General features: G+C 43.3%; 7 protein-coding genes across 11 annotated transcripts; 2 read left to right on the plus strand and 5 right to left on the minus strand.

The window, feature by feature from the left end:
• Positions 1 to 23,922: 23,922 nt before the first annotated feature.
• On the plus strand, positions 23,923 to 82,641 carry hs6st1a (heparan sulfate 6-O-sulfotransferase 1a). The gene is made up of 4 exons (XM_084381860.1): positions 23,923 to 24,812; positions 74,368 to 74,590; positions 76,339 to 76,587; positions 79,028 to 82,641. The coding sequence occupies exons 1-4, from the start codon at positions 24,313 to 24,315 to the stop codon at positions 79,352 to 79,354; spliced, it is 1,299 nt and encodes a 432-aa protein (XP_084237986.1). The 5' UTR covers positions 23,923 to 24,312; the 3' UTR covers positions 79,355 to 82,641.
• Positions 82,642 to 87,108: 4,467 nt separating this feature from the next.
• On the plus strand, positions 87,109 to 124,739 carry uggt1 (UDP-glucose glycoprotein glucosyltransferase 1). Of its 2 annotated transcripts, XM_084382234.1 has the most exons (41): positions 87,109 to 87,190; positions 89,554 to 89,692; positions 90,068 to 90,147; positions 90,478 to 90,608; positions 90,697 to 90,809; positions 90,906 to 91,080; positions 92,359 to 92,455; positions 92,549 to 92,627; positions 92,864 to 92,964; positions 104,137 to 104,236; positions 104,348 to 104,408; positions 106,269 to 106,360; positions 107,355 to 107,505; positions 107,905 to 108,024; positions 108,123 to 108,208; positions 109,648 to 109,783; positions 109,973 to 110,104; positions 110,650 to 110,814; positions 112,340 to 112,460; positions 113,625 to 113,723; positions 113,903 to 113,926; positions 114,649 to 114,743; positions 115,108 to 115,314; positions 115,450 to 115,581; positions 116,037 to 116,167; positions 116,268 to 116,363; positions 116,636 to 116,738; positions 116,840 to 116,919; positions 117,468 to 117,657; positions 118,033 to 118,191; positions 118,382 to 118,467; positions 118,621 to 118,705; positions 118,980 to 119,068; positions 119,305 to 119,409; positions 119,579 to 119,663; positions 121,144 to 121,326; positions 121,431 to 121,591; positions 121,765 to 121,879; positions 122,064 to 122,180; positions 123,157 to 123,304; positions 123,394 to 124,739. In XM_084382234.1, exons 1-41 carry the CDS (start codon positions 87,160 to 87,162, stop codon positions 123,411 to 123,413), a joined length of 4,620 nt encoding a protein of 1,539 aa, XP_084238360.1. In that variant the 5' UTR covers positions 87,109 to 87,159; the 3' UTR covers positions 123,414 to 124,739. The 2 variants fall into 2 exon arrangements, with proteins under 2 accessions (XP_084238360.1, XP_084238361.1); XM_084382235.1 differs by lacking the exon at positions 113,903 to 113,926.
• Positions 124,740 to 125,519: 780 nt separating this feature from the next.
• Positions 125,520 to 134,028, minus strand: LOC311273482 (transcription factor Sp3-like). The gene is made up of 9 exons (XM_084380585.1): positions 133,877 to 134,028; positions 133,453 to 133,550; positions 132,595 to 132,825; positions 131,913 to 132,506; positions 130,808 to 131,017; positions 130,518 to 130,722; positions 130,234 to 130,423; positions 129,545 to 129,741; positions 125,520 to 127,394 (listed from the first exon to the last, which is right to left on the minus strand). The coding sequence occupies exons 1-9, from the start codon at positions 133,881 to 133,883 to the stop codon at positions 127,150 to 127,152; spliced, it is 1,977 nt and encodes a 658-aa protein (XP_084236711.1). The 5' UTR covers positions 133,884 to 134,028; the 3' UTR covers positions 125,520 to 127,149.
• Positions 134,029 to 135,235: 1,207 nt separating this feature from the next.
• Positions 135,236 to 140,348, minus strand: LOC311274252 (obg-like ATPase 1). Its single transcript, XM_084381780.1, has 11 exons — positions 140,241 to 140,348; positions 139,805 to 139,902; positions 139,536 to 139,679; positions 139,315 to 139,442; positions 138,705 to 138,880; positions 138,517 to 138,597; positions 137,975 to 138,072; positions 137,737 to 137,877; positions 137,555 to 137,651; positions 136,786 to 136,908; positions 135,236 to 136,668 (listed from the first exon to the last, which is right to left on the minus strand). Exons 2-11 carry the CDS (start codon positions 139,900 to 139,902, stop codon positions 136,564 to 136,566), a joined length of 1,191 nt encoding a protein of 396 aa, XP_084237906.1. The 5' UTR covers positions 140,241 to 140,348; the 3' UTR covers positions 135,236 to 136,563.
• A 1,118-nt stretch (positions 140,349 to 141,466) lies between these two features.
• LOC311273984 (transformer-2 protein homolog beta-like) lies at positions 141,467 to 145,409 on the minus strand. The gene is made up of 8 exons (XM_084381353.1): positions 145,239 to 145,409; positions 143,830 to 143,963; positions 143,558 to 143,723; positions 143,198 to 143,386; positions 142,820 to 142,935; positions 142,536 to 142,703; positions 142,199 to 142,269; positions 141,467 to 142,009 (listed from the first exon to the last, which is right to left on the minus strand). The coding sequence occupies exons 1-8, from the start codon at positions 145,269 to 145,271 to the stop codon at positions 141,999 to 142,001; spliced, it is 888 nt and encodes a 295-aa protein (XP_084237479.1). The 5' UTR covers positions 145,272 to 145,409; the 3' UTR covers positions 141,467 to 141,998.
• Positions 145,410 to 145,784: 375 nt separating this feature from the next.
• Positions 145,785 to 152,482, minus strand: senp2 (SUMO specific peptidase 2). 2 transcript variants are annotated; one of them, XM_084382088.1, is made up of 17 exons: positions 152,149 to 152,482; positions 151,410 to 151,471; positions 151,206 to 151,318; positions 150,935 to 151,001; positions 150,749 to 150,830; positions 150,471 to 150,633; positions 149,865 to 149,971; positions 149,662 to 149,744; positions 149,427 to 149,475; positions 149,263 to 149,335; positions 149,019 to 149,159; positions 148,794 to 148,925; positions 147,440 to 147,664; positions 147,259 to 147,338; positions 147,084 to 147,168; positions 146,896 to 146,991; positions 145,785 to 146,787 (listed from the first exon to the last, which is right to left on the minus strand). In XM_084382088.1, the coding sequence occupies exons 1-17, from the start codon at positions 152,325 to 152,327 to the stop codon at positions 146,725 to 146,727; spliced, it is 1,800 nt and encodes a 599-aa protein (XP_084238214.1). In that variant the 5' UTR covers positions 152,328 to 152,482; the 3' UTR covers positions 145,785 to 146,724. The 2 variants fall into 2 exon arrangements, with proteins under 2 accessions (XP_084238214.1, XP_084238213.1); XM_084382087.1 differs by having other exon boundaries at positions 149,019 to 149,162; positions 152,149 to 152,481.
• A 1,212-nt stretch (positions 152,483 to 153,694) lies between these two features.
• Positions 153,695 to 192,086, minus strand: pcnt (pericentrin). 3 transcript variants are annotated; one of them, XM_084381042.1, is made up of 61 exons: positions 191,877 to 192,086; positions 188,281 to 188,457; positions 187,639 to 187,782; positions 186,315 to 186,464; positions 185,281 to 186,191; positions 184,828 to 185,187; positions 184,094 to 184,481; positions 182,667 to 183,062; positions 182,364 to 182,582; positions 182,093 to 182,188; positions 181,615 to 181,734; positions 181,086 to 181,341; positions 180,799 to 180,878; positions 180,375 to 180,651; positions 179,971 to 180,071; positions 179,716 to 179,827; positions 179,368 to 179,494; positions 179,010 to 179,129; positions 178,843 to 178,921; positions 177,777 to 177,881; positions 177,301 to 177,412; positions 177,161 to 177,201; positions 176,934 to 177,068; positions 176,575 to 176,812; positions 176,380 to 176,452; positions 175,570 to 176,023; positions 175,246 to 175,443; positions 175,047 to 175,118; positions 173,952 to 174,056; positions 173,447 to 173,599; positions 172,584 to 172,730; positions 170,137 to 170,297; positions 169,390 to 169,562; positions 169,012 to 169,193; positions 168,721 to 168,883; positions 168,267 to 168,509; positions 167,552 to 167,784; positions 166,851 to 166,958; positions 165,824 to 165,844; positions 165,200 to 165,436; positions 164,919 to 165,092; positions 164,669 to 164,821; positions 164,251 to 164,430; positions 163,110 to 164,135; positions 161,380 to 161,550; positions 161,033 to 161,222; positions 160,415 to 160,749; positions 160,197 to 160,299; positions 159,842 to 160,014; positions 159,463 to 159,738; positions 159,214 to 159,365; positions 158,892 to 159,021; positions 157,861 to 158,652; positions 157,553 to 157,741; positions 157,249 to 157,467; positions 156,823 to 157,049; positions 156,659 to 156,738; positions 156,426 to 156,567; positions 156,214 to 156,341; positions 154,812 to 154,961; positions 153,695 to 154,193 (listed from the first exon to the last, which is right to left on the minus strand). In XM_084381042.1, exons 1-61 carry the CDS (start codon positions 191,922 to 191,924, stop codon positions 154,150 to 154,152), a joined length of 12,549 nt encoding a protein of 4,182 aa, XP_084237168.1. In that variant the 5' UTR covers positions 191,925 to 192,086; the 3' UTR covers positions 153,695 to 154,149. The 3 variants fall into 3 exon arrangements, with proteins under 3 accessions (XP_084237168.1, XP_084237169.1, XP_084237170.1); XM_084381043.1 differs by lacking the exon at positions 165,824 to 165,844; XM_084381044.1 differs by lacking the exon at positions 154,812 to 154,961.
• Between the last annotated feature and the right edge of the window lie 95,188 nt (positions 192,087 to 287,274).

Raw genomic sequence — 287,274 nt, forward strand, 5'->3', positions numbered from 1 at the left:
CAGGTTGGGGGCCTGTATGTGATATGTGACGGTTCACAGAGTGACAGACTGGCTGCGAAGAAAAGGTGCAGGATCGGGGGAAGAAGGATGAAGGGGAGAAACGCTCCCTTTGTACCACAAAGAGGCCTCTGTTGTTTTTGATCTGCTCTGACTTCAAAGTGCAAAAGTCTGTTTTTATTCCCGGCAGAACTCCCTCTGTTGCCTTATCACACATCTCATTTGTGGGGCTCCAGACAAACAGACAGCGGCACGGGGGTTGAGGGCCCAGCTAGATTGAGGTTTGACAAATTAGATTTCGCAGTGATTGATGCTGAATCAACAGCTGAAACAAAGTCGAGACAGAAGAGGGGGCTGAGAGAGAGAGAGAGAGAGAGAGAGAGAGAGGGAGGACGGGGGGAGGAAGGAAAGAAGGAAGGACGGAGCTTTTAAAAAACACAAGAGGGAAAAAGAAAAGGCTGAAGGGGGGGAAAAAAGGGGGATCAAAGAAAATGTCTCACAATATTTATTTGCATCTTTCATTCCACAAGAGTTCAGCCGGGCAGAATGGCACCCATATTTATTGACAATGTCAGATTGCTGTTGTAATTTGTGGGCCGGGGCTCAGGGGCGTTATGAGTGGAACTTGCAATTAGATTTATCGAAGCTCGCCTTTGTGTGTGTGTGTGTGTGTGTGTGTGTGTGAGTGAGTGAGTGTGTGTGCGTGTGTGTGCGTGCGTGTAATTAGAAGTTATTGAAATGCGGGGTCCCTGTTGCCCAACTATTACAGCTAAATCAATATTAATCAAAAACACAACTGAAGGAACGACGCATAAAAAATGCAAAGAAATGGAGTGACAGAGAAAGTTGGAGAGAAAAGAGGCGGCGAGAAAGAGAGATAAGAGAGGAAGATGACAGGAGGGGAGAAATAAAGACAGAGCATGTAAAATGGTGGAGATGGAACAAAAACAACAGTGAGTGCAAACTCTCCTCTTTAGTGAAGGCCCAGTCACACCAGTACTTTCCCATCAACAATGTGACTTAACCAGTCCATTCTCACTCCCAACAATTGACGCTGTAGTTACTCCTTACACAACATTTCTAGAAGCTCCCCTCTAGCGTAGTTGTATAAAGAGCAAGAATAGTCCATGACGGTCGGGTGGTCGGGGTGTGACATAGACAGGCCAGGAGGACAGGGTCACGCTCCATACGTGTCAAAATTGTTGTTTTTAAGTATGTAAATAATGCAAAGTACATCATTAGTAATAACATAGACAATCCAAAACTACTGTCATAATATGTGAAATGCTTGTCGGCAACCTTTATTTTGACAGTCTTACTGGACGTGAGTAGAGCCTCATGGTTTGAGGCTTAAGGCCACCGACCAAGCTGCCACCTTTGATGAGCTGGCGCTGGAGCATTCCTCAGAGAATTACCTGCTACTACTTTCGACACAAAACATCAGATCTCTGTGGTTAAAGTTGACTTATCTGAGCCTCTACAGCAGGCAGAGGCTATAGATCGAGGGTGAAAACTATGGCACTATGGCTCCTCCCACTTAACAACTCCATAGAACGAAGCTCAGAGCGCTTTTGTGACTGGTGCTAGCATGTTTCTGGCTTGCTACCTTGTTAGCGGCTAGCTCGCCAACTATCCCTGTGAGTAGTCTCGATAGCAGCGAGCTTTTAAACCAAAAGTTCTGTATAAACTTTGCTGTGCCACTTCCTCCCCTCCCTCCCTCCCTCCCTCCTCTTCCTTTACCTGCTCTTTTGCTTCAGTTGTAATAAACCCCACTCAGTCTAGTTTGTGTGTGTGTTTGTGTGTGTGTGTGTGTTGTGTTGTGTTGCATTTGTGACAGGGCCAGCATTACAGCCTGCTTTATAGGATGGCAAGCTGAGTCTCTTTGCCAAGGTCAGGCTGACGGAGTGCATTATGGGAAAGTAATTCACGAGTTTACAATGGAGTGCATTTACACACTCGGTGCGGTCTGCAGGCCGAGAATGACTCAGTCATATTTAAAGGATGGTTTTTACATCACAGCTATTGAGTTATTTCCACGCAGCACAGGAACACCTGCTCTGTGTGCACACACGCGGGGACATTTGCTGCAACGTGTGATTAATTATTTTATACAGCTTTCGATCAATCAAGTTTATTTGTCACGTGTAATCATATATGGGACGATCAGGGGGAAATGTAAATGTCTCTGCGGGGATCGTGACAGGTGTTAGACGTCTCCCTGGAGAGCAGGAAGGTGGGAGCAACGTGAGACAGGGGATGCAGATCAACATGAACGAGTCTCCAGAATATCATATGACAAAAACCGTGTGTGTGTGTGCGAGAACGAGAGAGAAAGTGTGTGTGAGAGAGAGAGTGTGTGTGTTTGTGTGAGAGAGAGAGAGTGAGAGACTTCTCCCCATCTTGTTTAGAACAATTATCTCTCTATTCCAATCAGTGTTGATGCCTGAGCATAATCGTCTGTAAACACTAAGTGCGCCTAGACCTTGTTTAATGAGACTGCCGCACACACCGTGAGCACACACACAGACACGCACGCACTGCGCACACACACACGCACGCACAAGCCATTAATATTGTCTGATGGCAGCATTACCGCCCTCTCCTTCCTCTGCCCTGCTGCCTCTCTGGGCAAAAAAAAAGAGGAGAGTAGAGGGGAAGTCAGCACAGACTGGAATAAAGTGCTCCTAATAAGTCCTGAAAGTCGCCGCGCTGTGATGTAAACACACCTGGAGCTTCCCCTCGCAAGGACTCAATTTTTTATGATTCAAAAAGTTGGCGTGTGTGAATAAATAATTTGGATCAGCTGTTTTATTTATCAGCAGTATAGATGAACACCATTATAAATTGGTAAATCTATTGGAGTCAGATTGCTTTAATTATTGAGCAATCTGCCAAGTATGTTTAGAATGAATCAATTGTTTGATGAAAAATACATGATCTGGTGGTTAGCTCTGCTCGTATTCACCCAGGCTGGACTACAGTATAGGAAGTTAATGGTATCATTACAGTTGCATGTGTTCTGTGCTGTTTGTCCCTTTCCCCCTCCTGTCCTGTCTGGCTCTGCCCAGGTGTGCTTCATCTTAACTGTTCAATGAGGTGCACCTGGCCTGGTAGAGGAAGTGCTTAAAACCCCTGAAGGGAGCAGCTTCTGGAGAGAGGACTGCTGGTCTTGATGTTGTTCAGCCCGGGAGTTTGTTCTGTTGCTTTGTTTTAGCTTTGTGTGTTTTTATTAGCCCTAATTTAGCATCTTGGTTGATTAGTTATCTTTATTCTAATAAATTGATGGGCTTTAATGATGTTTAAAGAGTGTATGGTCTCAATCTCTAGTTTTGAGCCTTCAACAATACGGCATGACATTCATTTAGTAAACTGTGTTCCCATTGAGAGGAAGATAAATGATAAAGCAGGGTATGCTTTCGCTACGTTGCGATTGACAAGTTGCTACCACGGCGTTGTTGCCACCTGTTCATTAGGAGGTTCACATTTGTGAGAATAAATCATGCTCCTTCATGTTATAAAAAAAAATGTAAACACTGCAAAAGCATTCCTCTTAGGTGCCCATATGTTAGATAAAACATGATAAAGTACCCTCCAGGGTTCCCTTCCTGTGAAGAAAACGTGTTGCAGTACCGTACAGGCTGCCCTCCAGGCTACGTAATTAGTTGGCCTTTACATGCCTCTGAATGGTTAAATAGTTAATAGTTCCATGTGTGTTTTTATGACAGAGACGCAGCAGCTATACTGTAAATCTGAGTCATGTAATAAAACATGCAGCTGTTGGCCTTTTTATTCTTTCGAGTCCACCGCTAATTACAGCGATCTAGTAAAGTTCATTCTACTTCTATATTCTGTTTAATCCATTTCTGCATCATAAATGTAAAGATATGTATGTGTAACATGTGAAATCTGCAATTTTTACTCACGGTTACGGTGTGTTTCATTGATCACCTGTCACTTCAGCTTCAGATATGTCAGAGAGTGAAGGATGTGAATAAAAGTAACGTCTGTGAACATTCCTGCCTGTGTCATGTCAGCTGGTGGTTGGTGGTAAAGCTTTTAAAGACAATAGTGCTGAAGCAATTAGTCGATTAATCAATTAGCTGGTCGAAAGAAAATGTATATATTTACTTTTCCGATATACATTTTTGATGGTACATGAAGAGTCTTTGGGTTTTTTCGGCTGTTGGTTGGACACAATCTGAAGACGTCACCTTGGGCTCTGAGAAATGTGTGATGAGCTTTTTTACAATGTTTTTGATAGGTAAATGATCGGCAGCTTAATAGATAATTAAAAATAGACATCAGTTGTAGCAGTAGATGCCAACAGCTCCCATGATCCCACGCGAACCAGGCAGGCAGGCAGGCAGACTGTCTGTGCAACAGGTCTGGGCCTAGGAGGAGAAATTTCGTGAGTGCCTCAGACTCTTTTTAATCTCTCATATGTGCCACTTAAGAACGAATCTGTTCACAGGAGTGGTTCTTGTTCGGCATTTTAACTTGATGAACAAATGAAATTACGAATTGTTGTCAGTTCATTTTCTGGCAATCATCTAATAATTTAGTCAGCTAATGTTTTGGCACCGACTGAAACAGTTGATATCACAACGTTAATGACACGTTTAGAGCCACCACTGAAGCAATGTTGTTGTTTGTCGCCTGCTTTCTGCCTGCGGACAAAAAAACACTGAAGGAAAGTTTTTGTAAATGTGGTAAAAATGTGGGTTCAATGTGCTCGTTAAGCCTTCAGAATTAAACATGATGTGTTCTGGTGAGAGCTGTTAAATGTAAACAAACCTGCGACTGCCTAAATTGAGGACTCCACAGGGTAGCTTGAAAATAGAGGTAATTTAGCCTCACTTCATTCAGAGAAAACAAGCTCTTGGAAATTGTCATTGTCACTCAGCAGTGAATCAGGGCAGGAGATGAAAAAGAAACTTCAATCATGAGTATGACTAGGTTAACGCCACAGGTAGAAACCAGACACATGGATGTATTGCAGTGGCATCAAAACAAATCCAAACGTTCTCATTTAGTTGAAACCCAATCAAATGTGAAAAGTGAAACCAAATGGTGGAGCTTTTCTCTCCATTGTCTCGTGTTTTGTCTATTTGCATTTGTTTCGGTGTGTTTTGTTCTCTCGGGGTCGTTGTTCAAGGGTCTTCGGTTGCGAAATGAATACCTGATATGTGCCTTTTTACTGCCGCTCTGACACGGTGTCAAGAGAGCAAACACTAAACAGTGACGGTAATATCAATGTGATAAAATGCTGCTTCACATTCCTGCTAATCCCTTGTGCTCAGGTGGGAAATCTAAATCCAAATCCAGTGTTGGCTGACTCCGCCACTAACAATAAATACAACTATATAAAGGTAATTACTGAATGTAAATTCAGTGAATGGCTATTGCAGAAGAATTGCTGACCATGACTAGTCGCAAAAATAAGGTGTGTTTTCATGAAAATCTCCCTGAAAACTACAGGGGGCAGCATAATTGCTTACTGTTGCTTATTATATTGGACTTGCTACCCTGTTGCTCTAGCACCTAGCTGCTGTTAGGAAGTGGCTAAGTTAGCCTGACACAAGTCTGCCCACATAGTCAGTCGACCGGACTCCCAGTGAACACGGCTGGACACCAGATAGGGACTGAACACAGCCTCTGAAACTGACATAATTATGTAAGTTTGCAGACTGGGGCTAAAATACAGAGGTGATTTACAGCAGCTCTTACCCGGACTATGACTCCGGGGGACGAGAAGACACAGCAGATGGTTACAGGAGAGGTGTGAAGCATATTTTCACATCTCACACGGTGAGTTGACGATTTATTTCTTCCAAATCAGAGGTGACTGTGAAAAGACGAATCAAGACTGTTTTCGTGGGTTTAATTGTGTTCATGTCGAGTTTGAATTAAGTGTTTCATCAAGTTCACAAGGCAATTAACCTCGTCTTGTTTCGGTTAAAGAGAGAAACTGGAATTCAAAAGGTTGTGCTTTTCTGTTTATAAGAAAAATAGGTGTAAAAATATCTCCATTCTTGACATTTTGTCAGTTCATTTTGTTTTCCTATTAAACTAAGTTGCAAACGCAGTTGCTTTGCTGAAACGCCCCCTCTCACTGGTACAAAGTATTCAGGGAACTTCAGTAGATAACACAGTACATAACGTCAACACTGTTGTTCCTCTGATAATGTGAAGATTTGAGCACACAACTCGATGATAAGTTGGGCGTGCTGTATGCTGATGATGAAGATCATTTGCATGTGACTGAAAGCTCCAGAAGAGCTACTAAAAGGGCTTTGAGGTGAGATCGGTTTTGTCAACTTCCACTTCAAGAAACATTATGAACTTCAACTTTTCAAGGATTTTTCTCGTGCAGGTTACGATTCCATGTGTCCAAAAGTTTTGTTGCAGGTGTGAAGGTCTCCTGAAACTCTGAACACAAAGAATACGGAGAATTATTTGAAAGTATCGTGTATATACTGCCCTTCTGCTTTATAGCATCTTATGAGCCCATGCTGCATGAGACAAGAAATAAAAATAACTTCAGACTGACAGACAAATAGAAACACCACAGTATCAACTCATCATTATGAATGTCAGCAGAAGCCACCAGGTGAGGTGTGGAGCCTCACAATGATAACGTCTGCACCAGCGACTGATGATGAGAAGTCATCAGCAGCTTGGACGAGGATCAGATCCGTGACGCATTTTTCACCTGTTTAGAATGCAGCGTTATCGGCTGGTTAACCACCCACTGACAACCTTCTCCTCCCGTCCCTCTCAGCTCTTCTCTCTATCTTTAGACATGCCGAGCAAACTGTTTCACGCTCTGTCTCTTCAGCCCTCTCGCTCTCCCGTAGACAGACATGCCTGGCTCTACCCATTACCTTTCCCCTCTAATAGAAACCTGTTTTTCAACCAAACACTATCCCGCAAAAATCTCCATTTCGGCAAATCTATGCCTTCCTAACCATCATCTCTCGACTCTGACACCCTCTAAAAAGGCCTAACCACTTTATCTTTGTGTGTTCAGCACATTTGCAGGTCGAATTCAGGTGGAATTGTGTTTTGATGAAAACTAATTTAGTGCCGTTTGTGGCACCGCCGGCGTGTATTTGGACCAATTAGGCGGGAGCGAAGGAGACGGATCGAGAGAGGGAAGTGATGTGAAGGGAGGCAAAAGAAAACGGATAAGAATATTTTAAAGTCCAATGGAAGTCATTTCCTCATTTTGGAGTCATTGAAGCTGTGAGTGCATGTGTGTTTGAGTGTGTGTGTGTGTGCCTGCGAGTGTGTGATTGGCTTTGCATTATGATGAGTGTACGGGGGTGGCGGAGTGTTGACATGCAGAGCACAATGCCTCCATAAGCAACAGGATAATGAATGCATTTGGGCTCCCACGTTCAAACACAACTAGCGAGGCTGTTTACTCTTTTAACAGACAATGTCCCTCTCTGATTTTCTAATTTCCCTCAGTAAGTGGCTGACCAGGTGCACGCACGGGTGAGTGCTTTCGCAGATCGCTGTGTGAGCGTGTGCATCCTTGCGTGTGCGAAATGTGTGTGGAGCAACAGCGTGTAACAGTGTTGAGTTCGACTGAGCTGCCAGGCACAGAAACTCATTTAGGCTGCAGCTTCAGTTCAGAGGAGGCCCGAGGCGGCGGTTCCTCCAGGCTGACGCCGAGCATGGCTCACATTTCTACCCCGTTATCAGAGCTCTTCTCTGGGCTGAGCCTGGCGGGAGGCCTGGCTGCCTCGCCGTTCCTCCAGGCAAGACAGATAGCAACCAATCACTGGCACCAAAGAGACTACCCCACAGCTCTGCAGGCTCGCATTAGCATATGCAGGTGTGCGTGCATGTGTGTGTGTGTGTGTTTGTGTGAGCTCATCAAAATGCAGTAGGGCTGCTCGGTGTGCAGTGTGTGTGGGCTTAGCCTGAGCTTAATTCCCGGTCAAACCGTGGTGTTTGATCATATTTTGTTTACTTTTGTCGCCTTTATCATCTGAAAGCTACACAACCACACACACACACACGCCTGCACGCACACACATAAATAGACAAAGCTTAATCACAGCGGCGCATGTTGTGCACTGCATTCCCCTGGTCCTTTTCATCTATCTCATAGCACATGATTTATGTGAAAATTATTTGCCGCTACAAACACACACTCGCCAGGATGCACACACACCGAGGCACACAGTCCGTCATCGTATTTATGACAGCAGCACCGCTGTGCCAAGGGGATATTGGACTTTCTCTTCAGTTATCAATGTTTCGGTTTTGATTGATGACCTTTATTGTAATTATTTATTGAAAGGCAGGAACAGGATAATTAGAAAAGGTCTGGAGGGGAGGAAAGTGCTGATCCAGTGGGAATTCTGAGGAGGAAACCGGAACGCTGAAGGTGATAAAGTTCACGGATCTCCTCAGAATTCCGTGTCAGCGAACATGGAGGAGGGGGGGCGATCTGCAGGAGGAATCAATGATCAGAGCTAATGGCATACTAATGATGTAACTACTCATCCATACGGCACAGACAGAGGAGAGGGAGAGAGCAGGAGGGCGGAAGAAAGGAAGGAAGAGGGAAAACATTTATTCACGGAGACACATCGGAGACAAATAAGGTCATAAATTGACAACTTATCAAAACAAGTCAGAGGCACGTTGAACTGGAGATCACGATGAGAAAAAAAAGAAAAACACTGAACAATTTATAAATTCAATCTAAACGCCAGCTGAGACTGAGAGAAAAAGTTGTTTGAATTTGCTGTCAGGTTGAGCCACTAAATGAGTCGATTTCCACAGCCGAACAGTGGGCTTCATAAAACCCAAACACATGTGCACGGTAATGAAAAAAGTCTCCCACTGCAGAGCCCGTGTCCTCTCATCCTCTCACTGCACCATCAGTCCGGCAAGAGAATCTCTTAAAGCAGCAGCCTCATCACACATAACAGATATTCTTCAGACACTTAGAAAAACGCCAATACCTGTTCAAAAAGTGTCAAATTTACACGTCTGGCTGAACGACTTAGCCGAGCTGCTTGTTCTGTGTCTGGTCGATCGGTTTTCAACTGTCATTTGATTGCCACCATGTGTCTTATTGACAGAGGGACATCCATCAATACTAATTAACCCCTCTGAGTGAACTGAAAGGAAGGATAAACCTTAAACTGCCCTTTTTCAGGTTCTTTGTTTGTTAAGACCTCCATATATCTGATCCAAGACTTTTGAGAGGGAGACAGTCGTCGTTTTAAGCAGCGGACTGATGGACCCAGGATGCCACTGGTGCAGTTATTGCAGCTCAAACTACACATGTGTGAAGAAGATAAAGGATGGTGTTTGATTTGAAAACCACGGACCAAGAAACATCTGCCGGCTGCCAGGTGTGTAGGGAGGACAGGCAGTTCTCAAAACCGAAATGGATGAGCGGCTCGAGTCCAGCGTGTTGTAGCAATCTAAATTATTTCTGTGGAGGAGTGAAGTGGACAAAAATGGTGACTTACTTCACATCATGCTGCTTCAAAATTGCCAAGAAAATCACCCACAGTTAGGCCTGTTTGAACCGTTATTTTAGTTTTAACCCGTCTCGAAAACAAGCAATTCGCCAGAATAAATGTAAAGTACCTTTCTGTAAAACCAGAGATAATTTAAAACTGAACATTACTTTCTGTTGTTTGATTAGGTTTAAGTTTTTCTTTTTCTTTGGTCACCATACTGTGCTTATGCTCCGCCTGGTTAGGGTGAGGAAAGCATCATTGTTTGGCTTAAAATACCTGTTTTTGTCGCCACCATCACAGCTGGAGATGGCCGAACTTCCCGCCACAAATGTCTGGTTTTGGTGCCATAAACATGGCTGGAAATGATCCCGGGGTCTCATTAAAAACATCCAGCGGTGTAACGCTTACAAATGTATTAACCTTTACCTGTCGTTTGTTGCCTGTTTTTGTCACCTGCCATTTTACTGTTCACACTTTTGCATTTTTGACTCATTAAAGCTTGCCTTTGATTCGACCTGCCTGCCTCTGCGTGTCTTGTGTTTGGGTCTTTTTTGTGCAAATTGCAAAAAGTTTTGAGTTAACAAGCTGTACTGACAACAGATAGATTTCGTTCTCGCTCGGGAACACTCACAATTAAGAAAACATGGATGAATCGCGCAAACGATGCGTGCGAAACAAACATCCGTTACATGAACGAGGCTCCTGGCCTTTGACCATTCATTTCATCCTGCAACACAGTAAACAGAAGCCTAATCTAGTCTAAATGAAGTCAACCCCATGGCAATAAAGAGGTTCATTTACTTTATCTACAGGGGAACCACGGTTTTGATGATTTCCTTATTGCGTTCATAATGAAAAAGTGTAGCTGCGTGCTGTTTTATGCACTAGGACATATTATTTTTCAATAAAATGATTGCACGGACAGAAAAAGTGTTGCAAATACACTAAATTAGCACGTGACCTGGACCCCTTCCCTCGCCACCTTCTTCTAAATAAACAAAACAAAATACGCATGAACACGGTAAAAAATCATTAATTTCCTCTGAAACACACTTATCTCCTGTGGAGTGGGGAGCGAGATAAGGGGAAGGCTGCGGCAAAAGGAAACCACAAAGAGGTACACCGGTGACAGATACTGCACACACCAGAATCTCCTCTTTCTTGTGTGTGAATACTTACCTCCTGTATCTATCCTCCTTTTCTCCCAAACAACTTTTTTTTCAACCCCCCCCCCCCTCTGGCTTTTATCTGACTGGCTGTAGAGGAAAGGCGCATGTGGCTGCCTCAGTAATGTGACATTTAGACAAATTCACTCGGCGTACCGGTGGGATGCTGCCTCCACTGTACACGAATGTCTGCAAATACGCCTCTGCGAGAGACTGTGTGTGTGTGTGTGTGTGTGTGTGTGTGTGTGTGTGTGTGTGGTTTTTATTTCATATGCATATGCGTGTTGCTTAAAAATTGGGTTGACAATCTGCCTAACTGTGAGAGGTGCAGGCTCTGCTTTAGGTGCACACACACAGACACACATGCTGTTTCGGCGTCTGGCAGACAAGCTGCAGCCTCCTTTGATGTTTTTGTTCTCGGTGATCTTCCATAGTCATAAGGCGGCGCGGGAGGCCTCAGATGGTGTTGAAACAGAGCATTTCTCTTTGAAAACTTACAGGAAACCGACTGTGTTGCTGGACCGGCAGCCATTATCTCTTTGCAGTAATATAACTCGTCTGTTTCCCTGCTTTTGCTTCCATCTCACTTCGTGTTTCACTCCACGTCTGTCTCCCTCCACATCTCTCCCCTCAACTCCATCATCAGATCTGTCTGGCTGTGAACCTTGAGCAGCCCGAGACAGACGGTCATGGTAAATTGGTAATATGAGTCACAACTGAGTTTTGGAAACATGACAGCCTTTCCGTTTCTTTTTTTTTTTATTTCCACGCGGAGCTTTCAAGAACTCCTGCATGAAAAAAGTGTGAGAATACACACCGAGGTACAGAGCAGAGATACACGTAGATACACATGAATAACAACCACAATGCAGTGTTTGTATTTCCAGGCACAGAGCGTGTAAAGCGCGGAGAAAGCTGAGCAGATGGAAATAAATTCAGATATATCGGCAAGTGAGAAAACAAGGGGAAATTGAGAGGGAGAGGGTGTGCGCGGCAACCAAGTGTGCAAAATCAAAGTGCTCGCACCTCAATCAGTGAGAGTTCAGATGGAGGGTGACAGTGAGCGTGGCAAAGGGGAGGAAGAAGAGAGCAGCTTAGAGAGGAAGAAGGAAATTAGATGAATCAATGGAGGCGTCTCGCAGGTTATTTTTTCTCATCTCTGAGGGTCACTTCTATTCCATTACTGTTTGTCCTCAATCACACAGTTTTAACATCATACCAAAGCAGAGCGTTCCGGGAAAAAAAATAAAAAAATAATAATGGGGGTGAATTTAATTTCTCAATCGCCAAATTGATTTAGCAGAACCTACTGGAGGCTGCAGGCCGACCCCTGAATTTAGCTTATTGTGCCTCTGCCGCGCGCTGTCAAACAGACGGGATTTCAGATCAGCGCAGAGTTATGACCTGACTACACTAAGATGATAAGATGATTAAATATCTAATTCACTTTAGATCATTAACTTTAATCTGCTTATACTTAGGAGGCAGAGGAGGAGGGCGGGGGAGGAGAGGGAGGGGGAGAGACAGGAGGGAGGGGGGGAGGGAGGAGCTCTGGCTTCCATCTTTCTTTATCCATCATGGCGTCAGTTTTATCTCCACTGTCCATCTGACAGGGAGCAGAAAAATAAACAGAAACAAGTCAAATGTTACCAGAGGAGATGTATGCTTTTTTTCTCTCTCTCTGATCCAGCAGCCATCTGCTGCTGCATTTCCTGTGTGATCAAGACGACGTCACCCAATCTAATTTACAGCATATTAAAAAAAAAAGGTTGAGGAGAGCGTTCGTCATTTGCTTAAAGAAACATACCAGTGATCACAAATCATGTATACTTTATTCAGCTACAACCGTTTCCTCAGATCTATAGATTGATGGATACATATTTACTTCCTTCCGTGTTGCATTTGTTAAACATTAATTTCCTGAAAACCAGCAAGCTGAGAGGTAAAACGTTGCAGAGAACATTAAGTTTCTACTCTTATAAGTTCAAATAATTTAGTTTTGAAAGACAGGAACTTTTTAAATCGTGTTTGGTGTGCTCCTGTGAAGCTCAGACATCCCAGACTTAATCGACTTTGACATTTTGATCAATACAAGTCTTATGGCTGTTGAATATGAAGCTACAATGAGCTTATCTTACCAAATGTAAAGACCTAAACATGGAGTTTTTACACTTTGGTTTCAGTACGGATTAAACAAAGAGATAAACTTTAAATGTACTGGTAAGTGGATTTTGTTACCTTTTTTTTTAGCTGTTTCTCCCTGTTTTTCTCCGTAATTGGCAGAATAAATGTCAGCACTGTACGTCGTGCAGACCACAGATATGTTGAAAATTGACATGTTTTTATGTTGCATCTTCACATTCTTTAGGTTCAATCCCTGTGCTTATGCTCCGGTTAGGTTTAGGCACAAAAACCACTTGGTTAGGGTTAGGAAAAGATCACCTTTTGGCTTAAAGTACCTGATTTGGTCGCAACAAACAGGGCTGAAAATGTCCGGAGGTCCCATTCAAAATCACTCAGCTTCATCTCCACCAACACAGCTGAAGATTTCCTTACTTCCCACCAACAATAGCCTGTTTTTGTTGCCACAAACACGGCTGGAAATTGTCCCGAGGTCTTAAAGGTTTTATTGTAGAGACTGGGTTGTGTTTCTCCTTGTTTCCAGTCTTTCTCTCAACATCAAGGTGCCATCTAACTCTCTGCAGGACACCAATAAGTTACTCTTTCAAAACGTTGAATGCCAAATATAAAAAAATATGGAAAAGCTGCAAAATTCTTAGTTTCCTCGTTTCATTTTCACAACGTCTGTGTCAGTGTACAGTAACTCAAGATTCCTAAGTTCAGTGGGCGACTCTCAAATGTCAGGTGAAACAGCCACCGATAGATTACCATTCTTTAAAGTCTGTGGATTTTACTGAGCCCACAGACATGAGAGTAATATCTTACTAAATGTCAACGTATTCCTTTAACAGTTATGATAAACTTTATCTACATGGATTAAGGGGAATAGACCATATTCACATGGTGAACATTTTTCCTCTGCTGTTATGCTCAGGGTGGGAAGCTCAGATGTTGTACTGCCGTGTTCCAGGTGGAGAATCTGACAGATCATCATTTCACTGCTTCCTGATTGATCACCAACTAAAAAGACAGTGAATCGTGCAAATCAGGAGGAACATGGGGTCATATTTTGGAAAAGCAACGTATTTCATATCCAATTAGCTTCTGTTACACAACAGCTAACGTTAGCACTCAACATTTCCCGCCTTTTTAGTGGTGACAAAACTGGGTGCTGCAGACACAATGGCTTCTTAACCCTAATCAAGTTGTTTTTGAGCTGAAAACGTAAACAGAGATAAGCACAGCGCTGTGACAAGCAAACAGAAAGTTGCAACACATAGAAACATCCAGTTTTAACTGTGGTTTGGCAGAAATGTACATGGCTAACATGTATTCTGGAGATTGGGTCGAAGACTGCAGCATAACATCGTCCCAACATCTGAGCTTCCCACCCTGAGTGTGACTTCAGAGGAAAATGGCTGCCAGGTGAATATGGTCTATGCATGTTCCTCCATTTCCTCTGAGTTTAACATGGCAGGAACTCTTTTGGAAACACCCTAAAACAATGTTCTGCATCTTGGCAGTGATCACAGCTGACCCTAATGAACCAGAACCGCACTGACGCGGCAGACATTTGTTTTCATGCCCGTTGAAGACACCTTGGCGGGTACATTGTGCGATTGAAAGCAGAGCTTTGGTTACAATCTGCTCGTTGCTGAGAGACTATACTAAAGCCAGACACTGCAGCTATGTTCAGAACAATACCATATTTGCCAATAAGTCATGCCAAGAACATGCAATTGACATGAAGTGGAAGTTGAGCTGGAGGGCAGAGGGCGACTGAAGCTTAGATGAAACAACCGAAACAGATGAGAGGAGGAGAAATGCGACTCTGAGGTGAAAACCACCAACAGCCCAGTAATTATTGTCCATTTATTTCAGAGCAGATAAGCGGTGTGACAGAGGGGGAGTGTGGGTTTCTCCCTGTGAGAAACTCATGCCATGTGGCTAACAATGAAAGGGAGGAAGGAAAGAAGGAAGGAAGGACGAGATGAAGAGAGAGAGAGAGGGAAAAGAGGGCGGTGGAAATGAAGAGAGAAATAAAAGGGGGAAGGAGAGGGGAGAGAGAGCGAGACAGTGTGAGGTTACGCCGCTTCCATTAGCCGTCCGTTGTCTTCCAAGAACTGGAGCAGCAGCTAGATCAGATTGCACTCCACTCAAACAAAGAGCTTTGGTTATCCGAGTCCTCTGCCATTGTAGCAGCTAAATTTCCCAAGGCAAATGTTGACAGAGAAAATTGATATTGAGTGCAATATTATTCTCCACCGATCACAAGGCATTTCCTTCACCAAAAGTTAGGATACGATGTCTGTGCTGCATCCATCTGCATCGGATAAGCCATTAAACTGAGGCTCTGTACAATGAGGGTGACTTTTTTTAATATCAGACACCAATATGCACAAAATTAAACCTGCTTATACAATAAAACTTTGATATAAAAGGATATTTTTCATACATTTTAATGAAAAAATGTGCAGCTTTGATTGTGTTGCATACATTTTTTGAATGCCGTCTTCCTCACAAGCCATCCGCCATTGAGCCCGGGTAATCTCCACAAATCAATACACATTCAGCGGCCAGTAAACAGCAGACAGTGGTTATGCGCAGCATTTTAAATAAAGCCCTAATCATTAACAACTGCCTTGAAACATGAGATAATCCAATTCCCCCGAGACGCACGCCTATGGACTTTAATCCCTCATGTCTGAGAGAGAGAATTAAGTGTTGAACCTGACACACCCATTGAAAACATATGTCCTCTGGCAGAAAGGTCCCAGGGTCAGCTTGTCACTCGAAAATAACAACCCTGCAGAGAAAAGTACAGTACACACATGCACGAGTGTGGAAAAATGTGCACACACGCACTGACTGAGGAATGTTTAAGCAGTTAGACAGTAGACATGACTTGAGGGGAGCTTAGCTAATGTATTTCTGTTGCCTGAACCATTTGTACTGTAGTTCACCTAACCTGAGAAACAGAGACAGAAAACTGGAAAATGATGAGTGAACAATATAGTAAAATGTCTTAAATGGGACATGAACCCCAGCGAGGGTCCTATCCTTGCTCCAGATGTGGTGTTCGTCGCTGATTCATAAGTTGAAATGATCGCAACAGCTCTATTGACCTGTGTTACTAATAATCTTATGAAGGCTTAAAAGGCAGGGGGTTGACGTGGTTCAGGGAAACAGATCAGGAAGCTTCATGGGCGCCTCCCCTTCCAGGCACATCCAACTGGTAGGAGACGGGGTTAGATCCAGATCACAGTGGGGGGTCTATATATCTTTTTTTGGTCTGGGAACACCTTGGGATCCCTTAGGAGGAGCTGGAAAAGGTTGCTGGTTAGAGGGACATTTGGACAGTGCCATGCTATTGATCCGACGGTCTGCCTCTGATTGACATTTTATTCTAACCTTAATCATCTAACCCTGGCCCCAACCAAGTCATGAACACTAGCCAATCAGAGGGACACTGGGTATTGGAAAAATGGGCTGTCAGAACAATGGCCAGCCACTCTGTGATCCACCTTGCTTATCCGGCTACCACTATGACTTGGCCCCAGAGAAAATGGATAGATGGATAATAGGCAACCTTTAAAATGATTTTATCTACCAGTGTTCATTATCATTGTCCCAGGTTGGTATTTATCATGAATTGGTTACCAAAGTTTGAATCTAATTTATAACTTTTGATCTGATATAAGCCAATCAGGAGAAAGAAAATACTGGTACTTCTGCTCTGTCTTAGTCTTTTTTTCTTGTTGTGGCAACTGAAGGCGTTCAGCGTATGTTTTAGTCCGTTATTTGCTGGTACAGCGATACAGGGTAATGATAATTTTAACATTTAACCAGTACTACCTGTCATGTGTTTTATTCATTCTCCTACAATATCAGCTCTTGCAAGAAAATATGATCATGATTAACATTTTTTATCTTCATGTTCAGGCTCTCACCGTATTTACTAAAAGTCAGAGAAAGATCACGTTGAGTTAAATATTGAAATAACTGACTTTCCTAACAATCTTTTCCTAACATTAACCAAAGTGCTTTTGTTGCCCGACGTGATCCTGGCAGCAAAAATGTTTCCAACTGAATGTGATTAGCAAAACAAACCAGTAATATAAAAACTTAATTTCAAGGAGTCATGGCTGACTGAGGGTGAGGTTACAACACACGGACATGTAAAGCACAAGCATGCAAATACGCACCTGCATGCACACGTTTACATCTCTGTGACGCACACACACACACGTGGTCGTACACAAATCTAACGTCACGCATAAACACACACACACACACTCTCAAACTTCCTCAGTGTACTCTCTCAAACACAAACACACTCTGAAACACTAACAGACTCTGGAATGTCGGAAATAGATGGCGCCCAGTTTTTGTTTTCTTTCTACAGTGTGCACTTCCCCCTTAGGCACATCCAAAGAAAATATTTGTGTCTGAAACACTCCGAAGGTTTCGGGGGGGAATAATTCATTTCTGGGCTCCACGGTGAAAACAGATTAGCGATTCTTTTGGCTTAATTTTTGCCTGTTTATTTAGAGAGAACAAACAAACGTGCCGCTGCATTTGCAAAAAAAAAAAAAAAAAAAGAAAGTTCACCAGCGAGTTGGGGAAATTTGCTTTTCGTGTGTGTTCAGTTTTTAATACCCTATCGCCTTTTGTTTTTGTGTTTTTTTTCCCTCGGTGGAATTCACTCCTGGCCGCTGGCTGAATGAAAAATAAAACACAAACAGACGGAGCATGTCTGAGCATGATGTGTGTGTGTTAGTGTGTGTGTGTGAAGGGCGGACATTAGGGGCCCTGACGGCAGATTCCTAAAAATCAGGACAAAGACGTGAGCACTGCGAATGAACTCGAGACGAGAACCGGCTATAATCCACTCACCACCTGTTTATTATTAATAAACAAAGGAATTTAATTGAGGGCACTTCACGGGCAAGACGCATTATGTAAATATTTGCGTGTGTGTGTTTGTTCATGCACTTGTTTAGTGTTTGTTTCTCCCTCTAAAACACGCGTGACTCTTATTTTATTACCTCGAGACGGACCTCATTTGATAAAATGGTCCTAAAATGCATTACAGGACGCAAAGAGACACAATGTGTGCGTGTGGGACACTGAGGCAGGACATAATACACAGCTCAAAGCCTCTGGAAACAGTATGAAAATATCCATCTGAACAGGATCATTATGCAAAAGCAACAATAAACTGGTTCAGATGATAAACAGACTGTCATATCTCTATACCCGAGCCAGAGGGCAACACACTCTGTGACATCCATCTTCTTTAAGTAACACCGCTCATAACGACACTGCGCATGGTGGGAGCAAAACACACACACACACACACACACCAATGCCGTAAACACACACAAGTTAACACGCGCAAACACACAGTATTAATATTCTCAGTCGCTTTCTCTCTGTCTTACAAGCACAGCGAGACGCGTCCTCACACACACACACGCGCGCTCTCGCAAAAAAATCTCCCAGTATTTAATACAACTGGGTAATGCCAGGGGCGAGGCAGAAGTCATAATCATGAGTGTGTTTAACAGCAGTGTGACAGGCGGATGCTGCTTCAGTGTAAGTAAAGTACATGTAAATAAGCAGGCTGAATTATTCAAGACTGAGAAACCGTGCTCACACACGCTGGTCTCCCTCACCCGCTCGGCTCCAGTCATGCTGCGATAATCTCAGCGAGGGGAAGGGACGGAAGGGAAGGAAATGATGTCTTCAGTCAAGGTGCAAATAGTCCAAACCCAGGCTGAGCTGGGCGGGGGGTTTCCATTATTCCACAAATGAGAACATATTCAGGATTTGGTTGTGATGCACAGGCGGCGGCCACGAGGCTTTACAGAAAGCCCCGAGGACACGTGGTGGATGGAGGACGGGAGGAAGAACAGAAGAGAATAGTGTTGGGGATGTGACCAGGTGTGGAGGTGAACCAGGAAGGCCTTTCCCCACCACTTAGCCTTACCTCTCTGTTTTGCTGTGAGCACGGGTTGCTAATGTTAGCCTTTAATGTACCGCTAGTGGCCGGCTAATAAAGCAATGTTCCTTTTCATTTAACGACTTGAGTGAGGTTGTAAACTAATCGTTAGCGTCCTTGCTCGTTATCTCCATTAGATAAATGGAAAATCACATTGTGATAATACCAATACTGCCACAGTTACACAAGAGAAATCACCACAGGTTAAGTCACCATACTTGGAAATGTCTGTTTATATTAACACCATTGACCACAGCTGATGATGTATGAGGGTCTGAAGGGCTGTATCTCTGCTCTGAGGGGCAAAGTGACACACAAAAACGAGGGGCAGGGGTAAAAATTAGAAATGAGATTGATCCTTAATCTTTTCACTGACAAGTTTTTCATTCTTGAGTAATTATGCGTCGTCACAAGCAAAAAAAAAATCTTATTTTCCAGCTTCTCACAATGTAAAATGTGCTCCTTCCCTGTGTCTTATATGAGAGATATATATACATCTTTGAGTTTGAAAACTCGGTCGTGCAAAACTAATAATCTGAAGACGTCACTCTGGGCTCTGGGAAATTGTGTAAGTGGCATTAGTCACTACTTCCAGACATTTTTATAGACACTCTCTTGCTCCATATTTCCCGTCTATATCTACGCTGTAAGCACAGCTGGATTAACTTCCTCACGAGGCCCCGCTGGGCCCCTAATAAACCCTATATTACCTGGTCCGAGATGTGCCGTGCATTCATGTGATTGTGCTAATTAGTTTAGGAATATGCAACATGTAATTATCAACTGAAATAGTGAAAACACCTTCAACAGAAGGATCCTTTCGAGGTCTTTGTCATATCAGTTTATGTTGAGTTTAAATGGTGCAGACAAACCAGTTGATCCACACTGTAAGCCCCCATCTTATTAAGGTGGCAATCCAGCCTGAGCTGTTAAACGTCCAATGAAGGCAAAATGCCAAGAACATTATCTTTAAAAAATATGTTTTCGCCCAGTGAGGAAAGGGAAAATTTCATCTTTAATTAACTGATAAGACGTGACTGATAAATGCCAGAAAACAGCAGCGAAAAGCAGCAAATCTTCACATTTTAGAGGCTGACACAGATCGAGCATAAGGAGCATGCACGCACCACATGACGGTGAAAGGTCCAAGCCACACATATTAAAAAAGAGAACCTGCGTCATGTGACTGAAATTAAAATATGTTTCTGAAGAAATGTGTGGTTTCGAGTCAGTTCCTCATTTTTTAAGAAAGCTAGCATCAGCAACAAAAGACTCCACATTCGTATAAGTCACTCTTCAAGGGTTTCTACGACGAAACAACAACAAAACCCAGTTTTTTTTTAATCTAAAACAGGTATTTTGAGCCAGTACATCATATTTTCCTGCCTAAATCTAACCTGAGCATAAGCACAGCATAAAAAAAATTGAAAGTCTCAAGTTGCAACCTGAAGAAATGTAAAGTTTTAACATATTCATGATTCACAGAAATGTACAGAACCAACATTTATTCTGGCGATTGGGTTGCTGACACAGAGAAACTGTAATGGCTTCATGAATAACTATAAATAGTTATTCATGAAGCCATTACAACTTATAAATCCTTTATAACGGGTGACTTATCAGAACGCTGTATGCAAAAGTTGTCAATTAATTTTCTGTAAGACTCATCGTCTAATAATGGAGCCATTTAAAAACATAAAATAAAACACTGAACCAGTTTTAAAGCGTGTATCTATAACTCTTGAACACCTTCCCTTCCTAAAACCTACCTGAGATATATTATAAGTTATGGCAGGTTTTCAGGATGAGGGGCAGGCGCCGGCCCTCAGAGATCCACATCCAGCTGGGAAATCATGGCAGCTGAAACTGTGGATAAGCACACAGGCAATTACGGGCTGACTAAGCACACATCACATCATCAACCCAAACCACTCAAAGTGAAAATATACCCTCATCTCTTCCCAACCTCATTTGCCATCAGCCACAACCAACTGCTTGGTTTCACACCCCCGGGCCCTGCTGATTGGGCTGATCTTACTGATTGAGCTTCACTTAAGAAACATGTGGGAATCAGGCCCTGGTAGCTTACCAAGATTACACGCGGCAGCCAGTCGTTTCTGCTCTACCCTATTACCACAATAAAAACATCTGCAATAACAAATGCCTGAGAAATTGGAGCTCAACCTCAGGGGTACTGGTGGAAAAAAAAAACGAGAGAAAGCACACAGTCAGCTCTGGTGGAGCCAGTCTTATCTGAACAACACGCAGCAGTTCAAACACGCCTTTCTTTCTCTCTCTCTCACTGTGGATGTGATTAGTCAAAACATGCTCGACAGTAATCGCCCCTGGGAATCACATAAATACACCTGACAGGTCGGTGTGTGCTGTATTAAAGAGCAGGGCTCAGTGCTGACCACCAGCGGTAGCAACGCGAGAGGCAACGTGAACCCGACGGGAATTGTTGATCTGATGGATGTCGGACATTTGAGCTGTGTTGAAAGTGAGAAACTTTGTATCAACGCAACTGTTTTTTATTGCTTCCTCTTTTTGTTGTTGTTGTTGCTATTTTTGGTTTATTATAAAAAGATTAAAGAGGTTGAATAAGATTGTGTTATTTCCACATTTAATTCAGAAAGAGAACATTAAAGGCATCAACAGGCATTCTCCATTAAGTTTAACCTGTTGCACTTTAGACTAGACTACTTATCATTTTTGACCTTTATATGAATATTTCTGCCTTGTATATGCATATAATTATAAGATATTCATACAGTTTTCCATGTTTGTTTTATATGTACGATAGAGAACATACCCAGATCATTGAGGGATAAATGGACGGGGAATACAAAAATGTATTTCCAACCAAGAGTCAGGATTTCACAACATTTCTGAAAAGATTATTTTAATGTAAAAGCTTTCAGATGGTAACTTTCCTCCCTGGTTGCATGTTTTTTTAGGGGGGAGAGAAATCGTCATTTTCATAAAGTTAAAATCAAACGTACACAAGCAGGATTTAAATTATGTCCCAAAATCTATTGATAACACTCACTGATCATTGAGTTTTTATAGCTTATATAAAAGAAAATGCATGTTTGCAGCCTTAACTAGGAGCTAAAGGATTTTTTTCATTTCGTAAGTTTTTTGTAAGGCGAAATTTTTGAATAAGCTTAAAAGAGGCCAAGCAAAAGTCAATATTTTCAGAAAAGCATTAATTCGTCCTTTTGCTAGATATTTATCTCTTTTGACTCGTGGCTCCTGTACAAGATAAAGCAGGACTTTGATATTTGAATAACAATGCATGAGACACCTGGGAGCCCGGTTTTTGTTGTGATTTAGCAAATTTTTACCAAAACACATTTAAAAATATTAAAATCACCACAAAGTAAATGCCAGAAAAACATCCCGCAGCCTGCAGGGACACAAAGGGCCTTGGGCAACAGCATAATCCAGCCTTGCCTCTGGCAATGCATTATCGAGGCAAAATAACTAGTAACTACAGCTATTACATGATTGTAATTCAAAAATACAATATTTCCATGTGAGATGTAGTCGAGTACAGACATATACATTTGCTCTTAAAGGGCAACTCCACCAATTTTACACATTTAAGTGTGTTTACAGGTTTTGGGGATTCCTGCTGCATATGTGAGAAAAGTAGTATAGAGGTTTTTGTGGCTCCAGAGGAAGCTGCATGTAGTCTAATAAACTGCCTCCAATGATGTCACTCAGTGGCTAAATTGCATCGTGGGTAATGTAGGCAGAAGGTCTTGAAAAGCAGTCCACTGGTCTTACATTTAATTCCTATGACACTGTTGGACAGACAAAACAAATGATCAAAATGGATACAGCCGAACCAGCGATATAACCGTCACCAACGCCAACATGGCCGCCAACCTGGAACAGAAAAGGTACTAAATAAGATAAAAATCAGAATATATCTGTCATATTGACGGCAGCAGTTATGTGAAAGGTGAGTTTCTTTAGTTTTCTGAGCAAGCTAATATACAGGAGCAGCTCTACAAGGTTTAAGTTACAGGTTTTGGTGAGCTTTCAACCAGGCAATGCCACTAACGCGACTGTTGGCTGCGTAGTCTTTAATTACATATTTTACATTACGTGGTTTTATGACAAACATCGTATGTGTACAAGAAATGATTTCTCTCTCTCCGTTCACTGCTATACTTATTTTTTCTGAGACAAGGTCCCATGACGTCCACTTCATCTATCTAAAGATTACATGCAGATGATATTTTTCTTTTTTCACATATGCTGTAGGCAATATGTATTTGTTATGCACAATTCAGACGACTCAAAGTGCTTTACGGGGCCATAAAAATTACATTAAAGGACATTAAAAATTGCATTTAAAATACATTAAAAACAAAGTAGGAGGAAATCAAGAAACAAAACATTAAAACAAGTTAAGAAATAGGAAAGTAGGCTCAAACAGTAAAGATTTAAAAGAGACAAGACTGGAAAATAAAAGTCACAGTGCAGTTCAAAGCCTTGAAATTGCTTCAGCGAGAGGCAGTAGCAAACAGAAAAGGTCTTCAGCCTCGATTTAAAAAGAGGTGAGAGTCGGAGCGGACCTGCAGTTTTCTGGGAGTTTGTTCCAGATGTGTGGCGCATAATAACTGAACGCTGCTCCTCCATGTTTTTTAGCTTTGACTCTCGGGGCTGAAAGCCAGACCTGTACCTGACGACCCTAAGCCATTCAGTGCTTTATAAACCAACAGCAGGATTTAGAAATCTATCCTTTGACAGACAGGAAGTGAAGATCTAAGACCTGGAGTGATGTGATCTACTTTTTCGGTTCTTGTTTGGACTCGAGCAGCAAACACACTTTAATGTGCAAAACTGGTGAAGTTACCCTTTAAAAGCGAAAGTAGGCTAACTGAAGAATACTTTTTTATTCATGACACGTGAGAAGGTGAGTGCATTCAGAAAAATATCTGTTATAAGCTTCAATCTGTGGGGGGGTCATCATTTATCTGGCCTGTGGCTATTGGTCACTTGCGTATGACGTGGTCGTTACGCGTCAACCAATAAATTAAAAGCGACTCTCCCTTTCACTCTGTTTTCGGAGAGAGAGAGAGGGAGAGAGAGAGAGGTTGAAAAGGTAGGAGTCGCGCTGCATCTTGGGTACATAACTACACGGTGATGCAGTGAGCCTGTTGTGCGGACGGGAACACCAAAGTAAAGTACACCGGGGGAGGGTCGTGTCTAACCGGGGGTCGCTTCTCGGCGAGTTACAATGCGTCTTTCACGGTGTTGAACAGTCCTCGAGGGGTTGAACGATGCACCAACTTCGCCGGTCGTCTCGCAGCGGAATGAGCCACTCTTGAGCCCCCTCGGAGGAAAAACGAGTCCCCTTTTTTTTTTTTTTTCTCCTTCTTCTTCTTCTTCTTCTTCTTGGAGGAGAGAGGGGGAGGGCGAGAGAGCGAGAATGCCGGAGCCGAGCGCCCTGCTCCCTGTTGTCGGCTTGACTGGGAAATGGTAGCGTACTGCGGGACCCGCACTTGGAAGGAACATGGTCGAGAGGAGCAGCAAATTCTTGTTGATCGTCGTCGGATCCGTGTGTTTCATGCTGATCCTCTATCAGTACGTGGCTCCCGGGGTGATCAATTTCGGCTCCCCGCACGGGTATTTCACGGAGGAGGACGAGGGGGACATCTTCCCGACTCCGGACCCCCACTACGTTAAGAAATACTACTTCCCCGTGAGGGACCTGGAGAGGACGATCGATTTCCAAATCAAAGGGGAGGACGTGATCGTGTTTTTGCACATCCAGAAGACCGGCGGGACTACCTTCGGGAGGCACCTGGTCCAGAATGTCCGCCTGGAGGTCCCCTGCGACTGCAGACCGGGCCAGAAGAAGTGTACCTGCTACCGGCCGAACCGCAAGGAGACCTGGCTCTTCTCCCGGTTCTCCACCGGCTGGAGCTGCGGCTTGCACGCCGACTGGACCGAGCTCACCAACTGTGTGCCGGGGGTCCTCAACAAGAAGGAGAACAAGCAGAAGAATCAAAGGTGAGGAAAAAACAAAGATATTTGATTTAAGGCTCAGGCAGGAGTGTGAGGTTGTGACCTGCAGGTGACACCTGGGAGCCTGTCATGACTTTCTGACACATTTTAAATTAAATGATCTGAAACTTTTAATTAGATTACTGTTTTTATTACATGTCATGTTGCTGCCACAGGAGAGGAGTCTACAATAAGGTCACTTTGAGCGTTATCTCTGCAGCAGTCTACATCAGACTGCTTACAAAACCCCCAAATTATTCACACTTTTCTTTTACGCTCTTGACAGTCCTGCTTCTTGGTTTACAAAACAGCCTCTAATGCAGGCGGTTTAATGCAGCAGCCCTCTGGAGAGGCAATTATAATGGGCCTAATCTAAGGGTGAAAATGTTTTAAAGCATCTCTTCACACAAAATATCAAAACTTTACATGAGTGCGCAGCTGTATTTGGTTTTGAATCCATGCCACACACACACACACACACACACAAAAAAGTAATAGTGACACCGCCACATGACAGAGGAGGTGATTTAAGGGTGTTGTGGCTGAATGACAGGAGCACATTCGTGGATGCTGATGGATGTAATCGGTCGGTACGTTATCCCAAATCGAAAGGCGTTGCTCCTCGTTTGCCGGGGCTGTGTTGTGGTTTCGACTAGAAGAAGAAGAAGAAGTGCAAGGATCGTGTGCATCCTCCTGAAACGCCGGGTTGATGCTAGATGCTGAGAGACAAATGTTGATTGACATTTCAACACTGCGCTGTCACAGATGCCACAGGGGTTCAACGGCGCCTTGTGACAATTGTTGATAGGTGCCGGTATCAGGGTGCCCTCCCACACAATCGCACGCTGAGATCCGGCTGAATTTATTTCTGGCGGGGGAGTGTAATACATCCAGGCAACATTTCCACTCAGTAATAATCCCTCACATTGACTGGGAGGTATCCAGACACGATGCGCATTCTTATTAAGTTATAACCCATTTTTTTTCTGCGCGCCTCCCCATTGTTGTTGCCAACATATTGCATCCCTCACCCAGACATATTGATGGCTATATCAACTTCCATTTCACTGCACCCTTGTGGTTAAAGGGTATGCTCGTTGAATGGGTTATGTGTCTTTGTATTGCCTGAGCTTATCCCTTATTTTATTTTGTCCGTGGATGATCAATAGGACAAAGGACAGAGGGGGGGGGGGGTTAGAAAAACGTGGGTATTTAAAAAGAAAGAGATATTTTTCGCCTCTCTGCCTATCTGTCTGGCAGCCAGACGCGGTGGAGATGTCAGGCCGGCTGCTCTGCTTCCCATGGCTGCTCAAACTGGGGGATCAGAGCTGCAGGCAGGGCCGGGCAGGGCTGGGCTGGGCCGGCAGGAGGGGAGGGGAGGCGGGAGGGGGGGGGACCCTGCGGGGGTTTGGCTCCGCTCTAATCCGGGTGATTATTACCGCTGGGGCACACACAAATACACACACACTAGCGCTGGTATTTGCTGCTGGCGTCAGTCCTGACTCCCGTGGTTTCCCCTGGTCAGAGGTGATAACGTGTCCGGCCATTTTGCATGGCGCGCTGAGATATCACAGTGGATGCAGGATAAACAGCCTTTCATCACTTTTGTGAGCACTGTTTCTCGTATGGGTGTGTATTTTTTTGTGTGTGTGTGTGTGTGCACCTGAAGAGGCCGCGGGAGCAGCAGAGAGAGACAGGAAGGCAGAGTGGATGAGAGAGGTGTAGGTATGCATGCATGGGTGTGAGCGCAGCACAGAGAGGATCTGTTGCCTCTGGTATAATCGACTATCCTATCACTCCTGACAGGAGGAACAAGGGACCATAAGCTTAATAGCACCCTGAAGAAAAACAATGCTGCTCCATATTACACACAGCTCAGCTTCTACAGGGAAGAGAAGTGAATCGCTACAATGAGGAACTCTGAGGGGAAACTGAAAGCACAATCTCACCCCTTCATTTTCAGTTTTGTTCCTTCCTCTGTCTGCTTTGCTTTCCCCTTTTTCGTGCTTCTGTCCGTCCTCGTCTTCCTCATGGTTTGGCTCCCTTGTATCACTGTGGTAATGCTTGTTTAGGGACATTTGTCTTGAGGGCAATAGCTGTGTGGTGCAGAGGCCAGAGAAAGTGTGAAGAAGATCATCTGTGTTTACAGAGCGGCGGTGAGGGATTTCTTGGCGCAGCGTCGTACGCATAGCTGTCAAATCAGCTGTGCGTATTGTCAGTGTGGCGGAGAATAAACAGTGCTGTAGCTCCGGCCAGTAGTGTGACAGGTTTACAGTTTTTTACCCCGTCTGACACGCAGCATACCTGCTCACTTTGTGGAGAAAAAGGGTTTGGGAGGCAGAAAGAGGTAGAAAAAAGAGGAAACAGCCCATCTACAAAATCGTTGACCTCGCAGCAGCAGCAGCAGTTCCAGCGTTGAGATTCAGTGTCTCTCTGCAGCTGTGTTCTCATCCAGCTGTCAAGTGAATTTTACACAAACGTTTCAAGCGCTGCAAAAATAAAATGTGAATTAGGACCATTTCCATCAGCTGGATTCAGGCACATAAATACGCCTCCTGAATTTTAAAAAACACACGCGAGGAAAAGAAGTCAAGAACGGACGAATAGATTCAGGAATTGAAAGTTGTAATTGACGTTTGCCGTCTTGTTGCTTAATGCTACTGTTTGATGATAAAAACAAATGTATGTGCTTCTGCTTCAGGCAGCCAAGAACAATTATTTTCATAGAAGAAGATAGCAAAAAAAAAGTGCCAATCACAAGTTTGCATGCTGACAGATTTAATTTGCTCGTTTCACCTGACTAACAGTCCAAAAGATGCACATTGTCATTATTTTTCCAAAATACATGACATAAGCAATTAATTATCTGAACTATTGAAAATTAATATTTGTAGATGATCTTATCAATTAATTAACTTATTGGCTAATGACTATGTAAGCTCGCCAGTTGGCATTTAAATGAGAGACAGTGATTTACTTGGAAAACATTTGTGAAAGTCCAGAGCTGCTATTGAACTGTTTTGTATTGATGCTGTAGCATTTTTCCAAGCCCCTATTGTCTCAGCTGTATTATTTATTGATTGCACAGACCGGTCTGCATCACTGAGTTTTGCACAGTATCTTCAGAAATGTTTCTACCTCAACAGAGCATCCAAACTTGTTATTTTTTTCCCAGACATTGAGGAAATTGGATTGAATGTGGTGGGTTTTTTTTCAACTTCAGTATATCATAAATTGTGGGATGCAAAAAAAAAAAAAAAAAGAAAAAATGCTACGATGGATTAGGCTTAGTTTGGTTTGGTGACAAATGTGTCAGCTTTAGAGGAAGGCGCATTAAGCGTGAGCGAGCGCCAAGCGGGATGAATGGTGGGTAGCGGGAGAGACAGGTCGGCCTTTGATCGGTGATGAGATGAGATCGAGATGAACAGTGGCATTCTGGGAGAAAAGAACTCGCCGAGTCAGCAGAGAGCCACTCACAGTGGATTTGTCATTTCCTACCTCTTATATCAGTTTTAATGTTCTTCACGGATCCCGTGGGACGCACCAATACACACACACACACACGCATACACACTTTTAATGAGTGCGTGAAACAAACAGACGCCGGCCCCTAATGCAGGGCCTTAGATATGGGCCTTCTAATTGGTTAAGGAGGTTCCTATCACTTTACTCAAATTAGAGCCACACTTTCAGATGGAGGATACCATCTGTCCTGTGCATGTGTGTGTGTGCCTGCTCTCATGACTGTGTGTGTGTGTGTGTCTGTTTTTAATCCTAGTGTGTCATAGAGCGTCTTAGTAAGTAAAGTGATGGGGCTAATTTTACTGCCTCTATCGCGGCCCTTCTCCAATCGCTCCCTGTTTTTTCTCTCCATCTCTTTCTCTCCCGCCTCCCCCTCATCCCCTCCGCTCGCCTCCGAAACACTTTCCCTCCCTCGCCTCCCGTCCTCTCCTCCCTCCCTCCCTCCATGATGGTGTCACTCTCTAATCAAACAGCAGGCTTGCTTTCCGCTTGCTGGCTTTATGGCCGGGGGGCTCGCTCTCTATCTCTCTCCTTCACTTTTCTTCTCCCCCCCACCACCCTCTCTTCTCTTTTCTCCTCTCTCCATCTCTGCCCCCTCGTCTTTCTCTCTCTCTCTCCTTTGCCATCTTTCCCTCCCTCTCCCTCCGAGCGTGACCACCGCATTAGAGGAAATGTCTTTTCATGGAAGATTTGCTGCAATTTCCAAAATGGCTGCTTTGCCTAATGGACAACTGCCTTGGTTCTAATGAATGATTACATGTATGAGTATGAGGGAGAGGGGACGGGGGGGGGTGGTGGCTGGAGGGGGGAGATGGAGGCGATGAAGAGTGATATGAGGAAGAGGATGAGATGAGTGTGGGACAAGAGGAGAGCTGTCAGGGAGTGATTGAAAAGATAAAGGATTGGGGGGTGAAAACGTTTAGTTTCATTGCTGGGGAGGGGGCTAGTCAATTAGCACGGTTGTCAAGCACTGGGCTTTACTGTTCTTTCAATAGGTCTGTTTCAGATTCACAGCACAAATCACTGCACTCTAAGATGGCTCTGTGTGTAAGTATGTGTGTGTGCATGGCGTGAGAGCGGATGCGCGTGCACGCGGTAGCCCAGCGTGGTGCCATCAGCGAGCCAGCCAGCCAGCACAACCCAGAATCCAGATGAACTCCAGGAAGCTGCAGTGGCAGCCCCGGCTGATTGGCATATAGTGCAACTGTGTGTTCGTCCACGTCTGTGCGGGTGTGTGCGTGCGTGCGCTCATGCGTTGCCAGGCAGGTTGGTGTTAATCCAATCAGATTAGCTAGGTTTAAGCGCTGGCGGCCAGGCGCTCCAAAGCCGGTTACGTCCGCTCATCCTGCGAATGCACCGTGTTCCAGCATTCCCAACAAACATTCCCACATCCCTCCAGCCAGTTATTCCCTGCCTGTTTGTTGGCTCAAATCGCCTTCACTTACGGGACCTAAGCCTGCTTGTCTTAGTGGAAACCAGACTCTAATTGGGTTTTACCAGTGGTGACTTAATACCAGTGCCTGTCATGTAGGACTGGGAGATATATCGGTATTTTATTGTTATCGTGATATAAGACTATGTATCATCTTAGATTCTGGATATGGTAATATCGTGATATGGGGTAGGTGTTGTCTTTTCCTGGTTTTGATGTAATTTTCTGAACTTACGAGACAGTTCTACTTTCTCTATTACTTGACTTTACCCACTTAGTCATATATCCACATTACTGATGATTAATTCTCAAATATCTCATTGTGTTGAGGTTAAAGCTCTGACATTTGATTTTTTTATATTTGATTTTAAAAGAGTTTATCTCTTCTCCCCTGTTGTTGTACATAAAGATGCTTTCTATGTTGTTTAAAAAAAACAACTTTTTGTTTATAACTCACTCAGACAATATGATGGCCGACAATTCAACACTACCTCACCCCACAAACAGCAGATAATGCAGTCAAGCGAGTGGCTCCTCAAGTGTTATTCACCGCCCTTCACAGTATAGTGAAAGGATGTCGGACAGTCACGCAATCTCTCACATAAAAGGGTGAGATATGGCCCCTATGTGTTTTCTTCTTCAGTTGCTTGAGGCGAGTGTTGACAGGCCCCTCTCAGCTACATCGCTGCCTCCACTCAACTACAAGAGTTCAACTCAGGTTCAGCCTCAGGTCACCGTAACGTGTAACCCAGCCTCACAATTCAGAGTTGAGAGACTTTAGCTCAATAGGGTATGTGGATGCCTCTGTCAGGCCTCTCGCTGCAAACTCACATAGACGGGGCTTAAGTTCAACTCCCTTTGACACCGAGCGTCTGCAGCCATTTTGCAATAGACAGTGCAAAAATGATCATTCCCACTGATCTGTAATCGAATTGCAATCGCATTAAATGTCCAAATAATCTTGTGGTTTTTAGGAGGATCCCAGCATCAACATTTTCAATTCAAACCGTCAAGGATGCAAAACTGTCCGGTCAAGTTGACTTAAGGCTGTTGCAGCCATTGATTTGACCCAGCTGTCTCACCTCAGTGAATTGTAAAGACAGGAGTGGGATCCGCATGACCGCTGCCAACTGTCTCTATTGGTGGTCTGTGAAGCCTGCAAGCCCTCATTATTGATTAGCCGTTATAGATCGGAGAGGGTTTATTTTTCATTGATTGATAAAACTTGAATGACGCCGATGTTGAGAAGAGCCTCTCCGTTCGCTCGACGGCGAGGGCAGACGAGGAGAGAAAAGCGAGAGTGATGTGTTTCTTAATCATTACACAGCCTCTGCGACTCTTTGTGTCACTCTGTCTCTTCCACCCTCTGTCGCGACTGTCAAATGTCAACACCCCCCACACACACACACACACACGCACACGCACACACACACACACACGCACACACACACACATATACACACGCACACACACACCACCACCAACATCACCATCAAAGTGATTCTGCGGCCCTGTGGACAAATAACCGTGCGACGAATGATTAGCAGACATTTCTATGGCTGGTAATGAGGGGCGCCACGCTGCAGCAGCTCCGCCAACAGGATTACCGCCTATTGATTAGCCTAGCCTAGCATTAGCCTTGATAGCTAAAAAGGGACGGGCTGATTAGTGGGCATTTCTATAGTGGTTAATGAGTGGTGCTGCAGAGTGCTATGGTATGCCGTCCATGAGAATGGGATTACAGGCTATTAATCAGACAAGAGGCTAGCTGAAGTCATTAGCCGGCCCCGCGGCAAAGTCAGTGCGTCTGTGGCTGATCCCAGTTCCTGGTTTCTAAATCCGGTTTGGCCTTGTCTGAATCGTCTGGTCTCTTGCTACATTAACGACCCCGAGTGTCTGTCTCTTCTTTTAACACCCCCTATTCTTTGATGCCACTCACTGTCTTATCCCCTCCTTCCCTTCTTCTGAGACAGAGAAGGACAGAGAGAAAGAGAGAGAGAGAGAGAGAGAGTGAGACTGCACCCTGCATCCATTAACAGCTCTGTCTTTTCATGCGCCTGAATGTGACAAGTCCAGACAGGATGTGGCCCGGGAGCTCCTCCTCGTCTCTCGGTCGGAGTGCCTCGAATTTATTCGTAAAAACAAATAAATGCATCAATTTTCTGCATTTGTGTGTCTTTGAATAAATGCATCTCCTTCATGAAGCCGATATGTGTGTGTGTGTGAGTGTGTGTGTTTGCATGAGTGTGTGAGGGAGAGATGGCCAAAGGAGGCATGTGAACGGAGAGGAGAGGCTGACAGGCGTGTTAATTGAATTGTGGGAAAAATGCAAATCCCATACTGCCTCTTTGAATTAAGGGGAGGAGTTTTTACTGATTGGGACTGTCTCCTGTTTGGGCACACACACACACACAAACACAAACACACACACACACACAGTATGCTAACTTTTACCAAATCCACAAAAAAGAGAATGAATGATGGCGTTGTGTCTGCATCCTTCCACGCCTTAACCCGTCTTGTTTCCCATCATTCCTCTCTATTTTTCTGCCCATCATGCCGGTGTCTTTTGTCTCAGTATGTGTGTGTGTGTGTGTGTGTGTGTGCGTGAGAGTCCCACCAGAAGAACTTAAGTGCTGATGCCACTCATGGAAAGACAGAGAAAGCAGAGATTCTTCGTTCTGCTACACTTGGTTTGTCTGCTTCGCTCTAGGGCAGAGCTGTAGATCACCAGAGTTGCTCCTTTTTTGAAGCTGCACACGTTCTCTGAGAGAGAGAGTGAGTGTGTGTGTTTGTCCTCTTCCTTCGTTTGTGCATTCAAGCAGAGGTTGCATGTGTCCGGGTGTTTGCCGTGTGAATCCGTGGCATGTGTGATTTTGTGTTCACAAGTCTGTGGTTGTGATTCGATGTGTGTGACTGCATCTCTGGTAAACCACAGATGAAATGCGTCTCTGTTGCTTCCACTGCCATTTCTGATCTGTTATTGCTCATGCCGATTTGTCTGACCAATGCTGGTATCATAATTTAAATCATGACCATTTTCTGTGATTCAATTTTAGGCCTTAACGGACGGTCGGGAAGTTTGTACAAAATAAGCTTCACTTATCAGCTTTCTCTGGAGCTTTTAGCTGCATCTCGCTCAAGTCAAGTTAACAAATCCTCCCAGGGTCATTTTGTGTTGCTATTACACAATTGCACACTTGGAAAAGATATTTCATTAATATGACTGACGTTATGAATTAATTTGTTAATTTTAGTAATAATAAAAGTGATTATGACTTTCAGAGGTGTCACTCTATGTCTCTCGGTGCACCTGAAATTTAGCAGTTTATTTTTAAAAAAAAATCAAATTAATCATCCTTTCTTATGCGTGAACATCTTCAGTTGAGCATAGATAGATAAGACATGAGCATGCAAAGAGAATATTATCCAGGAAGCTGACATTCGTCTACATGTTGTGGTTTGGCCAATGCATTGATACACTTTGCTACAGACTGTTGTCTTTACGTTATGCTTTCACTCATATTTTATTGCATCCCGTTAAGACATTGTTAATAATGTAATCAAAATGGCTGCTGATGTGGTCTGGTCAGGCAGGGGTTAAATAAATATGCACCTCATCCTTCGCTGAGTCAAATTTTAACAGTTAAGAAGTAGGGCAGGCCTCTCCTGTAACGGCAGTTGAGAGCAATTGAGAGAGCGAGGGAGTGTTACCCTGCTGAATAAAGGTCAGTGTTAAAGCTAATCCAGTTATACTATTCTTAGTGTCTCTTCACCTCTTTGTCTCTCCTCCTCCTCCTCTTTGGATCTGGGCCATGAGAATGTAGGTTTCACCTTTATCTCTCTCTATACTTTCTTTTTTTCCCCCCTTCACTCCCGTTCTCTCTCCCCCCGCCTCTCTCTTGTCAAAAAAAAGTTTCACTTCTTCATCGTCCTCGCCACCATCCTGTCGTTTTGGGTTCCCAGCGCGTGTCTGCTTCCTCCAGAGAGAGGAAGTGATGTGTCAGGAAGTGCTTTTATCCGCCAGTGATCTGATCTGATGTGAGATTGAGATAAGCACAGGATGAGTGTACTGTTCTCTATCTCTCTCTCTCTCTCACCCGAGGGAGCTGCAGGATGGAGAAGCCCTCTTTTTTTTATGCCTCTGAATGCTTTGTCCTCTTGTGCTCAGACAGAAATATCTGGTGGTCTTGGGTCGATTCCCAAATTACAAAGGGAATACGCGAGTGTATCTTTCAAACCTGTTCATCCCCTGAACTTCTTTGAAAAGAAAAAAAACCTGCTGTGAAACCTGATGAGAGAAGTTTAGGAAGTACTCTTGTAACCAGTTGTTCCCTCGCAATATGAAATACGACTGCCTACAGCCATGTGTTGTCTGTCAGAGTGTCTCATGAGAAAGAAACTAAACCTCCACCTGCTTCCATTTTTTAAAAATTCTTTATGTTATACTGCAGAAAATATCTATTAGATCATTTTCAGGAGCCTCCCTAAACATGCACAATACACTGCTGTGACACTTAGGAGGCTGATGCATGAAAAAGGAAAATATATCAATATTTCAGATTTTGCCCTGGGTTGTCCTAATGAGCACATAGATTGACCGTTTAGAGTTTAATAGAAAGGGAAAAGCCAGTCCCACTGAGACCAGACTTTATTTTCCGGACTCAGTGTTGTGTCTTCATTTAAAAAACCTCTGTGTGTTAAACTAGATACACATGGAGAGGCTAATGCACATTCATCAACCACTCATGAAGGTCAAACCAAGCCAAGAGGGTTTTAGATTGTCTGTCAGATTGAACAGCTAGTTTGTGGTTTCTTTCTGTATATGGTAATGTTGACATGGCAACGTTATCAACAAGGGCGCTGTCCTTCAACTAATGGATGTGCTGAAGTTCACACATACACACTTAAACACTGGAGACGCGACAGGATGCTGTTCATCATGAGTCGAAGCTCGAAACCATGTCTGCGTCGCCCACGACTGCTGCGAGACTCGAAAGTTACTGATGACCTTTTTCAAGCAAATGAAATGAGCTCTTGCTCTTGATTCTTGGAACCTTGATGTTGTCTAGAAAACCAGCCCACTTTGATTCACATTTAAGCTCAAGGTAAACCTGTTTTGTGGTTACACACGGGAACCAGCTTCTTTTTTTTTTGGTTCCAAATGTTGAAAGGATCAGAACGGTTGAAAGTTTGGTGTGCAAACCAGAATTAAACCGGTTCCATGTTGGTGGAAAAAGGTCCTACATGGGGATCTTGAGATAGATGTGCATTGGGAAACTGAAGTGCTCTTGTTCTACACTTCACTCAACCACGAAGAACATGATCTGAATGATCTATGATATGAATGAGTGTGTCAGTTTGTTTATTTGATGGTTGGTTGGTTGGTTGGTTGGTTGGTTGGTTGGTTGGTTAGTTGGTTGGTCAGCAGGACTATCCAAAAAGTGCTGAACGGATTTCCACGAAACTTGGATGGAGGATGGAGAAAAGACCACATTAACTCGAGATGCGAAGCCGAATAAATGCGTGGATCCAGGAAATATTTTCAGGTAAAAAAGTGGATCTTGTTTGGAATAAAACTAGGCGTATTTAGGTAGCTGGATCTATGAGTGAGCACAAGACCTTGGGCCTTGCACGAGGTATGCACTCTACTGATTGCCATTCTAGTTCACTTCAGAAAAATGTACGACTTTGCCATGCTCTTGTATTGTAGCAATGAAGGAAAGTAACTGCAAACTACGTCCTCGGCACTAAAGATGGCCAAACCTTTCAGGGTCGTGAGAAATCTGTCTCTTTGTAGGGGTTAGCAGACATTCTTACTGAAAACATCTTCCCCTGTGTGTTGTTTCAAGTGCCTCTTGAGACATGAAATAGATCCAGTAAGTCCATTATGAGGAACAGATCTATGAGTTTGAGGGCTTATCAGAGTCCAGAGCACTGCATAGGAGTTTATAGTACTCGGAGACTCTCAGTACTCACAGCAGTCATTTTATCTTTTGTTGCTACGATTGTGAGGTAAACATTAGAAACACGGCGCTCACATTACAAAGACAATCACCAGGAATGTACGCTTGCGTGTATTTGATTGACAGATGCAGCATCTTGCCAGATCCAGCGCATTTTGGTCCAGCAAAAGTTGAGCAAGGTTCAATTTACTTTAGATCTATGTCCTTGTTTTTCCCTATGATGGAAGGCACTGTTTGCAGAATTCCCCCTACCAAAGTACCCAAGTGCAATTAATTGAGCCTTTGGTGGATAAAGAGTGAGCATCTAGGCTGTATAAACAGTTTTGCAATGTTTGAATAATTTAGTCTTTGGGTTTTGCTCATCAAAATTGAATTTGGCTGATTATTTCCCTTTCCAATTACTAGACAAATCGAACCAAAACAATGACTATCAAACAGCCTTCTGCGTGGCTGCCTGTCAAACTGCTGCCATCTAAATTTCATATTCTCTGCAGAAAACCAGGCTCAGAGGCTGGTGTCGCTCTTAGACAGCCAAGAAATTGTTGATGATGGCTCAAAAGTCTCAAGAAATGCTCCCCCGTCACCAAAGGAGCCTTTTTTTATGCACTGTGAAGATATCCGAGATCACGGTGTGCCGAGACCAGGGTTCATACTGGTCCTGTAAATCCTTGAATTTTAGGATAAATAATAATAAGTGGTTTGTTTGAGCGTTGTGTATTGGCTCAGCCAGGTTATGTAGGATGCCAAGTCTACAAACTGGTAACACCATGATTTTTTTCTATGTTTTCCTTTAATTTGTCACCCCTTTGTAGAATTTTGGTTGTTTGTTGCACGATACAATCTGATTGAATGTGATGCAGTGAAATAATCATTTTGATTGTATGTAATTTACCACAGCTGTAAGGTTGAAAATGCTTGAGAAATGCATTGGAATATGTGTAGAAACCCTGCCAAACAATGTTTCCTAAGTAAATTGTTGATTCTTCTGTTTAATTGAAGCTTTCTTTAACTTTGACTTTTAAGTCACTGACAAACAAACCCTCACGTACACCGATCTCCTATTTGCAGACATATCCGTATTGCTTACAAAGGGGCAGTGAGAGAACAAGACTGAAGTAAAGAAAACATTTAAATTAGATGGCAAACGCATATAAACAGAGAAAAACACCAGGCTCGCAAGAATAAAAGGCTAATCATTTGCAGAAAGCAGCAGCAGACCAAAACAATGCCTGTAATGCAACAAAGGCAACAAGAAAACCACCAAAAGTGATTAAATGGTGGTGCACTGTGAGAGTAGCGTTTCAAAAAAATCCATCCCGTAAGCAATCTGTTGGCTTCTGTGTCCCGCGGGCAAAAACAAAAAGGTGAGTCGAGTGCATTTTTAAGCCCCCCTGAAAACCCGAAGACCTCCAGGACGTCCCTGTAGTCCAGAAGGCCTGTTTCAGTAAAAGATGTCGCTCTGTCCTGACTCGGGTTATTTCCCGCTTGCGTGATGCTGGCCTTTTGCATGTTGGGCGCCTCAATGCAAATACCCACGGGGCACTCATGCAAAAATGCAGACCACGCTCTCTCTCACACTCTCTTTTCTGCCACACGCATTCAGTCTCCGTCCCTCGCTGACTTTATGGATGTTCGCTGTTTGACGTTTTCCCCTCATTGAATACACCCCCCACCACCTCTTTCCCCTGTTCTCCTCTTCCTCCTCCCTTCCTTCCTTTCTCCCTTCTCCTCTCTCTCTCCCTCTCTGCCGTCTTTTGTCCGGCATCTCTTCACGCTTGACCAGCCTTGCTGTGACTCTTGACTTCAAAGAGCTACTTCATTCATCAGTCACTCATCAGAGAGAGAGGGCCATTCAGCGCCGCGCTAAAAGAGAGGGAGGGGACGAGGAGTGAGTGTATAAAAAAAAAAAGAGGGGGAACGAGTGTATGAAAGGAGGGCACGAGAGAGAAAGAGGATCCGCTCTTGACCGCGGGGAACCACGGGAGTCACAACAAAACAAAACAAAAAAAAAAGGAACACACTCCCACACAGCTACACACCCATACAAAGTCACACTCGACACTTGCACACACTCTTTTTTTGTGTTGTTTTTGTCCGTGTTGGGTGTGTTCAGATGCCGCACACATGATCCCTTCCTCTCTTTTTTTTTTTTCTCCTGTCGATCCGTCTTCTTTCTATCTCCTTCATTCCTTTCACTTGAGCCGGCAGTACAAAAGGGGATGTCGAGGCCTGTTCCTTCCCGTAATCCCTCACTGCACCTGTGACTGTGTCTGTGTGTGTGTGTGTGTGTTTCTTTTTTTCAAATCTTTTCCACACTCCAGCCACTCTCCCGTATTTCTAAAATCTCGCCTTCTGTATTTTCATCGCCTTCGTGCTCACTGACATTCTCCCTCTTTTTTTTTCCCCATTCCTCTGTATTTTGAGGTGGCTGGCAAGCTAGTTTTCAGGTCAGTGGGAATTGCTATTGCTTCCCCTCTCAGCTGGAGTCTGGCTCACACTCAACTGCACACAAACACACACATACACGCACACACAGATATGCACACTTTTTTTTCTCGTTCTCCGCCCTCTCCCGCTCTCTTTGTGCGAGTGGTTTATACGGACGTGTGGTTGTGTGGTCTTGTATACACGGTTGCCTGGCTTGTAAAGATGCACCGCTCGTAGGTGTGCCAGGTAGCTTTTCATCCGGCTTTTGTCTCTTCATTATTCCGTTGTTTATTCGTTTTTCTCCCTCAAGTAATAAGTCATAACTGAAAGTCTGTCACGCTCTGTGTGGCGCTCGCCTCGGCCTGTTTTTTTTGTTGTTGTGGTTGTTCACTTTCTATGTGAAGGAGAGAGGAGATTTCTTTTATGACTCACCTTGTTTGTGTGTGGGCATATATGTATGTAAATCTCTTCTACCCAGGATAACCTTTCCTGCTTGACAAGCCTGTTTTGATGTTTATTGCTAAAAATAATCTGGTTTTATGTAAGAGCATTTATCATGGGGTATAGATTTCAAAAGTTTATCAGATCATTTTCCTTCCACAGTAGTCTATCCACATAGCCAGAGGATGTGCTTTTGTTTTGGCAACAAAAGACTTTAGTTGGCTTTTCATCTTTGTAGAAAGTGAAAGTATACATTAACGTGCTCTCAGCTACCGCTAATAGTTTCCTCGTTAATGGGTTTTGTTGATGATTTTTCACAAAGTCGTGAAACATTTCCTACAGTCTTCAAACCTTAACTTTGTCCAACCAAACCTGAAGAAGTTTAGTTTATTGTAGGAGACCAATTATGCGTTTTTGTTTTGTTTGTTTTTTTCACTTTTTTTTTTTTAAAGTTTAACAGCCCAAAGTCCACACCAATGGGAGCTCCTCTTTCCCACAGAAAACACTGCTCCTGAAGTGCCTGAAACACCTCGTCAGCAGCCCCACACATAATCCCGTAACTTCACTATGATGTCACGTATTTGTATAATCTATGCCTATATTCACGGAAGAAGTGAAGCTAACTGGAAGCTGAAAACAGAACAGAGCCGACTGGAGACATGGTGAGCAGTACTGGCTCAGACATGCGTGAACTGACCAATCAGAGGAGACTGGGTATTCAGGAGGAAGGGCCTTAAAGAGACAGAAGCTAAAAGAGAGCATCTCAGAAATGGAGGGAATACAGAGCTGCAGCAAAGGACAGTATGAGAAAAACTGATGTGTTGGAATATTAAAACATGTAAACCTAATCTAGTAGTATCCCAAAATAAGATTATGAACCTGAAAATGCGCATAATGTTTCCTTTAACACAAAAAATGAAGAAAAGTCCTCCCAAATGAGAATAAAGCATTTAGTTTTTCAAAGTTTAATTAAATATAAATTAAGCATTCATTTCTGATGGTTATTAAAGTGTTACCTACCAGTGGAAGTGTTTAATTAGAATGCATTACACTTGAACTGGTTTCTTGTATTCTCTGAATACCGAACTCAGTTAAACTCAACCTCACTAATTAATTAAAAACCCAAATGAATCCAAAAAGGCCACTAAAAACATGTTTGGGTTGCTGCATTTTTAAACCGGAGGAGTAAAAGTAACAGAAGAGGAACTTCAGCCAGTGGGAATCCATCAAAACTTTTGGCACCGAGAATAACCGTGTCCGCAAACCACAGTGTTTGGATGTCGAGAGTCAAATACCATGTCCACACACTCACAATCTTTATAGGGCTACGCTTCACCATCCCGGACACACACACGCTGCCACGTGCCAGCGCACACCAATGGCCACGAAAAGCTTTAAGAGAGCAGGTGTGGAGACGTGCATGAGTCACGGGTCTTAATAAAGCAGAGGAGGTGAGGAAAAGTTAATGAAACACCATTATTTTTGTCATTTTGATCGCCAGAAGGAGAAAAAAGCGTGTATCTGCTTGTGTTTTAGGTGTGCAAGTGGCCGCACATACGTGGAAAAACATTTGTTTTCTTTAAGCAATCATTCGAAGAAATGAGCGTGTGAATTACGTGAGCACACTCGGTGGCAATGCGGTGAGTCAGTCGAGTTCTCGAAAGCCTGCGAGCTGAGTAATGGGGGTACCTGCCACGACATGTCTCAACAACACTCAAACACATGCGTGCACGGACACATTAAGTGTACCGCAAGAGAAAATGGAGATTTGAGGTGGAAAGTCGGAGCTTTTTTTTAAAAAAAAAAAGCGCCATGGAGGAGGGAGGTGGAAGGGAGGGATGCATGTGTTTGAGGAACTTAAAGAAAGAGGAGCTTTGACCAAACAGGTGGAGGTAAAGAGAGTAAAGAAAGAAAGATGGTGGACATAATGGAGGAAAGCTTGAGGGCAAGAAGGTGAGGGAAAGTATCTCTTCGTCTCCCCCTCCTCCCCCGCTGGAATGTTAATCAGCGTAAAGAGGTCAGCCCTTTTGGCGTTTGTGTGTGTGTGTGTGTGTGTGTTGGTGTGTGTGTGTGTTAATGTGTGTGTGTGTGTGTGTTGGGGTGAAAAGGTCGGACATGGTGTTCTGGCCTTTTGGAGCCTTGTCTGAAGTGCTTCAAGTGAACAACTGCACACAGGGGTCCATTACAATGCCCTTTACAACTTTCTTTACATCGCACTCCCCCAGCCACCAAATTCAGATAAACACTTCTTTGATTCATCAGTTTTGACGGCATTATCATGATAATGAAAGGCTGAATGAAGGGCTTCATTCGGAGACGTTAAATATCCAGTGTTGGCGGAGAGAGAAAGAAAAATGATGCATTGATAGTGCTTTTCATCTCTGTGGAACTTTTGTTTTCAAGTTATCTTCCTTTTCCTTCTGTCATTAAGTTGTGAGAGCAGCTGTCAGCTGTTTGAAGCATGGATTTATTATATTTGTAAAGCCAAACTCTAAACATTTTTACCAGGCTTTTTTTTTCTTACCACAATTGCCTGCCAGTCGGTTAACTTTGGCAGGCAAACACAGAGCGTTGTACATCGCAAAACAGCCGTGTCATGCATGGCAATGATCTAAAATATATTGTACGTTGCATGTTTTTTTATTAAAAAGGTCTGTTGGATCATATATTTACAAGGGCAGCAGCAGCCTGAGGGTTAGAAAAAAAGCATGTGCAGCGTTGACAAAAACATCATAGTTTTATCCATTATGAATTGTGCATGTTGGCACGAGTTGCATCGCATTTCGACACAGCTCTGTTCCACACTCAAATTCAAATTTCACTGCTCAAAAATAACACACAATGCATAAATGAAAGTGCACTCGTGAGACGGCGATGCTTCAGGATTTGCCAGGGTTAAATGAACTGAAGGATTTTCTCCAGCGTGTATCTTTGTTTACTGGCCAGGAGATTCTCCACAGCACCAAATTAAGTTGTGTAGGAAGCTGTCTCTGAAACATTTTTTGCTTTTAATGAAAAAAGAAAAAAAAAAAGAAATGACAGCCTCAGGTGATTTGGAAATAGCAGCAGTCGGTATTGAATTGCCTTTTCTTTATATGATTCATTGTGTAGTCCCAGTACAGAGGCAGGTTTGAGTCGGAGAGGCTGCAGTTATGAGAAATCATAAAATATAAACCTTTCAAAGTTGTCTTTCTAAGGATGTCTGACGAGTTCTGTGTTAAACATAGTGGTTGGATGCTGTAGAAAGGCAGTTCCACAAATCTACTTCAACTGAGTTATTAAAGCTGCTTTAATCAATGTTTGTATATTAAAAATGGATCTAATGACGCGTGTGTGTGAAAAAGGTTGCTCTTAGTGTCTTGCAGCTCATTGTTTTGGTTGTCTCACCTACACATTTACTGTCTTGGTTCATTCTCACAGTTCTCTTCAGTGTTGTTTCCAGGTCAAGGCAGCAAACATGGCCCCATGAAGCCGCTGTACAGTACCTTTCAGGATCAAACAGCACATTAGATGAAGTTGGAGACTAGCTTGTGAACTTCATGAAGCATTTAGCAGCTAAAGAGGCAGACATTTCCCCAACCCAGTCGCCCGAATAAATGTTGGTAATGTACGGTTCTGCAAACCACGGATATGTGGAAACTATACCATTTTTTAGGTTCAGTTTTAATTTTATCTCATGACAGCTTTGCTTTAGCTAGGTTTAGGCACAAAAACCACTCGGTTGGGGTTAGGACAAGATTACGTTTTGGCTTTTGTCGCCACAAACACGACTGAAGATGTCCCGACTTCTCGTTTAAGATATACATTTTTGTCACCACACCTGGAAATTGTCACACTTGCAAATGTGAACTTATGAGAGGTTTGCATAAACGGTATCTGTTAACATTTTATCCTGGCGCTGGCACCTCAAGAGTTGGTGGAGACCAATAACCGAGCTAAAAGGAGAGGAGATATGACTTCCATCCATCAGGTGTCAAGTAGCAAGACTTTAAATGAACGCTAGTGTTCCATATCTTCTCCATGTGTATGCTGAAAATGCTTTAATATGTCTGCGTTGTGTTTCCACTGCCCCTAAGTGGCAAAAAATCAGTTTGTCTCAAGGTCTTGTTAAAAACGCCTGGTTTTGTCACCACAAACACAGCTGGAAATTGTCCTGAGGTCTCCCTAAAAATATCCAGTGGTTTCGCTCTCATTGGGTTGCAGAAACATTTGCATGTTTTATTCTGGCGCTGGGCTGTACCAACACACGAGAAGTGGGTATGTTGTCCCGTCTTCACATAGTAATTGTGTTTAACACTCTTACATTACATATTGTGATGGCAAAGCCATTCATTAGAAGTGGTTTTTGCCTTGCGTTTTATTCTGGCGGCCTGATGTGCTTGGTCAGTCTTCTCTCACCATCTTATTTTACACATTTCACACTGATTGCCGCATTTCTCGGGTCACTAGTCCCGTGTTAGGACTGCCAGTTTGTGTCGCTCTCCTTTGCTGAGGTCATTTTTACAGCTAAATCACTTGAAGCAGCTTTTTCGAACTAGAAGTGCTTTTTCCCTTATTTCAGTTTATTGGGCCGTATAAGAAATTGGGCTGTGTAATTTCACTTGGGACCAAAACAATCAAGCCAGGACCTTGTTGAGGGGGTGGACTCGTCTCACTGCACCTCTGAAGTGAGAATTGTTTGGAGTGAGGATGAGAACCAAGCGCAATCCATCTCAGCCACACAAACACCGAACAGTATGAATGAGAAAGAAACGTTTTCACGGTGGTTCAATTAGTGTTTCCAGTTACCGTATTGTAAACCCCGAGAAATTAAATAAAAAGGGATGTTAATTATTCAGAATCTCATTTCATAAATAGTGGGATAATCCTTTGTTGTACATTAGAACGACAAGAGACACAATTTCTAAAGGGAGTGTGGTAATCAGTGCAGTGATCCACATCCGCAGCAGATGCTGACGCTTCATGTTTGTTTAGCTGTTGAGGAAGTCCTCTCCAGCTACAAATATCTGACTAACAAAGAAACAAGGATCAGAGGGGTCAAATCTGTTTCTTTAGTCATCAAAAAAAGTTTTAATTTTAATTTTAAACGGATGAAAGTACTTAAAACAGAAATAGTCTGTTTAGATCTGCCTGAACTTCAGCGTTTGTTTACATTTATACACTTTGGGGAAAAAAAATACCAGAGCTATATTTAGTAACAATGCTTCGGTTCACAGCGAACACAGTGGAGGCTCTGCTCGTTGTATTGAAGCGCTGCTGATGACAATGTATTTATCAGGATTTGCAAGTTAAGACGGCCACTTGAAAGCTTTAAGGGTATTATTTTTCTATTTTGGCCATCATTCCTACCAAATTAAATCAGACAAATGCATTAATTATTAACCGAAGACAGAGGCAATCATTTAAATAAATACCCAAACTGCACTGGAAGAAGTATTCATCATCCTCGATTGAAGCCCGTCCGTTTGCTCTTGTTTCACCTCAGTTTCTATCACTCTCCATCTTCACCTTCTATGCCTCCTCCAGGGGTTTCTTCTCTTTTGCAGTGTAGAGTTTCCACAGTTACCTGGGGATAGCGACTGGGGAAAACCAATGCCTCTTCCTGTTTTGGTTGTGCAGTGGCCGAGGCGCTTCCTCTGTGCTGTGATTCGACCTTCAGCCCTGTGGCAGACCAAACCGAACTGAGGCTCATGATGAACCAATCTATACGTGGATGGTGTCATTTCTCTACAGCCATCACACCGTGCGATCAGTTTTTACTTCAGAATAAGTTAAACCAAAATAGACCTCTATTGCCAGTTGAATGTTTGCAAAGCAGGATTATTACATTTCAGGTGCATCCACTCTCAGTTTTTGCCTCCAAATGAAGCGCTTTAGATAATCTTGGTTAAGCTGCCGGCTTTGTGACAACGTGTTTGATCGTTTCTTGCCCCGTCGGACAATTTTATCATAACCGACGTGGGAAAAAATGGGTAAAATAAGACCCAAGTTGTAATAAAACAGAATTATCCTCCAATAAACGAGGGAAAGCAGCTTAATGAGAAGCTTGCCTCACTTTCACTATTGACTCCCTGCGTTGAGGTTAGGATGTGTGGTTTGTTCTCGACTCTCGTATCCACCCCCTCCCATCTGTGTGCTTGACTTTGTGTGTGTGTGATGGCTTGATAGGAACATTGCATTGTAATGCGTTAATGCATATGTATGACCTCACACGCGTTTAGCTGTCAGCTTTGCCACATCTCCTGTTTGATTAATTTAACTTTAACGTGACTGCGTGTACACACACGGCTCCTGACAGCATCGACTGTCTTGAGTAGGATGTGGCCCCGGCTGAATAAGAGATGCTATCTCTGCCTCCTCTCCCTCCGTCCCTCCCTCAGTGTCTCTCCATTTCTTACCTGTGCTCACGCTGTCATCTCTTCATCTCCCTCTCTCTCTGCTTTCTCTGTATCTCTCTCCGCTGCTCCTCTTCCTCCCTCCATCAGATAGAAGCTGACAGCTGCCATCAGGCTTATTTCAGGCGCTGGCACACGCACACGCTCTCCCTCGCGCTCCCGTTTTGCACTTTCTCTCTCTGTTTGTCAGCTGCTCCCGTAATTTCTCCATCCTCCTGCAATGTTACCTGCACGCTAGCGAGTGTCCAAGTTGGATCTGTTTCTGAAGCCTGGGCCTCCTTACGAGGAGAAGATCTGGAGGAAGACAAAAGCAATCACTCCTCCACTACTTCTTCTTCCCTTTTCTTTACCTGTCCATCTGGTCGCCCACTCCGGGGAGGGGATTTCTCACTGTGTGTTTCTCCCCTGAGCGTCGGCCTCTTTGAGCACACATCTCTCATTCATTTATAATGAGGTGTCAGACATTCCTGTCCCCGCGGTTGCACAGACTCCCTGCTTTTTTGCCCAACGTGTCCATATGTCTTCTTGTCCATATCTCTCTCTATTTTTTTTTTCCCCAATTTACACATCTGTCTTACCTGTCTGTTTGCTGGCCCGCCTGTCACTCCTTTTGCCAAATAAATAGGTCATCCACCTATCAATTTGTCCTCCTGACTGGCCTTTCTTTCCTGTCTGTCTCCGCAGCTGTCGGCCCGTCTCGCTGTTCATTTTTCCTCCGCTTGTCAGTCTGTCAAATTAATTCTTCTGCGTCCCTTAAATGAGCCAAGGAGTGGCATTTTGAGCTATTGATCTCGGACGGTGTGATTGCTTAGGGATTTTATATGGTTGTCTAATGTTTACACAGTGTCACTCTGTTATCAGGACATGTTGTGCCGCCCCCATACCAATGCAGCTCATCACTTAATGTCTTCTCTCTCTTCTGCTTGTCTTTTTCATGGCCGCCCCGTCCTCCTCCTGAACGTGGCCTCTTCTGCAACAGGTAATACTTTTTTTTCTTTTATCTGTTATGTCTGTGTAAATCAGTTCTGTTGACACAAGGGTCGAAGTCATGTCATGCAGGTTTGTTAATCAAGCTGTCCTTGAGGCTTTCCACACACACACACACACACACACACACACACACACACACACACACACACTTTATTTGTCTCACATGCACTCACAATCTCAGGTCACACACACACACCCATGCTCCATGTGTGTTGATTCACTATGCCGGTGTTGATTTACGAAACTAGTTAAATGTTAACTCGACTTTGAAGGTCTGAAGGTCTTTGTGTCTGTGTTTGCTCTCCTTTGCAATGTGTTTGTATGTGTAGCGCATGTGTGTGTGTGTGTGTGTGTGTGTGTGTTATCCCCCCGTTGGGACACTTGTGCCATCCCAGATGGGATTGGCCCTCTTCCTTCCTTCCATTCACACAGCCTGTGGGACTAGTTTGTGTTTGTGTGATTTCTTTATAAGTGAGAACATTGTGTAGTGCCCGTGTGTGTTTGTGTGTGTGTGTGTGTGTGTGTGTGTGTGTGTGTGTGTGTGGGTGTGTGATCACCTGCAGGATGTTGTTTTCCCTGAGCTGTCTCTTGTGATCCCTCTCGCCTCCGAAGCGCCTCTCCTCTAATTTCCCATCATTCTGTATTCTCTCCCTTCCTCCTTCTTCTGCCATCCTCTCCCTTCAGTCCCTTATCTCCTCTTTGCAGCGGAGCCAGGCCCATAAACAGCACCTGTACGGACCTGTGTGTGTGTGTGTGTGTGTTTATGTATTTGTGTATATGAGTGTGTGTGTTTGTTCTTTGGTGCACTCTGGTGTAGTCAGGAAAGGTGTTTCTCCACGTTCCACCGCCCACCCGTCTGTTTTCTCCAATTCATTTTTTTTATCCTCCATTTACCCTCTTCTTGTCCTACCCCCTCTCTCTCTTTTTCTCCCCTCCTCCCCTCCCCCGTCTCTCCCCTGAGTGGTCTTCAGTTTTACAATCTGTTGAAAATCTGTGTTTCCAGCCCAGCGCCCTGCTTCCTCCTGCACATCCAAGTGTGTGTCTGTTCATCTGTGTGCATACAGTATGCAAGTTGGTGTGTGTGTGCTGTCCCTGTTCTCTGGTGCATCGAGCCACTGATGTCGACATGAAAGCAGCCTCTTCATCATCTTCTTCTTCTTCTTCTCCTTTATCGTCTCCCTTTTTTTTTATTTCTTCCATTTCTTCTTTAACTAACCAGAAGGCCAACACACCAACAACAATAGCCAAAAAAAAAAAAAACTAGCTTCCACCACCGCAATGCCAGCCAAAATCTGCTGCTCTGCTCCTCAGGCTGGCAACCAGTACACAGACACACAGATATATAATTGTCTCGGCTCGTGGAGTTGGTGAGAGAACTGTCGGTGGAGACTCGCGGGGTGCTGGACTCTCTTCCGCTGATATTGTATCAGAAGCTTTCCTCTCGCTGTCTTTTTTTTTTTTTTTTTTTTTTACTTTTTCACACCTCGTTCTGTACCTGCTGTACACCGGCAGGGAAACAGAAGAAAGGATGACCTAGATAGGAGAAAACGAGCGAGCGAACAAGGAGGAACAGAGGGCGCCGAGGCACAAAAACACGAAAAGGTGGGATTGAGTGAGAGGAAGAAGGGAGGAGGGGGGGGGAGGGATGGCGGCTGAGAAATTTACTGGCGACACCTGCTTCATGTCAGCGCTCCGTCGAAACAGACACATTCTTTCCTCTCCCTCGTCTCTCTCCTCAAGCTGTCTCTTCTTCTGCATTTCCCTTTTTTTCCCTCCTTTCCGCCGGTGAAACGAAAGGACGAGGGAATAAGAGGGGACAGACAAGAACATGTCATGCAGGGAGGGAGCATCCCACGTGTGCCTGTTTGTCTCTGTGTGTGTGTGTGTGTGTGTGTGTGTGTGTGTGTGTGTGTGTGTGTGTGTGTGTGTGTGTGTGTGTGTGTGTGTGTGGATGCACTTGTCTGTCTGAGAATGTGTGTGTGTTTGAAGAGGGATTCTCAAACAGCATTATTAACTCATCTGGGTTTTGCATGAGTCGCCTCCCATTCTCAGACATTGCGCACGCACGCACACACACACACACACTCACTCTTAAACACACTTAAAGACACACACACACACACACACACACACACACACACACACACACACACACACACACACACACACACACACAGAAAGCAGTGCAGTGCATCTTGACAGCTCCCCAGGCTCCTATCCTGGAAAGGCGAGACAGGAGAGCAGCGGAGCATGCTGGGATAGTAGAGGACCCGGACGTTCATCTCCGAGCCCCCCAGCTCAGTTAATACTTAATGTCCCTGCACACACACACACACTCAGAAGTACAGCGGTTGCACAGTCATAAACACACATGTGCGCTCCCATACACAAAGACAGGGAGACATGCTTACACACACACACACACACACACACACAGGTCATAAAATATTCAGGAGTCCATGAAATAATGATGAACATTGATGGAATGAAACTTGCTAATTTAACTGGGACCTTCTCTTTCCTTTGTTAGAGAAAGACAACAGACAATGGGGACTTTGATACACACACACTCACACACACTCCCTCATTCAGTCACACACACTGTCACAGAATTAATCGCAGCAGGAGAACAGAAGTGACAGCTCATGGGCACCACTGGGACAGTTTCTGAACCAAAGTGTGTTTTTATTTTATTTATTTTTTTGTTCCACAGCATCTGTCCCGTCTGACTTGAAGCACGCCGACGTATCGTGTGTTTGAGCGCGCGCATGTTCGCTTAGTACATATCACAGTAGGTGCGTTTGGATGTTAAAGCGGTTTGATTGTAAGTATATGCTATACTGTGGTGTGTAAGTAGGGCAGCCGTCCTGTTTCCTTCAGTGCAACAGCCTCAGCAGTGAGTGGGAAGTGCAGCAGTATTGCTGTAAAGATTAATAATGCTGGCTGCTGTTTGTAGCATTGAGATGGAAGTTTGGTAATCAGTTAATTAAATCAGCTAATTAAATCAGTGTTTGGAGGCGAGAGTGTTTTTCACATTTTGCTTTTCTGAATGGTGGCAAACAGGGAGGGAGGACAGAGAGAGGGAGCGCAAGGAAGTGAGAGAGGGAGACGGAGGGAGAATATGAGGGCCTGTTGAAAGCTGGACATCGTAGACGATAAGGGCGTGTGTGTGTGTGGGGGTGGGGGTCATAGTGCATGTGTGTATTCTCATGGAGCGTTATTATTAACTCATCTGGATTTCGTTCCCCTCGCTCTCATTTACTCCTCTGTGTGTGTGTCTCTGTGTGTGTGTGTGTGTTTTTAACTTAAACAGTTTCCAACAGCAACAACCTCCCGTTCCCCAAGCGGCAAATTGTAAGTGTGTGTAGTGCACATTTTCCACTGATGTCAGCATTTGGACACAGAATCACCTTATAGTGAAAGTTGTTACACCGAAATGCTTTCCCCCTATAACAACCGGCATTAATGCTGTGTCATCCGCCGCTGATTGTGCTCTTTGCTGCGCTAAGCTGTCAGACAGCGGCGGAGGCGACATAAAATGTTTCCTCTTATATTCATGAATTCCAATTTAGACAATTACTTGAGCAGCGCGGCTCGAATTACAGTAAACTTCACTTTTTTTTTTTTTCGCAGTCTTCAAAACACATCGGAGGGCTCGCCGAAACAGCGAGGAAGGAAAGCCATTAAGATTAATAGTATAATGAGATGAAACCACTAGACAAGAATTAAAAGCATGACTGCAGGAGAACACCGCTGCAATCAAACTAAAGCTAGATAATGTGAGCGCTTGCCTGGGAAAACTGTGTTTTAACAAGTGAATCTAAAGGTGGCACTAATTTTTCTCCCAGCCTAAGCTCCTCAGGCAGTGTGCTCGAAAGCCTCACAGCCCAGGCGCCACATCCAGGCCCCAAGGCTTATTACTCGCTGCAGTGCCTTCAAACTACAGCGCATTAAAGCTAAGATGGCAAAGTTTGTATCAGCACTACTTTGTGACTCTATTCGTCATGACTCAGGGCTGTTTGGTGAGGTAACCGGCTCGGACGTTACTGAGAGGAAGGGTTCAAATTAAATTACATGTCTATCGTGCAACAGGGAAGCATTTGTTTGAGCATCTGCCTCTTTGTGTATACGTGACTGTTCACGCCAGCTCATGTGTGCGAGTGTGTTTTCATGACATCGATCACTTCTCATCCACCGGCGCTCTAAAAGTGGGGGATCCCCCGCCGCTTGGCAGATTGGCACTCCAGATCTCTGCTTGTGTCACCCTTTAATCTGTCCCCCCATGCCGCGCCATAATCCCTCCCCTGCCAACCTGAGCTGACAGGTGGAGGTTGCACTGGGGTGTCCTTGACCTCGGCTGCACGGTGGGCCGGCGTGGGACTGGATCAGACTGGATCAGACCGGACTCACTCTGTGCGAGCGTGTGTCTGGGAGCCGGAAAGAGCTACGGGTATCAGAGAGGCTTTTTTGGGATTTTTATTTTTCCGACAGCGGGTGCAATGAATCTCACCACACCTTATTTGATGTCCAGGCATTTTCAAGCACGTAGGTTTCAAGGGACTCAAGTATATTTAGCTGTCGGAAACCTGAACACTGGTGAAAAGTAAAAGCCTTGCTGAATTGTATCCGTATTTTCCAGGTGCAAAAGCACAATTCCCAGCGCATATTTGCCCTTCTTCGAACATTTAACAGTCCAAACATTGCCTCATTGTTTAGATGTGGAATGAACGCTGTAAAATCCACTTCAGTCCTGGCTAACATACATCCCAATTAAGAGAACACGGATTTCAAAGTGTGTGAGGTGCTTTCATGTTATTGCAGGTCTCTTTCCTGGCAGAGCTTTCCTGGGAGTGTCAGCCGATTGACAGTAAGCAGAGTGACATAATGCAGCAGTCATCGGGCCTGCCACAGTGAAATAACAATAACACAGCAACACGGGCAAAACCGAATTAAGATCATCTCGCTAAAACAAGTCTGTGGAGGCTCTTTTTCATTATATATGAATACGAATGGCAGCTAATGGTATCCCCTTTAGGTCAGGAAATGAGCCCAGATATTTTAATTAATGCTGACTGTGTTCAGGAGTTGCATAAAGGAGCAAGGGAACATAGATGATGCCCTGCAGGTCAGATAAATCCACTTGGCGAACAGTTTCTAGTGTATAGGCTACTGTTCTGTATGTAGCCATAGGACAGAGTCATATTAAATGGTTCCAAGTGTAAGATATTAATGCTAAATGGCAAAGGGGAAAAAAAGGATATTCTCCAAACTCCAAACTGTTCTGGTACTGTAGCTGAAGTGCATTTATCTACTGTAAACTTGTTGTTAAATCAACACTCCATAGAATAGGCAAGCATCCTTCTGGACCTACTACACACTGTGATAAACTGGAAACTGGTAACTGGTATCGTGAGGAAAAGAAGGGAATTAATACCAGTACTAACTAGTGGAAAACACAGTATTTACATTAGGGAATCGACTTGGAAAGACATCATGGAAAGTTACGTAAGAGTAACATGAATAACAGAGAAAATGCAGTTGCTTTTTTTCCTGGCAGTTAACAGCTGCACTCCAGTCCAGTAGGTGGCCATAATGACCCTATAAGCTGGTTCGCCAACCACAATTAAAGCGCAATGAAGAAGTGAAACTCGAAGAAGTAGTAAACTTGTTGTGTTGTCGCATTAAACTATTGTTCACTGTTTAACTGATGAATCTGCTGATTAAAGTCTCAACAGTCAATTAATAGTCCAAAATGTCATAACACATCTTAATCTCTGACCGCACTGTCGGCGATGATGGCGTTGCATGGTTAGTGATGTAGGCGGCGGGTATTGACAAGGAAGAAGAATGCGTGAAATTAAAACAAAATAAATTGATTAAAATCAATTATCAATATATATATATAATCGGTATTTATATATCTGCTTCTGCTGTATTTAATTTAATCCTTTTTTCTTTTAACCATCCATCATGAGAAGTGCGATGCTAAATCAATGGAGTACTCCCTTATACTTTTGATTGATTGAATAATGAATTAATCAACTTACAGTCTCAGCTGTGGCTTGTAAAGCTGCTTATAAATTCTTGTGTTGGCTATATCTGTATGCGAAGAATGACCATCATCTGTCAGTTATTGTATATACTGAATTTGAATTGATATTAATAAATCCTAATCTATCTCACTACCCATGAGAGCATAATTGCCCACAATTATAATAAACGGTGAGACTGGCCTCCAGCTGGAAGGCCTGTGGTCATATTTCCCCCCTAGCAAACATCAGCCTGGTTAAGGTGTCCTTGTGCAAGTCACCCTCAAACCCTCAGATGGTTATCACACATCACAAAAAAATTCCTACATAATGGCCGTGGGCCATACCTGGCAGACCTGGTGCTGCCCCGGGAGAACTGTGAATACCCTCATAATCACATTATGGACGCCAGCGGCTCAAAAGCTTCAGGCTGCATGACGGTTTAGAGCTTTTTAAATGTGTCTCCTGCAGGGGTGATTAGTAATGTGGTCATCCAGTAGAGACAAGTGAGCCTGAATTCTCAGACTTAATGTCTGCTGCTGAGGCGGAGGTGTCCTCGCAGCTCAGTGGTCAATTCAAATTTGAGTCATGTCGCTCCCCTCCTCACTGACCCTCTCAGCTGTACTCTAATATAGCCAAAAAGTTTCTTGACAAAATTAATCTGAGCACAGCTATTTCTTAATTTCCCCTTTGCCAGACGGTCTGTTTCTACTTTAATACTGTTCATTAACTTTTAAAGACAAGATAAGGATTCAATTTATTTTGTTTTATTCAAATTAAGAGGATTTTTTTGGGCTTATCCTGTCCTCAAATGCAGTGGTGTATGAGCTGAGCAGACTTGAAATGAGGGGGAATGTCTGGACTTCAGTTAGTCTGACACAAACCGGGTCTCTCTTATCTGTTCTGGTCATATATTATGTCTTTGTTGGGTTTCTCAATATTCTCCCTGTTAAACAGTCCCAGACACACATGCTCTTTGGCCTCTTTGCCCCTCGCTGTGCAAACAAAACCTTGAACACTGCCTTGAAGCTGAATTTTGGGATTCGACTTGCTCTGAGCCGCCACAGTCGATGCGGGAAAACCCTGTAAAATCCGTTATGCTCATCATCATCACTGAAGCCCCCTGGCGCCTAGGAGCTGCTATACATCACATTCCCACATCTATTTTTCCAACTGGCCTTATTCCCCTACAGGCCAGTTCCAGTCCACTGGCTATGGATCTGTGGAGGTGTAGTCAATAGCATCCTGTAGTTTCGTATCTGTGGTCGCTGTTTTTTTAACCCTGCGGTCACACTGTCCGCAGTATAGACCTTTCAGCTATCGCATGGGACGACCGGGGGAGGAATCGATTTCATCACTGGTAGATTTTATTTCTCTGTGAAAGTGAAGAAAAGGAGAAGTCACAGGCTGGATGTCAGAGCCACACAATGCGAGCGATAATTGGAGATGGTTTCCAAAGCTTGCCGCAGAGTTTGTTTTGATGGACTGGATGGGAAATCCATGAAGCCTTGAAGAGTCTGAAATATTTTGTTTTGTCAGTGGCCGTGATGGCATCTCTTAAATTTGTTCTAGTGGAATGACTATGTACAAAGTCAGTAGTGACTCTACTATCTACTCTGATCTTACACTTAATAACATCAGCTAAATTAAACTGCAATTTAAGGGCTGCAATTTATTTATCTGACCTTTCAATTTGATCTTATTACACATTTACCCATTACCAAGCATACTGCTTGGTAATTAGAAACTGTATGAGTCTTTGGCAGCAAGTAAAGATGTAGACTGGAGACTACATGACAGAAAAGACAGTGAACTGCACCAATATTAGTATGAATTTGATTTCCCACTGTGATCAGTCAAAATAAAAACACCTGAAGTACTGAGAAAACGGTCTCAGCCTGTACTTTTAGTAGCTCTTCTGCAGCTTTCAAGTGATGGATATGTGAAGTACAGCTTTCTTCTGGTGAGGCTCATTTTCTGGATTCATTTTATTATTTTACTCAATGTATTCTTTACACCACTGACCAAATTAATTTCCTCTTTTGGTTAATAAAGATGCATTTAATCGATTTTAACCTTATGGCATGATATTTCGAGTACTTTAAGTAGTTCTTGTCCATATAGAAAAAAAATAGGCGAATGCTGCACTGGGTCAGGATTAATGCTGATGTTAAGTATCAGGTGCTCTTCAGGAGGACACAGGCTGAATACAAATAAAAAATGAAAACCCAGTGAAGTCTAGCTTAAAGTCCAAGGTACATGTAGGCAGTCTGACTGAAAGTCAGAGGCACTCTGATACAGTTAAAAATACTTTATAAAAGTAATGGATACGCCTACGTGTTTTGACTTGAACAGTCTTCATCAGGGCATCAAGTTCTTGTCCATGTTGGCATGAAAGTGTGGACTAAAGTTGACCTTGGACACAGCAGTGAGGAAAAAATGTGATGTTTTCAAAAGCTCAAGAACAACTAAATGGACCTCGAGCTGACATTCTTTTGTTAGCTTCCTTTTCCTCTATAGATCTCAGCCTAAGATATTAGGCAGAGAAACGAAATGTCTGATATCTGCAGCTGTCATTGCTTCAGAATGATACTGTACACTGTGACCACACACGGGCTGAAATGTCACCCTGAAATAGGGGTGAGTGGTCTGACGATTATAGATCGTGATTAATCTTGAAGGTGTCAACAATCCACTTATGTTGTCAAAAACACGGATTCGTATGAATGCTGAATATTTCCTTAAGTCCTTCTCCTCTCTTCAGCAGTGTTGTGTTTAAAGGCCTAATCTAAAGAGCAAAACAAATATTTCTGAAATAAAGTGTGCTATTTAATTTTTACCCTTACTACAGTCCTGCTGTTCTCCGCTGTGAGCCAAGAAAAGTTGTTTCGAACGTGGTGTTGAATATCGATATTTTTCAAGCTATTGCATCAAAGTTGGAAATTTCAATATCGTGATAACATCAACTACTTTTCTGGCAAATCGTAGATGTCGCTGCATTTAATGTCCTCCTCTTTTGTTTCCAAACTTCATATAACCTCACTGACCAGCAGATCCGCACTATGTGAGCATAGCAATAGAGTGATGTAGCCAAATGGCTCTTCGTTGCGTGCAGCGTAACTCACAGCTAGCGGCAGTTTTCGGACGAGGAGTAACTTGTGATATCACTTTTTTGGCCAGATTTGCCTCCCCTGCAGCACAAACTTTAGACTTTGTTTCCAGTGCACATCCGTGCCTGGCTCTAATGTATCTGTCTAACTGCATTATAGATTCCTTGTATTTTTCTTTATCCTGCTGCCAAGTGCTGATTGAACACGGGAGAAGAACGTAATGGAACAGATTAGAAATCTACAGTAGAATTGTAATTCTCCTCCTCTAATGGCCTACAGTAGAGTCAGAGTAATGTGAAAGGGATTAACACTGGGATGAATGCACGAGAGGAGGGAGAGAGCCCGAGATTACAATGAGAGCTTTTGTTTCTCCAACTATCGAGCCGAGGTTTCTGCAAGGATCCATTATTCTTGCTTTGATGCTGCTGTCTCAATGAAAAGTGGTTGGCGGCGATGCATTGTTTCAACAGCAAAGGGGGGGGGGTATCACTGCAGTGCTATTCAGCATAATTTAGCCTACTCTCCCTCCACCTCCTCCTCCTCCCCTTCCCACACCCCTAACTCACTCCCTGCCTGCTTCGTTGTGACTCTGTGCAATTACCTGCTGTGCTAAATCAGCGTTTGACAGCAGTGTCTAAATATGGAGCTTCATGCCCACCTTCACCTTATCAAACTTGCAGAGGTTTGCCAAGCAGAGACTACTCCAAAAGGGATGGAAGCTCCTGATAAACGCCCCAGTTACCCAGGACGACGGTTGTTGAGGGCACCGTTTGTCAGTTATACGGGCTGGTTGTCAAGGAGCAGATTGTCAGAGACCAGGGAAGTCGGGGACAATTAGAAGATGGGTGATTTATAGCGTGTGATAAAAAACAGAGGCGCCACCGTGTTGGGTGGGTGTCGGCTGTGTCTGTGCACTGCCATCCTCAGCCGTGCGTGCTTGTGTGTGCATGCGGCCGGACGCGTTGACATGTCAGAGTGTGACAGATATTTCTGGCTTGGCGCTCGCAACATCATTTCCCATCGCTCTTCTCAGCACAGATGTTCGCCTGTGCATGCCCGATCACACACCCAGCCACACACGCACACACACATAATGGGCAGCACTCCGCACGCATCCGAGTTCCAGCTGTTCCAGCAGTCAGTGGGACATGGTAGATGCCTCTATTAGAGAGGCGCAAATCCCTGCAGACGTGGAGAAGAGAGAAAAGGGGATGGAGTGAGCGATTGGATGAGGAATGAACACAGGGGGATGAACAATGACCCCGGTGCTGCAGGGAGGGAGGGAGGGATCGCGCTCTGGCTCTGGAAAGTCTCACAGCAGACATCCTGGATCTAGCTTCAGAGATCTTTTGTGGGAGTTGAGGGGGGGAGAGGTGCACGCAGCAGGGACGCGTGGGGGTTTCGAGGAGGGGTCTTGGAGCGGGTGATGAATGCTGGTGGAATGCTCCAGGAATGTTGGACAGGGCTTTTTTAGAGGCGGCCTGCTCAACGAGGGCAGATGTGGCCTCAGGGGAAATCACAGGATCATCATTCCACCACTGCTTACCTTTTTCCTTCCAACACACACACACACACACACACACACACACACACACACACACACACACACACACACACATCGTACTTAGATCCACACACGCATTCCTGTGGAACATTCTCCGCTGTACGACCATCAAGGGGAGAAAGTTTAAGGGGGAATTTAACCCCCAGCTGGGGAGCCGTGGCTACCTCCAACCATCACAGATGGTTTTATTTACTTTTTACAAGGATTTATGTTTGCGAGTTTGAAGCTCCTGCCAGCTGCTGGTAGTACGCTGGAGGTTAAATACTACAAAATAAACCAAAATCCCTCTGTTACCGCTGCATGTCTTTGGTACACATTCTCAGCGCCGAACCATGTCTGACCTCTACAGAAGTCTGTATTTTACTCCTCCGATCCCTCCCATTTCTTCCGTATCGCTCTGTCTTGCCATCCCTCCCCTGGGGGACAGGCTGCGAACTCACGGGTTCGCTGTCCAAAAGCGCCGCGTAGGTAGAGCGGCCCCGCTGTCAGGCAAGACGACACAGCGTAGGCTAGATGAGCAGACTCGTCCTGGAGGCTTTTGGGCGATTAGCTTTCCCCACGTGTCTGGAGGTCGATCTTTTTTCAGCAGTTAATAATGTTTCCTGTTACACTGGGATGAACCAGTGTGGGTGGATTAACAGATAATAGGCGGTGGGAAGACACGGGAAAAAGACACAGTGAGCTTTCAGCACAGTGACCCAGTGTGGGAGGTATGCAGGCAGGCCCTGATAAGGGCCCGACTGCTAACGGTTTCCTCCAATTCCTACTGAATGCTAATCAGTCGGAGACGGAGACAGTATTGGCTGGTTACTCTTATTTCCTCTATTGAGCGTCTGCCTCTTCCCTCGCTATCCATCTCTTGTCCTCTCCTCTCATTCTGTTTTCCTCTCGTCTCTTTCTCTTTTTTTCCCTCCGTCGCAGACTGAGCAGAGATAGCGGTTACAAGGATTTGCAGATTTAGCATGAAAATGAGGGAAAGCACTTGGCTCCTCAACATGTTTCTATGCTTGTGTGTGTGTGTGTGTGTGTGTGTGTGTTGAGCGCTCAGTTGACTTTGACCATATGGGGAAGCTTCATTTGCATAATGTATTGTTCCCCTGGCACATGGTCTCTTGTGAGTTTTAGCCATAATATACTCAGCACATCAACACACACACTCCAACTCTGACCTTTAGACACAATCCTCGCACATAATCTACCCTCTTTATTTCCTCTCCTGCACCCCCTACATCTGATCGGAGGATTTGTTTGGGATTCTCTTGGGCTCACCCGGACTCTCTCCCCTTTATCTGTGTGTGTGTTTGTGTGTGTGTGTGTGTGTGTGTGTGTGTGTGTGTGTGTGTGTGTGTGTGCGCGCGCTCGTCGGTATGTGTTTGTTCTTGCTGGGCACATGAATGTAATTACACATCAGCCTCCACCCAAACAGTGGTTAGATATCTTCCAAGGAGACAACATCTTGTATTGTTAGCCTTGTTGAGGGTAGGATGTGCTGCAACACATTCTCTCTCACACACATACACACACACACTACTTCGCTATTACGACTGAATGCCAAACCAAACTATGTGCAACACAATCTTTCAATGATAAGTTCACCCAAAAATGAAAATTCAGTCATTATGCTCCACGCCGATGGAAAGTCAGGTGAGGTTTTGTAGTCCGCAAAACATTTCTGGAGCTTCACAGCAAAACAGCACTGCAGCATTTTCCTAAACAACTGAAGCAGATTAACTCTTTAAAGTTAAGGTGTAATTTGTCATTTCTATCTGTTATGATAACACAAGTAATTGCTGAGACCTGTGCACAAAGTCAGACATGGCGAGAAACATGCATTCAGACAGGGTGTCATCAAGCTTGATTATCTAATTTGTGGTAAAAACTGAAAGTAAGCGCACCCAAAATGACGATAACAAATCTCCATTGCACAGGAAAACTACGGCATAACCAGCAGGTCAGAGTTGAACCAGTAAGTCAGTCAGGTTCCTTGTTCCACAGCAGCAAAGAGCAGGAAAACTACTTGAAGTGGAGTTCAGGCAGCACATGTGTGACATCGAATCTGATGTTTTGGCTTGTTGTGGCAGGAAGCTCAAAGGTGTAATTGACATTAAGAATGACTACATACCATTTAGGTGAGCTAGTTCCAGGCTCTTAGTCCTGGTCTTGAACCGAGCCCTCATTTACGAAGCTTGTTTCAGCTGTTTCCTGTCTGGAAAAGTCCAAATGTCTGCAGTGAAGTGTTTATTGGTCTCTGTTGTTGACGATGATGTCGGTGCACATGGTATTTTTGTTCGGTGTCGTCAATTCAACACAAGCAACTGACGATGTTTTGTGTGGCAAATTGAAGTGGAGTGGAAAGTACTGTCTTGAATTTCAGACTGCGCTCTGTAACATTTGTTACGAGGGAGAGTTTGGAAAAGTGTTTACTGCTGAAACTCACAATCTCACCTGGTGTATTTGTCTAGTTTCTAATCAAAAACATCTGTTACGCCTAATATGAGACAGTCACCTGGAAAGAAGCATTTCTGTGAGACAATAGAACATGTTTTCAGACAATTTCCATTTGTTCCATTTGCAGATTATTATTTTTTATTTATATGAATTGTATTCATTGTTTTCTTACTTTTTTCCAGTAAAAGGAAAAGTTTACTCTTTGCCTTCATAAATCTGGCCAATCAGATGGTTTGTTTAAAACATTGGCTGCTTGTCTTTCTTGTCCCATCTGCCTCCTTTTTAGCAATATTCCCGTGTTCCCAGATCTTTGTCGTTAATTCGATGGCCGTAAGTCTCAAAATAGGACCCTTTACAATAAACTGGAAATAGCCTTTTGCTTCGTCTTTTGGTCTCTCATTTTTTTCAGCACCTTGGCCCTCATTTTGCACATGTAAAGACTTCCATTACCTCAGACAAACACATGCTACACCCTTTTCCAGTCCCCTTTATTCACCTGATTTTGTTCCTGCCTTTTTAAAACAGCTTTTAATGTCTGTACTGAGGCACACATGACCATTAAAGGGAATATTTGTTGACTTTATTTTAATTTCTCCGCTCTCTCTCTCTTGAGGCAGCGCTCTGGTTATGACCCCTGGCCTCTGTTTACTTTCATTTTAGAGAATAAGATAAACATGTCAGCTGTGATGTATGTTTTTTTTCCATCAACCCCTTTTCGCTTGTTGTTTTTCCATCTTCCATTGCGAGAAAATCCCAAAGCTTGAGCTCTGTTTGTGCCGGGAGAACAGCAGCCTTATGCCAGTGTAGTTCTGTAAAGGCGAACGAGCAGATTTCATGCCAAATCCGACCAGGTGGCACAAAATTGTGAAAAGCACTGTAGTCGGGTTGGAGGCTGCCAGGCTGGAAATTAATTTAGCGGTGATTTATTGACGCTAAAATGCTCCAAATACCGACAATTACATTCACCCTGCTTCTTTTAAATTCTGACTGAATCATGCTGGGTGGGGTCTTCAGCGCAATGCCTAATAGTTTCTGACAACATGAATGGTTATTGAGGCTGACACACATACATACACACACATACGCGCGCGCGCCCTGCATGTGCCCTGTCCTCCGCTGTGTTGAATGTCGGGGTGCTGATGCTCGGTAAGTTTCTATCCCGCTTGGGTTGGCGAGGAGCGTTGCCAGGCCGACAGCTGCTCCGACTTCACATTCCCCCGCATGTGATCCCGGATTGGAAACTCAGGGGAGAGTCTGCATGGGACGGACGCACACACAAACACATGTACTTAGAGGCGCACATGCACCAGCTTACAATCACATACACACACACACACATATATAAATATATATAGAGGGGTGGGGGGCGAAGAGCTGGAGAGGCTAGATGTCACAGGCCTTATAATAGAGGGATGGCCTCTTAAGCTGCTTCACACCAGAGCCCAGAAAATCAAATTGTCATATCAATGAGCAGTTCTCCCCTCTCTCCTCCTCACTTTTCCTTTTCAGCCTCTCTTCTATCTCCCTCCCTCCATTTTTTTCCCCCCGTCCCTTTCTTGAAAAGCAGGTTTGAAGTTTTGGTGGCGGACTGAGCGGGCTTTTCAATTATCTCCGGTGTCAGTCGTAATGGTTTGAGAAGGACAGAAGAGGGGGAAGAGAGAGGAGAAAGTAGGGGAGAGCACGGTAGCGGTTTTGCGGCGGGCTAAATGGAGATCTAATTCAATTGTAGCTACGACCAAAGGCCAGGTTCCTCTCGACTAAAAGCCTGCGCGCATCAAATGCGAACACAACATCTGTTTTTTTCTTTTCAGCTAAATCAAAAAAGGGCAGCGACTCTGCATCCGTCCCCAGCTTCCTTTTTCTCATTTTTGTTAAAACGCCGTTTGATAACAGCATTTCTGGGTCTTCTCTGCCGTGGAATTAACGGCCTTTTGAATCTCTGAATGCACAGTCAGTATGCACCCAACAGATGGTGCGTGCCTCCGCTGCTTTTCTTCTTCCTCTTTTTTTTTTTTTTTATCCTCCAACACTTGTTTTTTTTTTTTTTTCCTCTCCACTAGCTAGTAACAATTTGCTGCTCAATGTCCAACGTCCACCTCGTGTTCCTCCACGTTTGTTTGTTCTGCTCTCTTTCTCTCTCTGCCACAGATGTAGCCTGAAATCACGTCTGTCACACTGGCCTTAATCTCGGGGTTAGCAGCTGCCAGTTGATTGTGTGTGTGTGTGTGTCTGTGTGTGTCTGTGTGTGTGTGTGTGTGGGTGTGGGTGTGTGTGTGTGTCTGTGATGTAGTGTGGAAAAAATCAGATCAGCAATTAGATTCCTCTCACTGGTCACCTGAATGTTTTATTTTAGTTTGTTTGAAGCCTTCAGTCAGCTGCTAATTAAAGGAACAGTGCAACACTTTACAATCTCCATATATCTGTAATTTTGTCACCAGAATGTATATACATGTGTATTTATTGTGGTTCTGGCCAAACAAATGTTACAAAATCCTGTAAAGCCCACCAAGTAACACGTTCCATCTTTGTTTAATCCGTGACTAAATGTATAAACTACAAACTGGATTATTTTCCCAGTAGGTAATGTGGTCGACTAGGGTCGCCAGGCGAGGTGTTTCCCCTTGTTTCCAGTCTTTATGCTAAGCTAAGCTAACCGGCTGCTGGCGGTAGCTTGGTATTCGTTGAACATAAGAGTTGTATCAACTTTTCATTTAAGCTTCTGCAAGAAAACAAAAGAAAATGTCCCAAAGTGTTGAACTATTCCTTTCAGAAGGGATTGAGTCCGGTTGAATGCAGTGCAGGGGAACAGAAGGAAGGTAGGAAGGAAGGATGCCACATCCTCGCTGCTCATTCGAGGCGAAGCCGAGGCTGGGAGCTTGAGTTACACTGCCAGACAATGGGCTTCTTTCACCCAACCTCACCCGCATTACACACATGCAGACACACACAAGACAGAGGCGTTCTGTCTTGAAAACTGTTGTTGCTCCTGTTGCACAATATTTGGCTCTTATTATTTCATTATGCCCCTGCTTCCTGCCTCTCTGCCGGTTCTGGTTTTAATTTTCGTGGCTGCTCGGTTTTTTTTTGTCTCACTGATTGGAGGCTCTGTGTGTGCATGTGTGTGTGTCTGTGTGCATGTGTGTTTGTGCACCGCCCTGTCACATGTTTCTAGCCTGTACCGCATATGATAACAAAGACTAATTTTAGCTGTGAAATCCCTCTGACATTGTGTCTCCGACTTGCGGCTGCATAATGAGAGAGAAAGCAGGGGGACAAAAACTGGGGAATGTCATCTTTATTCCTTAATTCCCTGGAATTTTCTTTCCCGTTTTTCCACTCTTTTTCTCTCACATGCTATTCCCCCTCCAGGCAGTGCTCATTAGCCCCTTTGGCCCTCTCTAAACAGGTGGGGCATGTTTGGCACAGCCCTCCGACATGCAGTCAGGCTTAATTGGGCTTGGAGGACCCCTTACACACACACACACACACACACACACACACACACACACACACACACACACACACACACCATACACACACACACACACACACGCATGCATGCATCCCTCATATGCAACCCCTCCCTTCACACTTTTCCCTCCATTCTTAAAGAGCCAATTGTCCCCTTGCTATTCCCCAGGGTGAGGTTGTGGTTCCCGGACCGGAGAGTGTAAATCCAGCCCCAGGCTTGTCTCCGGGCCTGGCTGACAGACTGACTGACTGACTGGCCTCCTGGCTGTCCCCCCCCCCCATCTCCTCTCTCTCCCTTCTCCGCTAGTAGATAATAACCACCACTACTCGTAGAAAGCCCCATTGATATGCAGACGTATCCCCCAAATGTCTCGGAGCGCTCTCGCTTCTTACTCCTCCCCTGGCTCTCCACCTCGACTTCTTTACCTCTCCACCACCTCTCGATCTTCTATTTTTTTTTCTCCCCAGTCTCTGGCTCTTTCCCAACTGGACTCTCTCGGTTTCTTTGTGTCTCGCTTTGCTTGAGAATTTTTCAGCCCTTACCTTAGGGACTTTTTTCCCTGCATCCCAATTTTTTTATTTTTTTTTTCCTTTTGCCTGTAGTTCTCAAGGACTGGGAGTTATCCTCATGCGACTCCTCTTCCTCCTCTTCTGTTTTGTGTTTGTTTGTGTGTGCGTCTGCAGAGCTCTGTGGGTAAATGTGAAGCATCACCACTCCTATCTACGTCTGTGTAATTACAGCCACATCAGCCAGTTATTTTTTTCCTTTTGACACTACCTTGAAAGAGTGTTTTCTAGTCTCGCTTCTGCCTACTGTCTTTTTCTCTTTCACACACACACACACACACATATATATATACTATTCACCACCGCTACTTGCTCAGCGTTATCTCATTATCCTGTTTATTCATACAAACAACTTTTCCGCACCCACACACACACTTATACAGGTGTAGCGCTGGAATGGAGAGGCAAAGAAACAAATCTTGAAGTGTGTGTTTACAGCTATATGTGTGTGTGTTTGTGTGTAGGGCAGGTGGGGCGGTTTGAATGTTAACTGCCTTATCACTCCAATTTCACACTCTCGCCTCCAGTTACACACACACACACAATGCACACGCACAGAAACACCCTGTTGCCTCCAGTCTCGTATGTGAAGACTGATTAACAGGGAAACAGGGGGGTCACACACACACACACTCGTGCACACACTAATCCCAGCCAGAGGGGAGGTTTGGTGTGTATGAGTGTGTTAATGAGTGTGTGCGGCTGCTTCTGTAATGGGGCCACCTGTCTACTCATTAGCCTCGTTACCCAGCCTTTTAATTGCCCCCCAAAACTCTGCATCATGTCTCCTCCTCCTCCTCCTCTTTCTCCTCTCCTACCTCGTCCTTCCTCGCTCCGTCTCTCTTGGTGATTTCTGCTTAAGCGAACTATTGAGACATATCAATAATCTGACATCATCACACAGCAAGGATTATGTCATACAGTGCAGGTGTGTGTTTCTGTGCGTGTGTGGTGGGATTGGGTGGGGCGATGCGAGTGCAGCATGTCCATATGTCGGCGTGTTAGCAAAGTGATTGCTTTGACCTCAGTATCAGGAGGCATATGAATATGACGCAGGGCGGAGGGGGGATTTGTACATGCACACACACTTCCAGCACATACACACACACGGGGCCATTAGCTTGATTTGTGCTACCCTGAACAACCTAAAGCTCCACCTCGATTCCTCTTGCTGTCTGGCTCACATTCCCCTCTCCTTTATGGCTGCACAAGTTTGAAGAAGGACTCCGATTACGATTTTTCTTACTACTGTGTCCACACACATAATCATGATTATTTGTCTCCGCTTTAGCAAACTACAGCAAATTGTTTTATTGGATTTTTTCCCCCCGTTTTTTATCCACAGCTAAGCATATACTTTTACTTTATCTGTTTCAGTGCAGTATTTCTCAGAGCTGTTAAGAGTTGCAGTCTTGACGCTGTGGTCCGCGTGTACGAAACTCGGTTAATAATCACTTCTTTATTACTTCGGGATGCAGCTGCAACCCAAAGGCAAACTCAGCAAAGAATCAGTTATTGGTTCAGCTTTGGCTTAAAACCAAAGATCGACTGAGATTTTTCCACTGATTCATTTTTCTTCATCTTAGCTCGGAAAATCTACTCAACCTTTAACCTTTGTTTTTGTAACATGATGGGATCAAATACAGGAAGTGAACGTTCAACATTTCAGAGATGGGTAGTGGATATAATGTGGATACAATCTTTTGTAGCGAAATAAAGCACCCTGATAAATATAATGCCTCCGCCAAGGCCCAACAGTCCCCTTTATCTGCATCACATTATACTCACTCAAAAATACCAGCCACTTAATACGACCCGTCCCTTTATCTGGATCTGCACCAAACTTTAATTGGGTCTATTCTGGACCCAGACCCATCCTCCATCCAAGTTTCATGAAAATCTGTTCAGTAGTTTTTGTGTCATCCTGCTGATAAACCAACCAACCAACAAACAGACACGGGCGAAAACATAACCTCACTGGCGGAGTTGACAATTAATCGATCAGTCAAGAAAAAGATGAACACATTGATGTGAAAATACAAATTATAATCCAATAAAAATCCAATACGGTCCTGTTTATTGACTTGCATTGTTGCCAACAATGTCTGAAAACATTCAGAGACGGTAATGGGATCGGGATTCTGCTATGAATCTTATTGCAAAATCTCTGACATTTGAAAAATGTACATTTCCCAACGCTGTATCTCATGTCATCATATCACCCAGGACCATCAGGGATACATAACGAAAAATTGTGAAAACTTGAAAAACGATCTGCGATTAGTTGTGCAACTCCTCCCGCGCTCCACCAGTCTCCCCCTCACCAGATCCATCTTATTTCCTCCACGTCTCTCCCACCCTCTCTGTCTGTGTCAGACAGCTCTCTGGGCTGTTGCCAGTCAAGTTACATGAGCGAACAGGCGGCGGTACATTCCTGCTGAACATAGCTCTGCACTCAGGGGATTCCCTCCCCTGTCTCCCCCTCTGCCCGCTCTTTGTTTTTGTCCATTCCTGCGCAGTAGCGTCCAACTCGAGCCGCGGGCTACACTTTCTATCAGAGGCATTCTTCTCCTTGTTTGTGCCTTTTTCTTTGTCGGGTAATCACGGAAAGGATGCAGTGTGTTTGTGCTGAAATGCAGCGAGCCATCCGTTACTTTGCACCTCGTGGCATAAGCCAAGTTTTCACATGCTCCTTTAGTTACAGTCACACGGCAACTCTTCACTTGCGTTGCCAGCTTGCATTTTTTGTAAAGAACACCTTGCATGCATAGAGGAGCTTGCCCGAATTCTCAGATGGTGACGGCAGGAGCTCTGAAACATGTTCATTGTTCAGCCCAAATTAATTGACTCCCCGGGACTGTGGCTGAAGACATCGTACTGTTCACAGCCGCCATAAGACGTCTCCTTTTTGGGCCATAATCAGAATTAAAGAAACACTAAATCTAGCTTCTTAAATGTGAGAAATAGCTTCTTCTCATAGTCGTGTATTGTGGTGAGCTGAATATCTAAAGGTTTTCCACTGTTGGTGGATTGTGATTGTAAAAAGAAAAGGTTTCTCCATGATTTCATGGTGTTTTATAGACCAGTCAATCAGTTAATTGACGAAGGAAGGTAGCTATTTACAGCCTTTTTAAATCATGATCACACTGCAGTGCTATTTTGAGTCCATTGAGGGGAATTCCTACATTGAAATAAAAAAAGCACAACCTAAAAAGTCTTAGACAGCTAACTCAATCACCAGAATAAATGTTGGCAATGTCATTTCCGCAAACTATGGATGTGATGAAACTTTACATGTCTTTATGTTGAAACTTTGCGTTTCTTTAGGTCCAATTTTCAATTCAGTGTTGTGACAACACTGTGCTGAGGGTCTGGTTAGGTGTAGGCACAAAAAACAATCAGTTAGGGTTATGAAAAGATCATTTTTTGTCTTAAAATACATCTTTTGGTCGCCACATTTAGATTAATCGATAATGAAAATCATCATTAGTTCCAGCCCTAGTTGCATTACTATAGATTTATTTAATTATGATGACTAGACTTGGCCTACTTGTCCCAGTCCCGTTGCTCAGCCACATCAGCACACAGCAAATCAAATCGAGTCCAAAAGTCTGCAAAACTGAGTCAGGATGTTATGATATATAGAAGATGTGGGCAGTTGCGACGGAAAATATTCATAAACCATAACTTCTTGGCACAAGCTGATATCTCTCTTTGCAGAGAGAGAACAAATAATTTCCACAAGTGTCCTCATATTGAACCACAAGCTCCTGGAGTCCAACCTGCCCCCTCTGTGTCCCCTCTTTCCAACACTGTCGCCACTGTCTCCTCTCACTCTCCCCTCCTCCTTTACTCTCTGTTTTTCTTTTCTTTCACTCCTTCTCTTGTACGTCTTCTGTGTTAAAAGTCCAGACTACCAAGGAAGGGTTGTCTGAGTCCCGAGGCTGTTATTGATCGACTAACAAAGAGAGAGAGAGAGGGAAAGAAAGAGAAGAGAGAGCCAGGCCAAGGCGGAGAAGACGCCTTGAGAGCTTGTCTGAACCGGGGGGGTCTATTTCTGTCCGTCTCGATGCATCATTATTGGGTAGAAGACACCCAGATGACGAACAGTTAGCGGAGGAGACGAGGACAGGAGTAGGAGGGGAGGGCGAAGGGTTAGGTTTAGTCTTAAGAGGTCACCGTTGATTTGAGGGATCGAGATATAGACGGGCCGCTTTCAGTTGTCTGTAGCCTGAAGTCCGTCAGCTTCATCCGATTGTTTATTGTCTGATGCGTGAGGCTCATACATCTCCCAAGTGTTTCGGGCTGACTGCGTGTGTGTCCCAATGATGACGTGTATTACCGCAAAAAAGGGAACAGGAAGAACGCACTGGAGGTCTATTGAGATTCAAGTCCTGACATGTCGCTCCTCACTCTCCCTTCTCTAAACACTCTCACACACAGACACACAGAGACATGGTTGATATCATCTCCATTTACAGCTAACACATTCCTTGGGACTGAGTGGAGACACACAGGCCAGAGCTCCCAGGGCTTTCCCTGAAAGTTAAGCTACACACACACACACGCACATACGCAGAAACACACGCAGATGCTATCCTGCCAGGAAAGGGTTGGATTTTACCAAATCTGATTCTTATTCTGGCATGTATTCAAAAAATATTGATTTGAATTCAAAGAAAAAGCGAAGCATATTAAAACTCTGTTGTTTTGAGCAAATCGCAAATGCTGCGTTGTCCCGCCAGGCTGACATTGTGTTCGTATTAGCCGACGTGTTATCAGGATGAAAGGTTTTTTTCTTACTTTATTGGTCTCTGAGAGTCACAGTTGTACAAATAACAACTAAAACACTACAGGATTTAGAAAGCAGCAGCATTGCTGATTTAGAGTTTAGCATTGCTTGGCATATCGCTGCGTCAATCTCCATCCACTGTTCTCATTCACTGACTGGTCGTCTGTTTCTCCTAACAGTGAAAACAACAATCAATAGGCACAACAAACTGGCCCTATTTGAATCTCTGAACAAATGAAAGATGTGGGTGGCAATTGAGATGTCTGGAACCAGACTTGCCAGACTGCAGAGAGTGCTACTACAGATACACTTTCCATTTTTTTCTGTCTGTCTTTTGTGAAGCCCAACGCCGCTTTTATCTTCAATCTTTATAGCGCTCGCTCCTGGAAACCATTGTGTCAAACACCAAACACGTGTTGACAGCAATGTAGACGGAAGCACAAAGGGTCCAAACTCGACTCAAGATGTAATATTAAGAAAAAAATGTGCCTGCACACTGAACAGAAGCTCCCAAAATATAAATTGATGTGTTGCTTCACTTGAGTCGACCTAGGTGGGATCCCAATTGGAGTCCTGTCATCAATTACATCATGAACACATCATATTGTTGACAGACAGTGATTACAACACAAACTCCAAGATCTCAATTAAATCTCTAAATTCAAGTGCCTTTAAATACAATAATGTTGGGTTGCAGCTGGTGGTGATGTTCATACTTGATTAATCCGCCATTTTTTTAATCCATCATTTGCTCAGTGAATTATTTGTCCACAAAGATGATGTCATTAAACTGCTCATTTTGACTGACCTACAGTCCACAATCCAAAGATCTTCAGTTCATTATGATACAAGAGAAATGCAGCAAATCATTTCAAATGTTAATCAACAACCAATCCTGTCGATTGATTGATATTGCGTTATTATAATGAATATAATAAATACATCCACCGAAGACAGTTTGGAAACATGATTCACAACGACAGGCCTGTTCACACAAAGAGAGGCCTCACCATTATTCAGCACATTCACGATGCAATAAATGAACAAACATCGATACACATGAGTCACCCGGTGTAGCAGGATCAATAAGTGGAAATGAAAGACAAGTTTCCAGACTCATCCTCTCGTCTGACTGGAGACCTGGATCTCAGTTTCCAGACCTAAAACCCATCAGAAAAGTGGAAGCCAGTGAATTATGACAGGTGATGAATTGTTGGCAGATCACAGCAGTGATTTAATAAACAGCTCTCTGCTGTCTCTGTGCATCTGTGGGTTTTCAACTTAGGGTGAAAAAAAGTGTCTCTCCACTCCATTTGTAGGAATTTCTTTATTTTTTTTATCTCAAAAGCTGTCGGGTTCAGGTTCATTTTTAGAGGTGGCAAAGAGCTGTGTTGTTGAGCAGATCAGGTTTCAACAAACATCCGTGAACTATTAATAAATCATGGATGCTCGACGCGGAGGGATGCTGCCGGCTTCATGGTGTTTGTGCGTCTGGGTGCTCATACGTGCGTGTGCCTGCAAGCATAAATCCTACCGTGAGCCATAACCTTAGATTTAAGCGAACCTTTAAACTTTTCACACTTGGTTGAGAAAAAAAAAGTCTATGTGTCTCCTGTGTATTGCAGCCACAAACCACCTCCAGTATTTCTTGTGCTGCTGTTGTTGCCTCCATGTCATAAAAAGAAAGCTTCCAGAACAACCTTAATTTGCGTAAAACTTTAACTAAAAACAGCAACCCGAGCTTGTGAAATAGTAGACCTTAAACCTAATAAATCATTCTCCTGTTTTCTAACCTTTAACAACACTAACCAAGACTAAACCGGCGCAACAAAACCATTTAAACCGCACCATTCCTCAATTTGAGGTTCCAGGACATTACTCACGAGGTCTTGGTTTGACATTTTAACAAAAACCAACTCCTGGAAGGGAGGACACGTTGTAATCAGGCCGAGACACACCTACAGGGGGGTGGACGAGAATAAGAGATGGGCTGAAAGAAGACGACCGACAGAGAGGGGGAAAGATTTAAATGGAAAGGGAAGAGAGGTTAAAGAGGGAAGGTGGAGGTTGTACACGTGGTGATTTGTGACCCACGGGAAACAGGCAAAGGGCTCATTTTCCCCGGGCTCTGAGAGAACATAACAGGCCCAGGCGCTGTGTGTTTCCTCCTGATAACGCTCACATGCGCTCATGCTGGCTCACATGTGCACTCGATTTCAACCCGTAGACTTTCTGAGGGCCAGACCGGCTCATTTGTGGGTCGTGGGCCGATAACAAGACGGATAACTAATATTTGGATCGGATATACATTTGCGGGAAAATAAAAATCTTTGGGTCAAAATTCAGAATAACCAGTGTTGGAATGTGAGAAAGATTTACTCAAGTACTTAACTTAAGTGCAGTTTTGAGGTGATTTACTTCAGTATTCCCATTTTCTGCTACTTTATAATTCCACTCCTCTACATATATTTGATAACGTTGGTTACTAGTTGCTTCAGATGCAGATTCAGATTACTCAGTGTTGAAAGGCTGAAGTGTTGTGGGTGGGTCATTTGGGAGTTAAGTCGTGATGGTGCGGGGACCACTACTGATAATCGGTCTATCCCTAGCTGTAGCTGCTCATGTTTGTTCAGTTATCGTTCCCAAGGTCCCAAATGATGCAAATTTTCAGGTCCACACATTTATTATTGGTGTCTACTAGAAAATTTAGATGCTTTATTACTCAAAACCCACATTATTTCTTTCTCATACTGTCCATTGCTGCAGCACCTCTTCTCCCTCTGTCTGAATGCTCTTTTTTTAGTGCCTGTCTCTTTGAGGCCCTCTTCCTGAAAAGGCCAGTCTGTTCTGATGGGTCAGCTCTCACAGGCCTGAGCAGGCACCACCCACTGTGTTTCCACCTTGGCACTGCTGGAGTTTATACAACCACCGCCATGCCAGGGGTGTTGCTGTGGGTGGCAACAGTATAGTGGTGGCATCACAACTTTACGGAAGTCCTGACAATCTGTTAGATATGAATACGGACTGTACTTTCACAGTATTTATATAGCACCCGCTTTATAACCCAAAAAGACGTCAACGTGTCACTGTGGGACCTTCATGTTTGACTATTGTGATACCAAAAATGGTAAAGACTTACAAGTAGTCCAGTGTCTCCTACTCTTGGCGAGTTGAAAAAGCCTCTCAAGTGTCTCATTCTTTCTTATTTACAGCATGTGTAAACACAAAGACATTCACTGGAAATGGGAGGGATGGTGATAAAGGGAGGTTTGAAAGTCAGAAAGCCCTCTCAAGATGTTAGAGAAATAGAGATTGAATGTTCTCTTCTTGCTTTCTTTGCTTTTTATTCAGCCGGACAGCTACTACACTTCATCCTGTCCCTACAGCCTCAGTTTTGAATTGTGATGAGGGTAAAGCAGAAAACAGAGAAACAAAGTGTGAGATAAAAGACAAAAATGTCCTTGTTCAGTCTGGATCCCACAGTGGTCCAGACAAAGGCTTCATCACACCCCACCCTGCCTAACACTTTTTTTTTTTTTATCAGTCCTACTTGACACATGAGATAAATCTCGCCGATTAGTGGACATGTCTGGCACCTGATAAATACAGTTTTGAGTGTTTTTCACGAGGGTGTTGAGGGGTGTTCTTCCATTTGTTGCAGATAACAAAAAAAGGCACACAGTCTGAAAACGCTGCTGCTCCCAGACTGCAGATCCCTGTACTCAGCCGGAGGACGTAGTGCTTAAAATGTGGACGGCAAGAAATTGAGCTCTGCGCGTTAGCTTTGAAGTTAATTTGACAAGCGCACGTACGCTTCAGTATCACCTGTGAAAAAAAATATCTGCCGTAATGTGCTGTCGCCTCGGAGGCAGGGAGTGTGTGAGAGAAAGTGTGTTTCATGGGAGTGGACTCACTGCTGGTGAGTGAGTAAACCTGTGTGGGTGCGTATGTGTGTGTGTGTGTGTGTGTCGGTGGGTTGAAACATCATTACCTTGGGATCTGAGCACACGGCCAGACATCATTAGGCTTTAAGGCGAGAAAGTCTCCACGGCACCAGTTTTGCGGTCCCCCCGACCCAGCAGACACGACACGCAGGCATGCCGTTTAAGATCATTTATTTGGGTCTGCATGTATGCCCGTGTGTGTGCGTGAGCAGAGAGACTGTGTTTACGTGCATGTTATTTATTTATTTTGCCTGGTAATATGCCTGAGCCTTCATTATAGCAGGAGCCATAACTTTGATAAATCACTTGGGCTCGGGGCCCTCACTGCTTTCACAGTATTAGAAAACTAATTGAAATTCTCTTCCGCCCCCTCTTCTCTCTCTCTCTCTCTCTCTCTCTCTCTCTCTCTCTCTCTCTCTCTCTTTCTCTGACTCTCTCTCTATCTCTCCATCTCTCTCTCTCTCACTCTCTCTTTTCACCCTCTCCCTCTCCTCCCGTCTCTGTCGCAAGGGCCAAACAGTACCGTGTTTCTTCAGCTGAATAGAAGCCAAAAGGGGGAAAATGTCATCACTGATTTAATAGGCGTAGTCTTACTCAGAAACGCGCACACACACACATACACAGCCGGCTCTCGTACACCCACACACAAACACACTCTGCACTCTGGGGAGTGTTAGGAATCCTGATAATGTCATCATAGGAATCTCCATAATGTACCCCGGTCTCCTGCAGGCTCCAGTGTGACGCTGCCTCTCCTCTCCTCTGCTTTTGATTAGATCAGGGATGAGATTTTAGGTTTAGGTTGATGGGATTTAGAGTTTAGATACTTGTTTCTATGGCCGTGATCCCCCCGCTGTCCTCTGATTGAGGGTCTAGTTTGACTCGTTGCCTGGGTTCTCCCAGCTGCCGCTGGATTTAGGGTTTAGTCGTTTCATTGTCCGTGATCCCCCTGCTGCTACAAGATTTGTTTCATTTGCAGGGATCTCTCCGTGCTGCAGCTCAAATCAGGGTGTGGTTGTTTTGTTGCGCAGGATCTCCCAGATGAAATTTGTTTTTGTTTTTATTGTCCAGGATCTCCTTGCCGCCGCCGGATTTAGAGTTTGGTTGTTTTATCGTGCGCCGACTCTCAGCTGTTGCTAGATTTAGGGTTTAGTTGTTTTGTAGTGCAGGATCTCCCCGCTGCCACTGGATTTCGTGGGTTTTAATCTTTTTAATATCCAGACACTGCTACTGTTTGTGTGACACTTGGGGCTTTGTGTCCGCCCGGCAACCCCTCCTCTCTCGCCGGGTGAGCTTTGTAGTGTGAAGCCAAAGATTTAGCGATGGAAGCAGAGAGTCTGTGTGTATATGTGAGGTGGCTTGTGTGGACCGGGGAGGGGGTTTCGTGGAGTCCTGTCAGCACACAAAATTCTCTCTGCAAACATTCCTCTGACGTGATGCAACCCCAGGAGAGGAGGGCCAGCATGTGTGCCTGCGAGTATTTTTCGACCGGCGGCATGCGCCTGTTGCCCAGACAGATCCATACCATTCGCTCCCAGACACACTGCAGGCGCATAGCTACACATAAACACTCGCATGCATACGTTGCATGTGTGTGCGGCTAATGAGGATGTGTTGATTGATTAGACTGCAGTAATTAGCTGGAGTGTGAAGGCCTGGAAAGGTCTCCGCTCTGGTGGGAGTGTCCCCCTCTGGAGAGACATTGAACTGTGCTATGCACCATTACGCTACACACCACAGAGACGGTCCCATCCATATCTCAGATGTGGGGTGAGTCATCTCTTGGAGGCAGACTGAGGAGGTGCGGGTGTGAGGAAGGATGTTTGGCGTGTGTGTGTGTGTGTGTGTGTCGGATATATAAGGATGTTTGCGGAGATGTGTGTTGCAGAGTGAGATGTGCTTGTGCCAGCAGTTTCTTTTCCTGCACAGTGTGGCCCGAACCCTGACCTGATCCTCTGCCTGACAAATCAACTCTCGCCCTCACCTCCTCCTCCTCCCGCTCATTTGTAGTTTTACTTCCTGTCTGCTGCACAGATTTCTTTTGTGCATCACAGGCCCGCTTCTAGTAAATGCAAATAATATGGTATTAAGTATGACAACCTCCCGTCTGTAGCCTCCCTACTACTGAGTTTTTGTGGATGTGGATGAACTGCTGCCGGAAAGCGTTGTAAACAGTGCCACCACATGTGCAACTGGGGAATTACACATGATGCAGTGACTTTGAAGGAATTTTTGTTGCACTTTTTGCTTCCAACGCCTCTCATCTCTGCTTTTTCACTTGATCTGAGCAATCAAAAGATGACTCATTCCCAAATGGTGACAAAAAGTAAACTAAAAAATAAGTTGCACTAACACAAACAAATGAGCTTTTTACAGGTTGTGTTGATTGATTGATCGAGCCTATATCGAGACAATTTATTGTGCAAAAAATGAGCTAATGTAAATGTTTCTCTTTCCCAACAGGAAGTTCTACTACATCACTCTGCTGAGGGACCCGGTGTCTCGATACCTCAGCGAGTGGCGGCACGTGCAGCGGGGAGCAACATGGAAAACCTCCCTGCACATGTGCGATGGACGGACCCCGACGCCCGAGGAGCTGCCCTCCTGCTACGAGGGCTCCGACTGGTCGGGGTGCACCCTGCAGCAGTTCATGGACTGTCCCTACAACCTGGCCAATAACAGACAGGTACAGAGAAAAAGCTTTCAATACAACCACGCCAGTAACAATGATGGAAGGCAATAAAAACTGCACTCTGTATGCTTCAAAAGATGGGATATGTTGCCAGGTTGTCTGCAGGAGCCCACAAATCCTCAGCCATTAAACTTTGCTTTTGGGCTTCTGTGGGCCATTTGCGCAAAGACCCTGTTTTACTGCAAACGCTCAAACGAGCAGCTGATTTCATCACCGCTGTACCGAGCTAACCTGCATCTTAACACCTGGCCAGACTTCTAGCATCATAAATCCATGCCTAATGGAAAATACCAATGCAGGGAAGACATCTCTGTGGCAAAAACGATGTAGTTGATGGTAGAATTAAATACTCTGTAGGTAAATAATGAAATCTTTTAAGCAAGTGAAAGTTAAACACCCAGACTAATTGAAATTCCAAAATATCCGAAAGATATATTATGAGTTGTACACATGTGAGCTCACACACATAAACAGTCACCCGCTGGCCACAAACACCTCAAATTCACAGCTTCTTTTCTCATGCTGTCTCGGTCTCCCACCTAAACGTGTTGGCCAGCTTATCTCATCTGAGCCCCAGGCTGTTATTACTCAGGGTCCAATAACTTATGAATGTGGCGAACTCACACACACACACACACACACACACACACACACTCTTGAGGCATCCTGGTGGACGAGCAGGCTGAGGTGCACACTGTGTACTCTTGTGGATCCAAATCAGTATGCAGTCCCTGCTCCTGTACTGTAGCACAACAGCTCCAGATTGCACTCAATGATGAAGTGATCTCTCATTCTGGAGCAAATCCAGCAGAATCAAAATGAATTTAGTTTGTTAAGTTAAATGCCTGATCAAGGAATCTGAAAAGAAAGTGATTAATGACACAGAGATGTCCAAAAGGAGTTACTTAATATTGGATTTGCAGCACAGATCAGGGCTTCAACTACTAGATTTAGTCATTATCAGTTAATTAAGCTGTCGGCCATGTTGTTACTTTTTTTTTTACTTTTTTGATGACGTGTTTTGACCTGTAAATGATCAGAATTGGTCTTACTATTGATGTAGAATGAAATCACGGAACATGACTTTCGTTGTTTGCATCACAAACACATCTGATGTAATGTGGTGAAGTGAAATAATCACTTTGAGTGTGAATTACCACAGCTGCAAATTAAGATGCAACTTGATGCAAAGTGCTTGGAAGATGTAGGAACCCTGCAATTAGTCAACCAACAAAGAAATGTGTCTGCAGCGACATGACTGACAGATCGTTGTCCATCATACTTAAAACAAAAACAGCAAAAAAAAAAAATTGTTTCAAGCTCTCAAATAAGACTATTTTGATATTTTCTGTCATTTGTGAGAGCAGATTTTTCAGCTGTGAGTCGGACAAAATAAGCAAATTGAAGATATCACTGTGGCCTTCGTGAAATTTCATAGACTAAACAATTAACCCAGAAAATAATGAGAGATTAAATCAATTATGAAAATAATCATTAGTTGCAGTCCCAGTTGGATGACTCATCAATTATCTCGCCATCAGTTAATTTTCAGCTTTTCAGCATCAATGCCACAAATAGTACATTTTATTATAAACAAGTGAAATCTCCACATTCATTTTGTTCCTCGCCTGTAAAACTAAAGCAGAAATCCAGAAGATGTTAAAAACTGACCTGATTGAGCCCTAATCTAAACATCCGCTGCCTCCTCTAACGTCCATCACTTCCTGTTCCTGTGTCTGTAGGTGCGTATGTTAGCAGACCTGAGCCTCGTCGGCTGCTACAACATGTCCACGGTCCCAGAGAAGAAGAGGGCCCAGCTTCTCCTGGAGTCGGCCAAGAAGAACCTACGAGACATGGCTTTCTTCGGTCTGACCGAGTACCAGAGGAAAACCCAGTTCCTGTTTGAACGAACCTTCAGGTTGCGCTTCATCAGGCCGTTCATGCAGTACAACAGCACCCGCGCTGCAGGGGTGGACCTGGACAACGCTACGGTGAGTGCTGCTGCTAGTTTAGGTTTCAATTACTTGAGGAAAGCGGCAAATCCTCACATTTAAGAAACCTGAACCAACTACTTGATTGACAATTTTGCTTGAAAAATGATTGAAACAATTAATCGGTTATCAAAATAGTTGGCAACTAATTTTCTTTCAGTTAATGTATCATTGTATCATCTTATCGTCGCAGCTCAGTACTTTTACTTTGACACTTTAAGCACATTTTGCTGATAGGATCTTTGACAGATGAAGGATTTTCAGTATGTATGTATCTTCTTGCTGATGTTTATAGAGGGAAAAAAACCTCTTATTTTCTTAGATTAGTTTTGTTATTAGCGACATCTCTCTTAGAAAATAAACATGGCAGCCGTAGCAGATTCATTTACAGGTTGGAAATAAAACAATTATTTCAAACAGAAGTGAAAAAAATAGCTGGAGAAAAGAAGTAGAGAAAGAGAGAAACAGAGGGTAAACACAGCGGTCTTATATAGCTGTGAAATGAGTTGGGATGACTGTCACTGTTGAAAAACAGCAGCTTCAAACATGTTCTTCACACTTTGATTGGTCCAATGCGGGAGTTCTTAGGCTCAATTTTCCCAGCGAAAAATATCCTCCAGTACACAGTAGACCGGCGATTTATACATCAAAACCAGTTGCGAGGAGAGAAAATAAAATATGCCCTGCTGACAGCCGCTGTGGAAAGCTGGACCTGATTGTTATAACCACAGAAAAGAGGGAAAATCACGTGGAGAAATTCTGGCAGGTATACGAGGCTGCGTGTGGCATTTTGAGTAAAAATTAGTCGTTTTCTTTTAAATTGGCTTTTAAATTAAATACTTCTAAAGGTGCTGTGTAAAGTTATTTATAAAAAGTCAGATAATTACATCAGCGGGTTCTCTACACTCGCAGAGCTGCTGAAAGCCCACTTATGCCATCGTGGCTGCAAGATCCCAGTGAGTCATTATTGATTGAAACCGGTTCCTAAATTATATGATGACTGCTCTCTGATACATGAAGTCTTTGTGTTGACGACTTGAGCTCAGCGCCGTCTTCCTGGCATTGTGCCGGTGTCCCCCGTGCTGCCGATCAAACATCTCTAATTTTCGAACACTGATGTGGCGCGTCGCTTCCTTCTGTTCTCGCACACGTTGCCCACAAATGAAATCCAGCACTCCATCACAGATTTCAAAGGGATTCTCTTAATTAAACACATTTTCCCCCCTCTGTGTTGAATTCGCACGCAGCAGATGACACACGGCAATGCAGCCAGCTGCACTGCATAACCAAACATCAAACACGTTTCTGTTATCTTGCTCCACATATTGCCAACGCACTGTTCTCTCTCCATGTAGACGTCCTGTAAAGCTTTTATACAAATGTCATGTATTAGGGCGATTTCACTGCAGGAGCCTTCCCAGGAGACCAGTAACCTTTTGAGAAATCCAAGCTCTTTACCTGCATTTCAAGAAAGGAACCAGGCTAAATTTTAAAATATGTCTCTGCTCTGGTGGTTAGTACTTTCCAAAACCCCTTTCACTCACCCACACTCAACAGCTGGCTTTTATCTTTAGTGGGAAAGGGTACAATCAACATACGTCCTACGTCCAATGACTCTGCAGTGACACTGAGCCTCTGACGCTGTATCCCGCTCTCATTATGGTCGTTACGTAAGGATTGACAGGAAAAGTTAAACCTGGCTCAACCTTTGTTGCAATAGTTCAAACCTAGTTTGTCAAATGAGCAAAAGATTAACTAGTTTGTGATGACTTCTTAGAGATTTAAAAGACGGCAGTTCTAACCTTAAAATGCATAAATCTGTTCCTTAACCTGGACTCCTTGGATTAAATGTCTTATTTACTACTGTCTCACCATTACCTGGAGCAGGACTTCTTTACGTGGTGTAGTTTCTAATGCAGGGCTGTTTTTGCTGTGAATGCCCAGTAATACTTTAGGAAGTGTAATTTGGGCTAAGTTTACAGTGCTACAACGACGGCGAATGGTCTCAAAACCGCTCCTAAGAAACGTTTTCAAGTCGACCAAGGAAAAAATTCAAAACAAACACAAATCATCACTGTTACAAAACTGCATTCTTCCTGTTACGTAAGGTTTTGAACACTTTGTTTTTCGTACAAGGTCGGTGACGCTCTCCTGAACAAGAGTCATTTCCTTAAGAAGTTAAGAAGGTTGATAGAAGTCTTTTTACGCCTACACTCTTAGTGTTCAGTCTCCTGCTCTGCCTCTGCATGTCTGCCTTTTTAATTTGTTTATGTCATCCACTTAAGCATCAGACTTGAGCAACACTTAATACAATGGAAGGAGTTTAGTTACATAGATCCTGCAACCGGCTCTTACTTTCTTCATGGTCTTTATTCCACCTCATCTTCTCCATGTTGTCTTCTTCTGAGCTAATTTATAAAAACGTTTCTTCCCTCGTTAGGTCCAGCGTATAGAGGAGCTGAACGAGCTAGACATGGAGCTCTACGACTACGCCAGGGACCTGTTCCAGCAGCGCTACCAGTACACCCGGCAGCAGGAGAGGCGGCAGCAGCGCATCAAGAACCACCTGCAGCAGACCCACCAGGGCCTGGGCCTGGGCGTCAACCTGTGGCCCTCCCACAGCCGGCAGAGCTCGGTGTCGACACTGGAGGACGGGGAAGGGGAGCGGGAGGAGCGGGAGGAGGGCGAGGAGGGAGGCAGAACGGAGGAGGCGGGCAGCAGGCTCCCCACCGAGGACTACATGAACCAGATTATCAACCGCTGGTAGCAGCAGAATGAGAACAAACACACAGACATGCATATGTAATGTGAAATACATACAAACACACACACACACACACATATACACAGAGAGTGGCGCCTGCATCAAAGACCCAGATGACTGACAAACAGACTTTAGCAGAGAGTTATGGAGCTATGGAGAGCTGGGCTTGGTCGATTGCATCAGCTCGTGTTATTGCGGCTCGCCCAGTTGTTATTAGCTCCCGCTTGCCCTTTCCCCCCCTCTGAGTTTCTCTGTCTCTCCTGTCATCATTACTGACTGAGCAGAGGAGAGATATTTTTAAGAGTTGCTGACAACCGAGTGTCTCATCCATCTCTCCCTCCTCCTCCTCCTCCTCCTCCTGTGTTCCTTTCGTTCTCTGTGGCCTAATATGGAGCATGAGAAAATAAAAATTTAAGTCTGTGAATTCCCACTAATCTTTGCTAAAAAAGGACCAGTCTACTTCCTGGATGCTCCAGTGTCAAAGGGACTTGGGAAAGCTATAAGAGTATGCTAATGGCTGAGCTGAACACAGAAAAGGGTGGGAGTACATGAGAGACTGAACTCGAATGAAAGAAGAGTGGGACTGAGTTGTGTAATAAAGCTTTCTGCTTAAAAAAAGAAAAAAATCAGCCATTTCACCCATGAACACGCTTTGGTCATGAAATAGTGACAGTCTCATTCTCATTTTAGGATGATTTCATTTGTATTTTTCTTTGTGTTTATGCTTTTTTTAAAGCAGAATTGTAATAACACTGAGACCAATATTGCTGCCTAAAGAAAAGTGATTCCTTTATTTCTTTATTTTTATTGGTTTTATATAAGTCAAAGCTAACGAATCGGATGGACGAACAATGGACCATAGCCATTACTAAAGCCTTGTATCTTGTTGTAGAGGGGAGTGGCCTGTTTCTCTGTTGAAGGTTCCCAAAGCTCCTGTCGCTTAACGACTTCATTATTTCTCCTTTTCTCTGTCTTTTTTTTTTTTTTTATGCGTCTCAGTCCTGCAGAGAATAACAGCCAATTACAGAGCTGAATCTCACATAGGTGTGAAGAAATCAAAGGCAGGGAGAGGAGTGAGTCTGCTGCAGGTTGTTGCCAGGAACCGTGCCGTGTGAGCGGCAAGCGCTTTGGAAGCCTTAACTCAGACGAATGCGCGAGATGGGAGTTGTGGAACTACTGGTCACCATGGCAATGTGAGCCCTTAATGTAGTGGGTGGCATTTTTTTAGTTTCGTCTTTTTTTTTTTTCTTTTTTTTTTCCCTGACCAAGAGCTGAGTTGTAAAAGCGGCGGTCACAAGCAAGCCTCCTTCCCACCTGCTGAAAGGGCACGCACAGCGCCGGTGACCCGTAGTTCATTAGTGCGACCAGTGTTTACCCTGAAGAACGCACGGGGTGAGGTAGCAGTGCCTCTATGTACTGGGATCATAGTCAACATAATTATTGCCAGATATTATGTCTGCATTATACTTCAGTAATTTGACTGACTACTCGTGTGTCTGCGCGGATGAGTGTGTTTCTGTGTGTGTAAATAGTATGTACAGTATGCCTTTGATTGGCGTATGTGTATGCCTTTGTAAATAGTGTGCCTGACTGAGAGAGGATGAGTTTTGTGAATGACTGGTTCCATGACCAATTTTCTTGCCATGTTTTGGTGGTGGAGGGCAACGCAACGAAGTCCCTCCAGCAGCATGTCACAGCAGTGTGACCATCGCAGCGATGCAAGCCAATAATACTCCCCTCTGCCCTTTTCCTTTACAGCTTCATGTCCCCGTGTCCTTGTCTCCCCCCCATGACGTGGTTACATAATATATGAGGACTGTATCACTATGATTATCTAAAATCCTAATATATAGGTTCAGAAATCTGCCTGTGTGACGCGTCTTTGCTCTGTACAGCAAAATTTACAAGAAGGGTTGGGTGACAGTAGTCCGCACCAGTACATCATATATCCACAAGGCGGCCATTTACCTCGGGGGGGAAGCTCAAATGTCGTACTGTTGTTTTCCAGGTTGCAAGTCGAAACCAACAGGATGTAATCAAACGGTAATGTTAGCCAGGAAGTGCTCAAATGCTAGATGTTGAAATGATTGACGACCTGCAACCTGGAACACCGCAGCATAATAACAACATGACGTCAGAGGAAAATGGCCTCCGTGTGAATGTGGTCTATTGCACCAAATTCATAAAAGGTTATTCAACCCCAACCCTATCCACATTTAAATAATCTGAGGAATAAGAGGGGACACCAGTAAGAACTTGGGGCACAGAATGTAAAAGTGTGAAGGGAAAAAGACGCGTCACATTACGTTTTAATCAAACTGAATGTAGTTATGAAAGTTTGGTGTCAGCCCGAGGGGACTGGGAGGATGCAAGCAAGCTTCCTTTGTACTAAGCTAAATAATAAGTTGTATCTGGTTGTTAACAATAGATTTTTTTTTTTTTTTAAAGTCAGAAGAACAAAAGTAAAAATATACTTTTTATCCGCCCACCCTCTCCCTGTTAAGGTCCAACTAATCAGCCTGGATCCTCTCCTTTTTGATCAGCTTCTTTCAGATCAGGGATGATTCATGAAGGAAAGGACAGAAGAACAAGGGGGGCGATGATGAAAGGTATTTGGATACATCCAGAGTCAATGTGCTGCTTTTTGTGTAGCCTTCAAAGTAACACAAATGGACACGGGAAGAGAGATGTCCCTTTTTTTTGTGCGTGTGTTTCGTATTAACTTCCCCTTCATTGTACTCTTGAAACTGGAGACCTGAAAACACTGCAGCTCCAGGCATTTTGCCCACAACCTCTTATTCAAAGTCAGACCTGCTCTTGGACTGCGCTCCAAACCCATATCTGGCTGTTCGTTTGTGGTTTAAATACAGAATACAAAACTGATTCTTTACCCTGAGAGTGTTTTTTATTTTTCAATTTCAAGTGGTCCTCAAAATAAAATACTTGTACCTGAACAGTGTGTGAAAGAAAAAGTCTATCCTTTCACTGAAATGATTCCAGGAATTGATGCTGTAAAGCTGTACTCGAATATTTTATGTCTCATCACTATGTATATCTGATGTCTTAACTTTTCCTTTGTGACAATGAAGCAACCCAGGTGTCGCTAACATCATCCTGTTTTATTTTTTTAAAAGATGTGTTAAAAGAGTGTGATAGAGACTTGTTTTTTTGGATCGGTGTGCAGTCTGTCTCTGGCTCCTTCTGTATGCATCATTCTGGGTTTGTTTCTTATGATTGCAAAAATGACTCATCAAGCCACCAATTAAAATATTTCATTTTTACAGACCTGACTGTGTTGTGGTTGTCAATGCATATAATTTATAAAGTCGCCCGCTCTGTCACTCGTATTATAAAGCGCACTGGCATGAAAAACATCTCCACTTGTACCCTTTTTTTTTTTTTTAGATTTAAACTACATCCAAGTTCATGAGCTTGAAATGCAGCCACATAATCGTCTGAGAAACACTCAGTTAGGGATTTTTTTTTGACGACCTGTTAGGGAGCTTTGTCCTCTAGGTTTCTGCACTTTCATTCACAGGCCACATCTATAACTAGAGGACATTTCTACCACTTGCCCACACTAACCACAGGACCATGACCCCATAAAGCAGCTTGTCCCCCCCCACCAATGACAACCTCGGCCCTGTCAACAGTGATCTACGGCCTAATTCAATCTGCAGACACTCAGGGCTTCGTAACACACATACATGCACACAAATATGCTTCTTCTTCCTCTGCTGTGGCAGGTAGGCGTTTGGCAAGCAAGGGACGGAGACAGGAGGCCGGCATAAATATCATTCCCTGTCCTTGGCTGAATGCAAAGGAGAGGGAGCAGAGCCCAGGCTTTCGCCCTGTCTCATCAACAGTCCAGTGAGCTTCAACTTTGACCCCTCAGGGCAGGGTGGAAAATAATTTCCCTGGACAGCGACAGGCTGAGGCAATTGGCTGGAGGGAGCTCAGAGCGGGCAGCAGCGAGAGTGTAAGAGACGAGGAATCAGAGCGTCTTTATGTAAGACAGGAGGGAAGAGAGGATGTTTTTGTGCCTGACATATGAACAGAGAAAGAGAGGGAAATGAGGGGGAGCAGGAGAGAAAGGGAAGGCTGTGCAGCCTCTCTGGCAGCTGGTACGTGGTGTATTGGACTGAACGCAGTCTTTAATCCTCCCCATAGCTCTGGGTCGCTGTCATTTCAAGTGCAGCTGGACTAAACAAACAATAATGGCTCAGCTACTGCACGGAGCTGGACAGCTTTTGTTTGGGTGAACATGTGCATGTGAGTGTTTGAGAGAAAGTGCTCCTGCAGTGGGAATCCAGGCTCTGAGTGATTGTATGGGCTCTGGCTGCAGTCCATTATTAGGAGGTCAAACTGGCTGCAGCTCCTCATTGCCGGTCCCATGCTTCTTTCATGCAAACAAAGAAGCTCTGGCATTATTATCGCTTATTTTCAGCGTGGAATTCTGCAGATAAGTTCACATTGAGTGCCTCCCTTACATGCATCAGAGCCAGGCTATTGTAGTTTTGGAGGATTGCCCTGTTGGCGCCAGCACCGGTCACCATGGAGTTCGGTCTTCTGTCTCTGGCTGACTCATTTCCAGCAGCTACGTGGCTTAGACCCTATCATCAAATATACAATGTGGATAAATCTCTATACACAAACAATTTGCAGAGTTTCAATACACTGTTAATGCACATGGCAACGAGAGAGCGCAGTCCAGTGCGGGAGTGCACATTTTTCCTTCAGCAATAAAATAAATATGATTCGATTGGACATCTGGGGCCGTTATCTGACCTTCCACAGCGGGTTTGGCTAATCTCCCAGGTCAACAGCAAATCACCTCTCATGATATTAAAGGATTGAACAGAAGAATCCAACCTCCCAGGCAGCACTCAGCTCTGGAGCGCTTACAGATTGGCACCAGTGGGAGTCCAATCTGAGGAATCCCACAATCCCATTATGGTCTAAACTGTGTTTATTATGTTCGTGTGCGTGTGTGTGGAGCTTCGGTCCAGAAGCTCATAAAGAGCTGATCCACTACAAACTTATTAACCTCTACATAAAAGTCCAATAAATGTTGATGTTGGAGAAATGGAGCGGGATACAAACCCTGGGTCAGGGCCAAGCATGAACTTTAAGGCTGTTAGACGGGTAATGTATTCCCTTTATACACATAAAGAGACACATGCACACATGAGAGTGCAAAAAAGAAAATTGTAAGTCTATGTTTAATTAAAAAGTTCTCAGTTTGCTGAATACATTTGTTTATTTATGTGTTCAACTGTTAGAAACACTAAAGTAACCAAGACTGCCCTCGTCTCCATCTGTATTTAAGATTTGGGCCGAGTCCAGCCCAGTGTTGGATGGCTGTAATGTGGTGAATTAGCTTCATGTAGGAGACCCCGGCTGACCCCCATTATGCAGTCAGGGACACATTTAATTAGCAGCAACTCACGTGAAACGACAAAATGTATTAATATTAATGGAGGTTTAATTGAGGTCGTTTTGGTCCCCCGTTGAGGCTTTCAACCTCTAAAATGGCTGACGTGTGATAGTGTGAGGACAGAGAGCCCACAGCCCGGGTTCGCCATTTCGCATGTGACCCCGGAGAAGATGACAACCATCTCCCATAATTCATCTGAAGATGTCACCTTCCTGACAGATGAACAGGCCCTGTGGGCAGCGTGTGAGCGCGTGCGTGAGGCTGGGTTTAACTATACTCGCAAGGACTGTCAGGTGAAGTGGTTTGGGCATGTCCTCTCAGGGCTGCAGTGGATTTGTGTGTGTGTGTGTGTGCACATGCACCTACATGTGTGAGGTGTCATATGCGCGTGCACTTCAAAGTGAAGGTCAAATCCAGCAGGATAATTAATGTCGCTGCTTTTTATATAATGTTAAATCAAACCCTGGAACTGCTCCCTCTGGAGGATCAGCTGTCCAATTTAATTTAGGCTGCAGAGCGAGTAAATGAAAAAGCAAGACTCCATGTCTCTACACCCTGGGACGGTGTCTCCATGCCTTTCATCTCCTTCTTTTTTTCTCAAGACCACACAACAGGTGGACAGGGAGCCCTGCATTTTTTACCAACCTGCCCCAGAGCGACAGTAAAGGTTTACAAAATGGACCCCAGGAATCCCAGGTGCCCTTTGCAAATTGAGAGTGATTTGAGTTTCTCTGCTTTTTCATTACCACATAACAAATACTGTTAACTAAGGGGACAGATTTGGCTTATTCTAAATACAGGATTTATTTCCCATGGCTATCACACCAGGCATACAGCAAACCTCATTTCCATGAGCCGTTTTTCAAATTAAAATGTGACGTTCTCTCAAATCAGGTCCCAAATATGCACGGATTACCTGAGCAGTGTCTGGTCTGAAATTAGTGTGGGTGCCCTGAACTTATTCGCATGCACAGATATCTCCCATCGTTCTCTTTTGAAATGTTAAATCCCTCTTAAAAGTCATATAATGTATCTATGATATACAACTCAACTTTAATATTTGAGTTTTAATGATGTCTATTATTTACACGCACAGATATCTCCTAGCTTCCTCTTTTTAAAAGGCCAATCTTTTCCCTAACATTGAAATGATTATATTCATAATATTATACAACTCAGCTTTGAGTTTTTAATGACTTATATTGCACTGATTTTGTTTTATAATTAAATACAGAAAATATGCAATGAGCAAATTCTTATTTAAAAGAGAAGAGAAGAAAAAGATATGTCTTTACAAGCATTAGGTAGGTAGGCATGCACATTGCCATATACTGTACCTGCATAGATACACCTACCTATCTACACACGAAGATAGAAGACTCCTGTCTTTAAATATGATATTATAATATCTGATTTTTAAGTCTCTTGTCTAGAAAAATAGCAGTAATCCTGCAATCCAGCACCAATAGGAAATAACAAAACAACATGGACACGTTTTCTGTTTCACAGCTGTTAAACCTCATCTGGATTTCATATCTCAGACACTTTCAACACCCATGGAGCCTGCCAGTAATGAAGTGTCATTGGACAAACTCCATAAAAGTGACACCTGCTCTGATTTGTAGCTGGAGACAGTTGTGTAGGTTAGTAATTATTGATTTTACTGGCCAAAATGGCTGGAGTGGATCAATGTAAATTATGTTTCGGGTGGGGTTTTCATTTAATACTGATACAAATAGCCACTGACCCCTGCTAAGCATACATTTTATTTTAGATATATAGCCTATTCAGTAATGAGCTCTGCTTTTTAACACCTGTAAGTGGCATGAATGCAAAAAAGGATCTCACAGAGCAGGAATATCGTTTTTTGATTAGGATGTTTTACTAAGTGTATTGCATTTTACAGTTTTATCTGTATTTTATTTTATTTCACTGTAACCTTGATAAGAAAGGCACTATATAAAAAATATTATTATTATTATTATTTGAAAAAATATTCCTGTCATTGTAAGATCTGCAAAATGCAAGAAAACCTTTGCTTCCAATGCTCTGTGCTGGTATCATAATTGTCTCTAGAAAAAACAAAATCAACAAAAAAATGAATTTATAATTGAGTAAAAAAAAAAAGTTTAATTATGTTTTTTTAAGTTTGGGTGGCAGGGGTTAGTCAGTGAAGTTAATTGCTAGATTAGGTTCAGTTTCACCATTCTTCAGTTTTTAATTATCTTTCGTGAAACGGGCTATTTTGTGTTCATGTCACGTTTCAGTGTTGTTAAATAGTTTAATGCTCGGAGGATTTCAGTCATTCTGAACAGGCAGTATTGTGGCTACCTAAACTGTCTGACAGGACCCTCCCACTCCCCAGCGGAAGATGGATGCAGGAAGCTACGGAGCCGGCTTCGGTGAGAACATATCATTCATTTTTTATGCTGTGAAAGTATAAACGGCTGAATACAAGGGTGGTTATTGTTGGTTTTTAGAGACTACGACATTAGGTGACTGTGAGTTAACCGAAAAAGGTCAAATCGGGTTGTTTTCCTTTGGTGTAGGAAGAGTTAGCTAGCTCCTGCGTCTTTTTGGCTAACGTTAATTTCCAGGTAGCGTTAGCTCGCCGTGAGTTCACCAACACTTGACGGGCTCTGGGTGTCTATTTCATAGACATTAATGACGTTTAGACGACTTAAACCAAAACGTATGAGAAGGTCTCTCAGTTAGCAGTTTAATATCAGTAAGAATCCTATCTTATCGTGAGCTTACAGCCCTGGGGATTGTCATTGAAACAGTCCGGATGTCAAAACTGTGATTTGATTGGTCGGAGGAGCCACGCTGAACTTTGCTATTGGTCAGAGATGGTGGCGCTTCTTGTTTACCAGCTGTAAGCTCAAGCAAGAGAGCACAGAAAGTCTTGATCTGTATGTATAATACATTAAACTATCACTTAGACTCTGATGTCATTAACAGGGGGGGTTTTCTCCTTCCTTTTCATCACCTCTGTCTCTTATATTTTTGGTTTATAGACTAAGAAACTATTTAACTTGTCACCAGGCTGATGGCAGTCGATTATGAAAATTTACATTAGTTGCAGACAGTCATTGCTGGCTATATGTAGCCCCAGGTTTACATTGCATCAGATAGTTTGCAGTGATTTAATTAAGCAAAACCTCTTTGGACAATGTGATCATAATATAAACTAAAACAATTAAGGGTTTTAAACTTGATTCAGACACATGGCTACAGCATCATAATAATGCACAACCCAGATTCATTGATATATTAGTTAAGTGTATGTAAATATGCTAACAAATTCATAATAACTCAAATTAAGAAATACTGAATGTCACAGTGCATTTCCTGCTTTGCAGAGTTGGTGGTTCAGCCTAGTCTTGATGAAGATAAGATAGATTTAACCTTATGTCATTAATTAGGCCTAAAGCATCTCCCATGATCATCTATTGTCTTATGCTGCCTCCCACTCATGGTCCACTTTAACTGTTGGAAACTATGACCACTGCAAAACAATAGTGCATTCAAATGGAGAGCTGGCAAACAGTTTTTAAAACCATGTTCAAGTCTTTTGGAAAAGGCAAATGTGTAGTGTCCTTGTGTGTTTGGCAATATAGCTGAAATCAGTACCAAAATATTGGTAAGGATGTTATCCTATATCAATATCACAATGGTAACAGAAATATTTAGGATGGTAACATGATTACATCTCACACCTTCAACTAGTGTAGCCAGGTGCACAGCCTTAGGTCAACAGGCAGGGCCCTGCTGTCTGTCCCAGCTCAGGACTAAAGTTATTGTGTTTTTGCAGTCAGTGCCCCTTAACTCTGGAACTCTTGTCTAAAGATTTAAAGCTGCAGAACGAGTGACATCTCTTAAATCACACCCCAAAACGTATCTTTTATTAATGTTAGCTAGAGCTACACGGATTGCAATACCGAAATCTCAGTATAGCCAAGTGCAATATCCAAATCGCAGCAACTGCAATTTCTGGATTTCAATAAATGCCCTGACCTGCATTTTGTTCTCCAGATATAAGAAAACATGTTTGTTTGGTACGGACACCAACAACTGTCATGTCATCATGATTTTAATAGTTTTTTTCTGTAAAAATGAAAATCATGATGAAAAAAAAAGAATCATGAATCATTACGCAACTGCTATGTCAACAGAATTGCAAGTGACTTTTACCATATCATGCAGCACTAATAGTTGCATACTGTTTTCTGGCATTTCTTATCTGTTTTATCTGTTGTTATTGTTTTTATCATTATTGTTGACTATTTGTTCCATTTTTATTTTAGCATTGTTTAAGTTGTCTGATGTTATTTGCCTCGGTGCAGTCCTGAAGTATTTCTGATCCTCGCTCAACCATGTAACTCACTTCTTAACTGTTTGACTGTTAAAAATGATTTATAAATTTTTTTACTGATTATAATTATCATGATATGAGTCTACTAAATTTGATAAGCAATAAAATCAAATTATTGCCTAGTCCAGTTATCCACATATATCGAAGTTGATAAGTTGATCTCTCCATGTAGTCCAAAATTTGACTTTCACATGTGGACTGATTGGCTGGATCTCTATGTTCTCTCAGTGTGCTTTGCGTGCTGTCACATTTGCTTCCTAGATGTCCACATATGTGTCACCCAAGATGCGTTTTGGTACCCTATATAAACATGGCTGAGCTTGCTCACATTTTTATCTGTTTCCTATGAATCTTCGAATCAGTCCTGTAAATCTAACACTCTTCTCACAGGTTTAAGCTCGAGGATGTGGCTTCTGTGTTCCCTGCTGCTGTCGCTGTTCTCTGCAGTGTCTGGGGGTGCAGACTCCAAGGCTGTCACCACCACTCTCACAACGAAATGGGCTGATACTCCTCTGCTGCTGGAGGCCAGGTACGACACTGCTCAACTGAAGAAGCCATTTGGCCGCATTACATTTGACATTAAGTTTCGGAAGCAGATAATGTATAAATCAATGTCCTGAGGGCTTGTAGGGTCATTACTGAGTCTGTCCTCTAAGTGAGTTCTAACTTCTGTCTCACTGATGTGTCCTTGAGCAAGATGCTGAATACTTAAAGGCTTGAGATGCTGCACTGCGCTCTGCAGCTGACCCTGTGCTCTGACTTTGGCGAGCAACATTAAAATCTTTCTCAGGTTTATTACTCCTCATCCAAATGTAGCTTTTAAATATTTACAGACAGAATGCACAGACAGCATATATACACACACAGCGTATGAAACTGCCTACTTGATCCTCTTCTTCCTCAGTGAGTTCCTGGCAGAGGAGAGCCAGGAGAAGTTCTGGGACTTTGTGGAGGCCAGTCAGAACATAGAAGGAGAGCATGACGGTAAAGTAAAGGCGTTTCAGCCACTCTAGACCTGCTTTCACTTTTAGTCTCTGTGCTGCAAGCAGCTGAATTTATGATGTGTATGCAAGCCTCTTGGCAGCAATTGCAGTGTCAGTGTTTTGGCCAAACACTTATGCAAGCAATAACATGATAGGATAGCGCTGCAAACTGTAATTTTGTTCTGTTCATTTGTGCCTCTGCTCGTGTTAAAACAGTTAGACCATAATTTCCTAACAGCAATACTAAGCAGTTTGATATAGCAAGAGAAAACATACCAAAGACCACAGTGTTAAAACATTACTTCTGTTTGTGCGTATCATGCTTGTGCAGACACAGATCAGGCCTACTATGACCTGATTGTGAAGAAAGCCAGTGCCTTGCTCAGCTCCGTCCAGGTGAACATGCTGAAGTTCGCCCTCTCTCTCAGAGCCTACTCAGCAACAGTACACTCCTTCCAACAGGTACCAGGAAGTTGGTTTATTGTGCATTCAAATGCTTCTACGTGAACATTGAATGTGTGTGAAAGATCCTTCTGTTTTGCTTATTTAGATAGCGTCCAATGAGCCTCCCCCCTCTGGCTGCTCAGCATTTTTCAGCATCCATGGAGTAAAGACGTGTGATGCAGAAAGTTTAGCAGCACAGCTGAAAGCAGCAGCTGAGAGGTAAATAAAAACAAATACAATTCAGACATGAGAAGATAAATCAGTAAAATAATGACCTTGAGGATCTGATAATTAACTTGACTGTCACTCTTTCAGGCCAAAGCCGTACCTTTTCAAAGGTGATCACAAATACTCAGGATCCAATCCAGATGCTCCTGTTGTCATTCTGTATGCTGAGGTTGGGACACCAGACTTCCAGAGGCTTCACCAAGTCATATCGGCCAAAGTCAGCGAAGGCCTGGCGACTTATGTGCTCCGCCATTACGTGGCTGTAGGTTTTTCGCACACACTTACAATATAATCTTTAAATTGTGAATTATATGTACTGTACATTAATCCTTAAATATATTGGTTATTGTTACAAGGTGAAATGTCACTTTGAGAAATTTGGAAACATTGCTTACTTTCAACCTTATACCTGGTAGTAACATGTGATCTGTATCTGGACAACAGCATCCGACCCATGGGTCTTTGCATTTATATCTGGCATTAATAGGCTTTCTTGTTGTCTTGATTATGCCTGCATTGTGATCTAATGGCAGGTAAAGCCCAGACATCTAGTTTGCATTACAGTGAATTGCATGAAAACCAGACAGTGTGTCATCCATCATGCCGGTTGTTGTGGCTTCTTCTTGTCATGTGGCCCAGACCACCTCCGAACGTGGGCTGGGTGATTAAATTTAAAATGCATCCTCAGTGTGTCGTGGGGGTATCACACCTGTCCACTTGAGCTGTCCACTTGTTATCGGATCCAGCAGGGAACTGCCAGATCTGAACGCGGCACTTTGAGACAAGTGCTGTATTTTGACCAGAGGCTGTCAGGTTAAATCCTTAAGTTTATGTAAGGGCAGAGTCAGGAAACGAGAATGGATGCTCTCCTCTCTATCCACATCTTTTGTCATGGTGTGCAGTAGCACTGCTCATCCACCTTAAGTGAACATACTGTTTGTATCTGTGTGAACATGAAGCAGCATGTTGATTTTAAAAGCACTTTTATCCTTATTTTAAAAAAAGCTCTGCAGTTTAATTGGACTCCTTATTTCACCTGGGATGAAAAGTGCTCCTCCAATTTATCTTGTCAAGTTGAGGTTGGATTGCTTCTCCCCTCGCATGCAAATCCAGTTGATAAGTTTTTCCCCCTGTAATTATGCTAAATTATTCTCACCATCTGTCGGTTTGGCATGAGGTCCTGGGCACCAGAGAGGTTGTAACACTTAACGCTTTTTTTCTTTTTTACTTCTAAAGCTTCGGGGCCAATCAGGGTGCAGTTAGTGTCTTCAGCACTTAGCAAGCAACAGCTGGCTGTCTGTACTTGAAAGCTGTCAAAGTAGTCAGAACCCACATGTGTTTGTAATGCAAGTGAGATTCATTTTTTTTTGCAACAGAGATGAAGATGGATACAGAGACATTAATTGAGCCTTTTATAACAACAGAAGCGACTAGAGCCTTTTTTCCTGCTTACTTAGTTGTATATGGATCAAAAACATTGTTATGAATCAGTGCAGCTGCAATAAAATCTTTTTTACAATGCTTTCTCATTTTCCTCTAGAAACCAAGCGGAAAGAAAGTCTATCTGTCTGGCTATGGAGTGGAGCTAGCCATCAAAAGTCAGGAGTACAAGGCAAAGGACGACACACAAGTCCAAGGTGCACACACACTATCGATGCATACCTGCCCACGCTGGTGTAATCCCAGAGGAGTCCTGATGTGAATAACTAGTAAATTGATTGTGGTTCCAGGTGCGGAGGTGAATGCTACAGTGATCGGTGAGAATGATCCAGTGGACGAGGTCCAGGGATTCCTCTTTGGCAAACTCAAGTGAGTGACTTTGTGTCAGCCCATGATAAAAATTCAAAGCTTGGATAAGGTCCAGCAACTGCACTACGCTCGCAGCAGCCAAGCCTTTTCTTCTTCTTTTCCTCCTCAGTGTCTTTCCTCAAGGAACTGACCACATAACCTTTTATTTTAGATAAACTAATCTGAAAATAAACAAATCCAACAACTCATTCCAGCAAATGTACTTATAATCTCTCTGTCTGTTTTTCTCTCACTAGGACCCTCTACCCAGAGCTAAAGGAACAGCTTAAGGAGTTGAGGAAACACTTGGTTGAAAGCACCAATGAAATGGCACCTCTGAAAGTCTGGGAAATGCAAGGTGGGTTTCTTCTCAGAGGGTCCCTTGCGGCAAATTGTCATTTGTGATATTGGGTTATATAAATAAAACTGGCTTGACCTGACTGCCGTTAAAACATGTAGGTATTATTCCTGTCACTTAAATTGTGAGGGAATTGATTTTATGATCCTGTAAATACACCCTGAGGACAGAGGACTGAGCTCTGTGTCTATTAGTTTCATAGAGTTGAACAAAGATAATTATCTAATGGCAGAAATCCCAGATCCCAGATGAATTGTTTCTTGACCCAAAGAGGTCACTGTGTCTTTACATTTTGATTTTAATTTCCTTGCTTAAATGTCTAAAACCTCACTCATTATAAAAGTTAAAACCACAGAGTATAATTTTAGCATAATCCATAATATGTGGTATATTATATATTTTGTTGCCTAGCTACAGTGGTGTTATCAGCTGCTCAGGTAGCCTCTGTCACTGAAATCCGGTCATAGTAATGGTCAGGACATTTCTGACTACGCTTGAGCAATATCCAAAGTTTTATATCAAGATATTGTCCCACCCAAATATTAGAAATGTTAGACGATATTATCAATTTACGGCAATCGACATGTAGTCTCATTCAAATCCCTTTTTTCATTCAAAAACTTCTTCTTATTATGTTAGAGGCCTGCGTGCATGCTGCTACATCAGGCCATTTAAACTGTAGTAACCTCCACCATCCTGGTCTCATTCCCACCTCGTAAAATATCCGCGTGCATTGCCTCTGCTGTCACGACAGCTCAGCGTACATTTTCTTTTCAGAAATAAAGCCTGAAGATGCCGTAACAGCTGTTCATATGATGGCAAATTTTACATATTCAAGAGGGGGGCCTAAAGAGACAGGGGCTTAAACAAAGTGTTTCAGACACAGGGATCATAGAGGTGGTGCAGCACTGCCAGTATATGAAATCTGATGCATTTACTGAACATTGGAGCTTGCAAATCTATTATAATAGAAACCCAAAATAAAAGTATTAACCTGAAATGGGCAAGCATGTTTAATTGAGCAAATATATGTTTTAAGGTTCTGAGTACTTCAAATTACGTATAAAATAATGCAGAAGACATTTAATATTTCACTAAGTGTAAAAATCACTTGGCTTCAATGAAGCGCTGCATACAAGTTTGGACAGATTGTATAAATGATACTGTCAGACAGTATATTAATAATAATCGGATGTTAACAACTTTAAAGCTTCTCAAGGGGAAAAAGGGTGAAGCTGCATATATGATAAGGTGTTAACTGAGCAGGAAACTAACTAATTAATAGGAGCAGAAACATGAAAATCTCCTTGATGTAGAACGATATACAGAATCTAAAAGCGTTCTGCTAATTTACATGTACGAATGAAACTGCATTGAAGACTCAGCTGTGTGTTTAGCTTTGATTTTCCTTTGTGTTAAAATGCTTTTTTAAAACATTTTCCTGGAACGATCGAAAGTTAACTAATCCCAGTGAAAGGATTTGCAGCCTTGTTGTGGATGTGCTGTCGATGCCATTGTTTCATTAGTTTGATTTATTCTTCTTACGCACTGATCATAAATAAATAAACCGGAATGAATATTGGCTTCGGTTGCTTTAACGGTGAGATCATTTCATCAGTGAATCAAACTCGCAGCAGAAAGTGTATCTATCTTGTTCTGTAATCAATGACCGCGGTCGATCAGGGTCCTCTTGATGCATGTGCGCCATAATGTCTTGAAGATGTGAGAGCATCGTCTGCTGCAACATAAAAGCATTATTGAATTGGGTTACATCATCGGTTGCATTAGGAAGTTAAACACACATTCACAGACACAATTCTGTGTGCTTTCGAGTTGAGTCACTTAGTATTATACCGATTTTGATACTTTGATGATTTATATGTGTTTATGGCTGTTTGGCTTGCTTCTACCATTAGGTGTGGTCAGGATGAAAGCATGAGGCTGCTTTGATTGTGGTGAATAATGATGTGAGGGGAGTCTGTTGAGCTCGACTGTCAGACTGTCATGTGGGCGTCTGTCTTTATCTTCTACCCCGCTGGGGCTCATTAGCTCAGCCTGTTTACAAAGAGAAGGCGACCCCCAGGGGCTAATAATCACACAGGCTACAACACCATTACAGAGATGCGCACTGCACTGAAGTAATCCTTGCTACATTCTCCTTTGCAAGCAAAATCTTCATATACAGTGTCTCCTCTACACTTCTAAAGACCGACTCCACATATACAAACATCTATATATTCATTCTTAATCTTGCCTTAAAGCCTTCTGATGCTTTGAGATAGTTTTAATTAATGCTTCAGATGTGAAGACAAGCATGTTAACAAGGAATTATTCGCTAATTATTACGGTAATTAGCTTAACTGATGACTTTTTTTTTTAGCTATGCTAGCAACAGGGCTGCAGGGATGGTAATGTCAGTCGGTCAGTGAATCCACCACTTTGGTCCAAGATGATGTTCACAACGACAATTAGATGGCTTTCCATTACATTTTGTGCAGACACTCATGGTGTCCAGAGGATCTATTCAGATGACTTTCATTATTCTCTGACTTTTCCTGTAGCGTCACCATGAGTTTGATGGTTATGGTTTTAAGTTATATGTCTCAGACATCATATTGGATGGATTGCCGGGTAATTGGCGCAGGAGGTGTTCCAATCACATACCCTTCAGCTTCAGTTGTACTTTGTTAAGTTAAGTTAAAACGGTGAACATGGCGACAGGTCTGAAGTGCACATTCCAGCCCCACAGGGTATTTGACTTGTCTGTCACACGCTGGAAAAATGCCAACACATAGTGCACTTAACCCACACTTGATCCACACTTGTCCTGACACAGCTGTATTCGGTATGCGGTATTCAGAGCTAAGTGTATCCCACAATTCACCACACCAAGTCCAGCTGTTGGCAGTAATGAGCCAATAAGATCGTCTTGTGACCGACAATAATCAGCAGATATGGACTCAGCCTGAATATAATAATTACTTAAGTGCAGACACTTTGAATGTTGGCCTATCACAGATCAGTATTGGCACATATGTTGTCGATATTGGCCGAAATTAAAACTTTTTGGTTTTAAAGGTTGTAGAAAGTGCAGATAACAATGCTTGGGGAGATCTATAATTATTAAATTTGCTTTTTACAAATGTAAATATCGAAGAATTAAAATATCAGAATTTTACCACTCCCTAATGTCTGTATAGGGGTCAGTGACAAATAAGGGTTTGCATTATGAGCAATTCAAAAATGTTGTAAAAAATTGTTTTAAAAGCTTGCATCAGGTTGCTAAAATGTATATTTTGTATTTATGTTGGTTTCATGTAATTTGAAATAGCATTTGAACTATTTTTTACGAAAGGTAAGACTGATTGCCCCTGAAAATGTCAAGTGGTGTAACCACAACAAAAGGAGAAATATGCAAGTGTATGCAAGTGTACTTATGAAAACAGTTACTTCATTTTAAAATATCACATGAAAATAGATTTTATTAGGATTATTTAAATTAAAATTGTATGCGTTTTTGTAATATAGAGCAGGACAAATGCTGAAAACACTTTGTGTTTTCTAAATAATATTTGACAAATTATGTATAAACTGTTAAAAAATATGTTAATACATTGCAATAGAGGATTACATCTTATTCCACATGAATTTTCCTGTATATTATAATATTTTTATGAAAAATACTGGTTACACCAATTGACACAAACCAGTTACACCACCTGACTATGTTGCTTCTACAGTCAAAGGCCATTGTTTGTTGAAGAAATTGGCACTAAAAATCAAGCATAACAGTGAACAAGGTCAATTGAACTTTTTTAATGAAGAAAAAATTTGACCATTGTTTCCCACAATTTTGTCTGAGGGCAGGTGAATCCCTCCTGGTCTCAGGAAAGAAGTCGTAATTTTTCTGTTCTCAGGGCAACGTAGTTGGACAAAAGGGAGTCAACTGTCTCCTCTGCTCTCAGGGCAGAAGTTGTCTGAGGGCAGGTGAATCCCTCCTGGTCTCAGGGCAGAAATTGTCTGAGGGCAGGTGAATCCCTCCTGGTCCCATGGCAGAGACCATTGTTTCCCACAATTTTGTCTGAGGGCAGGTGAATCTCTCCTGGTCTCAGGGCAGAAGTTGTCTGAGGGCAGGTGAATCTCTCCTGGTCTCAAGGCAGAAGTTGTCTGAGGGCAGGTGAATCTCTCCTGGTCTCAAGGCAGAAGTTGTTTTGTAGGATTTTCCTCATGGCTGTTTAGTCTCATCTGGTCCCAGGGCAGAAGTTGTCTGAGGGCAGGTGAATCCCTCCTGGTCTCAGGGCAGAAGTTGTCTGAGGGCAGGTGAATCCCTCCTGGTCTCAGGGCAGAAGTTGTCTGAGGGCAGGTGAATCCCTCCTGGTCTCAGGGAAGAAGTCGTATTTTTCTGTTCTCAGGGAAACGTAGTTGGACAAAAGGGAGTCAACTGTCTCCTCTGGTCTCAGGGCAGAAGTTGTCTGAGGGCAGGTGAATCCCTCCTGGTCTCAGGGCAGAAGTTGTCTGAGGGCAGGTGAATCCCTCCTGGTCTCAGGGAAGAAGTCGTATTTTTCTGTTCTCAGGGAAACGTAGTTGGACAAAAGGGAGTCAACTGTCTCCTCTGGTCTCAGGGCAGAAGTTGTCTGAGGGCAGGTGAATCCCTCCTGGTCTCAGGGCAGAAGTTGTCTGAGGGCAAGTGAATCTCTCCTGGTCTCAAGGCAGAAGTTGTCTGAGGGCAGGTGAATCTCTCCTGGTCTCAAGGCAGAAGTTGTTTTGTAGGATTTTCCTCATGGCTGTTTAGTCTCATCTGGTCCCAGGGCAGAAGTTGTCTGAGGGCAGGTGAATCCCTCCTGGTCTCAGGGCAGAAGTTGTCTGAGGGCAGGTGAATCTCTCCTGGTCTCAGGGCAGAAGTTGTCTGAGGGCAGGTGAATCCCTCCTGGTCTCAGGGCAGAAGTTGTCTGAGGGCAGGTGAATCCCTCCTGGTCTCAGGGAAGAAGTCGTATTTTTCTGTTCTCAGGGAAACGTAGTTGGACAAAAGGGAGTCAACTGTCTCCTCTGGTCTCAGGGCAGAAGTTGTCTGAGGGCAGGTGAATCCCTCCTGGTCTCAGGGCAGAAGTTGTCTGAGGGCAGGTGAATCCCTCCTGGTCTCAGGGAAGAAGTCGTATTTTTCTGTTCTCAGGGAAACGTAGTTGGACAAAAGGGAGTCAACTGTCTCCTCTGGTCTCAGGGCAGAAGTTGTCTGAGGGCAGGTGAATCCCTCCTGGTCTCAGGGCAGAAGTTGTCTGAGGGCAGGTGAATCCCTCCTGGTCTCAGGGAAGAAGTCGTATTTTTCTGTTCTCAGGGAAACGTAGTTGGACAAAAGGGAGTCAACTGTCTCCTCTGGTCTCAGGGCAGAAGTTGTCTGAGGGCAGGTGAATCCCTCCTGGTCTCAGGGCAGAAGTTGTCTGAGGGCAGGTGAATCCCTCCTGGTCTCAGGGCAGAAGTTGTCTGAGGGCAAGTGAATCTCTCCTGGTCTCAAGGCAGAAGTTGTCTGAGGGCAGGTGAATCTCTCCTGGTCTCAAGGCAGAAGTTGTTTTGTAGGATTTTCCTCATGGCTGTTTAGTCTCATCTGGTCCCAGGGCAGAAGTTGTCTGAGGGCAGGTGAATCCCTCCTGGTCTCAGGGCAGAAGTTGTCTGAGGGCAAGTGAATCTCTCCTGGTCTCAAGGCAGAAGTTGTCTGAGGGCAGGTGAATCTCTCCTGGTCTCAAGGCAGAAGTTGTTTTGTAGGATTTTCCTCATGGCTGTTTAGTCTCATCTGGTCCCAGGGCAGAAGTTGTCTGAGGGCAGGTGAATCCCTCCTGGTCTCAGGGCAGAAGTTGTCTGAGGGCAGGTGAATCCCTCCTGGTCTCAGGGCAGAAGTTGTCTGAGGGCAGGTGAATCCCTCCTGGTCTCAGGGAAGAAGTCGTATTTTTCTGTTCTCAGGGAAACGTAGTTGGACAAAAGGGAGTCAACTGTCTCCTCTGGTCTCAGGGCAGAAGTTGTCTGAGGGCAGGTGAATCCCTCCTGGTCTCAGGGCAGAAGTTGTCTGAGGGCAGGTGAATCCCTCCTGGTCTCAGGGCAGAAGTTGTCTGAGGGCAGGTGAATCCCTCCTGGTCTCAGGGAAGAAGTCGTATTTTTCTGTTCTCAGGGAAACGTAGTTGGACAAAAGGGAGTCAACTGTCTCCTCTGGTCTCAGGGCAGAAGTTGTCTGAGGGCAGGTGAATCCCTCCTGGTCTCAGGGCAGAAGTTGTCTGAGGGCAGGTGAATCTCTCCTGGTCTCAGGGCAGAAGTTGTCTGAGGGCAGGTGAATCTCTCCTGGTCTCAAGGCAGATGTTGTTTTGTAGGATTTTCCTCATGGCTGTTTAGTCTCATCTGGTCCCAGGGCAGAGACCATTGTTTCCCACAATTTTGTCTGAGGGCAGGTGAATTGCTCCTGGTCTTAGGGCAGAAGTCCAATTTTTCTGTTTTAAGGCAACGTAGTTGGACAAAAGGGAGTCAACTGTCTCTTCTGGTCTCAGGGCAGAAGTTGTGTTTTTCTGTTTTAAGGCAACGTAGTTGGACAAAAGGGAGTCAACTGTCTCTCCTGGTCTCAGGGCAGAAGTTGTCTGAGGGCAGGTGAATCCCTCCTGGTCTCAGGGCAGAAGTTGTCTGAGGGCAGGTGAATCCCTCCTGGTCTCAGGGAAGAAGTCGTATTTTTCTGTTCTCAGGGCAAACGTAGTTGGACAAAAGGGAGTCAACTGTCTCCTCTGGTCTCAGGGCAGAAGTTGTCTGAGGGCAGGTGAATCCCTCCTGGTCTCAGGGCAGAAGTTGTCTGAGGGCAGGTGAATCCCTCCTGGTCTCAGGGCAGAAGTTGTCTGAGGGCAGGTGAATCCCTCCTGGTCTCAGGGAAGAAGTCGTATTTTTCTGTTCTCAGGGCAAACGTAGTTGGACAAAAGGGAGTCAACTGTCTCCTCTGGTCTCAGGGCAGAAGTTGTCTGAGGGCAGGTGAATCCCTCCTGGTCTCAGGGCAGAAGTTGTCTGAGGGCAGGTGAATCTCTCCTGGTCTCAGGGCAGAAGTCGTATTTTTCTGTTTTAAGGCAACGTAGTTGGACAAAAGGGAGTCAACTGTCTCCTCTGGTCTCAGGGCAGAAGTTGTCTGAGGGCAGGTGAATCTCTCCTGGTCTCAGGGCAGAAGTCGTATTTTTCTGTTTTAAGGCAACGTAGTTGGTAAAAAGGGAGTCAACTGTCTCCTCTGGTCTCAGGGCAGAAGTTGTCTGAGGGCAGGTGAATCCCTCCTGGTCCCAGGGCAGAGACCATTGTTTCCCACTATTTTGTCTGAGGGCAGGTGAATCTCTCCTGGTCTCAAGGCAGAAGTTGTTTTGTAGGATTTTCCTCATGGCTGTTTAGTCTCATCTGGTCCCAGGGCAGAAGTTGTCTGAGGGCAGGTGAATCCCTCCTGGTCTCAGGGCAGAAGTTGTCTGAGGGCAGGTGAATCCCTCCTGGTCTCAGGGCAGAAGTTGTCTGAGGGCAGGTGAATCCCTCCTGGTCTCAGGGCAGAAGTTGTCTGAGGGCAGGTGAATCTCTCCTGGTCTCAAGGCAGAAGTTGTTTTGTAGGATTTTCCTCATGGCTGTTTAGTCTCATCTGGTCCCAGGGCAGAGACCATTGTTTCCCACAATTTTGTCTGAGGGCAGGTGAATTGCTCCTGGTCTTAGGGCAGAATTCCAATTTTTCTGTTTTAAGGCAACGTAGTTGGACAAAAGGGAGTCAACTGTCTCTTCTGGTCTCAGGGCAGAAGTTGTGTTTTTCTGTTTTAAGGCAACGTAGTTGGACAAAAGGGAGTCAACTGTCTCTCCTGGTCTCAGAGCAGAAGTTGTCTGAGGGCAGGTGAATCCCTCCTGGTCTCAGGGCAGAAGTTGTCTGAGGGCAGGTGAATCCCTCCTGGTCTCAGGGCAGAAGTTGTCTGAGGGCAGGTGAATCCCTCCTGGTCTCAGGGAAGAAGTCGTATTTTTCTGTTCTCAGGGCAAACGTAGTTGGACAAAAGGGAGTCAACTGTCTCCTCTGGTCTCAGGGCAGAAGATGTCTGAGGGCAGGTGAATCCCTCCTGGTCTCAGGGCAGAAGTTGTCTGAGGGCAGGTGAATCCCTCCTGGTCTCAGGGAAGAAGTCGTATTTTTCTGTTCTCAGGGCAAACGTAGTTGGACAAAAGGGAGTCAACTGTCTCCTCTGGTCTCAGGGCAGAAGTTGTCTGAGGGCAGGTGAATCCCTCCTGGTCTCAGGGCAGAAGTTGTCTGAGGGCAGGTGAATCTCTCCTGGTCTCAGGGCAGAAGTCGTATTTTTCTGTTTTAAGGCAACGTAGTTGGACAAAAGGGAGTCAACTGTCTCCTCTGGTCTCAGGGCAGAAGTTGTCTGAGGGCAGGTGAATCTCTCCTGGTCTCAGGGCAGAAGTCGTATTTTTCTGTTTTAAGGCAACGTAGTTGGTAAAAAGGGAGTCAACTGTCTCCTCTGGTCTCAGGGCAGAAGTTGTCTGAGGGCAGGTGAATCCCTCCTGGTCCCAGGGCAGAGACCATTGTTTCCCACTATTTTGTCTGAGGGCAGGTGAATCTCTCCTGGTCTCAAGGCAGAAGTTGTTTTGTAGGATTTTCCTCATGGCTGTTTAGTCTCATCTGGTCCCAGGGCAGAAGTTGTCTGAGGGCAGGTGAATCCCTCCTGGTCTCAGGGCAGAAGTTGTCTGAGGGCAGGTGAATCCCTCCTGGTCTCAGGGCAGAAGTTGTCTGAGGGCAGGTGAATCTCTCCTGGTCTCAAGGCAGAAGTTGTTTTGTAGGATTTTCCTCATGGCTGTTTAGTCTCATCTGGTCCCAGGGCAGAGACCATTGTTTCCCACAATTTTGTCTGAGGGCAGGTGAATTGCTCCTGGTCTTAGGGCAGAAGTCCAATTTTTCTGTTTTAAGGCAACGTAGTTGGACAAAAGGGAGTCAACTGTCTCTTCTGGTCTCAGGGCAGAAGTTGTGTTTTTCTGTTTTAAGGCAACGTAGTTGGACAAAAGGGAGTCAACTGTCTCTCCTGGTCTCAGGGCAGAAGTTGTCTGAGGGCAGGTGAATCCCTCCTGGTCTCAGGGCAGAAGTTGTCTGAGGGCAGGTGAATCCCTCCTGGTCTCAGGGCAGAAGTTGTCTGAGGGCAGGTGAATCCCTCCTGGTCTCAGGGAAGAAGTCGTATTTTTCTGTTCTCAGGGCAAACGTAGTTGGACAAAAGGGAGTCAACTGTCTCCTCTGGTCTCAGGGCAGAAGATGTCTGAGGGCAGGTGAATCCCTCCTGGTCTCAGGGCAGAAGTTGTCTGAGGGCAGGTGAATCCCTCCTGGTCTCAGGGCAGAAGTTGTCTGAGGGCAGGTGAATCCCTCCTGGTCTCAGGGAAGAAGTCGTATTTTTCTGTTCTCAGGGCAAACGTAGTTGGACAAAAGGGGAGTCAACTGTCTCCTCTGGTCTCAGGGCAGAAGTTGTCTGAGGGCAGGTGAATCCCTCCTGGTCTCAGGGCAGAAGTTGTCTGAGGGCAGGTGAATCTCTCCTGGTCTCAGGGCAGAAGTCGTATTTTTCTGTTTTAAGGCAACGTAGTTGGACAAAAGGGAGTCAACTGTCTCCTCTGGTCTCAGGGCAGAAGTTGTCTGAGGGCAGGTGAATCTCTCCTGGTCTCAGGGCAGAAGTCGTATTTTTCTGTTTTAAGGCAACGTAGTTGGTAAAAAGGGAGTCAACTGTCTCCTCTGGTCTCAGGGCAGAAGTTGTCTGAGGGCAGGTGAATCCCTCCTGGTCCCAGGGCAGAGACCATTGTTTCCCACTATTTTGTCTGAGGGCAGGTGAATCTCTCCTGGTCTCAAGGCAGAAGTTGTTTTGTAGGATTTTCCTCATGGCTGTTTAGTCTCATCTGGTCCCAGGGCAGAAGTTGTCTGAGGGCAGGTGAATCCCTCCTGGTCTCAGGGCAGAAGTTGTCTGAGGGCAGGTGAATCCCTCCTGGTCTCAGGGCAGAAGTTGTCTGAGGGCAGGTGAATCCCTCCTGGTCTCAGGGCAGAAGTTGTATTTTTCTGTTTTAAGGCAACGTAGTTGGACAAAAGGGAGTCAACTGTCTCCTCTGGTCTCAGGGCAGAAGTTGTCTGAGGGCAGGTGAATCCCTCCTGGTCTCAGGGCAGAAGTTGTCTGAGGGCAGGTGAATCTCTCCTGGTCTCAGGGCAGAAGTCGTATTTTTCTGTTTTAAGGCAACGTAGTTGGTAAAAAGGGAGTCAACTGTCTCCTCTGGTCTCAGGGCAGAAGTTGTCTGAGGGCAGGTGAATCCCTCCTGAGCTTCCAGAGCTTTGATAATAAAGTTGTGGATAAATCACCACTTCTTCATAAGAAATATAACACTTAACACTTCAGCATCATAAAGTACTGATATTTGACAACATCAGCCTCTAACCAAAAGGAATGTAATAAAAGTCAGATGGTGTAACCGGTTACACCATTTGACATTTCAATTTAAATTAAAATTTAACAGGCATTATGATGGACACCTATGTAAGCACATGGCCTTGGTGTGAATATTTCAGACACATTTTTTAAAATAAATACTTATTTTTACAATTATTATGAATGATCCATGTTTTCCTGGGGTCATACCATTTGACATGTAACCCTAAGCGCACCTGACCATACCCTAAAAATGTCAAATTATCAAGATTTCAAAGAGAGTTACTAACCTCGTCATGCAGCAGTTAGGCTAATCAGGGGTCCTTCTCTGTGATATAATTTCCTGTCACATGGTCTTCTTGCACAAATTAACAAAATGGCTCCTTGAATGTTGGTTACACCACCCTGACACTTTAGGAAGTTGACTTGACAGACACAATTCCCCAAATTAATTATAATATTCAGAACAATGGTGTTCCATTTATTTTATTCATTATTAAACAACACAAATGTAAGATTATGCCGAACTAGTTGATAGGGTGTTTTATTGAAAGAAATTGTCCAAAAAGGCTGAATAGTAACATTCAGCTGCTCAAGCTCCTCTTGAAACTTGAGCCTTCAAGCGTTCTCTCGCTGTGAGTTTATTGACAAAGACAACAAAGTCAGTACAGACAATTGCGCACAGTGCTTTTATTTTGTTGAAACTTTCTCTCTCTGTGCGTCTCTACCCATCCACCCACCTTTTCTTTTATAGATCTGAGTTTCCAGACAGCAGCTCGCATTCTTGCTGCTCCTGCTGTCGAGGCCCTTAATGTCATGAGAGACCTCAGTCAGAACTTCCCCACCAAAGCCAGGTAAAAACAAAACACACACACAAACTGTGAAGACGATAAGACATTTTGGCTTACATAGGTATTGACAAGTCTTTAGTTTTTACAGGTCAAGTCTGCCCTTTTCCCTCACAGGTCCATCACTAAAACTGTGGTCAACTCTGAGATCCGCAGGGAGATCGGCGAGAACCAAAAGGTACAAGTTAGTTCGTCCATTCATCTCTTAGTTTTTCATCCTTCTGTCATTTTTAATACAATGAAAACACTTGACAGATTATTGTTATGGGACGTGCAAATGTCAAAACCCAGCTTGTGTTAGTCTGTCGTCTGTCTCCTAATACTTTCCAACCTCTTTACTCTCTGTGGCTCTCAGCCAAAGCCCACCCTTTCCTGCTGAAGACGTGACAAATATATTGTTTAGTTATATAAAAAAGGATAAATAATTTTCTTAAACAGCTTGGCACTGTAGTTTTTATCAGATGTCACTAAAACGAGATAGTGCCTTCGTTGGGAACTATTTCCAGCTGCGGATTTAGGACAGTGTTTTTTGGATTAAGTCAGAATAAACAACAGTGCACCTGTTCTTCATGGTAATGAAGGAACGTGTCATCCAGTGCAATTGTGTGAGTCATACATGTGATTTTAACAGTGTTTAGACACGTTTGGAGCACTGTGACACAGAGGAATGAGGTATATCTGGCCTCATAGACGGCACTTGTTCATAAAGTTTGGACTTTTTGGGGGGAATTTATTGAAAATGACAAAACATTGCCAGTTTTATCACTTAAAGCCTAAACACTAGAGCCTGACTATTGGAGTGTTGATCTTGGCCCCAACTAGCTTTATTTATTTTTAAGTCGACATTTATCCCACATGATAGGCCACTATCAGCCAACCAGTATATCGGTCGGGCTCTACTAAATTCGGATGGAAACCTGCCTACTGAGTCTTAATCCTCTTTTATTCCTCTGTCTAGTCTTAAACCAGCATGCCAGTTCTTTCCTCTCACTGCTGACTGTGTTGTCCAACGGTCAGGGATAATTTAAGTTTAGCTTTTTACCAATCTAATCCAATAAAGGAGAAAAATAAAGAAAAGCAGATGGCATTATTGCACACAGCCACAGCCCTTCAGCCTCTCAGTCGTCTTTAGGGAAACATCCCAAATTGTGAACAGTCCTTCCTGTTCTTGTTTGTTCCTCTCACCTTTTTTTTTTTTTACGTGATAGATTGTAAACAACATCAGACTTGAAAGGCACTCAGCTCCTGATAATGTGTTTGACTTTGCTCTGCTAATTTAATAGGTAATCATCCCTTTTTCTTGTCAAACATCTTTTCAGTCCTCCCTCCCGCCTCCTCACCCCCTCCTCCTCAAGCTGTGCTCACATTATCTTGGTGTGCAGACAGGAGTTTGGGTGGGTGGTGGGGGTGAGCGGCAAACGTCCTAATTACTGAATCGGTGATTCATTCGGCAGGCGCACTGAGTCCTGCAGCGAGAAATGATTATTGATTGAAGTAGTTTGGACACATGCACTTGCACGCAGACATCTCTCTCTCACACTGACGCACACACACACAGACACACACACACACACACACTGTTTAAGTGGGATGAACAATATTTGTGTTAATCATGTCTTGTTGTAATTGCAGTGTCTGGAGTATGATTAATCTGACGTCTTTGTCTTTCTGTAATGAGATTTGACTGCACCAGAATGACTTTGAGCTTTCCTTTTGCCCATGCAGACACACAAACACTCACAACTTCTCACAGCCGTGCACACACCCTTTCTCTAATAATTAGATTTGTTTAGTGCGGGGTTTGATTGCTCTAAACGGACTGATTTTAAACTGAGCTGTCAGTGCTTGTTTGGATCTGACGACGTGCCTTGTTACGGCTTTGTGTCGACTGTTGCCTCCAGTTTTACAACATAATTGACTACGCGATGGCCGGCTTTGACGTTACCTGCTACACAGTGTGATGATCTGCTCAGCAGGAGATGACTGGGGAGCTTTAGGGTTTGATGTGAACAGGATGTTGACATGTCTCTCTCTGCAGTTTTTCAAAGGGACTCTGGGCCTGCAGCCTGGGGATTCAGCCCTGTTCATCAACGGGCTGCATATAGATCTGGACACGCAAGACATCTTTAGGTACACGCACACAATCATAGTCTTATATTAATATACAGCATATTATCTCTCACTTAATCAACTGTGTAACAACTCTTTTGTTCTATTTCCAGTTTCTTCTCATTTGCATTTCATCAGCCTTTTGCTACTTGTGAAATGAAACATTTATATTCAGTCGCATTTCAAATATGTGACACTCTTGTCGTGATAAACTCAGTCTACAGTGTATCCTGTTTAAATCCTTATATTAAATACACATACCATAATTAAACATTACACATACATATGGGCAATGTTTTGAGTTTTTACTAAGTATTACCTAAAATTACCCAGATATGTTTTTAGCAGTGCAGTTCAGTTTTAGCTAATTAAGTGTTTCCTTGCTGCAGGAAGACGCTGACACACTTTATAGTTAAGTAGACTGTTTTGCAACCTGCCTGGTTCAGAAATGTTGAGGAAAAAATGCAAATGAGCTGCTGATTATGTACCAGAAAATAAGATTATAAGATATACTTGATTGTCCTGGAGGGAAGTTTGTTGCTGCATCACACAACAAACTTTCCAACGACTTTACGGTGAATATACAATAAGTGGTTTGAAACTAACAATAATTCTTATTCGACTGGTTAGATCAAAGTGGCCGTCAATCAATCAGTCAGACTTTATTTGTAAAGCAATTTTCATACAGAAAAAGTAACACAAAATGTTTCACACAATGAAAACAAGTCCCCTCAACACACACATACACAGCAAGCAATAAAAAAAATGAAATTTAGGGTGTCTTAAGTTGTTTATTTTGTCTGGAAGTCAAAGATATTCAAAGAAAAATTATATATTTACTCAAAAGCAGCAACTAACTGGTGAATATTTGGCATTTTTGGTTGTTTAAATAATTTAAAATGTAGGACTAACACATTTTTCACTTTAATGGTTAATGTGCTGATTATTTTCATGTTGCTGCCTACATGTTCATATTCATTTCTACTGTAGATGACCACACTTTTGTTCCCTCCAGTGTGTTCGAGGTGCTGCGCAGTGAGGCGAGGGTGATGGAGGGTCTGCGCTCCTTGCACATCGAGACGCCCTACATCCATGACATCCTGAAGCTCAACGTCCAGCCCTCAGACTCTGACTACGCTGTTGACATCCGCAACCCTGCCATCAGTGTAAGAAATCCTACAGCATTTGCACCCTTAGTTGAGCTCTGAGGCTGGGAACAAAAAGTGCTAACACCTTCATAAATTGGATCGTTGTTCAGTCAGTTGTGTCCTGCTGTGTCAGTTCCTATTTTGCTTTATAGCAATGAAAATAAGACAGTTGCCCAAAATGTCCCTGGAAAAAATAGTTTCCATTTTTGTTTGTCCTGTTTTGTGATATTTACAAAGACTGAACAATTAATTGCTTAACTGAAAAAAAAGACAAAAGAAAAATTAATAGACTATTAAAAGGATTGTTAGTGGCAGCCTCCAGCTGTAAAATGTAATTTCCTTATTGGCACTGACCTGCTGTTGGGCTCAAGCTGCTCCTTTCAAACTTTTCCTCTTCAATTCCCTTTTCATTTTTAGTGGATTAACAACTTGGAGACGGACCACAGGTACAGCTCGTGGCCCTACAACGTGCAGGAGCTGCTCAGGCCGACTTTCCCCGGAGTCATCAGGCAGATACGCAAGAACTTCCACAATCTGGTTCGTCCATTCCTGATCAGTCATCCCCTTTGAATCCAAATGGATCTGAATCCATGTGTGAAAAAATAGCAACATGTGTGTCCTTGTGTGTGTTGCAGGTGATCATCCTGGACCCAACTCAGGAGCACGCTACGGAGCTGCTCAGTGTTGCAGAGATGTTTTATGCTAACAACATCCCACTCAGGTTGGTGTTTGTGTCTTAGTCAGAGCTCATTAAGAGACTGGACAAGGATATTTTAGTTTTATAGACTTTATAGAAATAGATTCCTTATACATTAGGCATTGTATGACATTATCAGCCACCATTGGCCTATCACATCGGTGCGTATATGGTCTGATATGAAGCTTATGAAGCTTATTTTTTTGGAGACTATAATGCTAAAAAAGAAAAGATTTATGATTATTATTAAATTCCCAGTTAGTGTTCTGTTTCAGTGCACTGATGTCATCTTAGACGGTAAAGTTTATTGTTAAACTAAGGGATCATTGCAAAAAAATATGTGTACATCGGCGGATGCATCAAGTCTTTACTCCCTAATTTTGGCATCGCCCTGAAATTCGAGGTAAGCATAAAAATGTGAACACTCAGAGATATGAGGGATCTTTCCAAGGCTTCTTTCCTGTTGCTCCTCGTTGCATACATAGTGTGTATGTATGTTTCCCCAGCCAAAAAGTTATGAGAGCCTAAAGCATCATCGTGACTAAGGAGAAGGCTGCCATGATAATGTAATCTTGCCAACTGACCCCTTAATGCAATACAGCATATCCCTAATCCATCGTGCAAATGTTGGAGGATTAAAATCTGTAAATCTAAATCAAAGACTTATTTTATTGTTATTTAAAATAAGATTTTGTGTCACCACACCAAATAAAGTAAGAGAGGCAGATGGGTCTAAGGATTTATGAGTAGTTTTAGACTGACTGTGTGAGTCATTTGTGTCTGTCCTTCAGCAGTCACACATTGGATATATATTGGATGTGCGCTAATTGGAAATCTTTTTAAACTGCCTTACAGTATGTTTCATTCATATCATAGATTAATATATTCACCCCATCATCTTTGACTTGGATTCTGAAATTTCTATACCCTTATCCCCGCTCTCACTGGCTTCTAGGCTTTAAAACTTAACATATTTTTCTCATTAATCAAGAATATACGTCACCCGTCCTCTTCCTCTCTGGAAAATGTGATGTCATTGATCGAGTCTAGGACTGTTTCCGTGGGCTGTGAAGGGAATTGAGTGATATTTGAATGTATATGAAGCTGGGAATTTGTTAATATCTGAAGAGGTGTAACCTGGAGATATTGCGTTTCATAACACTCTGCTCAACACAGGCAAAAAAGCCATTAGTATATGGATCAAGAAAAATAGTTTCTATTTCTCTGCAAAACCAGAAAAATCTGAAAAGAGGCTGCAGGGCAGCAGCAGTCAGTCTGAGCGTGCAGTTAAAATCCATTTTAATTTAGGAGTTTTGTCAGGCAGGTTTGGGAGACCTTTGATACCTCCTGCGTGCACCATCTTGGGAATGGTCAGTTTGTTTGAATACTGATGAAGTACGCAGCACGCGCTCTGCATTTAAACTGTCAGCTGAAACTTTATTTTGTATCTGTGTGTGTTTTAGGATTGGGTTGGTGTTTGTAGTGTCCGATGAAGACGACGTAGACGGCATGCAGGATGCAGGTGTGGCGCTGGTTCGCGCCTACAACTACATCAGCGACGAGGTGGACAGTCAGAGCGCATTCGATGCCGTCATTGCAGTGAGTCAACTTTCACAAACGCCATTGATGAAGTGATTCAGTCTTAATGAGAACATTAAGTTTGACAGCAGTGACTTTAAAAACAGTAGACAAGCAGAGAACGATAGAGTTTGGTTACTGATGTCTGCCTGATAAGTGTCCTCCCTAAATTTTCTCCACCCTCATCTTTGCCTCCTTACATTGTTCTAGATATTCAACCGGGTAGCTATCGGTGGACAGCTGAGCGTTGGGGACGTGGTGAAAGTGTTGGAGAAGAGGTTCCCCTATGTGGAGGTCAGCAGCGTCCTGGGAGCCGACTCCAGTTACGACAGCAACAGAAAGGTGAGAGGGGCTGAATGTGATGTGACTGTGAAGGACTTTTTCAGGAATTTGCTTTCTTGCCAAAGGTTTGATGAGAATGATTAAAGATTGATGCTGAAGCTAAAGTCGGAGCCAGCAGGTGATTAGCTTAGCTTAACATAAAGAGAAGATAAACTAATTGCTGACTGTCATTAGCTTCATATTCAACAAATATTCAACAAAGAAAAGAAAAAAGGAAGAACAAAACAAGCAGAACAAAACATAGCACAGAGCAAAATAACACAGGGCATGCAGTTTAAACTAACTTGGAGCCAACGAAGAGAGAACAGGTGTAATCTTTTCATATTTGATAGACATGGTTTGAACTCTCAGAAGATTGTGCATGCAGTAATCGAAAAACTTTTTTTGAGTAGACCTGAAAACAGACCGGTTAAGATAAAAGCATGGATCAGACTTTCGAGATTCTGCTTCGACACAAGTCCTCCTACTCTACTCAAGCTGTGTTTCTGCAATGGTAAAAGGCTGATGCAAGTTAAAGTAACATCTCTTTCTGTCTCCTCTTTCAGGAAGGGCGGGCGTACTATGAGCAGACGGGCGTGGGCCCGTTGCCTGTGGTCATGTACAACGGCATACCGTACCAGCGTGAGCAGCTGGACCCGGACGAACTGGAGACGGTCACCATGCAAAAGATCCTGGAGACGACCACCTTCTACCAGAGAGCCGTTTACCTGGTGAGTTAGAGCAATGCACAGTGCACACCTCATTTTACAGTCACAGTTATTGATTATTTATCAAGGTTGAATTAAAAAAAAATCGATCGATGAGTGTATTTGATAGGTGACATGTTCTGTTGGTTTTAAGGCTGCAACTAATGATTCATTTCATCAGTTAATCTGTACATCGTTGTTTGGATAAATCGTTTGTCCACAAATTGGGTTTGGACTGTTGGTTGAGCAGAAGAAACAAAGACACTTTCATAAATGACATAGAAGCCGCAAATCCAAACACCTAAGAACTGGAAATAACAAAAGTTTGACATCTTTTGCTTGAAAAATAACTTAAATAATTAATCGATAATCAAAATAGTTGACAATTTGATTTATTTTGTTGAGTAATCTTACGTAGGCTTTGATTGTTGCGTCACAATTGAACATTATTGTCTTATTATTAAACACTTTGCTCTGTTGCTCTTAGGGGCCACAACTTAAGATTTTCTTTGTTATTGATTAATTTACAGGTTATTTCCAGGATTTATCAAATAATAATGTTGTCAATAAAATGTAAAAAATTGTGGAAAATGCTCATCACAATTTCTCAGAGCTCAAACACAAAGATCATGAATTACAAAGAAAAGAAGCATATTTCTTTTAAGGAACTGGAACCTGCAAATATTTTTGCTTTAACAAAAATGACTGAACAGATAAATAGGTGATTAATTTTCTTTTGATGCTGTGATGCATTAAGTTCTTTCCATGTATTCAAATGAGCTCTTATCTACAGTACATGCAGAACAAACTGGAGACTAATTGTGCACGTTTAGCAACAAAATTAGTTTTAATCTAATAATCAAATAAGACTTAATTTGATTTAAGTTAAATGTTCCCCGATAGTTAGCTGACGCTCTGATGATACCGATGGGTTTATTTATTTGTGCTGTTGTAAGTGTTTGTTTTTTTAATTTGCTGGAGCTGCTACAAAATAGACTTTAATTAAGAGAAAAATGGAAAATAAAATGAGTCGAAGAGCTCGAGATGAATTTATTCGGGAAGAGAGTTGTCATATTTACAAGTACACTGTCTAGGATTGTAGCGCATAATATTTCTTCTTTTAAGCTCAAGCTTTGTGAGCGCGCCATCTGCTATGTTTTCCTGTTTTAATGTCTCTCCAGCACTCAGAAGGAGCCAAATGTGTGAATTGGGTCCTTCAAAGGCCTCTGTTTTGTCAGGTCTTAAAGCACAGTTAGAAATGTTTAATTTAGTTGCTGTGCCACTTCTAGTGGTGAACACGCTGTTAGTCATCACTCTTGTTTTCTCCTTTTTAATGTTTAACCTGAATTTGTTGGAGGAAAAACTTTTCAGTCGATACACAAGCATCAGTAACTGCGCCGGAAAAGCTACTAAATCTTCATGTGTCCGTCTTGGCCGTGACTATAAGGATGAAAAGCACACAGACAAGTGTCTCCTGCATCGTTTCCTGCTCGGCAGTAACAGTGAGGAATGTCCTGAATTATTCTGGTAACATCTCGGTTCTGCGCAGGGTGAGCTGGCTACAGATCACGACGTGGTGGACTTCATCATGAATCAGGCCAACGTGGTTCCTCGCATTAACCCCAGAGTGCTGTCCACCAGCAGAACGTACCTTGACCTGTCTGACACCAGTGAGTACATGTTTGGGAAGTAAACAGATTTGAATATGTTACTGACAGTCAGCAAGGTTAAACTTCTCATATGTAGTTTACCAAATTAGTTGTGAAGTGGAGGATAAAGTTGGCCTGACAGCTTTTCATGTTTTTGTCAATAGAAATCTCATTTTTTACACAGCTCTATAGAATAACTTTATTTCCGTCCTCCACCCACACTTTAATGGCTTGTATTCTGTCAATAGCTTTCTCATTTTTAAATCATAGACAGTTCAGACCAACTTTATATTCATCGAGTCATCCTCTTATTAAATATGCAGCCTTCAGTTTTGAAAGAAAAATCATGTGAAATGGCCTTCAGCGATTCTAACTCGTATTTTTTCCAGTTTTAAAACAACCTGTTTATGAATATCAAGTTAATTTGTAAGGTTGCATTAAGGTTGTGATGTCTTAGATGCACGTGTCCATATAAAGAAGTCACACTCGGGAACATCTTTTAATGGGTTTGGTTAGTCGTCTGTCGGGCAGTACAGAGAAAAGTTTTCAGCCATTTCATCAGTTTGTACAAACGCAGGGATTCAGTCCCTGTTTCATTTTGCCACAGGTGATTGAAATCTCCAATCGACGTGGCTACACCCAGTCAAAGACAGAATATGTAGGAATTCTGCATTAAGTTATTAAAAACAACTAGACCTTTGTATTATATTTTGTTGAGTTGAGTACTTATAAGTTAAAATGTTGCCAGCTTTACAGAAAAGGGATCAAGTTGTTTTCTGTATTCGTGCCAGTAGGACAGATGGTTCTCTGATGAGAAATCTGCACTCTTTACAGAAACACTGTTTTTATTTAGACTCAGTTGGGAGTCTGTGTGTTTTTAAAGTTTGGGTTCAATTTCAAATCATCTATAAATATTTGATTGATTTAGGTACAGGCTTGAAATATTTATACAGTTATTTATTTTTCAGCTAAACATATACATATATTTATGAGGAATATTAATGCCGGTATGACAAAAAATTAAGCCTGGATACAGAAATGTTTGTGACATAAACAGATGGAGATAGCAGCTTTGTGTTACTCCTCTAGTACACATTCACACATATGATTGTTGGCAGTCTTTAATATATTGTCTTTGGCTTTTGCTGCATGATCTGCAGTTTATTCCTTTTGTTCTTTTTGCAGACAACTATTTTATAGATGATTATGCTCGCTTCTCGACTCTGGATAGCAAAGAGAAGAGCACCGCTGTGGCCAACAGCATGAACTACATGACAAAGAAAGGTGAGGAAGTCCCGTGTAATAGGCGGTCTTTTGTTCAAACCCCTGAATGGAAGAGAATGCTTGTGGAGTGTTTTTCTTGTAAAAATACCTTCAATCCTAAACTCTCTCTTCATGACTTCTCCTTCTGTCCTCTCCTCTTCCTCTTATTCATGTGATTGTAAAATCCTTCCCTGCATCAGGGATGACCACCACCAACAGGCATGGTAATCACCCTTTTCCTCCGCATTATTCCCTCTCCTTCTCACTTGCTCTTTTTTTTTTCTGTGAACTACATCGTTGGCAGTGTTTCGATGTGTCTGTGAATCCACCGCCACTCGCTCATCTGTGTTACATCTCTCAGAGGACACAAATGACTAATTACGCATGTGATGATTGCGTAGCAGGTTATGAAATATAAGTACTAAGAAGGACAGTTCACCCCAAAATTAAAAATACATATTTTTCCTCTTACCTGTAGTGCTATTTATCCATCTAGATTGTTTTGTTGTGAGTTGCTGAGTTTTGTAATGAAACTAGGTGGCACTCATCCATTATATTTGAGAGAAGGCAAACATCCCTATGGCAGATGTCTCCAAAGCTCAGGTGGATAAACAGCGCTACAGGAAGGAGGGAAAATATCTATTTTTTGATTTTGGGGTGAACTGTCCCTTTAAGTAACCGCTAACTAAGTTCTAACGTTGTTCCTTCCATCTTTAGGAGAGCATGACACATCCTTTTGTGATGTTTGTTGTAGCTGCATGGAGAATGTTTAAGGTTTGATTACAAGTGGAAATGACAGGAGTTTCTTACAGCCCAGTATGATATCAATCTTTATCATCACTGAAAAACAATACGGCTCGCCTCCTTTGCCTCATCAGTTGGCCTGTGTAGCATCACCACGGTAACTTGCTCTGACAGTCTCTGTTTCTTCCTCTGTGGTTGTCAGATGATGGCTACATCCGTCCTGTGACCTTCTGGGTGGTCGGAGACTTTGACAAGCCCTCGGGACGTCAGCTTCTTTATGATGCCATCAGACACATGGTACGAAATCTTTTTATACCATCTGTTGAGACCGGAACACATGATGTAACTTTTTAACCCTAAAGTAGCAGCTTCAAAATCATTATGATGGTACAGTATAATGTAATAGGGTGAATGGTGTCTGTCTCAGTGACAGGGCAGGATCACAGCATTACAAACATGTTTACTTCAAGATACAAGTGTTTTCAACACATAGCATCGTTATGACTTAATGAGTTTTATTTGTACATTAAATCAGACAAACTGTTACAGACCTGGGATTTGTATTTACGATAGTGGTGTTGCACTCAGAAACTGTGGGAGTGAAATGCACAAAATGCCAATTTCGACATAATGTTGCCTGACACTTCTCGCTCTACGACAGAAAACCAGCAACAACGTCCGACTGGGGATGATCAACAACCCGTCAGCCGCTCCGTCCGCTGAGACAAGTCGCATGGCCAGAGCGATATGGGCCGCCATGCAGACGCAATCCGCCAACAACGCCAAGAACTTCATCACCAAGTTGGCTAAAGAAGAGACCGCCGCGGCCCTGGAGAAGGGAGTCGACATCGGAGAGTTCGCTGTCGGGGTGAGAGGAGATGGATGATTTACTTCTGTTGTTACTTTTAAAACAGTTTGCTTTTGTGACATCTTGTGATATAATTAACAACAATAACCCCTCCTCATGCCTAACTGCCAAATGTTATCTATTTTTTTCCTTAAGGGTATGGATGTGGCTTTGTTCAAGGAGGCATATGAGGTTCCCAAATTTGACTTCCTGCTCTCCCACGCTGCCTACTGCAGAGATGTGCTCAAACTGAAGAGAGGACAGAAAGCAGTTATCAGCAACGGGAGAGTGAGTCATGATCTTGTTCCTTATTATTGTGTTTTGAAGTGAGCACGCAGGCACATGAACAAATCAGTGTTTGCCAAAAATAGACTACTTGGGCAGGCCACCCAGGTATATTATCTGCCACACAAGTATATTAAGAGACCCATTTTGGCATTTTTATGCTGTTCTTTCATACAAGCTTGGAAGTGCACCTAGTTGTTTCGAGGTCATTAAGTACCATGCTGGTTTCGATAGGCTACATAATTAATAACAAGCTTCCTCCACAAATGCTCACCTGCTGTTGTGAAAACAGAATCAGAGGTGGAAAAATGTGTTTTTTGTGCGACTTTATAAAACAAGCTGCTGATGAAGATCGTCAACAGAGCAGACACATGCGGGGAGAGGGAAACACAAAGGCGAGGCAAGCCAGTGTGTGCTCATTAAGGTGATTTACTGATGCTTATGTTTCTTGTTTTTAGATCATCGGTCCACTGGAGGAGGAGGAGGTGTTTAACCAGGATGACTTCCTGCTTTTGGAAAGCATTATCCTAAAAACGTCCGGAGAGCGAATCAAAAGCAAAGTCCAGCAGTTTGGAACTGAAGAGGACAGGTATTTTATTTCCCATCATTGCATCTGTTGATCCATTTTAGTCATGTTTTCAGATTTGTGTTGTGTTTTAGTAAATATCTCATGGATGGATTTTTCTCAGGGCCAGCGACCTTGTGATGAAGGTGGATGCTCTGCTCTCCTCTCAGCCCAAAGGAGAGGCGCGGGTAGAATATGGCTTTGCCGATGACCGCTTCAGGTACATTTATCATAGATGCACATAATTTAGACAAGTCTTCTTAAATCCATGGAGAGACCTTGTGTAGATTTCCTCCGGGGTCACATAGTTGTTGCACTGTGTTTACAGTAGCTGCAATGTTTTCAGCTTTTTGGCAAATATTCCACCAAAAGTTTTTCAGTTCTGCCATTTATACCCTCAGATGTATTGCTATGGTTAAATCAGTACTTCACTAACAGCCTTGAAAAAAGTTTGGATTTACTTCGCTTGATTGATTTGCTGATTTTTGGCAGTGCTGTGAAGATCCGCCCACGGGAAGGAGACGTGTACTTTGATGTGATTGCTGTGGTGGATCCTGTTACCAGGGACGCACAGAAACTAGCTCCTCTCCTATTGGTAGGTACAGTGTGGTCCCTCATTGTACTAGACCTTGCTTTGACCCTGTCCACAGCTTATTTCTAACCTGTAACTCTCTAATGTCTCCTCGCCACCTGCAGGTTCTGAAGCAGCTGGTTAACGTCAACTTACGGGTCTTCATGAACTGCCAATCCAAGCTGTCAGAAATGCCTCTCAAGAGGTGAGGACAGAAACAAACCATAGATCCTGGTTATATCAGTAAAATAAATATACTTATATTATATTCTACTTTAAATGAAGCACTAAATCATTAAAATAACATAATGCTGCACAGCTCTGTTGTCAGAGACCTCAGTTACAGTTTGGTCCAGCCCTGCTACAAGATCTAGAAAATGTCTGGATAAATGAAAAAAATTAAAAATACAATTGTAGTTCCCTGTGGAGTGTTAGACTACTAGTAGCACTACAGAGCTGTATTTTTTTATGAGTGAGTCCCTGTTTTGTTGTCTCGTGTGCGCTACACACTCCTGCCAACGGTTTCACACTGTCCTACTACTTTAAAGGTGGTGGTAACACGTCAAGATATGTTACAATGCACCAGAAAAGGCGGGGAAGAAGACTAGAAGCTAGTTAACAATGCTGCATTTAAAGTACTTCTGTAAAAATCAATGAAATGCAACAATGTTTTTTATGTTTGCTGCCATAGTTACAGTCATCCAGATGATTGCTCCTCCACCTGTCATTAAAGTCTAACTGGTCTTCTTTCAGTTTTTACCGTCACGTTTTGGAGGCGGAGGTGGTGTTTCAGGCTGACGGTTCTTTCTCTCCCGGCCCCCTGGCCAAGTTCCTGGACATGCCTCAGTCTCCTCTCTTCACCCTGAACCTGAACACTCCCGAGAGCTGGATGGTCGAGTCTGTGCGCACCCGCTACGACCTGGACAACATCTACCTGGAGGAGGTACAGCAGTATGTGTGTCTGTGTTCAATCAGGATCATTAGTGGTGAATTATTAAGTGTTTTTGGGTTGTTTTTAATTCATTTCCAGCAGTGAACTCTGAAGTCTTTAAAGTCTTCTACCCTTTTATTATTTGTGAAGCTTTTTTTGTTTTTGTGATAGCCTATGTTATATCTCGGGCTCCCACTTGTCCGGGGAGGTGTGATCTCTCTTTGAATTTTTCCATTTGTACTTCTATTTTGGAGAGTTTTACTCTCTCCTCTTGAAGACTTTGGGTTTGTTTGGGGACCATTAATAATGTGTGTCTGCAAAGCCCCAGGACGATGATATTGAGCTGCACAAAACAAACATTATTTGACTGGACTCGTGTGTTTGCAGGTGGAGAATATTGTCGCAGCAGAGTACGAGTTGGAGCACCTTCTGCTGGAAGGACATTGTTTCGACGTCAGTTCAGGCCAGCCGCCACGGGGCCTCCAGTTCACCCTGGGAACGGCCTCTGAGCCGGTCATTGTGGATACGATCGTGATGGCAAACCTGGTAAGTTACGACTTCGAACTATGAGCCTCTAATCTTGTTTTCTGACTATTCAGAGCAGAAGGTTGCTGAAATTCAAACATTATTGCCAAATGATGTCGTTTTTAATACTTTTCTCTGCTTCCCTGGATGGTAAACATCTCATTTTTCTTTGGATCTCGTCACTAATACTATAAATCTCTTGTGTCTCTAGGGTTACTTTCAACTGAAGGCTAACCCCGGCGCCTGGATCCTGAAGATGAGGAAAGGACGCTCTGATGAAATCTACAAGATTTACAGGTAAGAACATGGAGATTTGGCTGTCATGTGTCACAGTGAGTTGAAATGTCTTAATAGGTTTTAGATTCAGTTTAAGCTCTGACACTTGGATTTATAGACGAGTTGTTAAACCTTCTGTTCTCATCTTTTCCTCCCGTCTTTCTTCTGTTGCAGCCATGATGGCACAGACTCTCCAGCAGACTCTGATGACATTATAGTTGTGTTGAACAACTTCAAGAGCAGGATCATTAAAGTCAAGGTCAGTTTAGATGTGATGAAGTGATAGCTGGCACAGTACCATGGAAACAGTGATAGGAAACATCGAGGGTCGAAGGACAGAGGGTGTCGTCTCTGTACAGATTGTAAAGCCCTCTGAGGCAAACTGTGATTTGTGAATTTGGGCTATACAAATAAAATTTGATTTGATTTGATTTGAATACGACCTTTTAGATATTTCGGTCGCCAAATAAATTAAATCGATCTTTTTAACATAGTTTGTTCAACTAACTGGGTTAAAACTGCTTGTTGATCAGGTCCAGAAGAAACCAGACAAGTTCAACGAGGAGCTGCTGAGTGACGGGACCGAGGAAAGTGATGCTGGCTTCTGGAAATCGCTGACCAGGTACAACATTGATTTGAAATTACAAGCTGCTGCTTTTACAATTACTGGAGCTGCAACAATAAGTCGGCAACAATTTCAGTGATTGTTTACATTATGTACTAAGCAAAGATGTCAAACATTCTCTCGTTCTAGTGAGAATTTGCTGCTTCATTTCTTGAATCTCTTCTGTTTGGTATGTATTTTTCACTTTGAAGTGGGTAAACCTTGAAAAAACCTGTTTGTCTTTTGTTTTTCAGAGGGTTCACGGGTGGAGGAAAGGCAGAGGAGCTGAAGCAGGAGAAGGACGACGTGATCAACATCTTCTCCGTGGCTTCGGGGCATCTGTACGAGAGGTTCCTCAGGTGGGTGTCAGAGATGTGACCAGACAAAGAACAAAGGCTCGTCGCGTCAAACAAAATCCTTGAAAACTAACATCCTCTTATCTGCTCTTATGTGCACAAAGACTTTATTGATTTTAACGCCTTTGCTCTCCTGTTGCCACCGGCCTTTTTATTCTTGCCTCCCTCTCAGGATCATGATGCTGTCGGTTCTGAAGAACACCAAAACTCCCGTCAAGTTCTGGTTCCTCAAGAACTACCTGTCCCCGACTTTTAAGGTAAATCAGCTGGCTTCTCGTCATTGATGTGAAGATTTTCTTTTGACGGCTGCAGATTTTTCTCGGCCCATCAGTGAAGCGAGCTTCAAAGAGGAGTTCTGAAAATCAAAGTGAAACACGCAGCAGGGATGAGATTTTTTTTTTTTTACTTCACCTGTAGAAGACAAATCTCCAGATGAATGAGACGACTTCAGGGCTTTTTCTTGGCTCGTAGCTCCATTCATCATAATCATTCCCTGTTTTCACTCTGGTTTAATGGTTAAGCCTCATTATCCTGTGGATGACAATGTGATTTCTTACTTTTTAAAATTAATTGGTGAAAGCAAACAGATAAGAAATTGCTAAGTAATTGTGGTTTTGTACCTCAGAAGTGCTCTCAGCCTGTTCTATAGTGAACTCCATAATTGCTCCAATCTCGCAGTATAAAGGATTGCTCTTAATTTTGACATTCACATTATATCATATAAGCTTATAAGCTTATATCCACCAAAACAGATTAACAAATGCAAAGTAAAACACGGCTCATGGAGCAAAACCAATCATCACAGCTTTATAAAGCAATATTTAGATTGGTTTAGTACGGTTACGACTGTAGCGTTTTAGCGCACACATGATAGAGAATGATCAGAAACCTTGAAAATGTGTTTACATGCCACTGTACACCATTTTCAGAGTACTCCAGTAAGCCTCTCGACACCAGGATAAAGGCTTATTCAGGTTTTCTGAAACCAGAATATGAAGTTTGTTGTAAACTAATTTATATCACTACTGGCCAATATCCGTTGGTAAAAATTAGATATTGGTGTTGCGGCTGAGTATCGTTTTGATTTCATCTGTAGGTAGACGCCTGAAGCTATGTTGGTAGAGAATGTTGGCCTTTTATTTTGAAGTTGGTCGATTGGACCCCAACTTCTTCTGTCAATGTGTTGGATTGTCCTTGAGCAAGATCCTGAACCCCAGATTGTGAAAAGGTGTTTGTGATCTGCCGTCTACTGGAATCAAAGGAGAGTACAACTAGATTTTATCATCAAAGTCAAAAAAAGCCTGGCGCCGACCAGGGTTTTCAGCCGTCCTGACGGGCAGAAAGTAGTTGGCATTTTGAAGCAATATGTCGGACTCATTAAAGGTTTCTAACAGAACTTTTGTCCTTGCCGTGTCTTTAAGAAAGCCTGAGGAATGTTTTTTTGTGTGTGATCAGTCTTTTTAACTTCAAGTGCACCTTAAGTTTCCCTGGATGTATTCCTGGATAAAACTGATTGAGCACTCAGCTTCTAAGAAACTGCCAAAAACTATTATCTGAGGAAATCTAACATGTGAATATGTCATAAAAATGCCACCAGACGTCAGTTATGTAAAAGTAATATCCAACATCAAGTGAGTGGCGAGACTTTCAGGGTTTTCATCAGACTTCATTACACCAAATCGATGCTCCCCTACCACACACTGACCGGCCTGTTTTGTGTGTGTGACCATCTTGCAGGAGTTCATCCCCCACATGGCGAAGCAGTATGGCTTCCAGTACGAACTGGTACAGTACAAGTGGCCTCGCTGGTTACACCAACAGACGGAGAAGCAGAGGATCATCTGGGGCTACAAGATCCTGTTCCTGGACGTGCTGTTTCCTCTCGCTGTCGACAAGATCCTGTTTGTGGACGCTGACCAGGTTAGATCACGCTCAGCTGTACAGGCACTTTTTATATCAAAATAAAAGTATTACTACTGTAAAGGGATCCGTCTGTGTTTTTTATCCTCCATCCTTTCCTTCAGATTGTGCGTACGGACCTGAAGGAGCTGCGTGACTTCGACCTTGAGGGAGCTCCGTACGGTTACACTCCCTTCTGCGAGAGCCGGAGGGAGATGGACGGCTACCGTTTCTGGAAGTCCGGCTACTGGGCGAGCCACCTCGCCGGACGCAAATACCACATCAGGTACACACGCTTCCGACTGCTGTCGCAGTCAAGTTGCTCTCATGTCAACAGCACTTTGAACATCACTTACCCTCTAACACACTCACATACACAGAAAGGCTCTTACTTTCCTTTTCAATACATTTTTCATGCTTACATGCATTTTTCATGTGTCACCGTCTGGCATCCTGCAGCGCGCTGTATGTCGTCGACCTGAAGAAGTTCAGGAAAATCGCAGCAGGAGATCGACTCAGAGGGCAGTACCAGGGGCTCAGCCAAGACCCCAACAGCCTCTCAAACCTCGACCAGGTCTGTGACTCGACAGCTTATTATTTTCTCCTCTGCTCATGATTTAACATATCATGAATGCAACTTTCCAATGTCTTTGTAACATAACAACTGTTCCGATTAACTTCTGTTTAAATCTCCTGTGAGAGTTCCCGTCCCTGCCTCCGTCATTGGTCTTATTGTCCGTCTTTTCTTTTTTCCCCAGGATCTGCCCAACAACATGATCCACCAGGTGCCCATCAAGTCTCTGCCTCAGGAGTGGCTGTGGTGTGAGACCTGGTGTGACGACACCACCAAGAGGAGCGCCAAGACGATAGATCTGGTAACTACTGCTTGTCTGTGTGTCGACTGCAGGGATTGGATAAGGGCAAAAAAAAAAAAAAAAAAAAAAAAAATTAGTTGCACATACCTGTAGCACCTTGTACAGTTCAGCAGTGTTACAGAGGACTGCTGGGGTTTTCTAAAGACTGTCATGTCTCCTAACAGCCACTAGAGGGCAGACAGGCCAAGTATGAGTATGTGAATGAATTTCTGTTGGGATAAATTTGGTTATTTAAATTGAAAATAACAACAAACCCTTGTATAAAAAAAATATTCTTTAAGCTTGTCAAGTGTTTTGGGTAAACAGTGATGGATAAAATGAAAGAAAAAACTATTATAATTGGAGCATCAGAGTAAAAGTTATTAAAGGTAGCAGTTTTGGCAACTATGAGGCAGAGAAGTAATGATTACCTAGTCTGTGCTTTTTAAGCACAACAATATGTGACTTTCACTGCGAAAATAATGTAGTCTAATCAAAAAAGGAATGAGTTTCCCTCAGGGTATCAATAAACTATGAGTGTCTGAGCCGGAGTGAATATTTGTTCAGACTACAGAGCCTCACATCATTATTGTATTATCTTCATAAGAATAGATGCGACTTATAACCCTCGGCTACAATATTTATGAACACGAAAATTTAGTTTATGGCCTCCTCTGTCACCCGGTCGATCTACAGACCCTGCACAAGAAAAAATATGGTTTCTCTGCACAGTTAGTAACAAATCAACAGCCCTCTGTCCAGAGAAGCTTCACCTCCCTTGTTATTTTGCTCACTCTGAATTTGTAATTTGCAAAACTTGCCACAGTAACAAAAACACAGGATGATCTCATGGCCACTCTAACAAGATGCAGCCTGTTTGTTTTTTTTACCAAACCAAGAAATATCATGGTTTTAAGAAGAAATGGAGTAATAACTGAAGAATATTAGAAAGATTAAAACATTGTGGTTGATGATTTTGTGTCTTTTGTGATCTCAGTGTAACAACCCCATGACCAAGGAGCCCAAGCTGCAGGCTGCGGTGAGGATCGTGGCCGAGTGGACCGATTACGACCAGGAGATTAAACGTCTGCAGACGAGAGTCCAGGAGAGAGTAAACCACGATGTAAAGCAGCAAAACACAGCAGGTACTTAACACTCACAAAAAGACACTTACAAGTAAAATACGACAACAAATGGACGAACGTGACTCATTTTTTCTCCCCTCCTGTGACAGATCCTCACATAGAGTTGTGATGATGCGGCGGTGGACTGGACTCTGTTTAAAGAGTCTGCGACATGAAGAGGCTCCTCTCCTGCCTGGAGGGACTGCTGACAGGCCGACTACAAAGCAGTGCTAAAATGGTTCAAACTGTTTTGTCTTTGTTCTTTTTATAAGGTGTGACGGGGAGCTAAGGTGGTTAGGTTCAGGAGGTTTTGCTGTACACGTGCGTGCAAGTGGTGAGAATGTATTCTGTGAAGCAAATCGTAAATATAGATTCTATTTTTTTCTGTATAGTTTTCTTTCCTCCCCCTGTATTAGATGTAACTTTGCACTGATTGGGATTCTGGTTCAGGCTGTGGTTGAAGGACAAAGGGAGGAAAAAACCCCTCGGAAATCTCACTGCAGGTTTAACGTGGGTTTTTATCTCTTACAAACCAAACACTCGGTGTGGATTACCTCTCACACAATGGGATAAAACTATTTTAAAAGCCTACTTTAAATTGGTAAAAGGTACAGGTAGATAGGTTTCTATTTCTGTTTTACAGAGTTCATATCAAGGTCAGCAAAATCATGGATAATTTGCCCATTTTCGGACTTAAAAAGTAATGCTGGGCTGTATGTTTGAAGTCAATATCATGACTTTAATACATTTTTTTAATTGATATAATCGACGTACAATGCAGTGAACTGTGATCCTCTGTTATTATTCATCACATCTGATTAAAAACTTGACTTAAGTTGTTTGTTCTTTAGTAAAGTTCACAAGGAATTAGGAATTTGGGCAGGAGAGTTTTGAAGTTTTTTTTTCGTATCCCCACATTAGATTTTTGGAAAATGCTAAATAAGTCTGAAAATTATGGTCACATCTACATACTTAACACTTTACTTCTTACAGTGGTCATATTTTTTAAGAATCATCTCAATCTATAGAAGTTTAGTGACTGAAAATAAACTTTAAAATCACTTTAAGGGAATGTGTATGGAATTTAGAAATGGTTGCACAGATGTTTGGAAATTTGACGGCAAAACAAAGAAAAATATCAGCAGGCTTGACTGAATCCCCAGTTCCTTGTGGAATAATAATGTCACTGTGACTCTCAGGGAAAGATGTTTGAAGCTTGTCCGGGTTGCAGCATAAAGTACGACTCAGAGGGAGGGGAGAGTTCGTGGTACTGTAAGGGAAGAGCAGCCATAACATGAGTCGGCTAAAAAAAAACATTTCATTTTCTGTTTCTTGATAAAACATCCATGGATCTGTCATCATCATCATCCTGTTTTGGCTGTCTGATATTTTTGTTAAATAAAAAATCCCCAATAAAGAAGTGGTCCAGTGTGTTGTCACCACCTCCTGAATGTTATCGGGTATTTGCCTGGATGGTATTTGGCTTACTTCTGCTGTAAGGTAAGATTCTGGATGTGCAATTCATTTGAAAAAGAAATAAATGTTCAAAATAAAATGTATAAAAGTATAAATATTCACATTTCAAGTCAGCTGTAACGATCTTCAACTGCTAGAAGTTGAAACGGCCTAATAAAACGAAATGATAAACAATTAATGAATTCAAATAGTTAAAAATAATGGATAATAATGATAGATAATGGTAAACTATGGATAAAAGGTTTATATAGACTAAAGTCATAGATAAAGCTGAAACAGCTAGCTTGAAGTGGAGGAAAAATAGATAGCTATAAGTCATGGACTTGAGAACTGGTGGTGAAAAAAGTTTTGCCAGGATAATCTAAGCTTCAATTTTTTTTTCCATCTGTGAAAACACATGGGAAAAAAAATTGTGAAACCAAGTGGGAACATTTTTTTCCCCTTGAAATCCTGAATTTTTGTTGTTTTTCATTGGTGAAAAACTCCCCAACAAAGTCAAGAAAAAAAGTTTTGGCAGGAGACTAAATGTCTCAGATTTCTTGTCTAACCTCATTTTTCCAAGCAATTGTTTTTGTAATACTCATTTTGAGTAATAAAGATTTTTTTTGGACTACAGACTTTTTCTCCCCCAGTTGTTTAAGTATTAAGTGACATACTGTTGGGCTGATGGTTAAAATGCGTACTGCAACACTGCATTTCCATTCCAGTTAGTTGAATGCAATTCGCTTTGGGTTCGGGGTTAACACAGAAAAACTTACTGGAAGGTTTCAGACTTTTATTGTGATCCATTTGAAAAAAGGTTTTACAAAAGGTAACATTCAATTTTTACACCAATTCTTTAAAAAAATCACTTAAAATAAGGTTTTGATACAACAAATTCAGTTAACTAAGTAATGGCTTCTATAAACAATGTGAAAATAAGATAATATACATGTAAATGAATGCTACAAACATGAGGACAAACTGAGGAAGGGATTACATTAATTAAAATTAAAAATTAAAAAAAAACAATGATTGTTTTCCTTTTAACTCGAGTGACATCTGGCCAAAATTACCAACAGAGCAGTTATTGCAAAACTCATCCCACATCATCTGGTATCCAACTGGAATGTTCGATGACAAAAACACCCTCGAGGGCTCACTGATTTCTTGCATCTCGGTTTTTTTCTTCACATGGCACGATTGGTGCGTGTTTTCCTCCTGCGGCCGTGTGCAGCTGACAACGACAATGAAGAGCCCTGCAGGATTTCAGAGGTAACCACTCCACACTTTGACTTTTTATGATCACCATCATGTGGCTAAGATTTAGTCGACACTCGGATTGGCAGAGAGACACAGAAAACTGAAATAATACAATGTGAATTTACAACGAAAATATGCAAAAAAAAAAAAAAAAAACAAGAACGAAAAATAACGTTTTGATGTGGACAAGCACAGCGGACGGCGTGCTCGTGAGGACAGATGAAACATTCTGTTCAGACTGACCAGATGCTGGAAGAAGTTGCCCCTTTTTTTAAGAGCGGCTTGCATCTATTTTTCCCCGTCGAGGGCGGAAAACACCAACTTCAGATCAGTTAACAGTGGCACTGTCGCCCTACTCTGACCACCAGCTGAACCTCCGGCTCGGCTTGAAGCAGCACAGCATGGCGTTAGCCTCATAGTCCTGTTGGATGTCAATGATTGGGCGACAGCTGCTGCGGATTTAATAAAGGAACGGTTTGACATTTGGGGAAAGATGCTTTTTTTTTTTTTTTTTCCAAATTGATGAACTTTCCCTCCGTCAGTTGGGCGTGGATGCAGTGCTGCTTCAAACAGACCGCTCGGTTTTGTCAGAACTCCCCAGAGACAAAAATTCAATCATACCAGAGAGGTTCGCGACTTCCTTCACTCCTACTACTCATCATCATCATCATCATCATCATCATCTCAATTTCACAAACACATTTATCTCCGTTACATCTGCAAAGCTTAAAAAAACATGCACCTCCAGCATTTTATACAAGAGTATGATACAAAATAAGGCATTTCATTGTGTCGAGTATTCATGTCACATGTTGAGTGTTAATACGTGTTTTCTTGTCTGTGTGTGTGTGTGTGTGTGTGTGTGTGTGTGTGTGTGTGTGTGTGTGTGTGTGTGTGTGTATACGCGTGTATATAGCAACCACATTTTAATGTTATTCTTTTTGCCCGCCTATAAAAAGACTGCAAAAAACAAACATAAAGTCATGTTAACTCTTACTTAAAATATATATATTTGTCATATATATTTACGTATATATTCATATGTAAAAAACAAACAAAAAAAAATAGGTAAGAGGGAAAAGAGAAAAGCCCAAGAGGTCCCTGTGATAGGCCAGTTCTCAAAAAACCACCTCACCCCATTCAACCCCTCATTCCATGACCTCTCCGGGCGCCACAGTGACCAGCTGTAAAGGGATCTCCTGATTGCCTACGAGGTCGTGGGTGGCGGTCTGGAGGATGAGCGTGGTTCCGTCGGTGGTGATGACGGCGTCGGTGGAGGGCGGAGACGTGGAGGGAACGCCTTTTTTATTCTGGTGAGTCTTTATGTGCTTGGCCAGGTGGTCGCTCCGCATGAACCTCTTGGAGCACTCTGTGCACACGAACTTCTTCTCTCCTGTGAGGAGCAAATCAAACACAAACATCAGCCTGAGGGACAAAATAAAACCTTCACTGGTTAAAACACACCGTTTAACAGGTAATGGGATGGACCGGACGACTTAGTCAAATTCTGGTGTTGACACACAGTGTGTGTTTGCCAAGCTTCAGTCCTAAAAAGACGTTTAAAACTGGTTCATCGTGAAAGTTTATTTGATGACATCAATTCACATTTAGTCTCAGTGTCTCCACAATGACGATAGACTAATATTTTTACATTGTACAGGATAAAAAAAGCCTTTTTAGCAAATCCTGCAATAACAAATTTTACTGCAGGATTTTCTGTCTGGACCACAACTGCTTATGTCCTTTTGAGGCGTTACGCCTACATACATGTATTTCTTCAGCATGTGCACTTTGCTCCAGAAGTCCCAGTTTTGACTAGTAAAAGCTTTAACTGTCTGTCTTATTCAACAATAATGTACAAAACTTCTCTTATTATGATGTCCTGCAAGCTTCTTGTTGGCAGCACACAGTCTATACAGTTCTATATTTATACAATTTTATATGAAACATTAAATGTGTTGACGTGATTTCTCCATGTAGACCACAAACAGCCTACCAGTGCAATATGACTTTGGAGAAATACCTTCACACTAATCGGTATCGTCTCTCTTTTAATCTATAAATGAACAGATTGCTGATGATGTAACAGCATTTTAGCTGCACTCAGACCGAATATCACTCAGTTTTCAACCAGAAATCAACGTTGAAATCCCGGTTGGTGCTCGCTGGGATTCATTAAGTGAAATTCACGAAGACAAACGAAGGCACCACCGTCACGTAAACATGGATGGAGGTGGAGTTTTTTGGTAAAACTGTAAAGCGTCACCACAGATCTTAGTCAAAACAATTTTTTTTAAATGAATTGAAGGAACCCTCAAGAAAAACTTTATTATGTTAATGTGAGAAAGAAATGGGATGATTTATTGATGAATTTATTGATCCTGCTTGGGGCCTTTAAAAGGCTTCATCAACCATTTATTAAGCAACTGCTTTTTAGGTTTAAGTTGCAACTGATGTTTAGAATACTTTGAAAATGGCTAATAAATACTGTGTAGTTCACCTATAAACATTATTTACACAGTCATAAAGCTGGAATTGGCGTTTATAAACCTTTACAATTGCTTCATAAATGTTTCCAAAGCATTTCAAATTCACATTTTATTAATGATGGTTGGTGCAGACAGATCTTGAAACAACCGTCTCTCAGATCCACAGCAGAGGCAGACGGAAATTTAATTGTGGGGCTATTGAATAATTAAAGTTTTTAAAAAAATTCAATCTCAATATATTGCTGTAGGCTCAGTCCTGAATCTAGTTACTCTGAAGTCCAGACAATCCACAGATGACAAGGTGAACGCTTTTCATTGGAACTGCTTTACCAAAAAACAGTCTCTATTTATCTGTTCACAATAGTGAAGAAATGCTATGAGAAGGTGAGGAAACACGCACAGAAAATGATGAAAGTCGCTGCAACAACAAGCTGAAAAACAATAAATCATCACACTATGATAACATTAGCACTTTACCCCTCTTTTCTAGATTAATCTCTGCACCGTGGCACAACCAAACCACCAATCGGTGATCGATACGCCCGTTAATACACGACACAGTCATTCATGTTTTCACAGGTCATTCATCCACTGATCCTTTCTACAGTCGTTCAAGACCAAATGCTATGTGGAGCGATAACAAGGGACCAGGATTGTCTGAGGAAGTAAGAACTACAGTGCATTTAAATCAGAACAGTAAGTGCTTTTCTTTTCTCAGCTGCAAGTTGTTTAACACCTCTCATCACTGAGCCTTGTGTCATCAAAAAGAACAGCATGGACAGCTTGAGACACACATCTACTCGGGACATGAAAATATTTTGGTACACTGTAATGTATTAACTGCAAAGTCTAAAAACAGGAACATCTACCAAGAACTACACACTGTTTTATTAAAAATACCACATGTACAATCTCTGTTTTGCTGTCATTCCTTCAACATGAATGTATTCACCACTTTCAACTTGCTACAGACATAAAAACTGTCTTAATTTGCCTTTTTTCATACAAGAAAACAGCTGGTAATAAAAACAGATTTAATTGAGCGTTGTCTCACCTGTGTGTGTCCTCCTGTGTCTCTGCAGCTCGTCGCTCCTGGTGAACCTCTTCCCGCAGAACATCCAGTTGCAGACGAATGGTCTCTCCCCGCTGTGCCAGCGCAGGTGAGCTCGGAGATGAGACGTTTTCCCGTAAACCTTCCCGCAGCCAGCGATGTGGCAGATATGCTGCTTCTTCTTCCCCATGCCAGAACCTCTGTGAAATGCCAGGAAATTGCAATATGAGTGACAACACAAACACTGTGGATGACCCCCCCCTTTTTTTTTCAAACTAAATGAATGCAAAGACTGAAAAAATACCAAAAAAGGCAAAAATAATAAACCAAAAATAATCTCACATCACTAAACACTCTGATACTCACTGGTAAAAGATTAGCAAGAACATTTGCATTTGTGTTTGCATTCATATCTATGCAAATATGGATTTACAGCTCTAGAGAGAACAATAAAAGAGAAGCTGATTGAACATCCTGAAACATCAAATGTACAACTGTTGTAAAATCTGGGTGTTGTGGTTGTCTCACTAAAAGGTGCCACAGGTTGTAATAAATCTGGCTGTAAGTGCAAAAACATGTAATATAATGCCTCATTATTGTAATTATGATGTTTAATAAAGTTTTAGGACATCATTTTGTTCTGCCAAGTTAATTCTTCCACCTCCAGGAAGCTGTGATGTGCGTGTGCCCACCTTCCACCAGACTCTTTGCAGTTGGGGCAGGTGCAGGCTACTCTACGGAGCCTCTTGCCCTCCCCGCTCGGCGTCTCCATGTCCTCATCGCCTATCTGAACACGCAGGTTGTTCAGGTCGCTGGGGTTCAGCGTTGAGTCTCCGCTCAGCTGCCACTCCTCAGAGTCCGGCTCCTCCTTTATCTGGATACCTGAACCACAGAAGAAGCAGCAGATTTAGGACCTTTTCAAGATATTTGACACTACAAAGTGAATTGTGTGTGAGGATGTGCAGGTGTCCCATACCAGCTGGACTGTTTGCATCGTCCCCTTGTGTGTACTGAATTCCAGATTGTGTTACAGAGTTCACTGTGACTGTCTGGAGGTTGGGCAGGCTGACCTGGCCTGTCTGACCCAGAGGGAGGGTCTGAACCGGTGCTAAGGTGAGCTGCTGGGCCTGTCCCTGCCCCTGGGGCAACTGGAGCCCCTGGAGTGACTGGACACCCTGAACCTACAGAGACAGATGGGACATGTGTTAATAATCTGACATCTTTCACAACGTGAAAATACAACATGCCACACTTCTCGTAGGTTACCTGGAAGGTCTGCCATTGGATCTGTCCAGTAGCGGTGACGGTTTGGGCCTGGATGAGGAAGGTCCCCGGGTTGACCAGCTGCACACTCTGTAGAGTCTGACCTCCTGCATTCAGGTCCTGGCCCTGAGCCACCTGGGCTACCTGGGCATGACTGTCCCCAGACAGCTGCAGGATGGGCTGCGAGATAGTGGTGGCGTTGGAGGATGAGACCTGCAGAGGAAGGAAAAGGCACATTAAATTACAATTACACAAAAAGGCTGTGAAAGCAGCATTCCCGTCATGTTTCTATGTAGGCGGCCGTGGTTCAATAGTACAGTGGATAATTAGCCTTATTCATGTTGATAAATTGCAAGTTAGAACATTTCTCACAAGTCAAGAATGTATTTGTGGTTGATGACAGTCAGAGTCGGGAGCTCCGAACACTTGAGAACTGGTTGCACAACAGCGTTGTGTTCACAATCTCACTGTAGATTTTTTCAATCTACAAGCCTATACATGAATGCACCATTCTAGCACTTTCAATCGTAGTTATAAAGTAAATGTGCAAAGTTAAAAAAAAAAAATCTATAGGAGTCAAATCTACCAAGGCAGGTTGGCCAGATAAATTCTGGGAAATTTGGGTAACATGTCACATATATATTAACAGCAGATAACATGAAGAAAGAGTGCTCTATTGTGGCCTCAAGCAGCAGCTCCTGTCCGTTCTGGCTTGTGAAAAAGAACCCATGTCTATTAATACCCTGCATCATATCAAGCTGGTTATCTTTTGAAATTACTAGATACCCGACTTTTCACAGCAATACTAAAATGATACTTTTATGGTACCTGTAATTATGATCAGACATTTGATGAGAAATGAACACTTTCCAATAAGCTGTGCGAAAGACACATTTGGGCCAGTACCAAGAAAGTATCGTGGTCCGATACCTACCTACCTACCTACCTACCTACCCTTTGTGTTACAAAAACATTTATTTCCCCTCTTATAGCTTAAATTTTTGTGATTTATCTGGGGACCAGGTTGACCCCAGGCTGGAAACCGCAGCCTTATAGCATACAAGTTAACACACGTACACATGACATGGTGTTTTAGACAAACTCTAACCTGGATTTGCTGCAGGTGGTTGTGGGAGTTGTAGTTTGCTGAGGATGATGGGTCAGACACGCCTGCAGACACGGCGGTTGCCTGGGTCAGAACCCCAGTGCCGTCAATGGTCTCGGGGAGATGGGAGGCGTTGGAGGAAGAAGTGGTGGTTGGCACGTAGAGTTCCTGGTTGCCGCTGCCGTCGCTCACCGTCACCAGCGACTGTTTGACACCAGCGTCCTGTCCCTGACTCTCCAGCGTCTGACCGCTCATGATGAGCTGACCTTCAGCTGTTACCCCTGTTGCGATGGGGACAGTATGCGCCCCTGTCAGGCCTAGAGACTCCAGATCCAAACTGTTTATGGGGACGAACGTTATGTTGCCAGGTAGCCCTACTGTGCTGGTGTATGACCCCCCAGTCAGCGGGACGCCTTGGATTGACTGTACATGCCCCGCCTGCGTCAGGAGGTCAGTGGTCGCCGTTGTGGCACAGCTGATTCCGATGGTACCCTGGCTGCCATCTTGGAGAAGCTGGATCTGCCCCGTGCCATCATCCAACCCCTGTGTTGAGAACCCTGCAAGTGTCCCATCTGCATTTTGGATTTGGGGGATGACCTGGAAGAAGGAGCGATAGCTTTGAGCATGATCATCACCTGAACACAACACCTACGTGTATCTTGAACCTGCTTCTGTCTCTTTTTACCTGATACTGAATGCCTGACACTCCATTGGCTGCGGCGTCATTACCGGATGCTGTAACGTAAATGGGCTGGCTGGGAAGACTCCCAAGCGGCAGCACGTACTGCCCGTTGGACGTGACAATTCCCGAGTTTGGAATGTGAACGACTCCGTGGTCTTCCTTCCCAGTTGAGACGGGGGTTAAAACCTCCCATCGGTCTGAACCCGTCAGCTGAATGGCAGACATATCTGTCGTCTGGGGGTAAAATTAACAGATTAACAAGGACAGATCACGCTTCAACAAGAAAGATTCATCTCAGCCTTAGGTTTAGATCTCAGGAAAACCAGGCTGCCTATTGTATGGGAACCAGTTGCGAATTCAACGACTGTGCTGAAACATCAAAGAGAGACTAAATCATAGTCTGTGGGGGATCATGTGGGATTTGTGCTGAAGCAAAAGGATGGACGATAAAACAGCCACCAGCTAGATGCAACCACCAACACACAGGGCGAAGATAACAGGCTCACAACCGGTCGAGAGCAGAGAGTGGGGGATGGGTGGCTATTACAACACAATTGAACGCTCCTGTTTTGATTATGGACGCTTTCCAGACAATAATAATCACACCCCGGCATCCTCCCAACCCAAGGCACACCGGCTATCTTCCAGCGAGCCGACCCAAGTGACTGACTTCAGTGTCCTACCCACTATGGGCGGGTTTTACAGGGGTAAAGTGGGTGGCCGTTATTGAGGGGAACACAGGAAGTGTACGGCTTTCACCCCATGCCATCAAAATTTTAAAACGTGTGAACTTCATGCTCTCAAAAACACAACCAGCAATCGAAAGCGAGCGAGAAAGACGGGCTAGAAAATGTCGGATACCTGTGTTTCCGCTGCGCCGCCGGGTTGCAGAAACTCGCTTTGACTGCTGTCCACGTCCGCGGACGCCATTTCTCCTTGTTTCAGAGGCTGCTCTGGCGCTAGCAGGGAGAGAGGGGGAAACTCAGCAAAACTCTGTAATCTTCAACTCCTGTCTGCCAGAAAAGCCCGCAAAGCATCCCCACTCTCCAGTCCAAAAGGAGCTGACTGCGAAATTCAACTTTACAGCGGAGATTCTGAGGCAATCTCGGCCCAGATTGACTGTTTACTTTGTCAACTCCGTGGCTAGGGCAGCTAGCTGCGTTAGCTAACCATATCTAGCTAGTTAGCAGTGGAGCAAAAGATAAAAAGACGCAGCTTGCTTCGCTGTAGGTTACACAAACTCACCGATTAGTTGGACGCTTCGATGCGCTAAATGTTTACGTACCAGTCATAGCGTGAATGGTAGTAACCGGGAGGATTATCTGATCAACTAAACTCCAAACATGATTATTTTATCAAAGGCGGGCTAGTGTTGATCGGTGAATTCGGGTCGATTTTTTTCTATTTTGATTGACGGTGCGGGAAACACAAAAAGGTGGGACTAACAAGCTTGACCGTCGAATTTGCATCACATTACAGGACGTCCCGCCCTTCTTCTCTAAGCCGATTGGCTAGGCGGGGGGTTCGTCACACGTCATTGGCGCACACAGATGTCAATCACTTTTTATAGTACGTGTGTTTCCTGTTTGTTGTTGAAGGAGACGAGAGATGGTATGCAGTTGTTGAGTTCTCCACAGGGATACTCGAAAAAACAGCAGCGTATGTGTCGAAGTTACACAGTTTATTTTACCGTTTCAACGTCAAAGAAAGTTATATACATTCTTAATCTTGGTTTGTACAGAAACACGACCTTAAAATCAGCAGGACTTTTGTGCTCTCTGCCATTGCAGCATTTAACAAACTACCTCACTGAATGTGTTGTGTGCTTAAAGGGCCACTGTGTAGTTTTGGAGAAGAAATTCAAACTCTGAATTTTTATATTTACAATGTTAATCAGGTAATGATACAAACTGGAAATTTTGTTTTTCCCATAAGTGAATAAACAAGCTGTTCTCAGAGGGAAAATAAGGTCTCCAGAACAATGTTTGAAGCTAGAAAGGTGGCAGGGTCCGCCACATATTAACAAAGTAAAACAGTAATAAATGATGTTGTCCTTAAAGTATAAGTATAAAAAACTTGTAATAATGTGCTTTCTTTCTGAGTTGGTTTTTAAAGTTTGGTTACTAATCCTTTGCTGTAGGTGGCCTCCATTACAAAGCCGGGCATTTTTAAAAGCTAAATATCCCTACACTAACTTGTAGCCGGTATAATAGTTTATTCATTGTCCCAATTGTCACATACATAGCTAAAAGATGTTTGTAAGTTCTCATAAGCGAGTAAATTAATTCACCAGAACGATTCCCAGCAGATAAAGTATTTTTTGTTTCACAACATGGCAGGCACAACAAATGTTCTTGCTATCATACTAAACAATTCTCCTTAGCTAATGATGGAGTCATGAAAATCCAGAAGTTCAAATATATCTTTTTGTGAGTACTTTAGGGACTCGATTCAACACTGAGATTGAAACATTATAGACAAAAACAAATTCAAAATATGTAACAGGCAGCACAACTTTGTACGATTTGTAATAGCTTGAATATATGAATGTATTAAGTGATTGTAACAAAACACTGAATAAGCCTATTATTCCAGTGTCACAGTCAAGCTTAGAAGAGTAAAAAGTAGAAACACACAAGGCAACAACAGGTTTGTCTCTTTTATTGATACATGCATATTGATGAAGATGACATTTATTGTATTTTTGCTCCCTTAGGTTCACAGGATTTTTATCGTAGTCCACAATTTGGCAAGGGGTTTAGTGAGGGGATCTGTTTTATACTCTTGAAAATGTACACATCCACACCGTGTAGGCAGCGAGGAGAGGTGAAGCAAACTGTACAGCCCAGATGATCCACAGAGCGTAGTTCATAATGTGAAAAGTCTGTTGTTTTTTTGTGTTTACCAGCCGAAACTAAGTCAATAAAAGCAGTGTGTACAACATTCAGGCACCATCAGGAATGCCTGCTTTGCTCTTAAAATATTATTATCCTCCTCAGAATACAGCACAGTCCTGGCCTGAAGCATAACAGAGTGTGATGGCTTTCATTTTCTCTTACAAGTGAACACGGCACCAATCAAACGTTTTTAGACACCGCATATTTAAGCATTATTGAATAAATCTCAGGTATTATGTGTTTATTCTGAGAAGCATAAAACATAAGGGAGTGCAATTAAAGAAAAGGCATAAAAGAACTGAGAAAATAAGACCTAAACTCATTTAATCACTGCTGATTAACTCATAACACATGCTGTGTATCACCCTCACTTATTTCAGCACTGTTAGCATGTGTTAAAAGATGCTTTACAGATTAAGAACACCTGCCGGTAATGAAGCACTAATTAAGGCGTGTCATTATCATGTGAGAAATAAAAAAAATCAAATAAGCTAACTCAAATCTCTGCAGGACTCACACAGGATGAGTCAGACATTACAGAGAGCAAGCCACTGCAGTTTCATCACATTAAAACCTCAAATAACTTTTATGGACACAGGCAGGAGATTAAAACCCAAAATGAAACATATTTTTGGTGTGTTTGGGGTGTTTTGGTGAAATTCTTATGATGCATCTATATTAAACCGCTACATCAGCATCAAGTGGAAAATAATATGCAGGTTGTGTTCTGGCAATTTCCAGTAAAATCAGAATTTATTATTATTTCTCAGTTCAATTGTACTTTTTTTCCTTCCTTGAAACCATGAAAGCAAGAATACAGGGCTTTCAAAAATGTCTGACTGGTTCAGTGGTGCAAATTACAATTTGCTCAAAATATTACAGGTAGGAATGATTGCTATTCATGTATGGAAACATTATTATATTGAATGATTTTAACAGATTCTGGTCCAGACCTGGGAGGCCATGAATTGATCCTCTGAATTCAAGAGACGAGTATGAAAACCAGCAGACAGTGTAGCTCTTTGAGACCAGGCTAAGCTGTATTATGAATTCTTCCTCTGGTGACTGTGGGGTCTCATGGTTTCTTTTTAGGTGCGTTGGGTGTGTTGAATTTGAAAAAGATAATGTCTCCATCCTCCACGACGTAGTTCCTGCCCTGTTGCCTGTATTTCCCAGCAGACTGTGAAGGAGAGAGTGGACATTTAAGGAAATTTCTCAGAGTGTCAACGTAGTTGCTGGCAGAGATTCAACACTGTGCCAGTTCAAGCTTATAATTAGTCGGTATACAAACACACACCTTGACTGCGTTTTCGCTGCCCTCCTCTTTGAAGTCAGCATACTTCATCACCTCGGCCATGATGAAGCCTTTCTCAAAGTCAGTGTGGATCTTTCCTGCAGCCTGAGGAGCCTTGCTACCTTTCTGTTGGAGCAAAAAGAACAGAACAATTCAACAACATGACTTATAATAAATTAACACACTGCCACCTTGAAGAACTTCAAACACTAACTCGATATTCTGTGCCAAAAACATGACTGAAAAGAAAAGAAAACATACTGCATCTCAGTTTCACTGAATTTGGAAGCAACTATAATGAATGAAGCCTTTTACTGGGGCCCCTTAGGACAAAATGTGAAAGAGTAAAAACATACAAACTAAAAGAATGTACTGCGAATAAGTAAAAAAGGGAGAGAAATGCACTTCAAACTCAAATATCAAAACCCATAAAGCCTTAAATGCACAAAAAAATTCCGGTCTTGTTCCAGACTTCTGTGTTCCCACCCACATCTCAGATGTTTCAGCAAGCTGAGAAAAATTTAAATCCAGAAATGCTGCAAACACGTTGCAAAATACTGAGAGCTAATGTATGAGCAATCACAAAAATGCTCTTCAAATCCAAAAATACAAATTTGGGCTCATTTCTCGGACGTATAACTCTGTGTGATTATGATTCAGTGTGAACAGGTGCGTTATTAGTCCGTGACAGAAAAACCTCTTAGGGATCTATCAACAGTTAATGCTCAAGAACATAAGGTAATAAAGAACTTTTCATCATCATAGCACTTACCCTCATGGTCCAAGCTCGCACCTCATCTGGTCCTGCGGTGAAGAAGTATTCCAGCTGTAGTGCTGCATAGCCGGTCTTTATTATTTTGGTCAGAACACTGGAAACACACAGAGGAGCCATGATGGAGCAGTTCCAAGAACCGATTCACGATATTAATGCTACATGTTGTGTTTATGTCCCACCTCTGTGTCTTTTGCTCCTGGCAGTACTTAGCCCTCTCCTCCTCCTCCATGTCAAACAATTTAGCCTCGACACAGCCACTCACAGGAATCACCATCGCACCGGGATCGTGAGCGTCTACCCACTCCTTGATTTTTGCCAACCTGAGAGAAACAGGCAGCAGGGTTAATTATTCTGAATGTCTGACAGCAACTACATACTTAAATAAAATATGTATGGGACGTGCACAAGCAAGCTTACCACTTGTTCTTTTTTCTGATGTAATCCTTCTCTGAGAGATTAACCAGGTAGATCATGGGCTTGGACGTCAGGAACAGGTATTTATTCAACACCTCAATCTGTGGAGAAAATTAAAAAGTTTACAAAACATGTTTAGTTCTCAGTTCAGTGAATTTCTGCGGTGACACCCTGCTGATAAGATAATAGGCATGCTGTTCCAGAGAGTCCAATTACAGTACTCTGTCAATCAGGAAAACAAATGGAAACCACAGAAAAAGCATAATTAAACCAATCACTGGGGTTTATCTGAATTTTAAATTGGAGCATTAGAAGAGAAATACTGAAAATGGCAGAAATTTGTCAAAAAGGCAAAAAACAAGACAAACACACTTGATTGAGATGACCAAGTTTTTATATAAGACAGAAACTATTAATCCACTACACTGAGACTAAATTGCATCTTCCAACTGATCCATACAGCAGCCCTGTAAAGCATTTGTTTGGAAATATTACAACAAATTCTTACAAACATACTATCCTAACACATGAATATACATCATTACCTCTTTGTCGTTCCAGTCGCTGCAAAATCGAATGTGTTTCTTCTCATCCACGATCCAGTTCTTTACTTTCAACATGATGTCCTGAAGCCAGAAGCAGCAGGTTACATATCATTTAGCCCCCAAAATAATGACACAAAAATAAAATAGGGAACAGCTGCATAGCACATAAACCAAAACACTTCACTTACATATTCGGGCTTGAGTTTTTTGTCACTTCCTCTGACGGCGGTTTTCTCCAGTTTGTCAAGGATTGGAGCAATCATTTCCTCGTCCTTTAGTCGCAGCTCCTCATGGATGATCTCAATGTCCCTCACAGGGTCAACGTTACCCTCCACGTGGATGATATCCTCATCATCAAAAGCACCTAACAGGGATGTAGTCACCATGTTACATATATGTACACATTTCAAAATCTGAGGGCTTTTTATTGATATAACAGGTATTTACCTGCTTTTTTATTTAAAAAACAAACAAACAATCAATTGGCCATTGTTTTTGTAATATATAAGCACAAAACTATCTTTTCACATCCTACAGTACTGCGTTGTACCATTCTTTACTTTTTATTTTATTTTTCTGTATTCTTTACCTTTAACATATTTGTTCACTTGTTATTGTCTGTGTTCCTAGTTGCATTGTATGTCCATTTCTGTGAAGTACATGGAGCAATGTAAACTGGAATCAAATGTCTTGTGTGTGTACACATACTTGGCCAATAAAGCAGACTCCTTCCAAACACCTGTCCACTACTCAGTTGTTACTACAAGGCAGCTGCGACCAGTAGAAATGACAACTCACGAGTCATGTGGAAGATGCCATCACAGGCACTGATGTGGGAGAGAAAGGCATTTCCAAGTCCCTGTCCTGCGTGAGCTCCCTTTACCAGACCAGCAATGTCCACCACGTTTAGAAAAGCTGGAACCTTACTAAAGAGAGGAGACAAGGATTCAGTGAGACAGAACTCCATGGATGTTGGACAAATTGAACAGGTTGTCAGAGGACGCTGTCATAACACACACCTAGCTGGTTTGTGGTATTGGCAGAGGAAATCATAGCGCTCATCTGGGACAGGCACCCTGCTCTCATTTGGGTCGATCGTGCAGAATGGGAAGTTCTCTGCAGCTGCCTGACTTTTAGTCAGCACATTGAAAAAGGTGGATTTCCTGCATTGGACAGAGTCAGGAACATGTCAACAGCAGTGCAATAACTAACCCTTAACCATGACTCAAAACATTTGTCCATTGGCTCAGGGAACATTGCTTTGCTGATACATATAACATGCACATACCCGACATTAGGTAATCCCACAATCCCAATCTTCAGAGAGGTCCCAAATCGTCCAATCAATGGAGGCTGCTTCGGGGCTTCTGTCTTTTTGGGGGGCATCTGCGAGAGTTACAAGTTGGTTACACCATAATGCCATGTCAGATTGTGTCACCAAATCCAGGCTTATTTGTACAACACCGATGCTAAAAGTTGGGTATGGATATTTCTCACTAAATAGCCCCATCCTACTGCGCTAGCTCCACAGAAAACGTGTCGGGCAGCTCTAGTCATATGCTCATTCAAACACAGCATGCTAACGCTAGCTAGTGGTTAACTGAAACCACTCCTAGCTACCTGTTAGCCACGATATCAGAGCGAACAGATACTACAGTCTGCCTTTTCTTGTCATAACAAGTACCCCGAAAGCTGCTTAGCCGATTAACCTCCCCTTTTAGTACCTTTATGTCTTTAAAAGCCCAAAGTCTACGTGGTGTTCACTCCTGTGATATGCGCTCACACCAGCCGCTCCGGTGGAAAGACAAGTTGGAGAGCAAACCGGAAGTGTTTTGACGTGAGGCGCCTGTGATTGGTCGGAGTAAGAGCTAGAAACGGCACGTCTGACAAATGGCAAATAAATTCAGGTTTTATTTAAACATTTTTGTTGTTGTAATAATTTGTTGTATTTTCACGTTTAACTTTTGTTTTTAAGGTTTTTTTTTTTTTTTTTAAAGTTTACTTAACTTCACTGCCTGCCTCTCCGTGGTGAATCCTAGCTAGAGGTCGCCCTTTTGCAGGATGCGTTCAGGGACATTCCTACAACCAAAAGATAAACTTCAAGGTAAAAATAGTGTTCAAATTTACTATTTCAGAACTAAAGTTCATTCTTGACAGTGGAAAAAGCTGATAACAGCCACCTTTTCATTGTATCACAAGTTTTTGTCATTAGATGAATGTAAGTTCTCATGGAAATTTGATATGGATGTTGAAATTTCATTTCTCATTTACATTGTGTTAAAAATTGAGATCTTTAGTGTAATCTTGATTTAAGAAATGTCAGTTGACAAAATAATCTCATTGAGTCCATTGATATTGTAGTAGTGTAAACAAACTTTCATATAATTGCTTCAGACTATACATTTGTATTCAATTACATAGTATTTACCTCTTTTCTTGTCTTGTAACCGAAGTCTGGTCGTCAGTAAAAACAAAACTTAAATCTTTACACAAAAACATGAGGGTTGCATACTGTTGTTCGGAGAAAGTAAGTCGTCCTATTGGACTTCAACACAGCATCAGACAGCACAAAGGCAGCCGTAGCGACATTGTCTAACAATTATATATCCAACTTGCACTGTAGTTCTACTCAAAATATATTTTTTAAATGTACAACCAACCTAACACTACCACTTGTTTTATGTTTCCGGGATGGATTGCAACTGTAAACGAAATTTAAATGAGCTTTGAAAATGCTCAATTTTGTAAAAGATTTTAACAAGGTTTCATTGTGGAAGACCACATCAAAAGAGGGTGTATGCATGAAATTCAAGCAATAACATTTTATTTCTGCAACAACAAAAAAATTGCAAGTTTGATGGGACTTCATGGCACAATATCTGGAGCATCTGTGTCATGAGGCAACAAGACTATTAAAATCTACCACAATGTTAATAAACAACAAAGCAAGTGACCCAAGTATTTTTTTATTGCTTATGTACAACCAGAAAAAAACATTTTCCACCAGAGAAAAAAAACACACAATTAAAAAGAAACATGGCGTCTAAAACATTTCAAAGAGCAAACTAGGATGCTGACAATTTAAGAAACCAACTACGTACAAACAAAATGAGAAATTGTAATGTAACTGCCACGAAGAGTCTGTCGAGGAAAGCCTAATGAAACCAGCCCTTCGTTTAATTACCAACGTCGAAAAGGTTGTTTTTTCATTCCCTGATTGATTGCTTTAACAGGGATGCCCAGAAATTACTTCCAATTTTGATAAAAGCCAGGGGGAAATGTAGCATATGAAAAGGGATGTGTTGTTGGAGCAGATCTGTATGGCCATTCAAATGTGGCTGAACACTTCCTATAAATTCTGGTTTTAAACCTTTTACACACATAACAAATCCAGAGTTCCTGTTAGATACATCATATCCATTCAAAAAGCATAAAAAGACAAGGAATAACACTGAACTTGTCATCGGCTCTTCTCTTGCTGCTCAGTAGTGACCTGGAAAAAAATTATAATAAAAAACAAAGTAAGATGAAGTGTCAGACTTGATTTATATATATATATATATTAAAAAAGAGCATATTTCATTAATGTTAGTTTGTGTGGATGATCTAAACTTTCCAGTGACAAATTCCATCATAAATCTATATATTCTAGTCCCTGGGTTAGATTTAGAAAGAAACGCACGTGGTGAGTAGGACCGTGATCGGGATCGTGAGTGGTACCCTCTGCTGTAGTAAGGAGATGGAGATCTGCGTCTGTAGGGGATAAACAAAACCACAACACATCGTCATGTTAGACATGGTTAGGATCGCTCAATTAACTAGAACAGTGAGTCGAAAAATTCAAAAAGCTGAATGGATTCACAATTTATTTTAAGGACTTTTGGATAACTTGCATTCAGTCATTTTTATTCTTGGCCTTTAAATAGCAGTATAAAAGCAACGCTATTTTCTTCTTGATAGTTATAGTGTATTATAGTATCAACCGTAGCAGTGGTCAAGGGAAAGGGAGAAGAACTCACCTGTAGGATTTGTAGTCTCGGCTCTCATAGCGATCATAATCACGATCATAACCTCTGTCGTAGCCTCTTTCGTACCCTCTGTCATAGTCTCTCGAAGAGCGACGCGATGAACTACCACTGCTAGCACGACCCTCACCGCTGCCGCCACCACTGCCGCCACCACCACCACTAAAAAAAACACAGAGTAGTAATGTTTAGTGACACATTAGAGGATACCACACACAGTAGTTTGTGGAAATGATCCGTGCAGTAAAAACAAAGCCACCTGATTAAGAAACACTCACTATGTGGGACGTCCCATGTAGATTCCAGGAGTGGGAGTGTGGGCTCGTTTAGTGATGGAGAAATCCACACGGATCCTGCGTCCATCAAGCTCCATTCCATTAGCTCGCTCCTTAGCCTTAAACCCACAACAACACCGTATGAATTAGATCCCACGTGATAACGGAATAGTTTACAGGTTTAACCTTTGCCCTGATTCCGACTGCAGACAAATACCCCATCTATACAGAGCCTTGTGTATGACTTGGACTACACTTTCACACCCCTGTGAAACTCCAAACTATTCAAATACTTGTAATAAAAATGTTTTGCTTTGTAACTGGTGGTAATTGTCAACATTATAACGTCTTAAAATGCATTATCATTCTCATCTTCCTAACCTCCTTGGAGTCCTCAGAGTTTTCAAAGTAGACAAAGGCAAAGCCCCTTGAACGGCGCGACTGCTGGTCATACACGATGTTGACGTCGGCCAACGGGCCGTATTTAGAGAAAACCTCCCTGAGATCCCTCTCAGTGGTGTACAGGCTCAGTCCAAACACACCCAGACAGCTGTTTGGGTCTGGGTTGGCCTGTGAGAGTAAACAGAGGACGAGTGTATAAATAATGTGAGCAAATGACCTGTCATTGCAATAAACCTGCCAAGTGAAGTGACAGTTGAAGGACCACAACAACGCTTCGATTTTGTATTGAATTGAATGCCTCACATTGTAATTATCTGAGACACAGCACTCAATACACACCCTGTTGCCAATGTGTCTGCGACGATTTGACATGGGAGAACGGCTGTGGCTCCTTCGTCTGCGGTACTCCCAGCTGCGAGAACGGCTCCTGGAGTGGCGTCGGTGAGAGCGGGAGCGGGAACGAGAGCGGGAGTGGTGCCTGCGGGAGCTTCGATGGGACCGGGACCTGAGAATCGACATTGACATGGCCTCAGAATTGTAGTCTTTGAGTCCACATGAGACTACCTAAAAAAATGTTTTCATATGCTTATGACAACAGCAACCCTTCCTACCTTGATTTTGACCTGGATCGAGAACGAGATCTGGACCTGGAATGACGGGATCCATCTTTGGAGCGTACCGGTGAGCGGCTGGGTGAGTGTGCTGATCCCCGAGGGGACCCACTCCTTGAGCCAGGCCGCGAGTCCTGGACAGACCAGACACTGAGGTCAGAAACACTTTATAGCCAAGTCAGTGCCAAACAACAAGAAAAGAAGGCCAGGGGGTGACTGCGCGTGCCCTCTGTGTGCCTCTTTCAGAGAGAGTTCATGACATTTTGGATTTTAAAAGGTTTGACACTGAATATTTAAAAATTTGATTAGAGAAGTTAACACATTGCAACAATAATATCAAGTAGAAATTAATTTAGCTGAAATGCAGATTGCACAATAAGGTACGGAGAGATTGACCAGTTATGTTTCTGAGACAGAGAGGAAAATAATCGTGCATGCTTTATAGAAAGAAAGTATGAAATAGAGTAATAACATGGCAGGCTGTTAGGAAATTACTCATACCCTGGTAAACTTCTGAGCTTAACTTCATAACTTCTTTAACTTCATTACTTCAAAACAACCCATCATTTCTTCTTTCTTCTGTTTGACATTATGACGTCTTTTTTCCTCCTCTTCCCCCATTTACCATCTGCCATTACAACACTAGTAGTGGGGACAGATCTTGATCGCTTCTTTTCAGCATCCAACACATTAGCATGCATCAACACCATCAGCTTCAAATTTAAAAAACTTCGCATCTGAAACTTCTTCCGCGTTTTTCTTTCTTCCAACCTCAACCTTAACAAAGAACAAACAAGGGTGATAAGGCATGTTGGTTTCTGTAAGAACCCAAAAAGTACATATATATATATATATATAAAACAGCAAAACCAGAAAATCAACATCGATTAGCTGAGTACATGTTTGTATGTTAGCTTTATGGTCTTGATCGGTCCTCAACTAGCGTGCTATGTTACGATACAAAGCTGAAAATCAGATAGGAATGATAAATATTGACTAGTAATTAGTCAATATTTACTGTTTAAATACCCAGAGTCAATAATTCAATAGTTAACGTTACGTAAACGGTAAGTAACAAATTAGCGGTAAAATGAAATGAAAGTAACGTGCCATGGCCAGGCGGCCGCCACATCTGTTAGGCTTTGTGGGCCGCATGTTGTAGCTAGCTAACGTTCAAGCTGTTGTTATAAACGCTAAACGGCTAACTACGATACATTAAGTAGTCTTCTGGCTACTCACAAAAACGCTAAGATTAGTCTCATATAGGACAAACTACTCTACGGTTTGAGGCCACTTTTCAAAACTGCAAACGCAGTTAACAGCTAAGCTAGCTAGCTAGCTAACATTAGCTAGCTCACTGTCTTTCCAACTGATATTTCCTTAATCTATGACCGCTGATCACAACTCACCTGCTCCGCGTAATCTTTGTCGTTGTCGCTCATATTATTCTAACTAAACAGGAGATGTGTAAAAACGACGTGGTACGACTGCCTCTTATGACCGATTTAACTTAATCGCATGCTGAGTTTATCGCAAAGCAAACCGGTTTGATCTGAACGGAGAGGTGAATGTTGCATAGCTACAAGCGGGCAATATCCGGTTCCGGTTTCAAGTTCAAAATAAAAGCATAAGAATCTCTATGATACTTTGACAAACATCAACTACAAACTTGAAATGCTTTTAAATGTTAGAAAAGCAGGTTTACTGCTCCATATCATAAACAATTATGACCCTTTCTTTATGTTTAAATTACCTAATCAAAACAGGACGTTATAGTGTCTGGTTGCATGACCGCTCTCCAATTTCAATTACATTCCCTGATGTAGCAGACCACCAAGTAGTAACATATTGTGATGTAATACTGAGGTAAATGTGACACGTTAGAGTAATATTCAGTCATATTATCTACCTCCAGATGAACTCTTTGTCTTTTACAGTGGTATATCAAACTCCAATTTTACAAAATGAAATACTTTATTACAGGGGGAGGGGGGAAAATCACATTTTCAAAGCATGAACTCAAACATGCATGTGTGAACAGTAGTTTTCTATGCAGTATACTATACTGTAAGTCAATGTAATAGCCCTAAATAGCCTCTTGCAGTATGCTCATGGAAAAGATTCACAGACCTAACAGCGCCTTTTGTACAGGAAAAAACTATTAACGCTCCACTCAGAGGACAAACAAACTACACACACACTTTCCAAAATCACTTTCTCACCCAGTCAAATCATAAATAATAGCAAACAAACATACTATAAGCACTCAACCATGCATTTTTGTTCTGGAAAAAAAAAGGGGATGGGAAAAGAGGTATTTTGATTATCATTTTTGAGTGTCTTGTCTAAATAGAAGTGTTGTTAGTTGCTATCCACTCTATTGATCAGAATTGAGGGGAACAGCCAAATAACACCAAGAAATACTGACCTGCAACAATCTAATTCAATGAAGATATGACAGAGTTATATGCGATGTAGTAATTTCCCAAAATACTCAAACGCATGGTCTAAGTTGAGCTCAGTGTCAGAAGGCTGAAGGCACTTTAGGCAGAACTTCAAACAGTAAAACAATCCAAAGTCAATGAAAAAAAAGCCATTCAGTCAGTAGTGCCAAAGCTTGTGTAAGACATACACTTATAACGTCTCCAATTACAACTCAGAGATTACAAAATGTTAATATGTCCCTAACAGGGAAAGGGACATAATCGACTCTTAAGACTAGTGTTTGATTTCTCCAGATCAGAACAGCCAGACCCGGTTAGATTTCAGTCAGCGGAGTCCACTTCTTTGGCCCATTTATTTATTTTTCTTCACCATGTAGTTACTGTACACAGGTGCTGCTCCCATTGAGAAAGTCCCTGTTGTTAGGCCTTTAATTGAGATGGTTGCAACGCTCTACAGCAGCTTCTGATTGAGGATTTCCCAAATCATTAACTTCCTGAAGAGAGGCATGTGGCACTGTAGAGAAAGAGGCAAATGTTACTTTAAGATTTTATATAATAATATCGTAAAAACAAGCAAACATAAAAGAATCACTAGTATATCAGGTGAATATAAAGTATATACCTGTTTAAAGGTGAGAGGCCTTCCTTTTGCGATATAGTCAGCGTATTTACAGGCAAAAACACCACAATCACTGCCATTTTTCTGCTGGGGAATCTCCTATAGAGGCATGAACAGTATGCAAAACATTAATCTCAGAGTAAAAAATCAATTCAATTTAATGATGCGTCATTCATTTTTATTTTACTTACAATAGCCCTGAAACTTCCAACAGTCCATTTGGCGCTGTCGAGTTCTCTGCCTTTCTTTGCTTTGTGCTCCTCTTTAAGGTAGAGTCTGGAAAATGAGCACAATAATGCCACTGACTCCTCAAAAAAAGCATTTAAAATGACCAGATAACTGAAGCTTAAAAACATAACGACTCACAGTAAAAGACTACAGATGTCATCGTGTCTCTGGCCCATCGAGTCATACGACTTCACTGTCTTTGACTTAAAATCAATCACCTAGATTGAGAGTAGTGAGAGTGAGAGAGAAAAAACAGTTCAAAAGTAGGAATATGACATGGTGAAGAATAATAAATCTAGTCACTGTGGGTCTGACTCACAGCCAGCGCCCAGTGGACGCCCAGGTGCAGAGGGACCAGGACGAGGTCGTAGAGGAAAAGGTCGACAGCCTTGGTCCAGCGCTTCACGGCAGTGTGTCCTCCCGCCTGCCCTCCTCCTCCACCCCACAGCTTAGGAAAGAAGAAGGTGCTGAACGAGTAGACTTTTAATGCTGCTGCTTCACCAGAGCAGCGCTCCATGACCAGGGAAAGGTAGAAGTTAATCACCTTTGTTAGAGGAAACAAAAAAGGGATGGGCAACATATCACAGGTTAAAAAAAGACATTGGTCACATTGGTTCTTAAATACAACTGCAAGACTACTTGACTGATTCTTCAACATAAATATATTGACTTAAATGATTATATAATCTATATATACACAGAGACTAACTTGTCACTGTTGTCAGCAACACACTGGTGTATAAATAGAAGTGTAAGAGGAATGCTTACATGGAGCATCACGGTTGTATTAACCACATTGTGCGCTGCTAATTTAAGAAAGCAAGTCACTTGACAAACTTTGTTTCCGTGGCTACTGGGCGCAATAGCTGCTACTACTGCCAAACAGACCTTTTCTGGTATGTGAAACACTGACAATTCACACAGAGATGATTAAATAAATCCACTGTTCATGAAGAGGTAGGTGGCATTAGCTTTTTTATGATGGTCAGCATTTTCGTGGGAGGCAGCACTATAAACACCATGAAACACTTGCAGAGAAACTGCACAGGAATATGACAAAGTGCAAGAACAGTCTCCTCTGATGAAGGAGAATTGGTCTGAGAAAAAGTGTTTATTATGATTATTATTATTATTATTATTAGACCTTTAATTAATCAGCCAAGTCTCATTGTCATTACAAAATCTATTTTTCAAGGGAGCCAAGGTCAAGATAGCAGCAACGCCATGTTTCAAACGACATTAATGTGAGCAATAAAAACACAGTTAACAAAACAGACACTATCAACTCACAGAATCATATGCCTAAGAGGACAGACAGGAGGAAGCGGATGTAACTAAGGTCGCAATTGCAATTTCTGATTAAATTTGCCTCCCAACCCTTCACTATATTTGGCAGCAAATCTGGGGCAAAGAACATAATGGCCTGTTTGCCAATTTCAGTGTGAACTTCAGGATGGACAGTAAGAGGATGTCATTTGAGAACAAACTATATGGTATAGTATATGTATGATACAGTATGTTGCCAGTGACACAGATATAAATGGGCACAGTCTACATTATCTATGTCTTTGAGTGTCTCCAAAGCCGACTGTATCTCACAGAAATAAAGCTATGTTAAACAAAAATAAACACACCCATAATTAACTTACTAAAAAATGTCTTCACTCTCTTACCTCATCGTTGAGCCAACCACCTTCCTGCAGTGTGGCGAGGTCTCTCTGTGTGATGCGTAGTTTGAAAGCTGCACTCAGAACAAGGTTGGGATCACTCTGAGCCAGAGCACAACTCACTTCTGCTGCCATCTCCTACACAAAAAGACAATACATAGATCAAATAACAGAAAATGTATTGATGCTTTCTTCAACACAGTGACTACAAGTCATTCCTGACAAACACACCTTGGTCAGCCGAGGTATGTCCTCATCAGTGTGTCTTGAATGTGCTGTGTGTGCATCAGGGACGACAGCAGGAGTCTCTCTGTCCACTAGATTGAGACGTGTAGCTACTTCTGTTGAAAGGTCCAACTCTGCTGCCTGTTTCTGCTGCAACACAGGTAGACATTACAGAATACATCTGCGTTTCCACCTCAAATTATAACATAATGCTTTGAGATGTCTTTTGAGAGTGAGAGGAAATGAATACCTTTGCACATCTAGAAGGTTGTGTGTCCTCAAAGGCTCCACTGAATGACTTGCTAAAGGTCAAACTACCCCACCTGAGGATGAACCATATGCAAGTTATTAAAATAATCAAAGTTCATCAATGTACATGACAGACACACATATACATTGATGTGTTATACCAACCTGTCCTTGGTTGTAGTTGCATTTCTCCATGTAAACACACTTGGGGCAGCTGTTGAAAAAAGACAAGTGTCAGTTGAGCAGGGTAGATTCATCAGAACACGTTTACTGGACATATTTTAGCCTAGTCTGAATCAGCTGACTGTGTAATCTGAAAAGGGATCCGCTAAAGGAATTCATTGTTTAAACCTATTAAACCCAATGGCCAAAACAAGTAGGAGGTAATTACAGTTATTACCTGTGTATGCTGTCTTCCTGGGCACGGATTCAAAGGCTTTTCCTGAAGCAGCAGTTTTGGGATCACGCTGTGACAGCGACTCACTGAGAAGCAAAAGGAGAAAACGATCTTAATGGACTAATCAGCGCATGTCCACGAGTATGTTATTACAGATCTTGATGTAATTTCTAAAAACGCCACGTGAATACCGGGGTTTTACTCACTCTTGCGGTTTTGTTTGGTTGAAAGGTAGTGGTTGGGTTTTGCTGTATTTCTCTGATACCATCTCCAGCAAGCGCCTGTAGTGCTCCTTATTATTCTGCTTTATGGTCTAAAGGGAGAACACCAATACATAATAACTCACACAGCCAAGTCTTAAAGCATGTTTAAGGTGCTATAAGGGGGTTCTCTTGGTAAATATAACTTTAAAGTACACTAGGTGCTATGAATACTAAAAGCAGTAAAGAAATGCCATGCTAGGTTTGAGGTTATTTAGAAACAGTGTCACCAGTACGCAGTTTGTCTACAGGAAAGTACTGACAAGGATTTTTATTGTCACCAGAGTGCCTCAGATTTCTTGTCAGACTGCCAATCAATAGTATGGACTTCCATTACAAGGAAGCTGAACACTTTCTAAAAACAAATCTAAGGGATCTGTATTTAAGCCCGAAAAATCCAGTATTGGTCGGGCTTCAAACTATATTAAAAAAAGAGTATTTTTCTCACAAGTGTTCCCTAATATAGCATTAAGGAAATGTCAGACTCATGAAGCATGAACGCAAATGATGCAGGATTATAAAGTATCTTTGCCAAATAATAGCTTATCTTACCTCTTCGACAGTAAGACTGGGCTTGTAGCAGCGGTTGTGTCCAAAGCCATTGCAGGTTGGATCAGAGATAGCATTTCCCGTCCTCAGAGCAGGTCTGGAGGGCAGCAGCTGGAGAGAGCCTCTCCTCTCCCTGTCGGGGAGCCCTGCAGACAGCCCTGCCCCACTGGATACAAAGAAATTTTGCACATTAACAAGTGAGCATTGTCAAAAGGCGACACTGATATCTACACCAAACTAGGTGAGTGAAGGAAACTGAACCGTGTCAGTGGATTACTTGCCTGTACTTCCTCATTAAAGGAGGTGAAGAGCTCTGAAAAGGATTCTTAACACCCCTTTCATTCATTCCACCCACTGGTTTACCTGTGGAGAAAAACAAAATCAACCAAATAAAGATGACGATAAGGATGAGAGGGCTACAGTGTGTACGAAAAAGCAGTCCGGCAATAATCGCAGTCCTCACTTACTCATTCTCCACTCAGTACTGTTCAGCCATGAGGTGTGGAGCTCATCTATTCCCATCAGAGTAACCGGCTGGATCAACAGAGGAAATGCAAGGTTATTAAAAACATCCCAAATGGGTCCTGAGTGCATTTTGGATGTAACACACCTCTTTTTAGAGCGGTTCACTTGTGGTCAGATGAACAGAAACATTGATCTAAAATGTTCAATACACTTCAACTGTCCCTGCACCAAGTTTGGCGATACACATCTAATAGAGGGAGTTGTAGCACAAACCTGTGTCTCCTCATAATGCCTGGGCTTCTCACACCTGGTCGTCAGGGGCTTCCTCAGCCTGAGCAGACCCGCTACTCCGGCCACAGTCTTCTTCACAAAGCTAATGACTACATCTGACACACAGGACACCGCATGTTAACAAACCATCTTCATTCGTGGGAGATATTTGGATTTATTTTTCTTTTAAACAAAAACAAAGCAAACCTCTTCTGCGTCTTTTCACCTCTACAGGATCATTTTGGCAAACACCATCTGCAACATCAACACTGTAACAGGAAAAGCAAGGTTTAAAGATGGATGATATATCAAGTATCGTAATATTCCTCAGCAACACAATATCTCTTACATGTTATGAGTATTACTGTTCCAGCTCTTCCTAAAATGGATTCAGTCTCATACAACTGTTCTGCAATAAATTCATGAAGGAGCTTCAAGTCGTTTTAGAGAGGTGTCAATATAAATATGAATATTAATATATAAAAACTCACACCTCTCTCAATACAATACAGGTCTAGGGTACCATGAACTACAGCCTGTAAAATGAGCATGACTCTCTATAACTGTTCAAACAAAAACTGCATAGCCTTCAGCACAGGATTTCTTCAGGGGCTGGTATTTGGACTGCACTGTTAGCTAGGCGCTTCAGGTAGCTCAAACATTACACCTGGGAGGCTGGTGGTGCCTTCAAAAATCATATAGGGAATTTCAAGTTAAATATTTCTTTACTAGGGGAGTTTATAAATGAGCTGAAATACAAGTTGTATGAAAAGAAAGGAAGCAGACAGTTTAAGCTAACACTGTCAATATCACAATAACAGAAGTAACCAGCTACAACACCAACACATATCTGAGGGATGTGTGTGTGTACCGACAGTTCAACTGCTATCAGTGAAGACCTTCACAGGGTATAAAAATAGTCTTTATCTTCCTTTATCCTACCGACCTCTGGTAGTTCCGTTTAGCCGGTCTGCCGTGGGTCTCCTGCCGCTGTGCACCCACGTTCACGCCAGGTAACGTGGGTTCCTCCTCGCTAATGTTACCTTTCCCGGGCCACTCGCTGGGGTTTCGCCCCCTAACGGGCTCAAACAGCGACGAGATTCCGTCAACTATCCATCCATACATCCCAGACAAATACGAGAAAAGTGTAACGGGGTCTTCTACGCGGTCCAGGACTATTTTACCGCCGATAAGGTGACACACAACGATCTACGACACACCAGGCTACCGCTGGGTTAGCTTCCCGTTAGCAGCGCTGTGCGAAAAACGCGACGGATGTGCGTCACTCGGTGTTGACGTTTACTCAAGTGCGAACGGTTTAGTCGCCTGGGGAAAACGGGCGGGCGGAGTTCTACCGTACAGCTGGAGTTGACGCAAGAAATGGCGGAATGACCACAATCGGCTTGTGCCGACTTAATAAACGAACGGACTCCTGAGCAAGACGGTAAAGAGCGTCAGTTGCAGATCAGAAAGTCATTGGCCTCAGCTGAGCCGCTCAACTCTTGGTTACGTAATAATGGTTAACATCCCAGTTACTGTAACTCAGAACCACTAACATAAATGAGGAAAGGTCTAGGAATTAATTGGCTGCTTAAAACAAACAAAAAAGTATAATGAAAGCGTGCCAATTAAAAATTCAATAAAAGTTAATATCAGTTTTGTAGTCCCCCCAAAAAACTTATGCACTTCAGACAGGGTGCAAAGATTTCAGCTTTAAAAAAGGTGTAAACAACAAATTAATTTGGGAGACGAGGATTATAGCATGAGTTGTCAGGAGCCCATTTTAATGTTTATTTCCATTATTTGTTGGACATTTTACAGCCCATTTACTTCAGTTGTTTGGGAGAATGCTGCAACACCGTTTTCATTTTTTGGGTGAACTTGTCCTTTAATACCTTATAAATTTGAATTACGAGTATTTTTACTTTTATCATGCCTTTTGTATACTTTTTGTCTTTACTTGGTGGAAATTTGAATACAGAACAATCATAAATCTCCCTAAAATGGAAATATGAAAAGGACCTTTTTCATTTAGAATGAAATTATTCCATTAATGCAAAAAATGGACAGAAAAACACCAATTGTTGTTTAAATCTGAACTATAAATGCCAAATTTAATCTACACAAGACACATTTCTAATCTCACGGATATGTTGTTAGTTTGATCTCAATAATCATCCTCCACCTGGCTGTGATTGATCTGAATGGGCCTTTACATTGTTTAGTGTCTGTTGTTCTGTTCTGCAGATATTTTATTATTGTTTTATTATTTTATTATTATATTTAAAGACAATTTATGTTCAGTGAGTTCATCCCATACACTGTGCAAAACACCCCCTAAGACATTGTTACTTGTGAATTTAGCGTATATAAATCAAACTCAATTGACTTTATTAAAGTTGAATAAATAAGTAGCATCATCGTGCAGAAATGACAGATACCCCATGATATACTTGATTGAAGAGAGCAGGCAAAGAAATAAACCCAGTCTGTTTGATTTGTTAGCACACATTTAAAATATTGATCAACTTTATGGTAGAAACATAGATAATACAAAAACACATATGGTTCACCTTTATGCAAAAACACATTAGCTATGTGCGTCATGGATTTTCAGTATAAAACCAGTGCAAATTGGGACACATGTACGATGAACATCAGTCCTATTTATATACAGTAGCTCAAAAGGGTAAAAAACATTAGTAGAAAATTAAACATTTAAAATAATGACAAACGTTTGTTCTCGCAACAATCCAAGAGAGACTTTCAAAATACTCCAGTACAGAGAATAGAAAAATTATAATAGAAAACATTGAAAAATAATTTATATTATTATTATAAAAATCACATGTCATCAAATAATTCAAATGTAATATATTCCTTTCTACAGATTTCTACATGTGTAAGGCATGGACAGTTCTGTAATGATATGCAGACATTCATTCTTTCAGTGCTCAAACAACTTCGGATCGGGCTGGAGAACAGAAGAACCTGAAAGGACACAAAAACACAAAACGTCAGGCAAGGTGGATGAAATTCGTTTTTTTAGCTTCTTGTAAAAGCAATATATTTAAGAGTTGTTATTAAGGCAACTCATTCGTGGGTGAATATCTGCTACTACTGCCAACAGCATGAACAACTGAAGCAATCTAACACAACAGTAAATATAAAGGCATGTTAAGGCATGTCAGCAGAATCTCCCTCATCATCAGATGAAACAAAGCCCTTTTATACCATGAAGACAACCAGTTTCACTTCATGTCTACATTTATAAAACAAGCTTTGTAGGTAATTCACTACAGAGAATGAGCTTTAGGTTGACCTATAAGCCAATTTCAGATAATTGAATGACTCAAGTGGCCTTCATGACAAGGAGACTTACTGTTCAATGTGAAGGATTTTTTTAAAACATCAAGCTTAATTAAAATCTATGTAAAGTTATAATTCTCACATGCTTTAGGCTTCAACATGAATGAACAAAAATACAGGAGGATCAGAAACCATTGTGTCACCATTTTGTGCACTGTGTGACAAGGCAGTGCCCATCCCGAGAGGTGCATTGTGCTGCTTTATCGTTTGGCGGAGTGAGTATGTTACACTCACACTCACCTGGACCATTCAGGTAAAGGGGCGACAAGCAGCTCAGGTACAGCCACGTGCTATTCTCCTGCAGCCAGCGCTGCCGATAACCAATCATATCAGGGGAACAGGCTGACTGTATCCTCCTTTCCTCTTTGGGGGTTAAATGAGTCTTGCTTACTAGGTTGGGAGATGATAGAGCACACAGGTTTTGTGGGATTTAATAACATGCTGTTTTGCAGGAAGTGTAAGGCCGCCAATCAATAAATTGTCGTGTACTGAACTCTAACCAGCATCACAGCATTTTCTGTAACCGTTTCTCAGATGAATGGAAAAACACTTCCTGGAAAACGAGCGACCAAAATAGGAAACATGCATCGAATGCTGGGATCAGACTACACAATGTTTTTGTCTTTTGATATTGTCATCGTGTCAGATTAGTCATTCATTGTCTAAATTATTGCATGAATTGACCGAGAGACGTGGCAGATAGGGATGCACGGTCTTGGATTTTTGCTGAACTAGTTTTGGCCAAATGCACATATTTTTTCCCATCTTTTTGCAGAGAACATCATGTCTCTCCTGTAGTGGAATGAACATACAATTATTCCTACTCCTATTCTGTTGGTCTGCTTGGTAGCACTTCCACTACTTGGTCAACGGCTGCACATAATGAAAGCCAGCAGGGCGATGTTGATACTTAATTTTAAAGCCTTTTTCAACCGACAGGGAGGACGATGCGGATATAATTGTCCGTCCCTAATGGCAGACTACACACCGCCAGATGAGCTGTGTCCTTTTTTCCTTCCCAGCAAGTGTAAAAGCAAAAAGACATAATTCTCACTTTGACAAGTTTACAGCTGTTCACAGAAAAGTGATCTGGCTCCTATGGGCCAAAGTCAGTGAGCATGATGTAGAAGTAGAGATGAAAAATGCATCTAAAATGCTAGTCTGGACAATGTGAGGAGTCCCAGATGTGGCTTTGGCTCTTTTTCATTTGGGCCATTGACATGCCAAGATTGTGTGGTCTGATCTCGGCATAGGAGCTGTACAACATTTACCCAGTGCCCTGTAACATCTCCCAGTGTGTTATCAGTCACTTTTATTCTTATTAGGCGCTGAGATCCCAAGAAGTTGTGATAATGATTGATAATATGTCAGAGTGAGATGCCTTGAAATTTGTGGGTACCACTACCAGTGTCATTTATGATCTAACTGCACAATGCCCAGAACAAACATGTAAGTTTAAGTACAATCAACGGAAGCCAGGAAGTGACAGTTCCCCAATCCTTTAACTGATGAATGGACACAGTGTTGACATTAAACCCAGTGTTTCCAGTTTGCAACATTTTCCTCCACCATGGTCCATTCAACTTGTGTTTTTGACCCAAATTTCACCTGTTTCACCCTACTTATACTTGATGCTGCTCACCATGCCTGGCTCCAACCAGCCGCTGCTGGACTTTCTCTAGATGGTGGATATACTCAGTTAGCGATCGCTCTGGATCCTGAGACGTTCCTCCTGAATGCCCTGAGGCCTGACTTGTGCTGGAGTACGAACTGTGGAAGGAAGAAAGCTCAGTAATGAAAAATTACCTTAATTACATTACATTTGATTAGTCTTTGCTGACAAGGAGAACAAACCTTTTGTGCAACCTAAAGGGTGATTTGATGGGTGGGACGAGGGCTGACACTGTGTCTCGGTGGACGGTGCTGCTGTCTCTGTTTGGCGGTGAGGCAGAATTTAATCTTGGATGTTGTTGCCTTAAAACTTCAACTTTAGGTCCTAGAAGAGATGTTAAGATTAAAAATCCACCCACTCATACACACACAGTCAAGTGATGCATATTATCATAAATTGTGTTCACTGAGCCAACCTGAAGTGTGCCCATTGACAGTCCCAGACACAGACAACCTTCTGATCGCTCTTTGCCATTTCCTGGTCAGGAATCTCATTCTGAAAAAACAGTGCGTGATCAGTTTTATGAATACACAAGGTCAGAGGAAACTTTAACATCTTTACATCCTGTATGCTCCCTACCTTGAGACAGCAATGACAACTCGTACAGCAGCCCTAAATCGTCCAAGTGGTCTGCGCTGGGAGGAGAGTGGGGGAGACGGCCGGGCCCCCATATGAGCGATGAGACACAGAGTGGCCTGTTCACATTCCTGGAAACCTCCCAGCAGCAACAGCAAGTAACGTTTCTGGTACACCAGAGCTTTCCTGAAGCTCTCAGCACGCAGGTAGCGCTCGTATAAACGCTGCACCTGCAAGCCAATAAACAGAGGGTAGGTTATTTCTTTCAAAAGACAAGGCCAAATCTATTAGGGTGGTGTGCCAGTACAGATTTACTGCAGTAATTAATCTCGTAAAATCGATTCATGGACAGCTGTTGCAATGCCATGTCATTCGTTTCTCTTACAACACAATGCACACAATGTGCAAGTGAACACGTCTTCTACTGACCTTACTGTTGCTGGTCACGTCATTGATGGGTCTGTTTTCAGTTTCTGCAGTGACCTTGGCGAGGTCATCCTCCACGCGCCGCAGCTCACGCTCCAGGCAGGTGAGTCTGTGTTTGAGGGTGGCTCTCTCCTGACTCAGTGATGTCACACGCTCTGTCAGCTCAGAGTTCTCCTTCAACAACGTTTCCAGCAAATTGGGTGATGACGGCATGGACGGCATCTACGATGAGAAAAGTACACTCAAGTTTACAGCTTTACATGCATCAAACTGTGATGATAGTACACTGGGATAACCACTTGTTTACCTGCTGGTTTTGTTGTGCGCTGCCTGCCTGGAGATGCTGTGAAGGTGCAGCCTTGTGTTGCTGCCCTGTGGTTCGTCCAGACAGCCTCTGAGCAGCCATCTCTTTCTCCTCTCTCTCCAGCTCTGCCAGAGTGCGCTGCAGCTCCTGCATGCGCTGCTGGTCCTGTTGCCTCAACAACTCCAACTCACACTAAAGTCAGAAATAAAGCAGTGTGTTTGCTTATTCAAATGTATCTTAAATATATGTGAAAACATTGAGAAAACTAGTGGGTATAGAAAGAAATAGTAACTAGGTTTGTGATATTTTACCAGTTTGTTGTTGGTCCTCTCCTGTCGTCTCTCCCTCTCCATCTGCTCTTGCCTCGCCTTCCTCCTCTCCCGCTCCCATTGCTCCTCCCTCTCCCTCTCTTTGTCCTTCAGAAGTCGCAGTCTCTCCTTCAGCTCTGCTAGCTCCACCCCTTGGCGTCTAGACCGCTCTCGCTCCACGTCCAAAGCACCGCTGGCTTCCTGTTTCTGCTCCTTCAAGGTCTCCATAGCTACACGATGTCGGGTGGCGGCCTCCTGCTCCCTCTGCAGCTCCTCCCTCTTCGTTCTCGCCTCCTCTTCCCATTTCCGTTTGCTCTGCAGTAGCTCAGCCCTCAGTCTGTCCATCACAGATGCAAGCTCCTCCCCCTGCCTTCGCTCCTGGTCTAGCTGGGTGCGCATGTCGGAGATGAACTTCTGATCTCTGGCTGCATCCGCCTCGTGTCTGCGGTTGAGTTCGTCCACCTGCCTGGAGCAACGGTCTCTCTCTTCATCCAGCCTCCTGTGAGCATCTGCGAGCTTAGAGTGAATTTCTGCTGAGCGAGATTCTGCTTCAGTGAGAAGACGCTCAAGACAAGTCTTTTCTTGCAAGTTGATCTCTTTTTGGTGAGCAGAGAGTTGGCGTTCATCTTCTAGCTCCTTATGAGTGTCGTCTACACGTTTCTCCAACAGCATACTGCGGGACCGTTCAATCTGGAGCTCCTGTCTGAGGTTGCTGCAGGCCACACTCTCCTGCTCCAACTGACCCTTCAGAGTCATGACCTCTGACCTCTGCTGCTCAGAAGATACTTGCAACGCCTGGAGAGGAAAGAGGAAGGTCATCTTTCAGAGTTTTTAAAAAAGAAAGCTCACATACACTCTGGTTACACGCTCTGGATTCCTCACATTCTTTGGTCTTAAAAACTCACTGTAGTCTGCTACAGGTAATTATATCAATGTTTTTGCTGGCCTCTGGCTATTAGTTTACCATTTGAATACCAGCTTTCATATGAGGATTTGCAGTATATTCAGTTGCATGTTTTTAGTCCTCATCTTACCCCTCTCCTTTCGTCCTCCTCTCTGTCCTTGCGAAGACTCAGAGCTCTCTCCTGCTCCAGTTGTTGTTGAAGCTCCTGGACTCTGGTCTGCTCCCTTCTCGTAGCTTCTTCACCCTGATCTACAGCCAGCCTGAAGAAAGCACAATCCTATCGTTACTTTTTTATCACTTTTGGTTGTCTTATATGAAAGCATGTTTGCATGTGTGTGACAGAAACATGGTGAAGAACAAGAACAAATAGCTGATTTCACCCAATGCTTGGCAATAGACAGTGTCATCTGTTTTTGTATAATATGTAAAGTTGTGGAGGTGTGCTTGAATACCTTAGTGACTGTATTTTGTTCTTTTGCTCTTGCTGAGTGTCATGAGCACATTTCAGTTGCTTCTGGCTCTCCTCCAGCTCTGCCCTCAGTTGGGCTTCAACATGTACACTAAGCTGATCTCTGTGCCACTCATCATCACCTCTATAGTCAGTCTGAGAGAGAAAGGAGAAAGTGATCAGCGCCGATAATCAATAGAACCAATATAAATAATAATTTCACTAGAAGTCTTTTGAAATCACAGAAACTCACTTGTGTGTGTCTCTGGGCCATCCGACAGAGCAGCTCTCGGAGAGCGATTACAGTCTCCTGCAGTGCTCTCTTCTCCTGCTGCCAGCTCATGGGGGGGTTGGAAGATGATTTGTCCCTTGGGTCCAGCAGGGTGCAGCTTTCTTCAGAATGATGCTGTGTCTGACTCAATGAGAGGGCCTTCAAGTCCAAGAGGTGTGGCTGGGTTGAGGAAGTGGCACGACGCTGGGACAAGGTGAGAATTCGGCAGCTTTCTTGATACACTTTCTTCAACAGACCCTGTGGAAAGACGGAGAAAGAAACGGAGTGAAATCAAGCTTGCTGTCAAATAAATAAAATCATTGCTAAATCAAATCAAATGCTAAATATAAATAAAGCATACCTGAAGCTCAGGTGACAACAGGTCGTCACTGTAACTCATACTGCCTGCAGCACTATCTGTGTTAACTGTAGGGTTAATTCCTCGGCAGCGGAGATACTCAACAAACTGAGCATCCAGCCTTTCAGTCTGTTCCAGCTCCACTCGCAGCCTTGCACCCAATTCTGAACTCACATCTGACACACAAGAGAGATCAGGAAAAGGTTAATTCGAAAGGTCTGGTGATATTCTACATTTTTGTTATTGGCAATGTTCAGAAAAAAACCAAAACCCCAACACAAGTATAATCTATGTAGCCAAGGCGAATACCATGAAAGTATTCACAGACAACGGTCTAGCTCAGTGTGGAAATACTCACTGCTGCCATATCCATCACTGGCCCATTCTGGTGCTGACATGGAGGAGGTGGAGTCAAGAGGAGATGGAGGTGCTGTTATGTCAAGTCCTTCCAGTTCACGCACCTTAGGAAAAAAAGTTTTAACAGATATTTAACCACATCTGAACCAAAGAAAAAACAAAACGTTTCTTACAAAACGCTCAAAACAGTAACATGTATGGAAGTGTTAGACCACATACTCTGTCAGTGTCCAGTGAGTCAAGCATGGAGAAGTTGTCAGAGACTGACACAGAGCCTGGGGAGTGGGTACTCTGCGTGGCTGGATCTGGTGTGATGGTCCTGGAGTGTGGGGGCTCCATCACAACCCTGGGAGAGGTCTTGATGTGGGGAAGATCCAGGCCGGTGCTGTTCAGAGCGCTGATCTCAGAGAGACGAGAGCCGAGAACAGAGGTGTGGAATCGCTCTGGGATTCTGTCCTCTGAGCATTCGAGTCTCCTTAAAACCTCTGGAGAGCTCAGAGAGGCTTCATCACGAGAGATGCTCACAACCTCCTCAAAAGCTCTGTGAGAAATATCTGACAGATGAAGAAAATAAAACATTTCATTATGAGAATACATTTCTGTTATGCCACATTCTTTAGAGGTTTCCTTGTGGAGTTTTAGACCTCCAATAGCACTGTGGAGCTCTTTTTTCTTTTCTCCCTGCTTTGTTTATCTTGAAGGAGCACTCAATGTATCTATACAATAAATTGAAGCCAAGTTTTCTCTTAATTAAACTGAAACCCACGACTAGACCAACATCACTTGTGCAATATAAACATTACAGAGGGCTTGTTTGAAGCAAAATTTAGTTCTCACCCCTCTGTGGGTATCCTTGTTTGTGAGGATGTGTGTCCTGCTGGTGACAGTGTTGTCTGAGCTGTTGTAGTTCTCTCTTCTGATAGGCCAGTTCCTCTTCCTGTACAGACAGGTCTTCTTGTAGAGCTCGAAGCTCTGCCTTCAGCTGCTGGTTATCAGTCTCCAGGTCGACCAGGGCACGCTCTTTGGTCTGACAGGGCAGAAATATGTGACATTAGAATCCAACTGTCAATCTTAGAATGAATCCAGTACTGCCACAATTTCAAATCTCACAACAAACACTGGATCTCTACAGAAAAACACAACTTATACATAATATTCTGTACTTAGTTGTCTAATATTCCCACCTGTCCTTCCTCATGTAGTTTTTCAGCTCTTTCTGTGCTGGTACTCAGACCCTGTTTCACTGCAGTCAGCTCTGCCCGCAGAGTCTGATGCTCTAATCTCAGTTTGGCGAGCTCAACCTCCTTCTGTCTCAAGGCAGTGTCTGCTTTAGCCAGGGTGACCTCGGCATGGGTCTGAAAGGAAGGGACACATTCTGTTTAGCAGCTAGAATCAACATGACTAGCTAGACTTAAAATCAAAACCCTGCATGCACAGATCACATTTTAGTTTTATTTTGTTCATAAGTTTCCTTTACTCTGGGAAAAATCTACTACTACTGTTTACACAAGAGCAGCATCAGATAACTTGCTTTGCGGTCTAAACAGAGATTTAATGAATAACACATGTACTTGATTAAACGAATAACACGTGTTTTTAAATCTGATTCAGTCTTTTAGGTCTACTGCTTGATAACTCTTAAGTACCCTATAACAATGGCTACATTTGCTAAAAACAACTATGAACTCATTTAAAACAGATCAGACTACAAAGACGTGCAGCAGCCGAACATATGCACTACAGCCTCCATGCATTCCTGGATTGTAAGAGCAACAACTTCTTCTTACCACATCCTGCCAAGAAAGGACGTAAAGAAATGAAAAATAAAGTGCATCAGAGCTTTAAAAACAACGGCTCGCAAAGAGTTTCCTCCTGCTTCCTCATTTTAATGTCACTTCCTCCGTGTTAGTAAGATTCTGCCGTCTCATGACCGACGCTGTGATGACGTGTTACGGCAGTTAACTGTAACCAGATGTGGTCTTGCCTGCAGCCGCTAGAACAGCTGTACACTAGCAACAAAGCAGCAGCAAGGTATTTCCTCTGCAGACACGGGGCCTGTTGAAGCAGGTTTATCTAAGTTATCTGAATTATATTGGTGAGTAAAAACCCTGATTGCCATCAAACCTGGAGCATAGGCTGAAGAAAAAGTCCCGTTCCACTTCCTCTGACCAGATTAAGGATCCGGTCAGTACTTTGTTGACCACAGAAATTCTAAATAATGTATATTCTGAGATATAATGACAGTTTAAAAGACAAGGGATTATTAACATCCGTAACGTATATCGCATAGGTAGGTAAGGTACTATAGTTAATAATAGTTAAGAATTGTTTCACAAAATTTAGCGATTTTTTAAGGGAGTCTGGGGACTGTTTTTTTAGTTGCCTTTACCATTTACTGTACTAGTATTTGTACATGTTAACTGTCAATAAAATGTTGTCTTTAATTTAGTGTAAATGATGAAATCAGTTGAATCAGTGTGTACAAAAACAAACGGGAAGGTACAACGATGCCTCGACATACTGTCACATCTCACAAAAGGAAAAAACAACTTAATGTATTGCATTCAATGCCGAATTTACAAGACGTGAATGATGTAGAATTAGTCATAACTGTCTCGCGAGTCTGGGGATTTTGCTAGTTCGATGTGTGGCTGAAACAGACAATGTGTTCACAAACATCTGCTGCTCACATTGGCAGGTTAAGAAAACCTAAACATGTACTTTGCATTGCAGTGAACCAATTTAACACCAACAAATCTCAGATGATTATTTTGTACTTAGATTTTCTAGATATTTATTACTTTTACTAAAGAGGCAACTGGAAAATTATGAGGTGCAATGTTGTGGTTTTGGTTTGCATTTGCTTGTGCTTTTAACAGTGACACCAACTGTTAACCTATTAGCTGACACTCACCAGCACTTCCTTCTGAGCTTCTTCTTGACTGGTTTCCCTCTCATTGTGCTGAACCGTCAGGTCCTGGAGACAAGCTCTCATTGAAGTCACTTCCTGTCTGAGCCTTTCAATTTCCTCCTGGAGTTGCCCCTCCCTCCTCCTCAGCGCCTCCCTTTCAGCAAAAAGCTCTCCCTTTACAATCTCAAGGGTTTTAATCTTTGTCCTTTCCTCGGCAACCAGCTCCTCCATGTCCACCACCTCGGCTCTTACCTCCTGGACTTGTCTCTCAAGAGTAAGACTGGTTTCTCTGAGGACTTCCATTTCTATTTTCATCTCCTGCTCCTTTGTTTTTTGAGTCTGGATCTTGCTCACGCTCCCCTGTTCTTTCTTTTGGAGTTCTGTAATCAGAGAGCTGAGGTGGGCGTTCTTCTCATGCAAGGCGCTCACCTCCTCAGCTTTAATTCTGTCACTGTCAATCTCCTCTTCAGATAGTTTCATCTTCTCCCTCTCCTCTTCTATCTGGGTTTTGACCTCCTCCAGCTCAGCTTCTTTGTCAGTGAGGAGATCTTGAAGTTTATCTGCCCTCTCCCGCTCAGCTTTCAGCCTCTTTCCGAACTCCTCCCCGTGTCCTCTGTACTCCTCCTCCTGGGTGAGCAGTAATCGCTCCAGTCCTTCTTTCTCTGCCACTGCCGTCTCTAGCTGACTCTGAAGAGCCTTCAGACGAGATCGAAGGGAACGAGATGAGGCAGAATGAGTCAGACTGAGCTCTTGCTTCAGGCTGTTCGGCCCTCCCCTCCTCTCTTGTTCCTGGATGGTGTAGTGGTGAGGTTCTGGGCTGGGAGCTGGCGAGGGGTTGATGCTGTCGCCGTCCTGAGAGTCGCTCACTTCGTGCAGGTTTGGGCCTAATGTGGCGAGCTCTGCCTGCAGCGTGCTGATGACCTCATGGAGGCGCTCCTCTTCTTCCTGTTTGTCCTCACGCACTCTCATTATTTCAGACTGAAGGTGTTCCACCTGTGAATGCAGGTCCTCGAGCTCAGCCTCCAACATCTGTTTGTCAGAAAAGATCAAAACAATTAATCAAACAATAACATTTTTTCATCGTGGCCTCAACTATGGAAACTTCCACAGTGTCAACATGTATTCTGCGTGTACTTATTCTGACCTTGGTGTCCCTGGTGTTCTCCAACTCCTGTTCCAGTTTTTGAATCTCACTGTTGAGGTGGTCAATCTCCTGATTCTTCTCCTGAAGTAATGCTGAGGGGAGGGCCTCTTCCTCTGGATCCTCCACCTCGCATTGCTCCTCATTCTCCTCCTGGAGTATGGTGAGAGCAGACACATTCTCCTGCAAGCAGAGATGTACACATGTATTTTAAAGGCTGAGTCTTGTGCTGAAAGTTCTCTAATAGCCAGTCTGATTTGAAAAGAGGTGTCTTTACACAGAGACTCTCCAAAACGAACAACATTCTTCCAGCAGAACAGGAAGCTTGCTGTTTTGTGCTGATGTCCAAATATAAGTTTGACTTATAAAGTAGCAAAATATACCAGAAAACAATTTGGTATGAAGACAAAGCAGCACTTACCTTTAGGGCAGCAATCTGTTCTTGGAGCTCATTCACATGGGCTGCATTTTGATTGGTCAGCAGCTCCAGCTGCAGTGTGAGGTGTTTTAGTTCAACTTCTTTGATGCTCAAGTCCCTCTGCACATTGTCCAGTTGGCCTTGCTGAAACTCGACCTAAAAAATAAACATTTCTTATTAAATAAGGCTAAAAATATATTCAAAGCTCTACGATTGCACTGTAGTTCTTTGCTTTGCATAAACTCCTACAGACCTCTTGCTCTTTGCTGTGCAGGCTCTCCTGAGCAGTGTCCAGGGCATCCCTCAGTTCCTGGGTGGGGTCACGCGTGTTGTCATGGTAACAGTGTCTTGTCTCATCAAGTTTGGACTGCAGTGCGGAGATCTGGAGCCTGCTAGACAGCTGCTGCTGCTCCAGTGCCTGCTTATCCTGACAAATAGTACATTTATGAGAGAAAGAACACTCTGATGCACCCTTGCATGAAGAGCAATTTTCATGTTTACATACAAGACAGGTTTAAGTGTGTATTTTCATACTTGTGTGAGCTCCTGTTCTCTCAACTTCGCTCTGTGGAGCTCTTGTTCCAGTTGACTGACAGACCTGTTACTCTCCGCACTGTTAAGCAGCGCTTGCTCTAGCTCTCTGATTCGCCCGGCTAGCTTGTCAATCTCTTCATTGCGTTCGACAAGGTCGCGCTGGGCTTGCTGATTGGCTGCAAGCAAAGAGGCGTGGTCCTCTGTCTTGTCTTTGATGATAGCTTGTAGACTCTCCACCTGCAGAGACACAGAAGGGACAACATTTTGTGATAACAAGTTTCTGGCATTTTAAGCAAGCAGAAAGAGATTTGCGAATAGAAAATCTACATCATTTGTAGAAAAATAAGCCATTCCAGGTCTGCAGCCACGGGTACAGAACATTGAAGTTAAGCCATTCCAGAGAGAAGTGACATGTAGGTGAAAGACGAATGAAGTGCGAAACAGAAGCAAATGGGTATTAGCGAACGGATGATGAAATAGGAATGAATGTAGAACTCAGGACAAGCACATTAAAGCACTAACAATTCATCTATGGATGATAGCACAGAAATAATGATATACAATACACACCATGCAGAACAGTCAGAGGAGCTAAGAGGAATATGCTACAGTCAGATTTCATACCTGCAGAACCAAGTCCTCAAACTACAGCAATCCGTTCGGCACAGGGATAAACACATGGCAAAAGTCAGGCTCATTGTTAAATAAACAATGCATTCATCACTTCAACCTCTTCGAGTACTACAATATATACTTCAGTTAACTGGTTGTAGGAGTGTCACGATTTTGATTCCAAATTGAAAATCGATCGAAATGAGCTTTTGATTTCGATCATCCAACTCAATTTTGAAGTTTGTTTGAGGTGTTTTCAAGGTTTTTTTTTCTTTTTCTTTCAAAGACGACATAGCTACCGTATCAGCAGCCTGCAGGTGGACTTCCAAATACTTATGTGTGCACAAAGACAATCAGCTGATTGGTACTGGAGAGATGGGGTTTTTTCCAGAGATCCTTATTGAGTTAAGAGGAGGGTTTACCTGTGGGGGAAGAACTGAACCGCACTTAGAGCATTGTTTATTATCTTGTTTGGGAATAGGGTTTACTTTGGACGGATTTTAGAAATGAAGTCTATAATAAACTGAATTCCCATCTTTTATTTACTGTTGAGTCCCCCAGGTGTTTTTTTTTTCTTTGTGGAACTCTGAAATCGTTATTTTTGATGAGAAATATTTGAACTCATACCCCTAACATGCAAGAAGCCACCAGAATAAAGGCAAGCTGCTGTTGTAAAATACCCCCATCTTTTTAAAGAATAATTTGAAAATTTAAACGACATAGCATAAAACAAATGATCTGGTGATCTTTACAAATTTAGATGCGATAATTTTAATGCAAACAATGAGAGCTAAAAAATAATTTTTAATCTGAATCTTGGATTTGGAGAATCGTGACACCCCTAATTAGTTTATAATCCAATCAGCAATGCATTGAACACTCGCACAAAAAAACACATCAAAGGCACACACACAAACACTGCAAATGCTATACATCTTTATCTACAATTAGGAGCATTTTGTACATTACTGCCCTGTTGAGAATTATTATTTGATTAGATGTTACTGTGTGCACTTGCTATCAAATGTACGGCCCTCACCCTGTGTCCCTTGTTATCCACACTGGCTGTCTGTCTGAGTTGGGCCTCCAGACTTCGGATCTCCTGCTGGAACTCATCTCTCTCGTGTTCACGCTCCACAGCCTGCTCCTATATGCGTAGGAACAGGTTATGTCAAAGATTGCGTCCACTACATTAAGCATTTACATGAGAAATTGTCTATGACGCTCTAAAATAACACTGGAAAGACAGTGAAGTGAGAATACAAGATCGTAATTGCCATTGTAAGTGTTTAGACAATGAAAGAGAATTTTGTAAAGAACAACACTTAATAAAGGATATTTTTAAATTTTCAAATTATTTCATTATTAACTCTGAATTTGGTAAGCACTGCTTTAAGTACGCTGCACCTGCTGCTTGGAACGCACTGCAGAGAACACTAAAGTTAAAGGGGCTCATCAACCTTGGGTCTTTGAAAACTCGTGTGAGAGAAATTGGAGCAGCTTCATACCGCACTTGTTCTTGTTTTAATGTGAATCTGGAGCTTTAGTCCTGTTGCTTCTATTTGTAATGTATTTTATCTCTGTTGCTGTGTGATTTTTGTGTGTCTTGTAATTGTTGCAACTTTTCTATGCTGCTGTCTTGGCCAGGCTTCCCTTGAAAAAGAGACCATTGTGTCTCAACGGGACCGACCTGGTTAAATAAAGGCAAATAATAAAAAATTTCAACTTGTAAAAACTCACCTCTATAAACTGCCGGTCGTGTTTCAGTTGTTTCTCGAGTGCTTGGACACGCTGATTGAGGTCTTCGGTTTGGATCTTGTGGTGCTGCTCCGTCTCCAGGCCCTTGGTTTCCTGCTCTTCCAGCTCTCTCTCAAGGGCCCTGAGGCGCAGGGACAGAGAGCTGTGGTCCTTCTCTGCCTGCCGCTGCAAGTCCAGCCTGTCCTGGGCCAAACGCTCCGTTTCTGCCAGGAGAGCTTGAAATAGAAACAAGGAAAGGTTAGGGCAATAGATTAAAAAAGAAAAAAAAACAGCAAGATATAAGAGAGGAGTTAGAAAAAATACACAGCTATTATAACATACTGTGCCCTTCCTCCAGAAAATGCATTCTCTTTAACAGCTCTCAACTAGATCATTCTTTAAGAGGTTAAAATGACACAGCACTCAAAGAGCCTTTTCTATAAGCTAGTGGCAATGTCAGTGTTACAAACAGCAATCTCACACAGCACTGCAAATATACTGCGTATTCATCCCCACCCCCTCAGCGCACACACTCATACTCCACTCTGACCCACAAACCTGTATCGGGATCTAAATTGAGCCAATGGCCTACGGAGAAAAGACACATCTGAGCACAGACATTATATAAGTGTGTGGTCAAGCTCACAAACAAGGTCACGTAACGTTTTATGCAGACAGAAAAATGTGATTTTATTCTTTTTGTGCTCACTCCACTCACCTTTCTCCCTCTCTCCCAGGCCGGCGGAGAGATGCTCCTTCTGGCGCAGGAGACGTGTGTGCTCCTCGCTGAGCTCCTGATGTTTCAGTCTGAGGCTGTCCAGCTCGGCAGTGATGCCCTGCATCTGGTGAAGTTTCAACTTCAGGTCCTCTAGCTGCTCCACCAGTCTCTCTTCTTGTGCCTCTTTCTGCTGCAGAGACTCCTCCAAGACTGCCTTCTCAGCCACGTAGCCATCCAGAAGCCCTGAACAAATCATGCAATGTCAAAAATTTGATGTCAATAGAAAAACAAAACACAGCAACAGAAATAGCTGACTTATGTTTAATCTTCAGTGCAAGTGATGAAATTGGAGCATAGGCAGAAGAGCAACGTGTATTAACAGTCATTGGATTAACTACTTTCCCCTTGCAGAAGGAGTCAAGTGAAGCAGAACAAACGAGGATACGTTGCTCACCCTCTGCCTTGTGTAGCTCCAGCTGGAGTTGACTCTTCAGTTTCGCCTCCTGATCGAGCTGCTCCAACAGAAGCTTGTGCTGCTCGAGGAGACGGGTGGAGTCTTCTCTGCCCTGAGAGAACTTTTCCTCCAGAGAAAGGTGGACATCATGAGTCTGCTCCAGCTAGAGAAAAAGTGAGAAACTCACAATTATTAGGCGGCTGACAATACTATAAAATGGGGAAAAAAGCAATATGAAAGAAGGTTTTTGTGTTGATTGTTGAGATACCAGTAGGTGTATACATCCTTTACCTGCGTGTTGGCCTGGTTGAGCAGCTCCAGCAGTGTGTCCACAGTGTGACGCAGTCTGCTGCAGGCATTGAGAGCCGCTTCTTCTCCGCCAGGATTGAGCTGAGTGTCTGAAACCAGCAGGCTCTCACAGAGCAGGTGGGTCAGCTCAGGGTCATCTGATGACAAGTCTGCGACTGAAATACCTGTAAAAACAAGTCAAAATTCATTGTTGTATTGATGCAAATATTTTAAACTGGATCTAACATTATAATTCATCTCTTAGTATATATGTTTATAAAACACCTTGCAAATTAGACTTCTGCCACAGCTAAATGTGGTTCTTTCAGCTCAAAGACTCACATGCACTGAACTGTTAGAATGAATCAGAGGCTAGCAGACCTGATTCTTGTGCGTCTTTGTTCCCCGTTAAGCTCCTCTGATGGGTTGCCTGCTCAGATGTTTTGGCTTTGGCACTGATCTTTTGTCCAATCAGCTCTTCCGTTGCGATTGTGCTGCGAATCATCTCGATCAGCACCTTCCTGAGCTTTTCGTTGGCCTGGTCCAGTTTACGTCTGGGAAAAACATCACGACATATCAGAAGAATATACAAGACTATACATGACTATGTAGGAGTGGAGCCCCACCAATACGCGATTTTTGGGGGCGAGGCTTATACGGATATTACGCGATAGAATCTTAAAATATCAGCGTTTATCAGGCAACATATGCATACAAATATATCCGTGATAGGCCAATAAACACACGGGTGTCTCATTTATTGTTTAAGTCTAAACAGATGTTCAGAAACAATCATGCATTTCCAGGGTTAAAGAAAGAAAAAGTGAAATAAAATTAAAATATACATTTAAAGTCTGTGTAGTACCAGCTAGACCTCACCTCACTCATCCCCTGGGTTAGGAGGGCATACTGAAGGAGTTTCAGTCATAAGTTGCCACTTGCAATGTCATATATTTTACTGAAAAACCTACAATTTACCAGGTGACGTTAACTGGCATTAGCACATTTTTGGTATTTATTTCTTACTGTAAATACACATTCCAAAGTATAAATTCACCAAGCTATATTACACACCGTTATACACATGAAACAATGCATACAGCAGAGAACACATAGAGCATCATTTACCTTTCCTCTTTAGCAGTCTGTAAGTCGTCAGTGAGCATCTTTAGAAGGTTGCCTCCCTCCTGAGTCTCACGCTCCCTTCGTTGGAGGAGAGTGTCCAAAGTCTCCATCTCTGCCCGCTTTCCCTTTAACTCTCCCTGCAGACAGCCAACCTCTGCTTGCAGCTGGAAAATAATGATAGCTTGTTAAACTCAACTCAACAATAAAGACAAACCTATTAACTGCCCCACTCCCACTTGTGCTATAACTTCTGTAAAAACTATCCACGAGTGCAACTGAGCGCCAGAGAGAGGAACAACAGATGTTCAAATGAACACCTCAAAGACTGGCTCAGTGCCAACTCATTCTCTTTGTTCAAAAGTCATCTGATAGTCTCTATCACAGGAGAAACAACATCCATCAACAACCCATCAGCCAAGAGCATGACAAAAGCAGAAAGCATGTTATGTATTCAAAAAGAAATCAGAACCAGATGTCGTCTCTACATAAGGGGGATTTCTCTCACAGTCAAAAAACAGTACCATTACCAAAAATATGCTCAACTAAAAGACAAAAAACACATTCCTCCTCCTCTAACCAGCCTAAAGCATACATACACACACGTACCAACTGTAGTCATCAGGCATCCTTTGGCAGAGACACTGCGGTTAAGAGCCAGGTCAGTGTAGGATTAAGGCGAGCCAACGTCTGGATTCCCTGCTGCACTTCGAGTCTTTATCAAAGTTGTCTTCTAGGTCTACGCTAATTTTTCTTACCTTTCGCTCCTAGACCCCTTCATTCTCCCCCTCTGCTTTTACCACGACTTCCCTCTCTTTTTCCCTCTCCCTCCCGCCCCCTCCCATCAAACACGTCTGATGTAGCCACCTGCCTCAACAAAACAATGCTGTTGCCCTGACAACAGCGCCCTCCCAACCTCTCATAAGCTCCTCTTTGCTACCCTCATGGGTGGGTGTGGGTTAATATCTCACTACCAAGCCAGGCAGGTGCCATGGAAACAAATGTATACATGTGTATCGGGCATGTTTATGCCAATTGTGCCAATTGTGCTGTCCATTTATTATGGATTCACATCCATAAATCACATTGCCACAAGAACCAAAGGAACAATTAAAGTGTAATTATATATTCTGCATGTGCCATTAGAAGTCGTTGGAGCAAAAAATAAAAATTTCTAGAAAGAGACAAAATGTGTATGAATTAGAGGTCAACCAATATGGCTTTTTCAGGGGCTATACCAATACAGATTATTAGAAATCAAGCAGACTGAAGACCGACATTGTGGACCGATATTCATTTGCAGTAAAATTAAACTGCCAGTGAATAAACCCAGGTACAATTTACTGACTGAACAAAAAGAACAATTTTCAGCTACTTTACTTGAGTATTTCCATTTTCTGCTACTTTATGCTTCCTCTCCACTACATGTATTTGATAACTTTAGTTACTGGTTTCTTTTCAAATAATACAATGTTTATAATCTGCTAATTTATGTGTTTCCAATCAGATAGTGTCGTAGGCAGGACATCGTGTGAGAGGATGCTGCATCAGAGCCAGCAGAACATTTTAAATTAGCTTAATTTATGGCCAATCTGACAGAAAAATCACTGATACAATAATCGGAAAAATTCTGGATATCGGCCCAACAATCGACCACGGCCATCAAACTTTCCTGAAAGTAACATCTTCAAATATCTTGTTTTGTCCAACCAACACTATAAAACCATAAAGTATTCATTGTACCATCACATGAGACAAAGAAAAGCAGCCAATCTCCGCAATTAAGAAACTGGAATTTCAGGCATTTTGGATTGAACAAATACTGAAAATATTAACCATTTATCAAAGCAGTTGATCATTTTTCTGTTGATCTACTCATCAATTTATCATTTCATCAGTTAAGTTCAGAGCTTCAACCATGACAACATGACCTTTTAGTGCCTTAGCACCCAAACAACACAACCCACATGGCCTCCACAGTGTTGCCGGTCACCAAGTCATACCCATCCTTCTCTCTCCCTCATTTCTTCTCTGCATCTGCTTTCTAAGGCAAAAAAATGTCCACAAAAATATAATCTTAAACACTCCAGATTAGTGCAGTGATTCTTTGATATGATAATCTCTTCTCAGGATGTAATCCTATGTAAGGAAAAGAGGCAAATCCAGCCCATGGATGCAACAGAATGATGCCTCCCTTAATCGCAATTCCCAGACCTCCCATTTTCTACGGGCCCTCAGTTTAGACTGTAAGTCACTATATCTTCTCATTTATCTCACTGATTTTGAACCACAACCGATTTTATAGTCTCAGGCAAAGTGAAGCTGCAGGTGTCACCTTTTTCAAGATTATGAAAATAACAATGTAAAACCTGTAAAAACACCAGAATAGGTAGGGATTTTATGTGTGTACGTGTGTGTGCGTGTGTGTGTGAGTGAGAGTGTGTGTGTAGTACCTGGGCCACCACAGCATCTAGCTGCTGCAGTTGGGCAGTGAGCTGGCTCATTTTGCCGGTGTAGCTCCGCTCTTTCTCCTCCTGTTCAGATGAGAAGCTCCGCCTCAGGTCCTCAAGCTCCACCTGCTTCTGCTCTTCAAACTCCGTCTTCAAAGAAAGCAATGATAATGGTCCGTCAATTAAAATATGCAGCTCACCATTTTAAAAAGCTGCACTATAGTGTAGGTTTATTTGTTCCTCGGCTAAAGAGCTATCTGACCATGTCTCACAGGCTTATGGCTGACTACTGGCTTGCACATTTCAGATGGTAAAAAGCCAAATGTCTGAAAAAAAAAAAGTACCTTCAGCATTAAAACCTTCTGCATCAGAGGATAAAAAGCTTAGATCCATCCATTTAGCCACTGTTCAGATGGCAACAACACATACACATGCAGAGTCCGGCAGATTCAGAGAACAGAGAGACAGACGGACAAGAACACTTCTGCATATATGATGGTGGGATTATGTGCAAACTGGGTTTGAAAAAAGCTCCAATGGGATAGAGTCCAACAGAAAGAGCTGTCCCTATGAATGAACTGGTGCAGCTGGAGCTTAGAGAGGGCAATGCCACGACACACACACAAACACGACAGCTCTCTATATAATCCACAGCTATTACATAATGATCTTTCAAACAGGCATTCTGACTCAAAAATCACACAACTTAAAATAAAACAGGAAATAGTATTGTATTTTTCACATAAAATGAATAGAGAATATGACAGCCTTAGTGGTGAAAGAATATTAAAGATCTTTAGCAAACAGAGCTGCCCACAACGTCATCTTTTTCCTCATCACTCAGCATGTTTTCTTTGGTTTTTTACCTTCAGTTGATTAATTCTGTCCTGCAGTCTCTCCTCCGATTGGACTTTGAGGAGCTCCACCTCCTCTAAGAAGTGCTGACGTTGCCTTGACGACTCCTCTTCAAGCTCCCTGCGACATGCCTCCAATTCTCGCGCAGACACTCCCCTCAACTCCTGCAGCAGAGAAAATCAAGACATTTGGTAAACTAAATTGTGCGTGTTTTAGTTTTGGTTGACTTGAGTCTCAAAGTAGGGAAATGTTACTTGTTTAATACCACAACATCCAGTTTGTCAAATGGTCACAGTCATAGTGCTTCTCTGAAAATATCTAAATAAGTACTCTGTGCCTCCACACACAAATACACCATTATAAAGGATGAACAATAACTCTGTAATCCCCTCTCTAATGGGCTGTAAGAGCCATAGAGACAAGGACTCTACTAAAAACCATTAGAAACAACTCGCCAGGCTCGACGTTAATACACCCTGTAAAAGACTCATTCTCACACACATGCTCGACACACACCTGCAGCTGGAGTTGGTGCTGTTCAACGAGTTGCTCTTTCTCAGCAGTGTAGGACTGTGAGAGCTCCTGAAGAGCAGTGCTGTGTTGTTGCTCTAGTTCTAAAACCTGAGAAAACAGACAAAACAAAAAGATGCTGTTAACGATCAAAGCTGGAGAAAGCAGGATTTAAAAGTCAAAATAAACCATAGCGGAGGTTGTGTGTGTATCTACCAAACACTTAACTCATATCCTAACCAGGGAAAATTAATGACATGTGCTTATAATCAAATTACAATGCTGTAACAGCTAACAAATTACCTCTAAGATTCACTGCTGAAGCATTCAATTAAATTGATGTATTGAATTAATTAACACCAGCAAAGGGGTTTGCAATACTGATAAAATTCCTCATCACAAAAGAGCTGTAATATAATATATTAGTAAATTGATATAATTGTATAGTGACATATTTCATAAAATTAATTGAAAAAAAGCTTACAGATTCAATAACTACACAGCTGCTTTTGATAAATCCACTGAATTAAATACCAATCAATTTAAGTACTTCATCACACTGATGCAAAAACTAAGGTCAAATGCAACCAGAGATTTATCGTCCCATAATGCCCAATCCCACATCGGAAATTTGTGATTCTGTCTAGCCAGTATAATCTAGCTTCTTACAGGTTTCCCACCTGACAGAGATGCCCTTAAATTGATTTTTGCATTTATAATCTTTTATTTCTAAAGTCTGAAGAAATGTTTCAAGTTAGGAATGACTGCATTCATGCATCGTTCCCTCAGATTTGCAGTCATTCCTAACTTGAAACATTTCTTCAGACTTTAAAAAGACCACCGCCACAAATATATTCTCAATCTGAGGGAACCATTGTTTTTTTTTAATGACTAGATATTGAAGACTTTTTCAAATAAGTTAAAAATAAAATCACACATTTTTTTCCCCCCATTTATGTCAGCATGTAGACTACAAACTATTATGTTGTGCGATTACATGTGCTAAGATTGTCCTAACATAATAACCAGTGTCCTCATGAGAAGACACTTTCATTTTTAGATTAGATAACCAAGTAATAGTAGGGATGAGTGTGTAATTACCTGCTTCTTCAGGGTCTCCAGGGCTCTGCAGTGTTCCTTATCTAAGGCCTCTTTCTGAGCAGCCAGCTCAGTCTGCAAGAACAAATCATGAAAGAAAAAACAACAACATTAAGATGAAAGTCAGCAGTGGAGGTTTTTAATTGCCTGTGTTTCACTATTTAATTGAGTGATAATTTCACGACTGTATACCAGTTCTCACCTTGTGAACGTGGCTGAGCTCTGCTGCCATGGCACTAAACTTCTCTATGTGCACCTGAGCCAGCTCTTTCCTCAGATCCTCCCTGGTGGACAGCTGCTCTGCGGCATGGCGCTCCATTGTCTGCCTATGTTCCGACTTCTGGCAATTCAGGTCTTGACGATGGCTCTCTTCAAGTTGCACAATTTCATCCCGCAGTGTCTGAGATTGAAAAGGAAAATAGCATTCTAAAGTAAATACAAAGTGAGAAGAATTTCTTAAAGAAATTTAACCATGCCAACATAAGGCTTCACTTTTTGTTTTACTTGTTATAAATTGTGTCCTTACTTGCACTTCCTTCAGATATGTGGCCTCCAGAGTGTCCATATTACCCAGCATTCTCTTTTCCAGTTCATCCCTCTCTTCCTGGTGTTTGCGAGCTAACTCAGCTTCTAAAGCTTCCAGCTGAGCCTGACTGGTCTCCTTAAAGAGGGCCTCCAGACTTTCAAGGTCTGCCTTTCGTTTGGAATCGACAGCCACTTCCAAGGCAACAAGCTCAGCGTTGTGTTTGGACTCGAGCTCAGCAGCCATAGCTGTAAGCTGATCTCTGTGACTGGCACTGAGTGAATCTAGTTGTGCTTTGTGTTTGGCATTAAGTGCATTCATCTCTTGGGAGTGTTTGTTCAGTAGTGTTGCTCTGTCACTTTCCAGCTCAGTTTGATGTTTGCTCTGTAGCTCTGCCAGAGACATTTCATATTTTTGGGCCAAACTCTGCTCCAACATGGCTTTCTCCTCTTGGAACCTAAACACAGACAAGAAAAAAAGGCATCAAATTGTAAAAAAAAAAAAAAAGCATTTATATACCGTGATATACATTTACATTACTTACACATACATTATTTTGTTGTTTATTCATTTAGTTTGTCACTGGTCTTTGGAAAATGAAAATGTTCAGTATCTGCTAATGGTATAACACGTTTCTATCAACAAAAAAAGTTGAATTTAAAGAAGAACAAAAAAAAAAGCCTTTTCAAGGGTGCACAAGATGAAACATGATGAGATGTTTTTGCAATGATTTAAGAAAACCATGACAGCAGCACTGAAAATACATGAAATCAAACAAGGCTAAAAAGATTCTTGAGCCTCAATATGGCTCACCTCTCTTTGGCTTGGCGTAGCTCATCGTCATACTGGGCCTCCAGTCTCTGCCTCACTATTAAAACCTGTGGGCCTTGAAGACAAACACATCATGTTACTAATTGATGGAGAAACACTACTAATGTATTCCATTTCCAAAACGATCTGTCGGATCCGACTGGCAGCTATAAAGAACTAAATCTACTGACAACTTACTCTCATCGCTGTCCAGTGCAGCCTGTAGAGACTTTAACTTCTCCTTCTCCTCATGAAGTGCTTCTTCAAAATGCATCCTCTCCTTCTCCGTCTCTCTGTCATGGTCTGACATCAGGGCAGATAGCTCAGCATCATGCTTCTCTTGGAGCTCTTCTCTCAGCCTCTTCATCTCCACCTGCACATGCTTCCTCTCCTGTTTCAGAGCTTCCTCAAGAAGAATGAGCTCCCCAGCAAACTCCTGTGTCAATTGTGGAACATATATGTAAGTAACAAGTTTTCATTCCCATATTGCATCATTAAATCTGTGTTTCAGTATATTTTTACCTTTTTAGAATGCAGGATTGTGCATGAGTGTGTACCTTTTGCTTGTTCCTTTGCATTTCTACATTATGTTCTTCACTCAAGGCAGCCAGTCTCTTCTCCAGTGTGTGGATAATGGTCATCTTTGTCTGTAGCTCCTCAGTGTAACACCACGTCCTCTGTTCCACCTCCACCTAATTAAAATGACCAAAAAATTGCAATATACTATACACCATGAACTCATTGTCTAATTATTTTTTTTGATCATCTGATTATCTTTTCTCACCTCAACCTGCCGTGATGCCTCCAAACGAGCTCTGGTAAGCTCTGTGACAAAGACATTTGAGGAGTTATTCAACTCCTTTAAATTCTCAAAACCAAATGGCATGTTTGGCTTGTATTCCTAAATATGCAGTTGAGAAGTACCTTGTAAGTGACGGTCAGAGAGCTTGGCTCTGAGTTGTTCAAGCTCCAGTGCATGGCGAGTCTTCATCTCCTGCAGCTCTTCATAGTAGTGGTCAGTGAGGTCTGAGCGCACCTAATGAACAAAGTAATAATACAAAAACATTAAATGAGACAGTAAAAGGCGCCAGCATGCTCAAACAGAACTTCTCATCGGGCAGTCGAATAGCTCCGTAAACCCTCTCTGCCAACATCTTTCTGACACTGAGCAACATTTACACCCTCTTCATGCCGTGATTACCCTGCTGTTCAATGGTGATAAAGGAGCATGGATTTTTCTCATTCTTGATGCAACTATTTTGTCTTTTGAAGTAGTTCTGAAGGCACATAACTTGACCCTGAGGTTACAGTGTGCCAAGAAACTCCCTCATATTAACTTCTTATTCTGTTTTTGTGAAAGTAGAGGCTTTATAGATTGAAGGATTGAGTTTGTGTCTAACCTCTTGCAGCTCTTCCTTAAAGGAAAGAGCCATAGAAGTTCGAAGGTTGGATAGCTCCACGGTGTGTTCCTCCTCCAGCTGAAGGCGCAAGCTATCAAGTACTTCCTGGATGGGACATAATAATAATAATAATAATATTAATTTTACACTGCATTTTATGTATGAAAGTGTTTTACAGTATGATGTTCAAAACAAAACCAATACAAAAAGACAAATAGGTTCATAAAAATGGAAAAAGATTGAATAAAAAGGCAGATGCATAGAAGTAGTTTAAAGAAAGAGATAGAAATGTACAACATTAATTAAATGCCTGCCTGAATAAGAAGGGTTTGAGCTGATTTTTAAAACTGTCAACAGTGCTTGCATATCTAATCTAACTGTGCAGGGTGTTCCGCAGTCTTTGGGCATAGTAGCTAAAAGCAGCTTCTCCACTTGTTTTGTGGGCTACTTTAGGGACAGTTAAAAATACCAGAATCAGAGCTCTCATTGGTTGACAGGGAGTTAAAAGGTCCAAAATGTAAGACAGTGCTATGCCATTAAGAGTGGGAACGGGAAGCCAGTGTAGGGTAGCTAAAACAGGAGGAATGTGCTCTCTCTTCTTATTTTTTATTCAAATCTGGCAGCAGAGTTCTGAGCTACTTAGAGGTTTCCGAATAACTTTTTGATATGCCAGAGAAACGGACATTGAAATAGATGAACCTGCAAGTAATAAAATCAACTTCTTCTAACCATCCTGCTTTGTTAAGAACAGCGTTACCCTGGCAATTAGGAAAGAATACCGTCTTTATCAGCAGTCTAATTTCTAATATGGCCCTCAAAGTCCAAAATGACACCAAGACCTTTAACCTCTAACTTAACTTTGGTCTGGTGAGCCAGGTTCCCAAGCCTATTAAAAAGTGTGATGCTTACGGTCAAAAATAATACCGTCAAAATATGCAAAAAAATGAACTCCGAGCCGAAGACATCATCATGATTCTATGATGCAACATTTGCAGTGCAAATTTTAAAGCACTCAAATTCACACATTTATGTAGCGACAGCAGGTCTTCACATAGTACGTGCGTACCTGGTGTTTCTCCAGTTTGAGACCAGTATCAGAAAGCACATGATCTTTTCCCTCTTGAGCTTGGATTTGAGATATGAAACTGAAACAGAGACCAAAGGCACTGATGTTAAAATAATTGTATAAAGGTTGTAGTGCATGTATCAGGTCTTACATAGGGACATCCATACCTGTCATCTGAGGTTTTAAGAACAGATTCCTCCAAGGCACCTTCCACCAGCCTCAGCTGAAGCAGAGCAATTTCCTCTCTGTAGTTCTCCTCTGTTACCCGTAATCGCTGCTCAAAGTACCTAAAGAAGGATGAGGTAAAGCATGTATAACTAGCACGGATAGTGAAAAGGTATAAAGAGGAAAATTGGCATATAACTGACAATCTTGTTGACTAACACAAGCTAATACATGCTGTGTAACCTGAGTTTGAATATCATTTATTTTCCTAAACATTAGATTTGAAACATGGACAAAGAATAAAAGTTAAGACTTTTGTTAGAAGAAAAGCATCATGATTGTGTGCGAGTGCTTTCAAACCTCCTCAGGCTTTCCAGCTCAGCCTCATTCTGCTCTCTGATTTCCCGTTTCTGATCATTAAACTCCGTCTTTAGGCGCTCAATGTCATCAACACGGGATGAGCGTGCGAGCAGCTGCTCCTTCAGCTCTGTCAGATAATGAGGCGGACAGCAAAGACACGAAAAGGTCAGAGCACAGTCACTGGAAATATATACTCTATTCCTGTGTGTCATATCACACCACAGACTTCAGCCATCGTTAAGAAAGCAATTTATTTTCTGTGCCTTGTACCTGAGAGTTAATTATGAATATCTAAACAAAGGCAGAAGATGAAAATATAGCATTACCAGGCTGGTAAATCAATCTCACCTCCCAGCTCTTGGCGACTAGTCCTCATGCTCTCCAGCTGGGTCCACAACTGTCCTACTTCTTGTTCAGAGCTCTGTTTTAGCAGGGTCTTCTCCTCCTGTAGGCGCAAAACCTGATTCACAGGGGAAACAAAACAATCTAGTAAGTTTTCTATGGTCTCAGACTGGTACTAGCTACATGAGTGAAACATATTTGTAATATATTTCTGTTTGTTTATAGTATAGTTAAGATGTGCTGCATATTAAGTGAACTTACCTCTTGCTGCAATTGCTGTTCCTTCTCCTCTAGGTGGAGCACGTGCTGCTCTTTCTCCTGCAGCACTGCCTTGTGACAAGAGACCAACTCCTCAAGACGACCTAGGAAGCATTCACAACAGAGTGAGCAATAGAACAACTTGCATAAGTTAGAATATAAAACACATGCATAGTGTAAGTAAGTGGCCACAAGTCTGATATCTGAAACCTCTAAACTAAATTTAGAAGCCTTCAAAATCATGACTGTTAGCAGCAAGTCAGCATGATTGTCTATTATATGTATGGTTGCATTTTCATGCAGAAAAGACAGATTAAATTGACAGATGATAAATTTATAGGATTGTGCAGCCTTATTGGATGTATGCATTGTGAGTGAGGAGGGGAGGTCGGTAGAAAGCAACTCACAGGCAGCAGCGTCTCTGTCAGCCCAGGCTTGTTTCAGCTCCTCCTCTAATTTCTGGCTCTGCTCCTTACTGGAGGTCTGGAGTTCCTCAAGCCTGGCCTGTGACTCCTTCAGCTCTGACTGGGTCTGGGACAGAGCTTCCTGGCATTCACTAAGTGCTTTGTTGGTCTGGGCAAGTTCTGCCTGGGTTACAGTAAGGCTGTTCTGGGTCTCTGTCAGAGATGTTTGGAGGTTTGACCGGGTGCTCTCAGCATCCTTATTCCACTGTGACCTTAGAGCCTGTGAAAAAGAAAATACCAAGATGATTTGAAATGTAAAATCAAAATGGATCCAATATGGTATAACTTTCAAACTATGCAATGAAATGGCAGTTAAAAAGTCAAAAAGCCCTTCAACAATTATATGGATTTTTTTATAAACCCTGACCTGTTTCTCTTCGGCCTGCTTTCTCTCCATGGCAGCGCTCTCCTGAGCAACAGAAGTCTCCCACTGCTGCTTCAACTCATCTGAACACACATATAAAAAGCAAATGAAAAGATTCACACGCGTCAGAGAATTTGAAGGTTACATCTGTCATTGTGTTCTACTTTGTCCTGAAGAAGCATCTAGGCAATGAGGGTGACTCACCCACATCCATAATGGCACACTCGTTGAGTGTGTTGAGTGTACCTGAGGGCAAATATGAACAAGAACACCGACTGAACAACACTCACTCATCTCTTCTTGGTGCAGCTCGTGCAGTCTCTCCTGCTGCTCCTGGATCTGCCGTTTGATCTGATCCAGTTCTAACTGATGCTGGGCCTGCAAAAGTGCACTTTCCTGGGCAAATGTCTCCCTCAGGGAGGCCTGGGCCTTGGTGAGAGCAGACTCCTGCTCCTGCTTCAAGTTTACATGGGAATGCTCCAGCTGGGACATGTGGACATTGGTCAGGCTTAGACGCATAGCTTCAAGTTCCTTGGTCTTTTGGACCTGAAGGAAATAAAAGCACAAGGTACGATTTGTATGAGAAAATATAATTTACCTTCCATACCAATATATTATGGCTGCAAAGTAAAGTAAGATTTAACTATTCAATTTCCATAGATACCAAATATGAGTATTAAGTACTACTAAGGAGTACAAGTAATTGCAAACACAAAATTACTTTGAAATAAGTGTGTAATGGAGGAAAAAGGAAGGGATGGAAGAGATATTTTTGCAGCATGCCGTGGCTCAAGAGGTCTACATGTACACATAGTATACCTGAGCCTGCTGCAGTTCGACCTGATGGGCAGCCTCCATGCTCTCCCTCAGCTGATTAAACTCCTCCTTGTGTTTGGCAGTCAGCTCTGAAAGCATCCTCTCATGCTCACGTTCAGTCACCTGGGGGACAACAGAACAGGGTGCAATGAAAAGCTAAAAAATAGTACAAAACTAGTAAAAGATGGCAAAAAGGGGTAGAACTCAGCGAATTGCAAACACGCTATTCACATTTAGAATCACTCAATAGCAACACTATAGTTATTTTTACATACATACATACATACATACAACTACAGAGTAATCTTTTTATAACATGGGTAAGAGAAAGGGGGAAAAATTAAATGAATAAGTAAAAATATGAATTACATTTAAACGAAATAGGGGCGTTTTAGGGAAATCTTTTCCAGTTTTCCCAAATTTAGTTTTCTGAAGGCTCGTTGAAAAAGTGGTTCTTTTCATATTCAGACTTTTTAATCACCTGTTTAATTAGGCTGATCTGTCTCTTCTGTTCTTCCTCCGTATGGGCCTGCCGCTTCAGCAGTTCTGACTCCAGGTGAGCGTTTAACTCAGAAACCTAGGAAGTTCCAGATATAGAAAAATCAGGGATTTCACAAGACGACGAAACTGAAGTGAGGCAAATACGGGTCCTGGGAGTTTTTAAAAAAACATTTATTCTTAAAAATGAATAATTCGGTCATAACTCTGTCAAATTATCAGCCTTTGAAGTTGGTGTGGTTCATAAATCTCACCTCTTGTTGATGTTTCTCCATCAGGTCCTTCATCTCCTGTTGGTGAGATGTCGCGAGCCTTTGTGTAGCCTCCTCAACAGCCACATCCTGCTTCTCCAGGAGAGCCTTCACCTCCTCCTCCCTCTCCCTTCTCTGCTCCTCCAGGTGGTGCCTCACATCAAGGAGCTCCTTCTCCTTCTCCTGTGTCTCTTCCTCCCATTTCTCCCTCCCTTCAGCCAACTGTGAAAATTATTTTGTACAGCATGTTAATCTCTTGCAGGTAGAAATTAAGTAAATAAACCATTATTACATAATATATCTCACCTCTATATCTTTGGCTTTAAGCAGGTTCTCAAACTGATCCAGTTCCTCCTCTAAGACTTGTTCCATTTGTTTAATGCGTTCGTCCATCTCCTCTTCTTTTGTTGTGTGCTCCTCCCTCTCCTGCACTGCCTGGGCTTGGGCCTCCTCCAGGCTGGCCAGGTTTTGTCTCAAACCGACAACCTGAGTTTCCAGTTCAATCTTCACTTTTTCAGCAATGTCCAGACTATCCTTGCTCTTCTCCAATGCGTCACACAATCTTCTCATTTCTGTTTTAACACATTCAAGCTCCTTTAATGTTTCCTCCAGCTCCATAGTCCTTTGACTGAGTAGGGCTTCCGTGGTTTGATGTGTTGTTTGTGTCTCCTTTTGCATGGACGACAGAAGTTTAAAGTGAGCCTTGAAAAAGGAAGAAAAGGAAATTCTTTAACTTTTTGTAAATTTTCTTATCAATTTATTTCCTCCTCTGTCTGAAGCCTTTAAGAACAAACATATTACTGCTGATTAGGGGTGTGCGATATGACGATTTTAGATCGTGAAGGATTATAATGTGTAGATGATCTGCCAAAGTGCAGAGATCGTAGGGATCATCTAGGGCACATTCTATAAATTGCAGTTCTATGCTGATGCACCGACGCACCAAACGTATTACGTCGTCAACCTGACCGACTAATCATAGCAAATTACGGGTAGTGACGCGCTTTCTTACCCGCCTCCTTGTTTATGTGTGTAGCAGTAGCCGCATGGAGAGCCATGGCAGAAAGTCAAACGGAGACTTTTTTTTTTTTTTTATTAAACAGTGTTTCACCATCTCCCATCTCTGGCAGTTAGCCCCTCCACCTGCCGCCTCTCTCGGGTGTGGGCGCGCACACACACAGGGCGTGCTTGGCCGCTAATAAACGGCAAATGCGCTATATCGCTCTAATTGTACAGTGTTCAAATTACCGTGACCCCCCCACCCCCCCGTCGGATAGTCCGACCACTGACAGACTTATTTGACCCTTTTCAATAAGCTATTTAGTGTTTTGATATACTTAAATCCTGTTAAAATGACTGTGTTGAATAAAACAAACAGTAATGTCTTAATTAATATTTTACTTTCATGTTTATTGAAAGCTACCTTTTATGTTGCAAGAGTGCACTTTATCAGAGTGTTGTTGTTTACCTTTTAGTATGTTTACGTCGTTTGCACATGTTCGCAAAACTGCAACTATTTAAATTAAAATCTGTTCAGAAAGGTTCTTTGGCCTAAATTGTCTTTTTTTTTCGATTTAAGATCGTGATATGATATTTTTGCTGTATCGCCCACCCCTACTGCTGATTTATGATGTCTAAATCAAATTGGGTAAAAAAAAAAACATCATCCATGCAGAGACTAACATGTTGACATACATTAAGCTACCACAAACAAACTTAAAATATGGGTATACCTGCAGTATTTGCAGATGTTTGTCGACTATGAGCTTTGCGCCCTGGTTGGCAGATTTTGATATCTCCTGCAGAGCCGACTTCAGTAGCTCCAGCTGTTTTTGATGAGCCAGGACTGCAGCCTCCTTCTCCCGCTCATCTTTTAGCTCCCCTACCAGTTTATCTCCCTCCTCTGATTGAGAGGTAGCAGAGACCAGCAGGTGGGTTTCAGTTGCTTCCTTTCCCATCAACATTACTGCATTTTCTTCCATTAAGGCACTGAGTTTGTTCTTCAGGTTATCTTGTTCATGGGCTTTCAAGTTCATCTCCTCCTCAACATGGCTCCTCTTCTCCTTCTCCTCTTCAAGTTCCCACAGAGCTTGCCTGAGTTCTTCCGTTACTTGGGCCCATCTAAACATACAGAGATTGTTTAAGAATTAATAGCTTTGAGCAAGCCATTAAAATACTTACTTTCGCATGAGATAATAAATCTATGTCCATTTTTAATGAACAAACATTTGTAGATAAGGTATATTCAGTTGAAGGTGCAGCTAACTGTAGACTCAATGAGAAAGAAAAACATTTATTTGCACTTGACAGATTTTTGGGCGCATGTATGACCAAATCAGTCACACCTTGAAGCCCTGATAATAAATTTATAATAGGAATCAAAACATATCATAAGCTGAAAAAGTTACGCAAAGAAATGTATCAGGGAAAAATGAACCACATGTTCGAATTAACTTCATTACGTTACCTGTTCCTGGCCTCCTCCAGCTCTTCAGCACTCTTGATAACTTCCTCCCTCAGCACATTCAAGTCCCTGTCCTTGGCAGCGAGCTCCTCACGGAGCTCACCACACTGCTGATTCAGTAGCTCCTTTTCAAGGTCTGCCTCTTCAAACGGCTCCTCCGACAGTTTACTCATTTCTAGCTCACCGGAAGTGGAGTTTTGAAGCCACTGAGTTAGAGATTGAGGGTTGGAATTATCAGCCACAGGGATGCCAGGGGAGCAGCGTGGGCTGGAGCTGTTGTGGAGGTTGTCGGTTTCTTCATGGAAACGGTTTGAAATTGATAACAGAGGCTCGTCTCCCAACACCTCACTGTTCAGCTCAAAACTGTGAAGAGAGGCAGAGGGATAATTTAGGGGATTTATCTAGCCAATAAAGCATAAATACTCACACAAATAGCAGAAATAATACTTCTCTAACCTGTAGTCTGCAGAGATGTCCAGCTGACTGCAGTGTTCCAAGCTTTCATTGACCACTGAAGATTGTGAGTGTGCAAGAGGAGCTGAAGATAAGTAGCGCTCCATCAGAATATCTCCAGATGTTGATACATTCATGCTGTCCTGATCAGGTCCATTTTCCTGACTGGCCTCATCTATACTCCTTTCATCACAACTAAGACCGGCCTTTGCTTGGTTTTGCCGATTCTTAGAGGCCTTGAGTCCAATCATCTCTTCCTCTGTGAACTTCAGTTGTTTTTCCTTCTCCTCCAATAGCTGCCTGACTCTCTCCACCTCCTCCCTGTGCTCTTCTTTGAGACTCTGAATCTCCTCCTCCTGCCTCCGTCTCTCTTCCTCAAGGCTCTGGAGACGAAGGGCAGAGCTGGCCACCTCCTCACTAAATCTCCTCCCTGCATCTTCTCCCTCTTGAAGCCTCTTCCTCAGCTCCACCACATCTCTGTTCAGCTTCTCCTTCTCTGCTTTGTACTGCAGCATCTCAAGGCACTGACTTTGGACTAGGCTTAACTGGGTCTGGAGGTCTTGCATCTGTGCCTCCCTTCCCTTTCGCTCCTCCTCCATGCTCTTCTTTTCATTCTCCAGTAAAGAAAGCACATGTTGGTGTTTCTCCATCTCCTCCGCTAGTTCAGCACATATGCGTTGGCTTTTCTGCCTTTCTTCTTCCAGCTCAGCCCTCAGTTTGTGCAGAATGTTGTCTGTCTCAATGTCAATGCTTGTCTCTGAGCCAGATCCTGCATTCCCTGTTTCCCCTGATGGTGCCTCCTTACCACGGTTGTCCGCATTTTGGAACCAATCGCCATGCTGATGCTTTTGCTGATGAGTGTCGAGGACTTCAGCCCCTGACTGACTTTTGATGCGCAGAAACTCTACACCGGTCTGTGAGGAAGACAATTCAGAAAATATGTAAGTTCAATTGCTGTGCATATGAAGAGTTAAGTGCACATTTTTGGGTAGAAATAACCCTGTGCTGCCACAGATTTAGCTTTGATTGGCACTTACCTGCTGTAGCTGTCTCTGCAGCGCCTGAATCTGTCCGGCAAGTGACTGTGCCTCCAGCTGTACCTGGTCCCTGCTGGCCAGAGCCTCCTGCAGGTTGGAGCTGAGCTTTGCGATTATCTCATTACGCTTCTCCACAGCCTCCTGCAACTGCTGTAAATGCAATAAAAGTATGGGTCAATTTAATTAGCACATAAACAAACACAATCATACATACACACACTTTCCTAAGGTGATGTGCAATACATTTTGAGAGCATACTGTAGCATGTATTTCTACCTTAAGCAATCCAAAGATTTATGTCCAAAGTAAAGGATTTAGTGGCATCTAGTGAGAACCAACCAATTGAGTACCCCTCATCTTATCCTGCCCTAAAACTAGAGCTTGACAGTTTAACAGTTGGCCGATATAGCGCTATCACAGATGTACTAGTATCAGCTTGTATGTTGTCTGCTATGTGCCGATAAAAAAATTAAATTCAAGGGGTTTTAATGCAGAAAAAGATGCTTGGGTTAATTTTATAATAATTAAATTCCATTGGAAGTTTGTTGCTGTCATTTTAGACAATAAATTGTATTGTTTAACTGTAAAATATCCTGCCTGCGTTAAATATCTTTGCTACATTTAAGGGATAATTGTCAAAAAAAACAAAAAAAAAACGCAAAGAAAAGGAAAGCACTGCATCAAAAGAAAACCAATAATATTTTTAGTCTGACACTATAGTCAAGCCAATTTGAGGCCTTGAATTCAATCTAATTTTAGACATTTTACAGTATTTCCACATTTTGAGATACCATGTTCAATACATAATGTAGACGAACTATGCTTTTCTTTCTTCACTGCACTGATCTGAAAACACAGCAGACAGCGTTACATTCGCCTTGGGTTGGTGATGACACAGAGCAGACACATAAATGTACACACCATAACAAGACTCTCATTGCCTTATGGGTAAACAAAGCATGAAGACAAATTAATCCATCTGACCAAACAAATCTAAATAAATATGCTGCAACGTGGCCTGACAACAGAAATCCTCAGAGACCAGTTTTCACTGTGTGAATTTAGAGCCTCGGATTATAACGCCAAGTATGCATTCATGACATTAAACCCATCATATATAAGCCCTGTCGAGTCTTTAACAGCGACAGCCAGATAATGCCAAAAGGAACAACTCAGAAGGCTTAAAATGACTAAATTAAGCAACACAAAAAACTTGTTTTAGTCACATGCTTCAACATACTCTACGATAAATGATATGATACCCTAAAAAAGCAGGAATTTGATATCCTCTGTTTATACATGTGTAATCACTGACTGTGTATACCTTGAGCTGCTCTTTTCCAGTGAGTGCAACCAGCTCCTGTTCTCTAAAATCTTCCACAGGGGACGGGCTTTGCTCCAGGGTGGGGTGCTGATCCTTCTGACGTTGGTTCTGCTGAGCCTCTGATTTCTCGGGCTTCTGGGGTTCCTAAAGGATTAAATCATTTTGGAAATAAGTTATTTTTTCCCCCACTTTGCCTGATAACAATGTAAAGAAAATGCAATTCATGCATTACAAATATTCATGTTGTGGGTGAAACTTTTCCTTTGAAAAAAAAAAAGAAGGAAAAAAAAAGGGAGTAAATAGTGCCACAGTTAATCCTGGCCAGGTTGCTATGACAACATGCCCTACAGGCAACGTGATGGTTAGTGACCCATTTCTCTAATGTATGTTTACTGAGCAGGGGGCACGGACCACTCGTTAAACCATACAGTGACCAAACAAAATTGACAAATACTGGAAGTCAGGTAGTGTGACCCGTGAAAAGCCCTGAGTGATGTCATGCAATAAAGCAATTTGTGTGATGAAAAGGACCAGCTGTTTTAATTAAAACAGAAGTCTTATTTCCACACAAATCAGATTTCCTCTGTCTCCTCTGTAACTCTATTACTGATGCATCAATGATCATCTCAGCTTGTGTGATACCTCATGGTTGGTCTTGTTGTTCAGCTCTGTGTCATTGGCCGTAGAAAGTGCTGGTTCTACGCGGCGGTCTTGCGTTGCGCTGTCATTCTGCGAGACAGCCTGGCCCTTCCTCTTCTGCGTCTTTTTCGCCGCCCCCGCACCGTCGCCTTTCGCCCGCTTCTGTCGGAAACTAGCAAGCTGCGCAGGAAGGACAGTGAGAGGTAGATGGACACATAGGTCAGGACCACTGAGCACCACCACACTATCAGCATGGTGAAGCTCAGGGGTCAAGGGTGAGAGAGCGCTAGAGTCCAGATTTATCTCCTCAGTTAAAAAAAAAGAAGTAATCAAAACATCATTCGGAAATCATGTGCAAAGTATAAATGCCTGGGTGTGCAAGTTGTTGACAGTCCACACTGTAGAAAAGAAAAAAGATTGGCAGCCCTTATTTTGATGAGTCAGAGTTGTGCAACAAAAAAGACAGTGTCCAATGAAGCAAGAAGAAATCCCAAACTCACACCCAAAATAGCCTGATGAGGTATCCAAGTTCGAAATGAGGTGATGTTGCTAAATATTCTCAAATCTCCGGAGAGCTATATCAACCCATGAGAAGTGCAAATTTTAGTGACACCAGCAGACCAGAATCAGCACAAGGTTAAAAGAAAAGTACAAATCCATCTCAGTCACTGAGATTTTTCAGCATGTAGGAAAGTCGGAGACAGGTAAACTGGCTGACTGGAGCTTTTTGAAGCATCACAAAGTCCTCTTTGAAATCATGAAATAACAAAAAAAAGTCAAGAATCTGACCCTGAAAAGTTCATTCACAGTGAAAAAACATCATCCCCCATTAAGCCACAATATTTAGCTTGAATTCCAAAGGGACCGATTTGGTACAAAATCCATCTCAGGACATTTCTCTTTGCAACACTCCTCTTTTTATCGCTGCCTCTCTCTTTCTCTCTCTCAGCCAGCCTCTCTTCTTTAAGCAGCTTAAATCAGATTACAGCAGTTCACATTGTGACAGGGACCCTCATCAAGCCCTCCATCAATAACTGACAGTCCATCATCGACTTCCTTTCTTGCTGGTGGTCAGACCTTTCAATTCTTCTTTATCAGGGTTGTTGCTCTACTGTCCAGTAGATGTAGATCTTGCGTACTGAAGGCAACATGACACCGTCTGTGCCAAACCTTTCATTCTAAAACTCACTACCACAGCCAACGCACAGTGCAGAGAGATCCATAAACTCTGGATAGAGGATCGCATGTGTCTAGACTAAGGAAGGAGGGTGGAGACTGTGAGATGCATTCACATGGAGAGGAGGAGACAGAGCTGTGTGTGTGTGGCGAACAGCATCAGAGCGTGCATGCTCAATTCAATTTGAGATTATATGGCCCTGGGAGAGCTACTTGTTGCTTTGTATGATGACTTGCATACATGCACTTGACAACACTGTGTATGTGTGTGCGCCTGTGCTTATTCTGATGACATGTTACATGCTTGCTCATAAAACCAAACGTAGATTTGCTTTGTTCTCTCATTTAGCACCATGCAATGTACCTGCAACCACATCAGCCTCCTCGTTTTGGTCCTAACACCAGGCCAAAGATTTGCTTAACACAATCATTACCCTCAACTCCACAGCACTTCAACCTCACCTCATTTTTATCTGCTTTCACACTAATCACTTAAAACCCCACCCGTTGTATCATTACATCACCCTGTTTACCACGTCTGATTGCTACAGCACAAATCACATGTGAAAGACACATTAGCCAGATGAGCTGTGTTTTGCCCAAGGCATTTCTGCACTACTAAGAGTCTGACTAACCGACTGGCTGGAGCTTACTGTGGCCACATCGGATGTTACTGGACTGCTGCATGCTGCTGTTGTGCTCTCAGCAAAGTTAACACAAAGACGACTCATTGGATTTGATTTCAGTGCCTTTGCATTTGTCTCTGGGAATTTGTGTATATATATGAGCCATGCTTTCAGTGTGGCCAAAAACTATCAGAGCTTTTTGATGCGCCAGATACAGTAAAGACAACTGACAGCACTGCATTACCATGGCAACACTATTCATGTGAAATGCAAGTCCAACATATTCAACCTCTCCAATTCTCATGGGCTTACTGCACCACCTGATGGCCTGCAACCAGCATGACAGTCTATGCACAATGCATGGCTACATTAGAAATCTAAATGAATGAAGCAAAACAGATTTCTTTCCCATTCACTGCCTTGATCATCTGAATTGAGAGTCATTCTTTCAACCACAGTGGGCTTTAATTGCAAAAACTGACAGCAATCATAGTAGTGCAGCAGATTAGAAGAAATCCCTGTTCAGCCACCCAAGGGAAACCAAACAAAAGGGAAAAAGACAGAAATCACAAAGAAATAATGTCCACAAGCCCACAGTGCTATGACATGGTAAAGTCACCACCAGTTTCTATACTTACCGACTGGTTTTGTTGCATGTTGGAGGATTTCTGTTAGGAATACCAGTGGTTCAGTTGAGTTATTCCTTAAGTATCTACATCATACTAATGTACCCACCATTTCTTTAGAATGAGCTCTACTATGACCTGAAGGTAGACTACAACGTCGATGAAACATCGATACAACGTCGATTAAACATCGATACAACGTCGATTAAATGAAATAAAATCAGCTACTCCACAACTCTGACCTAGTTTTAAATGTAGTTTTCACACAAAGCGGCCTGGTTGTCAATACAGAAATGGCCATTCTTGATTATTGGCCCATTAATAATATGGCCTCCCACTGAAGTAGGAACAGATGCTTGCTTTCTATATTGGCAACACCACTGTACCAATTTTCTCATAGTAAAAAAAAAAACATAAGTATCTTAATCAGGTCTTGAAAGTGTCCCTTAGATACAACTTAATACTATCTTTCTAAAACTTTCTAAACGGCTGTGGGAAGCTATAAAGTGTAAAGTTATAGAAAAGATAACAACAACAACTAGATTATGAATAAGTTACTTTTCTTTTTGGTTTGAGACTGTGCCATAATTCATGTAGTGTAGTTTATGTTTTGGTGAAAGTTATAGCGTTAATGCCTGTTGAAAATGTGCTTTTGTATTAGGTTGCAAAAGCATATTTCCCCCAAATGCAACACTAGGCAATAACTTCATGAACGATTATGCAAAAACGTTCAAAGAAAGTCCGACGAAAACATCGTATGCACCTGCACAGCTTGAAGGCACCACGAAGAAACTTGCAAGAAATAAAGAAATTTCCTTCATCTTTGCAAAGAAGTACATCGTTCTGGCTCTGTTTAACGTCAGGTGTAAACGAAGTGGTTTAATTCACCAGCCGATTAACCAAAGTTACTACATAAATGTTATTGTTATCTTTAGCTAGATGCAATCTCAGCTAATGATAAACCCGCGGCATATGCGCGGCAAATGTAAAAACTTTAAAGCACCCGTATTTTAACAGACAAATGGCATCCAGGCAACGACAAACAAAACGTACAACAATTTGGTACGTGGGTGTAGTTAGCAGTGGACAAACGATAAGCTATGACAAAAGAGTTGGCTAGCGTTAACTGCTAGCATTCAATATTAGCATGCGTTAAATGTTAGCAACAAACCTTAGCTTTCCCAGCCTCTATTTTCCTCTGCCGTTCATCTTGGTCCATCTCTTGGTTTAAATAAAACGAATAAAAGGTGAGGACATACGTCCTTATTGAACTGATAAGCACAACAATCCTTCACTTTGCATAAGTTAGCTAAAACAAAATCTTTGAGCTTCCTTTAGACACAACTGTCAACAGATAATATTCAATATGGCCGCCAAGTCAGTTCAACTCCGCCCTTATCGAGTTTCCTTGAATGAATGGACCAATCAAATCATTGAGCCCAACGTCTTCAGCCAATGGAATTTGCGTCGGTTAAACATATTGGCACACACCTAATAAGCCACCTCCCACCAGTCAAGGCTAGAGCCAGGTTGACCAATGAAATGTCTGTGTCATGTCGCCGATCTTAGATTGACGGCTCTTGTAGCCAATCAGAACAGGCTATTATAAAACATACCTCCGCTCATTTCCAATGTTTTGAAAGTGAAGAATCTTTCACTGGCTGAGTTTCAGTGGCAATGAAACAACCCTAAAATAATGAATTTGTGTAATCCTGTAGCATGTAAGTCCTATGGTTGATCACAAGACAAGTCTCAAACTGCTGGAGAAGGTATGAGGCTAATCTACAAAGTCAAAAATGTATTAGCCTACTTAAACTTAATATTAAAATAGTTCAGCATTCCTTTTTTTCGAGACTGGAAATAAAAAAAATAAAAAAATATGGACAACAGAGAAGAGTTGGCCCAGTCTGCAAATAAGAAAAATAATTCTTTGTGATAAAGAATTTCAATCTGTGGAAGGTAGAACTGTGAAGTTGAGTACTGAAGAGGAGTATTGGGAGCTGAAGGATGAGGTAGAGAGAATTTTCAGCCAAAATAAGATCATGTAGAGGAGACATACATGAGGTGATAAAAAGTTATCTGAGTCGTTACTGAGAGTTTTGTCTATCCAGGTAATTATGATGGACAATTTAGATGGATGTTTCATCAGCTTCAGCATGAACTCACCCAGGTGAAGTTAGTTTTACACTGCATATTGGACAGACATTCACTCCGGAGACACCCAGAGTTGGCATCGATTTTGAGTCAATCGGTCAAATGACCTAGAAGCTATTGAAAAAGTTGGCCGATATTCTTATAGAAAATGGTGATTAGTGTCTAAAATATTAATAGAAAATGGAAGCTCATTAGCTCAGTTGGTAGGGTGGGTGTTCCACGTACAGTGGTTTTGTCCTCGTTGCTGCGGCCCCCGGTTCAAGTCCAACTTGAGGCTCTTTACTTTATGGGTATTCTGAACTTAACCAATTGCTTATTTGCACTGGATCGGGTTTGAATTTCTCCTGAACATCCAAGAGACCCTGGAAAAAATTGGAAACATTTATTTTCTTAAATTGTTGTTGCTGAATGGTTACAGCTGTTGAAAAAATCACCCAATGTTTTCATGATGTTTTCTTTAAAATATTCATGAAAAATACAAAATCCACCAAAAGCCAATAAAAACAGGTGTGTCTCATTTTACCAGTATAGGACCACATTCCTGATCGATTTCAAGTCAATCGGTCAAATGACCTGGAAGCTATTGAAAAAATCGACCAATGTTTTCTTTAAAATGTTCATGAAAAATACAAAATCCACCAAAAACCAATAAAAACTGGTGTAGCTCATTCAACCACTATAAGACGAAATTTGTGATCAATTTCAAGCTACTTGGTCATGTTGTCGTGGCCGAGTGGTTAAGGCGATGGACTAGAAATCCATTGGGGTCTCCCCGCGCAGGTTCGAATCCTGCCGACAACGAATTGGCATTTTAATCTCACTGGTGAAGAAGGCTAGGCAGCACCTGTATCACCTCAAACGGCTGAGGAAATTTAAGATCTCCACAGGGCTGCAGAAAACCTTCTTCTCTGCCGCCATCCAACCTGTCATCACTGCCTGGCAACTGCTGCGCCCAGGACCGGAAATCTCTGCATAGAGTGATCCGATGAGCTGAGCGCATCGCTAGAACTGCATTGCCCTGCCTTCAGGACATTTACAACAGGCGGTGCAGGTCCAGAGCGACCAGGATCATGACGGACATTCACCACCCCAACCATGAACTGTTTGTGAAGCTGCCTTCTGGTAAGCACTTACGCAGTGTCATTCATTTATCATGACTATGGGGCCAAGGCTGGGGCTAGGGTTAGGCTTAGGGTTGGGCTGGACTGATTGACTCGAAATCGCTTCCAGGTCGTTTGACCGACTGACTCGAAATCGCTCCCAAACGTGGTCCTATACTGGCTGAACGAGACACAGCATTGGATTCCGGTGGAATTTGTATTTTTGGTGAATATTTTAGTGAGAGGGACAATGTTTCATGAGGCTGTCTTAAGGCTGAGATTAGGGTTAGGGTTAGGGTTAGGGTTATGGGGCTAGGGTTAGGGTTACGGTCGTCTTTTGACGGATTGACTCGAAATTGAAGACAAATGTTGTCCATACTGGCGAAAGAAAGGCCAGCAGTTTTTATTGGATTTGAACGAAATTTGTATTTTTGGTGAATATTTTAATGAAAAAAGTCACCTTTTTCATGAAAACGTCGGACGATTTTTTCAATAGCTTCCAGGTCTTTGGACCGATTGACTCGAAATTTCTCCCAGACGTGGTCCTATACTGGCTGAACGAGACACAGCAGTCCCCATTGGAATCGGGTGAAATTTGTATTTTTGGCGAATATTTTAAAGAAAAAATGGCCTTTTTCGTGAAAACATCGGCCGATTTTTTCAATAGCTTCCAGGTATTTGGACCGATTGACTCGAAATTTCTCCCAGACGTGGTCCTATACTGGCTGAACGAGACACAGCAGTCCCCATTGGATTCGGGTGAAATTTGTATTTTTGGCGAATATTTTAGTGAGAGGGACAATGTTTCATGAGGCTGGCTTAAGGCTGAGGCTAGGGTTAGGGTTAGGGTTAGGGTTATGGGGCTAGGGTTAGGGTTACGGTCGTCTTTTGACCGATTGACTCGAAATTGCACACGCATGTCCTCCTCACTGGTGGAATGAGGCTCGCCGGTTTTGGTTGGATTCTGGTGGAATTTGTATTTTTGGCGAATATTTTAAAGAAAAAAATGGCCTTTTTCATGAAAACGTCGGCCGATTTTTTCAATAGCTTCCAGGTCTTTGGACCGATTGACTCGAAATTTCTCCCAGACGTGGTCCTATACTGGCTGAACGAGACACAGCAGTCCCCATTGGATTCGGGTGAAATTTGTATTTTTGGCGAATATTTTAGTGAGAGGGACAATGTTTCATGAGGCTGGCTTAAGGCTGAGGCTAGGGTTAGGGTTAGGGTTAGGGTTATGGGGCTAGGGTTAGGGTTACGGTCGTCTTTTGACCGATTGACTCGAAATTGCACACGCATGTCCTCCTCACTGGTGGAATGAGGCTCGCCGGTTTTGGTTGGATTCTGGTGGAATTTGTATTTTTGGCGAATATTTTAAAGAAAAAAATGGCCTTTTTCATGAAAACGTCGGCCGATTTTTTCAATAGCTTCCAGGTCTTTGGACCGATTGACTCGAAATTTCTCCCAGACGTGGTCCTATACTGGCTGAACGAGACACAGCAGTCCCCATTGGAATCGGGTGAAATTTGTATTTTTGGCGAATATTTTAAAGAAAAAATGGCCTTTTTCGTGAAAACGTCGGCCGATTTTTTCAATAGCTTCCAGGTATTTGGACCGATTGACTCGAAATTTCTCCCAGACGTGGTCCTATACTGGCTGAACGAGACACAGCAGTCCCCATTGGATTCGGGTGAAATTTGTATTTTTGGCGAATATTTTAGTGAGAGGGACAATGTTTCATGAGGCTGGCTTAAGGCTGAGGCTAGGGTTAGGGTTAGGGTTAGGGTTATGGGGCTAGGGTTAGGGTTATGGGACTAGGGTTAGGGTTACGGTCGTCTTTTGACCGATTGACTCGAAATTGCACACGCATGTCCTCCTCACTGGTGGAATGAGGCTCGCCGGTTTTGGTTGGATTCTGGTGGAATTTGTATTTTTGGTGAATATTTTAAAGAAAAAAATGGCCTTTTTCATGAAAACGTCGGCCGTTTCTTTCAATAGCTTCCAGGTCTTTGGACCGATTGACTCGAAATTTCTCCCAGACGTGGTCCTATACTGGCTGAACGAGACACAGCAGTCCCCATTGGAATCGGGTGAAATTTGTATTTTTGGCGAATATTTTAAAGAAAAAATGGCCTTTTTTGTGAAAACGTCGGCCGATTTTTTCAATAGCTTCCAGGTATTTGGACCGATTGACTCGAAATTTCTCCCAGACGTGGTCCTATACTGGCTGAACGAGACACAGCAGTCCCCATTGGATTCGGGTGAAATTTGTATTTTTGGCGAATATTTTAGTGAGAGGGACAATGTTTCATGAGGCTGGCTTAAGGCTGAGGCTAGGGTTAGGGTTAGGGTTAGGGTTATGGGGCTAGGGTTAGGGTTATGGGGCTAGGGTTAGGGTTACGGTCGTCTTTTGACCGATTGACTCGAAATTGCACACGCATGTCCTCCTCACTGGTGGAATGAGGCTCGCCGGTTTTGGTTGGATTCTGGTGGAATTTGTATTTTTGGTGAATATTTTAAAGAAAAAAATGGCCTTTTTCATGAAAACGTCGGCTGATTTTTTCAATAGCTTCCAGGTCTTTGGACCGATTGACTCGAAATTTCTCCCAGACGTGGTCCTATACTGGCTGAACGAGACACAGCAGTCCCCATTGGAATCGGGTGAAATTTGTATTTTTGGCGAATATTTTAAAGAAAAAATGGCCTTTTTCGTGAAAACGTCGGCCGATTTTTTCAATAGCTTCCAGGTATTTGGACCGATTGACTCGAAATTTCTCCCAGACGTGGTCCTATACTGGCTGAACGAGACACAGCAGTCCCCATTGGATTCGGGTGAAATTTGTATTTTTGGCGAATATTTTAGTGAGAGGGACAATGTTTCATGAGGCTGGCTTAAGGCTGAGGCTAGGGTTAGGGTTAGGGTTAGGGTTATGGGGCTAGGGTTAGGGTTATGGGACTAGGGTTAGGGTTACGGTCGTCTTTTGACCGATTGACTCGAAATTGCACACGCATGTCCTCCTCACTGGTGGAATGAGGCTCGCCGGTTTTGGTTGGATTCTGGTGGAATTTGTATTTTTGGTGAATATTTTAAAGAAAAAAATGGCCTTTTTCATGAAAACGTCGGCCGTTTCTTTCAATAGCTTCCAGGTCTTTGGACCGATTGACTCGAAATTTCTCCCAGACGTGGTCCTATACTGGCTGAACGAGACACAGCAGTCCCCATTGGAATCGGGTGAAATTTGTATTTTTGGCGAATATTTTAAAGAAAAAATGGCCTTTTTCGTGAAAACGTCGGCCGATTTTTTCAATAGCTTCCAGGTATTTGGACCGATTGACTCGAAATTTCTCCCAGACGTGGTCCTATACTGGCTGAACGAGACACAGCAGTCCCCATTGGATTCGGGTGAAATTTGTATTTTTGGCGAATATTTTAGTGAGAGGGACAATGTTTCATGAGGCTGGCTTAAGGCTGAGGCTAGGGTTAGGGTTAGGGTTAGGGTTATGGGGCTAGGGTTAGGGTTATGGGGCTAGGGTTAGGGTTACGGTCGTCTTTTGACCGATTGACTCGAAATTGCACACGCATGTCCTCCTCACTGGTGGAATGAGGCTCGCCGGTTTTGGTTGGATTCTGGTGGAATTTGTATTTTTGGTGAATATTTTAAAGAAAAAAATGGCCTTTTTCATGAAAACGTCGGCTGATTTTTTCAATAGCTTCCAGGTCTTTGGACCGATTGACTCGAAATTTCTCCCAGACGTGGTCCTATACTGGCTGAACGAGACACAGCAGTCCCCATTGGAATCGGGTGAAATTTGTATTTTTGGCGAATATTTTAAAGAAAAAATGGCCTTTTTCGTGAAAATGTCGGCGGATTTTTTCAATAGCTTCCAGGTATTTGGACCGATTGACTCGAAATTTCTCCCAGACGTGGTCCTATACTGGCTGAACGAGACACAGCAGTCCCCATTGGATTCGGGTGAAATTTGTATTTTTGGCGAATATTTTAGTGAGAGGGACAATGTTTCATGAGGCTGGCTTAAGGCTGAGGCTAGGGTTAGGGTTAGGGTTATGGGGCTAGGGTTAGGGTTATGGGGCTAGGGTTAGGGTTACGGTCGTCTTTTGACCGATTGACTCGAAATTGCACACGCATGTCCTCCTCACTGGTGGAATGAGGCTCGCCGGTTTTGGTTGGATTCTGGTGGAATTTGTATTTTTGGTGAATATTTTAAAGAAAAAAATGGCCTTTTTCATGAAAACGTCGGCCGATTTTTTCAATAGCTTCCAGGTCTTTGGACCGATTGACTCGAAATTTCTCCCAGACGTGGTCCTATACTGGCTGAACGAGACACAGCAGTCCCCATTGGAATCGGGTGAAATTTGTATTTTTGGCGAATATTTTAAAGAAAAAATGGCCTTTTTCGTGAAAACGTCGGCCGATTCTTTCAATAGCTTCCAGGTATTTGGACCGATTGACTCGAAATTTCTCCCAGACGTGGTCCTATACTGGCTGAACGAGACACAGCAGTCCCCATTGGATTCGGGTGAAATTTGTATTTTTGGCGAATATTTTAGTGAGAGGGACAATGTTTCATGAGGCTGGCTTAAGGCTGAGGCTAGGGTTAGGGTTAGGGTTAGGGTTATGGGGCTAGGGTTAGGGTTACGGTCGTCTTTTGACCGATTGACTCGAAATTGCACACGCATGTCCTCCTCACTGGTGGAATGAGGCTCGCCGGTTTTGGTTGGATTCTGGTGGAATTTGTATTTTTGGCGAATATTTTAAAGAAAAAAATGGCCTTTTTCATGAAAACGTCGGCCGATTTTTTCAATAGCTTCCAGGTCTTTGGACCGATTGACTCGAAATTTCTCCCAGACGTGGTCCTATACTGGCTGAACGAGACACAGCAGTCCCCATTGGAATCGGGTGAAATTTGTATTTTTGGCGAATATTTTAGTGAGAGGGACAATGTTTCATGAGGCTGGCTTAAGGCTGAGGCTAGGGTTAGGGTTAGGGTTAGGGTTATGGGGCTAGGGTTAGGGTTATGGGGCTAGGGTTAGGGTTACGGTCGTCTTTTGACCGATTGACTCGAAATTGCACACGCATGTCCTCCTCACTGGTGGAATGAGGCTCGCCGGTTTTGGTTGGATTCTGGTGGAATTTGTATTTTTGGTGAATATTTTAAAGAAAAAAATGGCCTTTTTCATGAAAACGTCGGCCGATTTTTTCAATAGCTTCCAGGTCTTTGGACCGATTGACTCGAAATTTCTCCCAGACGTGGTCCTATACTGGCTGAACGAGACACAGCAGTCCCCATTGGAATCGGGTGAAATTTGTATTTTTGGCGAATATTTTAAAGAAAAAATGGCCTTTTTCGTGAAAACGTCGGCCGATTCTTTCAATAGCTTCCAGGTATTTGGACCGATTGACTCGAAATTTCTCCCAGACGTGGTCCTATACTGGCTGAACGAGACACAGCAGTCCCCATTGGATTCGGGTGAAATTTGTATTTTTGGCGAATATTTTAGTGAGAGGGACAATGTTTCATGAGGCTGGCTTAAGGCTGAGGCTAGGGTTAGGGTTAGGGTTAGGGTTATGGGGCTAGGGTTAGGGTTACGGTCGTCTTTTGACCGATTGACTCGAAATTGCACACGCATGTCCTCCTCACTGGTGGAATGAGGCTCGCCGGTTTTGGTTGGATTCTGGTGGAATTTGTATTTTTGGCGAATATTTTAAAGAAAAAAATGGCCTTTTTCATGAAAACGTCGGCCGATTTTTTCAATAGCTTCCAGGTCTTTGGACCGATTGACTCGAAATTTCTCCCAGACGTGGTCCTATACTGGCTGAACGAGACACAGCAGTCCCCATTGGAATCGGGTGAAATTTGTATTTTTGGCGAATATTTTAGTGAGAGGGACAATGTTTCATGAGGCTGGCTTAAGGCTGAGGCTAGGGTTAGGGTTAGGGTTAGGGTTATGGGGCTAGGGTTAGGGTTATGGGGCTAGGGTTAGGGTTACGGTCGTCTTTTGACCGATTGACTCGAAATTGCACACGCATGTCCTCCTCACTGGTGGAATGAGGCTCGCCGGTTTTGGTTGGATTCTGGTGGAATTTGTATTTTTGGTGAATATTTTAAAGAAAAAAATGGCCTTTTTCATGAAAACGTCGGCCGATTTTTTCAATAGCTTCCAGGTCTTTGGACCGATTGACTCGAAATTTCTCCCAGACGTGGTCCTATACTGGCTGAACGAGACACAGCAGTCCCCATTGGAATCGGGTGAAATTTGTATTTTTGGCGAATATTTTAGTGAGAGGGACAATGTTTCATGAGGCTGGCTTAAGGCTGAGGCTAGGGTTAGGGTTAGGGTTATGGGGCTAGGGTTAGGGTTATGGGGCTAGGGTTAGGGTTAGGGTTATGGGGCTAGGGTTAGGGTTACGGTCGTCTTTTGACCGATTGACTTGAAATTGCACACGCATGTCCTCCTCACTGGTGGAATGAGGCTCGCCGGTTTTGGTTGGATTCTGGTGGAATTTGTATTTTTGGTGAATATTTTAAAGAAAAAAATGGCCTTTTTCATGAAAACGTCGGCCGATTTTTTCAATAGCTTCCAGGTATTTGGACCGATTGACTCGAAATTTCTCCCAGACGTGGTCCTATACTGGCTGAACGAGACACAGCAGTCCCCATTGGAATCGGGTGAAATTTGTATTTTTGGCGAATATTTTAAAGAAAAAATGGCCTTTTTCGTGAAAACGTCGGCCGATTTTTTCAATAGCTTCCAGGTATTTGGACCGATTGACTCGAAATTTCTCCCAGACGTGGTCCTATACTGGCTGAACGAGACACAGCAGTCCCCATTGGATTCGGGTGAAATTTGTATTTTTGGCGAATATTTTAGTGAGAGGGACAATGTTTCATGAGGCTGGCTTAAGGCTGAGGCTAGGGTTAGGGTTAGGGTTAGGGTTATGGGGCTAGGGTTAGGGTTATGGGGCTAGGGTTAGGGTTACGGTCGTCTTTTGACCGATTGACTCGAAATTGCACACGCATGTCCTCCTCACTGGTGGAATGAGGCTCGCCGGTTTTGGTTGGATTCTGGTGGAATTTGTATTTTTGGTGAATATTTTAAAGAAAAAAATGGCCTTTTTCATGAAAACGTCGGCTGATTTTTTCAATAGCTTCCAGGTCTTTGGACCGATTGACTCGAAATTTCTCCCAGACGTGGTCCTATACTGGCTGAACGAGACACAGCAGTCCCCATTGGAATCGGGTGAAATTTGTATTTTTGGCGAATATTTTAAAGAAAAAATGGCCTTTTTCGTGAAAATGTCGGCGGATTTTTTCAATAGCTTCCAGGTATTTGGACCGATTGACTCGAAATTTCTCCCAGACGTGGTCCTATACTGGCTGAACGAGACACAGCAGTCCCCATTGGATTCGGGTGAAATTTGTATTTTTGGCGAATATTTTAGTGAGAGGGACAATGTTTCATGAGGCTGGCTTAAGGCTGAGGCTAGGGTTAGGGTTAGGGTTAGGGTTATGGGGCTAGGGTTAGGGTTATGGGGCTAGGGTTAGGGTTACGGTCGTCTTTTGACCGATTGACTCGAAATTGCACACGCATGTCCTCCTCACTGGTGGAATGAGGCTCGCCGGTTTTGGTTGGATTCTGGTGGAATTTGTATTTTTGGTGAATATTTTAAAGGAAAAAATGGCCTTTTTCATGAAAACGTCGGCCGATTTTTTCAATAGCTTCCAGGTCTTTGGACCGATTGACTCGAAATTTCTCCCAGACGTGGTCCTATACTGGCTGAACGAGACACAGCAGTCCCCATTGGAATCGGGTGAAATTTGTATTTTTGGCGAATATTTTAAAGAAAAAATGGCCTTTTTCGTGAAAACGTCGGCCGATTTTTTCAATAGCTTCCAGGTATTTGGACCGATTGACTCTAAATTTCTCCCAGACGTGGTCCTATACTGGCTGAACGAGACACAGCAGTCCCCATTGGATTCGGGTGAAATTTGTATTTTTGGCGAATATTTTAGTGAGAGGGACAATGTTTCATGAGGCTGGCTTAAGGCTGAGGCTAGGGTTAGGGTTAGGGTTAGGGTTATGGGGCTAGGGTTAGGGTTATGGGGCTAGGGTTAGGGTTACGGTCGTCTTTTGACCGATTGACTCGAAATTGCACACGCATGTCCTCCTCACTGGTGGAATGAGGCTCGCCGGTTTTGGTTGGATTCTGGTGGAATTTGTATTTTTGGTGAATATTTTAAAGAAAAAAATGGCCTTTTTCATGAAAACGTCGGCCGATTTTTTCAATAGCTTCCAGGTCTTTGGACCGATTGACTCGAAATTTCTCCCAGACGTGGTCCTATACTGGCTGAACGAGACACAGCAGTCCCCATTGGAATCGGGTGAAATTTGTATTTTTGGCGAATATTTTAAAGAAAAAATGGCCTTTTTCGTGAAAACGTCGGCCGATTTTTTCAATAGCTTCCAGGTATTTGGACCGATTGACTCTAAATTTCTCCCAGACGTGGTCCTATACTGGCTGAACGAGACACAGCAGTCCCCATTGGATTCGGGTGAAATTTGTATTTTTGGCGAATATTTTAGTGAGAGGGACAATGTTTCATGAGGCTGGCTTAAGGCTGAGGCTAGGGTTAGGGTTAGGGTTATGGGGCTAGTGTTAGGGTTATGGGGCTAGGGTTAGGGTTACGGTCGTCTTTTGACCGATTGACTTGAAATTGCACACGCATGTCCTCCTCACTGGTGGAATGAGGCTCGCCGGTTTTGGTTGGATTCTGGTGGAATTTGTATTTTTGGTGAATATTTTAAAGAAAAAAATGGCCTTTTTCATGAAAACGTCGGCCGATTTTTTCAATAGCTTCCAGGTCTTTGGACCGATTGACTCGAAATTTCTCCCAGACGTGGTCCTATACTGGCTGAACGAGACACAGCAGTCCCCATTGGAATCGGGTGAAATTTGTATTTTTGGCGAATATTTTAAAGAAAAAATGGCCTTTTTCGTGAAAACGTCGGCCGATTCTTTCAATAGCTTCCAGGTATTTGGACCGATTGACTCGAAATTTCTCCCAGACGTGGTCCTATACTGGCTGAACGAGACACAGCAGTCCCCATTGGATTCGGGTGAAATTTGTATTTTTGGCGAATATTTTAGTGAGAGGGACAATGTTTCATGAGGCTGGCTTAAGGCTGAGGCTAGGGTTAGGGTTAGGGTTAGGGTTATGGGGCTAGGGTTAGGGTTATGGGGCTAGGGTTAGGGTTACGGTCGTCTTTTGACCGATTGACTCGAAATTGCACACGCATGTCCTCCTCACTGGTGGAATGAGGCTCGCCGGTTTTGGTTGGATTCTGGTGGAATTTGTATTTTTGGTGAATATTTTAAAGGAAAAAATGGCCTTTTTCATGAAAACGTCGGCCGATTTTTTCAATAGCTTCCAGGTCTTTGGACCGATTGACTCGAAATTTCTCCCAGACGTGGTCCTATACTGGCTGAACGAGACACAGCAGTCCCCATTGGAATCGGGTGAAATTTGTATTTTTGGCGAATATTTTAAAGAAAAAATGGCCTTTTTCGTGAAAACGTCGGCCGATTTTTTCAATAGCTTCCAGGTATTTGGACCGATTGACTCTAAATTTCTCCCAGACGTGGTCCTATACTGGCTGAACGAGACACAGCAGTCCCCATTGGATTCGGGTGAAATTTGTATTTTTGGCGAATATTTTAGTGAGAGGGACAATGTTTCATGAGGCTGGCTTAAGGCTGAGGCTAGGGTTAGGGTTAGGGTTAGGGTTATGGGGCTAGGGTTAGGGTTATGGGACTAGGGTTAGGGTTACGGTCGTCTTTTGACCGATTGACTCGAAATTGCACACGCATGTCCTCCTCACTGGTGGAATGAGGCTCGCCGGTTTTGGTTGGATTCTGGTGGAATTTGTATTTTTGGTGAATATTTTAAAGAAAAAAATGGCCTTTTTCATGAAAACGTTGGCCGATTTTTTCAATAGCTTCCAGGTCTTTGGACCGATTGACTCGAAATTTCTCCCAGACGTGGTCCTATACTGGCTGAACGAGACACAGCAGTCCCCATTGGAATCGGGTGAAATTTGTATTTTTGGCGAATATTTTAAAGAAAAAATGGCCTTTTTCGTGAAAACGTCGGCCGATTTTTTCAATAGCTTCCAGGTATTTGGACCGATTGACTCTAAATTTCTCCCAGACGTGGTCCTATACTGGCTGAACGAGACACAGCAGTCCCCATTGGATTCGGGTGAAATTTGTATTTTTGGCGAATATTTTAGTGAGAGGGACAATGTTTCATGAGGCTGGCTTAAGGCTGAGGCTAGGGTTAGGGTTAGGGTTAGGGTTATGGGGCTAGGGTTAGGGTTATGGGGCTAGGGTTAGGGTTACGGTCGTCTTTTGACCGATTGACTCGAAATTGCACACGCATGTCCTCCTCACTGGTGGAATGAGGCTCGCCGGTTTTGGTTGGATTCTGGTGGAATTTGTATTTTTGGTGAATATTTTAAAGGAAAAAATGGCCTTTTTCATGAAAACGTCGGCCGATTTTTTCAATAGCTTCCAGGTCTTTGGACCGATTGACTCGAAATTTCTCCCAGACGTGGTCCTATACTGGCTGAACGAGACACAGCAGTCCCCATTGGAATCGGGTGAAATTTGTATTTTTGGCGAATATTTTAAAGAAAAAATGGCCTTTTTCGTGAAAACGTCGGCCGATTTTTTCAATAGCTTCCAGGTATTTGGACCGATTGACTCTAAATTTCTCCCAGACGTGGTCCTATACTGGCTGAACGAGACACAGCAGTCCCCATTGGATTCGGGTGAAATTTGTATTTTTGGCGAATATTTTAGTGAGAGGGACAATGTTTCATGAGGCTGGCTTAAGGCTGAGGCTAGGGTTAGGGTTAGGGTTAGGGTTATGGGGCTAGGGTTAGGGTTATGGGACTAGGGTTAGGGTTACGGTCGTCTTTTGACCGATTGACTCGAAATTGCACACGCATGTCCTCCTCACTGGTGGAATGAGGCTCGCCGGTTTTGGTTGGATTCTGGTGGAATTTGTATTTTTGGTGAATATTTTAAAGAAAAAAATGGCCTTTTTCATGAAAACGTCGGCCGATTTTTTCAATAGCTTCCAGGTCTTTGGACCGATTGACTCGAAATTTCTCCCAGACGTGGTCCTATACTGGCTGAACGAGACACAGCAGTCCCCATTGGAATCGGGTGAAATTTGTATTTTTGGCGAATATTTTAAAGAAAAAATGGCCTTTTTCGTGAAAACGTCGGCCGATTTTTTCAATAGCTTCCAGGTATTTGGACCGATTGACTCTAAATTTCTCCCAGACGTGGTCCTATACTGGCTGAACGAGACACAGCAGTCCCCATTGGATTCGGGTGAAATTTGTATTTTTGGCGAATATTTTAGTGAGAGGGACAATGTTTCATGAGGCTGGCTTAAGGCTGAGGCTAGGGTTAGGGTTAGGGTTATGGGGCTAGTGTTAGGGTTATGGGGCTAGGGTTAGGGTTACGGTCGTCTTTTGACCGATTGACTTGAAATTGCACACGCATGTCCTCCTCACTGGTGGAATGAGGCTCGCCGGTTTTGGTTGGATTCTGGTGGAATTTGTATTTTTGGTGAATATTTTAAAGAAAAAAATGGCCTTTTTCATGAAAACGTCGGCCGATTTTTTCAATAGCTTCCAGGTCTTTGGACCGATTGACTCGAAATTTCTCCCAGACGTGGTCCTATACTGGCTGAACGAGACACAGCAGTCCCCATTGGAATCGGGTGAAATTTGTATTTTTGGCGAATATTTTAAAGAAAAAATGGCCTTTTTCGTGAAAACGTCGGCCGATTCTTTCAATAGCTTCCAGGTATTTGGACCGATTGACTCGAAATTTCTCCCAGACGTGGTCCTATACTGGCTGAACGAGACACAGCAGTCCCCATTGGATTCGGGTGAAATTTGTATTTTTGGCGAATATTTTAGTGAGAGGGACAATGTTTCATGAGGCTGGCTTAAGGCTGAGGCTAGGGTTAGGGTTAGGGTTAGGGTTATGGGGCTAGGGTTAGGGTTATGGGGCTAGGGTTAGGGTTACGGTCGTCTTTTGACCGATTGACTCGAAATTGCACACGCATGTCCTCCTCACTGGTGGAATGAGGCTCGCCGGTTTTGGTTGGATTCTGGTGGAATTTGTATTTTTGGTGAATATTTTAAAGGAAAAAATGGCCTTTTTCATGAAAACGTCGGCCGATTTTTTCAATAGCTTCCAGGTCTTTGGACCGATTGACTCGAAATTTCTCCCAGACGTGGTCCTATACTGGCTGAACGAGACACAGCAGTCCCCATTGGAATCGGGTGAAATTTGTATTTTTGGCGAATATTTTAAAGAAAAAATGGCCTTTTTCGTGAAAACGTCGGCCGATTTTTTCAATAGCTTCCAGGTATTTGGACCGATTGACTCTAAATTTCTCCCAGACGTGGTCCTATACTGGCTGAACGAGACACAGCAGTCCCCATTGGATTCGGGTGAAATTTGTATTTTTGGCGAATATTTTAGTGAGAGGGACAATGTTTCATGAGGCTGGCTTAAGGCTGAGGCTAGGGTTAGGGTTAGGGTTAGGGTTATGGGGCTAGGGTTAGGGTTATGGGACTAGGGTTAGGGTTACGGTCGTCTTTTGACCGATTGACTCGAAATTGCACACGCATGTCCTCCTCACTGGTGGAATGAGGCTCGCCGGTTTTGGTTGGATTCTGGTGGAATTTGTATTTTTGGTGAATATTTTAAAGAAAAAAATGGCCTTTTTCATGAAAACGTTGGCCGATTTTTTCAATAGCTTCCAGGTCTTTGGACCGATTGACTCGAAATTTCTCCCAGACGTGGTCCTATACTGGCTGAACGAGACACAGCAGTCCCCATTGGAATCGGGTGAAATTTGTATTTTTGGCGAATATTTTAAAGAAAAAATGGCCTTTTTCGTGAAAACGTCGGCCGATTTTTTCAATAGCTTCCAGGTATTTGGACCGATTGACTCTAAATTTCTCCCAGACGTGGTCCTATACTGGCTGAACGAGACACAGCAGTCCCCATTGGATTCGGGTGAAATTTGTATTTTTGGCGAATATTTTAGTGAGAGGGACAATGTTTCATGAGGCTGGCTTAAGGCTGAGGCTAGGGTTAGGGTTAGGGTTAGGGTTATGGGGCTAGGGTTAGGGTTATGGGGCTAGGGTTAGGGTTACGGTCGTCTTTTGACCGATTGACTCGAAATTGCACACGCATGTCCTCCTCACTGGTGGAATGAGGCTCGCCGGTTTTGGTTGGATTCTGGTGGAATTTGTATTTTTGGTGAATATTTTAAAGGAAAAAATGGCCTTTTTCATGAAAACGTCGGCCGATTTTTTCAATAGCTTCCAGGTCTTTGGACCGATTGACTCGAAATTTCTCCCAGACGTGGTCCTATACTGGCTGAACGAGACACAGCAGTCCCCATTGGAATCGGGTGAAATTTGTATTTTTGGCGAATATTTTAAAGAAAAAATGGCCTTTTTCGTGAAAACGTCGGCCGATTTTTTCAATAGCTTCCAGGTATTTGGACCGATTGACTCTAAATTTCTCCCAGACGTGGTCCTATACTGGCTGAACGAGACACAGCAGTCCCCATTGGATTCGGGTGAAATTTGTATTTTTGGCGAATATTTTAGTGAGAGGGACAATGTTTCATGAGGCTGGCTTAAGGCTGAGGCTAGGGTTAGGGTTAGGGTTAGGGTTATGGGGCTAGGGTTAGGGTTATGGGACTAGGGTTAGGGTTACGGTCGTCTTTTGACCGATTGACTCGAAATTGCACACGCATGTCCTCCTCACTGGTGGAATGAGGCTCGCCGGTTTTGGTTGGATTCTGGTGGAATTTGTATTTTTGGTGAATATTTTAAAGAAAAAAATGGCCTTTTTCATGAAAACGTCGGCCGATTTTTTCAATAGCTTCCAGGTCTTTGGACCGATTGACTCGAAATTTCTCCCAGACGTGGTCCTATACTGGCTGAACGAGACACAGCAGTCCCCATTGGAATCGGGTGAAATTTGTATTTTTGGCGAATATTTTAAAGAAAAAATGGCCTTTTTCGTGAAAACGTCGGCCGATTTTTTCAATAGCTTCCAGGTATTTGGACCGATTGACTCTAAATTTCTCCCAGACGTGGTCCTATACTGGCTGAACGAGACACAGCAGTCCCCATTGGATTCGGGTGAAATTTGTATTTTTGGCGAATATTTTAGTGAGAGGGACAATGTTTCATGAGGCTGGCTTAAGGCTGAGGCTAGGGTTAGGGTTAGGGTTAGGGTTATGGGGCTAGGGTTAGGGTTATGGGGCTAGGGTTAGGGTTACGGTCGTCTTTTGACCGATTGACTCGAAATTGCACACGCATGTCCTCCTCACTGGTGGAATGAGGCTCGCCGGTTTTGGTTGGATTCTGGTGGAATTTGTATTTTTGGTGAATATTTTAAAGGAAAAAATGGCCTTTTTCATGAAAACGTCGGCCGATTTTTTCAATAGCTTCCAGGTCTTTGGACCGATTGACTCGAAATTTCTCCCAGACGTGGTCCTATACTGGCTGAACGAGACACAGCAGTCCCCATTGGAATCGGGTGAAATTTGTATTTTTGGCGAATATTTTAAAGAAAAAATGGCCTTTTTCGTGAAAACGTCGGCCGATTTTTTCAATAGCTTCCAGGTATTTGGACCGATTGACTCTAAATTTCTCCCAGACGTGGTCCTATACTGGCTGAACGAGACACAGCAGTCCCCATTGGATTCGGGTGAAATTTGTATTTTTGGCGAATATTTTAGTGAGAGGGACAATGTTTCATGAGGCTGGCTTAAGGCTGAGGCTAGGGTTAGGGTTAGGGTTAGGGTTATGGGGCTAGGGTTAGGGTTATGGGGCTAGGGTTAGGGTTACGGTCGTCTTTTGACCGATTGACTCGAAATTGCACACGCATGTCCTCCTCACTGGTGGAATGAGGCTCGCCGGTTTTGGTTGGATTCTGGTGGAATTTGTATTTTTGGTGAATATTTTAAAGAAAAAAATGGCCTTTTTCATGAAAACGTCGGCCGATTTTTTCAATAGCTTCCAGGTCTTTGGACCGATTGACTCGAAATTTCTCCCAGACGTGGTCCTATACTGGCTGAACGAGACACAGCAGTCCCCATTGGAATCGGGTGAAATTTGTATTTTTGGCGAATATTTTAAAGAAAAAATGGCCTTTTTCGTGAAAACGTCGGCCGATTTTTTCAATAGCTTCCAGGTATTTGGACCGATTGACTCTAAATTTCTCCCAGACGTGGTCCTATACTGGCTGAACGAGACACAGCAGTCCCCATTGGATTCGGGTGAAATTTGTATTTTTGGCGAATATTTTAGTGAGAGGGACAATGTTTCATGAGGCTGGCTTAAGGCTGAGGCTAGGGTTAGGGTTAGGGTTAGGGTTATGGGGCTAGGGTTAGGGTTATGGGGCTAGGGTTAGGGTTACGGTCGTCTTTTGACCGATTGACTCGAAATTGCACACGCATGTCCTCCTCACTGGTGGAATGAGGCTCGCCGGTTTTGGTTGGATTCTGGTGGAATTTGTATTTTTGGTGAATATTTTAAAGAAAAAAATGGCCTTTTTCATGAAAACGTGGGCCGATTTTTTCAATAGCTTCCAGGTCTTTGGACCGATTGACTCGAAATTTCTCCCAGACGTGGTCCTATACTGGCTGAACGAGACACAGCAGTCCCCATTGGAATCGGGTGAAATTTGTATTTTTGGCGAATATTTTAAAGAAAAAATGGCCTTTTTCGTGAAAACGTCGGCCGATTTTTTCAATAGCTTCCAGGTATTTGGACCGATTGACTCTAAATTTCTCCCAGACGTGGTCCTATACTGGCTGAACGAGACACAGCAGTCCCCATTGGATTCGGGTGAAATTTGTATTTTTGGCGAATATTTTAGTGAGAGGGACAATGTTTCATGAGGCTGGCTTAAGGCTGAGGCTAGGGTTAGGGTTAGGGTTAGGGTTATGGGGCTAGGGTTAGGGTTATGGGACTAGGGTTAGGGTTACGGTCGTCTTTTGACCGATTGACTCGAAATTGCACACGCATGTCCTCCTCACTGGTGGAATGAGGCTCGCCGGTTTTGGTTGGATTCTGGTGGAATTTGTATTTTTGGTGAATATTTTAAAGAAAAAAATGGCCTTTTTCATGAAAACGTCGGCTGATTTTTTCAATAGCTTCCAGGTCTTTGGACCGATTGACTCGAAATTTCTCCCAGACGTGGTCCTATACTGGCTGAACGAGACACAGCAGTCCCCATTGGAATCGGGTGAAATTTGTATTTTTGGCGAATATTTTAAAGAAAAAATGGCCTTTTTCGTGAAAACGTCGGCCGATTTTTTCAATAGCTTCCAGGTATTTGGACCGATTGACTCTAAATTTCTCCCAGACGTGGTCCTATACTGGCTGAACGAGACACAGCAGTCCCCATTGGATTCGGGTGAAATTTGTATTTTTGGCGAATATTTTAAAGAAAAAATGGCCTTTTTCGTGAAAACGTCGGCCGATTTTTTCAATAGCTTCCAGGTATTTGGACCGATTGACTCTAAATTTCTCCCAGACGTGGTCCTATACTGGCTGAACGAGACACAGCAGTCCCCATTGGATTCGGGTGAAATTTGTATTTTTGGCGAATATTTTAGTGAGAGGGACAATGTTTCATGAGGCTGGCTTAAGGCTGAGGCTAGGGTTAGGGTTAGGGTTAGGGTTATGGGGCTAGGGTTAGGGTTATGGGACTAGGGTTAGGGTTACGGTCGTCTTTTGACCAATTGACTCGAAATTGCACACGCATGTCCTCCTCACTGGTGGAATGAGGCTCGCCGGTTTTGGTTGGATTCTGGTGGAATTTGTATTTTTGGTGAATATTTTAAAGGAAAAAATGGCCTTTTTCATGAAAACGTCGGCCGATTTTTTCAATAGCTTCCAGGTCTTTGGACCGATTGACTCGAAATTTCTCCCAGACGTGGTCCTATACTGGCTGAACGAGACACAGCAGTCCCCATTGGAATCGGGTGAAATTTGTATTTTTGGCGAATATTTTAAAGAAAAAATGGCCTTTTTCGTGAAAACGTCGGCCGATTTTTTCAATAGCTTCCAGGTATTTGGACCGATTGACTCTAAATTTCTCCCAGACGTGGTCCTATACTGGCTGAACGAGACACAGCAGTCCCCATTGGATTCGGGTGAAATTTGTATTTTTGGCGAATATTTTAGTGAGAGGGACAATGTTTCATGAGGCTGGCTTAAGGCTGAGGCTAGGGTTAGGGTTAGGGTTAGGGTTATGGGGCTAGGGTTAGGGTTATGGGACTAGGGTTAGGGTTACGGTCGTCTTTTGACCGATTGACTCGAAATTGCACACGCATGTCCTCCTCACTGGTGGAATGAGGCTCGCCGGTTTTGGTTGGATTCTGGTGGAATTTGTATTTTTGGTGAATATTTTAAAGAAAAAAATGGCCTTTTTCATGAAAACGTCGGCCGATTTTTTCAATAGCTTCCAGGTCTTTGGACCGATTGACTCGAAATTTCTCCCAGACGTGGTCCTATACTGGCTGAACGAGACACAGCAGTCCCCATTGGAATCGGGTGAAATTTGTATTTTTGGCGAATATTTTAAAGAAAAAATGGCCTTTTTCGTGAAAACGTCGGCCGATTTTTTCAATAGCTTCCAGGTATTTGGACCGATTGACTCTAAATTTCTCCCAGACGTGGTCCTATACTGGCTGAACGAGACACAGCAGTCCCCATTGGATTCGGGTGAAATTTGTATTTTTGGCGAATATTTTAGTGAGAGGGACAATGTTTCATGAGGCTGGCTTAAGGCTGAGGCTAGGGTTAGGGTTAGGGTTAGGGTTATGGGGCTAGGGTTAGGGTTATGGGGCTAGGGTTAGGGTTACGGTCGTCTTTTGACCGATTGACTCGAAATTGCACACGCATGTCCTCCTCACTGGTGGAATGAGGCTCGCCGGTTTTGGTTGGATTCTGGTGGAATTTGTATTTTTGGTGAATATTTTAAAGGAAAAAATGGCCTTTTTCATGAAAACGTCGGCCGATTTTTTCAATAGCTTCCAGGTCTTTGGACCGATTGACTCGAAATTTCTCCCAGACGTGGTCCTATACTGGCTGAACGAGACACAGCAGTCCCCATTGGAATCGGGTGAAATTTGTATTTTTGGCGAATATTTTAAAGAAAAAATGGCCTTTTTCGTGAAAACGTCGGCCGATTTTTTCAATAGCTTCCAGGTATTTGGACCGATTGACTCTAAATTTCTCCCAGACGTGGTCCTATACTGGCTGAACGAGACACAGCAGTCCCCATTGGATTCGGGTGAAATTTGTATTTTTGGCGAATATTTTAGTGAGAGGGACAATGTTTCATGAGGCTGGCTTAAGGCTGAGGCTAGGGTTAGGGTTAGGGTTAGGGTTATGGGGCTAGGGTTAGGGTTATGGGGCTAGGGTTAGGGTTACGGTCGTCTTTTGACCGATTGACTCGAAATTGCACACGCATGTCCTCCTCACTGGTGGAATGAGGCTCGCCGGTTTTGGTTGGATTCTGGTGGAATTTGTATTTTTGGTGAATATTTTAAAGAAAAAAATGGCCTTTTTCATGAAAACGTCGGCCGATTTTTTCAATAGCTTCCAGGTCTTTGGACCGATTGACTCGAAATTTCTCCCAGACGTGGTCCTATACTGGCTGAACGAGACACAGCAGTCCCCATTGGAATCGGGTGAAATTTGTATTTTTGGCGAATATTTTAAAGAAAAAATGGCCTTTTTCGTGAAAACGTCGGCCGATTTTTTCAATAGCTTCCAGGTATTTGGACCGATTGACTCTAAATTTCTCCCAGACGTGGTCCTATACTGGCTGAACGAGACACAGCAGTCCCCATTGGATTCGGGTGAAATTTGTATTTTTGGCGAATATTTTAGTGAGAGGGACAATGTTTCATGAGGCTGGCTTAAGGCTGAGGCTAGGGTTAGGGTTAGGGTTAGGGTTATGGGGCTAGGGTTAGGGTTATGGGGCTAGGGTTAGGGTTACGGTCGTCTTTTGACCGATTGACTCGAAATTGCACACGCATGTCCTCCTCACTGGTGGAATGAGGCTCGCCGGTTTTGGTTGGATTCTGGTGGAATTTGTATTTTTGGTGAATATTTTAAAGAAAAAAATGGCCTTTTTCATGAAAACGTGGGCCGATTTTTTCAATAGCTTCCAGGTCTTTGGACCGATTGACTCGAAATTTCTCCCAGACGTGGTCCTATACTGGCTGAACGAGACACAGCAGTCCCCATTGGAATCGGGTGAAATTTGTATTTTTGGCGAATATTTTAAAGAAAAAATGGCCTTTTTCGTGAAAACGTCGGCCGATTTTTTCAATAGCTTCCAGGTATTTGGACCGATTGACTCTAAATTTCTCCCAGACGTGGTCCTATACTGGCTGAACGAGACACAGCAGTCCCCATTGGATTCGGGTGAAATTTGTATTTTTGGCGAATATTTTAGTGAGAGGGACAATGTTTCATGAGGCTGGCTTAAGGCTGAGGCTAGGGTTAGGGTTAGGGTTAGGGTTATGGGGCTAGGGTTAGGGTTATGGGACTAGGGTTAGGGTTACGGTCGTCTTTTGACCGATTGACTCGAAATTGCACACGCATGTCCTCCTCACTGGTGGAATGAGGCTCGCCGGTTTTGGTTGGATTCTGGTGGAATTTGTATTTTTGGTGAATATTTTAAAGAAAAAAATGGCCTTTTTCATGAAAACGTCGGCTGATTTTTTCAATAGCTTCCAGGTCTTTGGACCGATTGACTCGAAATTTCTCCCAGACGTGGTCCTATACTGGCTGAACGAGACACAGCAGTCCCCATTGGAATCGGGTGAAATTTGTATTTTTGGCGAATATTTTAAAGAAAAAATGGCCTTTTTCGTGAAAACGTCGGCCGATTTTTTCAATAGCTTCCAGGTATTTGGACCGATTGACTCTAAATTTCTCCCAGACGTGGTCCTATACTGGCTGAACGAGACACAGCAGTCCCCATTGGATTCGGGTGAAATTTGTATTTTTGGCGAATATTTTAAAGAAAAAATGGCCTTTTTCGTGAAAACGTCGGCCGATTTTTTCAATAGCTTCCAGGTATTTGGACCGATTGACTCTAAATTTCTCCCAGACGTGGTCCTATACTGGCTGAACGAGACACAGCAGTCCCCATTGGATTCGGGTGAAATTTGTATTTTTGGCGAATATTTTAGTGAGAGGGACAATGTTTCATGAGGCTGGCTTAAGGCTGAGGCTAGGGTTAGGGTTAGGGTTAGGGTTATGGGGCTAGGGTTAGGGTTATGGGACTAGGGTTAGGGTTACGGTCGTCTTTTGACCAATTGACTCGAAATTGCACACGCATGTCCTCCTCACTGGTGGAATGAGGCTCGCCGGTTTTGGTTGGATTCTGGTGGAATTTGTATTTTTGGTGAATATTTTAAAGAAAAAAATGGCCTTTTTCATGAAAACGTCGGCCGATTTTTTCAATAGCTTCCAGGTCTTTGGACTGATTGACTCGAAATTTCTCCCAGACGTGGTCCTATACTGGCTGAACGAGACACAGCAGTCCCCATTGGAATCGGGTGAAATTTGTATTTTTGGCGAATATTTTAAAGAAAAAATGGCCTTTTTCGTGAAAACGTCGGCCGATTTTTTCAATAGCTTCCAGGTATTTGGACCGATTGACTCTAAATTTCTCCCAGACGTGGTCCTATACTGGCTGAACGAGACACAGCAGTCCCCATTGGATTCGGGTGAAATTTGTATTTTTGGCGAATATTTTAGTGAGAGGGACAATGTTTCATGAGGCTGGCTTAAGGCTGAGGCTAGGGTTAGGGTTAGGGTTAGGGTTATGGGGCTAGGGTTAGGGTTATGGGGCTAGGGTTAGGGTTACGGTCGTCTTTTGACCGATTGACTCGAAATTGCACACGCATGTCCTCCTCACTGGTGGAATGAGGCTCGCCGGTTTTGGTTGGATTCTGGTGGAATTTGTATTTTTGGTGAATATTTTAAAGAAAAAAATGGCCTTTTTCATGAAAACGTCGGCCGATTTTTTCAATAGCTTCCAGGTCTTTGGACCGATTGACTCGAAATTTCTCCCAGACGTGGTCCTATACTGGCTGAACGAGACACAGCAGTCCCCATTGGAATCGGGTGAAATTTGTATTTTTGGCGAATATTTTAAAGAAAAAATGGCCTTTTTCGTGAAAACGTCGGCCGATTTTTTCAATAGCTTCCAGGTATTTGGACCGATTGACTCTAAATTTCTCCCAGACGTGGTCCTATACTGGCTGAACGAGACACAGCAGTCCCCATTGGATTCGGGTGAAATTTGTATTTTTGGCGAATATTTTAGTGAGAGGGACAATGTTTCATGAGGCTGGCTTAAGGCTGAGGCTAGGGTTAGGGTTAGGGTTAGGGTTATGGGGCTAGGGTTAGGGTTATGGGGCTAGGGTTAGGGTTACGGTCGTCTTTTGACCGATTGACTCGAAATTGCACACGCAAGTCCTCCTCACTGGTGGAATGAGGCTCGCCGGTTTTGGTTGGATTCTGGTGGAATTTGTATTTTTGGTGAATATTTTAAAGAAAAAAATGGCCTTTTTCATGAAAACGTCGGCTGATTTTTTCAATAGCTTCCAGGTCTTTGGACCGATTGACTCGAAATTTCTCCCAGACGTGGTCCTATACTGGCTGAACGAGACACAGCAGTCCCCATTGGAATCGGGTGAAATTTGTATTTTTGGCGAATATTTTAAAGAAAAAATGGCCTTTTTCGTGAAAACGTCGGCCGATTTTTTCAATAGCTTCCAGGTATTTGGACCGATTGACTCTCAATTTCTCCCAGACGTGGTCCTATACTGGCTGAACGAGACACAGCAGTCCCCATTGGATTCGGGTGAAATTTGTATTTTTGGCGAATATTTTAGTGAGAGGGACAATGTTTCATGAGGCTGGCTTAAGGCTGAGGCTAGGGTTAGGGTTAGGGTTAGGGTTATGGGGCTAGGGTTAGGGTTATGGGGCTAGGGTTAGGGTTACGGTCGTCTTTTGACCGATTGACTCGAAATTGCACACGCATGTCCTGCTCACTGGTGGAATGAGGCTCGCCGGTTTTGGTTGGATTCTGGTGGAATTTGTATTTTTGGTGAATATTTTAAAGAAAAAAATGGCCTTTTTCATGAAAACGTCGGCCGATTTTTTCAATAGCTTCCAGGTCTTTGGACCGATTGACTCGAAATTTCTCCCAGACGTGGTCCTATACTGGCTGAACGAGACACAGCAGTCCCCATTGGAATCGGGTGAAATTTGTATTTTTGGCGAATATTTTAGTGAGAGGGACAATGTTTCATGAGGCTGGCTTAAGGCTGAGGCTAGGGTTAGGGTTAGGGTTAGGGTTATGGGGCTAGGGTTAGGGTTATGGGACTAGGGTTAGGGTTACGGTCGTCTTTTGACCGATTGACTCGAAATTGCACACGCATGTCCTCCTCACTGGTGGAATGAGGCTCGCCGGTTTTGGTTGGATTCTGGTGGAATTTGTATTTTTGGTGAATATTTTAAAGAAAAAAATGGCCTTTTTCATGAAAACGTCGGCCGATTTTTTCAATAGCTTCCAGGTCTTTGGACCGATTGACTCGAAATTTCTCCCAGACGTGGTCCTATACTGGCTGAACGAGACACAGCAGTCCCCATTGGAATCGGGTGAAATTTGTATTTTTGGCGAATATTTTAAAGAAAAAATGGCCTTTTTCGTGAAAACGTCGGCCGATTTTTTCAATAGCTTCCAGGTATTTGGACCGATTGACTCTAAATTTCTCCCAGACGTGGTCCTATACTGGCTGAACGAGACACAGCAGTCCCCATTGGATTCGGGTGAAATTTGTATTTTTGGCGAATATTTTAGTGAGAGGGACAATGTTTCATGAGGCTGGCTTAAGGCTGAGGCTAGGGTTAGGGTTAGGGTTAGGGTTATGGGGCTAGGGTTAGGGTTATGGGACTAGGGTTAGGGTTACGGTCGTCTTTTGACCGATTGACTCGAAATTGCACACGCATGTCCTCCTCACTGGTGGAATGAGGCTCGCCGGTTTTGGTTGGATTCTGGTGGAATTTGTATTTTTGGTGAATATTTTAAAGAAAAAAATGGCCTTTTTCATGAAAACGTCGGCTGATTTTTTCAATAGCTTCCAGGTCTTTGGACCGATTGACTCGAAATTTCTCCCAGACGTGGTCCTATACTGGCTGAACGAGACACAGCAGTCCCCATTGGAATCGGGTGAAATTTGTATTTTTGGCGAATATTTTAGTGAGAGGGACAATGTTTCATGAGGCTGGCTTAAGGCTGAGGCTAGGGTTAGGGTTAGGGTTAGGGTTATGGGGCTAGGGTTAGGGTTATGGGGCTAGGGTTAGGGTTACGGTCGTCTTTTGACCGATTGACTCGAAATTGCACACGCATGTCCTCCTCACTGGTGGAATGAGGCTCGCCGGTTTTGGTTGGATTCTGGTGGAATTTGTATTTTTGGTGAATATTTTAAAGAAAAAAATGGCCTTTTTCATGAAAACGTCGGCTGATTTTTTCAATAGCTTCCAGGTCTTTGGACCGATTGACTCGAAATTTCTCCCAGACGTGGTCCTATACTGGCTGAACGAGACACAGCAGTCCCCATTGGAATCGGGTGAAATTTGTATTTTTGGCGAATATTTTAGTGAGAGGGACAATGTTTCATGAGGCTGGCTTAAGGCTGAGGCTAGGGTTAGGGTTAGGGTTAGGGTTATGGGGCTAGGGTTAGGGTTATGGGACTAGGGTTAGGGTTACGGTCGTCTTTTGACCGATTGACTCGAAATTGCACACGCATGTCCTCCTCACTGGTGGAATGAGGCTCGCCGGTTTTGGTTGGATTCTGGTGGAATTTGTATTTTTGGTGAATATTTTAAAGAAAAAAATGGCCTTTTTCATGAAAACGTCGGCCGATTTTTTCAATAGCTTCCAGGTCTTTGGACCGATTGACTCGAAATTTCTCCCAGACGTGGTCCTATACTGGCTGAACGAGACACAGCAGTCCCCATTGGAATCGGGTGAAATTTGTATTTTTGGCGAATATTTTAAAGAAAAAATGGCCTTTTTCGTGAAAACGTCGGCCGATTTTTTCAATAGCTTCCAGGTATTTGGACCGATTGACTCTAAATTTCTCCCAGACGTGGTCCTATACTGGCTGAACGAGACACAGCAGTCCCCATTGGATTCGGGTGAAATTTGTATTTTTGGCGAATATTTTAGTGAGAGGGACAATGTTTCATGAGGCTGGCTTAAGGCTGAGGCTAGGGTTAGGGTTAGGGTTAGGGTTATGGGGCTAGGGTTAGGGTTATGGGACTAGGGTTAGGGTTACGGTCGTCTTTTGACCGATTGACTCGAAATTGCACACGCATGTCCTCCTCACTGGTGGAATGAGGCTCGCCGGTTTTGGTTGGATTCTGGTGGAATTTGTATTTTTGGTGAATATTTTAAAGAAAAAAATGGCCTTTTTCATGAAAACGTCGGCTGATTTTTTCAATAGCTTCCAGGTCTTTGGACCGATTGACTCGAAATTTCTCCCAGACGTGGTCCTATACTGGCTGAACGAGACACAGCAGTCCCCATTGGAATCGGGTGAAATTTGTATTTTTGGCGAATATTTTAAAGAAAAAATGGCCTTTTTCGTGAAAACGTCGGCCGATTTTTTCAATAGCTTCCAGGTATTTGGACCGATTGACTCTAAATTTCTCCCAGACGTGGTCCTATACTGGCTGAACGAGACACAGCAGTCCCCATTGGATTCGGGTGAAATTTGTATTTTTGGCGAATATTTTAGTGAGAGGGACAATGTTTCATGAGGCTGGCTTAAGGCTGAGGCTAGGGTTAGGGTTAGGGTTAGGGTTATGGGGCTAGGGTTAGGGTTATGGGACTAGGGTTAGGGTTACGGTCGTCTTTTGACCGATTGACTCGAAATTGCACACGCATGTCCTCCTCACTGGTGGAATGAGGCTCGCCGGTTTTGGTTGGATTCTGGTGGAATTTGTATTTTTGGTGAATATTTTAAAGAAAAAAATGGCCTTTTTCATGAAAACGTCGGCTGATTTTTTCAATAGCTTCCAGGTCTTTGGACCGATTGACTCGAAATTTCTCCCAGACGTGGTCCTATACTGGCTGAACGAGACACAGCAGTCCCCATTGGAATCGGGTGAAATTTGTATTTTTGGCGAATATTTTAGTGAGAGGGACAATGTTTCATGAGGCTGGCTTAAGGCTGAGGCTAGGGTTAGGGTTAGGGTTAGGGTTATGGGGCTAGGGTTAGGGTTATGGGGCTAGGGTTAGGGTTACGGTCGTCTTTTGACCGATTGACTCGAAATTGCACACGCATGTCCTCCTCACTGGTGGAATGAGGCTCGCCGGTTTTGGTTGGATTCTGGTGGAATTTGTATTTTTGGTGAATATTTTAAAGAAAAAAATGGCCTTTTTCATGAAAACGTCGGCTGATTTTTTCAATAGCTTCCAGGTCTTTGGACCGATTGACTCGAAATTTCTCCCAGACGTGGTCCTATACTGGCTGAACGAGACACAGCAGTCCCCATTGGAATCGGGTGAAATTTGTATTTTTGGCGAATATTTTAGTGAGAGGGACAATGTTTCATGAGGCTGGCTTAAGGCTGAGGCTAGGGTTAGGGTTAGGGTTAGGGTTATGGGGCTAGGGTTAGGGTTATGGGACTAGGGTTAGGGTTACGGTCGTCTTTTGACCGATTGACTCGAAATTGCACACGCATGTCCTCCTCACTGGTGGAATGAGGCTCGCCGGTTTTGGTTGGATTCTGGTGGAATTTGTATTTTTGGTGAATATTTTAAAGAAAAAAATGGCCTTTTTCATGAAAACGTCGGCCGATTTTTTCAATAGCTTCCAGGTCTTTGGACCGATTGACTCGAAATTTCTCCCAGACGTGGTCCTATACTGGCTGAACGAGACACAGCAGTCCCCATTGGAATCGGGTGAAATTTGTATTTTTGGCGAATATTTTAAAGAAAAAATGGCCTTTTTCGTGAAAACGTCGGCCGATTTTTTCAATAGCTTCCAGGTATTTGGACCGATTGACTCTAAATTTCTCCCAGACGTGGTCCTATACTGGCTGAACGAGACACAGCAGTCCCCATTGGATTCGGGTGAAATTTGTATTTTTGGCGAATATTTTAGTGAGAGGGACAATGTTTCATGAGGCTGGCTTAAGGCTGAGGCTAGGGTTAGGGTTAGGGTTAGGGTTATGGGGCTAGGGTTAGGGTTATGGGACTAGGGTTAGGGTTACGGTCGTCTTTTGACCGATTGACTCGAAATTGCACACGCATGTCCTCCTCACTGGTGGAATGAGGCTCGCCGGTTTTGGTTGGATTCTGGTGGAATTTGTATTTTTGGTGAATATTTTAAAGAAAAAAATGGCCTTTTTCATGAAAACGTCGGCTGATTTTTTCAATAGCTTCCAGGTCTTTGGACCGATTGACTCGAAATTTCTCCCAGACGTGGTCCTATACTGGCTGAACGAGACACAGCAGTCCCCATTGGAATCGGGTGAAATTTGTATTTTTGGCGAATATTTTAGTGAGAGGGACAATGTTTCATGAGGCTGGCTTAAGGCTGAGGCTAGGGTTAGGGTTAGGGTTAGGGTTATGGGGCTAGGGTTAGGGTTATGGGGCTAGGGTTAGGGTTACGGTCGTCTTTTGACCGATTGACTCGAAATTGCACACGCATGTCCTCCTCACTGGTGGAATGAGGCTCGCCGGTTTTGGTTGGATTCTGGTGGAATTTGTATTTTTGGTGAATATTTTAAAGAAAAAAATGGCCTTTTTCATGAAAACGTCGGCTGATTTTTTCAATAGCTTCCAGGTCTTTGGACCGATTGACTCGAAATTTCTCCCAGACGTGGTCCTATACTGGCTGAACGAGACACAGCAGTCCCCATTGGAATCGGGTGAAATTTGTATTTTTGGCGAATATTTTAAAGAAAAAATGGCCTTTTTCGTGAAAACGTCGGCCGATTTTTTCAATAGCTTCCAGGTATTTGGACCGATTGACTCTAAATTTCTCCCAGACGTGGTCCTATACTGGCTGAACGAGACACAGCAGTCCCCATTGGATTCGGGTGAAATTTGTATTTTTGGCGAATATTTTAGTGAGAGGGACAATGTTTCATGAGGCTGGCTTAAGGCTGAGGCTAGGGTTAGGGTTAGGGTTAGGGTTATGGGGCTAGGGTTAGGGTTATGGGACTAGGGTTAGGGTTACGGTCGTCTTTTGACCGATTGACTCGAAATTGCACACGCATGTCCTCCTCACTGGTGGAATGAGGCTCGCCGGTTTTGGTTGGATTCTGGTGGAATTTGTATTTTTGGTGAATATTTTAAAGAAAAAAATGGCCTTTTTCATGAAAACGTCGGCTGATTTTTTCAATAGCTTCCAGGTCTTTGGACCGATTGACTCGAAATTTCTCCCAGACGTGGTCCTATACTGGCTGAACGAGACACAGCAGTCCCCATTGGAATCGGGTGAAATTTGTATTTTTGGCGAATATTTTAGTGAGAGGGACAATGTTTCATGAGGCTGGCTTAAGGCTGAGGCTAGGGTTAGGGTTAGGGTTAGGGTTATGGGGCTAGGGTTAGGGTTATGGGGCTAGGGTTAGGGTTACGGTCGTCTTTTGACCGATTGACTCGAAATTGCACACGCATGTCCTCCTCACTGGTGGAATGAGGCTCGCCGGTTTTGGTTGGATTCTGGTGGAATTTGTATTTTTGGTGAATATTTTAAAGAAAAAAATGGCCTTTTTCATGAAAACGTCGGCTGATTTTTTCAATAGCTTCCAGGTCTTTGGACCGATTGACTCGAAATTTCTCCCAGACGTGGTCCTATACTGGCTGAACGAGACACAGCAGTCCCCATTGGAATCGGGTGAAATTTGTATTTTTGGCGAATATTTTAGTGAGAGGGACAATGTTTCATGAGGCTGGCTTAAGGCTGAGGCTAGGGTTAGGGTTAGGGTTAGGGTTATGGGGCTAGGGTTAGGGTTATGGGACTAGGGTTAGGGTTACGGTCGTCTTTTGACCGATTGACTCGAAATTGCACACGCATGTCCTCCTCACTGGTGGAATGAGGCTCGCCGGTTTTGGTTGGATTCTGGTGGAATTTGTATTTTTGGTGAATATTTTAAAGAAAAAAATGGCCTTTTTCATGAAAACGTCGGCCGATTTTTTCAATAGCTTCCAGGTCTTTGGACCGATTGACTCGAAATTTCTCCCAGACGTGGTCCTATACTGGCTGAACGAGACACAGCAGTCCCCATTGGAATCGGGTGAAATTTGTATTTTTGGCGAATATTTTAAAGAAAAAATGGCCTTTTTCGTGAAAACGTCGGCCGATTTTTTCAATAGCTTCCAGGTATTTGGACCGATTGACTCTAAATTTCTCCCAGACGTGGTCCTATACTGGCTGAACGAGACACAGCAGTCCCCATTGGATTCGGGTGAAATTTGTATTTTTGGCGAATATTTTAGTGAGAGGGACAATGTTTCATGAGGCTGGCTTAAGGCTGAGGCTAGGGTTAGGGTTAGGGTTAGGGTTATGGGGCTAGGGTTAGGGTTATGGGGCTAGGGTTAGGGTTACGGTCGTCTTTTGACCGATTGACTCGAAATTGCACACGCAAGTCCTCCTCACTGGTGGAATGAGGCTCGCCGGTTTTGGTTGGATTCTGGTGGAATTTGTATTTTTGGTGAATATTTTAAAGAAAAAAATGGCCTTTTTCATGAAAACGTCGGCTGATTTTTTCAATAGCTTCCAGGTCTTTGGACCGATTGACTCGAAATTTCTCCCAGACGTGGTCCTATACTGGCTGAACGAGACACAGCAGTCCCCATTGGAATCGGGTGAAATTTGTATTTTTGGCGAATATTTTAAAGAAAAAATGGCCTTTTTCGTGAAAACGTCGGCCGATTTTTTCAATAGCTTCCAGGTATTTGGACCGATTGACTCTCAATTTCTCCCAGACGTGGTCCTATACTGGCTGAACGAGACACAGCAGTCCCCATTGGATTCGGGTGAAATTTGTATTTTTGGCGAATATTTTAGTGAGAGGGACAATGTTTCATGAGGCTGGCTTAAGGCTGAGGCTAGGGTTAGGGTTAGGGTTAGGGTTATGGGGCTAGGGTTAGGGTTATGGGGCTAGGGTTAGGGTTACGGTCGTCTTTTGACCGATTGACTCGAAATTGCACACGCATGTCCTGCTCACTGGTGGAATGAGGCTCGCCGGTTTTGGTTGGATTCTGGTGGAATTTGTATTTTTGGTGAATATTTTAAAGAAAAAAATGGCCTTTTTCATGAAAACGTCGGCCGATTTTTTCAATAGCTTCCAGGTCTTTGGACCGATTGACTCGAAATTTCTCCCAGACGTGGTCCTATACTGGCTGAACGAGACACAGCAGTCCCCATTGGAATCGGGTGAAATTTGTATTTTTGGCGAATATTTTAGTGAGAGGGACAATGTTTCATGAGGCTGGCTTAAGGCTGAGGCTAGGGTTAGGGTTAGGGTTAGGGTTATGGGGCTAGGGTTAGGGTTATGGGACTAGGGTTAGGGTTACGGTCGTCTTTTGACCGATTGACTCGAAATTGCACACGCATGTCCTCCTCACTGGTGGAATGAGGCTCGCCGGTTTTGGTTGGATTCTGGTGGAATTTGTATTTTTGGTGAATATTTTAAAGAAAAAAATGGCCTTTTTCATGAAAACGTCGGCCGATTTTTTCAATAGCTTCCAGGTCTTTGGACCGATTGACTCGAAATTTCTCCCAGACGTGGTCCTATACTGGCTGAACGAGACACAGCAGTCCCCATTGGAATCGGGTGAAATTTGTATTTTTGGCGAATATTTTAAAGAAAAAATGGCCTTTTTCGTGAAAACGTCGGCCGATTTTTTCAATAGCTTCCAGGTATTTGGACCGATTGACTCTAAATTTCTCCCAGACGTGGTCCTATACTGGCTGAACGAGACACAGCAGTCCCCATTGGATTCGGGTGAAATTTGTATTTTTGGCGAATATTTTAGTGAGAGGGACAATGTTTCATGAGGCTGGCTTAAGGCTGAGGCTAGGGTTAGGGTTAGGGTTAGGGTTATGGGGCTAGGGTTAGGGTTATGGGACTAGGGTTAGGGTTACGGTCGTCTTTTGACCGATTGACTCGAAATTGCACACGCATGTCCTCCTCACTGGTGGAATGAGGCTCGCCGGTTTTGGTTGGATTCTGGTGGAATTTGTATTTTTGGTGAATATTTTAAAGAAAAAAATGGCCTTTTTCATGAAAACGTCGGCTGATTTTTTCAATAGCTTCCAGGTCTTTGGACCGATTGACTCGAAATTTCTCCCAGACGTGGTCCTATACTGGCTGAACGAGACACAGCAGTCCCCATTGGAATCGGGTGAAATTTGTATTTTTGGCGAATATTTTAGTGAGAGGGACAATGTTTCATGAGGCTGGCTTAAGGCTGAGGCTAGGGTTAGGGTTAGGGTTAGGGTTATGGGGCTAGGGTTAGGGTTATGGGGCTAGGGTTAGGGTTACGGTCGTCTTTTGACCGATTGACTCGAAATTGCACACGCATGTCCTCCTCACTGGTGGAATGAGGCTCGCCGGTTTTGGTTGGATTCTGGTGGAATTTGTATTTTTGGTGAATATTTTAAAGAAAAAAATGGCCTTTTTCATGAAAACGTCGGCTGATTTTTTCAATAGCTTCCAGGTCTTTGGACCGATTGACTCGAAATTTCTCCCAGACGTGGTCCTATACTGGCTGAACGAGACACAGCAGTCCCCATTGGAATCGGGTGAAATTTGTATTTTTGGCGAATATTTTAGTGAGAGGGACAATGTTTCATGAGGCTGGCTTAAGGCTGAGGCTAGGGTTAGGGTTAGGGTTAGGGTTATGGGGCTAGGGTTAGGGTTATGGGACTAGGGTTAGGGTTACGGTCGTCTTTTGACCGATTGACTCGAAATTGCACACGCATGTCCTCCTCACTGGTGGAATGAGGCTCGCCGGTTTTGGTTGGATTCTGGTGGAATTTGTATTTTTGGTGAATATTTTAAAGAAAAAAATGGCCTTTTTCATGAAAACGTCGGCCGATTTTTTCAATAGCTTCCAGGTCTTTGGACCGATTGACTCGAAATTTCTCCCAGACGTGGTCCTATACTGGCTGAACGAGACACAGCAGTCCCCATTGGAATCGGGTGAAATTTGTATTTTTGGCGAATATTTTAAAGAAAAAATGGCCTTTTTCGTGAAAACGTCGGCCGATTTTTTCAATAGCTTCCAGGTATTTGGACCGATTGACTCTAAATTTCTCCCAGACGTGGTCCTATACTGGCTGAACGAGACACAGCAGTCCCCATTGGATTCGGGTGAAATTTGTATTTTTGGCGAATATTTTAGTGAGAGGGACAATGTTTCATGAGGCTGGCTTAAGGCTGAGGCTAGGGTTAGGGTTAGGGTTAGGGTTATGGGGCTAGGGTTAGGGTTATGGGACTAGGGTTAGGGTTACGGTCGTCTTTTGACCGATTGACTCGAAATTGCACACGCATGTCCTCCTCACTGGTGGAATGAGGCTCGCCGGTTTTGGTTGGATTCTGGTGGAATTTGTATTTTTGGTGAATATTTTAAAGAAAAAAATGGCCTTTTTCATGAAAACGTCGGCTGATTTTTTCAATAGCTTCCAGGTCTTTGGACCGATTGACTCGAAATTTCTCCCAGACGTGGTCCTATACTGGCTGAACGAGACACAGCAGTCCCCATTGGAATCGGGTGAAATTTGTATTTTTGGCGAATATTTTAGTGAGAGGGACAATGTTTCATGAGGCTGGCTTAAGGCTGAGGCTAGGGTTAGGGTTAGGGTTAGGGTTATGGGGCTAGGGTTAGGGTTATGGGGCTAGGGTTAGGGTTACGGTCGTCTTTTGACCGATTGACTCGAAATTGCACACGCATGTCCTCCTCACTGGTGGAATGAGGCTCGCCGGTTTTGGTTGGATTCTGGTGGAATTTGTATTTTTGGTGAATATTTTAAAGAAAAAAATGGCCTTTTTCATGAAAACGTCGGCTGATTTTTTCAATAGCTTCCAGGTCTTTGGACCGATTGACTCGAAATTTCTCCCAGACGTGGTCCTATACTGGCTGAACGAGACACAGCAGTCCCCATTGGAATCGGGTGAAATTTGTATTTTTGGCGAATATTTTAAAGAAAAAATGGCCTTTTTCGTGAAAACGTCGGCCGATTTTTTCAATAGCTTCCAGGTATTTGGACCGATTGACTCTAAATTTCTCCCAGACGTGGTCCTATACTGGCTGAACGAGACACAGCAGTCCCCATTGGATTCGGGTGAAATTTGTATTTTTGGCGAATATTTTAGTGAGAGGGACAATGTTTCATGAGGCTGGCTTAAGGCTGAGGCTAGGGTTAGGGTTAGGGTTAGGGTTATGGGGCTAGGGTTAGGGTTATGGGACTAGGGTTAGGGTTACGGTCGTCTTTTGACCGATTGACTCGAAATTGCACACGCATGTCCTCCTCACTGGTGGAATGAGGCTCGCCGGTTTTGGTTGGATTCTGGTGGAATTTGTATTTTTGGTGAATATTTTAAAGAAAAAAATGGCCTTTTTCATGAAAACGTCGGCTGATTTTTTCAATAGCTTCCAGGTCTTTGGACCGATTGACTCGAAATTTCTCCCAGACGTGGTCCTATACTGGCTGAACGAGACACAGCAGTCCCCATTGGAATCGGGTGAAATTTGTATTTTTGGCGAATATTTTAGTGAGAGGGACAATGTTTCATGAGGCTGGCTTAAGGCTGAGGCTAGGGTTAGGGTTAGGTTTAGGGTTATGGGGCTAGGGTTAGGGTTATGGGGCTAGGGTTAGGGTTACGGTCGTCTTTTGACCGATTGACTCGAAATTGCACACGCATGTCCTCCTCACTGGTGGAATGAGGCTCGCCGGTTTTGGTTGGATTCTGGTGGAATTTGTATTTTTGGTGAATATTTTAAAGAAAAAAATGGCCTTTTTCATGAAAACGTCGGCTGATTTTTTCAATAGCTTCCAGGTCTTTGGACCGATTGACTCGAAATTTCTCCCAGACGTGGTCCTATACTGGCTGAACGAGACACAGCAGTCCCCATTGGAATCGGGTGAAATTTGTATTTTTGGCGAATATTTTAGTGAGAGGGACAATGTTTCATGAGGCTGGCTTAAGGCTGAGGCTAGGGTTAGGGTTAGGGTTAGGGTTATGGGGCTAGGGTTAGGGTTATGGGACTAGGGTTAGGGTTACGGTCGTCTTTTGACCGATTGACTCGAAATTGCACACGCATGTCCTCCTCACTGGTGGAATGAGGCTCGCCGGTTTTGGTTGGATTCTGGTGGAATTTGTATTTTTGGTGAATATTTTAAAGAAAAAAATGGCCTTTTTCATGAAAACGTCGGCCGATTTTTTCAATAGCTTCCAGGTCTTTGGACCGATTGACTCGAAATTTCTCCCAGACGTGGTCCTATACTGGCTGAACGAGACACAGCAGTCCCCATTGGAATCGGGTGAAATTTGTATTTTTGGCGAATATTTTAAAGAAAAAATGGCCTTTTTCGTGAAAACGTCGGCCGATTTTTTCAATAGCTTCCAGGTATTTGGACCGATTGACTCTAAATTTCTCCCAGACGTGGTCCTATACTGGCTGAACGAGACACAGCAGTCCCCATTGGATTCGGGTGAAATTTGTATTTTTGGCGAATATTTTAGTGAGAGGGACAATGTTTCATGAGGCTGGCTTAAGGCTGAGGCTAGGGTTAGGGTTAGGGTTAGGGTTATGGGGCTAGGGTTAGGGTTATGGGACTAGGGTTAGGGTTACGGTCGTCTTTTGACCGATTGACTCGAAATTGCACACGCATGTCCTCCTCACTGGTGGAATGAGGCTCGCCGGTTTTGGTTGGATTCTGGTGGAATTTGTATTTTTGGTGAATATTTTAAAGAAAAAAATGGCCTTTTTCATGAAAACGTCGGCTGATTTTTTCAATAGCTTCCAGGTCTTTGGACCGATTGACTCGAAATTTCTCCCAGACGTGGTCCTATACTGGCTGAACGAGACACAGCAGTCCCCATTGGAATCGGGTGAAATTTGTATTTTTGGCGAATATTTTAGTGAGAGGGACAATGTTTCATGAGGCTGGCTTAAGGCTGAGGCTAGGGTTAGGGTTAGGGTTAGGGTTATGGGGCTAGGGTTAGGGTTATGGGGCTAGGGTTAGGGTTACGGTCGTCTTTTGACCGATTGACTCGAAATTGCACACGCATGTCCTCCTCACTGGTGGAATGAGGCTCGCCGGTTTTGGTTGGATTCTGGTGGAATTTGTATTTTTGGTGAATATTTTAAAGAAAAAAATGGCCTTTTTCATGAAAACGTCGGCTGATTTTTTCAATAGCTTCCAGGTCTTTGGACCGATTGACTCGAAATTTCTCCCAGACGTGGTCCTATACTGGCTGAACGAGACACAGCAGTCCCCATTGGAATCGGGTGAAATTTGTATTTTTGGCGAATATTTTAAAGAAAAAATGGCCTTTTTCGTGAAAACGTCGGCCGATTTTTTCAATAGCTTCCAGGTATTTGGACCGATTGACTCTAAATTTCTCCCAGACGTGGTCCTATACTGGCTGAACGAGACACAGCAGTCCCCATTGGATTCGGGTGAAATTTGTATTTTTGGCGAATATTTTAGTGAGAGGGACAATGTTTCATGAGGCTGGCTTAAGGCTGAGGCTAGGGTTAGGGTTAGGGTTAGGGTTATGGGGCTAGGGTTAGGGTTATGGGACTAGGGTTAGGGTTACGGTCGTCTTTTGACCGATTGACTCGAAATTGCACACGCATGTCCTCCTCACTGGTGGAATGAGGCTCGCCGGTTTTGGTTGGATTCTGGTGGAATTTGTATTTTTGGTGAATATTTTAAAGAAAAAAATGGCCTTTTTCATGAAAACGTCGGCTGATTTTTTCAATAGCTTCCAGGTCTTTGGACCGATTGACTCGAAATTTCTCCCAGACGTGGTCCTATACTGGCTGAACGAGACACAGCAGTCCCCATTGGAATCGGGTGAAATTTGTATTTTTGGCGAATATTTTAGTGAGAGGGACAATGTTTCATGAGGCTGGCTTAAGGCTGAGGCTAGGGTTAGGGTTAGGGTTAGGGTTATGGGGCTAGGGTTAGGGTTATGGGGCTAGGGTTAGGGTTACGGTCGTCTTTTGACCGATTGACTCGAAATTGCACACGCATGTCCTCCTCACTGGTGGAATGAGGCTCGCCGGTTTTGGTTGGATTCTGGTGGAATTTGTATTTTTGGTGAATATTTTAAAGAAAAAAATGGCCTTTTTCATGAAAACGTCGGCTGATTTTTTCAATAGCTTCCAGGTCTTTGGACCGATTGACTCGAAATTTCTCCCAGACGTGGTCCTATACTGGCTGAACGAGACACAGCAGTCCCCATTGGAATCGGGTGAAATTTGTATTTTTGGCGAATATTTTAAAGAAAAAATGGCCTTTTTCGTGAAAACGTCGGCCGATTTTTTCAATAGCTTCCAGGTATTTGGACCGATTGACTCTCAATTTCTCCCAGACGTGGTCCTATACTGGCTGAACGAGACACAGCAGTCCCCATTGGATTCGGGTGAAATTTGTATTTTTGGCGAATATTTTAGTGAGAGGGACAATGTTTCATGAGGCTGGCTTAAGGCTGAGGCTAGGGTTAGGGTTAGGGTTAGGGTTAGGGTTATGGGGCTAGGGTTAGGGTTATGGGGCTAGGGTTAGGGTTACGGTCGTCTTTTGACCGATTGACTCGAAATTGCACACGCAAGTCCTCCTCACTGGTGGAATGAGGCTCGCCGGTTTTGGTTGGATTCTGGTGGAATTTGTATTTTTGGTGAATATTTTAAAGAAAAAAATGGCCTTTTTCATGAAAACGTTGGCTGATTTTTTCAATAGCTTCCAGGTCTTTGGACCGATTGACTCGAAATTTCTCCCAGACGTGGTCCTATACTGGCTGAACGAGACACAGCAGTCCCCATTGGAATCGGGTGAAATTTGTATTTTTGGCGAATATTTTAAAGAAAAAATGGCCTTTTTCGTGAAAACGTCGGCCGATTTTTTCAATAGCTTCCAGGTATTTGGACCGATTGACTCTAAATTTCTCCCAGACGTGGTCCTATACTGGCTGAACGAGACACAGCAGTCCCCATTGGAATCGGGTGAAATTTGTATTTTTGGCGAATATTTTAGTGAGAGGGACAATGTTTCATGAGGCTGGCTTAAGGCTGAGGCTAGGGTTAGGGTTAGGGTTAGGGTTATGGGGCTAGGGTTAGGGTTACGGTCGTCTTTTGACCGATTGACTCGAAATTGCACACGCATGTCCTCCTCACTGGTGGAATGAGGCTCGCCGGTTTTGGTTGGATTCTGGTGGAATTTGTATTTTTGGTGAATATTTTAAAGAAAAAAATGGCCTTTTTCATGAAAACGTCGGCTGATTTTTTCAATAGCTTCCAGGTCTTTGGACCGATTGACTCGAAATTTCTCCCAGACGTGGTCCTATACTGGCTGAACGAGACACAGCAGTCCCCATTGGAATCGGGTGAAATTTGTATTTTTGGCGAATATTTTAAAGAAAAAATGGCCTTTTTCGTGAAAACGTCGGCCGATTTTTTCAATAGCTTCCAGGTATTTGGACCGATTGACTCTCAATTTCTCCCAGACGTGGTCCTATACTGGCTGAACGAGACACAGCAGTCCCCATTGGATTCGGGTGAAATTTGTATTTTTGGCGAATATTTTAGTGAGAGGGACAATGTTTCATGAGGCTGGCTTAAGGCTGAGGCTAGGGTTAGGGTTAGGGTTAGGGTTATGGGGCTAGGGTTAGGGTTATGGGACTAGGGTTAGGGTTACGGTCGTCTTTTGACCAATTGACTCGAAATTGCACACGCATGTCCTCCTCACTGGTGGAATGAGGCTCGCCGGTTTTGGTTGGATTCTGGTGGAATTTGTATTTTTGGTGAATATTTTAAAGAAAAAAATGGCCTTTTTCATGAAAACGTCGGCCGATTTTTTCAATAGCTTCCAGGTCTTTGGACCGATTGACTCGAAATTTCTCCCAGACGTGGTCCTATACTGGCTGAACGAGACACAGCAGTCCCCATTGGAATCGGGTGAAATTTGTATTTTTGGCGAATATTTTAAAGAAAAAATGGCCTTTTTCGTGAAAACGTCGGCCGATTTTTTCAATAGCTTCCAGGTATTTGGACCGATTGACTCTAAATTTCTCCCAGACGTGGTCCTATACTGGCTGAACGAGACACAGCAGTCCCCATTGGATTCGGGTGAAATTTGTATTTTTGGCGAATATTTTAGTGAGAGGGACAATGTTTCATGAGGCTGGCTTAAGGCTGAGGCTAGGGTTAGGGTTAGGGTTAGGGTTAGGGTTATGGGGCTAGGGTTAGGGTTATGGGGCTAGGGTTAGGGTTACGGTCGTCTTTTGACCGATTGACTCGAAATTGCACACGCAAGTCCTCCTCACTGGTGGAATGAGGCTCGCCGGTTTTGGTTGGATTCTGGTGGAATTTGTATTTTTGGTGAATATTTTAAAGAAAAAAATGGCCTTTTTCATGAAAACGTCGGCTGATTTTTTCAATAGCTTCCAGGTCTTTGGACCGATTGACTCGAAATTTCTCCCAGACGTGGTCCTATACTGGCTGAACGAGACACAGCAGTCCCCATTGGAATCGGGTGAAATTTGTATTTTTGGCGAATATTTTAAAGAAAAAATGGCCTTTTTCGTGAAAACGTCGGCCGATTTTTTCAATAGCTTCCAGGTATTTGGACCGATTGACTCGAAATTTCTCCCAGACGTGGTCCTATACTGGCTGAACGAGACACAGCAGTCCCCATTGGATTCGGGTGAAATTTGTATTTTTGGCGAATATTTTAGTGAGAGGGACAATGTTTCATGAGGCTGGCTTAAGGCTGAGGCTAGGGTTAGGGTTAGGGTTAGGGTTATGGGGCTAGGGTTAGGGTTATGGGGCTAGGGTTAGGGTTACGGTCGTCTTTTGACCGATTGACTCGAAATTGCACACGCAAGTCCTCCTCACTGGTGGAATGAGGCTCGCCGGTTTTGGTTGGATTCTGGTGGAATTTGTATTTTTGGTGAATATTTTAAAGAAAAAAATGGCCTTTTTCATGAAAACGTCGGCTGATTTTTTCAATAGCTTCCAGGTCTTTGGACCGATTGACTCGAAATTTCTCCCAGACGTGGTCCTATACTGGCTGAACGAGACACAGCAGTCCCCATTGGAATCGGGTGAAATTTGTATTTTTGGCGAATATTTTAAAGAAAAAATGGCCTTTTTCGTGAAAACGTCGGCCGATTTTTTCAATAGCTTCCAGGTATTTGGACCGATTGACTCGAAATTTCTCCCAGACGTGGTCCTATACTGGCTGAACGAGACACAGCAGTCCCCATTGGATTCGGGTGAAATTTGTATTTTTGGCGAATATTTTAGTGAGAGGGACAATGTTTCATGAGGCTGGCTTAAGGCTGAGGCTAGGGTTAGGGTTAGGGTTAGGGTTATGGGGCTAGGGTTAGGGTTATGGGGCTAGGGTTAGGGTTACGGTCGTCTTTTGACCGATTGACTCGAAATTGTACACGCATGTCCTCCTCACTGGTGGAATGAGGCTCGCCGGTTTTGGTTGGATTCTGGTGGAATTTGTATTTTTGGTGAATATTTTAAAGAAAAAAATGGCCTTTTTCATGAAAACGTCGGCTGATTTTTTCAATAGCTTCCAGGTCTTTGGACCGATTGACTCGAAATTTCTCCCAGACGTGGTCCTATACTGGCTGAACGAGACACAGCAGTCCCCATTGGAATCGGGTGAAATTTGTATTTTTGGCGAATATTTTAGTGAGAGGGACAATGTTTCATGAGGCTGGCTTAAGGCTGAGGCTAGGGTTAGGGTTAGGGTTAGGGTTATGGGGCTAGGGTTAGGGTTATGGGGCTAGGGTTAGGGTTACGGTCGTCTTTTGACCGATTGACTCGAAATTGCACACGCATGTCCTCCTCACTGGTGGAATGAGGCTCGCCGGTTTTGGTTGGATTCTGGTGGAATTTGTATTTTTGGTGAATATTTTAAAGAAAAAAATGGCCTTTTTCATGAAAACGTCGGCTGATTTTTTCAATAGCTTCCAGGTCTTTGGACCGATTGACTCGAAATTTCTCCCAGACGTGGTCCTATACTGGCTGAACGAGACACAGCAGTCCCCATTGGAATCGGGTGAAATTTGTATTTTTGGCGAATATTTTAAAGAAAAAATGGCCTTTTTCGTGAAAACGTCGGCCGATTTTTTCAATAGCTTCCAGGTATTTGGACCGATTGACTCTCAATTTCTCCCAGACGTGGTCCTATACTGGCTGAACGAGACACAGCAGTCCCCATTGGATTCGGGTGAAATTTGTATTTTTGGCGAATATTTTAGTGAGAGGGACAATGTTTCATGAGGCTGGCTTAAGGCTGAGGCTAGGGTTAGGGTTAGGGTTAGGGTTATGGGGCTAGGGTTAGGGTTATGGGACTAGGGTTAGGGTTACGGTCGTCTTTTGACCAATTGACTCGAAATTGCACACGCATGTCCTCCTCACTGGTGGAATGAGGCTCGCCGGTTTTGGTTGGATTCTGGTGGAATTTGTATTTTTGGTGAATATTTTAAAGAAAAAAATGGCCTTTTTCATGAAAACGTCGGCCGATTTTTTCAATAGCTTCCAGGTCTTTGGACCGATTGACTCGAAATTTCTCCCAGACGTGGTCCTATACTGGCTGAACGAGACACAGCAGTCCCCATTGGAATCGGGTGAAATTTGTATTTTTGGCGAATATTTTAAAGAAAAAATGGCCTTTTTCGTGAAAACGTCGGCCGATTTTTTCAATAGCTTCCAGGTATTTGGACCGATTGACTCTAAATTTCTCCCAGACGTGGTCCTATACTGGCTGAACGAGACACAGCAGTCCCCATTGGATTCGGGTGAAATTTGTATTTTTGGCGAATATTTTAGTGAGAGGGACAATGTTTCATGAGGCTGGCTTAAGGCTGAGGCTAGGGTTAGGGTTAGGGTTAGGGTTATGGGGCTAGGGTTAGGGTTATGGGGCTAGGGTTAGGGTTACGGTCGTCTTTTGACCGATTGACTCGAAATTGCACACGCATGTCCTGCTCACTGGTGGAATGAGGCTCGCCGGTTTTAGTTGGATTCTGGTGGAATTTGTATTTTTGGTGAATATTTTAAAGAAAAAAATGGCCTTTTTCATGAAAACGTCGGCCGATTTTTTCAATAGCTTCCAGGTCTTTGGACCGATTGACTCGAAATTTCTCCCAGACGTGGTCCTATACTGGCTGAACGAGACACAGCAGTCCCCATTGGAATCGGGTGAAATTTGTATTTTTGGCGAATATTTTAGTGAGAGGGACAATGTTTCATGAGGCTGGCTTAAGGCTGAGGCTAGGGTTAGGGTTAGGGTTAGGGTTATGGGGCTAGGGTTAGGGTTATGGGACTAGGGTTAGGGTTACGGTCGTCTTTTGACCGATTGACTCGAAATTGCACACGCATGTCCTCCTCACTGGTGGAATGAGGCTCGCCGGTTTTGGTTGGATTCTGGTGGAATTTGTATTTTTGGTGAATATTTTAAAGAAAAAAATGGCCTTTTTCATGAAAACGTCGGCCGATTTTTTCAATAGCTTCCAGGTCTTTGGACCGATTGACTCGAAATTTCTCCCAGACGTGGTCCTATACTGGCTGAACGAGACACAGCAGTCCCCATTGGAATCGGGTGAAATTTGTATTTTTGGCGAATATTTTAAAGAAAAAATGGCCTTTTTCGTGAAAACGTCGGCCGATTTTTTCAATAGCTTCCAGGTATTTGGACCGATTGACTCTAAATTTCTCCCAGACGTGGTCCTATACTGGCTGAACGAGACACAGCAGTCCCCATTGGATTCGGGTGAAATTTGTATTTTTGGCGAATATTTTAGTGAGAGGGACAATGTTTCATGAGGCTGGCTTAAGGCTGAGGCTAGGGTTAGGGTTAGGGTTAGGGTTAGGGTTATGGGGCTAGGGTTAGGGTTATGGGGCTAGGGTTAGGGTTACGGTCGTCTTTTGACCGATTGACTCGAAATTGCACACGCAAGTCCTCCTCACTGGTGGAATGAGGCTCGCCGGTTTTAGTTGGATTCTGGTGGAATTTGTATTTTTGGTGAATATTTTAAAGAAAAAAATGGCCTTTTTCATGAAAACGTCGGCCGATTTTTTCAATAGCTTCCAGGTCTTTGGACCGATTGACTCGAAATTTCTCCCAGACGTGGTCCTATACTGGCTGAACGAGACACAGCAGTCCCCATTGGAATCGGGTGAAATTTGTATTTTTGGCGAATATTTTAGTGAGAGGGACAATGTTTCATGAGGCTGGCTTAAGGCTGAGGCTAGGGTTAGGGTTAGGGTTAGGGTTAGGGTTATGGGGCTAGGGTTAGGGTTATGGGGCTAGGGTTAGGGTTACGGTCGTCTTTTGACCGATTGACTCGAAATTGCACACGCAAGTCCTCCTCACTGGTGGAATGAGGCTCGCCGGTTTTGGTTGGATTCTGGTGGAATTTGTATTTTTGGTGAATATTTTAAAGAAAAAAATGGCCTTTTTCATGAAAACGTCGGCTGATTTTTTCAATAGCTTCCAGGTCTTTGGACCGATTGACTCGAAATTTCTCCCAGACGTGGTCCTATACTGGCTGAACGAGACACAGCAGTCCCCATTGGAATCGGGTGAAATTTGTATTTTTGGCGAATATTTTAAAGAAAAAATGGCCTTTTTCGTGAAAACGTCGGCCGATTTTTTCAATAGCTTCCAGGTATTTGGACCGATTGACTCTCAATTTCTCCCAGACGTGGTCCTATACTGGCTGAACGAGACACAGCAGTCCCCATTGGATTCGGGTGAAATTTGTATTTTTGGCGAATATTTTAGTGAGAGGGACAATGTTTCATGAGGCTGGCTTAAGGCTGAGGCTAGGGTTAGGGTTAGGGTTAGGGTTATGGGGCTAGGGTTAGGGTTATGGGACTAGGGTTAGGGTTACGGTCGTCTTTTGACCAATTGACTCGAAATTGCACACGCATGTCCTCCTCACTGGTGGAATGAGGCTCGCCGGTTTTGGTTGGATTCTGGTGGAATTTGTATTTTTGGTGAATATTTTAAAGAAAAAAATGGCCTTTTTCATGAAAACGTCGGCCGATTTTTTCAATAGCTTCCAGGTCTTTGGACCGATTGACTCGAAATTTCTCCCAGACGTGGTCCTATACTGGCTGAACGAGACACAGCAGTCCCCATTGGAATCGGGTGAAATTTGTATTTTTGGCGAATATTTTAAAGAAAAAATGGCCTTTTTCGTGAAAACGTCGGCCGATTTTTTCAATAGCTTCCAGGTATTTGGACCGATTGACTCTAAATTTCTCCCAGACGTGGTCCTATACTGGCTGAACGAGACACAGCAGTCCCCATTGGATTCGGGTGAAATTTGTATTTTTGGCGAATATTTTAGTGAGAGGGACAATGTTTCATGAGGCTGGCTTAAGGCTGAGGCTAGGGTTAGGGTTAGGGTTAGGGTTATGGGGCTAGGGTTAGGGTTATGGGGCTAGGGTTAGGGTTACGGTCGTCTTTTGACCGATTGACTCGAAATTGCACACGCATGTCCTGCTCACTGGTGGAATGAGGCTCGCCGGTTTTAGTTGGATTCTGGTGGAATTTGTATTTTTGGTGAATATTTTAAAGAAAAAAATGGCCTTTTTCATGAAAACGTCGGCCGATTTTTTCAATAGCTTCCAGGTCTTTGGACCGATTGACTCGAAATTTCTCCCAGACGTGGTCCTATACTGGCTGAACGAGACACAGCAGTCCCCATTGGAATCGGGTGAAATTTGTATTTTTGGCGAATATTTTAGTGAGAGGGACAATGTTTCATGAGGCTGGCTTAAGGCTGAGGCTAGGGTTAGGGTTAGGGTTAGGGTTATGGGGCTAGGGTTAGGGTTATGGGACTAGGGTTAGGGTTACGGTCGTCTTTTGACCGATTGACTCGAAATTGCACACGCATGTCCTCCTCACTGGTGGAATGAGGCTCGCCGGTTTTGGTTGGATTCTGGTGGAATTTGTATTTTTGGTGAATATTTTAAAGAAAAAAATGGCCTTTTTCATGAAAACGTCGGCCGATTTTTTCAATAGCTTCCAGGTCTTTGGACCGATTGACTCGAAATTTCTCCCAGACGTGGTCCTATACTGGCTGAACGAGACACAGCAGTCCCCATTGGAATCGGGTGAAATTTGTATTTTTGGCGAATATTTTAAAGAAAAAATGGCCTTTTTCGTGAAAACGTCGGCCGATTTTTTCAATAGCTTCCAGGTATTTGGACCGATTGACTCTAAATTTCTCCCAGACGTGGTCCTATACTGGCTGAACGAGACACAGCAGTCCCCATTGGATTCGGGTGAAATTTGTATTTTTGGCGAATATTTTAGTGAGAGGGACAATGTTTCATGAGGCTGGCTTAAGGCTGAGGCTAGGGTTAGGGTTAGGGTTAGGGTTAGGGTTATGGGGCTAGGGTTAGGGTTATGGGGCTAGGGTTAGGGTTACGGTCGTCTTTTGACCGATTGACTCGAAATTGCACACGCAAGTCCTCCTCACTGGTGGAATGAGGCTCGCCGGTTTTAGTTGGATTCTGGTGGAATTTGTATTTTTGGTGAATATTTTAAAGAAAAAAATGGCCTTTTTCATGAAAACGTCGGCCGATTTTTTCAATAGCTTCCAGGTCTTTGGACCGATTGACTCGAAATTTCTCCCAGACGTGGTCCTATACTGGCTGAACGAGACACAGCAGTCCCCATTGGAATCGGGTGAAATTTGTATTTTTGGCGAATATTTTAGTGAGAGGGACAATGTTTCATGAGGCTGGCTTAAGGCTGAGGCTAGGGTTAGGGTTAGGGTTAGGGTTATGGGGCTAGGGTTAGGGTTATGGGACTAGGGTTAGGGTTACGGTCGTCTTTTGACCGATTGACTCGAAATTGCACACGCATGTCCTCCTCACTGGTGGAATGAGGCTCGCCGGTTTTGGTTGGATTCTGGTGGAATTTGTATTTTTGGTGAATATTTTAAAGAAAAAAATGGCCTTTTTCATGAAAACGTCGGCCGATTTTTTCAATAGCTTCCAGGTCTTTGGACCGATTGACTCGAAATTTCTCCCAGACGTGGTCCTATACTGGCTGAACGAGACACAGCAGTCCCCATTGGAATCGGGTGAAATTTGTATTTTTGGCGAATATTTTAAAGAAAAAATGGCCTTTTTCGTGAAAACGTCGGCCGATTTTTTCAATAGCTTCCAGGTATTTGGACCGATTGACTCGAAATTTCTCCCAGACGTGGTCCTATACTGGCTGAACGAGACACAGCAGTCCCCATTGGATTCGGGTGAAATTTGTATTTTTGGCGAATATTTTAGTGAGAGGGACAATGTTTCATGAGGCTGGCTTAAGGCTGAGGCTAGGGTTAGGGTTAGGGTTAGGGTTATGGGGCTAGGGTTAGGGTTATGGGGCTAGGGTTAGGGTTACGGTCGTCTTTTGACCGATTGACTCGAAATTGCACACGCAAGTCCTCCTCACTGGTGGAATGAGGCTCGCCGGTTTTGGTTGGATTCTGGTGGAATTTGTATTTTTGGTGAATATTTTAAAGAAAAAAATGGCCTTTTTCATGAAAACGTCGGCTGATTTTTTCAATAGCTTCCAGGTCTTTGGACCGATTGACTCGAAATTTCTCCCAGACGTGGTCCTATACTGGCTGAACGAGACACAGCAGTCCCCATTGGAATCGGGTGAAATTTGTATTTTTGGCGAATATTTTAAAGAAAAAATGGCCTTTTTCGTGAAAACGTCGGCCGATTTTTTCAATAGCTTCCAGGTATTTGGACCGATTGACTCGAAATTTCTCCCAGACGTGGTCCTATACTGGCTGAACGAGACACAGCAGTCCCCATTGGATTCGGGTGAAATTTGTATTTTTGGCGAATATTTTAGTGAGAGGGACAATGTTTCATGAGGCTGGCTTAAGGCTGAGGCTAGGGTTAGGGTTAGGGTTAGGGTTATGGGGCTAGGGTTAGGGTTATGGGGCTAGGGTTAGGGTTACGGTCGTCTTTTGACCGATTGACTCGAAATTGTACACGCATGTCCTCCTCACTGGTGGAATGAGGCTCGCCGGTTTTGGTTGGATTCTGGTGGAATTTGTATTTTTGGTGAATATTTTAAAGGAAAAAATGGCCTTTTTCATGAAAACGTTGGCCGATTTTTTCAATAGCTTCCAGGTCTTTGGACCGATTGACTCGAAATTTCTCCCAGACGTGGTCCTATACTGGCTGAACGAGACACAGCAGTCCCCATTGGAATCGGGTGAAATTTGTATTTTTGGCGAATATTTTAAAGAAAAAATGGCCTTTTTCGTGAAAACGTCGGCCGATTTTTTCAATAGCTTCCAGGTATTTGGACCGATTGACTCTAAATTTCTCCCAGACGTGGTCCTATACTGGCTGAACGAGACACAGCAGTCCCCATTGGATTCGGGTGAAATTTGTATTTTTGGCGAATATTTTAGTGAGAGGGACAATGTTTCATGAGGCTGGCTTAAGGCTGAGGCTAGGGTTAGGGTTAGGGTTAGGGTTATGGGGCTAGGGTTAGGGTTGTGGGGCTAGGGTTAGGGTTACGGTCGTCTTTTGACCGATTGACTCGAAATTGCACACGCATGTCCTCCTCACTGGTGGAATGAGGCTCGCCGGTTTTGGTTGGATTCTGGTGGAATTTGTATTTTTGGTGAATATTTTAAAGAAAAAAATGGCCTTTTTCATGAAAACGTCGGCCGATTTTTTCAATAGCTTCCAGGTCTTTGGACCGATTGACTCGAAATTTCTCCCAGACGTGGTCCTATACTGGCTGAACGAGACACAGCAGTCCCCATTGGAATCGGGTGAAATTTGTATTTTTGGCGAATATTTTAAAGAAAAAATGGCCTTTTTCGTGAAAACGTCGGCCGATTTTTTCAATAGCTTCCAGGTATTTGGACCGATTGACTCTAAATTTCTCCCAGACGTGGTCCTATACTGGCTGAACGAGACACAGCAGTCCCCATTGGATTCGGGTGAAATTTGTATTTTTGGCGAATATTTTAGTGAGAGGGACAATGTTTCATGAGGCTGGCTTAAGGCTGAGGCTAGGGTTAGGGTTAGGGTTAGGGTTATGGGGCTAGGGTTAGGGTTACGGTCGTCTTTTGACCGATTGACTCGAAATTGCACACGCATGTCCTCCTCACTGGTGGAATGAGGCTCGCCGGTTTTGGTTGGATTCTGGTGGAATTTGTATTTTTGGTGAATATTTTAAAGGAAAAAATGGCCTTTTTCATGAAAACGTTGGCCGATTTTTTCAATAGCTTCCAGGTCTTTGGACCGATTGACTCGAAATTTCTCCCAGACGTGGTCCTATACTGGCTGAACGAGACACAGCAGTCCCCATTGGAATCGGGTGAAATTTGTATTTTTGGCGAATATTTTAAAGAAAAAATGGCCTTTTTCGTGAAAACGTCGGCCGATTTTTTCAATAGCTTCCAGGTATTTGGACCGATTGACTCTAAATTTCTCCCAGACGTGGTCCTATACTGGCTGAACGAGACACAGCAGTCCCCATTGGATTCGGGTGAAATTTGTATTTTTGGCGAATATTTTAGTGAGAGGGACAATGTTTCATGAGGCTGGCTTAAGGCTGAGGCTAGGGTTAGGGTTAGGGTTAGGGTTATGGGGCTAGGGTTAGGGTTGTGGGGCTAGGGTTAGGGTTACGGTCGTCTTTTGACCGATTGACTCGAAATTGCACACGCATGTCCTCCTCACTGGTGGAATGAGGCTCGCCGGTTTTGGTTGGATTCTGGTGGAATTTGTATTTTTGGTGAATATTTTAAAGAAAAAAATGGCCTTTTTCATGAAAACGTCGGCCGATTTTTTCAATAGCTTCCAGGTCTTTGGACCGATTGACTCGAAATTTCTCCCAGACGTGGTCCTATACTGGCTGAACGAGACACAGCAGTCCCCATTGGAATCGGGTGAAATTTGTATTTTTGGCGAATATTTTAAAGAAAAAATGGCCTTTTTCGTGAAAACGTCGGCCGATTTTTTCAATAGCTTCCAGGTATTTGGACCGATTGACTCTAAATTTCTCCCAGACGTGGTCCTATACTGGCTGAACGAGACACAGCAGTCCCCATTGGATTCGGGTGAAATTTGTATTTTTGGCGAATATTTTAGTGAGAGGGACAATGTTTCATGAGGCTGGCTTAAGGCTGAGGCTAGGGTTAGGGTTAGGGTTAGGGTTATGGGGCTAGGGTTAGGGTTACGGTCGTCTTTTGACCGATTGACTCGAAATTGCACACGCATGTCCTCCTCACTGGTGGAATGAGGCTCGCCGGTTTTGGTTGGATTCTGGTGGAATTTGTATTTTTGGTGAATATTTTAAAGGAAAAAATGGCCTTTTTCATGAAAACGTTGGCCGATTTTTTCAATAGCTTCCAGGTCTTTGGACCGATTGACTCGAAATTTCTCCCAGACGTGGTCCTATACTGGCTGAACGAGACACAGCAGTCCCCATTGGAATCGGGTGAAATTTGTATTTTTGGCGAATATTTTAAAGAAAAAATGGCCTTTTTCGTGAAAACGTCGGCCGATTTTTTCAATAGCTTCCAGGTATTTGGACCGATTGACTCTAAATTTCTCCCAGACGTGGTCCTATACTGGCTGAACGAGACACAGCAGTCCCCATTGGATTCGGGTGAAATTTGTATTTTTGGCGAATATTTTAGTGAGAGGGACAATGTTTCATGAGGCTGGCTTAAGGCTGAGGCTAGGGTTAGGGTTAGGGTTAGGGTTATGGGGCTAGGGTTAGGGTTATGGGGCTAGGGTTAGGGTTACGGTCGTCTTTTGACCGATTGACTCGAAATTGCACACGCATGTCCTCCTCACTGGTGGAATGAGGCTCGCCGGTTTTGGTTGGATTCTGGTGGAATTTGTATTTTTGGTGAATATTTTAAAGAAAAAAATGGCCTTTTTCATGAAAACGTCGGCCGATTTTTTCAATAGCTTCCAGGTCTTTGGACCGATTGACTCGAAATTTCTCCCAGACGTGGTCCTATACTGGCTGAACGAGACACAGCAGTCCCCATTGGAATCGGGTGAAATTTGTATTTTTGGCGAATATTTTAAAGAAAAAATGGCCTTTTTCGTGAAAACGTCGGCCGATTTTTTCAATAGCTTCCAGGTATTTGGACCGATTGACTCTAAATTTCTCCCAGACGTGGTCCTATACTGGCTGAACGAGACACAGCAGTCCCCATTGGATTCGGGTGAAATTTGTATTTTCGGCGAATATTTTAGTGAGAGGGACAATGTTTCATGAGGCTGGCTTAAGGCTGAGGCTAGGGTTAGGGTTAGGGTTAGGGTTATGGGGCTAGGGTTAGGGTTACGGTCGTCTTTTGACCGATTGACTCGAAATTGCACACGCATGTCCTCCTCACTGGTGGAATGAGGCTCGCCGGTTTTGGTTGGATTCTGGTGGAATTTGTATTTTTGGTGAATATTTTAAAGGAAAAAATGGCCTTTTTCATGAAAACGTTGGCCGATTTTTTCAATAGCTTCCAGGTCTTTGGACCGATTGACTCGAAATTTCTCCCAGACGTGGTCCTATACTGGCTGAACGAGACACAGCAGTCCCCATTGGAATCGGGTGAAATTTGTATTTTTGGCGAATATTTTAAAGAAAAAATGGCCTTTTTCGTGAAAACGTCGGCCGATTTTTTCAATAGCTTCCAGGTATTTGGACCGATTGACTCTAAATTTCTCCCAGACGTGGTCCTATACTGGCTGAACGAGACACAGCAGTCCCCATTGGATTCGGGTGAAATTTGTATTTTTGGCGAATATTTTAGTGAGAGGGACAATGTTTCATGAGGCTGGCTTAAGGCTGAGGCTAGGGTTAGGGTTAGGGTTAGGGTTATGGGGCTAGGGTTAGGGTTATGGGGCTAGGGTTAGGGTTACGGTCGTCTTTTGACCGATTGACTCGAAATTGCACACGCATGTCCTCCTCACTGGTGGAATGAGGCTCGCCGGTTTTGGTTGGATTCTGGTGGAATTTGTATTTTTGGTGAATATTTTAAAGAAAAAAATGGCCTTTTTCATGAAAACGTCGGCCGATTTTTTCAATAGCTTCCAGGTCTTTGGACCGATTGACTCGAAATTTCTCCCAGACGTGGTCCTATACTGGCTGAACGAGACACAGCAGTCCCCATTGGAATCGGGTGAAATTTGTATTTTTGGCGAATATTTTAAAGAAAAAATGGCCTTTTTCGTGAAAACGTCGGCCGATTTTTTCAATAGCTTCCAGGTATTTGGACCGATTGACTCTAAATTTCTCCCAGACGTGGTCCTATACTGGCTGAACGAGACACAGCAGTCCCCATTGGATTCGGGTGAAATTTGTATTTTTGGCGAATATTTTAGTGAGAGGGACAATGTTTCATGAGGCTGGCTTAAGGCTGAGGCTAGGGTTAGGGTTAGGGTTAGGGTTATGGGGCTAGGGTTAGGGTTACGGTCGTCTTTTGACCGATTGACTCGAAATTGCACACGCATGTCCTCCTCACTGGTGGAATGAGGCTCGCCGGTTTTGGTTGGATTCTGGTGGAATTTGTATTTTTGGTGAATATTTTAAAGGAAAAAATGGCCTTTTTCATGAAAACGTTGGCCGATTTTTTCAATAGCTTCCAGGTCTTTGGACCGATTGACTCGAAATTTCTCCCAGACGTGGTCCTATACTGGCTGAACGAGACACAGCAGTCCCCATTGGAATCGGGTGAAATTTGTATTTTTGGCGAATATTTTAAAGAAAAAATGGCCTTTTTCGTGAAAACGTCGGCCGATTTTTTCAATAGCTTCCAGGTATTTGGACCGATTGACTCTAAATTTCTCCCAGACGTGGTCCTATACTGGCTGAACGAGACACAGCAGTCCCCATTGGATTCGGGTGAAATTTGTATTTTTGGCGAATATTTTAGTGAGAGGGACAATGTTTCATGAGGCTGGCTTAAGGCTGAGGCTAGGGTTAGGGTTAGGGTTAGGGTTATGGGGCTAGGGTTAGGGTTATGGGGCTAGGGTTAGGGTTACGGTCGTCTTTTGACCGATTGACTCGAAATTGCACACGCATGTCCTCCTCACTGGTGGAATGAGGCTCGCCGGTTTTGGTTGGATTCTGGTGGAATTTGTATTTTTGGTGAATATTTTAAAGAAAAAAATGGCCTTTTTCATGAAAACGTCGGCCGATTTTTTCAATAGCTTCCAGGTCTTTGGACCGATTGACTCGAAATTTCTCCCAGACGTGGTCCTATACTGGCTGAACGAGACACAGCAGTCCCCATTGGAATCGGGTGAAATTTGTATTTTTGGCGAATATTTTAAAGAAAAAATGGCCTTTTTCGTGAAAACGTCGGCCGATTTTTTCAATAGCTTCCAGGTATTTGGACCGATTGACTCTAAATTTCTCCCAGACGTGGTCCTATACTGGCTGAACGAGACACAGCAGTCCCCATTGGATTCGGGTGAAATTTGTATTTTTGGCGAATATTTTAGTGAGAGGGACAATGTTTCATGAGGCTGGCTTAAGGCTGAGGCTAGGGTTAGGGTTAGGGTTAGGGTTATGGGGCTAGGGTTAGGGTTATGGGACTAGGGTTAGGGTTACGGTCGTCTTTTGACCGATTGACTCGAAATTGCACACGCATGTCCTCCTCACTGGTGGAATGAGGCTCGCCGGTTTTGGTTGGATTCTGGTGGAATTTGTATTTTTGGTGAATATTTTAAAGAAAAAAATGGCCTTTTTCATGAAAACGTCGGCTGATTTTTTCAATAGCTTCCAGGTCTTTGGACCGATTGACTCGAAATTTCTCCCAGACGTGGTCCTATACTGGCTGAACGAGACACAGCAGTCCCCATTGGAATCGGGTGAAATTTGTATTTTTGGCGAATATTTTAAAGAAAAAATGGCCTTTTTCGTGAAAACGTCGGCCGATTTTTTCAATAGCTTCCAGGTATTTGGACCGATTGACTCTAAATTTCTCCCAGACGTGGTCCTATACTGGCTGAACGAGACACAGCAGTCCCCATTGGATTCGGGTGAAATTTGTATTTTTGGCGAATATTTTAGTGAGAGGGACAATGTTTCATGAGGCTGGCTTAAGGCTGAGGCTAGGGTTAGGGTTAGGGTTAGGGTTATGGGGCTAGGGTTAGGGTTATGGGGCTAGGGTTAGGGTTACGGTCGTCTTTTGACCGATTGACTCGAAATTGCACACGCATGTCCTCCTCACTGGTGGAATGAGGCTCGCCGGTTTTGGTTGGATTCTGGTGGAATTTGTATTTTTGGTGAATATTTTAAAGAAAAAAATGGCCTTTTTCATGAAAACGTCGGCCGATTTTTTCAATAGCTTCCAGGTCTTTGGACCGATTGACTCGAAATTTCTCCCAGACGTGGTCCTATACTGGCTGAACGAGACACAGCAGTCCCCATTGGAATCGGGTGAAATTTGTATTTTTGGCGAATATTTTAAAGAAAAAATGGCCTTTTTCGTGAAAACGTCGGCCGATTTTTTCAATAGCTTCCAGGTATTTGGACCGATTGACTCTAAATTTCTCCCAGACGTGGTCCTATACTGGCTGAACGAGACACAGCAGTCCCCATTGGATTCGGGTGAAATTTGTATTTTTGGCGAATATTTTAGTGAGAGGGACAATGTTTCATGAGGCTGGCTTAAGGCTGAGGCTAGGGTTAGGGTTAGGGTTAGGGTTATGGGGCTAGGGTTAGGGTTATGGGACTAGGGTTAGGGTTACGGTCGTCTTTTGACCGATTGACTCGAAATTGCACACGCATGTCCTCCTCACTGGTGGAATGAGGCTCGCCGGTTTTGGTTGGATTCTGGTGGAATTTGTATTTTTGGTGAATATTTTAAAGAAAAAAATGGCCTTTTTCATGAAAACGTCGGCTGATTTTTTCAATAGCTTCCAGGTCTTTGGACCGATTGACTCGAAATTTCTCCCAGACGTGGTCCTATACTGGCTGAACGAGACACAGCAGTCCCCATTGGAATCGGGTGAAATTTGTATTTTTGGCGAATATTTTAAAGAAAAAATGGCCTTTTTCGTGAAAACGTCGGCCGATTTTTTCAATAGCTTCCAGGTATTTGGACCGATTGACTCTAAATTTCTCCCAGACGTGGTCCTATACTGGCTGAACGAGACACAGCCGTCCCCATTGGATTCGGGTGAAATTTGTATTTTTGGCGAATATTTTAGTGAGAGGGACAATGTTTCATGAGGCTGGCTTAAGGCTGAGGCTAGGGTTAGGGTTAGGGTTAGGGTTATGGGGCTAGGGTTAGGGTTACGGTCGTCTTTTGACCGATTGACTCGAAATTGCACACGCATGTCCTCCTCACTGGTGGAATGAGGCTCGCCGGTTTTGGTTGGATTCTGGTGGAATTTGTATTTTTGGTGAATATTTTAAAGGAAAAAATGGCCTTTTTCATGAAAACGTCGGCCGATTTTTTCAATAGCTTCCAGGTCTTTGGACCGATTGACTCGAAATTTCTCCCAGACGTGGTCCTATACTGGCTGAACGAGACACAGCAGTCCCCATTGGAATCGGGTGAAATTTGTATTTTTGGCGAATATTTTAAAGAAAAAATGGCCTTTTTCGTGAAAACGTCGGCCGATTTTTTCAATAGCTTCCAGGTATTTGGACCGATTGACTCTAAATTTCTCCCAGACGTGGTCCTATACTGGCTGAACGAGACACAGCAGTCCCCATTGGATTCGGGTGAAATTTGTATTTTTGGCGAATATTTTAGTGAGAGGGACAATGTTTCATGAGGCTGGCTTAAGGCTGAGGCTAGGGTTAGGGTTAGGGTTAGGGTTATGGGGCTAGGGTTAGGGTTATGGGACTAGGGTTAGGGTTACGGTCGTCTTTTGACCGATTGACTCGAAATTGCACACGCATGTCCTCCTCACTGGTGGAATGAGGCTCGCCGGTTTTGGTTGGATTCTGGTGGAATTTGTATTTTTGGTGAATATTTTAAAGAAAAAAATGGCCTTTTTCATGAAAACGTCGGCCGATTTTTTCAATAGCTTCCAGGTCTTTGGACCGATTGACTCGAAATTTCTCCCAGACGTGGTCCTATACTGGCTGAACGAGACACAGCAGTCCCCATTGGAATCGGGTGAAATTTGTATTTTTGGCGAATATTTTAAAGAAAAAATGGCCTTTTTCGTGAAAACGTCGGCCGATTTTTTCAATAGCTTCCAGGTATTTGGACCGATTGACTCTAAATTTCTCCCAGACGTGGTCCTATACTGGCTGAACGAGACACAGCAGTCCCCATTGGATTCGGGTGAAATTTGTATTTTTGGCGAATATTTTAGTGAGAGGGACAATGTTTCATGAGGCTGGCTTAAGGCTGAGGCTAGGGTTAGGGTTAGGGTTAGGGTTATGGGGCTAGGGTTAGGGTTACGGTCGTCTTTTGACCGATTGACTCGAAATTGCACACGCATGTCCTCCTCACTGGTGGAATGAGGCTCGCCGGTTTTGGTTGGATTCTGGTGGAATTTGTATTTTTGGTGAATATTTTAAAGGAAAAAATGGCCTTTTTCATGAAAACGTTGGCCGATTTTTTCAATAGCTTCCAGGTCTTTGGACCGATTGACTCGAAATTTCTCCCAGACGTGGTCCTATACTGGCTGAACGAGACACAGCAGTCCCCATTGGAATCGGGTGAAATTTGTATTTTTGGCGAATATTTTAAAGAAAAAATGGCCTTTTTCGTGAAAACGTCGGCCGATTTTTTCAATAGCTTCCAGGTATTTGGACCGATTGACTCTAAATTTCTCCCAGACGTGGTCCTATACTGGCTGAACGAGACACAGCAGTCCCCATTGGATTCGGGTGAAATTTGTATTTTTGGCGAATATTTTAGTGAGAGGGACAATGTTTCATGAGGCTGGCTTAAGGCTGAGGCTAGGGTTAGGGTTAGGGTTAGGGTTATGGGGCTAGGGTTAGGGTTGTGGGGCTAGGGTTAGGGTTACGGTCGTCTTTTGACCGATTGACTCGAAATTGCACACGCATGTCCTCCTCACTGGTGGAATGAGGCTCGCCGGTTTTGGTTGGATTCTGGTGGAATTTGTATTTTTGGTGAATATTTTAAAGAAAAAAATGGCCTTTTTCATGAAAACGTCGGCCGATTTTTTCAATAGCTTCCAGGTCTTTGGACCGATTGACTCGAAATTTCTCCCAGACGTGGTCCTATACTGGCTGAACGAGACACAGCAGTCCCCATTGGAATCGGGTGAAATTTGTATTTTTGGCGAATATTTTAAAGAAAAAATGGCCTTTTTCGTGAAAACGTCGGCCGATTTTTTCAATAGCTTCCAGGTATTTGGACCGATTGACTCTAAATTTCTCCCAGACGTGGTCCTATACTGGCTGAACGAGACACAGCAGTCCCCATTGGATTCGGGTGAAATTTGTATTTTTGGCGAATATTTTAGTGAGAGGGACAATGTTTCATGAGGCTGGCTTAAGGCTGAGGCTAGGGTTAGGGTTAGGGTTAGGGTTATGGGGCTAGGGTTAGGGTTACGGTCGTCTTTTGACCGATTGACTCGAAATTGCACACGCATGTCCTCCTCACTGGTGGAATGAGGCTCGCCGGTTTTGGTTGGATTCTGGTGGAATTTGTATTTTTGGTGAATATTTTAAAGGAAAAAATGGCCTTTTTCATGAAAACGTTGGCCGATTTTTTCAATAGCTTCCAGGTCTTTGGACCGATTGACTCGAAATTTCTCCCAGACGTGGTCCTATACTGGCTGAACGAGACACAGCAGTCCCCATTGGAATCGGGTGAAATTTGTATTTTTGGCGAATATTTTAAAGAAAAAATGGCCTTTTTCGTGAAAACGTCGGCCGATTTTTTCAATAGCTTCCAGGTATTTGGACCGATTGACTCTAAATTTCTCCCAGACGTGGTCCTATACTGGCTGAACGAGACACAGCAGTCCCCATTGGATTCGGGTGAAATTTGTATTTTTGGCGAATATTTTAGTGAGAGGGACAATGTTTCATGAGGCTGGCTTAAGGCTGAGGCTAGGGTTAGGGTTAGGGTTAGGGTTATGGGGCTAGGGTTAGGGTTATGGGGCTAGGGTTAGGGTTACGGTCGTCTTTTGACCGATTGACTCGAAATTGCACACGCATGTCCTCCTCACTGGTGGAATGAGGCTCGCCGGTTTTGGTTGGATTCTGGTGGAATTTGTATTTTTGGTGAATATTTTAAAGAAAAAAATGGCCTTTTTCATGAAAACGTCGGCCGATTTTTTCAATAGCTTCCAGGTCTTTGGACCGATTGACTCGAAATTTCTCCCAGACGTGGTCCTATACTGGCTGAACGAGACACAGCAGTCCCCATTGGAATCGGGTGAAATTTGTATTTTTGGCGAATATTTTAAAGAAAAAATGGCCTTTTTCGTGAAAACGTCGGCCGATTTTTTCAATAGCTTCCAGGTATTTGGACCGATTGACTCTAAATTTCTCCCAGACGTGGTCCTATACTGGCTGAACGAGACACAGCAGTCCCCATTGGATTCGGGTGAAATTTGTATTTTTGGCGAATATTTTAGTGAGAGGGACAATGTTTCATGAGGCTGGCTTAAGGCTGAGGCTAGGGTTAGGGTTAGGGTTAGGGTTATGGGGCTAGGGTTAGGGTTATGGGACTAGGGTTAGGGTTACGGTCGTCTTTTGACCGATTGACTCGAAATTGCACACGCATGTCCTCCTCACTGGTGGAATGAGGCTCGCCGGTTTTGGTTGGATTCTGGTGGAATTTGTATTTTTGGTGAATATTTTAAAGAAAAAAATGGCCTTTTTCATGAAAACGTCGGCTGATTTTTTCAATAGCTTCCAGGTCTTTGGACCGATTGACTCGAAATTTCTCCCAGACGTGGTCCTATACTGGCTGAACGAGACACAGCAGTCCCCATTGGAATCGGGTGAAATTTGTATTTTTGGCGAATATTTTAAAGAAAAAATGGCCTTTTTCGTGAAAACGTCGGCCGATTTTTTCAATAGCTTCCAGGTATTTGGACCGATTGACTCTAAATTTCTCCCAGACGTGGTCCTATACTGGCTGAACGAGACACAGCAGTCCCCATTGGATTCGGGTGAAATTTGTATTTTTGGCGAATATTTTAGTGAGAGGGACAATGTTTCATGAGGCTGGCTTAAGGCTGAGGCTAGGGTTAGGGTTAGGGTTAGGGTTATGGGGCTAGGGTTAGGGTTATGGGGCTAGGGTTAGGGTTACGGTCGTCTTTTGACCGATTGACTCGAAATTGCACACGCATGTCCTCCTCACTGGTGGAATGAGGCTCGCCGGTTTTGGTTGGATTCTGGTGGAATTTGTATTTTTGGTGAATATTTTAAAGAAAAAAATGGCCTTTTTCATGAAAACGTCGGCCGATTTTTTCAATAGCTTCCAGGTCTTTGGACCGATTGACTCGAAATTTCTCCCAGACGTGGTCCTATACTGGCTGAACGAGACACAGCAGTCCCCATTGGAATCGGGTGAAATTTGTATTTTTGGCGAATATTTTAAAGAAAAAATGGCCTTTTTCGTGAAAACGTCGGCCGATTTTTTCAATAGCTTCCAGGTATTTGGACCGATTGACTCTAAATTTCTCCCAGACGTGGTCCTATACTGGCTGAACGAGACACAGCAGTCCCCATTGGATTCGGGTGAAATTTGTATTTTTGGCGAATATTTTAGTGAGAGGGACAATGTTTCATGAGGCTGGCTTAAGGCTGAGGCTAGGGTTAGGGTTAGGGTTAGGGTTATGGGGCTAGGGTTAGGGTTATGGGACTAGGGTTAGGGTTACGGTCGTCTTTTGACCGATTGACTCGAAATTGCACACGCATGTCCTCCTCACTGGTGGAATGAGGCTCGCCGGTTTTGGTTGGATTCTGGTGGAATTTGTATTTTTGGTGAATATTTTAAAGAAAAAAATGGCCTTTTTCATGAAAACGTCGGCTGATTTTTTCAATAGCTTCCAGGTCTTTGGACCGATTGACTCGAAATTTCTCCCAGACGTGGTCCTATACTGGCTGAACGAGACACAGCAGTCCCCATTGGAATCGGGTGAAATTTGTATTTTTGGCGAATATTTTAAAGAAAAAATGGCCTTTTTCGTGAAAACGTCGGCCGATTTTTTCAATAGCTTCCAGGTATTTGGACCGATTGACTCTAAATTTCTCCCAGACGTGGTCCTATACTGGCTGAACGAGACACAGCCGTCCCCATTGGATTCGGGTGAAATTTGTATTTTTGGCGAATATTTTAGTGAGAGGGACAATGTTTCATGAGGCTGGCTTAAGGCTGAGGCTAGGGTTAGGGTTAGGGTTAGGGTTATGGGGCTAGGGTTAGGGTTACGGTCGTCTTTTGACCGATTGACTCGAAATTGCACACGCATGTCCTCCTCACTGGTGGAATGAGGCTCGCCGGTTTTGGTTGGATTCTGGTGGAATTTGTATTTTTGGTGAATATTTTAAAGGAAAAAATGGCCTTTTTCATGAAAACGTCGGCCGATTTTTTCAATAGCTTCCAGGTCTTTGGACCGATTGACTCGAAATTTCTCCCAGACGTGGTCCTATACTGGCTGAACGAGACACAGCAGTCCCCATTGGAATCGGGTGAAATTTGTATTTTTGGCGAATATTTTAAAGAAAAAATGGCCTTTTTCGTGAAAACGTCGGCCGATTTTTTCAATAGCTTCCAGGTATTTGGACCGATTGACTCTAAATTTCTCCCAGACGTGGTCCTATACTGGCTGAACGAGACACAGCAGTCCCCATTGGATTCGGGTGAAATTTGTATTTTTGGCGAATATTTTAGTGAGAGGGACAATGTTTCATGAGGCTGGCTTAAGGCTGAGGCTAGGGTTAGGGTTAGGGTTAGGGTTATGGGGCTAGGGTTAGGGTTATGGGACTAGGGTTAGGGTTACGGTCGTCTTTTGACCGATTGACTCGAAATTGCACACGCATGTCCTCCTCACTGGTGGAATGAGGCTCGCCGGTTTTGGTTGGATTCTGGTGGAATTTGTATTTTTGGTGAATATTTTAAAGAAAAAAATGGCCTTTTTCATGAAAACGTCGGCCGATTTTTTCAATAGCTTCCAGGTCTTTGGACCGATTGACTCGAAATTTCTCCCAGACGTGGTCCTATACTGGCTGAACGAGACACAGCAGTCCCCATTGGAATCGGGTGAAATTTGTATTTTTGGCGAATATTTTAAAGAAAAAATGGCCTTTTTCGTGAAAACGTCGGCCGATTTTTTCAATAGCTTCCAGGTATTTGGACCGATTGACTCTAAATTTCTCCCAGACGTGGTCCTATACTGGCTGAACGAGACACAGCAGTCCCCATTGGATTCGGGTGAAATTTGTATTTTTGGCGAATATTTTAGTGAGAGGGACAATGTTTCATGAGGCTGGCTTAAGGCTGAGGCTAGGGTTAGGGTTAGGGTTAGGGTTATGGGGCTAGGGTTAGGGTTATGGGACTAGGGTTAGGGTTACGGTCGTCTTTTGACCAATTGACTCGAAATTGCACACGCATGTCCTCCTCACTGGTGGAATGAGGCTCGCCGGTTTTGGTTGGATTCTGGTGGAATTTGTATTTTTGGTGAATATTTTAAAGAAAAAAATGGCCTTTTTCATGAAAACGTCGGCCGATTTTTTCAATAGCTTCCAGGTCTTTGGACCGATTGACTCGAAATTTCTCCCAGACGTGGTCCTATACTGGCTGAACGAGACACAGCAGTCCCCTTTGGAATCGGGTGAAATTTGTATTTTTGGCGAATATTTTAAAGAAAAAATGGCCTTTTTCGTGAAAACGTCGGCCGATTTTTTCAATAGCTTCCAGGTATTTGGACCGATTGACTCTCAATTTCTCCCAGACGTGGTCCTATACTGGCTGAACGAGACACAGCAGTCCCCATTGGATTCGGGTGAAATTTGTATTTTTGGCGAATATTTTAGTGAGAGGGACAATGTTTCATGAGGCTGGCTTAAGGCTGAGGCTAGGGTTAGGGTTAGGGTTATGGGGCTAGGGTTAGGGTTACGGTCGTCTTTTGACCGATTGACTCGAAATTGCACACGCATGTCCTCCTCACTGGTGGAATGAGGCTCGCCGGTTTTGGTTGGATTCAGGTGGAATTTGTATTTTTGGTGAATATTTTAAAGAAAAAAATGGCCTTTTTCATGAAAACGTCGGCCGATTTTTTCAATAGCTTCCAGGTCTTTGGACCGATTGACTCGAAATTTCTCCCAGACGTGGTCCTATACTGGCTGAACGAGACACAGCAGTCCCCATTGGAATCGGGTGAAATTTGTATTTTTGGCGAATATTTTAGTGAGAGGGACAATGTTTCATGAGGCTGGCTTAAGGCTGAGGCTAGGGTTAGGGTTAGGGTTAGGGTTAGGGTTATGGGGCTAGGGTTAGGGTTATGGGGCTAGGGTTAGGGTTACGGTCGTCTTTTGACCGATTGACTCGAAATTGCACACGCATGTCCTCCTCACTGGTGGAATGAGGCTCGCCGGTTTTGGTTGGATTCAGGTGGAATTTGTATTTTTGGTGAATATTTTAAAGAAAAAAATGGCCTTTTTCATGAAAACGTCGGCAGATTTTTTCAATAGCTTCCAGGTCTTTGGACCGATTGACTCGAAATTTCTCCCAGACGTGGTCCTATACTGGCTGAACGAGACACAGCAGTCCCCATTGGAATCGGGTGAAATTTGTATTTTTGGCGAATATTTTAAAGAAAAAATGGCCTTTTTCGTGAAAACGTCGGCCGATTTTTTCAATAGCTTCCAGGTATTTGGACCGATTGACTCTAAATTTCTCCCAGACGTGGTCCTATACTGGCTGAACGAGACACAGCAGTCCCCATTGGATTCGGGTGAAATTTGTATTTTTGGCGAATATTTTAGTGAGAGGGACAATGTTTCATGAGGCTGGCTTAAGGCTGAGGCTAGGGTTAGGGTTAGGGTTAGGGTTATGGGGCTAGGGTTAGGGTTATGGGGCTAGGGTTAGGGTTACGGTCGTCTTTTGACCGATTGACTCGAAATTGCACACGCATGTCCTGCTCACTGGTGGAATGAGGCTCGCCGGTTTTGGTTGGATTCTGGTGGAATTTGTATTTTTGGTGAATATTTTAAAGAAAAAAATGGCCTTTTTCATGAAAACGTCGGCCGATTTTTTCAATAGCTTCCAGGTCTTTGGACCGATTGACTCGAAATTTCTCCCAGACGTGGTCCTATACTGGCTGAACGAGACACAGCAGTCCCCATTGGAATCGGGTGAAATTTGTATTTTTGGCGAATATTTTAGTGAGAGGGACAATGTTTCATGAGGCTGGCTTAAGGCTGAGGCTAGGGTTAGGGTTAGGGTTAGGGTTATGGGGCTAGGGTTAGGGTTATGGGACTAGGGTTAGGGTTACGGTCGTCTTTTGACCGATTGACTCGAAATTGCACACGCATGTCCTCCTCACTGGTGGAATGAGGCTCGCCGGTTTTGGTTGGATTCTGGTGGAATTTGTATTTTTGGTGAATATTTTAAAGAAAAAAATGGCCTTTTTCATGAAAACGTCGGCCGATTTTTTCAATAGCTTCCAGGTCTTTGGACCGATTGACTCGAAATTTCTCCCAGACGTGGTCCTATACTGGCTGAACGAGACACAGCAGTCCCCATTGGAATCGGGTGAAATTTGTATTTTTGGCGAATATTTTAAAGAAAAAATGGCCTTTTTCGTGAAAACGTCGGCCGATTTCTTCAATAGCTTCCAGGTATTTGGACCGATTGACTCTAAATTTCTCCCAGACGTGGTCCTATACTGGCTGAACGAGACACAGCAGTCCCCATTGGATTCGGGTGAAATTTGTATTTTTGGCGAATATTTTAGTGAGAGGGACAATGTTTCATGAGGCTGGCTTAAGGCTGAGGCTAGGGTTAGGGTTAGGGTTAGGGTTAGGGTTATGGGGCTAGGGTTAGGGTTATGGGGCTAGGGTTAGGGTTACGGTCGTCTTTTGACCGATTGACTCGAAATTGCACACGCATGTCCTCCTCACTGGTGGAATGAGGCTCGCCGGTTTTGGTTGGATTCTGGTGGAATTTGTATTTTTGGTGAATATTTTAAAGAAAAAAATGGCCTTTTTCATGAAAACGTCGGCTGATTTTTTCAATAGCTTCCAGGTCTTTGGACCGATTGACTCGAAATTTCTCCCAGACGTGGTCCTATACTGGCTGAACGAGACACAGCAGTCCCCATTGGAATCGGGTGAAATTTGTATTTTTGGCGAATATTTTAAAGAAAAAATGGCCTTTTTCGTGAAAACGTCGGCCGATTTTTTCAATAGCTTCCAGGTATTTGGACCGATTGACTCTCAATTTCTCCCAGACGTGGTCCTATACTGGCTGAACGAGACACAGCAGTCCCCATTGGATTCGGGTGAAATTTGTATTTTTGGCGAATATTTTAGTGAGAGGGACAATGTTTCATGAGGCTGGCTTAAGGCTGAGGCTAGGGTTAGGGTTAGGGTTATGGGGCTAGGGTTAGGGTTACGGTCGTCTTTTGACCGATTGACTCGAAATTGCACACGCATGTCCTCCTCACTGGTGGAATGAGGCTCGCCGGTTTTGGTTGGATTCAGGTGGAATTTGTATTTTTGGTGAATATTTTAAAGAAAAAAATGGCCTTTTTCATGAAAACGTCGGCCGATTTTTTCAATAGCTTCCAGGTCTTTGGACCGATTGACTCGAAATTTCTCCCAGACGTGGTCCTATACTGGCTGAACGAGACACAGCAGTCCCCATTGGAATCGGGTGAAATTTGTATTTTTGGCGAATATTTTAGTGAGAGGGACAATGTTTCATGAGGCTGGCTTAAGGCTGAGGCTAGGGTTAGGGTTAGGGTTAGGGTTATGGGGCTAGGGTTAGGGTTACGGTCGTCTTTTGACCGATTGACTCGAAATTGCACACGCATGTCCTCCTCACTGGTGGAATGAGGCTCGCCGGTTTTGGTTGGATTCAGGTGGAATTTGTATTTTTGGTGAATATTTTAAAGAAAAAAATGGCCTTTTTCATGAAAACGTCGGCAGATTTTTTCAATAGCTTCCAGGTCTTTGGACCGATTGACTCGAAATTTCTCCCAGACGTGGTCCTATACTGGCTGAACGAGACACAGCAGTCCCCATTGGAATCGGGTGAAATTTGTATTTTTGGCGAATATTTTAGTGAGAGGGACAATGTTTCATGAGGCTGGCTTAAGGCTGAGGCTAGGGTTAGGGTTAGGGTTAGGGTTATGGGGCTAGGGTTAGGGTCATGGGGCTAGGGTTAGGGTTACGGTCGTCTTTTGACCGATTGACTCGAAATTGCACACGCATGTCCTCCTCACTGGTGGAATGAGGCTCGCCGGTTTTGGTTGGATTCTGGTGGAATTTGTATTTTTGGTGAATATTTTAAAGAAAAAAATGGCCTTTTTCATGAAAACGTTGGCCGATTTTTTCAATAGCTTCCAGGTCTTTGGACCGATTGACTCGAAATTTCTCCCAGACGTGGTCCTATACTGGCTGAACGAGACACAGCAGTCCCCATTGGAATCGGGTGAAATTTGTATTTTTGGCGAATATTTTAAAGAAAAAATGGCCTTTTTCGTGAAAACGTCGGCCGATTTTTTCAATAGCTTCCAGGTATTTGGACCGATTGACTCTAAATTTCTCCCAGACGTGGTCCTATACTGGCTGAACGAGACACAGCAGTCCCCATTGGATTCGGGTGAAATTTGTATTTTTGGCGAATATTTTAGTGAGAGGGACAATGTTTCATGAGGCTGGCTTAAGGCTGAGGCTAGGGTTAGGGTTAGGGTTAGGGTTATGGGGCTAGGGTTAGGGTTATGGGACTAGGGTTAGGGTTACGGTCGTCTTTTGACCGATTGACTCGAAATTGCACACGCATGTCCTCCTCACTGGTGGAATGAGGCTCGCCGGTTTTGGTTGGATTCTGGTGGAATTTGTATTTTTGGTGAATATTTTAAAGAAAAAAATGGCCTTTTTCATGAAAACGTCGGCCGATTTTTTCAATAGCTTCCAGGTCTTTGGACTGATTGACTCGAAATTTCTCCCAGACGTGGTCCTATACTGGCTGAACGAGACACAGCAGTCCCCATTGGAATCGGGTGAAATTTGTATTTTTGGCGAATATTTTAAAGAAAAAATGGCCTTTTTCGTGAAAACGTCGGCCGATTTTTTCAATAGCTTCCAGGTATTTGGACCGATTGACTCTAAATTTCTCCCAGACGTGGTCCTATACTGGCTGAACGAGACACAGCAGTCCCCATTGGATTCGGGTGAAATTTGTATTTTTGGCGAATATTTTAGTGAGAGGGACAATGTTTCATGAGGCTGGCTTAAGGCTGAGGCTAGGGTTAGGGTTAGGGTTAGGGTTATGGGGCTAGGGTTAGGGTTATGGGGCTAGGGTTAGGGTTACGGTCGTCTTTTGACCGATTGACTCGAAATTGCACACGCATGTCCTCCTCACTGGTGGAATGAGGCTCGCCGGTTTTGGTTGGATTCTGGTGGAATTTGTATTTTTGGTGAATATTTTAAAGAAAAAAATGGCCTTTTTCATGAAAACGTTGGCCGATTTTTTCAATAGCTTCCAGGTCTTTGGACCGATTGACTCGAAATTTCTCCCAGACGTGGTCCTATACTGGCTGAACGAGACACAGCAGTCCCCATTGGAATCGGGTGAAATTTGTATTTTTGGCGAATATTTTAAAGAAAAAATGGCCTTTTTCGTGAAAACGTCGGCCGATTTTTTCAATAGCTTCCAGGTATTTGGACCGATTGACTCTAAATTTCTCCCAGACGTGGTCCTATACTGGCTGAACGAGACACAGCAGTCCCCATTGGATTCGGGTGAAATTTGTATTTTTGGCGAATATTTTAGTGAGAGGGACAATGTTTCATGAGGCTGGCTTAAGGCTGAGGCTAGGGTTAGGGTTAGGGTTAGGGTTATGGGGCTAGGGTTAGGGTTATGGGGCTAGGGTTAGGGTTACGGTCGTCTTTTGACCGATTGACTCGAAATTGCACACGCATGTCCTCCTCACTGGTGGAATGAGGCTCGCCGGTTTTGGTTGGATTCTGGTGGAATTTGTATTTTTGGTGAATATTTTAAAGAAAAAAATGGCCTTTTTCATGAAAACGTCGGCTGATTTTTTCAATAGCTTCCAGGTCTTTGGACCGATTGACTCGAAATTTCTCCCAGACGTGGTCCTATACTGGCTGAACGAGACACAGCAGTCCCCATTGGAATCGGGTGAAATTTGTATTTTTGGCGAATATTTTAAAGAAAAAATGGCCTTTTTCGTGAAAACGTCGGCCGATTTTTTCAATAGCTTCCAGGTATTTGGACCGATTGACTCTCAATTTCTCCCAGACGTGGTCCTATACTGGCTGAACGAGACACAGCAGTCCCCATTGGATTCGGGTGAAATTTGTATTTTTGGCGAATATTTTAGTGAGAGGGACAATGTTTCATGAGGCTGGCTTAAGGCTGAGGCTAGGGTTAGGGTTAGGGTTATGGGGCTAGGGTTAGGGTTACGGTCGTCTTTTGACCGATTGACTCGAAATTGCACACGCATGTCCTCCTCACTGGTGGAATGAGGCTCGCCGGTTTTGGTTGGATTCAGGTGGAATTTGTATTTTTGGTGAATATTTTAAAGAAAAAAATGGCCTTTTTCATGAAAACGTCGGCCGATTTTTTCAATAGCTTCCAGGTCTTTGGACCGATTGACTCGAAATTTCTCCCAGACGTGGTCCTATACTGGCTGAACGAGACACAGCAGTCCCCATTGGAATCGGGTGAAATTTGTATTTTTGGCGAATATTTTAGTGAGAGGGACAATGTTTCATGAGGCTGGCTTAAGGCTGAGGCTAGGGTTAGGGTTAGGGTTAGGGTTAGGGTTATGGGGCTAGGGTTAGGGTTATGGGGCTAGGGTTAGGGTTACGGTCGTCTTTTGACCGATTGACTCGAAATTGCACACGCATGTCCTCCTCACTGGTGGAATGAGGCTCGCCGGTTTTGGTTGGATTCAGGTGGAATTTGTATTTTTGGTGAATATTTTAAAGAAAAAAATGGCCTTTTTCATGAAAACGTCGGCAGATTTTTTCAATAGCTTCCAGGTCTTTGGACCGATTGACTCGAAATTTCTCCCAGACGTGGTCCTATACTGGCTGAACGAGACACAGCAGTCCCCATTGGAATCGGGTGAAATTTGTATTTTTGGCGAATATTTTAGTGAGAGGGACAATGTTTCATGAGGCTGGCTTAAGGCTGAGGCTAGGGTTAGGGTTAGGGTTAGGGTTATGGGGCTAGGGTTAGGGTTATGGGGCTAGGGTTAGGGTTACGGTCGTCTTTTGACCGATTGACTCGAAATTGCACACGCATGTCCTCCTCACTGGTGGAATGAGGCTCGCCGGTTTTGGTTGGATTCTGGTGGAATTTGTATTTTTGGTGAATATTTTAAAGAAAAAAATGGCCTTTTTCATGAAAACGTTGGCCGATTTTTTCAATAGCTTCCAGGTCTTTGGACCGATTGACTCGAAATTTCTCCCAGACGTGGTCCTATACTGGCTGAACGAGACACAGCAGTCCCCATTGGAATCGGGTGAAATTTGTATTTTTGGCGAATATTTTAAAGAAAAAATGGCCTTTTTCGTGAAAACGTCGGCCGATTTTTTCAATAGCTTCCAGGTATTTGGACCGATTGACTCTAAATTTCTCCCAGACGTGGTCCTATACTGGCTGAACGAGACACAGCAGTCCCCATTGGATTCGGGTGAAATTTGTATTTTTGGCGAATATTTTAGTGAGAGGGACAATGTTTCATGAGGCTGGCTTAAGGCTGAGGCTAGGGTTAGGGTTAGGGTTAGGGTTATGGGGCTAGGGTTAGGGTTATGGGACTAGGGTTAGGGTTACGGTCGTCTTTTGACCGATTGACTCGAAATTGCACACGCATGTCCTCCTCACTGGTGGAATGAGGCTCGCCGGTTTTGGTTGGATTCTGGTGGAATTTGTATTTTTGGTGAATATTTTAAAGAAAAAAATGGCCTTTTTCATGAAAACGTCGGCCGATTTTTTCAATAGCTTCCAGGTCTTTGGACTGATTGACTCGAAATTTCTCCCAGACGTGGTCCTATACTGGCTGAACGAGACACAGCAGTCCCCATTGGAATCGGGTGAAATTTGTATTTTTGGCGAATATTTTAAAGAAAAAATGGCCTTTTTCGTGAAAACGTCGGCCGATTTTTTCAATAGCTTCCAGGTATTTGGACCGATTGACTCTAAATTTCTCCCAGACGTGGTCCTATACTGGCTGAACGAGACACAGCAGTCCCCATTGGATTCGGGTGAAATTTGTATTTTTGGCGAATATTTTAGTGAGAGGGACAATGTTTCATGAGGCTGGCTTAAGGCTGAGGCTAGGGTTAGGGTTAGGGTTAGGGTTATGGGGCTAGGGTTAGGGTTATGGGACTAGGGTTAGGGTTACGGTCGTCTTTTGACCGATTGACTCGAAATTGCACACGCATGTCCTCCTCACTGGTGGAATGAGGCTCGCCGGTTTTGGTTGGATTCTGGTGGAATTTGTATTTTTGGTGAATATTTTAAAGAAAAAAATGGCCTTTTTCATGAAAACGTCGGCCGATTTTTTCAATAGCTTCCAGGTCTTTGGACTGATTGACTCGAAATTTCTCCCAGACGTGGTCCTATACTGGCTGAACGAGACACAGCAGTCCCCATTGGAATCGGGTGAAATTTGTATTTTTGGCGAATATTTTAAAGAAAAAATGGCCTTTTTCGTGAAAACGTCGGCCGATTTTTTCAATAGCTTCCAGGTATTTGGACCGATTGACTCTAAATTTCTCCCAGACGTGGTCCTATACTGGCTGAACGAGACACAGCAGTCCCCATTGGATTCGGGTGAAATTTGTATTTTTGGCGAATATTTTAGTGAGAGGGACAATGTTTCATGAGGCTGGCTTAAGGCTGAGGCTAGGGTTAGGGTTAGGGTTAGGGTTATGGGGCTAGGGTTAGGGTTATGGGGCTAGGGTTAGGGTTACGGTCGTCTTTTGACCGATTGACTCGAAATTGCACACGCATGTCCTCCTCACTGGTGGAATGAGGCTCGCCGGTTTTGGTTGGATTCTGGTGGAATTTGTATTTTTGGTGAATATTTTAAAGAAAAAAATGGCCTTTTTCATGAAAACGTTGGCCGATTTTTTCAATAGCTTCCAGGTCTTTGGACCGATTGACTCGAAATTTCTCCCAGACGTGGTCCTATACTGGCTGAACGAGACACAGCAGTCCCCATTGGAATCGGGTGAAATTTGTATTTTTGGCGAATATTTTAAAGAAAAAATGGCCTTTTTCGTGAAAACGTCGGCCGATTTTTTCAATAGCTTCCAGGTATTTGGACCGATTGACTCTAAATTTCTCCCAGACGTGGTCCTATACTGGCTGAACGAGACACAGCAGTCCCCATTGGATTCGGGTGAAATTTGTATTTTTGGCGAATATTTTAGTGAGAGGGACAATGTTTCATGAGGCTGGCTTAAGGCTGAGGCTAGGGTTAGGGTTAGGGTTAGGGTTATGGGGCTAGGGTTAGGGTTATGGGACTAGGGTTAGGGTTACGGTCGTCTTTTGACCGATTGACTCGAAATTGCACACGCATGTCCTCCTCACTGGTGGAATGAGGCTCGCCGGTTTTGGTTGGATTCTGGTGGAATTTGTATTTTTGGTGAATATTTTAAAGAAAAAAATGGCCTTTTTCATGAAAACGTCGGCCGATTTTTTCAATAGCTTCCAGGTCTTTGGACTGATTGACTCGAAATTTCTCCCAGACGTGGTCCTATACTGGCTGAACGAGACACAGCAGTCCCCATTGGAATCGGGTGAAATTTGTATTTTTGGCGAATATTTTAAAGAAAAAATGGCCTTTTTCGTGAAAACGTCGGCCGATTTTTTCAATAGCTTCCAGGTATTTGGACCGATTGACTCTAAATTTCTCCCAGACGTGGTCCTATACTGGCTGAACGAGACACAGCAGTCCCCATTGGATTCGGGTGAAATTTGTATTTTTGGCGAATATTTTAGTGAGAGGGACAATGTTTCATGAGGCTGGCTTAAGGCTGAGGCTAGGGTTAGGGTTAGGGTTAGGGTTATGGGGCTAGGGTTAGGGTTATGGGGCTAGGGTTAGGGTTACGGTCGTCTTTTGACCGATTGACTCGAAATTGCACACGCATGTCCTCCTCACTGGTGGAATGAGGCTCGCCGGTTTTGGTTGGATTCTGGTGGAATTTGTATTTTTGGTGAATATTTTAAAGAAAAAAATGGCCTTTTTCATGAAAACGTTGGCCGATTTTTTCAATAGCTTCCAGGTCTTTGGACCGATTGACTCGAAATTTCTCCCAGACGTGGTCCTATACTGGCTGAACGAGACACAGCAGTCCCCATTGGAATCGGGTGAAATTTGTATTTTTGGCGAATATTTTAAAGAAAAAATGGCCTTTTTCGTGAAAACGTCGGCCGATTTTTTCAATAGCTTCCAGGTATTTGGACCGATTGACTCTAAATTTCTCCCAGACGTGGTCCTATACTGGCTGAACGAGACACAGCAGTCCCCATTGGATTCGGGTGAAATTTGTATTTTTGGCGAATATTTTAGTGAGAGGGACAATGTTTCATGAGGCTGGCTTAAGGCTGAGGCTAGGGTTAGGGTTAGGGTTAGGGTTATGGGGCTAGGGTTAGGGTTATGGGACTAGGGTTAGGGTTACGGTCGTCTTTTGACCGATTGACTCGAAATTGCACACGCATGTCCTCCTCACTGGTGGAATGAGGCTCGCCGGTTTTGGTTGGATTCTGGTGGAATTTGTATTTTTGGTGAATATTTTAAAGAAAAAAATGGCCTTTTTCATGAAAACGTCGGCCGATTTTTTCAATAGCTTCCAGGTCTTTGGACTGATTGACTCGAAATTTCTCCCAGACGTGGTCCTATACTGGCTGAACGAGACACAGCAGTCCCCATTGGAATCGGGTGAAATTTGTATTTTTGGCGAATATTTTAAAGAAAAAATGGCCTTTTTCGTGAAAACGTCGGCCGATTTTTTCAATAGCTTCCAGGTATTTGGACCGATTGACTCTCAATTTCTCCCAGACGTGGTCCTATACTGGCTGAACGAGACACAGCAGTCCCCATTGGATTCGGGTGAAATTTGTATTTTTGGCGAATATTTTAGTGAGAGGGACAATGTTTCATGAGGCTGGCTTAAGGCTGAGGCTAGGGTTAGGGTTAGGGTTATGGGGCTAGGGTTAGGGTTACGGTCGTCTTTTGACCGATTGACTCGAAATTGCACACGCATGTCCTCCTCACTGGTGGAATGAGGCTCGCCGGTTTTGGTTGGATTCAGGTGGAATTTGTATTTTTGGTGAATATTTTAAAGAAAAAAATGGCCTTTTTCATGAAAACGTCGGCCGATTTTTTCAATAGCTTCCAGGTCTTTGGACCGATTGACTCGAAATTTCTCCCAGACGTGGTCCTATACTGGCTGAACGAGACACAGCAGTCCCCATTGGAATCGGGTGAAATTTGTATTTTTGGCGAATATTTTAGTGAGAGGGACAATGTTTCATGAGGCTGGCTTAAGGCTGAGGCTAGGGTTAGGGTTAGGGTTAGGGTTATGGGGCTAGGGTTAGGGTTATGGGGCTAGGGTTAGGGTTACGGTCGTCTTTTGACCGATTGACTCGAAATTGCACACGCATGTCCTCCTCACTGGTGGAATGAGGCTCGCCGGTTTTGGTTGGATTCAGGTGGAATTTGTATTTTTGGTGAATATTTTAAAGAAAAAAATGGCCTTTTTCATGAAAACGTCGGCAGATTTTTTCAATAGCTTCCAGGTCTTTGGACCGATTGACTCGAAATTTCTCCCAGACGTGGTCCTATACTGGCTGAACGAGACACAGCAGTCCCCATTGGAATCGGGTGAAATTTGTATTTTTGGCGAATATTTTAGTGAGAGGGACAATGTTTCATGAGGCTGGCTTAAGGCTGAGGCTAGGGTTAGGGTTAGGGTTAGGGTTATGGGGCTAGGGTTAGGGTTATGGGGCTAGGGTTAGGGTTACGGTCGTCTTTTGACCGATTGACTCGAAATTGCACACGCATGTCCTCCTCACTGGTGGAATGAGGCTCGCCGGTTTTGGTTGGATTCTGGTGGAATTTGTATTTTTGGTGAATATTTTAAAGAAAAAAATGGCCTTTTTCATGAAAACGTTGGCCGATTTTTTCAATAGCTTCCAGGTCTTTAAACCGATTGACTCGAAATTTCTCCCAGACGTGGTCCTATACTGGCTGAACGAGACACAGCAGTCCCCATTGGAATCGGGTGAAATTTGTATTTTTGGCGAATATTTTAAAGAAAAAATGGCCTTTTTCGTGAAAACGTCGGCCGATTCTTTCAATAGCTTCCAGGTATTTGGACCGATTGACTCTAAATTTCTCCCAGACGTGGTCCTATACTGGCTGAACGAGACACAGCAGTCCCCATTGGATTCGGGTGAAATTTGTATTTTTGGCGAATATTTTAGTGAGAGGGACAATGTTTCATGAGGCTGGCTTAAGGCTGAGGCTAGGGTTAGGGTTAGGGTTAGGGTTATGGGGCTAGGGTTAGGGTTATGGGACTAGGGTTAGGGTTACGGTCGTCTTTTGACCAATTGACTCGAAATTGCACACGCATGTCCTCCTCACTGGTGGAATGAGGCTCGCCGGTTTTGGTTGGATTCTGGTGGAATTTGTATTTTTGGTGAATATTTTAAAGAAAAAAATGGCCTTTTTCATGAAAACGTCGGCTGATTTTTTCAATAGCTTCCAGGTCTTTGGACCGATTGACTCGAAATTTCTCCCAGACGTGGTCCTATACTGGCTGAACGAGACACAGCAGTCCCCATTGGAATCGGGTGAAATTTGTATTTTTGGCGAATATTTTAAAGAAAAAATGGCCTTTTTCGTGAAAACGTCGGCCGATTTTTTCAATAGCTTCCAGGTATTTGGACCGATTGACTCTCAATTTCTCCCAGACGTGGTCCTATACTGGCTGAACGAGACACAGCAGTCCCCATTGGATTCGGGTGAAATTTGTATTTTTGGCGAATATTTTAGTGAGAGGGACAATGTTTCATGAGGCTGGCTTAAGGCTGAGGCTAGGGTTAGGGTTAGGGTTAGGGTTATGGGGCTAGGGTTAGGGTTATGGGACTAGGGTTAGGGTTACGGTCGTCTTTTGACCAATTGACTCGAAATTGCACACGCATGTCCTCCTCACTGGTGGAATGAGGCTCGCCGGTTTTGGTTGGATTCTGGTGGAATTTGTATTTTTGGTGAATATTTTAAAGAAAAAAATGGCCTTTTTCATGAAAACGTCGGCTGATTTTTTCAATAGCTTCCAGGTCTTTGGACCGATTGACTCGAAATTTCTCCCAGACGTGGTCCTATACTGGCTGAACGAGACACAGCAGTCCCCATTGGAATCGGGTGAAATTTGTATTTTTGGCGAATATTTTAAAGAAAAAATGGCCTTTTTCGTGAAAACGTCGGCCGATTTTTTCAATAGCTTCCAGGTATTTGGACCGATTGACTCTCAATTTCTCCCAGACGTGGTCCTATACTGGCTGAACGAGACACAGCAGTCCCCATTGGATTCGGGTGAAATTTGTATTTTTGGCGAATATTTTAGTGAGAGGGACAATGTTTCATGAGGCTGGCTTAAGGCTGAGGCTAGGGTTAGGGTTAGGGTTATGGGGCTAGGGTTAGGGTTACGGTCGTCTTTTGACCGATTGACTCGAAATTGCACACGCATGTCCTCCTCACTGGTGGAATGAGGCTCGCCGGTTTTGGTTGGATTCAGGTGGAATTTGTATTTTTGGTGAATATTTTAAAGAAAAAAATGGCCTTTTTCATGAAAACGTCGGCCGATTTTTTCAATAGCTTCCAGGTCTTTGGACCGATTGACTCGAAATTTCTCCCAGACGTGGTCCTATACTGGCTGAACGAGACACAGCAGTCCCCATTGGAATCGGGTGAAATTTGTATTTTTGGCGAATATTTTAGTGAGAGGGACAATGTTTCATGAGGCTGGCTTAAGGCTGAGGCTAGGGTTAGGGTTAGGGTTAGGGTTATGGGGCTAGGGTTAGGGTTATGGGGCTAGGGTTAGGGTTACGGTCGTCTTTTGACCGATTGACTCGAAATTGCACACGCATGTCCTCCTCACTGGTGGAATGAGGCTCGCCGGTTTTGGTTGGATTCAGGTGGAATTTGTATTTTTGGTGAATATTTTAAAGAAAAAAATGGCCTTTTTCATGAAAACGTCGGCAGATTTTTTCAATAGCTTCCAGGTCTTTGGACCGATTGACTCGAAATTTCTCCCAGACGTGGTCCTATACTGGCTGAACGAGACACAGCAGTCCCCATTGGAATCGGGTGAAATTTGTATTTTTGGCGAATATTTTAGTGAGAGGGACAATGTTTCATGAGGCTGGCTTAAGGCTGAGGCTAGGGTTAGGGTTAGGGTTAGGGTTATGGGGCTAGGGTTAGGGTTATGGGGCTAGGGTTAGGGTTACGGTCGTCTTTTGACCGATTGACTCGAAATTGCACACGCATGTCCTCCTCACTGGTGGAATGAGGCTCGCCGGTTTTGGTTGGATTCTGGTGGAATTTGTATTTTTGGTGAATATTTTAAAGAAAAAAATGGCCTTTTTCATGAAAACGTTGGCCGATTTTTTCAATAGCTTCCAGGTCTTTAAACCGATTGACTCGAAATTTCTCCCAGACGTGGTCCTATACTGGCTGAACGAGACACAGCAGTCCCCATTGGAATCGGGTGAAATTTGTATTTTTGGCGAATATTTTAAAGAAAAAATGGCCTTTTTCGTGAAAACGTCGGCCGATTCTTTCAATAGCTTCCAGGTATTTGGACCGATTGACTCTAAATTTCTCCCAGACGTGGTCCTATACTGGCTGAACGAGACACAGCAGTCCCCATTGGATTCGGGTGAAATTTGTATTTTTGGCGAATATTTTAGTGAGAGGGACAATGTTTCATGAGGCTGGCTTAAGGCTGAGGCTAGGGTTAGGGTTAGGGTTATGGGGCTAGGGTTAGGGATATGGGACTAGGGTTAGGGTTACGGTCGTCTTTTGACCAATTGACTCGAAATTGCACACGCATGTCCTCCTCACTGGTGGAATGAGGCTCGCCGGTTTTGGTTGGATTCTGGTGGAATTTGTATTTTTGGTGAATATTTTAAAGAAAAAAATGGCCTTTTTCATGAAAACGTCGGCTGATTTTTTCAATAGCTTCCAGGTCTTTGGACCGATTGACTCGAAATTTCTCCCAGACGTGGTCCTATACTGGCTGAACGAGACACAGCAGTCCCCATTGGAATCGGGTGAAATTTGTATTTTTGGCGAATATTTTAAAGAAAAAATGGCCTTTTTCGTGAAAACGTCGGCCGATTTTTTCAATAGCTTCCAGGTATTTGGACCGATTGACTCTCAATTTCTCCCAGACGTGGTCCTATACTGGCTGAACGAGACACAGCAGTCCCCATTGGATTCGGGTGAAATTTGTATTTTTGCGAATATTTTAGTGAGAGGGACAATGTTTCATGAGGCTGGCTTAAGGCTGAGGCTAGGGTTAGGGTTAGGGTTATGGGGCTAGGGTTAGGGTTACGGTCGTCTTTTGACCGATTGACTCGAAATTGCACACGCATGTCCTCCTCACTGGTGGAATGAGGCTCGCCGGTTTTGGTTGGATTCAGGTGGAATTTGTATTTTTGGTGAATATTTTAAAGAAAAAAATGGCCTTTTTCATGAAAACGTCGGCCGATTTTTTCAATAGCTTCCAGGTCTTTGGACCGATTGACTCGAAATTTCTCCCAGACGTGGTCCTATACTGGCTGAACGAGACACAGCAGTCCCCATTGGAATCGGGTGAAATTTGTATTTTTGGCGAATATTTTAGTGAGAGGGACAATGTTTCATGAGGCTGGCTTAAGGCTGAGGCTAGGGTTAGGGTTAGGGTTAGGGTTAGGGTTATGGGGCTAGGGTTAGGGTTATGGGGCTAGGGTTAGGGTTACGGTCGTCTTTTGACCGATTGACTCGAAATTGCACACGCATGTCCTCCTCACTGGTGGAATGAGGCTCGCCGGTTTTGGTTGGATTCAGGTGGAATTTGTATTTTTGGTGAATATTTTAAAGAAAAAAATGGCCTTTTTCATGAAAACGTCGGCAGATTTTTTCAATAGCTTCCAGGTCTTTGGACCGATTGACTCGAAATTTCTCCCAGACGTGGTCCTATACTGGCTGAACGAGACACAGCAGTCCCCATTGGAATCGGGTGAAATTTGTATTTTTGGCGAATATTTTAGTGAGAGGGACAATGTTTCATGAGGCTGGCTTAAGGCTGAGGCTAGGGTTAGGGTTAGGGTTAGGGTTATGGGGCTAGGGTTAGGGTTATGGGGCTAGGGTTAGGGTTACGGTCGTCTTTTGACCGATTGACTCGAAATTGCACACGCATGTCCTCCTCACTGGTGGAATGAGGCTCGCCGGTTTTGGTTGGATTCTGGTGGAATTTGTATTTTTGGTGAATATTTTAAAGAAAAAAATGGCCTTTTTCATGAAAACGTCGGCCGATTTTTTCAATAGCTTCCAGGTCTTTGGACCGATTGACTCGAAATTTCTCCCAGACGTGGTCCTATACTGGCTGAACGAGACACAGCAGTCCCCATTGGAATCGGGTGAAATTTGTATTTTTGGCGAATATTTTAAAGAAAAAATGGCCTTTTTCGTGAAAACGTCGGCCGATTTTTTCAATAGCTTCCAGGTATTTGGACCGATTGACTCTAAATTTCTCCCAGACGTGGTCCTATACTGGCTGAACGAGACACAGCAGTCCCCATTGGATTCGGGTGAAATTTGTATTTTTGGTGAATATTTTAGTGAGAGGGACAATGTTTCATGAGGCTGGCTTAAGGCTGAGGCTAGGGTTAGGGTTAGGGTTAGGGTTATGGGGCTAGGGTTAGGGTTATGGGGCTAGGGTTAGGGTTACGGTCGTCTTTTGACCGATTGACTCGAAATTGCACACGCATGTCCTGCTCACTGGTGGAATGAGGCTCGCCGGTTTTGGTTGGATTCTGGTGGAATTTGTATTTTTGGTGAATATTTTAAAGAAAAAAATGGCCTTTTTCATGAAAACGTCGGCCGATTTTTTCAATAGCTTCCAGGTCTTTGGACCGATTGACTCGAAATTTCTCCCAGACGTGGTCCTATACTGGCTGAACGAGACACAGCAGTCCCCATTGGATTCGGGTGAAATTTGTATTTTTGGCGAATATTTTAGTGAGAGGGACAATGTTTCATGAGGCTGGCTTAAGGCTGAGGCTAGGGTTAGGGTTAGGGTTAGGGTTATGGGGCTAGGGTTAGGGTTATGGGGCTAGGGTTAGGGTTACGGTCGTCTTTTGACCGATTGACTCGAAATTGCACACGCATGTCCTCCTCACTGGTGGAATGAGGCTCGCCGGTTTTGGTTGGATTCTGGTGGAATTTGTATTTTTGGTGAATATTTTAAAGAAAAAAATGGCCTTTTTCATGAAAACGTCGGCCGATTTTTTCAATAGCTTCCAGGTCTTTGGACCGATTGACTCGAAATTTCTCCCAGACGTGGTCCTATACTGGCTGAACGAGACACAGCAGTCCCCATTGGAATCGGGTGAAATTTGTATTTTTGGCGAATATTTTAAAGAAAAAATGGCCTTTTTCGTGAAAACGTCGGCCGATTCTTTCAATAGCTTCCAGGTATTTGGACCGATTGACTCTAAATTTCTCCCAGACGTGGTCCTATACTGGCTGAACGAGACACAGCAGTCCCCATTGGATTCGGGTGAAATTTGTATTTTTGGCGAATATTTTAGTGAGAGGGACAATGTTTCATGAGGCTGGCTTAAGGCTGAGGCTAGGGTTAGGGTTAGGGTTATGGGGCTAGGGTTAGGGTTATGGGGCTAGGGTTAGGGTTACGGTCGTCTTTTGACCGATTGACTCGAAATTGCACACGCATGTCCTCCTCACTGGTGGAATGAGGCTCGCCGGTTTTGGTTGGATTCAGGTGGAATTTGTATTTTTGGTGAATATTTTAAAGAAAAAAATGGCCTTTTTCATGAAAACGTCGGCCGATTTTTTCAATAGCTTCCAGGTCTTTGGACCGATTGACTCGAAATTTCTCCCAGACGTGGTCCTATACTGGCTGAACGAGACACAGCAGTCCCCATTGGAATCGGGTGAAATTTGTATTTTTGGCGAATATTTTAGTGAGAGGGACAATGTTTCATGAGGCTGGCTTAAGGCTGAGGCTAGGGTTAGGGTTAGGGTTAGGGTTAGGGTTATGGGGCTAGGGTTAGGGTTATGGGGCTAGGGTTAGGGTTACGGTCGTCTTTTGACCGATTGACTCGAAATTGCACACGCATGTCCTCCTCACTGGTGGAATGAGGCTCGCCGGTTTTGGTTGGATTCAGGTGGAATTTGTATTTTTGGTGAATATTTTAAAGAAAAAAATGGCCTTTTTCATGAAAACGTCGGCAGATTTTTTCAATAGCTTCCAGGTCTTTGGACCGATTGACTCGAAATTTCTCCCAGACGTGGTCCTATACTGGCTGAACGAGACACAGCAGTCCCCATTGGAATCGGGTGAAATTTGTATTTTTGGCGAATATTTTAGTGAGAGGGACAATGTTTCATGAGGCTGGCTTAAGGCTGAGGCTAGGGTTAGGGTTAGGGTTAGGGTTATGGGGCTAGGGTTAGGGTTATGGGGCTAGGGTTAGGGTTACGGTCGTCTTTTGACCGATTGACTCGAAATTGCACACGCATGTCCTCCTTACTGGTGGAATGAGGCTCGCCGGTTTTGGTTGGATTCTGGTGGAATTTGTATTTTTGGTGAATATTTTAAAGAAAAAAATGGCCTTTTTCATGAAAACGTTGGCCGATTTTTTCAATAGCTTCCAGGTCTTTGGACCGATTGACTCGAAATTTCTCCCAGACGTGGTCCTATACTGGCTGAACGAGACACAGCAGTCCCCATTGGATTCGGGTGAAATTTGTATTTTTGGCGAATATTTTAGTGAGAGGGACAATGTTTCATGAGGCTGGCTTAAGGCTGAGGCTAGGGTTAGGGTTAGGGTTAGGGTTATGGGGCTAGGGTTAGGGATATGGGACTAGGGTTAGGGTTACGGTCGTCTTTTGACCAATTGACTCGAAATTGCACACGCATGTCCTCCTCACTGGTGGAATGAGGCTCGCCGGTTTTGGTTGGATTCTGGTGGAATTTGTATTTTTGGTGAATATTTTAAAGAAAAAAATGGCCTTTTTCATGAAAACGTCGGCTGATTTTTTCAATAGCTTCCAGGTCTTTGGACCGATTGACTCGAAATTTCTCCCAGACGTGGTCCTATACTGGCTGAACGAGACACAGCAGTCCCCATTGGAATCGGGTGAAATTTGTATTTTTGGCGAATATTTTAAAGAAAAAATGGCCTTTTTCGTGAAAACGTCGGCCGATTTTTTCAATAGCTTCCAGGTATTTGGACCGATTGACTCTCAATTTCTCCCAGACGTGGTCCTATACTGGCTGAACGAGACACAGCAGTCCCCATTGGATTCGGGTGAAATTTGTATTTTTGGCGAATATTTTAGTGAGAGGGACAATGTTTCATGAGGCTGGCTTAAGGCTGAGGCTAGGGTTAGGGTTAGGGTTAGGGTTATGGGGCTAGGGTTAGGGTTATGGGACTAGGGTTAGGGTTACGGTCGTCTTTTGACCAATTGACTCGAAATTGCACACGCATGTCCTCCTCACTGGTGGAATGAGGCTCGCCGGTTTTGGTTGGATTCAGGTGGAATTTGTATTTTTGGTGAATATTTTAAAGAAAAAAATGGCCTTTTTCATGAAAACGTCGGCTGATTTTTTCAATAGCTTCCAGGTCTTTGGACCGATTGACTCGAAATTTCTCCCAGACGTGGTCCTATACTGGCTGAACGAGACACAGCAGTCCCCATTGGAATCGGGTGAAATTTGTATTTTTGGCGAATATTTTAAAGAAAAAATGGCCTTTTTCGTGAAAACGTCGGCCGATTTTTTCAATAGCTTCCAGGTATTTGGACCGATTGACTCTCAATTTCTCCCAGACGTGGTCCTATACTGGCTGAACGAGACACAGCAGTCCCCATTGGATTCGGGTGAAATTTGTATTTTTGGCGAATATTTTAGTGAGAGGGACAATGTTTCATGAGGCTGGCTTAAGGCTGAGGCTAGGGTTAGGGTTAGGGTTATGGGGCTAGGGTTAGGGTTACGGTCGTCTTTTGACCGATTGACTCGAAATTGCACACGCATGTCCTCCTCACTGGTGGAATGAGGCTCGCCGGTTTTGGTTGGATTCAGGTGGAATTTGTATTTTTGGTGAATATTTTAAAGAAAAAAATGGCCTTTTTCATGAAAACGTCGGCCGATTTTTTCAATAGCTTCCAGGTCTTTGGACCGATTGACTCGAAATTTCTCCCAGACGTGGTCCTATACTGGCTGAACGAGACACAGCAGTCCCCATTGGAATCGGGTGAAATTTGTATTTTTGGCGAATATTTTAGTGAGAGGGACAATGTTTCATGAGGCTGGCTTAAGGCTGAGGCTAGGGTTAGGGTTAGGGTTAGGGTTATGGGGCTAGGGTTAGGGTTATGGGGCTAGGGTTAGGGTTACGGTCGTCTTTTGACCGATTGACTCGAAATTGCACACGCATGTCCTCCTCACTGGTGGAATGAGGCTCGCCGGTTTTGGTTGGATTCAGGTGGAATTTGTATTTTTGGTGAATATTTTAAAGAAAAAAATGGCCTTTTTCATGAAAACGTCGGCAGATTTTTTCAATAGCTTCCAGGTCTTTGGACCGATTGACTCGAAATTTCTCCCAGACGTGGTCCTATACTGGCTGAACGAGACACAGCAGTCCCCATTGGAATCGGGTGAAATTTGTATTTTTGGCGAATATTTTAGTGAGAGGGACAATGTTTCATGAGGCTGGCTTAAGGCTGAGGCTAGGGTTAGGGTTAGGGTTAGGGTTATGGGGCTAGGGTTAGGGTTATGGGGCTAGGGTTAGGGTTACGGTCGTCTTTTGACCGATTGACTCGAAATTGCACACGCATGTCCTCCTCACTGGTGGAATGAGGCTCGCCGGTTTTGGTTGGATTCTGGTGGAATTTGTATTTTTGGTGAATATTTTAAAGAAAAAAATGGCCTTTTTCATGAAAACGTTGGCCGATTTTTTCAATAGCTTCCAGGTCTTTAAACCGATTGACTCGAAATTTCTCCCAGACGTGGTCCTATACTGGCTGAACGAGACACAGCAGTCCCCATTGGAATCGGGTGAAATTTGTATTTTTGGCGAATATTTTAAAGAAAAAATGGCCTTTTTCGTGAAAACGTCGGCCGATTCTTTCAATAGCTTCCAGGTATTTGGACCGATTGACTCTAAATTTCTCCCAGACGTGGTCCTATACTGGCTGAACGAGACACAGCAGTCCCCATTGGATTCGGGTGAAATTTGTATTTTTGGCGAATATTTTAGTGAGAGGGACAATGTTTCATGAGGCTGGCTTAAGGCTGAGGCTAGGGTTAGGGTTAGGGTTATGGGGCTAGGGTTAGGGATATGGGACTAGGGTTAGGGTTACGGTCGTCTTTTGACCAATTGACTCGAAATTGCACACGCATGTCCTCCTCACTGGTGGAATGAGGCTCGCCGGTTTTGGTTGGATTCTGGTGGAATTTGTATTTTTGGTGAATATTTTAAAGAAAAAAATGGCCTTTTTCATGAAAACGTCGGCTGATTTTTTCAATAGCTTCCAGGTCTTTGGACCGATTGACTCGAAATTTCTCCCAGACGTGGTCCTATACTGGCTGAACGAGACACAGCAGTCCCCATTGGAATCGGGTGAAATTTGTATTTTTGGCGAATATTTTAAAGAAAAAATGGCCTTTTTCGTGAAAACGTCGGCCGATTTTTTCAATAGCTTCCAGGTATTTGGACCGATTGACTCTCAATTTCTCCCAGACGTGGTCCTATACTGGCTGAACGAGACACAGCAGTCCCCATTGGATTCGGGTGAAATTTGTATTTTTGCGAATATTTTAGTGAGAGGGACAATGTTTCATGAGGCTGGCTTAAGGCTGAGGCTAGGGTTAGGGTTAGGGTTATGGGGCTAGGGTTAGGGTTACGGTCGTCTTTTGACCGATTGACTCGAAATTGCACACGCATGTCCTCCTCACTGGTGGAATGAGGCTCGCCGGTTTTGGTTGGATTCAGGTGGAATTTGTATTTTTGGTGAATATTTTAAAGAAAAAAATGGCCTTTTTCATGAAAACGTCGGCCGATTTTTTCAATAGCTTCCAGGTCTTTGGACCGATTGACTCGAAATTTCTCCCAGACGTGGTCCTATACTGGCTGAACGAGACACAGCAGTCCCCATTGGAATCGGGTGAAATTTGTATTTTTGGCGAATATTTTAGTGAGAGGGACAATGTTTCATGAGGCTGGCTTAAGGCTGAGGCTAGGGTTAGGGTTAGGGTTAGGGTTAGGGTTATGGGGCTAGGGTTAGGGTTATGGGGCTAGGGTTAGGGTTACGGTCGTCTTTTGACCGATTGACTCGAAATTGCACACGCATGTCCTCCTCACTGGTGGAATGAGGCTCGCCGGTTTTGGTTGGATTCAGGTGGAATTTGTATTTTTGGTGAATATTTTAAAGAAAAAAATGGCCTTTTTCATGAAAACGTCGGCAGATTTTTTCAATAGCTTCCAGGTCTTTGGACCGATTGACTCGAAATTTCTCCCAGACGTGGTCCTATACTGGCTGAACGAGACACAGCAGTCCCCATTGGAATCGGGTGAAATTTGTATTTTTGGCGAATATTTTAGTGAGAGGGACAATGTTTCATGAGGCTGGCTTAAGGCTGAGGCTAGGGTTAGGGTTAGGGTTAGGGTTATGGGGCTAGGGTTAGGGTTATGGGGCTAGGGTTAGGGTTACGGTCGTCTTTTGACCGATTGACTCGAAATTGCACACGCATGTCCTCCTCACTGGTGGAATGAGGCTCGCCGGTTTTGGTTGGATTCTGGTGGAATTTGTATTTTTGGTGAATATTTTAAAGAAAAAAATGGCCTTTTTCATGAAAACGTCGGCCGATTTTTTCAATAGCTTCCAGGTCTTTGGACCGATTGACTCGAAATTTCTCCCAGACGTGGTCCTATACTGGCTGAACGAGACACAGCAGTCCCCATTGGAATCGGGTGAAATTTGTATTTTTGGCGAATATTTTAAAGAAAAAATGGCCTTTTTCGTGAAAACGTCGGCCGATTTTTTCAATAGCTTCCAGGTATTTGGACCGATTGACTCTAAATTTCTCCCAGACGTGGTCCTATACTGGCTGAACGAGACACAGCAGTCCCCATTGGATTCGGGTGAAATTTGTATTTTTGGTGAATATTTTAGTGAGAGGGACAATGTTTCATGAGGCTGGCTTAAGGCTGAGGCTAGGGTTAGGGTTAGGGTTAGGGTTATGGGGCTAGGGTTAGGGTTATGGGGCTAGGGTTAGGGTTACGGTCGTCTTTTGACCGATTGACTCGAAATTGCACACGCATGTCCTGCTCACTGGTGGAATGAGGCTCGCCGGTTTTGGTTGGATTCTGGTGGAATTTGTATTTTTGGTGAATATTTTAAAGAAAAAAATGGCCTTTTTCATGAAAACGTCGGCCGATTTTTTCAATAGCTTCCAGGTCTTTGGACCGATTGACTCGAAATTTCTCCCAGACGTGGTCCTATACTGGCTGAACGAGACACAGCAGTCCCCATTGGATTCGGGTGAAATTTGTATTTTTGGCGAATATTTTAGTGAGAGGGACAATGTTTCATGAGGCTGGCTTAAGGCTGAGGCTAGGGTTAGGGTTAGGGTTAGGGTTATGGGGCTAGGGTTAGGGTTATGGGGCTAGGGTTAGGGTTACGGTCGTCTTTTGACCGATTGACTCGAAATTGCACACGCATGTCCTCCTCACTGGTGGAATGAGGCTCGCCGGTTTTGGTTGGATTCTGGTGGAATTTGTATTTTTGGTGAATATTTTAAAGAAAAAAATGGCCTTTTTCATGAAAACGTCGGCCGATTTTTTCAATAGCTTCCAGGTCTTTGGACCGATTGACTCGAAATTTCTCCCAGACGTGGTCCTATACTGGCTGAACGAGACACAGCAGTCCCCATTGGAATCGGGTGAAATTTGTATTTTTGGCGAATATTTTAAAGAAAAAATGGCCTTTTTCGTGAAAACGTCGGCCGATTCTTTCAATAGCTTCCAGGTATTTGGACCGATTGACTCTAAATTTCTCCCAGACGTGGTCCTATACTGGCTGAACGAGACACAGCAGTCCCCATTGGATTCGGGTGAAATTTGTATTTTTGGCGAATATTTTAGTGAGAGGGACAATGTTTCATGAGGCTGGCTTAAGGCTGAGGCTAGGGTTAGGGTTAGGGTTATGGGGCTAGGGTTAGGGTTATGGGGCTAGGGTTAGGGTTACGGTCGTCTTTTGACCGATTGACTCGAAATTGCACACGCATGTCCTCCTCACTGGTGGAATGAGGCTCGCCGGTTTTGGTTGGATTCAGGTGGAATTTGTATTTTTGGTGAATATTTTAAAGAAAAAAATGGCCTTTTTCATGAAAACGTCGGCCGATTTTTTCAATAGCTTCCAGGTCTTTGGACCGATTGACTCGAAATTTCTCCCAGACGTGGTCCTATACTGGCTGAACGAGACACAGCAGTCCCCATTGGAATCGGGTGAAATTTGTATTTTTGGCGAATATTTTAGTGAGAGGGACAATGTTTCATGAGGCTGGCTTAAGGCTGAGGCTAGGGTTAGGGTTAGGGTTAGGGTTAGGGTTATGGGGCTAGGGTTAGGGTTATGGGGCTAGGGTTAGGGTTACGGTCGTCTTTTGACCGATTGACTCGAAATTGCACACGCATGTCCTCCTCACTGGTGGAATGAGGCTCGCCGGTTTTGGTTGGATTCAGGTGGAATTTGTATTTTTGGTGAATATTTTAAAGAAAAAAATGGCCTTTTTCATGAAAACGTCGGCAGATTTTTTCAATAGCTTCCAGGTCTTTGGACCGATTGACTCGAAATTTCTCCCAGACGTGGTCCTATACTGGCTGAACGAGACACAGCAGTCCCCATTGGAATCGGGTGAAATTTGTATTTTTGGCGAATATTTTAGTGAGAGGGACAATGTTTCATGAGGCTGGCTTAAGGCTGAGGCTAGGGTTAGGGTTAGGGTTAGGGTTATGGGGCTAGGGTTAGGGTTATGGGGCTAGGGTTAGGGTTACGGTCGTCTTTTGACCGATTGACTCGAAATTGCACACGCATGTCCTCCTTACTGGTGGAATGAGGCTCGCCGGTTTTGGTTGGATTCTGGTGGAATTTGTATTTTTGGTGAATATTTTAAAGAAAAAAATGGCCTTTTTCATGAAAACGTTGGCCGATTTTTTCAATAGCTTCCAGGTCTTTGGACCGATTGACTCGAAATTTCTCCCAGACGTGGTCCTATACTGGCTGAACGAGACACAGCAGTCCCCATTGGATTCGGGTGAAATTTGTATTTTTGGCGAATATTTTAGTGAGAGGGACAATGTTTCATGAGGCTGGCTTAAGGCTGAGGCTAGGGTTAGGGTTAGGGTTAGGGTTATGGGGCTAGGGTTAGGGATATGGGACTAGGGTTAGGGTTACGGTCGTCTTTTGACCAATTGACTCGAAATTGCACACGCATGTCCTCCTCACTGGTGGAATGAGGCTCGCCGGTTTTGGTTGGATTCTGGTGGAATTTGTATTTTTGGTGAATATTTTAAAGAAAAAAATGGCCTTTTTCATGAAAACGTCGGCTGATTTTTTCAATAGCTTCCAGGTCTTTGGACCGATTGACTCGAAATTTCTCCCAGACGTGGTCCTATACTGGCTGAACGAGACACAGCAGTCCCCATTGGAATCGGGTGAAATTTGTATTTTTGGCGAATATTTTAAAGAAAAAATGGCCTTTTTCGTGAAAACGTCGGCCGATTTTTTCAATAGCTTCCAGGTATTTGGACCGATTGACTCTCAATTTCTCCCAGACGTGGTCCTATACTGGCTGAACGAGACACAGCAGTCCCCATTGGATTCGGGTGAAATTTGTATTTTTGCGAATATTTTAGTGAGAGGGACAATGTTTCATGAGGCTGGCTTAAGGCTGAGGCTAGGGTTAGGGTTAGGGTTATGGGGCTAGGGTTAGGGTTACGGTCGTCTTTTGACCGATTGACTCGAAATTGCACACGCATGTCCTCCTCACTGGTGGAATGAGGCTCGCCGGTTTTGGTTGGATTCAGGTGGAATTTGTATTTTTGGTGAATATTTTAAAGAAAAAAATGGCCTTTTTCATGAAAACGTCGGCCGATTTTTTCAATAGCTTCCAGGTCTTTGGACCGATTGACTCGAAATTTCTCCCAGACGTGGTCCTATACTGGCTGAACGAGACACAGCAGTCCCCATTGGAATCGGGTGAAATTTGTATTTTTGGCGAATATTTTAGTGAGAGGGACAATGTTTCATGAGGCTGGCTTAAGGCTGAGGCTAGGGTTAGGGTTAGGGTTAGGGTTATGGGGCTAGGGTTAGGGTTATGGGGCTAGGGTTAGGGTTACGGTCGTCTTTTGACCGATTGACTCGAAATTGCACACGCATGTCCTCCTCACTGGTGGAATGAGGCTCGCCGGTTTTGGTTGGATTCTGGTGGAATTTGTATTTTTGGTGAATATTTTAAAGAAAAAAATGGCCTTTTTCATGAAAACGTTGGCCGATTTTTTCAATAGCTTCCAGGTCTTTAAACCGATTGACTCGAAATTTCTCCCAGACGTGGTCCTATACTGGCTGAACGAGACACAGCAGTCCCCATTGGAATCGGGTGAAATTTGTATTTTTGGCGAATATTTTAAAGAAAAAATGGCCTTTTTCGTGAAAACGTCGGCCGATTCTTTCAATAGCTTCCAGGTATTTGGACCGATTGACTCTAAATTTCTCCCAGACGTGGTCCTATACTGGCTGAACGAGACACAGCAGTCCCCATTGGATTCGGGTGAAATTTGTATTTTTGGCGAATATTTTAGTGAGAGGGACAATGTTTCATGAGGCTGGCTTAAGGCTGAGGCTAGGGTTAGGGTTAGGGTTAGGGTTATGGGGCTAGGGTTAGGGTTATGGGACTAGGGTTAGGGTTACGGTCGTCTTTTGACCAATTGACTCGAAATTGCACACGCATGTCCTCCTCACTGGTGGAATGAGGCTCGCCGGTTTTGGTTGGATTCTGGTGGAATTTGTATTTTTGGTGAATATTTTAAAGAAAAAAATGGCCTTTTTCATGAAAACGTCGGCCGATTTTTTCAATAGCTTCCAGGTCTTTGGACCGATTGACTCGAAATTTCTCCCAGACGTGGTCCTATACTGGCTGAACGAGACACAGCAGTCCCCATTGGAATCGGGTGAAATTTGTATTTTTGGCGAATATTTTAAAGAAAAAATGGCCTTTTTCGTGAAAACGTCGGCCGATTTTTTCAATAGCTTCCAGGTATTTGGACCGATTGACTCTAAATTTCTCCCAGACGTGGTCCTATACTGGCTGAACGAGACACAGCAGTCCCCATTGGATTCGGGTGAAATTTGTATTTTTGGTGAATATTTTAGTGAGAGGGACAATGTTTCATGAGGCTGGCTTAAGGCTGAGGCTAGGGTTAGGGTTAGGGTTAGGGTTATGGGGCTAGGGTTAGGGTTATGGGGCTAGGGTTAGGGTTACGGTCGTCTTTTGACCGATTGACTCGAAATTGCACACGCATGTCCTCCTCACTGGTGGAATGAGGCTCGCCGGTTTTGGTTGGATTCAGGTGGAATTTGTATTTTTGGTGAATATTTTAAAGAAAAAAATGGCCTTTTTCATGAAAACGTCGGCCGATTTTTTCAATAGCTTCCAGGTCTTTGGACCGATTGACTCGAAATTTCTCCCAGACGTGGTCCTATACTGGCTGAACGAGACACAGCAGTCCCCATTGGAATCGGGTGAAATTTGTATTTTTGGCGAATATTTTAGTGAGAGGGACAATGTTTCATGAGGCTGGCTTAAGGCTGAGGCTAGGGTTAGGGTTAGGGTTAGGGTTAGGGTTATGGGGCTAGGGTTAGGGTTATGGGGCTAGGGTTAGGGTTACGGTCGTCTTTTGACCGATTGACTCGAAATTGCACACGCATGTCCTCCTCACTGGTGGAATGAGGCTCGCCGGTTTTGGTTGGATTCAGGTGGAATTTGTATTTTTGGTGAATATTTTAAAGAAAAAAATGGCCTTTTTCATGAAAACGTCGGCAGATTTTTTCAATAGCTTCCAGGTCTTTGGACCGATTGACTCGAAATTTCTCCCAGACGTGGTCCTATACTGGCTGAACGAGACACAGCAGTCCCCATTGGAATCGGGTGAAATTTGTATTTTTGGCGAATATTTTAGTGAGAGGGACAATGTTTCATGAGGCTGGCTTAAGGCTGAGGCTAGGGTTAGGGTTAGGGTTAGGGTTATGGGGCTAGGGTTAGGGTTATGGGGCTAGGGTTAGGGTTACGGTCGTCTTTTGACCGATTGACTCGAAATTGCACACGCATGTCCTCCTCACTGGTGGAATGAGGCTCGCCGGTTTTGGTTGGATTCTGGTGGAATTTGTATTTTTGGTGAATATTTTAAAGAAAAAAATGGCCTTTTTCATGAAAACGTTGGCCGATTTTTTCAATAGCTTCCAGGTCTTTAAACCGATTGACTCGAAATTTCTCCCAGACGTGGTCCTATACTGGCTGAACGAGACACAGCAGTCCCCATTGGAATCGGGTGAAATTTGTATTTTTGGCGAATATTTTAAAGAAAAAATGGCCTTTTTCGTGAAAACGTCGGCCGATTCTTTCAATAGCTTCCAGGTATTTGGACCGATTGACTCTAAATTTCTCCCAGACGTGGTCCTATACTGGCTGAACGAGACACAGCAGTCCCCATTGGATTCGGGTGAAATTTGTATTTTTGGCGAATATTTTAGTGAGAGGGACAATGTTTCATGAGGCTGGCTTAAGGCTGAGGCTAGGGTTAGGGTTAGGGTTAGGGTTATGGGGCTAGGGTTAGGGTTATGGGACTAGGGTTAGGGTTACGGTCGTCTTTTGACCAATTGACTCGAAATTGCACACGCATGTCCTCCTCACTGGTGGAATGAGGCTCGCCGGTTTTGGTTGGATTCTGGTGGAATTTGTATTTTTGGTGAATATTTTAAAGAAAAAAATGGCCTTTTTCATGAAAACGTCGGCCGATTTTTTCAATAGCTTCCAGGTCTTTGGACCGATTGACTCGAAATTTCTCCCAGACGTGGTCCTATACTGGCTGAACGAGACACAGCAGTCCCCATTGGAATCGGGTGAAATTTGTATTTTTGGCGAATATTTTAAAGAAAAAATGGCCTTTTTCGTGAAAACGTCGGCCGATTTTTTCAATAGCTTCCAGGTATTTGGACCGATTGACTCTAAATTTCTCCCAGACGTGGTCCTATACTGGCTGAACGAGACACAGCAGTCCCCATTGGATTCGGGTGAAATTTGTATTTTTGGTGAATATTTTAGTGAGAGGGACAATGTTTCATGAGGCTGGCTTAAGGCTGAGGCTAGGGTTAGGGTTAGGGTTAGGGTTATGGGGCTAGGGTTAGGGTTATGGGGCTAGGGTTAGGGTTACGGTCGTCTTTTGACCGATTGACTCGAAATTGCACACGCATGTCCTGCTCACTGGTGGAATGAGGCTCGCCGGTTTTGGTTGGATTCTGGTGGAATTTGTATTTTTGGTGAATATTTTAAAGAAAAAAATGGCCTTTTTCATGAAAACGTCGGCCGATTTTTTCAATAGCTTCCAGGTCTTTGGACCGATTGACTCGAAATTTCTCCCAGACGTGGTCCTATACTGGCTGAACGAGACACAGCAGTCCCCATTGGATTCGGGTGAAATTTGTATTTTTGGCGAATATTTTAGTGAGAGGGACAATGTTTCATGAGGCTGGCTTAAGGCTGAGGCTAGGGTTAGGGTTAGGGTTAGGGTTATGGGGCTAGGGTTAGGGTTATGGGGCTAGGGTTAGGGTTACGGTCGTCTTTTGACCGATTGACTCGAAATTGCACACGCATGTCCTCCTCACTGGTGGAATGAGGCTCGCCGGTTTTGGTTGGATTCTGGTGGAATTTGTATTTTTGGTGAATATTTTAAAGAAAAAAATGGCCTTTTTCATGAAAACGTCGGCCGATTTTTTCAATAGCTTCCAGGTCTTTGGACCGATTGACTCGAAATTTCTCCCAGACGTGGTCCTATACTGGCTGAACGAGACACAGCAGTCCCCATTGGAATCGGGTGAAATTTGTATTTTTGGCGAATATTTTAAAGAAAAAATGGCCTTTTTCGTGAAAACGTCGGCCGATTCTTTCAATAGCTTCCAGGTATTTGGACCGATTGACTCTAAATTTCTCCCAGACGTGGTCCTATACTGGCTGAACGAGACACAGCAGTCCCCATTGGATTCGGGTGAAATTTGTATTTTTGGCGAATATTTTAGTGAGAGGGACAATGTTTCATGAGGCTGGCTTAAGGCTGAGGCTAGGGTTAGGGTTAGGGTTATGGGGCTAGGGTTAGGGTTATGGGGCTAGGGTTAGGGTTACGGTCGTCTTTTGACCGATTGACTCGAAATTGCACACGCATGTCCTCCTCACTGGTGGAATGAGGCTCGCCGGTTTTGGTTGGATTCAGGTGGAATTTGTATTTTTGGTGAATATTTTAAAGAAAAAAATGGCCTTTTTCATGAAAACGTCGGCCGATTTTTTCAATAGCTTCCAGGTCTTTGGACCGATTGACTCGAAATTTCTCCCAGACGTGGTCCTATACTGGCTGAACGAGACACAGCAGTCCCCATTGGAATCGGGTGAAATTTGTATTTTTGGCGAATATTTTAGTGAGAGGGACAATGTTTCATGAGGCTGGCTTAAGGCTGAGGCTAGGGTTAGGGTTAGGGTTATGGGGCTAGGGTTAGGGTTATGGGGCTAGGGTTAGGGTTACGGTCGTCTTTTGACCGATTGACTCGAAATTGCACACGCATGTCCTCCTCACTGGTGGAATGAGGCTCGCCGGTTTTGGTTGGATTCAGGTGGAATTTGTATTTTTGGTGAATATTTTAAAGAAAAAAATGGCCTTTTTCATGAAAACGTCGGCAGATTTTTTCAATAGCTTCCAGGTCTTTGGACCGATTGACTCGAAATTTCTCCCAGACGTGGTCCTATACTGGCTGAACGAGACACAGCAGTCCCCATTGGAATCGGGTGAAATTTGTATTTTTGGCGAATATTTTAAAGAAAAAATGGCCTTTTTCGTGAAAACGTCGGCCGATTTTTTCAATAGCTTCCAGGTATTTGGACCGATTGACTCTAAATTTCTCCCAGACGTGGTCCTATACTGGCTGAACGAGACACAGCAGTCCCCATTGGATTCGGGTGAAATTTGTATTTTTGGTGAATATTTTAGTGAGAGGGACAATGTTTCATGAGGCTGGCTTAAGGCTGAGGCTAGGGTTAGGGTTAGGGTTAGGGTTATGGGGCTAGGGTTAGGGTTATGGGGCTAGGGTTAGGGTTACGGTCGTCTTTTGACCGATTGACTCGAAATTGCACACGCATGTCCTGCTCACTGGTGGAATGAGGCTCGCCGGTTTTGGTTGGATTCTGGTGGAATTTGTATTTTTGGTGAATATTTTAAAGAAAAAAATGGCCTTTTTCATGAAAACGTCGGCCGATTTTTTCAATAGCTTCCAGGTCTTTGGACCGATTGACTCGAAATTTCTCCCAGACGTGGTCCTATACTGGCTGAACGAGACACAGCAGTCCCCATTGGATTCGGGTGAAATTTGTATTTTTGGCGAATATTTTAGTGAGAGGGACAATGTTTCATGAGGCTGGCTTAAGGCTGAGGCTAGGGTTAGGGTTAGGGTTAGGGTTATGGGGCTAGGGTTAGGGTTATGGGGCTAGGGTTAGGGTTACGGTCGTCTTTTGACCGATTGACTCGAAATTGCACACGCATGTCCTCCTCACTGGTGGAATGAGGCTCGCCGGTTTTGGTTGGATTCTGGTGGAATTTGTATTTTTGGTGAATATTTTAAAGAAAAAAATGGCCTTTTTCATGAAAACGTCGGCCGATTTTTTCAATAGCTTCCAGGTCTTTGGACCGATTGACTCGAAATTTCTCCCAGACGTGGTCCTATACTGGCTGAACGAGACACAGCAGTCCCCATTGGAATCGGGTGAAATTTGTATTTTTGGCGAATATTTTAAAGAAAAAATGGCCTTTTTCGTGAAAACGTCGGCCGATTCTTTCAATAGCTTCCAGGTATTTGGACCGATTGACTCTAAATTTCTCCCAGACGTGGTCCTATACTGGCTGAACGAGACACAGCAGTCCCCATTGGATTCGGGTGAAATTTGTATTTTTGGCGAATATTTTAGTGAGAGGGACAATGTTTCATGAGGCTGGCTTAAGGCTGAGGCTAGGGTTAGGGTTAGGGTTATGGGGCTAGGGTTAGGGTTATGGGGCTAGGGTTAGGGTTACGGTCGTCTTTTGACCGATTGACTCGAAATTGCACACGCATGTCCTCCTCACTGGTGGAATGAGGCTCGCCGGTTTTGGTTGGATTCAGGTGGAATTTGTATTTTTGGTGAATATTTTAAAGAAAAAAATGGCCTTTTTCATGAAAACGTCGGCCGATTTTTTCAATAGCTTCCAGGTCTTTGGACCGATTGACTCGAAATTTCTCCCAGACGTGGTCCTATACTGGCTGAACGAGACACAGCAGTCCCCATTGGAATCGGGTGAAATTTGTATTTTTGGCGAATATTTTAGTGAGAGGGACAATGTTTCATGAGGCTGGCTTAAGGCTGAGGCTAGGGTTAGGGTTAGGGTTAGGGTTATGGGGCTAGGGTTAGGGTTATGGGGCTAGGGTTAGGGTTACGGTCGTCTTTTGACCGATTGACTCGAAATTGCACACGCATGTCCTCCTCACTGGTGGAATGAGGCTCGCCGGTTTTGGTTGGATTCAGGTGGAATTTGTATTTTTGGTGAATATTTTAAAGAAAAAAATGGCCTTTTTCATGAAAACGTCGGCAGATTTTTTCAATAGCTTCCAGGTCTTTGGACCGATTGACTCGAAATTTCTCCCAGACGTGGTCCTATACTGGCTGAACGAGACACAGCAGTCCCCATTGGAATCGGGTGAAATTTGTATTTTTGGCGAATATTTTAGTGAGAGGGACAATGTTTCATGAGGCTGGCTTAAGGCTGAGGCTAGGGTTAGGGTTAGGGTTAGGGTTATGGGGCTAGGGTTAGGGTTATGGGGCTAGGGTTAGGGTTACGGTCGTCTTTTGACCGATTGACTCGAAATTGCACACGCATGTCCTCCTTACTGGTGGAATGAGGCTCGCCGGTTTTGGTTGGATTCTGGTGGAATTTGTATTTTTGGTGAATATTTTAAAGAAAAAAATGGCCTTTTTCATGAAAACGTTGGCCGATTTTTTCAATAGCTTCCAGGTCTTTGGACGGATTGACTCGAAATTTCTCCCAGACGTGGTCCTATACTGGCTGAACGAGACACAGCAGTCCCCATTGGAATCGGGTGAAATTTGTATTTTTGGCGAATATTTTAAAGAAAAAATGGCCTTTTTCGTGAAAACGTCGGCCGATTCTTTCAATAGCTTCCAGGTATTTGGACCGATTGACTCTAAATTTCTCCCAGACGTGGTCCTATACTGGCTGAACGAGACACAGCAGTCCCCATTGGATTCGGGTGAAATTTGTATTTTTGGCGAATATTTTAGTGAGAGGGACAATGTTTCATGAGGCTGGCTTAAGGCTGAGGCTAGGGTTAGGGTTAGGGTTAGGGTTATGGGGCTAGGGTTAGGGTTACGGTCGTCTTTTGACCGATTGACTCGAAATTGCACACGCATGTCCTGCTCACTGGTGGAATGAGGCTCGCCGGTTTTGGTTGGATTCTGGTGGAATTTGTATTTTTGGTGAATATTTTAAAGAAAAAAATGGCCTTTTTCATGAAAACGTCGGCCGATTTTTTCAATAGCTTCCAGGTCTTTGGACCGATTGACTCGAAATTTCTCCCAGACGTGGTCCTATACTGGCTGAACGAGACACAGCAGTCCCCATTGGAATCGGGTGAAATTTGTATTTTTGGCGAATATTTTAAAGAAAAAATGGCCTTTTTCGTGAAAACGTCGGCCGATTCTTTCAATAGCTTCCAGGTATTTGGACCGATTGACTCTAAATTTCTCCCAGACGTGGTCCTATACTGGCTGAACGAGACACAGCAGTCCCCATTGGATTCGGGTGAAATTTGTATTTTTGGTGAATATTTTAGTGAGAGGGACAATGTTTCATGAGGCTGGCTTAAGGCTGAGGCTAGGGTTAGGGTTAGGGTTAGGGTTATGGGGCTAGGGTTAGGGTTATGGGGCTAGGGTTAGGGTTACGGTCGTCTTTTGACCGATTGACTCGAAATTGCACACGCATGTCCTGCTCACTGGTGGAATGAGGCTCGCCGGTTTTGGTTGGATTCTGGTGGAATTTGTATTTTTGGTGAA

The sequence above is a fragment of the Pagrus pagrus genome (assembly GCF_965226575.1).
Source record: "Pagrus pagrus genome assembly, chromosome: 18".
Lineage (NCBI taxonomy): Eukaryota > Metazoa > Chordata > Actinopteri > Spariformes > Sparidae > Pagrus > Pagrus pagrus.

What these genes read in the sequence shown, in the direction of transcription:
- hs6st1a (XM_084381860.1), top strand. Translation starts at nt 24,313, where the DNA reads ATGGTCGAGAGGAGCAGCAAATTCTTGTTGATCGTCGTCGGATCCGTG. An exon ending in AACAAGCAGAAGAATCAAAG is followed by an intron (nt 24,813 to 74,367) that starts GTGAGGAAAAAA and finishes CTTTCCCAACAG; the next exon opens with GAAGTTCTACTACATCACTC. An exon ending in ACCTGGCCAATAACAGACAG is followed by an intron (nt 74,591 to 76,338) that starts GTACAGAGAAAA and finishes CTGTGTCTGTAG; the next exon opens with GTGCGTATGTTAGCAGACCT.
- uggt1 (XM_084382234.1), top strand. Translation starts at nt 87,160, where the DNA reads ATGGATGCAGGAAGCTACGGAGCCGGCTTCG. An exon ending in CGATCGTGATGGCAAACCTG is followed by an intron (nt 118,192 to 118,381) that starts GTAAGTTACGAC and finishes TTGTGTCTCTAG; the next exon opens with GGTTACTTTCAACTGAAGGC. An exon ending in TTCTGGAAATCGCTGACCAG is followed by an intron (nt 119,069 to 119,304) that starts GTACAACATTGA and finishes TTTGTTTTTCAG; the next exon opens with AGGGTTCACGGGTGGAGGAA.
- LOC311273482 (XM_084380585.1), bottom strand. An exon ending in ACCACCTGCAGCAAATCCAG is followed by an intron (nt 131,018 to 131,912) that starts GTTAGAGTTTGT and finishes CTTCCTCTGCAG; the next exon opens with GTCTCATCCTCCAACGCCAC. An exon ending in CGATGCAAACAGTCCAGCTG is followed by an intron (nt 130,424 to 130,517) that starts GTATGGGACACC and finishes TCTGTGGTTCAG; the next exon opens with GTATCCAGATAAAGGAGGAG.
- LOC311274252 (XM_084381780.1), bottom strand. Translation starts at nt 139,902, where the DNA reads ATGCCCCCCAAAAAGACAGAAGCCCCGAAGCAGCCTCCATTGATTGGA. An exon ending in CAATACCACAAACCAGCTAG is followed by an intron (nt 139,443 to 139,535) that starts GTGTGTGTTATG and finishes TCCTCTCTTTAG; the next exon opens with TAAGGTTCCAGCTTTTCTAA. An exon ending in ATCAGAAAAAAGAACAAGTG is followed by an intron (nt 137,878 to 137,974) that starts GTAAGCTTGCTT and finishes TGTTTCTCTCAG; the next exon opens with GTTGGCAAAAATCAAGGAGT.
- LOC311273984 (XM_084381353.1), bottom strand. Translation starts at nt 145,271, where the DNA reads ATGAGCGACAACGACAAAGATTACGCGGAGCAG. An exon ending in CGATCCAGGTCAAAATCAAG is followed by an intron (nt 143,724 to 143,829) that starts GTAGGAAGGGTT and finishes GTCGATTCTCAG; the next exon opens with GTCCCGGTCCCATCGAAGCT. An exon ending in TACATGGGACGTCCCACATA is followed by an intron (nt 142,704 to 142,819) that starts GTGAGTGTTTCT and finishes TGTTTTTTTTAG; the next exon opens with TGGTGGTGGTGGCGGCAGTG.
- senp2 (XM_084382087.1), bottom strand. Translation starts at nt 152,327, where the DNA reads ATGTATGGATGGATAGTTGACGGAATCTCGTCGCTGTTTGAGCCCGTT. An exon ending in GCTAAACGGAACTACCAGAG is followed by an intron (nt 151,472 to 152,148) that starts GTCGGTAGGATA and finishes TTCCTGTTACAG; the next exon opens with TGTTGATGTTGCAGATGGTG. An exon ending in GCAACTACAACCAAGGACAG is followed by an intron (nt 149,336 to 149,426) that starts GTTGGTATAACA and finishes GTTCATCCTCAG; the next exon opens with GTGGGGTAGTTTGACCTTTA.
- pcnt (XM_084381042.1), bottom strand. Translation starts at nt 191,924, where the DNA reads ATGGACCAAGATGAACGGCAGAGGAAAATAGAGGCTGGGAAAGCTAAG. An exon ending in TCAAACTGGAGAAACACCAG is followed by an intron (nt 177,882 to 178,842) that starts GTACGCACGTAC and finishes TGTCCCATCCAG; the next exon opens with GAAGTACTTGATAGCTTGCG. An exon ending in TGTTGTCACCTGAGCTTCAG is followed by an intron (nt 159,739 to 159,841) that starts GTATGCTTTATT and finishes GTCTTTCCACAG; the next exon opens with GGTCTGTTGAAGAAAGTGTA.